Source organism: Gobio gobio (assembly GCF_949357685.1).
Source record: "Gobio gobio genome assembly, chromosome: 2".
Classification (NCBI taxonomy): Eukaryota; Metazoa; Chordata; class Actinopteri; order Cypriniformes; family Gobionidae; genus Gobio; species Gobio gobio.
In genome coordinates, this window is record NC_137098.1 from 16,896,561 (window position 1) to 17,184,918 (window position 288,358).

Here is a 288,358-nt window from a genome sequence, read left to right on the forward strand (position 1 = left end):
TCAAGCTAATAGCTTTCCACAAGTACCTGGGGTCATATACTTATAAGTGAACAACAAATAAGTTATATTTCTCATTTATTCCTCTTGATGTTAAAATCGTGCGAATTAATTCAGATTGAGATGATTTGCATTAAAATATTTTTTTGTAAAATTAGGGTTGCCATGGGCCGTTAAAGTTTTTAATGTGTCCCAAGATCACTTTTCAAAATAAAAAAAAGGCTTAAATAGTGTAAATTGTCTTATCATTTGCAGTGGTCTTACATTTTTGTCAATTAACAAGATAGATGTTCGATGAACACTGTCAAGTTAATATTTATTTAACAAAAAATTACAAACAGAACTTGGAGAGAGGATTTGTTCTTTGAAACATGAGCCTGCTGGTTTATTTTGCATGTGATGGAGCGGTCTTAAAATGTATTTGGAACAAAAGAAAACAAAAAACCTCTAAATTTCAAACCACTTGCTCCACACTTGGTTTTAGCTTTGTACTATTCATAATAATTCATGCTGTGAACTAAAGATAATATATATATTTGTTTTACATTTCTTAATTTATTTTTAAATGGGGAAATTAATGTCACATGAATGTATTGCAAATAGACTGTAAGACTTCTGTCTTCTCTCTTCTGTCTAGCGGCCACCTTGTCGCGGTCATATTCTTCATCCTTGGCCTGGGAACACTGTTGCCATGGAACTTCTTCATGACAGCATCTATGGTAATGGAATGTGGAAAACATTCCAAATTTGATCAGGAATCAAAAAAGAGTTTCTCAGAAAATCTTTAAGCCAAATCAGCTGGAACAACACCCCCCCCCCCCCCCCCAGGACATTGATCTTTTTTCGATCTGAATTCCCCCAACGAATGTAGTTTGCTAGTTGGCTAACAGCCAGGATTGAACTAATTAGCCAGATCACTGCTCTGGCGGTTTGTCTCATATTCCTGCAATCGCTATAATTGTGTTTTTTGTATAATTTGTTTTAATATTTTTTAAGTTTATCCTTTATTTTACCAGGAAATAATCCCATTGAGATATAAATATCTTCTACCAGGGAGTCCTGGCCAAAATGGCAGCACAAGTAATCACAACAAAATTAAATAAATCCAAAAGACACACAAAACGAGAAATACAAAATACAAAAAGTCCTGTCCAGCACTCATATAATTACAGTTCTTAATAATGAAAAAAAAATTGTATATATAAAAATAATATATATAAACATAAACTATAATTTTTTTTCAAATAAACCTCCCAAAGGTTTCTAAGAATATTTAAAGATGGGAGCACTTATAGCATCAACATACTCTACATCTCATTCCATAGCCTAGGAGCATAAGAGATAAAGGCAGTTTTGCCAAATTCAGAATATGATCTAGGCATAATTAAAAGTAATTTAGAAGATGATAATCTGGTTTTATAAGTACAGTATGATATAAGACTACAGATATATGGAGGCAATTTGCCTAACAGAGCCTTAGCAGTAAACAGCAGCATATGCATTTTTCTCCGCTGATACAAGGAGGGCCAACCAACCAGTTCATACAAAGTACAATGATGGGTACGTGTAGGAACACCAATCACAAATCGTATTGCAGCATGATATATATAATACATTTTTTTTTAGTGAAGATAGATTTGCATGCATATAGATCACATCACCATAATCCAGCACAGCGAGAAAACAACTTTGGATGATTCTCTTTTTAGCTTCAATCTGTTAACTTTTTCTATACAGTCCCCTTCTAAGGTTAAAATAGGTGGAATCACAATTTTAGTATGAGAACGAGTAAAGAGCGCATATTTCATTTTTTTAGTATTTCTAACCAATTTTAATTTTAACAATGAGGATTGCAATACCTGAAAGAAATCTTGTAATAGCTCTATGGCTTTATTCATTGACTGTGCAACTGTATAAATGATTGTATCATCAGCATATAAATGTAGTTTAGCTGTAGTTATCTCATTACCTAGGTCATTAATATATATTGAAAAGAAAACTGGTGCTACGATTGATCCCTTTGGTGGGACACCTTTATTAATTTTTAAATTTATAGAAGTGCAATTTTCTACTGAGACACACTGCGTTCTTTCTGATAAATAATTATTGAACCAATTTATACTTATTTAGCTAAAACCTATGCAGCTGAGTCTATCCAACTAAATTTTGTGATCTACAGAATCAAAGGCTTTTGAAAGAATTGTGATATTACTGTGTTGTGGTTAATTTTCTATTTTTTGAAATGTTTCCTGTGTTTAAATCCTATTTTATAAGCTGTAGTTAGTCTGATTTGAGATGTAGTCTTAAAAGGTTGCAGCCTATATAATATAATATAATATATAATAATATAATATATTATATACTGTATATAATATAATATAATATAATATAATATAATATAATATAATATAATATAATATAATATAATATAATATAATATAATATAATATAATATAATATAATAATTTTTCAGATTTACCAGATTACTGTGTGCCCTGTTGGTTACAGTGTTTACTTACTTTTTATGTTTTTCTTTTCTTGATTCTTTCAAATGATTTATATAAAAAAACTAAAACAAAAAACAATTTTTTATATATATATATCGAAATTGGCCATCAAGAAATCCATATCTGTTGATCCACTTAATCTGCCAGGTCATATGTGAAGAAGTATGACCTGCCAAGTTACATTTGTTTATATTGTAGTGTTGAAAGTGATTGTTTAGTGTCTCTAAAATCTTTGATTTTTTTTTTTACAGTATTTCAACAACAGACTCAATACGTCTGAATGGAGGAATGGAACAATAACAAATAGGGTGGAATATTATTTCAATAACTGGATGACTCTGCTTTCCCAGCTGCCTTTGCTGCTGTTCACTTTGCTCAACTCTTTTCTCTATGAGCGGTGAGAATTTGTTATTTTTTTCCTTGTGTGCTTGACCTTAGCACACAAACCATATTGACAGCACAAAAGGCGCTTAACATAGTTATGAAATGCACTCTAAATGTAACTCAAAGGTGCAACAATGGTGTAAACAATGGTGCAGTAATGTAAAAAAAAGGATAAAATCACAAAGAATGAAACCATTCTCATTAAAGGGGCTATATGCAACTTTTCCCCAAAAATAAACGTAACAATAGCCTTTTTATTTTACCATTTATGACTCAAACTTCTCCTGATGAGCATACTGACACCTTGTCCGCTCACAGTGGGTGCACCTATAAGCCTGTATCCTATTTTTCCTATTTTCTGTCGGGTCGGATTTTTCCCACGCTGTCTGCGGATGTGACGTCACCACCACTGCGAGAGCGAGCAGAAAATAAGAGCAGTTCTATTTTTTGGCCACAGGTGTCAGTCGCGAGTTTAAATTTCAGAAAAACGCATATAGCCCCTTTAAAGGGTTAGTTCACCCAAAAATGAAAATTCTGTCATTAATTACTTACCCTCATGTCGTTCGACACCTGTAAAACCTCCGTTCATCTTCGGAACAGAAATGAAGATATTTTAGTTGAAATCTGATGGCTCTGAAAGGCCTCCATTGGCACAATGGCACTTTACACTCTCAAGACCCTTAAAAGGTACTAAAGACGTCATTACAAAGTCCATCTCACTACAGTGGTTCTAAAATAACTTTATGAATCGGCGAGAATAGTTTTTGTGCGCAAAAAAACCCTAAATAACGACTGATGAAGCTTCGAAGCGTTATGAATCAGTGAGCCGAATCATGATTCGGATCGCATGTCAAACCGCCAAACTGCTGAAATTTGGCGATTCAAACCGCTGAATCGACTCGCTGATTCATAACGCTTCGAAGCTTCATGATGCCTTGTTTTGAAATCGTCATCACTATGTAAGTCGTTATTTAGGGTTTTTTTGCACACAAAAACTATTCTCGCCGATTCATAAAGTTATTTTAGAACCACTGTAGTGAGATGGACTTTGTAACGACGTCTTTAGTACCTTTTAAGGGTCTTGAGAGTGTAAAGTGCCATTGTGCCAATGGAAGCCTTTCAGAGCCATCAGATTTCAACTAAAATATCTTCATTTCTGTTCCGAAGATGAACGGAGGTCTTACGGGTGTCGAACGACATGAGGGTAAGTAATTAATGACAGAATTTTCATTTTTGGGTGAACTAACCCTTTAACCAAGACATCAAATACATTTTGAACTTTTGTTAGATAATTTTTTATATCACATTCACTAACAACTAGTAAAATGTTTAAGAACACACATTTTCATTTAAATATTTTATTACACAAATTCATTAAGCATCATTCTTCTGCCAGAATATAGCACCTGAAATGTTTTGTTGTTGTTGTTAAAATACAACAAATAAAGTGTAAAGTTTAAAATGCCAAACATTTACTGAAACCAGTAAAATATACCAGACCATTTGTGTTTCAGGATCTCAGAGAGGATAAGGATAGCAGGCAGTTTAGTCTTCATCTTCATACTCTTCCTCCTCACTGCTGTCCTGGTGAAGGTCCCAATGGAGGAGGGCCGCTTCTTCTCCGTCACCATGGCAACTATCTGGTTTATCAATTGTTAGTGATTTTGAAACCGCATATCACCATAACAATATTTCTACTGATATATGCTGATATGCATAAAGATTTCTATTGCAATGAAAAAAATGCATCACGGTTTCCACAAAAATATGAAGCAGCACAACTGTTTTCTTTTAGTTTTGTTTAAAACCAATAATCAATATAGGGAAATACAAAAATCATCAATGTAAAACACTTAAATAATCACAGAGATTATATTATTAATTACATTAAAGTATAACATCACTTGAAACCAAGGAGTATATTTTTATACATTTGACATGGATAAATCTTATACATTCCCTATATGAAAAAAACCAACATGCAAAACAAACCCACCACAAAACATTTACCCAATTCTTGCGAAATGTCTGCCCTAAGTCACCTAATATTCAGTTAAAGCTGCAGTCCGTAACTTTTTTGTGTTCAAGATTTACAAAAATTATATAATGAGAATGTACAACATGAATCCACTTTCCAAATCGTGTTTTTTTCTTACCCTGAATCATTATGGTACACGTATAATAAGTGTTTATATTGGGACTATTTCAGACCGGTCTGGTAGGAACCGCTGCGGAGGAGCACAGTCCCTGCGTGACTCGCCATAGACATAAACTGAGAGAAGTAGCTCCGGCTGCAATGTTCTTCCGCAACATGTATGCAGTTCTGTTTATTAACCGCTAGAGCGCAAAAAGTTATGGACTGCAGCTTTAAACAAAATCTGATCGTATAGGGGATATATACTCAATCCAATCTCTCCATAGTACTGAAAACAAACACAGGTACATTATCTCAAAACTGAAAGGAATGTGAATGTTAAGAATAATTTCTACACAATAAGACGGCTCCAGAAAATGTGGAAATGATTTGCTTTATCAACCCTGCACTTTCGCCAACAATTGGATCTATATGACTGTGGAGAAAAAACTAGCGACACCCTTTCACGCAAACTCCATCCAGAACAAAGAATGCATACATTTCCATTGTGACTTGCATACTCTTTCCCACTCCTCTACCGAAAAACTCAAGATTGCCTTCCCCCTCCCATCTCTCCTTTATATATAATATGTCTACCAGCATAGCTTGTTGTAGCCCACTATACAACTTGGAGACTACATTTTTACAGACATCTAATTGATAGGCTAGGAAAAAAAAAAAACACTTTTAATAACCCATCTTCTACTTTCCTTGATACATCTCCAATAGTAGATCTCTAGCCCATGATTTCCTTTTAAGCATCTGAAAGCTCTGAAGCTTTCCCTTATTCATAAATGTCCAATAGGCAGGCAGTTAAGCCTTTAGTTGTCCATCTTTTAAACCTGTTATCCGTAAGCACACCAGTGCAGCAATACCATGAAAACTTTCAAATTGCATTATTTCACTTCCTTCTAAACGTTTAAGGATACATTTACCCAAGAATGATCTATAGTTAATAATATACACAGATCAGGCATAACATTATGTCCTAATATTGTGTTGAGACCCCTGAAGGTGTGCTGTGGTATCTGGCACCAAGATGTTAGCAGCAGTCCTGTAAGTTGCGAGGTGGGGCTTCCATGAATCAGACTTGTTTGTTCAGCACATCCCACAGATGCTCTATTGGATTGAGATCTGGGGAATTTGGAGGTCAAGTCAACACCTCAAACTCGTTGTTGTGCTCCTCAAACTATTCCTGAACCATTTTTGCTTTGTGGTAGGGTGCATTATCCTGCTGAAAGTGCCACAGCCACCAGGGAATACCGTTTCCATGAAAGGGGGTACATGGTCTGCAACAATGCTTAGGTAGGTGGTACGTGTCAAAGTAACATCCACATGGATGGCAGGACCCAAGGTTTCCCAGCAGAACATTGCCCAAAGCATCACACTGCCTCCATCGGCTTGCCTTCTTCCCATAGTGCATCCTGGTGCCATGTGTTTCCCAGGTAAGCGATCCACATGCACCCAGCCATCCACGTGATTCATCAGACCAGGCCACCTTCTTCCATTGCTCAGTGGTCCAGTTCTGATGCTCACGTGCCCACTGTTGGTGCTTTCGACGGTAGACAGGGGTCAGCATGGGCACCCTGACTAGTCTGCGGCTATGCAGCCCCATACGCAGCAAATCACGATGCATTGTGTATTCTGACACCTTTCTATCAGAACCAGCATTAACTTCTTGTGCAATTTGAGCTACAGTAGCTCGTCTGTTTGATCAGACCACATGGGCCAGCCTTTGCTCCCCACGTGCATCAATGAGCCTTGGCCGCCCATGACCCTGTCGTCGGCTCACCACTGTTCCTTCCTTGGACCACTTTTGATAGATACTGACCACTGCAGACTGGGAACACTCCACAAGAGCTGCAGTTTTGGAGATGCTCTGACCCAGTCATCTTGCCCATTTTTCCTGCTTCTAACACACCAACTTTGAGGACAAAATGTTCACTTGCTGCCTAATATATCCCACCCACTAACAGGTGCTGTGATGAGATGTGAAGAGATAATCAGTGTAATTCACGTCAAAAAAAAAAAATCTTACCATCCCCGAAATTAACTTTGTATATGCCACCCCGCTCTAGCCGTTATCACTGTGCGGAATGGCGCGTCGCTCAATAGTCCGCTTTTTGCACATGCCCTTAGCTCAGTTGTTCACGGCCCGTGCAAACGCTTCACTCATGTACCGCTCATCGGAAAACAAACTCACCATTAAATAAACGCTGTGCTGTAACATGGTGTGGTATAGCCGTGCTGGGCAATGCTGGTAAAACGATGCTACCCTCTCGTTCACTGATCCGCTATGCTCTGCTCACATGCTCTGATAATAATAGCTTTGTAGGTCAGGCCTATACATTATTTGGATAATTGGTCAAAATATAAATCTGTTAAATCTAATTCATTTACATAGAATATATTTAATATTAATTTATCTTCTGTCCAATTTTAGTGTGTAAATTTTTTAATAAAAGTGTGGTTATTTTATTGGCTTGTATTTTTTACATTTATCACTTTATCAGTTTATCATTTAAAATTATTGAATTTCATTAAGATGTCTAATATTAAAACAGTTATACAAAAATAATAAATAATTAAGTGCATCCAGAATTTTCTGTTTCGTCCCATAATTTTCATTTCAGTGCATCCCAGTTTCAGTTTTTTTTTTGTATGTATATCACTCACCCACTCTTTCTATAAAGATCAGTATTGTTATGTGTGCTCTTGATGATCGTTCTTCTCTGTTGGCAGCATTCGGGGCCGTGTTACAGGGAAGTCTGTTCGGTTTGGTGGGTTTGTTGCCCCAGAGGTACAGTGCCATCTTTATGAGCGGACAGGGACTCGCAGGGACATTTGCTGCTATTGCAATGATCTTCGCCATAGCAAGTGAGACGCATTGTTGTTTTGTATCATTGAGATCCCATTAGGTCAGCATTGCTTTTCTTTCCTTTTTAGATTTAGCTTACTTAACTCCACAGAGATTCACTGTTGCCAAATGAACATTCATGTTTCTCTGTGTGTGTGTGTGTGTGTGTGTGACAGGTGAAACTGACAGTGAAACGGCAGCTCTGGGTTATTTCATCACTCCATGTGTTGGGACCCTCGTCACGCTCATCAGTTACATGCTGCTACCCAAACTGGTGAGTGTGTTTAGGTCCGGGCAGATCTGTGCTGTTCTTAGTCAGCTAATTCTGAGACTGATCTTTGGAGTGTGTGTGTTTGCAGAAGTTTGCTAGATTTTACCTGGACAGCAAAGGCAAGAATTACGAGCTTGTGGTGGTGTCCAGTCGGCTGCTGCCTACAGGTGAAATTAAGTGTATAAAGTTCTTGTGAAACATGCACATATTGGATTGCCATTTCACCATTATTAATAGATAAAAAGCAATATTCAGTATCTTTAAAATATTAATTTATTACAGAAATAATATACTATAAAAGTGTGAGCCGAATGTAATGTTTTCAGGCACATTATTGCATGCTAATTGCATTGAAAGGAAAATGTATTATATTTTAAATTTATATTAAATGCGATGAAGCGCTTTTAGTTCCCAGTTCAGTAGCAATTAAGTACATCTTTATACACTATATTGCCAAAAGTATTGGGACACTCCTCAAAATCATTGAATTCAGGTTTTCCAATCGCTTCCATGGACACGGGTGTATAAAATCAAGCACCTAGGCATGCAGACGCTTCTACAAACATTTGTGAAAGAATGGGTTGCTCTCAGGAGCTCAGTGAAGTCAAGCGTGGTACTGTGATAGGTTGCCATTCGTAAAATTTCCTCACTACTAAATATTCCGCGGTCAACTGTTAGTGGTATTATAACAAAGTGGAAGCAATTGGGAACAACAGCAGCATCTCAGCCACAAAGTGATAGGCCATGTAAAATCACAGAGCGGGGTCAGCGCATGCTGAGGCGCACAGTGCACAGAAGTCGCCAACTTTCTGCAGAGTCAATAGCTACAGACCTCCTAACTTCGTGTGGCCTTCAGATTAGCTCAAGAACAGTGCGTAGAGAGCTTCATTGAATGGGTTTCCATGGCCGAGGAGCTGCATCCAAGCCTTACATCACCAAGAGCAAAGCAAAGCGTCTGATGCAGTGGTGTAAAGCACGTTTTTCAGGGGTTTGGCTTGTCCCCTTAGTTCCAGTGAAAGGAACTCTTAATGTATCAGCATGCCAAGACATTTTTGACAATTTCATGCTCCCAACTTTGTGGGAAAAGTTTGGGGATGGCCCCTTCCTGTTCCAACATGACTGCGCACCAGTGCACAAAGCAAGGTCCATAAAGACATGGAAGAGCGAGTTTGGTGTGGAGGAACTTGACTGGCCTGAACAGAATCCTGACCTCAAACCCATAGAACACATTTGGGATGAATTGAAGCAGAGACTGCGAGCCAAGCCTTCTCGTCCAACATCAGTGCCTGACCTCACAAATATGTCAAAAATTCCCATAAACACACTCCTAAGCTTTCCCAGAAGAATTGAAGCTGTTAAAGCTGCAAAGGATAGGCCAACTCCATATTCAACCTTACGGATTAAGAATAGGATGTCATTAAAGTTCATATGCATGTAAAGGCATACTTCCCAAAACTTTTGGCAATATAGTGTATGTATTTTCATAATTCCTTTTTTTTTTTTAAATAGTGTTCTGCTGAATGACAAGTATTAAAATAAAATGTCATATGTAAATATTCGTAATTACACATTTGTAATGATGAAGTTGCATCTAAAATCACATGTGCTTTAGTTTGTTAGTCAACACATCAAAATAAGTGTACTTAAAGCACAGCAAAAATTAAAACATTGATTTACAATGCACTTTAAAATAAAACTTTTAATTTTACAAAATTACTCAAATTGAAACAGTCACAAAAGTATATCGTTTTTTTTTATTTAATTAATATTATATTATTAATGAAATGCATTCTAGTGCACATTCAGTACAATTAAGCACACTTCTTTTCCACATGGGAATACTTTATTTTAAGTTAATTATGTTCCTCCAGATGCTGTGGAAGAATGTGAGAAGACAGACGACCTGTCTAATAGCTCTGTAGCCAACGGGAATCCTAACAAAGGTGCCAACTGTCTGAGTGAAGAGGAGGGTAGCAAACAGGCCTTCCTCTCACTGCAGACAGAGAACACATCCACCCAGAAGAGCTCCGTCCTGCAGGTCTTTAAAAAGGTGCAGTTATATTTTTCCAATCAAAGTATCAGAACGTCTTACAGCTTGTGGTCTGTTTTGAATCTTTAACAGCTTATTGTTATCATCCTCTCTCTCCGTCTCTAGATTTGGGTTATGGCATTTTGTGTGACGTTTGTATTCACTGTAACCCTGTCAGTTTTCCCGGCTGTTACCGTGGATGTGAAAACCGTCTATGGAGGATACTGGGGTATGGACTACACTCACTCACTCACACACACACACACACACACACACACACACACACACACACACACACACACACACACACACACACACACACACACACACACACACACACACACACACACACACACACACACACACACACACACACACACACACACACACACACACACACACACACACACACACACACACACGGTAATATATTGATATGTTCTTTATTTGTGAATTAGTGCTCTCAATTTATTGTTTTGCTTTAGTTCTATTGGTTATGTGTGTAAGACAAAAGGTCAAAAGGTAAAATAGGGTAAAAAAAACTGAAATTGCCAAGTTGATTATTCACAATACACTAATTTGCATACATTTCCAGAACAGAAATATTAAAATTGGATAAAGTCAGGTTCAAAATTACTGAATAAACCCCAATAAAACCCCACATCACAGAATTAAGAATTTGTTTTAATTAAATAGAAACAACGGAATGAATTGGGACAACATGGCCACAACGGTTGTGTGGACGAATTCTTATTTTGTGGCAACGATTTAACTAAAATGAGGGAAGGAATTCTTAATTTGTTGAAACGATTTATATATTTTTGTCTTCATGTCATCTCTGTAGAAAATACTGTCAACAGCCAGATAAACAAAACCGCTGTTTTTAGGAATAAAATGGTACATAAAAGCGGGTGAATTAAAAATGAACAAACCCCGCTGTAAAACCTTCAGGATATAGATGTTTGTAAATCTGCTGTAGTGGAGATTTGACTCTGTTCATAAACTCACAGCCTTTAAGGTATATATTGTAATTGAAATCTATAGACACAAATAGATAAAGTGTAATAAACACTTACATTTGTATTTTGCCACTAGATTGAAAGAAGACATGTTATGGGAACAAAATAGCCCAAAATCTTTCAATTGACCAGTCCATGAATTTAACCGTGGTTTTGCTTACAGTGTCTTTAATGCACAACATTGCAAAGGCAAACATTGCAAATAGCCTGATAAGGCTGGCTTGTGTACACAATTGTAGATCAGGTTCATACATGTGCATGTTGTCCCTATAGTTTTCCCTGACCAAACACTGACATTTCAAGTCACGTGATGCAATTTCTACATCTTGCCCCTCTAAATAATTATGCTAATGATTAACAAAGCAAGTGCATGTTCATCAAATTCAAAACCTTCCTCATGTTTGAGATAATGTCAGATAGGATCAGGCAAAGGCTAAAAATAGAGGTTGCTCAATCTCTATTAAATGTCAACAGTTTTCTTCTTAATGCTGCTTAATCGTCTTAACCTGATAAATGCCGCCATCTGGTGGATCTTTAAAGAAAAGCGCTCAAGTACTTTCAACAGCAAACAGCAGCGCTTTCAATTCAACATTAAAAGTGCTCCTTTGATCTCTGTTTTTAAATCTAGACTTAAAACAGTTTTTTTCATTGGCCTTCCCATTTTTGGGTGAACTAACCCTTTAACTTGGTGTTTAGTGTTTGTTTTCCTTTTATTTTTACCACATTTTAGTTGTTTTTGTACAGGACTGGTTGGTGTAATCTGAATTTAAATGTGCTTTATTTGAAATAACCCTCTGACTGAGCTTGGCTTCTCCGAAGTTTTTCTCTCTTTCTCCATTTCCTTCAACAATGGAGTTTGGGTTACTTCCCTCTTCCGCCTTTTGGCTTGCTTAGTTGAGGACACTTAAAGGAACACTCTTAAAGGAGTTTTACCTTTTTCAAATCCATTCAGCCGATCTCCGGGTCTGGCGGTAGCACTTTTAGCATAGCTTAGCATAGATCATTGAATCTGATTAGACCGTTAGCATCTCGCTCAAAAATGACCAAATATATTTTTCCTATTTAAAACTTGACTCTTCTGTAGTTACATTGTGAACTAAGAACGACGGAAAATGAAAAGTTGCGATTTTATAACTATACGCTCATTCCTGTATACAATGGGTGCAGCAGGCACAATGATATTACACAGCACCTAAGAATAGGATAACTTCCGTCAACATAACCAACGTGACAACCTTCTTCCACAGAGAGCGTGCTGGGGACTATTTTCAGGCGCTGTGTAATATCATTGCGCCTGCTGCACCCATGGTACGGCAGCAAAGTTCCTTGATTATTACGCAGGAATGAGAATATAGGTCCTAGCCATATAACTTTCTTTTCATTTTCATTTTTTCATTTTCCGTCTCTCTTAGTACACGATGTAACTACAGTATAGTTACATTTTAAATTGGAAAAATATTGAAAGTCTTTGGTCATTTTTTAGATAGATGCTAACGGTCTAATCAGATTCAATGGTCTATGCTAAGCTATGCTAAAAGTTCTACTGCCAGACCTGGAGATCGGCTGAAGGGATTCGAAACTGGTTAAACTCAACTGTTAAACTCTAGGGGAGTTGCAAAATGAGCCTATTTTCAAAAAAGTGGAGTGTTCCTTGAAAGGAATAGTTCACCCAAAAATGAAAATTATCCCGTAATTTACTCACCCTAAAGCCATCCTAGGTGTGTATGACTTTCTTCGTTCAGCCGAACACAATCAGAGTGATAGTAAACAATATCCTGGCTCTTCTAAGCTTTGTAATGCATTGAATAGATTTTTTGAAGCTCCAAAAAGCGCATTCATCCATCATAAAAGTAATAAATAAGACTCTAGTGGGCTAATAAATGCCTTCTCAGGTAAAGTGATGGTTTTTTTTGTAAGAAACATATCCATATTTAAAACTTTATAAACTATAATCACTGGCTTTCGGCAAAAAAATAAATAAAAAATAAATAAATAAATATATATATATATATATATATATACAAGTCATATACACCTAGGATGGCTTGAAGGGGAAAAATCATGGGGTAATTTTCTTCTTTGGGTGAACTATCCCTTTAATATTCGGCAAAATTGTTGACTTTCCTATTGGATGAGAACTAAATGAACAGGATTAGTGTTAATTTTGTCACCTATTTTTAATTTAGTCTTGGTCTTCTCTTTAGTCTTGTGCCAAATGTCCTTGTTTTAGTCATATTTAGTCATTCACATATCTTTTCTTGTTAGTCAAGTTTTAGTCGACTAAAAGTCTTGTCATTTTAGTCTAGTTTTAGTTAAAAGAAAACCCAATCTATTGTGTGGCAAAATAAGTTACATAAAATATATATAACCTGCATAATATATGTTCCACAACACCATAGCTAACTGGTCGATTTACAGTGTAGATGCCTAAAATCAGCATTAGCTTATGAGACGATGGGCACAAATATCGATTTCGATCTTGATTCAGTATGAATTCATATGTATATAGCCTACTGTACATATAAGGAAAAATAAGTTTGCCTTTTAGCACTATTTTAAACTTTTTGGGGGTTAAATTATATTTGCTTGCGTTCTTTACTATTCACTATTATTAACATTTAAAATTTCACATATAAGTAAGCAGTTATGATCTGCAATACTTTTTTGAGCAACGAGACTACATGTATATTGATTAAAGAGCCATACAGGCACCTGGTGGGTAATGGCATTACAAATGAAAATTATACATTTTCCAGCCACAAAATGACTCTAATTTGCCTCATTACTACACTAATTGTAATATAAATAATAAAAATATTAAGCCGTTCAAATGTATTGACACAGCGCTAGAAGTATTGAGCGCTCCGTGAACCACGCCACCGCAAGATGACAGGCTGGCAGCAACAGGAGTTTAACTCTTTCGAAATATTCAATATTCGAAAATCTCATGATGAAAAAGTAGAGACGATTGAAAAGACGAAAATGAAGAGAGATTTTATCAACATTTTAGTCTTGTCCTTTTTCGTCAACAATAATGCATGTTCATTTAGTCTTAGTCAGCGTTTTTTTGGACATTGGTGCAGTCTCATCATCGTCTCGTCTTAGTCATGGAAAAAAAGGTTGTTGACGAACATATTTAGTCTCGTCTCGTCTGACGAAATTAACACTAAACTGGATGACATCATTATTCCATAATTTATGAACTTTACACTGTTATTAAACCGAACTGAATCGACATGAGAAATATATGTTGTTCCTTCAACATAGGATCTCAAGGCCACAACACGCTGGTCTAAATACCATTTTTGAGCTTCGAACCTTCTGTAGTAATCAACATTGAATATTCGAAGCTTCGGTGGGAAGGGGCTGAAAATATTCTTCTCTCTAATAAAGGCAGGAACTTCGAGAAGCCTCACTCAGACAGGGCTTATGCTAAGAGAACGGACTGCATCAGTGATACAAAATACACAAGGTCTGTTACGTCCCAGTTTTGATATATTATAGTAGTAAAAATAATTTTGTCATTTAGAGAACAGATTAACTACAATTAAAATGTTAGGGAGTTTGACATTGTACTGTTTTGTTGTTGTGTTTTTCATTAAGAATTATAGGCTAATAAACCCACAATTCAAGCAACCTGTCCTCGAATTGGCAAACCGAAAGTAAACTGCGCACGGCCTCATTCGTTCACAGCCGCTCTGTGCACAAGCACTGCAATGTGACGGTGAGGGAACATTCCTCAGTCACATCCCTAACGGGTAAAAAGGCTAATACATTTTGATTCTATTATTCTATTTTCCACAATATCAAACAAACGCAGCTTAACCCAAAATGCAAGCTCAGGCATGCGCTTCTTCCATATAAGCTCATACAGTTGTGCACTCTAGACAGAGTATACTCTGTTGCAGGGAATTCTGAGAAGCAAATATATTTATTAAGTATAACGAGGCTGGGTTCCTATTCAACTGTCCATCCTATTAAAAACTGCGAGACTATAAAATAATTGTTAAAAAAAGAGTATTGTATTTCACCATGTTTTATAGTGTAAACGTATGCAAGCGCGAATGAGAAGCATTTCGAGGGGGATGCCATGTGTGCGTAAAGAAAAGAAAAACAAACAAACGAATATTCGAATCCCAAACTTGAAAATCGAATACCAACCCATTGAACGAATATTCGAATATTTGAATATTCTGGTCCAGCCCTAGTACCTACACACTTGCACAATGTCTCACTGTTACAGATTCATACATATAAGGATGTACATCATATTATTTTGTCTCTAATATGAGACTGTATGTGTCTAGCATGTTTACATTTTGCTAACATGTTTTTAGCATGATTTAACACATTGCTGGTATGCTTAAGCATGTTTTAACATGTTGCTAGTAGAGCTGCATGATTAATCGTTAAAAGATTGCAGATTCAAACACCCCCTATACATAGGGTGACCACCATCAAACAAACCAAATGTGGGACGATTACTAAGTTTGTGTGGGACATGTTACCAACATTAAAGCATAACCTGAAACGGTTATATAATGTCTATCTAACTTAATAAAAACATTTGTATTCTACCTTTCAGCTGATAAAAATACTTTGTTCTGTAGTCCCTTCCAGAAAACACCATTGCAATGGAACATAACATGTCTTTATTTTGCATTTTGTCATTTAAATTCAACATCACTGAACCCAAAGGCAGCAGGCATCATGTAGATAACTATTTTTAAACAGTTCTGACCAAGTAAAATCCAACAAAATAAATAATGAACAAATAAAATATAAAACAACATGAAATTAGTTAATTGACAATCTGCTTTTACATAGACTGCAAAACACTCTTTCAGTATCCTCTAATGGCCTCACCTAGATATATGTCCTAGCTCAGTCTTTACTAAAAGAAAATGTTCTCTCTTTTTTTGCTTGTAAAATTTTAATTTACCGAATTATCCATTTGTTCTCTGACAGGGAACACATTGAATGAATGACCACTCCACATTTTGATTGACAGCCGTCACAACCCACTAGTGACCATGTTTGCTCCTTTCTTTTCAACCACTGGATAGGATTTAAAAACAGCTGTTGTATTTGTGTAAGGCGGGATGTTACTATTAGGTACGAAGCTATTAAATATAGGTGAAAATGTATGCCGCAAAAAGAAAAAATTAAGTGCTTCCTTAAAAAAGCTAAATAATGCATGCATGTTTTCTTAATATGATCATTAAAAACCAACAGACTAATGAAAATGCGGGACATTTTCTCAATATGCGATGTGCGGGACAAGGGGTGAAAATGCTGTGCGGTACAACGCAAAGCGGGACGGGTGGTCACCCTACCTATACACTGTAAAAATTATTTCTCAAGGTTGTAAATCAAACAACGATTATTGCTAAACATTTTACAAACAAATATTATTTCAGTCTTTGCACTTCAAAATGTCATGTTTAATTCAACGTGTTACTTAGAATTTGCTTGTAAATTTCACAAAAAAATACAAAGAAATGGTGAGTGAAAATTATTTCTACACCATTTTTTTAAATTTATATTTAGCTATATAGCCAAGTAAAAGTGACTTAAATAAAATGTACTTACATACTTGCACAATGTCTCACTGTACATCATATTTTTTGTCTCTCTCCCTCTTTCTCTTAGAACGATTCTTCATTCCTGTTGTTTGTTTTCTCATCTTTAACGTAATGGACTTTATTGGCAGAACTTCCACGTTAAAGTTTAAGTGGGTGAGTGAATTATTTTATTGTTTAATTCTTCCCTTAATTCATCTTTTGTAAAAATTGTAGTAACTTTTCTTTTTCTGTCAAGAAATTGATTTGTTGGGTCGTTTTTGAAGTCTATAAAAGTGCATATATCCATCATATAACTGCTACACACTGCTCTGTGGGGTTAATAAAGGGCTTCTGAAGCGAACCGATGCATTTGTGTAAGAAAAATATAAATATTTTAAAACTTTTATAAAGTAAAATTTCTAGTTTCCGGCGAACAGTCTTCTGTATTTAACTTACGGAAAAAGTGTAGTGCCTCTCGAAGCTCTAAATACTTACGCTACGTCTGACAACATTGCAAACCAGTTACGCTCGTCAGATGTAGCGTAAGCATTTTGAACTGCGCAAGGCGTTACACTTTTTCCATAAGTTGAATACAGAAGACGGTCCGCCGGAAGCTAAAAATGTTACTTTATAAAGTTTTAAATATTGATATTTTTTTTACACAAATGCATCACTTCGCTTCAGAAGGCCTTTATTAACCCCCCGGAGCTGTGTGGAGCAATTATATTATAGATATATGCACTTCCATGGACTTCAAAAATAACCCTACAATTCACTGCCATTATAAAGCTTGGAAGAGCCAGGACATTTTTAATATTAACACTGATTGTTTTCGTCTGAAAGAAGAATGTCATATACACCTAGGACTATAATTTTCATTTTTGGGTGAACTAACCCTTTAAAGCTCTAGGAGGAGATACTGTTTAAAATTAGGTTCAGAAGAAGAAAAAGCTTAAAGTAGATCAGTATGTTATTATCAAAATAATTAGAAAATGTTGAAATGTACTTTTACCTAACATACATTTTTTTTTTTAGAAGTATTGTTCATTGTTAGTTCATGTGAACTAATGTGGAAACCTATGCTAACAAATGAAACCTTATTGTTACGTCTTGCTGAACGTTCTATTCATCAGAGGAAACGTTTTTTGGTTTTCACAAAAATCCATATATTTTACATTCACTTTGTTTATTTTCACAATCAATGTTATTATTTTATTTTTGTTGTGATTTAAACGAGACCAAAAGGATAAACAGGCGTTCAAGACAGTCCGTATGAAAACCTTTTATATTGTGATGAAATGTTCTGCGTGGTGGAGCCTTATTATTTTATACTTTAAAAAACATGAAACGATTCTTCTTTATGTTCTGTGTCTCCTGCAGCCCCCTAAAGAGAGTCGTTGGTTCCCAGCGCTGGTCGTGTCTCGTCTGATCTTCGTGCCACTACTCATGATGTGTAACGTGCAGGAGAGAAATCTGCCTGTGTTTTTCTCAAATGACGCAGTATTTGCCGTAATCATGCTGTTTTTCTCCGGGTCCAGCGGATACTGTGTGTGTCTGTCCATGACATATGCGCCACAGTGAGTACATGCATTTCAACTCAAAATATGTACAAATACATTAATATTGTTAAATATTATTACAGTTTAAAATAACATATATTTCCCATATATTTTAAATTGTTTATTACTATGAATATCAAAACGACGTTGAGGGCGGATAACCAATAGCCGTGGCTTTGGGAGTGGTCTCGTAGGGCAGCGTAGCAAGTGCATTCTGGGAGTTGTTGTCTTTCATCCACGTGAGACAAATACATTTTCTGTCCTTTCTCAGTCTAGAAGGCACCAAATTCAAATATAATTTCACATTTCTACTACGTAAATGACCCAGTTTAAATACACATTAATCTTCCCAGCGCTGAAGTGCCCCTTTTTTCAGTGACAAACTACTACTATATATATATAATGTTGAATATAATGTATTGTAATGCAATGGGGGAATATGTGTGTTAAATATAATAATAATATAATAACAATAATATTATTTAAATAATAAAAAAGCTGTGATAAATATCATACCGTGAGGTTAGTATCGAGAAAGTATCGTATCGTGACAGGAGTGTATCGTTACACCCCTAGTGTTTACATGAATGCTTAATAATGTAATGAGTTGACGTCTGTGTTTATGTCACAAGCTTTAAATCGGTTTGTGCTATGATGTTATCTGGCTATCACCAGACCAAGCTCAATCTTTTAAGATTGAACATTGGTCTGCAGATGTTTTATACCATCATCACTGTGCTTGTCAGAGCTGATTTCCCAGTACATTCAGCATCTGGCTCATATTCACCATCTCAAACATATTCTCAAAACCTATCATTTTCAACATCTTCAAAATCAATATTTTGATCACTAACAGCGTCTTCACCAGATCCACCATCAAGTGACAGTGACACTAATATTTGATTGTGTTCAGTACTTGCTCTGCAATAAATCACTGAGCCATTTCAGGTTTTGCAGATTATGCTTATTATTGTTTCTTGTTCAGTCTGTTGTAACTATGATTGAAACGTCACTTCATTATTGTGTATCAGACATTGCCACCTTTTGGAATAAAGGTGAATTGCACTTATTCCGTCATTAAAGTCCCAGTGAACCGGAAGTTGCAACTGATTTTATTTCAGTGCTGTGACGCATTTCCAAGTGAAACGGAATATTGAATAGAGGGCAGGGTTTCACTTCAGCGCTCCTCCTCTCCATCTCACGCTCATAGCAGACTAATGGTTGGAGGGGAGTGGTTCAGGATATTCAAACCCAAGCTGTCAAACTGCCGTCATCAGAAAGGGAACGCAATTCCAGACCGGAAGTTATTTTTCAGATTTTGATTTAAGATTACCACGGCAAACAATTTTTTTTTCTGTGTATTAACTTTAATACACATTAATTGTTCACCCTAAGACCTGTAATGTGTGCTAACAAAGTAAATAAGATTGATTTTGATTTCATGAGGACTTTTAAAGATGCAATTATTATTGTGCAGAAAAAAAATATACACCTCAGGTCATTAGCGACCAGTGTTGGGCACGTTACTTTAAAAAAGTAATTAGTTATAGTTACTAGTTACTTCTTACAAATAGTAACTGAGTTAGTAACTGAGTTACATCATTATAAAAGTAACTAATTACCAGGGAAAGTAATTACTGCGTTACTTTTTTTTTTTTTTCAAATGTTCAAATATGTCAAATAACTTGGATGCCCCCAATATTAGATATGTTAAATGAATGAATTGGACACTAAATAGAATAAATTATTATTATAAAACATTGTACATTAATGTACTCTATTGTAATGTTGCTGTGGGACAATGTAAGAGACACCTATCAAATTCAATGCATTATTGTAAATATTATCAGTAGGCCTACTATAGTGTAAATATTGTGTAAATATTATCAGTATTATACTTTCCTTTGGTAGTGGAGCTCACGTTATCACCTGGGTTTTTAGCCACTAATTTTGTGGCATATGATGATGTGAGGCGCTTCAGAATCACTTGCCACCGGCGTGGAGAGACTCTTTCTTCCAGGCCATAAGTTGCATGTTACATAAATATTCTTACCTTTCACCTCAACGAGGGAAAAGTAGCGCTTATACTTCCAGTTTGCGAAAGCTACCTTTGAAGTCGTTGGACCATCGCTGAATGTGCATATGCGTGTGCGTCATTAGTGTGTGTGTGTGTGTGTGTGTGTGTGTGTGTGTGTGAACCATAGACCGTGAAAAAAATAGGTGTGAACTCAACCTATCAACTTCAACCTTGTCTCCCACCCACCAATCATCATCATCAGTTATGTGCACCACCGCACCCACCCCCAACACGCATGGCTGGTGCGCGCGCACACACACACACACACACACGTTGCAGGTCCGACTGACAGAGAGCCTGTTCGGATGAAAAGCGCTTCAGTGAGCTCAATTATAGTAACGCGACTAACGCCGCTTTTTTTCCCCCTCAGTAACGCTAACGGCGTTGTAACGGGAGGAACAGTAATTCGTTTGATTACTCGTTACTGAAAAAAATAATTCCGTTAGTAACGCCGTTTATCTGTAAAAGGGGTGCACCGATCCGACTTTTTCAGTCCCGATACCGATACCGATGCCTGGGCTTTGTGTATCTGTCGATACCCGATACCGATCCGATACTATTGTTGAATTAATAATAAACTGTATATCTTCCACCTTATACCTTCCTTGAAGAGACTAAAGGCACCAGACTTTACTAACTAAACATAACTAAGACAAAATAACAGATGAATGTAAAGTGTTGAATTCTTATTTATTTAAAAAACAATTGTGCTTTCAAATCTAAAATAGAATGTAATCAAACTTCTTTAAATAAATAAAATGTAGCAGTGGAAACAAAAAACAGTCAAACATGCAATAGTAATCTGACAGTTACCAAACATTTTTTACACTACAGATCATTGTTTTGGTATATAATCATATCAATATTAAAAAGTAGCATTACAAATTAACAAATAGTCTTAATTTTCTGCCATATGCAATTTAATAAAAATGATCAGCTAGCTAATAACAACTTTGTTCTGGTTTCACCTCACTCCTGTCTAAATGATTGTAGGCTAGGCCTATTTATTTTACTACACATTGTCAACAGAAATAAGCTGAAATACTGTCGATAATTAAAAATAATTCTTACTACCCACTCTTGCTTAATTGGGTAAGCACTTGTGTTCTCATTTCAGATGCGTTCTGAGTAAATTAATAAACTGATTCATGAGTTCAGTGTTGGACAGATCAGTTGTTCTAACCAGTCGTTAAAATGATTCGGTTCAAATGAGTCATCAGGTCACGAATCGGACATTAGCAGACACGTTGTGTGCGAATCCCGTCTGTAAGAACATCGCGAAAGATGTCAACACAAAGAAAACACTTCATAACTGAATAAAATTTGTCTCCCGTTTATTGAAAGTATGCTTTATGTCAGCTGGTAAGAGAAGAGGCAATGTTTTTTGAGCGCAATTCACAACCAGCGATATTTCAAGGACAAATTTGTCCGAATGTGTCACGTGCAACATGGTTTCGGTCTTCCGACCTTTTGATTTGGATTAATATGTGAAATATGAGAGAGCTAACGCTGATTATTTTGAAGACCCAGAGAGTGTGCGCGGGGGAGGAATTCTCTGATCGGTCTCTCTGTCACTCAGTCACAAGCGCAGCATCTGTTCTACATCGCTCGTAAATCACAATAACTCATCAAATTAGGCTTTGGTGGCCGTCAAAAAATGTTCAATGCAGGAAAAACCCTGACTTTGCAGTAATACCACCTCCCCTCGAAACATTTAAGTTACTTTGCAGACATTGCGAACTAGTTCGCGTGGCAAGCGTGAAATATCTCCTCCACACAGCCGAGTCTCTTCTAGCATGCGACACACGTGAAGCTGACGAATGACGTCGGTTCTGCTGCGACGGAAAAAAACACCTGGATCGGCTTGTGGATCTGTTCATTTTTCCGATCCCCGATCCAGCTATTTTGTCAGTATCGCGGCCGATATCCGATCCTAATATCGGATCGGTGCACCCCTAATCTGTAACGCCGTTATTCCCATCACTGTTAGCGACCCTATACAATTTTTTACAAAAAATCTATTGAAAAACAGGCATTCTTTTATAACTTTATTATTTTTTCCTTGTTATATTGTTTATAATGAATTGATTGAGGAATACTATAAAGGTTGTCTAACTTAAAAAAAAAAAAAATGAAATGAGGAGGTAGTGAATGACGTCCCGGGTCGCTAAAGACCCAAGGGATGCATTTAGGGGTTAATAAAATATAGACTATTCATTACTATAGCCTATATTTTATTAATTAATTGTATTAATATAGTATTAATATAATTACAAAAGTTATTCTGTCTAGCACAGCGAGTGAATTTTCTCGTTGTCTTTTGTTTGATTAACGTTATCATAGATACGGCATCAGGAAAATCTGTGTGTAGCATATGTGTGTGTGTGTGCAGAGCACAAAAGTTTTTTGAGATTGAATGGTTTAAAATCACATTAAAATGCGCGTACAGGAACTGATAAGCGGAACCGTAATGCACGTTTCTTATCGAATCACCGGTTATGGGAAATTTGGAACCGGTTCTCTATTTACAAATTACTTGTAAATAATCTAAAATTCTCCTTTCTGATTCATTCTGATTGATGTGGTTTCATGTGACTTTTTTTTTATTCTGACTATGCTACTATTACTAGGGTCCATGTAAACGCAGCTATTGATAGTTGTTGCTACACCTTGACATTTTTTCCTTCTTTCTCTCCATGAGGCTTGTGGAGCCAAAAGATGCGGAGACAGCCGGCGCATTGATGACATTTTTTCTGTCGCTGGGTTTGTCGTTGGGAGCAGCTTTCTCGTTCCCTCTGCGGCTCCTGGTCTGACACTCACAACTACTCTCTCTAAACCTGACCACTCTCAGGGCATCTGCGCTAATGCTTGTGCGTCAGTCTGTTCACACACAGTGGACAAATTCAAAATGGAAGCACTGAAACTCAGTTTTATTTGGCAGCTTAAGACAAATGCTGACGTGAAGGGAACAAACCGTACAGTCAGTTTAAAGGGACAACCCGAAATATAATTTTTCTAGGATTTCTCCATAACAAAATTCAGCATGATACGCTAACCATAGTTTTCATCAGAAACCGCTTGGGCTGGGTGATAATATAATACTACTTTTTTGGTTTCAGTGAATCAGTTCAGTTTTATTTGAATGAATTGGAAGATCTGATTCAGCAATTTGTTAAATATATAAAAGTAAAATATGTTGGTCAAACATACCCCTTCATGGGTGAATATTGCTGATGTTTTGTTATATTGGTGCATATGAAATGAGTTTATATGCAAAAGTATTACATTAACAAATGTTTTTTGGGGTGGAAAATCCAGTATTATTTTAAATCTTGAACTGAGACATGATATATACTGTATATTAAATATCAGGACACCAGGACCAACAAACAAAGGATGATGATCAGAAGCATGTCCAAACTGACAAAATTACAGTGATCACTAAATATTGTTCTTTTTTAGCTATTGCCCAGCCCTAGTTACTAGTATTAATGTTACTAGTGTTAAAGGGATATATAGGATGATGTTCACTTCTTTCAGAATCATCCGTCATTTAACGGCAGCTGTTGTTATAGGAAACTGTTATCATCATGGCCAATGGATTATACAACAAAGAATTTTCTTTCTTTGAATTCATTAATTAATTTTGTTTTGAATGTGGTTTAAGGGAAAAAAAGTACATTTCAGGGATTACTAGTTTTGAAGGGGGCATATGTGTCCAAAAGTCTGAGACCTCTTTTAAAATCTGATTTTAAACTTTGTATTGCATAAATATAAGCAAAAGAAAACGGTACAACTGATGTAAAGGTCAGATTTTCTTCATTTAAAGCACTCAACATGCTCTTTGCCCATGTCATAACATGGATCATTAGGTTTTACTTAAGCTTACTGCACTATGGTGCATTTAAACCTGTTGTTTGTTTTTTTTAAAGCATTTTTTTTTTCGAAAGCATTTTTTTTTCACTCGAATTTCACGTTAGAATTTGCGTTTGCGTTTGTACTGTAATGCATGTAACATCAACCCTGTAACCTGTTCAAACATGCATATTCAATGCAAACATTTTCCTGCAGGTGGTTTATGGTCCTGCAGGTGAGACATGAGAATAAAACTGAAAGCATTTCAGATCATTCTGTTTGCTTTCCACCGCCAGTTTAAAAACATCTGGTCTAACCAGAGACCCACAGAACATTTCAGAGAAAATTATGTCAAAATAAAAGGCTATTGTTTATCCAATTTGACGGTCTGCTATGGAAAGACTGCTGGGAAATGAGGAAAATAATGTTGTTGTTTTTTATTCTATTGACAGAACTAACTAATAGTGGATAGAAAATAATTTGCTTAATACAACATTATATAAAGTATATACAAAATATATATTATTGTAATTGTATAGATATATTTGCACTTTTTTTGGCTTGTGTAATGACTATAAAAGCCAATTATTTAATTTGTCTTTACATAATTATTGGTAACACTTTAAAATAAGGTCTCATTTGTTAATGCATGAACTAACCATGAACAATATCTTTTTACAGCCTTTATTAATCTTTGTTCATGTTAGTTAATAAAAATGTTCACGTTAGGGTAACACTTCACTTATAAGTTATTAGCTAATGATGAACTAATCATTTATAAAACATGACTATACATTCCTAAATTATTCTTAAGTGATATGCTAACATTTTATGAATGTTTTGTTAAAGGGATAGTTCACCCAAAAATTTAAATTATCATATTTTAAAGATCAAGTCATCCTAGGTGTGTATGACGTTCTTCTTTCAGAATGTCCTGGCATTTCCAAGCTTTATAATGGCAGATTATACCAAAAACCAAAAAAGTGTATCCATCCATTATAAAAGTAATACACATGGCTCCGGTGGTTAATAAATGCCTTCTGAAGCGAAGTGTTTGTGTAAGAGAAATATCCATATTTCACATGTTATAAAGTAAAATATCTACAGTAGCTTCCACCAGATCGCCTTCCATATTCAACTTATGGAAAAAACATAACTGACACAACGTATGATGTAGGACGTAGCGTAAGCATAATGAACTGCAAGAGGCGTTGCACTTTCTTCATAAGTTGAATACGGAAGGCTGTCCACCGGAAGCTAGATATTTTACTTTATTGTATTTTTCTTCCAAAAACGCATCGCTTCGCTTCAGAAGGCCTTTATTAACCCCCTGTCCAAATGACCCAAGGGAAGGACGTTAACAAATGAAACCTTATTGTAAAGTGTTCCCAAATTAAATTTATTGGGCTCCTTGGCATCTAAACGTTTAAAAACTCCTAGTTAGACCACATCAAAAAGCTTCTAGTAAAATGTAAGGCGATCTCCATGTACACTTTTCTATGAGTAAAACCGTCCAGTAAAGTTCATGTTTATGCTCTAATAACTTGGACCTAAAAAGACAGATCTCATCCTCTCGTATGTGAATCTGCGCTCAGCAACACTGCCTTAGATAGACGTAACAAGATTTTGTTAAGTCGTAAACTTACTCTCGTGCATATGGAATGTCAAGTTATGTGAAAGGGAAAAAAGTCATGTTAAAGTTTCTGTATGCTATGCTGGAATGTACAAAGTGCCATGTGAATGTGAGTAGTGTATGTTTTTATAAAACCAACAAATGTTGAAATGTTACAAAGACAATGGTTTAATTTTGTAATTGGTGTAGTTACAGTGTTGATTAGTTGTACTTTTTATCGAATAACCTTATTACATGATTTCACATTTGAATTCCTCCAAGAACACAAGATTCATTAACAGTGTTGAAAGCAACTTGCAGTTCAAGGTAGAATCAAACAATCGTAATGTCATTGCATTAATCCTGACAACCACAATCAAACCACATTTGAACAGCCAGCAAAGTGAATGTAAACTTGGTCCTGTTTGTCTTTTGTAGAATTAAGATTTCATGAAGGAAAAAGCATTTAAGAACAAATATTCTTGAAGTAAATGTCCAATGTGTTTTATTTTGTTTACATGTTTCCGTTTATAAGCTGATATATTTTTTAATTATTGGTCATTCGTTTTCAAAAAGTTGTGTAGTGAATTTTTTTTTATTTCACAAATGCAAAGATACAAAAAAATTAAACTCTTATTTGTGTGCTGAAGGTCACTTTTATTCATGTGTTTATAGTGAAATCCAATACTGTATGGGAACAAAATGACAATATACCAAAATATATAACAGTAGTTTGTTCTACATCCAGCAGCAAAAATCTCAGGTGAAGGCAAAACTCCAGAAATGTCACTGACTGACCCCCCCCCCCCCCCCAATAAAGCTTCATTAATACACACACACACTGCTTCTACCTGCTGTCTGTTTTGTCTATGTAAGGTTGTTTTTTAAGAAACACAGATGGTTACTCAAATATTTGAATGTATTATCATGATCAATTCAGTCAGAGCGTGTGCGTGCACAAATATTACCACCACACATTCAGGACTGTCATCTTACATATTTTTCATTTTATAATTTTTCTTACAGTGGTGTGTAAAATCCAACATTTTGAGATCCTTTGACCATAAGAAGCTCTGTGTATTTTTTTTACTCATACTGAAAGACTTTATTCTTGGACAGATTTCGCCATTGATAGACTATAGATGTCGTCATTCTATTCTGTACAAACGTGCCTCCTTTTCATGTAAATTAGGCTCATTTTTGATTAATTGCACATTATTCACAAATGTTAGAGGCTTATTTTCCTGGCACAACTGATGTTGAAATGACCCCTTCTTTTGTGTCATGTTATTTTATTTTCTATTGCTTAAACTAACAATTTCTTCTTGAAATTTGAATATTTATCATTTTAGGAAAGACATTTTGGAATGTGGGAAGTGTTTTGGAAAGGATGTACAAATTTTGTTACAACTTTTAACCTGGTGTCAAATTGATCTCTCTATTGGTTTCCATGCAATTTGCCAAAAATCAGAGTCAGAAAACCTTTATTTTAGCTAGCCAAACTAAAATATTAAATACACGTGAACTTTTGAAATGTAAGACTCTAAGTGTACTAAAATGAATGACTCGTCTTTCGAATCATCCAAGGAAAACTAATTTTATCCAGTTGAGTTTTATAGATAAAAACATCTGCTGAAATGTTTTTTTGTTAGTTTCAGTTGCAGCACTGGAAATAAGTGAGAAACCCACTTTTACCCTCACAAGACTTGAGAACCAGGAGCCGTTTACACAACACAGTTGTGTTCAAATACAAACTTGTGTTTTGACCGTTCAATTACACGACAATGAAATCCATTTTCAGGCCCCCAAAATGGCAAAGTGCATGTTTTTTAAAGCGATACATTTTGTCAATTAAAAAAACTCACATTTATGAAACCGATGGCCGCATGCATTCAGTCTAAAGGTGCGTTTTGTTTCTTTACAAAGTATCATTGCCAACTAATGGCCTGGCATGCATAAAGGGGCGGTCACACTGCACTTTTTGTTCCATTGACTTCCATCCAAATGCATGCGAAATGCGAATGCGTCAGACCGGAAACGAATTCACATCACTTGAAGACGTGTGACAAGTAGAAGATCGGTGCGTCATGCTGTGAACTCTTGGCTGAATTAAAAGAGTAACATTTTTGCAGTAAAGTCGAGTAGATTGTATATTTTTTACATTGTGAGTGTATTACTATTTGTTATATTATGTTGAATTCATGTTTTTAAAAGAGACGCTTCAGAGCGTGACGTGGGGGTTGTCACTGTCTACATAAACCAACTGTAGCTATCCACATGCAAAACATGAGCAGTGGTTACAACAAACGTTAGACACTTTATTTCCACTTTTCAAATATTTTCTTCATTTCTATTGAAAATAAACGCCTTTACGATCTGATATGTGATGAGAAAAGGAAGTACTGCAAGTTCGGCAAAAGGCGGGTTGAATTGCGTCAAAACTTAGTGCCACGCACCTTACCCCTACACTATCACGACTGACGAATAATATCGGCGCTATCCTGCGCTTGAAATGGAAAAGTCTTAACTTTACTTGCGGCCTGATGGATGGGTTCTCTCCCGCGTTAATGCAAGTTTTTAAAAGTCCTTTTTATATAACAACTGCAAATTATAGACTAATGGCTCTTTTCCACTGAGCCGTACGGTACGGTACGGTTCGGGTCGGTAAACCATGAATTCGGCGAGCGTTTACACTGCCAACAGTACCCTTTTTGATAGGCGTGGTGTATGCCGGAAAGTAGTAATTGATAGGAGTGGTGTATGACGGAAAGCATCGGTTGACTTCATTCGTGCGCGCGAAGAAGAACGATGGAGGCCTTACAGCAGATCTTGTTCTTGCTTCTCGGCATGTGGCTGTTAATAACGCGGCAACATTGTTTTGGAATCTTGTGATTTAAAAATGGCACCTCTTGCGTTGTCGATCCTCCTGGTATGGTACGGGTCGCCATTTTGGTACTAGTCACAACTTTTGAAAATGGAAACGCAAATAAATGCGTACCGTACCGCTCAGTGGAAAAGAGCCATTAGTGAATAGGTAAGCACACTTCATGAACTCACAGGCCCGAGCCGCGCGACATACATGAGACACCTAATTGCCTAACACAGCTGTCAATCAAACTCATCAAGCATTATGCAAAAACCATAGACTGTAAAAAAAAAAATGTTTTTATTTCCATATTTGAGATGTTATAATAATTTTGTAATTACGTTAAAATAAATCATTTATTTATATAACAACTGTTATTTAACATATATTGTTATATTTGTATAATAAACTGGGGGGGGGAGGGGCTAGTCATCATGGTGTGCGCCTCTGTACTTAATACAGCATTTTTGCGGATCTGTGTGAACAGGCATCACTTTGACATTGTCATCTACACGAAACGAATCAAAAATGCAAAGGGAAAAACATTTTTAAGTACATTGTCATGTAAACTACCCCCCGACATGAGGCAGATAAATACTACACTAAGTACAAATAATGTTTGTACTTAAGTCCTGGGTAGACATTTTCCGCATCCAGACGCGTCTCGCACGCAGTCGTGTCCGCACAGCCTTCAAAGTATACTCAACCGCGGATGGCCAAGTTTGACACATGCTCAGACGCAGTACAAATTTTGTGACACTTCTGTCTCTTGCGCATGCGCTGTTGTACGCGCACCGTCCACGCAGTCTCGGAAATTGACGTCTGCGAACCCTCCTGACGAAAATTACATCGCGTGGGCAGCGCGTGGACGGCCGAAGTATACACTACACTAAGTACAAATATTGTTAGACACCTCAGTGTGCAAATAGCCACTACAAGTAGTCATTTCAACAACAAAAAACTTTTTTTGTGTTTTTAATTTTGTTTGTGCAGCTAATTTTGAACAAAATATGTGGGTCAAATTACCGTTAACACAAATGTAATTACCATCCATTTCTTTTCTATTATATCATATTTTATGCATATTTTAACTTTGACAAGCTACAATAGTTTTTGTTGTTGTGTTTTTAGTGTTTCTTCAGTGTTTTTCATAGTGTCAATTTTTCGCAAATTGCATGGAAACCATAGGGGGTCAATTTGTACCCAGTTTTCTAACAAAACAGGACATAAATATTTGTGCATTTTTTAGCAATCACAGCAGCAGGAATTGTCAAACGAAGGAGAAGTATGTCATAACCAGGCATATTATATCCGGCCATGCAGTTGTGTGCCCTTTCTGAACTTTAAAGCACAAATGCGATTGTAAAGTCCCAGCATAGTATGGCAGATTGTGGTAGTCTGCTGGTTTCTCCACAAACTAGCAGTAAACAATGCTATGAGCGGGCACAATTCATTCTTAAGTGTGTAATCCAGTGTTTAAAACAACTACAGGACCTAATACAAGCCTATTAAACGAGTTCTGTGTGTGTTCATGACAGCACAGTGAGTGTGACGGTTCCTTTGGTTTTCTTCAGAATACAGACGGCTTCTTCGTGAGTGACGCCCTCCAAACTCTGACCGTTAACTGCGATGATTTGATCTCCACGCTTCAGACGGCCGTCCTCTGACGCAGCCCCCTGAGACACAAACATGAGATGATGCTTCTACAATGCATCTGTAATTGTGGCATCTTGTTCTTTTTCTTCTACCGTTACCTTGCTGAAGACGGTTTTGACGTAGATGGGAAGGTCACCATGTGGGCTGCCAAATCCACCCACAATACTGAAGCCCAGTCCATCAGGCCCTCGCTCCAAACTAATGCCCTTACACTGCGGAGGACTGGATGAAACAGATAAAGAGCACAGAGTTCATAGATTACAGATTTGAGTCTATAGCTTATAGAGTTTATAGTCATGATTTGAAGTAGTTAGTTAAAAAGTAAAATTCAAATTTGATCAATTTACCTTTTTATGTAACTGACTTTAAAAGTTAGGACTATACATTTGATTTTATTTCAATTTCACAGCAATATTTTTTGTTAAAGAGTGCAGGTCACTTTCAGTCTCTCATACCAAGGCCATAACCATGTCTTGAACATGAACAATTTTTTTATTTTTATAAAGCATAAAGAAACAGAACAGTGAACAAAATTCTAGGTCTAATTGTAGTTGGGGAAATAATCATTTTGGGACAATTTGCAAATAATATTTGCATTAATTTGCTTCAAATATATTGTTAGCAGTGTTGGGCACGTTACTTTAAAAAAGTAATTAGTTATAGTTACTAGTTACTTCTTACAAATAGTAACTGAGTTAGTAACTGAGTTACATCATTATAAAAGTAACTAATTACCAGGGAAAGTAATTACTGCGTTACTTTTTTTTTTTTTTTTCAAATGTTCAAATATGTCAAATAACTTGGATGCCCCCAATATTAGATATGTTAAATGAATGAATTGGACACTAAATAGAATAAATTATTATTATAAAACATTGTACATTAATGTACTCTATTGTAATGTTGCTGTGGGACAATGTGAGAGACACCTATCAAATTCAATGCATTATTGTAAATATTATCAGTAGGCCTACTATAGTGTAAATATTGTGTAAATATTATCAGTACTATACTTTCCTTTGGTAGTGGAGCTCACGTTATCACCTGGGTTTTTAGCCACTAATTTTGTGGCATATGATGATGTGAGGCGCTTCAGAATCACTTGCCACCGGCGTGGAGAGACTCTTTCTTCCTGGGCATAAGTTGCATGTTACATAAATATTCTTACCTTTCACCTCAGCGAGGGAAAAGTAGCGCTTATACTTCCAGTTTGCAAAAGCTACCTTTGAAGTCGTTGGACCATCGCTGAATGTGCATATGCGTGTGCGTCATTGGTGTGTGTGTGTGTGTGTGTGTGTGTGTGAACCATAGACCGTGAAAAAAATAGGTGTGAACTCAACCTATCAACTTCAACCTTGTCTCCCACCCACCAATCATCATCAGTTATGTGCACCACCGCACCCACCCCCAACAAGCATGGCTGGTGCGCGCGCACACACTCACACACACACACACACACACGTTGCAGGTCCGACTGACAGAGAGCCTGTTCGGATGAAAAGCACTTCAGTGAGCTCAATTATAGTAACGCGACTAACGCCGCTTTTTTACCCTCAGTAACGCTAACGGCGTTGTAACGGGAGGAACAGTAATTCGTTTGATTACTCGTTACTGAAAAAAATAATTCCGTTAGTAAAGCCGTTTATCTGTAACGCCGTTATTCCCATCACTGATTGTTAGTCTCGAGATTCTTCCTGTTAGTGAATAAATACATAGATCCGCTGCAAACATTCAAATTCCTTAGTGGTCTGGTGGTAGAAATTTTGTACACCGTGTCGAAGGTTATAGGTTCTAATCCGCCCTCATATCGTTTTTTTCTCCATTAAAATCAAAGATGTTCAATGATTGTATATTAAGAGCATGGACACGTTTGTGTGCATTTTGTTTCGTGATTTCACTGGAAAGAGTCTCCGCAATGGCATTAAGCGATAGATTGACGCGCTTGTCTGTGTGAAGACTGTGCACAAGCCAAAAAAGAACACAAACCCCGCCTACTTTGATTGGCCACCTCAATCATTTTTGACATTGACGAGCACCATTAGACCTGAGGCAGACCAGGCTAAAAATGTAACATAATAATTATAATTTGTTACATTTATATATAGCGCTTTTTCTAGGCACTCAAAGCACTTTACATATAGAAGGGGGGAATCTCCTCAACCACCACCAATGTGCAGCATCCACCTGGATGATGCAACGGCAGCCATATTGCGCCAGAATGCCCACCACACACCAGCTAATTGGTGGAGAGGAGACAAAGTGATGAAGCCAATCGTATATGTATGTATGGGGATGATAAGGAGGCCACGATGGACAGGGGCCAATGGGCAAATTTGGCCAGGATGGGGGGGGGGGGGGGGGGGGGGGCGGGACTTGTCCCCCTTAATGTCTTTGGTGGTTATGGCCTTGTCTCATACAATGCCCGGAAAAAGTTGATTTGCCCAGAAGTTTGGTGTCTTGTTTATTTGGGCCAGAATTCTTCTGCAGAAGTGACACTCAAAACTACAGGAAGTTATATCTAACATATTTTGGCTGAAAATCTGATAATATGAAGTGTATACAAATGTATGTATAAAAACAGATGAGGGCAAAAACTTTTTCACACGTGTTTCCATCTCTCAGTAAACCTGCAGTCACATTTTCACAAAAATGCTAAGTACGTCATGATTTTGTCTTCAACTTGTATCGCTTATGTTGCTTTTACACTGAAAAATTTGTCAGATTTACTTTGAAACTATTCTCACTCAGATATTGCTGGTACATTTCAGAAATAATTACAAAGAAACAATGAATTAAACATGACATTTTGAAGTAGAAAAAATTTGACTTTATATTTCTTTGTAAAAATGTACTCCAATAATCTTTGTTTTATTTACAACTTCGAGAAATAATTTTTTATAGTGTACATCAACAATGGTCAGATTATCATTCTTACAACTTCATATAAACCATTTATTTAATTTACTCCCCAAAGCCAATTTTTATTGGTGAGTGTTCATTTTAGATCCTGGAAGAGATTTGTGTGTGTGTGTGTGTGTGTGTGTGTGTGTGTACAAACCCCAGATCATCATGAAAAATGCTGGTGGCTGTGAGTCCTGTTGTCTGCTCTGTTGAGGGTCCAGTTACTGTTGTATCACCAGCAACTACCTACAAATAACACACTTATGTGAGAAAATGCAATTCCCAATGTACACATACTTACCAGACTACTTTTATTCTTTAATGTTTCAGTGTTTTCCTTATTTAGATAAATATCATCTTTTGTCATGCTTTGAAGAAGTGCACTTATTTTGATGTGTTGACTAATGTGTTGACTAAAGCACATGTATACTAATACTTGATTATAATTTTAACTAGTGTGTTATTTGATATTACATTTAAAGTTTATATATTTAAAATGTACTAAATTGCTATTTTAACTCTCACCCCTAGAAGGAGCCAATAAAAAAAAAAAATTCTTAAAATTCTTATTATTGAACATATATATATATAAAAAATGACCTCAGGCGGTTTTTTGTAAAAAAAATTTGTTTTTATCTAAAATATATAAAACTCTACTCTATGGTTGAGATGTCAGTTTATGGTAAATATTTATTTATATTTTGAGTAATTTATGAGCTTTTTTGAATAATAAACATACCTGTAACAATGTTAGCACAATTTACATTTATTGTACTATATATATATATATATATATATATATATATATATATATATATATATATATATATATATATATATATATATATATATATATATATATATATATATATATATATATATATATATACACACCGGTCAGGCATAACATTATGACCTAATATTGTGTTGGTCCCCCTTTTGCTGCCAAAACAGCCCTGCCCATTGAGGCAATTGGATTTTAAAATCCTTTTTTTTTTTTTTTTACTGTCTGCTTCATGAAAAAAATGAAATATCCCCAAGGACATCCTCATAATTCACTCTCAGAAGGCTCTATTGTCACACTTCAGTCTGTCCTACTATCTGGATATTTTAACCCTTTACAGACATCTTTTGGGAAAATAACAGGTGTTCCTTATTTCTCTTATATTTTGCCACATTTTTATTGTTAAGACTCCACCCTACTAACTACAACATTATGGTTTGATTCCCTACTTAACTGATATCATGTTTGACCCTATTATTTGATGACCGATCAGCAACTTCATTATTTTGTGTGACCGACTGAAGTGTGCAAACTGATGCTGTCGCATGAAAACCATGCCAAAAGCAGACAGGGGGTGGAGCAATAGAGCTGTAGAAGATTTTTGTTGCATCTCCTTCTTTTGACTGAATTTTTACTGGAAGTAATGTCTACCGTACGGTTCAGAAATCAGTTAAAGGGTTAAAAATTTGTAATTTCAAATGTACTTATATGCATGACACAAGTTTCAATAGAAATTACATTAAAATATTTTAATTTGCCATAAATGCTTTCAGTACATTCTGCAGTACAATGACAAAGATAATAGAAGTGGGTCAAACAAGCCTTCTAAAGTTCAGCTAACTGCATTTAATATAAGTTGAAATTATAATTCATTAAATACTTACATAGCCAGCAGTGTCAGAAAACATTACATTTAGTTTGCACTTATGTATATTCTTTTTAAAGTATAATATTTCTATAATAATTCGTATTTTTATTTTTATAAAAGTGTGCTAATGTGAACTTGTTTTTCACAAGGGATATTATGGGTCGAGCACTACTGGTGTACCGGGAGCTTGTGTGATGTGTCGTTGTGTACCTGTAGTTGTATGATGCCTGTCGTGTTCTTCAGCAGTGAAACGGCTTTATTGTGAGTCATTCCCTCTGTTAAGTTTCCACAGATAGACACAATCCTGTCTCCAATCTATCACACACAGTTAATAAACATGAGAGACTGTGGTTCACTAATATACACACCTGCTTCAGTGCATCAGATCTTTTATTGGTGGACAAAAATATATATATTTTTTTTACTAATAATCTTCTAACATCTTCAACTCACGTACCCAGAGTTTCTGTGTCTGTGCTGCGAGGCCGCTGGGGTTCATCATGGCGATGAATATGGGCACGTCCCCCAGAGGACTGCCCACTCCTCCAGCTATACTGATGCCCAGAGAGTCTGACGGGCCCTGGGACACACACACACACACACACACACACACACACACACACACACACACACACACACACACACACACACACACACACACACACACACACACACACACACACACACACACACACACACACACACACACACACACACACACACACACACACACACACACACACACACACACACACACACACACACACACACACACACACACAGAGAGAGAGAGAAAGCAAAATAAAACTTTTGAACTCCCTCAAAAATTCTGCATTCAGTCTGTCGGTAGCACTTTTGGCATAGCTTAGCATAGATCATTGAATCTGATTAGATCGTTAGCATCTTGCTCAAATATTACCAAAGACTTTCAATATTTTTCCCATTTAAAACTTGACTCTTCTGTAGTTACATCGTGTAGGCTGACAGAAAATGAAAAGTTGCGATTTTCTAGGCCGATTTGGCTAGGAACTATACTCTCATTCCTGCGTAATAATCAAGGAACTTTGCAGCCGTACCGTGGGTGCAGCAGGAGCAATGATAGTACGCAGAAGGGGGGGTTACCTTTCCCCGTATGACTACATACAGGGAAGATTTCAGATCGGCTCGTCTGAGTTTTCATTTTCTCAAAGGCAAAGCAGGATAACCAGAACTTGGTTTACTCCTATCTAAATTTCTAGCCACTAGGGACCATATACAGGCTAGGGGAACTCATATTAATGTTAAAAAAAAACCATAAAGTGAAATTTTCATGTCATGGGACCTTTAAAATGCCCCTATTATGCTATTTTGAAAGTTGCTCATTTGTTTTGGAGGTCTCCTACAATAGGTTTACATACATCCAGGGTCAAAAACACTTTACTTTCCTCCTAATATTCATTGCTGCACCTAATTTCTCAATGTCTTATATGTTCGATCAAGAATCCAGTCTCTCTAAACCCCTCCTTTCCAAGAGCCTACTCTGCTCTGATTGGTCAGACAGCCCAGTCTGTTTTGATAGGTCTATCGCTTACAGCGCTTGTCGGAAACAAAATGGACATTACCATGTCTGAATTTCAGCTCTGGAGGCTTCCTCAGCACTTGATACACAGTGATATGAACAGTAATGAGGGTGTCGGTTTTACCGTATCAACCTCATCCTTTAAAAGTGCAATGAAAGTGGATTTGCTTTCGTAGCATAGAAAACAAACATCTTCTCAAAATGTCGACAACACGAACCAAACTCTTCCAGGCCTCAGCTACACCTACAGTGTTTGAGGGTGGGTAAAAGTAGACGTTGTTCGCCAATGAAAAACCATAAGTGCACATTATGCAAATGTGTTGCAAACCTGTGAAGGCTTGTGGAGGAAGTGAGACTGGAATTGCTGACGAATAGTTACGGCAGTTACAAGTCAATTATTTTAGGAGACAATAACTGCACTTTGATCTTTAAAACTTTGCAGACATTTTACAACTTCCCTTCTTTCTTGCAGATTTCTCTTCTCTGATGACATGTTTACATCTGTCACCAATAGCAAACCACAACCTTCCAACAATCAGGGCCGGCGCGTGCCTATAGGCGAACTGCAACCGCCTAGGGCAGCAGCACAGTCAGGGTGGCAAGAATAAAAGAGATTTTTTTCCCCCATTTAATTTTTTTAATTATTATAATTTTACTTCCATCATCAAGTTATCACTCCAGTAGTTATTCTAAATCTAAATTAACTTTCCTTCATTCTAGTAGCCCATGCCCATCCAGCCCCACACTAGAGCGCCCATCAGTCTACATGAAAAACTCCCTGATGTACATCCAAAAATATCATCGAAACGAAAAAAAAAAAAGAAAAGAAAGAGTTATCCGTAGGCAACATGAATACAAAAGAGGACTACTTTTACTGCTGGTTAATGATTTTAAAGCCAGACACGTGCTTCTGAAAGGTAGGCTTATGCATGTGCATGTGAGAGAAAGCGGGGGAGAAGTTATGTGGCTCACCTTATTGTGTGTGTAATATTTATATATTCCAGCTAACATTTGGACGTTTAATGACCATTGAAAAGACGTCCCTCCGATACGTCCGGTGGTTATGGTTTCAAAATGAAAGTTGACTGGACGTATGTTGAGCATATCTGAATGCATTTTTTGGAAATGTAATGTTAAATGTTTCCCGATTTATGCCGTTCTACAGCGGCTATTTTTGGCCAGAGACACAACGTTGCCGTCAGAAAAAAGTTTGCTGGGATGCCATATTGATATTAATAATATTTATAACCGCTACGAAGAGCTATGCACACACAGAGACTACCACTGATTTGCCGCTTTCCGTGTGTCATTCATTGAAAATAAATGATGTCATTCATTAGAAACTACAGAGACTTGTGCTTTCCGCGTCCCGTGTGTCAAAGTGGTACTGCTGCCGGCCCAATTTATCAGCGGCCCACTGGGAAATCTTCCAATGGCTACTCCAGGCCAGTACATATAGGCTACTTATTATATAATTTAGAACAGAATTTGCAATTGCACTAGTGGTGCTGATTTGTTTTTAATGTTGCAGAATAAAAATCTGAAAACATGCTTCTATATGCTTTTATTTTAGTGCAATTTTATCAGAAATGACGTGATGGTGTTTTGCCTAGAGTGGCAGTTGAGCTTGTACTGGCCCTGCCAACAATCCAATCAATTCCTGCCCAATATTTGTTCTTGTTCCAGAAGCGTTTCACTCAGATATACATCACAATAGGGAAGAAAAGACTATTGCAACTTCTGTTTAATGCCAACTTTAAAACTGAGGGGCTGTTTACACGACACCGTTTTCAACAGAAAACTTTTTATGCATTTTGGCTGTTCATTTACATGACAACGGTATTTTAGGTGCCTGAAATATGCAAGATTTTGAAAACAGGTTTCAAAGTGCAAGGTTTTGAAAAGGATACCGGTCTCGCACCCAAGTAAACAACATAAATGTTGCATATTATGTGTTCAGTCTATAGGCGCGTAATGTTTTTTTACAAAGTGACATCGCCAACTACTGGCCTGGCTGCAGAATATTGCGTTTTTAGTAGTTTCCGCAGATCCGCGTGGACTGGGATCGTTTTTACAATGTTGTTTACACAAAAAAAGCAAAGGAAAACTTTTCCATTTGTAGCACATTGCTGTCATGTAAACATACCCTAAAGCCATAAAAAAACATTTTCTTTAGTTAAAATAAAATACTATAAACCGATTAACTGAAATAAAATTAAATGAAACTTCAAACTTATTTTATTTCAGTTCGTTACCATAGCAACATTTCTCATTATCATTTAAAGTTGAAGAACTAAAATAAAATTATAATAACTAGAATTGTATATCAATGATACTAAAACAACACTGACCTAAAGGCCTATTCACACAAAATGTTATATTTATCTTAAACTTTAATATTTGGCAGAGGCTATTTACACTATGTGCAAAATATGCAGTATGCAGTAATAACATATTCAGTGTATATTTATTAAAATAATAAATGGATGCTGCTGCTGCCTTATTGGAATATCACTTCCTGGCGTATGAACCAAAATATCTTGCTATTTATTGGTCAATGAGTTTTTTGAAAGCGAAAAACAACGGAAAGAAAAAAAATGACAGATTTCATTTCATTGGTGAACTGTCTCATTGGTGAACTGTCTCTCTGTGTGAATAGGTACAGTATGTAAGATTTTCGGATTAAAATATCCAAAAACCACTAGAACAATGTTATATATTTTGTTGACTTGTGTTCTTACATTATCCCAAATGTTTCCAACATTATTTAAATCCAGAGAAATAAGCCATTTTAACCAGGACACAGACAGGACCTGTCCATGCGTCGCCTATCAATGACATCATACCCGCATTACCCTCGATTTCCGTTTTTATTTTGTAGAAACCATGGAAACACCAAAGACGCTTTAATATATTGTGTGTTTTACTAGATAGGCGAGCAACTGTTTGGATACATTTATCAACAGAAAACTAATCATTGATATATAACTCAACACAGTCTTATTGCATCTCATTTTCTTGATTTACCGCAAGTACCATGTTTTACCATTCCTAATATCAATCTAGCTCACTGCAGTGTGCAACAATTGTCTCATAGCCGCCGAGCGAACGCACAGAGTAGCATTATAACATAACTTTCGGCACATTCAAACGTATCTAATATGATAAAACAGTGCTGCATCACCCCACATATGCATGAGCGGAAGAAGCGGAAGCAGTCATTTCCAGCATAATAAAAGCTCTGTGAAATCAAGGAGTCATCAAGCTACACCTTTGTTTTGAATACGCGACCTCTAGCGGCAAAAAATTACATATTGTTGCTTTAAGACTGAATCACTTTAACTGACCTTCAAAAATTCAACTGTCCTGACATCTTTATCCAGCACTGCAAGGCAAGAAAGGAAAGGTTGGAAATCAAGAATAAAGCAGAATATTTATATAGTTTAGCAGATAAACTGTTCTTACATTCATTTGTTTTTTCTGCATCGCCCTGTATAGCTGCAGGAGTGACTTTACTGCTGCCCGTCTCGCTTATCTGCACCGAAAACAGAGAGAGATTTCACACATGAAAACACACCACTGAACATTTTTTATTAGGCCACGTGTGCACAACATGACTCTAGCTCGCCGCCTTTTATGTTTGTAGTTGGTGACTAATCTACATTGCACATTAAAAAAATTGCCTACAATTTACAACAAGGTTTCATTTGTTAACATTGTTGACTACATTAGATAACATGAACTAACCATGAAAAATACTTCTAAAGCATTTATTAGTGTTAGTTCATGTTGATTTCAACATCTTTAAATATTACATTTTGTATTTTTTAACATTAGTTAATGCACTGTGAACTAACATTAAAAAGGAAGAATTGTGTTTTTACTAACTAACATTGATAAGGATTATTAAATATTGTGAAAAATGTATTGCTCACTGTTAGTTTATATTAAATAATAAATGAACTACTGTTAACAAATGAGACCTTATTGTAAAGCATTACCAAAAAACTACTATAACAATCTAAAGTTTAAGTGAAAATTAAAAATGGAAAAATAAAATAAAATTCAAAATCGAATAATATTAAAATAAGAGTGGTGTGCGCACTTGTAAGACCCGCTCTGACTATTCACAGATGCTTTGACAAATTTCAGACCCGATTGACATCTAACTAGTCTTCAAGAATAAACTTGCTTATTGTGGCTTGCTCAGTTGGGGTTTTAAAAGACGATTAATATTCAGTAATATTATCAATTTAACTGCACTGACAGATGAAAAATGGAACTGAATTGAGCTGGATAATGACACTAACAACATCGACATCATCACTGAACTGAAGTGAGCTGAATAGTTACACTATTTGTCTCCTGTAGAGCTGCATTACATCTGAAATTGAATTAGCTTCATGATTAATTTCATAATAAATAAATCATGTGAGAATGTATTTTGGGATCCTGACTTCATAGCTATTAGTTGGATATCAGGGTGTGCACCAGCACAACAAAAACACAAGCGCGAGTGTTTAATAATTGTGCGAAGGGCCAGATCTTCAGTTTTGCATTGTGTGGATTTGTCTCTGACCTGACTGCTCTGAGACAGACGGCGCTCCGAGTGGAAAGGCCCCGCCTTAAAACGACCCACGTCCAATCTGATTGGACCAGCACAATTCTGAGGGGAAACAAATCAGTTTATTTGATTAATAGTGGCCAAGGCAACATTTCTCAGTTTCATTTGCTTTAACTTGAAGTACTAAAATAACTAAAATTAAAACTAATAAATAAAAGTGAATAAAAACTATGTAGGCATATTTTTTTTTAAAGTAATGCAAAAACATTTTTGTAAATAAAAAACAAACTAAAATTAAAGTGATTTTTTTTTTTAAATGAAATCTAATGGAAAATATTAAGAAAAACTACAATAGTATATCAATGATACAAAAAAATATTCTAAAATCATGTTTATGTTGTTTAAGCAAAAAACTATACAACTTATATATATTTATGTATATATATACACCGGTCAAAAGTTTGAGAACGGTAAGATTTTTAAAATGTTTTGAAAGAAGTCTCTTCTGCTCACCACGGCTGCTTTTATTTGATCCAAAATACAGCAAAAACTGTATTATTGTGAAATATTTTTACAATTTAAAATAGCTATTTTCTATTTGAATATATTTTAAAATGCAATTTATTTCTGTGATTCAAAGCTGAATTTTCAGCATCATTACTCCAGTCTTTAGAGTCACATGATCCTTGAGAAGGATTTTTTCAGGATTATTTAATGAAAAGAAAGCTCAAAAGAACAGCATTTATCTGAAATATAAAGCTTTTGCAAACTTATAAATGTCTATATTGTCACTATATCAATTTAATGCATCATTGCTGAATAAATGTATTCATTTCTTTAAGTTCTTTCCCAAAAAAATAAACAAATCTTACCGACCCAAAACTTTTGAATGGTAGAACAATGTTACAAAAGCTTTCTATAGCCGCGTTTCCACCGCAGGAACTTTACCCCGGAACCAGGAACTTTGGGGGGGAACTCGGCCTTGCGGCCCTGCTTGCGAGGTGGGACTTTTGAAAAGTTCGCGAACTTTCGGGGGTGGGACTTGGGCGCTGAACATGCTGATTGGTTGAGCTCTCGCAGCTATTTTTTTTTCCACCGCCATATTTACAAGTCTTTTGCGAGGTGAGTTCTGTGGGTTTTGCGTTCAGTAAATATTTTTTTTGCAACAATGGAGTTCAACAATAAATTCGACCGATGGACCGACGACGAGGTTCAGGCTTTATTGAGCATATATGCGGAGGAGGACATCCAGCGGGAACTGGAAACGGCGACCCGTAATGAAAAGGTATAACGTTACCTGAAGATATCGACTTGGTTCCAGTCACACTGGAAAACAGTGCAGAGAGAAATTGAAGAAATTAAGACAAGATTACAAGAAATTAAAGGATCATAACAACCGGAGCGGTTCCGACCGGCGTATCAACAAGTGGTATGACCGCCTGGAAGCGTTGCTGGGACAGACCGTCCTTTTCTAGGGCAGCGGTAACGAAAGACTCGGCTAGTGCGTTGTTGGAAACCATCCAGGAATCCGAGTGGGTTGAAGGTAAATATATCATCTTGGTATCATCTATTAAACTCGTTGCAGTGTTTAAACACGTTGCAGTAACTTTTTTCAACGTGCTTTTCCAGACGTAACGAGTGGCCCTGATGAATCGCAGGCAACGGAGACCAGCGTGTTTTCCCCCGCGGTCACCAGTACGTTATAAAGCTGACAAAAATGTGTATATATTTAAAAACTGATGTGTAATCCTTAATGGTTTTGTTGTTTTTAATTGTAAACTTAAATTGCCCATGATAAAATTTGCACACTGGGCATTGTTCAAGCTGGCCAAACAATTGTTCATTATTTGTAGTGAAAACACTTTAAATAATTAATTGATGGTTTCTATTGTTTCATGGTTGCCTTGTGTATTAATTTCCATGTGTTTCTGTGCAAGTTTTCTACTTAGTGAAAAGGAAAAAGGACTGACTTTTTTGATGCACTGAGGGACATGGAGGAGGCTAACCGGGCCGTCCTGCAGCATGGACAAGAACTGACCAATATATGCAGCTGTTACTGGATAGCCAGGCCGAGGAGAGATGAGGAGGCAAGAGCTGGCATTCCACCAGTCAGAAGCGGAAGAAAGCAGAGGGACTTTCAGACCGGGTTTCTGTCTGTTCTTGGACAGTTTGTCCAGTCGTTCAAGAAGTAGCCACAATGACCAGCCGCTTGAATGAAGCATTTGCTCTACCACACTTGTACTTTATATATTGTACATGTTGGCACAGCTCTTGGACAGGTTACTGAAAAATACACTTTTTTTTTTATATTGTTGTTTTCACATTTTATATTTTCATTTTATTGTTCTAGTAATTTATTTGTCTTTGCACACTTTTATTTTAATTTTGTAAGAACTAATCTGTCTAAAATAAAGTAAAATGTGTAAAATGTCACTGTGTCTTTAATTTCCACATTCTAACTATATAACCACGTTCTAATTGTATTCATATAGTGTAGGAAGCAAATAAAAGGGCTGCTGCTCGCAAGTCTTTCTGAATATGCACATAAACATATCTAGAAAACCCAAATATTATATTTTTAAATGTATAACTATGTGAATGTAGTATAATAACTTATAACCACAACTTAAGTGAAGCCATAAGTGTGGTCCTGCTTCATTTCAAATTTGAGGAAGAAGTCTCTAAAATTATGCATTTAATGAAGCATATTGTAATACTAGTCATGTGAATTTTTTTTTTTTGTGAATGTTAAGAGATGTTATTGTGATAAAAAATAAAATACTTGCAGTCTAGTACCTAATCTTTCAACTGCTTAATTCAGTCTATTGTTTTCATTCAATTAACTTTTCACACATCTGTCATGACTGAAACCTCATTATCCTTTTATAGAAAATGTTTTGTTTTGGAATTGAGCTATTACAACACATTCAGATTTTGGATTGCCCATCATCCCATTTTGCATTAAAATGGTCAAACCAGGTGAAAGTGCATGTTTAAATAAACAGTGTTGGTAATGTGTGTACATAATCAGCAAAAGCAGCGCTGCTTGCATCTCCTACACTTGTTATTGTTGCAAACAGTATCGCGCAAAAGTGATTACTGTCCGTCGGTGACTGGGAGAAGCAGTCGCGCGCATTCCCACGTCACCGGACTAATTTGCCTAATCTCCCCGGTACTTTAGACCGCGGTGGAAACGCAGATTGTAGCAGGTCTGGGGGAGAAAAAGTTCCTGGTACAAATAGTTCCGGGTAATTTCGGTGGAAACGCGGCTTATTTCAGATAAATACTGTTCTTTTGAACTTTCTATTCATCAAAGAAACCTAAAAAAAAATGTTTTACACAACTGCTTTCAGCATTGATAATAATCATAGATGTTTCTTGAGCAGCAAATGATCATATTAGAATGATTTCTGAAGGATCATGTGACACTGAAGACTGGAGTAGTGATGCTCAAAATTCAGCTTTGCATCACAGGAATAAATGACATTCAAATAGAATAAATATATTCAAATAGAAAACAGTTATTTTACATTTTAATAATATTTCACAATATTACAGCTTTTTGTATTTTTAATAACATAAATGCAGCCTTGGTGAGCAGAAGAGACTTCTTCAAAAACAAAAAAATCTTACCGTCCTCAAACTTTTGACCGGTAGTGTGTGTATATATATATATATATATATATATATATATATATATATATATATATATATATATATATATATATATATATCATTAGATCACCCACTGGTATGCCAGATATGACTGAATGTTTTATATCTTTCAATACTTTTGCCAAAATGGAAAGGCACCCATTTAACATAATGACTCTGGCATTCACCTTGAGCAGCAAGGCCACATACTCTTGTGTGGCTGAACGAACGTCCTCCCCATTAACCGAAAGGATCTGATCTCCCTGCATGAGACGTCCGTCAGTCTCCACGACTCCACCCTTCACAATGTCTGACACAAAGACTCCTGTGTCGTTCCTGAGACAGAGATAGTTGATCACTGTTAGCAAATATGGGGAATACAGAGTTGAATATTCATTTATGGACCCTTATGAAAAAGAAGTGTGCTTAATTGTTCTTAAGTACACGGTCATGGCTATGTTTCTTAACACACTTAAGTACAATTTTGTTTTAATAATCTTTTGCTGTGCTTTAAAGACACTTATGATGTGTTGACTTATTTACTAAAGCACATGTAAAGTACCTATAGTGTGTTTTTTTAATGTTACATTTAAAGTTAAAATATTTTAATGTACTAAATTGCAACTTTATCATTACAAAAGTGTAATTACAAAAATATTTAAATACATGACATACAAGTTTCAACAGAAATTACATTAAAGTATATTTTAGTTTACCATAAATGCGTGTCAGTACATTCAGCAGTACACTTCGAAAACTATTTTTCAAAGACAATAGAAGCAATTATGTATTTACATATAAAGATGTACTTAAGTCCTACTTAAGAGGGTCAAAAACACAAAGTTCAGCTAATTGTGTTTAATATAAACCACATTCAGTTTGTACTTAAGTATATAATTTTTATAAAAAGTACTTTAAAGTACTAAAAAGTGTACTTCTTTTTCACAAAGGGAATTACAGTATATCTTAATGTTATACGGCAAATCTGGAAACTGCGTTCCGTACGGATATAATATGGAGAGCAATTCTGCTCAATGGGCAAAGATATGTGGACATCCAAATTATTTATTATTTACCTTAAATCACACTTTACTGATTAGTACCATCAACTAGTGTTCTAGTACCTTCTCCCTATGATGCTGAGTCCAAGACCATGGCCTGGTTTCTTCTGAAGCTCAATGGTCAATGCGTCCCACAGTTCTTCTTCCTTATACTGACCCTCATCTCTGAAGACTATCAGACGAACACGTTGCGGAGTCTGGCGCAAAACATTGATCGCCTCATCATGCGTCGCCACCCGAAGGTCTATACCATTCACCTGTTGAGAGAGAATGAGTTACAAGAAGGAGCAAGAGAAGTTGACATGAAACCAAGACTAGTCTAGTAAGAAGAGTGTATGATGGTCATGCTTTTACCTCCAGAATCTGATCTCCTGCCCACAGTCGGCCATCTTTAGAGGCGGCTCCCTCCTCGTACACCTCATGAATTATTATAGTTCCCTGAACATAGACAAATTCAGTCTTTATATATATTCTTATAAATGAGTTTCTAAACCCTTGTGAAAAAGAAGAGTGCTTGATTGTATTGAATGTGCAATTGTAGTGTACTTCAAATCTTAAAATATAATAATATGTTTGTAAAAACTATAAAAACAGATAATATATGAATGAAATAAAAGGCCACTTAAATGTACTTAAAGAGGGAACACTTCACGACTATGTTTCTTAAGTGCATGCAAAGAGTCACTCTGGAGGTCTACAAGTCTTGAAGGTCAGGCAGGTACTCCATGAGAGAGCAAACATGCATCTGTGTCCTACTTTTTTATGTGTAATTTTTTCAATATCTTTTATTTATCTCTATATTTATTTTCTGCATTTATCTCTTCATATTCATTTATATATTCATTTTTACTTGGTCATTTTCATCTTATGTTGTGTGTTATATCACCTTAGATATGATATATAAGATAATTATATATTTGGAAGGTCTTGGCTTATTTTAAAAATAAAAATAATAATAATAATAATAATTTGTCAGGCAATGCGAGATCAGGTCAGCTTTATTTTAGGAATATTAAAATAATATTATAATATTTGCCAAGGTTTCTTTGCCAAGGTTATTTGCCAAAAGTTTTTTTTGTAATAATATTTTATTTTATTTCACCCTTATTTCACTTCTATTTTTAAAAGTTTTAGGTTTAATTGACAATAACAACAACATCAAGTGGATTTTCTTTCAATCCTAACTTTAATTTGGAGACCATTTGGTTTGTATAAGTTTTGACTAAAATGTAAAGGGGTCATGAATTGAGAAATCAAATTTTCTCAAAACTTCCTCGTTAGTCCAAAATTAGTTTTTATTGAAACCAAGCTCAGAAAACGACTAGTTTCGGATTTTGTCACATTATGATGTAATAGTGCCTCTGCAGAATCAGATCCACGCCTACTTCTACATCATCGTGTCTTTGGCCCCGCCTACTGGCACTATAGTGAAGTGAGAAGGAGAGACTAAAAATAACATTACCTTCCTAAGGATCCTAATGCTAGAAAAGTGGTTATTTATTTTCAACAATGTGAATGTCTCAGGAGATAATTATTTGTTTGTTCGGTACATTTTACTGTGGATTCTTTGGTTAATCAGTCACAATTTCAGCGCAGTCTTTGCAAACAGACTTTTACTGTAAGAAATGGACCCAACAGTAATGCCACAACATAAGAAACTGTGTTCATTTGAATGCCTAATCGGTGATCAGTGATTTCTAATATGTAATGATTCATGTACAATCAGAAGTTCTTTGTCTCAAAATCGTTTTTTGCTGTTTATGCTTCAGTAAATCAAGCCAGTGACTAAACGGTCAACTTCACATTGTTTCTCTTAGTAGTATGAAAATAACCTGTTAATTTGTGATTAAATTACACACAGAAAGCAATCAAATAACCTTCCCTTTACAATTGCCGGAGCTGTCAATCAAACAGTGGGAGTTTATCAGTGACCGAGTTCTGGCCAAAACTCCTGTTATAATCAATGACGCTGTCTACACTGCACAATGAATATTTTATTTACAAGGTGTTTGCACTATTAGTTATGAAGATAGCATTCGTGAGAGTGCAGAAATTGAGATCACTGCATTCATGTCTGTCATCGGCTAATGCTCATCGCTACAACGTCTCATGCAATGGGAGTAGATCTAAATATAATGCTATAATCAACACTTTTTACAATTAGTTAATCTCAACAGCTGTAATAGTAAAAACAGTTAAAGTCTAAGAGAGAGTTCCAAATGTAATACTTATTTCATATATTATACATTCAAAATAGTGGGCGTTTACATTGACAGCAGACACACCTCCTCAAACAGAGCAGTCAAATCAGAGCACGGTTCGACATTAAGCATGTTCACGTGCTTGTTTTAAATATTTTTTGAATATACAAATAATAAATGCTGGAAAGATGAAACTAAACCACCAGTAGGTGGCAGCAGGTGACCGTCTGAATGAGTGAGTCATTGAGTCGATTCGTTCAAACGGCTGATTCATTCAAGAATGAGGCAGTCGTTTATGAATAGTTAATTGAATCTTTGATTCAATCGATTCATTCAAAACGCTGAATCATTCACTAACGCTGTTGCAGTGACATGCGTTCTGCTGTGATCTATGGGATCAGTTTCCCGCCAAATTTATTGCAGTCACGCATAAAAAAATAATAAGCATGAATCAAAATTTTAAAAGCACATGTGAAAATATAACGCACAAAACTGAAAAATCAATGCAAAATTAACCAGAATCACAAACAACGCAGTCACGGAAATAAAAATAATAAGCGCAAATCAAATATTTAAACAAGTTTAAAATTATATTGCTCAAAACTGAATCATGAATTCAAAATTATCCAAATCGCTCACAAAATCATGTTTTCTGCTCTTATTTTAATTTTTTGCATGTCCGTGCTCTTTTCTCCTTTGCTCTTGTTTCCACATTCTGTGCTTGCGGTTTCAAATGTTGCAGTTCAAGTTTCATGTAAATTAGGGGCGGGTCTTAGCATCACCATTGGTCCACTAGTTTTAGATTGACAGCTCATCCTCAAGCCAATCAATTGAAGAGAGAAGTTGACGTCACTCCAATGCGACTCATGCCGCAGTTCAGCCAGCAACTGTTGAGCTATATACGAGTATAACGTGTTCTATATCTGCAAGGAAATACATTATTGTATTGTTATAAATATAATCTTAGGACTCTCTCCTTTTGTATGATAGACGTTTTAGGGGGGTTTCCTCACAATTAAAGCAGTAAAATGAACATGATCACGACTGGGTGCTTAAAGCTTGGCTGTGAGCGAAACGCTTTCACTATCCGTGCGTCACTATGCACGGATGGGCTTTTATTTTATCCGCAACCTTATCACAAAATCCGTCGGCCCCAACGTTTTTTGACCAATGTTCAAAGCTGCACCCGCCCGCCATCCGCTGATTGTAGCTAAAGCCTTGTTGGGCGATGCAAGGCGATGCTGACGCCAGCAATCGTAATGCAAGGGACTGGCCTACATTAAACCTTTAACTAAAATAGTTATTGAGCTGTTTACACTGTCATATACAATAAAAGAGCCTGCACAGCGACAGGAAAGGAAAATAACGCAAAAAACCTGCCTACCATAGCCTATAGAGCATTTGACTGAAGGAGCTCATGCACCGCTCACTGGTAAAACGACGTGCGCTCAAATCCCGCTCCAACATGACATTTCTCTGTACTGTAGCCTACTTTACTTGTTTTAGTTTCATATGTTTAAATATTATAATGTTATTTTTTTCATTTAATTTAGCCTACGTTGATTATGAAATATTATTATATGTGAGAAAACATGGGGGACAGAAATGATTTCGTTTTGTATAAATTGTTTCTTCATTTTAATCAACGTTTTGTCAACCAATTTCGAGGATTTAATAAATAATAAGCAAATATAGCAGACAATGGCATGGCGGCACCAGCGCAGCACGAACGGCTTAAATTAACAACTAGGAAAAAAAACTTTAGCTGGGGGCAGCCCTAGCTATATGTTTCCTATATATATATATATATATAGGAAATATTACTGCTCAGGCATTCTGTATGCACACCGCAACGGTCACAATATGACCTCATGTATGTTTTAAAAACACAATTCAACATATAAATATTAAGCCTTTTTTTAATGGCCACGTAAAGTGTAGGGGAGCAGAACCTAATGCGGGGTTAGTTGTAACGCGCATGTTTTAACCCTTTCCACACATGCCAGAATTACAAAACGTTGTGTATTTACTAGTTGCCATATCAACATTATTTAGAGAAAAAATAGCGCCAAAATAAAAAAAATTCTGGAAGATATTACTGAACATGTTTTTAACCATAGCAAAAGTACATTTCTTACTTAAGTTTAGTTTTCATCTCTGTTTTTTTGTGTTTATTTAAAATAAGACAAATCCGATATTATTTTAATCTTATCTGTTATTTAACAGTTGCTATTGTTCTTTAATGCTGATCTAACCAGCAGAAGACACGAGCCAAGATTTAAATCCAGTTGCAGATGGGGTGTGTGTTAACACTGCGCCTATTAGAAGTATGCCATATATTATATACTTTTATGAATTCTTTTGAGAATGATAAAAGGGTGAATAATGTCTGAGAGTTAATGTTCAGAAATTATTCATTATTATTATGTTTTGAATTATGCTGTATAGCTGTATTTAGCGATGTGTTTATGGTCAAACTCAAAAATGCTTATATTTTTAATGATTAAAAAATGCCATTATTTCATTTTAAAAAGTTAATAATTGTATTTTGTTGACAAAATATTTTAGTTTGTCTTGTATATTTTTTTGATCATGTAACATTTTAAGAAGTTATTTGGTCATGTTACATTGTGCCCCACCTATGGGGCATGTTGTCACATTTCACTTCCATTCTTTCGGGGTAAATCAAGAAAAAAGTAAACACTGTATTAATGAAACAAAACCACATAATTGTACTAGACATGTGTGCAATTAATGTGGGGAAAAAATAAATAGCCTAGTCTGAACCCCAAGTGGATTTACACAAACTGGGAAAGTCAAAAAGCGTTAGGTTGTGCCCCGCTCTCCCCAACAAATAAATTACTAAATGCTAAAAATAAATACATCTAAATTAACTCAAATTTGCAGCACCTCCACTTCTGCTGTTTTCTGCTGTGGATGTTATTGAATTTGTATAAGTTTAGCTCTTGCGTTCTCTCTTTTAAATGCCTATTCCCTGAGTGACTACAATGACTGGCTGTTTTAAGATATAACTAATATCGAAACAAAACCCAGGCAGTGTACGGGCTCCCTTGCAGGTTTGCTTAGTGGCCTACCAGGCGCTGCAACAATATTTAACAATAGGCCTATATGTTTTTTTTTATTATTAATTTAAATGGTTGAACCACCCGCCCGAATTTAAAATATTAAAATATCATTTTTCGTCACGTCATCCGGAGTCCGCGGCTGTAACCACCCACCGCGCATCTCTAAGGCCCACTGTTTGTGCAAGGAAATATATTTGTTTACAATCATGAATATATTAAATATATCAATTTACACAATCAACATTTTAGAGGGGTTAATCATGACCCCAAATAGTTGGTTAGTGCCACTCTCATTCCAAAGAAATATTTTTCACAGCCAGTGGTGGAATGTAACCACATATGAATAATAAACATTATCGCATCTATAAAACACGTCAAAACTCGATGAAGCACAATGAGAACACGTATGTTCAAATATTATATTTTTTTTTATTTATTTAATCTATGTTGATTATGAAAGTGAACAGGATAAGATGCGCAATGTGTCAGAAGACATGGGGGACAGAACTGATTTTGACACAACTTTTTTTTGACAAAACAAGTTTTGTTTTGTTGAAAGCCTTTCTTTTCAGTGAATTTCATTTTAAATAAATTGTATCTTAATTTTAATCAATGTTTTATCAACCATTTGCCTGGATTTAATAAACAATAAGCAAATATAGCAGAGTAAGCCAATGACAGGCGCCAGCGCTGTGTGAACAACGACTTAAATGAATGAATAGGCTACTAGAATTTTTATTTTATTTTTATTTTTTAGTTGGGGGCAGTCCTAGCTATTTCAGATAGCCTATATTCGAACCAGCGCATGTCACAAAGGGCTTTCTGGGTTGAGGGTGCTGCGAGCGGAATGAGCTTCAGAAATTAAATAAATCTTCAGAAAGTCGCTCTGGAGGAAAATTACCGCTCTTTCTACGCAAACTGGGCCACAGATGGTAAGCACAATTACATTAACCCAAAACTAAATTAATTAAACTTTTTAAAATTATTAGAATAGACATTAATAGAATAAATTGTCATGCAAGTAGGCTACTTTTCAAATCAGGTACTCTTTTACTTAAGTAGGGTTGTCATTGTGGTACTTCTACTTTTACTAAAGTCAATATGTCTCTGGTTATTTGTAGCCTATTACTTCCACCACTGGTGATAGCGAACGCATTATAGCTCAACAGGCTGCAGTAAGTGTAAGTCAAGCGTCAGTAAGTGATAATGTTAATTTTACTGCTTTAATTTTTCCTAGTTGTTAATTTAAGCCGTTCGTGCTGCGCTGGTGCCGCCATGCCATTGTCTGCTATATTTGCTTATTATTTATTAAATCCTTGAAATTGGTTGACAAAACGTTGATTAAAATGAAGAAACAATTTATACAAAACGAAATCATTTCTGTCCCCCATGTTTTCTCACATATATCATAATAATATTTCATAATCAACGTAGGCTAAATTAAATGAAAAAAATAACATTATAATATTTAAACATATGAAACTAAAACAAGTAAAGTAGGCTACAGTACAGAGAAATGTCATGTTGGAGCGGGATTTGAGCGCACGTCGTTTTACCAGTGAGCGGTGCATGAGCTCCTTCAGTCAAATGCTCTATAGGCTATGGTAGGCAGGTTTTTTGCGTTATTTTCCTTTCCTGTCGCTGTGCAGGCTCTTTTATTGTATATGACAGTGTAAACAGCTCAATAACTATTTTAGTTAAAGGTTTAATGTAGGCCAGTCCCTTGCATTACGATTGCTGGCATCAGCATCGCCTTGCATCGCCCAACAAGGCTTTAGCTACAATCAGCGGATGGCGGGCGGGTGCAGCTTTGAACATTGGTCAAAAAACGTTGGGGCCGACGGATTTTGTGATAAGGTTGCGGATAAAATAAAAGCCCATCCGTGCATAGTGACGCACGGATAGTGAAAGCGTTTCGCTCACAGCCAAGCTTTAAGCACCCAGTCGTGATCATGTTCATTTTACTGCTTTAATTGTGAGGAAACCCCCCTAAAACGTCTATCATACAAAAGGAGAGAGTCCTAAGATTATATTTATAACAATACAATAATGTATTTCCTTGCAGATATAGAACACGTTATACTCGTATATAGCTCAACAGTTGCTGGCTGAACTGCGGCATGAGTCGCATTGGAGTGACGTCAACTTCTCTCTTCAATTGATTGGCTTGAGGATGAGCTGTCAATCTAAAACTAGTGGACCAATGGTGATGCTAAGACCCGCCCCTAATTTACATGAAACTTGAACTGCAACATTTGAAACCGCAAGCACAGAATGTGGAAACAAGAGCAAAGGAGAAAAGAGCACGGACATGCAAAAAATTAAAATAAGAGCAGAAAACATGATTTTGTGAGCGATTTGGATAATTTTGAATTCATGATTCAGTTTTGAGCAATATAATTTTAAACTTGTTTAAATATTTGATTTGCGCTTATTATTTTTATTTCCGTGACTGCGTTGTTTGTGATTCTGGTTAATTTTGCATAGATTTTTCAGTTTTGTGCGTTATATTTTCACATGTGCTTTTAAAATTTTGATTCATGCTTATTATTTTTTTATGCGTGACTGCAATAAATTTGGCGGGAAACTGATCCCATAGTGATCTTTTGGAACTATTTTCGCTGCTGAAATAGAACAAAAACACTCAATATTGCATCTAAAATGTAAGTGACTTAATGTTAATAATTGTTTATGGAACTGTCATATGAAATCAGTGTCATTTTCAGTCGTCATGTTATTCAGGAAAACAGCACTCTTGGTAATGTGACGTTGCAACTGTATCATGTTATAAATATACTCCACATTTCTACATTTTTACGGCAGTGTGTTAACTGAGTTTCTCTGTGTAAGCGGTGCACATTTGTTTCGATTTCTCCTGGAGAGGCTGTGCGAGCGTCAACATTGCAACGTTAGTTACCGTCAGTTCATTATACACTATATATTATCATTCACTGACAATAGCCACTTACAGTAATGAATGCAGAATCATTCTTGCATTTGGGTGATTCCCTAGTTATTTTTGTTAATGACGTTTTATCAGGATACTTGTCCGTCGGGCAAGTAAAATTCTCTTTCACTTGCCCCTTCAAAAAATCCACTTTTCCAGGACAAGCGTTAATGTCGAGCCCTGAGAGGGCTAAAATCGGGGAAGAGAACGGCCTTTTATTTCTAAATTATGACAATTTTTGATGTAAAAAAATCATACTAACATTAAAAGTGCACCCCAGGAAACTTAAAATATAACAAAAATGAAGTTCAGGACCTCTTTTAATTTTGACTGTATAATTAGTTTGTACACATTTTGGTAATCTCGAGTGTCATAGTGCACAAGTTTATATAAGTCTGCTTGTAAACAAAGTCTCACAAAAACATGTTAAACGTTTGTGAGGTTATTCACCAGTAAAGTGTCACAGCCTCCCACAATGCTGAGCCCCAGTCCTGTTCTCCCCTTGCAGATCTCTATAGTGGTCTCACAGCCAGGGATGATGGGACACGTAGCTGGATCAGACGCCAAGGTTCCCGGTGTGGAACATCTGCTCGAATCTGCAACACACAATCATCATGATGACAAAGATCAGGTTCTGATTTATTCATGAATAAGTTTTCCTTTAATAACTCCCAGACCCATTCATCTTACTCCTGATTGGCTCTGTCTCTGATGATGCTACAGAAACCAGTGGGAGGCTGGTTCCTAGGTCTGATCCTGAGCAAATCTGATTGGATGAGGTGGTCTGGGAGGCGGGGTCAATGCAGATGGTGAGTTTCACTGAGTTCTGGGCTTTCTTCAACAGTGACATCACCTACAACATAATGATTAAACAATGACTCCTGTCATTAAATATGTTTGTAAATAATAGATTACTGAGAAACAAAAGATATTTGAAATTGAAACCCAAACAAACACCTCTCCCTTCATTGCTCCGCCCCCGAAATCCACAAACACTCTATGAAACACAGGCAACCACTAACTGCTGGCACATTAGACAGTTTGGGTGAATTAGCTGTGCTGTAACAACAACCACAAAATACAACAGCATATTTTGGTTCTGTGAAACATAACAAAACCAATGTTACTCACTAATCGAGCAGACACAAAGTAACCTCTGTATCCATTTTCAGGCCTTCTGGCTCTCTAATGTCTCTCCAGTGCTGGAAAACATTTCCAATATTAACACAAGTACCAATTACACTCCTCTGACCCTTTCCTCTTTCATAATATCTCAGCCATCTCTCCTTCTACAGTCTTTCTACAAACCTCCCACTTGCTCACTCTCTCTCCTCCCCCATCATGAGCGTATATGCTCCCATTGCTGATTGGCTACAAGAGTGTTGTGGTGATCGATACGATCCACTTTGTTTTTCTTCTATTTACACAGACATCTAGCAAATATTAAATAGGGGGTAACACACAGTTTCAACCAATCTCATGTTAATCTTGAGTACCTACAGTGTAGCATTACATCCTTCATATCTCAAAAAGTATTTAGTTTTATTAGATTTATAAAAGACAGATAAGCTGTACTGACTCTTTCCTAAAACAGCCGAACTTGTGGAGGAGTGCAGAGTAAAGACACACACATGCACACACACACACACACACACACACACACACACACACACACACACACACACACACACACACACACACACACACACACACACACACACACACACACACACACACACACACACACACACACACACACACACACACACACACACACACACACACACACACACACACACACACACACATCTATGACAAACTCACGCACACACAATACCTTCGTGGCATTATCCCTCCCTGGATAACTTTAGATTCACAATACGTTTGTGTTGTTTACATTATATGCACTTGTGACCGGGAACAAACAAACACACTTGCAAAACTCTGTTGCTGCTCCAGAAAAACAAACTGCATCCAATGTTTCCTTAACGCTGTGTTCTTTGGGAAGCTGAACAAGGTTATATTTCCCTCACAACCAGAAACACACTTCTTTAGACATTTGACATTGTTGATTTTGTGGTCTAAAAACAAAGCGCTGCCGACAGCTCATAGAAGTTCGAGAAGTGCCCATACAAGGAAGTCCACCCAATTTTGACATAATACATGGACGTAATAGTGTTTTTAGCACAGAAATACTCTGTCATACGTCCAACTCATTTTATTTAATTTTGGCCATGTTTAGCATGAGCATCCAAACTCTTTAACAATGTAAAAAAGTCAGAATGCCTGAAATAGCATTAGACCCCCCTTTAACAATATTGTTTGTTTGGGTGTGTTTCAATTTTCAACAGCGTTTTTCAGAAATCGCTTACTGCATCTTTAATGGTTTAGGTGAATAAATCAGTAAACAACAAAGGTGAGTAAATCATGACAGAATTGACTATTGCTTTAAACTCTTACAGTTGGAATGCATGTTACCTTTTCAACAGAGAGTCCCAGCACCATCTCATCATCTACTGCAAGCAGCCTGTGTCCCACTGCAATTCTACCATCCTGAAACACACACGCACACAGGTTTGAAACACTAGGTAGGCAGCTCACTAGGCTTTGAGAGAAATCCATACAGTACAGAAACTAGCACATGACAAAAGTCAAGTCAAATGTATTTGTATAGCGCTTCTTACAATACAGTACACATTGTTTCAAAGCAGCTATACAGAAAATCATGATGTTCATATCCATACACGCACGCACGCACGCACCAAGTCCTCTTGTATTTCATCCTTGTCCCACCAACCTGTCAAACAGGCACCACTTTTTCCTACATTTCAAACCTTACATTGTTCTCTGGAATATGGAATATCAGAAATATGTCACATTACAAAAGTAAAATAGGTTGTGGACATTGTGTCTGTTGTCTTTAATTTTGCACCTAGACCATATTCATACCCTTCCAGCTGCTCCATTGTCATCTACACTGTGAATGAGACATCCGTTCCTGCTGTCGTCCTCCTTCAGGGCGATACCCACGCCTCCATCCTCCTTCATCCATGAGATGGACATAGAGACAAAGAAATAAAACACTTAACATCGCTGGCACAGTGAGAGAAACCGCACAAACACAGAGTCAAAGGAGAACTGAAGTGTGCGTCTTACCACAGGAAGAGTTATGTCTTGGATCATGTCTAGTGTTGAGCCGGGTGTCTCGGTCTGGGGCGTAAATAAGAAATAACAGATTAAACATGATGATGACTGAACAAATGAATGGATAAACATGAATGACTGAATGAATGGTCGACTGACTGACCGACCGACCGACCGACCGAACAAACAAACAAACCAGATTTTGAAGGTTTGGCTGTTTAGATGTTCAGTTCAGTGTAACTACAACATCATGCAGCCAAAAGGCTTCTATGAATTTTTTTTCCATTGAAGGCCATTTGAAAATTATTTGTGTATCCTGATAAAATAAAATACATATATTTTTTTTGCGAGAAACATTTAAATGGCAAATATTTCATAATAGTATTGTATTAGTATTTGTTTTTAGAGGGCTCTTAAAAGCAGGAAATGGACTTATACTTATAAAGAATATACTTAAGTGAGAACTGAATGCAGCGTTTTCTGACAATTAACTGCATATTAATTGCAATTAAATGAAAATGAATTGTATATAGTGTGAATTTATAATAAGTGCAAATAGCTGAATTTTTTTTGTGCTTTTGACCCACTTAAGAATAACTTAAGTTGTATACGTAATTTCATAACTACTTTTATTGTTTTTGAAATTCGGTTAAAGTGTATTTAAATGTATTTAAATATATATATTTAATTACACCTTTGTATAATTTAGTATATTTAAAAATATATTAACTTTAAATGTAATATCAAATAAAACACTGCAGTTAAAATTATAATCAAGTAATTTAGTTTAGTCAAAACATCAAATTAAGTGCACTTGTTAAAAGGTTGAGCAATTAAAAAAAAACATTTAAATTTCACTTAGAAAATAAATCTACAAAGTGCACTTTTAAAGTCTATTTAAGTGTGTTAAGAAATTAAAGTGTACTCTCTTTAAGTACACTAAAGCAGCCTTTTATTTCATTAGTATAATATGCTATGAATTTATGTAATTAATTACTCACCCTCATGTCAATCCAAACCCATTAGACATTTGTTCATCTTCGGAACACAATTCAAGATATTTTTGATGAAATCCGAGAGCTCTCAGAAACCACTGGAGTCACATGGATTATTTTAACAATGTTTTTAATACCTTTCTGGACCTTGAAAGTGTTAATTAAATTGCTGTCTATGGAGGGGCCTCAGAGCTCTCGGATTTCATAAAAAATATCTAAATTTGTGTTCCAAAGATGAATGATTTTTGATGTGATAGAATTAACATTTTTGGGTGAACTATCCCTTTAAGCACACTTCTTTTTCACTTAGTATTTGTGTGGGTTCCCTTCGCTATAGTTTGAGGACAACTACAATATAATTGTCCCCAGAAGTTGACTAAATCTTACATAAGCTTTTTGGGGGACATCCTTAAAGGTTAATCTGATGCTGATCTGTTAAAAAATAAACACAGCCTCATGTTGTGTCAATCACGTTTACACACTGCCTCCGAAACCTTAGTCCGTCATAAAAAAAATTGGATCGTGTTCGATTTTCTGCGTTTTTTGCATCTATAGCAAGCATTTTGAGAGGGGATTTGACAATTCAGAGCCACCGGATGACGAATAAGAAAAAACGCATATGAAAATTTCGGTCTTAGTGAGCAAAGACCTTTTGAGTTAGGTTGTGCGTTAGTCTGTAGTAAGAAGAATTGTATGGGACAAGCACATGTAGATAGCTTGACACAGCTGAGTGTGAGTGTACCTCTGTGTGTGTGTCCGTTGAGTCTGTCTCCTTCATTGGCCCGACAGCCATTTGACTCAAAGCATCTCCATTCCTGAAACACACCACATGTGTCAGCAATCAACGGGCTTCAAAATCCTTTCAAATCTACACATCAACACCTTTGACCTACCGGATGAAGATGATCTTGACTTTTGAGGGCGCACTTTTAATAATGGAAGAGGCGTTTTGATGGCTGCGGCCGTACAGAACCTGACCGTTTATCTGAAAATGCCACAAGATCAATCAGAAAATGTCTAGATCTGTTTAGCTGTCATTAATTATTCACCCTCATGTCGTTCCCAACCCGTAAGACTTTTAAGATATTTTGAATGAAATCTGAGAGCTTTCTGACCCCTCCATAGACACTTTCAAGGTCCAGAAAGGTAGGAAAGACATCGTTAAAATAGTCCATGTGACTCCAGTGGTTCAACCTTAATTTAATGAAGCGTTGAGAATACTTTTTGTGCGTGAAAAAACAAACACAAATAACAACTTTATTCATCAATTTCTTCACGTCTGTGTCAGTCTCCTATGCTGTTGACGTAGGAAATAGAGTGCAATTGTTGAATAAAGTCGTTTGAACCACTGGAGTCACATGGACTATTTTAATGATGTCTTATACTTTTCTGGCCTTGAAATTGTTTTAAATTGCTGTCTATGGAGAGGTCAGAGAGCTCTCAGATTTCATCAAAAATATCTTAATTTCTGTTCCAAAGATGCATGAAGGTCTTACGGGTTTGGAACGACATGAGGGCGAGTAAGTAATGAAAGAATTTTCATTTTTGGGTGAACTAACCCTTTAAGTTGGTCATAAAAGCACTCTAAAGTTCAGCTAATTGTATTTAATAAAAAAAATAATTATAATACATTTTCATTTAATTGCAATTAACATACAATTAAGTGTCTGATAACATTACATTCAGTATTATTTCCGTAATAAGTATATGTAATTTTTTATATGCTGAAGTGCATTTTTCCCCCCACAAGTGTCAAGCTGATGTTTTACACACACTCACCTCCAACAGTTCATCGCCCACCACGATGTGTCCGTCTCGCCCAGCAGCGCCGTTGGGGTCAATGCCCACAACAAACACACTCATGCGTGAACGGTCCCGGTTTCCTGCCAGACTCAAACCCAAACCTGTGCGGCCCTTCTCCAACTCGATCATGTGCAGCTGACCCGGTAAACGACCGTACCGCTCCGTTACCTTCTCTTCTCACACACACACACACATTCATATATTAGAGCAACATAATTTAAAGAGCATTTCTGAAGTGTTGCTGAGGCCTGCAGTTAAAAGCTTTTACTTGTAAATTATACTAGTGATCTCTAGTGTTACTGCATTATTTCTGTAGATCATTTCTGTCTTATTGCCACCCCATAAAGGTTTACAGTTCACTAAAGTGGAAATGCACTTACAGTTATAGCATTGAATGTGCACGTGTAGTGTATTCACATTTAATACATTGTAAACAAACAAAAAAACTGCTTAAACTGCAGTGTACTTAAAGAGATTACACTTTCATCTTTCTTAACTCTTAAGCACACTTTTAAATGTGCACTTTTCATGTCAAGTTTCATGTCTAATCATGTCAAGTTTTACTTTAAAGTAGTTTTTAAATATATAATCTTTCAACATACTAAAGCACATGTAAATTACTTGATACATTTGAACTGTACTGTGTTATTTGATATTACATTTAAAGTTAATGTATTTTAAATGGACTAAAACTTCATCATTACAAATGTGCAATTACAAATATATTTAAATACATGACAGAAGCTTTAACAGAAATTATATTAAAATATATTTTAGTCTAGCATTAATGCTTGTCAGTACATTTAGCAGTTATTTTAACCATATTTCAAAAACAACAGAAGTCATTATTAAATTGCATATAAAGATGTACGTTAGATCTTCTTAAGTGGGTCAAAAAGACCCACAATTTTCATTTAATTGCCATGAACACGTGTAGCATGAAAATAATGTAATAACTGCACATAATGTAATAAATATTACATTATTATTGTAATAAAATGTTCATAATGTAATAATTTTTGAAATATAATAAAATCTTGAGCTCTTAATGTAATAAAAAAATTTACATTATGAGAAATTATTACATTATAAACTCACCAAAAATATAAAAAAAAATATATAAAAAAGTTTTCCTTTACAGTCTATTAAAAAAAATCTAAATGCAGTCTTAAACTACTGGGAAATGCAACATTTAAATATTCATGCAATTATTATTATTAGTCTAATATTTTTATATAAAGCATTGGTATTCCTTTACAGTACATTTTTAAAATCTAAATCCAATCTAAATCTAAATGCCTACAAAATCCAACAATAATAATAATTGCATGAATATTTAAATCTGTTGCATTTCGTAGACTGGATTTAGATTTTTAAAAATGTACTGTCAGGGAATGCTAATATTTTTTTGTTTTAAAAGCTATTACAATATGACAATGATTTTGGTGAGTTTATAATGCAATACATTTCTCATAAAATGTACAAACGATAATGTAGTACGTATTACATTATGTGCAGTTTCTACATTATGAGTTGCTACAACATGCTAAAGTGTACTTTTTCACAAGGGTCTCCCAATCCAGTCCTGGACGAGTGCAGTGTGATCAGTGCCCTCTGGTGGCGCTGTGTGTTATAGCGTATGCAAGACTCACTCCAGCTGTATCCGTACTCATCCTCCTCTTCGTCATCAGGACCGTTGTTAGGAAGAACGAGTCTATCGGGAATCTCAGTCAGAGTGTCCGAGTCTGTTTCCCCAACATGTGGAACGACTGGCAGTGACAGGATGGGGGTCGTCAGGAGGATTTTTCCCTCCTCTCGATTCAGCTGCCACACAAATTAAAAGTGTTTTTTACTTAACATTAAAACGCATTAAAAAACTATATAATTTATATCCAATTAGCACGTCATCTGTCAACACGGCATCCTCCATTAAACCCATGAAATATGAAGCTTAATGTAATAAAATCACATTCCACACATTCATTTGTTCTTCATTTCTCAGCATGAAGAACGAACAAACAAAGACATGCTGCTGTTCTTTAAAAGCCTTGTTAATCATTTGTTAGGTCTGGTAAATTCAAGTTATCAATATCGAAAATATACAGATGTACAGTACGTCTCAAATGTTGTTCCAAATTTGTATGACTTTCTTCTGTCGAACAAACAAAAAGGAGATGTTTAGCATGTTTAGTTATACATTTTGGTCTGTTCCTCATACAAAACTATGCTTATGATGATTTTTAGTCCTTTTTAGAGTTGGACAACTCCTGGTCACTCTGTGCTTTCACTGTATGGAAAAAGAACAGCGTCTGATAAACATCTCCTTTCATATTCCACAGAATAATGAAAATCATGAAGATTTATGGTAAATAAATGACAAATCTTTATGTGTAAAAAAAAAAAAAAAGATTCCTTTTAAACTAAAGTCAGCCTTAGCATTAAATCAGCTTTTCAATTGTGCAAATACCAGTGTATTTATATATTTGGAAATCATCATATTACTTATAATACAGCAAAATTGTTACAATAGTGCAAAAAAGTATTTATTTTTATTTGATTATATATTATTTATTTATATATTTAAATTATATATATATATATATATATATATATATTAGGGATGCACGATATATCGGCAACATATCGTTATCGGCCGATAAATGATTATTTTTGATGTTATCGTTATCGGTCCAATAAGAAAATTTGACCGATATAGTCAAGCCGATAGATAATGTATTATTTCCTTCAGCTGAGACGGACGCGCTGTCCACCATGATGGGTTTGAATTGCTCTAAATATGTTTGGAATCACTTCGAAAAGGAAAATACAGTTATGTGCAACATGTGCAGCGCAAGTCTTCTATAATCTACATAAAATGATAATGAGAATAGAATAGGCTGTAAAAGAGCGTTGTGTTTCAGCGCGTTTGTTGAGGGAAGAGCGCGCCCACGGAGTTACACCTTCATGACGAGCACAGTCAAGTTCGCTTGTGCATTCACAGCCTTTTGTGCCATTGTAAGTTGTAATATTATATTTATTATTATTCTGTGTATGTAATATCATATAGGATGCGTTTGGTTGAGTTAATAAACGATGCAGTAAAGCACTTCATTGCCTACCGGTCTTTCACGCGCCCACGGAGTTACACCTTCATGACGAGCACAGTCAAGTTTGCTTGTGCATTCACAGCCTTTTGTGCCATTGTAAGTTGTAATATTATATTTATTATTTTGTGTAGGCCTATATAATCCCATATAGGATGCGTTTGGTTGAGTTAATTAACGATGCAGTAAAGCACTTCATTGTACCGGCGCGCGCATTTCAAACAGAAATGCACAGCATTAATAACTACTGGGACTGTCCTATACATAACACTGCAATGAGAATATTTCTGTTATAAAACGTAGTGAATTCTCTGGGTTTAGTTGTTTTTCAGCGCGCTGTTGTGGGAAGCGTCAACAACGCATTCTGACCAGCACAGTAAGTTCGCTTGTGCATTCGCGTCATTTTAAGCATATGTAAGTCGTAATATTACGTTTTTGTAGTATAAACATCTGATTAAAGTCATATAGGATGTGTTTGGTTAAGTCAATAACCCGCAGTGCTTCACTGTACCGGTGATCATCTTAAGTTTCAGCACGCTCTCAAACAGGGGAAGAGCATCCACAGGAGTTCTAACCCTTCACCTATGCGTGATTTTGTGCTAATATAAGTTGTAATATTATATTTATTTTGTATAAATATCTGATTGTTCTCATATATGATGCGTTTAGTTGTTAATTAAACTTCTAAGCGCTTCAGTTTATGGTTGTTCGTTCATTCTCTCCAGCTTCAGCGCGCTCTCAAACAGCAACATTATTCCTAATAGACTAGACTAATATTACAGATGTTTACTATTACTGTAATATTAAACATATTTTTTTTCCAAAAACACAGAAGCATTATTTTTTATAATTAGCACTTTTAATGTTCTAGTATCATTTCCATCAACAATATGGTTTGATTAAAACCATTTCTTTATCGTCTGTGCGGAGGTTATTTCATGCACTTGCATTCTGATTCTTTATTATGCAGCCTAAGTAATGCTGTTCAATTACTTGTTTGCATTATTTAGGTATATTATTTTAATTTTTTAGACAATATAATTTTTGGTAACATTTTACAAATAAGGTCTCATTTTATTAATGCATTAACTATCATGAACAAACAGAGAGCAATAACCTTTGTTTCTTTTAGTAATAAAATGTTTGTGTTTTGTAACAGTCCATTCACAGTTCATACCTAATGTTAAAAGACACAACTTTGGGTCTGAATATGTTGAGATTAACATGAACTAAAATTAATAAATCCTGTTGAAGTATTGTTCATTCATTGTTGGTTAACTAATACTAACAAAAATTAAACCTTATTGTAAAGTGTTAAAAAAAAAATGTTGGCCATAGGAGTGTAAAATTAATTTGAAAAGGTAAGGAATCTCACACTGGTTCAAATAGGCTACTGTAGTGTATAGGTTTGATTTATGTTGAAGTGTTTGGGACATGGCTTTTAATGGTGAGCCTTTTGTTTTTGTAATCAGGCTCTCAGAGTTTATTAAAATTTGTATTTAGATTTATCGGCCAATATATCGGTTATCGGCTTTCAAATATTAAGAATTATCGGTTATCGGTATCGGCCAAAATGTTCATATCGGTGCATCCCTAATATATATATATATATATATATATATATATATATATATATATATATATATATATATATATATATATATATATATATATATATATATATATATATATATATATATATATATATATATATACACAGTGAGGAAAATAAGTATTTGAGTATTACACTTAGAAATCATGGAGGGGTCTGAAATTTTCATCGTAGGTGCATGTCCACTGTGAGAGACATAATCTTAAAAAAAAATCCAGAAATCACAATGTATGATTTTTCAACTATTTATTTGTATGATACAGCTGCAAATAAGTATTTGAACACCTGTCTATCAGCTAGAATTCTGACCCTCAAAGACCTGTTAGTCTGCCTTTAAAATGTCCACCTCCACTCTATTTATTATCCTAAATTAGATGTACCTGTTTGAGGTCGTTAGCTGCATAAAGACACCTGTCCACCCCATACAATCAGTAAGAATCCAACTACTAACATGGCCAAGACCAAAGAGCTGTCCAAGAGACAAAATTGTACACCTCCACAAGGCTGGAAAGGGCTACGGGGAAATTGCCAAGCAGCTTGGTGAAAAAAGGTCCACTGTTGGAGCAATCATTAGAAAATGGAAGAAGCTAAACATGACTGTCAATCTCCCTCGGACTGGGGCTCCATGCAAGATCTCACCTCGTGGGGTCTCAATGAACCTAAGAAAGGTGAGAAATCAGCCCAGAACTACACGGGAGGAGCTGGTCAATGACCTGAAAAGAGCTGGGACCACCGTTTCCAAGGTTACTGTTGGTAAAACACTAAGACGTCATGGTTTGAAATCATGCATGGCACGGAAGGTTCCCCTGCTTAAACCAGCACATGTCCAGGCCTGTCTTAAGTTTGCCAATGACCACTTGGATGATCCAGAGGAGTCATGGGAGAAAGTCATGTGGTCAGATGAGACCAAAATATAACTTTTTGGTCATAATTCCACTAAACGTGTTTGGAGGAAGAAGAATGATGAGTACCATCCCAAGAACACCATCCCTACTGTGAAGCATGGGGGTGGTAGCATCATGCTTTGGGGGTGTTTTTCTGCACATGGGACAGGGCGACTGCACTGGATTAAGGAGAGGATGACCGGGGCCATGTATTGCGAGATTTTGGGGAACAACCAGTTAGAGCATAGAAAATGGGTCGAGGCTGGGTCTTCCAACATGACAATGACCTGAAGCACACAGCCAGGATAACCAAGGAGTGGCTCTGTAAGAAGCATATCAAGGTTCTGGCGTGGCCTAGCCAGTCTCCAGACTGGAACCCAATAGAGAATCTTTGAAGGGAGCTCAAACTCCGTGTTTCTCAGCGACAGGCCAGAAACCTGACTGATCTAGAGAAGATCTGTGTGGAGGAGTGGGCCAAAATGTGTGTGCAGTGTGTGCAAACCTGGTGAAAAACTACAGGAAACGTTTGACCTCTGTAATTGCAAACAAAGGCTACTGTACCAAATATTAACATTGAATTTCTCAGGTGTTCAAATACTTATTTGCAGCTGTATCATACAAATAAATAGTTAAAAAATCATACATTGTGATTTCTGGATTTTTTTTTTTATTGATTATGTCTCTCACAGTGGACATGCACCTACAATGACAATTCCAGACCCCTCCATGATTTCTAAGTGGGAGAACTTGCAAAATAGCAGGGTGTTCAAATACTTATTTTCCTCACTGTATATATATATACACACACACACATACATATACATATACATACATACATATATATATATATATAACAATAAAAAAAAAACTATGAAAAGAAAGAGGGTTTTAGGGCCATATATATGCAAATGTTATGAAATAAGTTCCATAACTGCATATAGATGGGAGAGGAAACACACACCCACCCACACACACACAACACAAACCTTAAACGGTGTAGGAGTGAAAGGATTAGTCGGACATAGACGGAGGAAAGGTCTACTGTGAGTGTCAACGGCCTACAGAAAGCAGAGAATAACCAGCACCAGTGAGACAGAGACAGAGAGAGGGAGAGAAGGAAAGAGGGAGATCAAGTACTCATTCAGACTACAGCAGTTCACAATATAAAACATTATCTACACCACAAATTGTGTTCTTAAAGGGATAGTTCACCAAAAAATTAAAATCAGCTCATGATTTACTCATACCTGGAACGTCAGTCTCTTGTGAACACACATACGACAGTTAGCGGAAGTTGGAGATTACAGTTTGTAAAGTTTTAAATATGAATATTTTTCTTACACAAACGCATCGCTTCAGAAGGCCTTTATTAACCCCCTGGAGCCATGTGGATTACATTTATGATGGATAGATGCACTTTTATGGACTTATGGAAACAGCCATTCACTGCCATTGTAAAGCTTGGAAGAGCCAGGACATTTTTTTATATAACTCTGACTGTATTCGTCTGAAAGAATAATGTCAAATACACCTAGGATGATTTGAGGGTGAGTAAAATCATGGGCTAATTTTCATTTTTGGGTGAACTATCCCTATAAGTGTAACTTGCCCACAACAGGGCAAGTGACAGCTGGCCTCAAACTCAGCTGGTCATATTTACTGTTGACCTTTGAGAGCCTACAGTCTTTGTGCCACTATTGGAATAGAATACTAGTCAAAGACTGAGGAAAGTTTGTTCACTCGGCAGCCATATTTGCAATGTCTCCGGGCAACAAATTTGGGCATCCAAGACCTATCTACTTGAATGAGGGAATCCTGAAATCTCAAAAACTGCTTGCTGAACTCACAACAAACATTTAAATAACAAAATGTAAAATAAACTGTCCCATAAATGCTTTTTAGTATGCTCAAATAGCATATTTTTAGGCTACACCAGCCAATGCGCACATCTCAGAACACTATTTATATAGCAACCGGCTCTTCTAATGGCAGCTGCAGTGATGCAACAACGTTTTCAATCAGCGATTGGCTCTTATTTCGAAGGCGGGACTTATTCCGCCATATTGCGAATTGCACTTTCTCCCATTCATAAGTAACATGAGTGCTTTCTATATATAAAGTCTTTGTTCTAGCTTAGTACATACTGAATAATGTGTAGTGTACACGATATTGCCTGCTAGTTTTTTGAAAAAATATTGAAACTATAGACAGTATGTGCAGATAAATGATTGGGAACATATGCAATATCATTGTCACAAGATTTTATCACATTGCATGTGTGTGGCCTACTAGTTATCAATTTGGAATGTACACATTTTTTACATTTTAATTTCATTTTATGTAAAAATATAAACTTTTTTTCAGTACGATCAAATAAATGAACGAGTCAAGAAGATATAAAAATCATGCATATAATTATTTCTGGTTCATCTGTTGCATTGAAAATGGAATGTCAAACTGAGCATGTTGCATTGTGGGATATAGTATTTCACACAATGTGCTCTACTTTACTGCACATTTGGGCAAATATAGTATGTCACAGTTTTGTTATGGTTAACTATATCTAAAACAAACCACAATGTATATAATTTTGTTAATTGAAATAAATCTGAAATAAATAAAATATAAATATTATATGAAAATATAGGCTATGGAAAAAAAAGAAAATTAGAAATGTTGCTTTGGCAACTAACTACAAACTGAACTACAAAAATAAAGAAAGAAAAAAATGAACAAACACTAGTAAAAATGACAAAAGCACATAAAATAACTCAAATCAAATCACAAACATTTTATTTTAAAATATTGATTTTCAGAGTTCACGTTTTATTTAGTATTTATTATTTAAATAAATACATTTATTATTTATTATTTAAATACTATATAGTGTTTATTATTTAAATACTATAGTTGTATATAAACAATACCAAAATAACACTGGTATGTCATCCTATTATATGCATACAGAAATGTACATACAGTATAGATAATACACATTGCAGACATGTTCAAACAAGTTATTAGTATGCTATTCTGAACACTGCCTCAAGTCTCAGCTGGCACAGCTAGAGACTGCTCACAAGCGCCTAAAGCATACTGCATGCAAACATCGTACGAGTTGGTTAAAATATGCATTGCCCATCACATTGGCTGGCTTCTGCACAACTTCTGAGAGTCTGGCTGCCCAGGGTTTTATCAGTTCACAAGGAAACTAAGATTAGTTTACGATGTAGTGTGCTGCTACGTCTAAGTGTCTAAGCTTCATCCCAGGGCTGTGCACAGACATTTTGAGGAGAAGTGGCCCAAACCAAAAAAAGGGGCAGTGTAAGGGGGTTGAGTATCATCTTAATATAGGATATAATATATATATATATAACAGAAGAATATGTAAAAGTATGGTATTTGGGGTAAAAGGCACAATAATTTACATGATAATACACAGCTGCTGACTTTTCCATTTGTTGATATGACATGGTTAGATTCAGATGGTAAATATCATATTAAGGTGGTTGTCTAGCTTAGAGATAATCATCATATTTATAATGAAACCATCAGATTCAAAAATAGGATAATAATCATATCTAAAAATATATTTATTTGTTACTACTGTAAAGCTTTACTCAATTATTATGGGATCTCTTTCAATGCTCTTACTAATTTTTTTTTATTTTTTTTTTAAATGTTTCTGTATGTTTAAAAAAAAATTAACAGAAAATAGTACAAACTTTGCTAAAGAGATTAAGTATTAACTTGTACATGATTAAAAAGCAAATTTTTCTTAGGGTGTGCCTTTAACCCCAGCATTGTACCCTATGATACAACTAATTTAGAACATTTATACCTTTTTTTTAATTGTGTATACTATTAATATGGTCTTAATAAAATATCATAAATATGATGTAGCTATGTTATAGATAGTATTAACTCAGACAATTGATTACAATGGGAAATATACTTTACAGGAGTTAAAGTGTGACAAACTGTCAGCTAAAGATTTACCTGCTGGCATGCTGGAGCTTTGAATCCACATTTGCAATGTTGAACAGGCATTAGCCTCCCTTTTTTGCGAAGTCATTGTTTTTTGTGCCAACAACAGCAAATGTTGTGTTATTTATATTAGATCAGATCAGGTACACTAATTTGAAGACAATTAAATATCTTCCAAGAATGTGGATATCTTGCACAAGTTCTATTAGAAGACCAGGAGCAAAACATTACCGATAGAAATACAAAAACAAACTACCAAATTACTAATTCTGGATCAACCACTGTCTGTAATGTAGATTGTAGTTTGTAATCGATCTTTTAATGGGACGACATTCTGGAACTGCTGTCTCCACAGAGAGCGGGCACTGCCACAGAATATGAGCGATGCTACGGAGCCAGCGGGAAAACACGGAGCGGATTAGCGGAATTAGTGGATCTTAAGCGGAACGGAACGCTTTTATAGGAATCCTCTGGGGGTGAGCAACTCAGCCAATGAGGGCAGAGGGGCAGTGGCTCTACACTCTAAAAAAAAAAAGGTTCTATATGGCACCAAAAATAGTTCTTGGCTCGTAATCATAGGGGAACCTTTTTTAGTGCTATATAGCACCATTTTTGGTGCTTCAGTGGTTCTTCAGCGGTTCTTCAGAGGTTCTTCAGCGGTTCTTCAGAGGTTCTTCACCGGTTCTTTGACTAAGGTGCTATATAGCACCTCTGAAGAACCACTGAAGCACCAAAATTGGTGCTATATAGCACTAAAAAAGTTTCCCTTATGATTACGAGACTTTTTTTTTAGAGTGTAGCCACCGGGCCACCCCCCTGTGCACGGCCCTGCTCCATCCTATTTTGCCAATTAAATTCTTATGGTTTTTCCAATTGTTTGCTCATTGTAGTTTGGTGGGGTGAATTTCCATGTTTGGATTTCTGGATGTCAGGAAACAATCCTTAGAATTAAGAGATTTAAACAATTATTTACATTAGTGTGCAAATTGATGTATTGTTAACAAAAAGACCCCTGCCTTATTGTACCATAGGGAACTGTTAGCCAGTAACATGCATCACAAAGGCGGTTATCTTCAAAAGACCCGCTCTGAAATGCTTAACTATTACAGACATTTCAATGACTTTTCCAAGCCTGAACATCACAATTGTAAAACTCTCTGGTATTTCTGGGTTTTGTATGATTAAGGAACGCAACGTCGTATTACATTTTCTTGCACAATTATGTCTGTGAAATAATCAGGACTTAAACTGACAGGCTATTAGTGAACACTCTGCTTCTGAGAAGGAGTTTCTGTCTATTTCCTCACTCTTCATGATGTTCCAAGTCTTATTTATACACACTGATGAGCCAAAACATTATGACCAGTCACAGATGAAGCAAATATTCATGATCATCTCCTAACAGATCATCTCCTAACTGCCTACACTCTTAAAAATAAAGGTTCTTTGGCGGGGTGTATGGGTCCATCAAGAACCATTAATATCCAAAAAACCCTTCCATTGCACAAAAGGTTCATTAGAATATAAAATGGTTAGAAAAATAATGGTTCTTTAAAGAACCTTATACAAAACAGTTCTTCAGGTAACCAAAAATGGTTCTTCTATGGCATCGCCATGAAAACCCCTTTTTGTTTTTTCCTGGCACCTGGCAAATGGGCAAGTGAGTTTCAGAACTGGACCTTGTGTAACCCCCCCTGTTCGAACCCGGGACCGCCGGCATGAGAGTCGGACACTCTAACAAGGAGGATAAAGGGCTGCAACCTCTAGCGTCAGTCGCTAGAGCGTCTCTAGAGATCAGAGGAGTGAGGTTTACTCGCACAGCCACTACTAGCTGGCCTCCGTTACACTCACGCCCCTAAACCTCACTCCCATCTAGGTCACGACACCAATGTAACCCCCCCGTTCAAACAGCCCGCTCCAATCGGGACTCGAACTCAGGTCCGCCGGCATAAGAGTCGGACACTCTAACAAGGAGGCTAAAGGCTGCAACCTCTAGCATTACTCGCTAGAGCGTCTCTGGAGATCTGAGGAGTGAGGTTTACTCGCACAACAACTACGAGCTGGCCTCTGTTACACTTGGAACAGTGTAAAAAGGCCGTCTGGTCCGATGATGGCCTTTACATGTGACTGTGGAAGTGACAGTACCAGGATGCTTTGTGGGATGACGAAAAGCCAGTGGAAGGAGTGTGATGCTCTGGACAATATTCTGCTGGGAAACCTGGGTCCAGCCATTCATGTGGACGCAAATTTGACACATATTGCCACCAACCTAAACATTATTGCAGACCAGGTACACCCTTTCATCACGGCAATGGTGTTCCCTGGTGGAAGTGGCCATTATCCTCAGCAGGATAATGCACCCTGCCACACTGCACACATTGTTCAGGAATGGTTTGAGGAACATGATGAAGAGTTCAAGTTGTTGCCCTGGCCTCCAAATTCCCCAGATCTCAATCCAATTGAGCTTTTATTGGATGTTCTGGACTAACAAGTTTGATCCACGTTGGCTCCACCTCTCAATCTACAGGACTTGAAGGATCTGCTGCTAACATTTTGGTGCCAGAGACAACAGGACGCCTTAATGGGTCTTGTAGATTCCATGCCTTGGCGGGTCAGTGGTGTTTTGGCAGCATGCAGAGGACCAACAGCATAATAGGCAGGTAGTCAAAATGTTTTGGCTCTTCAGTATAAATAATATATGTATATATTTATATACCGAACATAAATACACAAATCAGAGTTCATTTCACTGACTGGTTTCAGAAGCTCTTGGGCTCTATCATACACCCGGCGCAATGCGGCGCCAGGCGCAACGCAAGTGTTATTTGCTAGTTTCATCCCAACGCAGTTATAATTTTCACGTCTTGCGCCTGGTCTGAAAACAAGGTGTGTTGAGGCGTACTGTTGGCGCGTTGCTACTGTTGAGGCAACTGAAAACAACTGCGCTAACTGAAACCTTGTCTAAAGTCAATAGTGCAATATTTTTTTGGCATTCAAAGAGCGCGTTAGTATAATATGCGCCTATAGGCGGGCGCACAACATGATTTTACAATTCGCTCATTTCACACACAAGGATGCGCAGCAGCACACAAACATTTTTATATATGAAAATGAAAGGATTAAAATGTAAATGATTATTATTGTGTCCATAAATATAAAAATGCCTACATGTCATAATGGATAGTCATTGCATGTTTCAGAATTGCCTATTTGCAGTAATGACGAATGAAATTGGCTTATTATTTGACCAATAGTGGCAATACACACATGTATTTAAATTGACTCGTCAGGTTGAGGGTGTCTATATTTCACCATGTAAATAGCGAATCTGCCATGGAGCGAGCGCACCTGGCTTTTAAAGGGAATGGGAGATGACACTCTGATTGGTTTATTGCACGTTATGCCCAAAACACACCCATGACTCATTAAGAGAATAGGGACAACCCTTTTGAACTATGCGCCGAGCCAACCATTAAACTACGTTAAACTAGCAAAAGTAGATTTGGACGCGCCCTACACTCTAAAAAAAAAGGCTCGTAATCATAGGGGAACCTTTTTTAGTGCTATATAGCACCAATTTTGGTGCTTCAGTGGTTCTTCAGCGGTTCTTCAGAGGTGCTATATAGCACCTTAGTCAAAGAACCGGTGAAGAACCTCTGAAGAACCGGTGAAGAACCGGTGAAGAACCTCTGAAGAACCGCTGAAGAACCACTGAAGCACCAAAATTGGTGCTATATAGCACTAAAAAAGGTTCCCCTATGATTACGAGCCAAGAACCATTTTTGGTGCCATATAGAACCTTTTTTTTTTTAGAGTGTAAGTGCACTTGAGCTGTGCGCTTTAGACCATGCAGTTAGATCAATAAAATAGGGCCCCTTGAATTAAAAGCTCACTGGAGGAAAAGATTATTAGTCAGTGTTGTTATTTTTAACTAAAACTATAAAAAATATTTTATATCTAATTTTCGTAAATTGAAATGAAGTGTAAATAAAATAAAAATAAATATTAGATGGAAAAAATGTAACTTAAAAATGTTGCCTTAGTACGTTTAAGTACTAAAATAACAAATAAAAATGAATTAAAACGAAATGGAAATACAAAAACCTAATAAAAATTTGAATTTAAATAAAAACTGAAAATATAAAAATAAAACCCAATTCAATAATCAATACTATAATAGTAGAGTAAATAATACTAAAACAACGGATAAAATGACCTCAGTGATTCGGTCTGTTCCTCATTTAAAGCCACCTGGAACTCAAAAGACTAGGGGCCAGATTTACTAAACAGGGCATTGTGCACATGATCTACTGACAACTCGCAAATGAAAGAACACAGACGCAGCCGGATCATTTACATAATGACCAATGTAATCTACCAAGAGCAGCACAAATTAGCGTCTGGTTTAAGACATGCTTTTTTGGGGGCAGTAAATAATGGCACAAATACCAGTAAATTGACCAGCGCAAACTGTAAATCGTAAATTGTAAATTAGTAAATCGCCTTGCGTGATTCACTTAAACACTCTCCTTCCATAAAGTTTGCTTTTGGAAAGGGAAACTCCTACAAATGCATATACAATAAGGTCAGCCAGCAAAAGAGGGCTTGCACTGGGCAAGCTGTTGGCAAATCTGGCCCCTGGTCTCTTTATAGTGCTTTTTTGATGTTTTTTTGTTGTTTTTTTTTTAACTTAACAGCCATGGTCACTATAAAATGTTGTGGTAATGAAAAGCCATGACCACATTATGGTTAACTATTTAAAATCCAGAGAAGTAATGGAGTCATGTCTGTGATTCACATATTAGAAGTTTATATCAGTTTAATAAAACAGCGATTTCACTCAGTTTGTACTCACCTTCTCATTGCTGGTCTTCAAGTTGAAGGCTGAAATGTCTTCCACTGCATCCAGCGCAGATGTCTGCCCGTTATTAAAAATTAAAGAACAACCCTCATCAAACACAGCTTAAGATGAAGTCCCACAAAAACCTCTCTTCATGACCTCAATAATGTCATTAAACTCTAATGTCGTTTACAAAGCTCTCTGTTGGTCTAGAAGATCCAAACTAAAAGTCCTCCACAGTAATGAATGTCTGTCCTTATGGCCGTGGGCCAGCTGTGGATTCCCCCTCGTGTTTTGTACTTGTTGTTCAGTACCATTGAAACAAAGCTAGTTTTAAGAGCCATCTGCAGAGAGCCATCTGCTGGGCGGGAATGAAGCATGGATCATTAACGCACATCTGGACACAGAGAGTTTATAAAGGTCTGATGAAGTGAAGGACAGGCCGCATGGAGCCAAACTTTAAAGGTGCCTTGATACGAGGCAGTGGCCAGTTAGAAATATACCAGCACTTGGACATGTTACTGAGATGAGTTAAACATTATTACAACACATTCAATCCTGTATGGGGTAATAAAATGATTCATGGTGTAGTTTTTGGATCTTTTGCAGGTTGAGATTTCAGCCAAAACAGTCGTGATGTGTGATATCTTGATTAAAAACAGAGTTGTTTTGAGTCAGATCACAGAACCCCTTCTGAAAAAGAAGTACACTTTAGCATACTTTTAAAAAGAGTGCTTAAGTGCAAACTAAATGGAATGTTTTCGGACACTTAATAGCATGTTAATTGCAATTAAATAAAAATGTATTATATTAAATGAAATCAGCTGAACTGAGTGTTTTTGACCCACTTAAGTGGGACTTTTTATATGTAAATTCATAATTATTTCAATTGTCGTTGAAATATGATTAAAGTGTGCTGCCGAATGTACTGACAATACTAAAATATACTTAAATGCCATGCATTTCTATTAAAATTTTCTATTGAAACTATTTGAATTTGCACTGTTGAAGCTACAGTTTAGGACATTTAAAATATATTAATTATAAATTTAATATTGAACAAAATTAAAATCAAGTACTTTACATGTGCTTTAGTATAGTCAACACACCAAAATAAAAGTTAAAATGCCTCTTTATGGCATTACAAAAGATTATCAAAACAATTATTTATTAAGTAAAACTTTTAATTTGACATTATTACAAAGTGGACTTTTAAAAAGTGTGTAGTCATGAACGTGTACTCTCTTTAAGTACACTTAGGTGGCCTTTTATTTCATTATTATTATTATTATTATTATTATTATTATTATTATTATTTTGTTATCTGCAGATTTACAACTTGATTTACACTACAAATGCAAATTCAAAACAATGAAGTGCACTTCTCTTTCACAAGGGATTTTTTTACTGCACAAAAATGTCATCAATATTTGTTTTCCTCAAAGAACGTTAGCATATAGTAGAAATAAGAGCAAAAAAATAGCATGAACATGCTTATAACCACGGAAAACCATGGGAGAGTTTTCTAAAATGTACCATTTGATAACCATAAAACATATCAGACACACACACAGGACGTCTCAGTCTAACCTGTAGCGGTTTGTATGTAAAGCAGGTTTCAGGATAAGGATGAAGGGTTTGCTCTGAGCGGTTCAGCTGTAGGAGGGCTACAGGAGGCTTCTAGAAGCACAACACAGGGTGTTAGCAAGCTAGTATATCAGCCTAAACACATTTAATCCTGGGAGACAGATCATTAAAAAAATCCAATATGTAAACTAAAAGTGGCGTTATTGAAAAATGAGACTTGGGACAACAGTTGAACTTTGGAGAGACTTAACAGGAACATTACTTATTTAATTACATTTGATTGCGTTCCCATGTAAATGTGTTTTAAGTTGATTTACTGGCAAAATTTAAGGCTAAGCGGATGTCAATTGAAAGAAGGAATGCTGGAAGCAGAGATAAGACTGTCGGCTGAGGGCCGAACAGAAATTACCTGACACTTTGGCATAGGGAAGCATTTTAACGTTGCCCCGTATTTCTCTATGACAGGAGGTGAATCAAAACTATACAGAGAGCCAGGCTGAGAGACAGACAGATGTTGTGAGGATCAAGAGCAGACAGACAGATAGATGAGGAGGAGGGTGAGAGACAGATGCAAAGTAGTATCTTTTTGAGCACTAAATGGTAATGAAAGCGGTTTGTTAGTATTTGTGATACTATGACTCACAATGATTCTGCTGCCAATTTCAAATTAAGCAACACTGTGTACATTGGGATGATTTGAATATGCTTCCTATTTGGCCATAAGGTTTCTCAAAGAGCATGTCCTCCTTTCTTGCGAGTAGCATTAAGAGAGCAGTGTTTTAATAGTCTTTCTGATTTAAACTTCAGTAGCCAAACTGTTCAAGTTGGTAAGCTTGATTCATTTCTATTAATCTAAACTGTTTCTAAATCTAAATCTATATTTTTTTTATTAAAATGTTTATATTAAATATGTAGGTACATATCACTGCTTATTACTACCCTTGTGAAAAAGAAGTGTACTTAAATGTATTGAATCATTGCTTTTAAAAGAACACTCCACTTTTTTTGAAAATAGTTGAAAATTGAGTTTTACCGTTTTCGAAACCATTCGGCCGATCTCCGGGTCTGGCGGTAACACTTTTAGCATAGCTTAGCATAGATCATTGAATCTGATTAGACCGTTAGCATCTCGCTCAAAAATGACCAAAGAGTTTAGATATTTTTCCTATTTAAACTCAAGTTGGTTATGTTGACAGAAGTTAGCCTATTTTCAGGTGCTGCGTAATATCATTGCGCCTGCTGCACCCATGGTACGGCAGCAAAGTTCCTTGATTATTACGCAGGAATGAGAGTATAGTTCAATGATCTATGCTAAGCTATGCTAAAAGTGCTACCGCCAGACCCGGATATCGGCTGAATGGATTCGAAAACGGTAAAACTCAACTGTAACTCGAGGGGACTTGGAAAATTAGCCTATTTTCAAAAAAAGTGGAGTGTTCCTTTAAAGAAGTAAACGTATTTTGATGTGTTGACTAACATACTAAACACATGTAAAGTACTTGATTATAATTTTAACTGTAGTGTGTCATTAAATATTACATTTAAAGTTTATATATTTAAATGTACTTAACTTAATTAAAATAAAAGATGTACTTAAGTCCTACTTAAGTGGGTCAAAAAGCACTTGTAAGTGTAGATAATTGCAATTAATATTAATGTAAACTATAATAAATTTTAGTTTAATTGCAGTATATTCTTTCAAAGTATTTCCATAATAAGCTAAAGTATACTTCTTTTTCACAAAGGTACATATTGTTATATTGGAAAATTTTGATGAAAATTATTGTAGTGAAAATCAGTGAGGAAGAATTGTTAACTAGATTTTTACTGCATTTTACTTCTTACATGAAACATTTTGAAAAATCTAGGAATGCAGTGGCTGTTCAGATTTCAGACAAATAAATTAAACCATTGCAGAGCAAATACATAAAATATAAATGCAAAAAAAACATATGTATATAAGAGCATCGACCTTTCTAAATTAAAGATTTTCTAATGGCATAACAGTTGTAGAAATTTCACTAATATTGATATCAACAACTAAACATTAGTATTGTCACAAACCACGTTGAGATTTAAGCTATATTGCCCAGCTATAGTTAGGGCCAGATTTACTATGAGCGTGCATCAGTGCAAACCTTCTTTTGGCGTTAAAAAACTACTGTCAGGATTTACTGAAGACGTGCAGTGACAAATTAGCGCTGGTTATTTTGTGGCTGAACGTATTGCATATGTATTTGTAGGAGTTTCGCTTTCAGGCGCAAAATTTATGGGAGGAGAGTATTTAAATGCAAGGTGATTTACAAAGTTTTGCACTCGTAAATTTACTGGTATTTACCGCCCCCCCCCCCAAAAAAAAGGTCTTAAACCAGACGCTAACGGGTAGATTGCATTGCTCATTATGGATATGATCCGGCTGAGTCTGTGTTCTTTAATTTGCGAGATGTCAGTAGATCACATGCAGAACTTTCCACTCCCATCTGTGCTTTTATAGAATTGTGCTCTCACGCTAATTTGCCCTGTTTAGTAAATCTGGCCCATAGTGTGCAATTCATATAAATGTTATGAGCGTGTTAAAAAGCATAAATAAAAGGATCTTGTCATTTCCCATGATCAGTAGATGCTTGCATTGTGTGTGTGATACTGACTCTGTCTTTGTGAATGATGCTCTGGACCAGGAACACCACAGGGTTTCCAGCATTACGGATGGCCTCCACTGCCTGCTCATGACTGGCGTCACGCAGATCCACTCCTCCCACCTGACACACACACACACACACACACACAAACAGCTTGAGCTCATGAAGTCATTACTGGACTATATCAGCAGGTGCGTAGTTCTGTTCAAAACCCACCAAAAGATGCCACCCTGTTGCATACCAGTATATACAATGCCACAGTACAAATAAATGAACTGATTTTGCTAAATCATTTATACCACATCACATTTTAAAAAGTCAGACACCAAGTAGAAAACTGTGCAAACTGTGCCATGTTTGGCCACTTCCAGTGTAGACAGCTTCGCTGATTATAAAGGAAACGTCTTGGTTACTATTGTAACCTCTATTCCCTGATGGAGGAACAAGACGTTGTGTCAATGTACTGACAACTAGGGGTCACACTTGAGAGCCCCAAACCACTATGATAATTTGAAAAAAGGCTAATGAGAATTGACGAGTGGAATTTGCATGCTCCACTCCCCTGGACTTACGGGTATAAAAGGAGATGGTGTGCATTCACGGTTTGTGCTGAGGAGCCAAGAGTATGACCCGGCCATTCAGCGAGCAGTTCAGTGTTGTGGCAGGTGGGACACAACGTCTCGTTCGTTACACCAGGGAATGATGGTTACATTAGTAACCAAAACATTCCCTGTCTGTCATTCACTTCAATGTTGTGTCGATGTACTGACACTCGGGGTCCCTATGGAAAATGCCACAACAAGCTGAACCGTGTTACTAGGGTTTGGCGGTGCAGATGTCAGCAAGCTGCACTCACAACGTTGTAACCTTCCTAACACCCCACGTAAGCCATGTAGTACCACACGGGGACAGAAACTTACAATGGGAATAGGTCACTTCAGACGTTTTTTGACCATATTTTAAAAACCTTACACTGTGCAGACAAAAAGTTAACGCTGGGGAAGTGTTCCTTTCTCTCTGCAGAAAAAGAACTTTACAGAGGCCACATCCTGCCCGCAGGGAGGTAAACATGTGGAGAACACAGCACATGGACTTACCAACTGGGAAGTACCACAGATGGAAAGAAGTTTCTGCTGTAGGTCCTACCTGAAAAGGGAGGAGCTCTACAACAAAGTGACTGGCAGAAGAGCAAAGCTCTGCCTAGGGGAAGACACGGGTTTACCATCAGGGAAACTACCATAGAAAATACATTATATTTGATTTCCATCAGGGAATCACTACTATAGATCACCTAGTCCAAATACAGGGGCTGACCTAAAAGGGCATACATCACGAGTACTGGGCCTGGCGTCAAATTCCTCTGCTTCATTTGACTGTTGCAGGCTGCTAAGGGGTAAAACACTTCGAGTGTTCACCCTTCTGTGGTGCTCATATGGATAAAAAAGTGTTTGTTATCATCTCAGGGAGGAGAAAGGTGCTGTGTGCAAAAGGAACACCTGGCCAGTTGCCGGTCGCTTCCCTGTTCGTAACACACGAGACAAAACTGGGAAAATAATCTCAAAGTTATTGGGTGTCGCCCAGCCTGCTGCTCTGTAGAGGTCTTTTAGAGAGGTGCCGTTAGATAGAGCCCAGGAGGATGCATTCCTTGTGGAGTGTGTTCACATTCCTAAGGGGCACAGCACATCTTGGGTCTGGTGTGCCAAGGCAATGGCATCCACAATCCAGTGGGGCATCCTCTGTTTGGGGACAGCCTTCAGCTTCTGCTGTCCCCCCCAAAAAAGAAAAAGAGCTGCTCAGAGTATCTGATGCTCTGTGTGCAGTTGAAATAAGCGTGCAAGGCACGTACTGGACAAAGCAACGACCTCATCCCGGCACAGTGCTTGCAAGTTCTCCACTTGCTCCCTAATAGGGGCACCCGGCTGAGGTCTCAGGTTCACGTGAGAATATTCTGGACCAAACTCTAAGCACACTTCGCTGACAGAAAACGGTTGCAGGTCCACAACCCTGTTGATGGAAGCGAGGGCGGTCAGGAGGGTCATCTTGAAAGAGAGGACACTTAGCTCAACTGACTCGAAGGGCTCCAAAGGTGCTCTCTGTAGGCCCAGCATGGTGGCCACATACAATTTCAAGGTGGAGGGGGGCAGCAGTCCCTCCAACCTCTCCTGCAGGAAGCAAAACACAGACCCAATTGCACATCTCTGTGGGTCTTCACCTCGGAAAGAACACCAGTTAGTAAACGGACTCAAATTCAAAGCATACACCCACCTCATAGAGGGGGCTCTAGCCTGAGTGATAGTGTCTATCACTGGCGGTGATAGTCCACTTAAGTCTTCCTCGTCCCATCCAGGGGCCAGATGGGGAGGTTCCAGAGGTCTGGGTGCTGGTTCCAAATTGTGCCCTGTCCCTGAGAAACAATGTCTTTCCTCAGGGGGATTTACCAGGGAGGGGCTGCTGCAATGAGCATGAGCTCCAAGAACCAAGTCTAGGTTAGACCAATACGGCGCAACCAGCAGAACATGTTCTTCGTCCTCCCTGACTTTGCACAACGTCTGTCTCGGTCAGGGAATATCACAGCAGGCAGTGGGAGGATTCCTGGGAAGCAAACAGGTCTACCTGTGCTTCGGCGAATCAACTCCAGATCAGCCGGACCAACTGGGGATGGAGTCTCCTCTCTCCCTGGAGCATCACTTGTCGCGACAGGACGTCCATTGCATGATTGAGATCACCTGCGACATGAGTGGCCCGCAGTGACTTTAGTCGCTGCCGACTCCAAAGGAAGAGATGATGGGCGAGTTGCAACGTGCGACGTGAGCCTAAACCGCCTTTATATATGCAACCGTTGCCATGTTGTCCATCAGACTAACGCGTGCTTGCCCTGGATCAACGTCTAAAACCTCCACAGGGCCAGCAATATTGTTAGCAACTCGAGGCAACTGATCTGCCAAAACAGTCAAGGTCCTGTCCAGGAGCCCTAAGCTGAGTGACCGTAGCATATTTATAAGCTATACTTTTTTTGTTGTTGTAAAAATGCAGCAGGTTTTGCATTAGGGTTAGGGTTAATTTACAGTATTCATAACTAGCTGTATATAAAAAACATTATAATTAACAATTTTTCAATTTAGCTAAATGAACGTGCATGTATGTGTACCTCTACAATCCTGTCTCCTGTCTTTATTGTGCCGTTGCGTCCTGCTGGACTATCCTCCAAGATGTGTTTAATAAAGATGCCCCGCATCACTTCTCCGTTGCTAAGGCGACTGCCCATGCCTCGCCCACCAACAATACTGATGCCCAGAGATTTCCCTGCTTCCCTGTGCAACTCCACTCTGAACAAACACACACGCAACATTCAATTAACATCAAGTAATGACAATTTGCCAAACATTCTGATCAATACATTTACATAACTTTTCCACAGTTGCCCTCACTGACAAGTTGTACAATTAATAGATGATACAGGCCAATTTAAAAAGAATATGAGTTTCACATGTATATTGTAAGACAATTTGATCTCTTTTTTACCAGTATTTATGGTACTGTTTATGCACTATAACACATTCATTCAATGCAGTCATACGTATTTTCACATTTCTTACTGTTATAATCCCACCTTCTATGTGTTTTCTTTGCATGTCTGGAAAATGTATTTTCCAGGTTTTGTTAAAAACATTTGTACCAGCGGTACAAATTCAGTGTCCTGGGATTTGACTCTTTGATTGCAAGCCAAGAGCTTTAACCACAGAACCAGTGATTAAGTGTAAAGTGTGTGTTTAAACTTCTGTCTGGCATTTTAAAATCCAATATTTGAGCCAATATTTAGTGAGAGTCAGACAAAATGTTGCCAATATAAAGCCTGACAACTGATGGACATTTTCACAGTCAACTTTGTTGCTGTGTTACAGATAAGTCAGTTGGCATATGAAAAATGTTTTGATACATTTTGCCAGCTGGGTCACAAGATTATCAGGCCAACATTTTGGGAAGATCTGATGAAAGATGGAGGATGAGTTTGAAATGATAATTGGCAATGAAAATCCACATAATTTTAAATTTAGGCCAAGTTAAATTTAGTTGATAAATATTTGGTGCTATCCATTTATGGTGTAAACAGTGCAGCTTCGTATTGAAAATATATATATTTTAATGTCAAAATATATTTCAAAATATAAAAAAAGACGTTTCCAATCTTAAAATACATTTTGGGAAATGCTAAATGTTTTTTTTAAAATACATATTTTGAACAAGCCCTGTGATCGACTTGCCAGGTTGTTTTCCAGCCTACGTCTCAAGGCATTGCTATAGGCAAGCAGTTTGAAGAATAAATGGATATTTTGGACATTATAAATATATTTATAAATTTGGATTGACAATATTTCAAAATGGGCCAAAAATATACAAAGAAATAAAAGTAACTAAAACTTATTGAAAATATATTTTTAAATATATATCAACAATATTTGCTGGGCATTTCAATAACATACAGCATTTTGTATCAAAATTAAAAAATAGTGATATCATTTGGTAAAAATCTTATGACTTTGTCAAATTCAAGACAATTACAGTAAATTTAGAGGTTTTCAAAGCCACATAATGGCCAATTTTGAACTGATAGTGACAGTAAAGGTTTTGAGTGCAAGACCCTAAAATTGGTCAGATTGATGTTCAGACCCTAATGAATGCACCAAACTTTACTCCAAATGGTTTTAAGGAAGACTAATAGACTAAAGTTTTATATTTGTACTCACCTTCGTGGTAGCTTCCAGTTGTTGGAAGCTGCTGTCTGTCGTTCACTCTCCTGTCCCTCTCCATCTTCTCTCTCTGGAAGATCTGTGACTGTCTGACTAAACACACAAATACAACACCTCACATTTTTTGTACATTTTTAGAGCATTTTACTATGAGTCAATGAAGCTGACAGGAGAAAGTGTGTGAGTGAGGTATACATACTGTTGAGTATTTGTTTCATCAGAGAGATCATCACTCTGGAGCTGCTGGCTTGACCTATATTCCTCTAAATATTCTGCAGGTACATACGTGATTCTGCACACACAATCACATGACTCATAAGCTTGTGATAATATTTCCCTCATCAGACCTGTCATCAACACTGCTGGAATAAAACTTTAAAGAAATGCCCTGAGCTCAATCAATAGCATTATGCAACATTATGCAATAAATACTTTCAATTGAGCTTAAATTGCATTGATTGCATTTTGGTTTTTCAGAATAATGGGTAATATGTCATGTTTTCTGCCTATCTCTGCCCAAGGTGAAATCATAATGAAATCTAGCAATGTGATTGTCAAAGACAGCCACTGTTTTATTGGTTAGTAAATGAATTTGTAACAGCAACAAAAAGTTATTTTTCTTTTGCATTATCCAAGAATTCTAATATATATTATGCCTGTGTGTTAATATATATTAGGGATGTAACGGTACATGTATTTGTCCCGAACCGTCATGGTACGGCTGTCACGGTTCTGTGAATACAGTCAGTCACAGGCGATCCACACTCCAGTCCTGAAGGCGACACGTGTGGTAATGCAACGCTGTTTGCTAACCACCACAACAGGAAAAAGCAGAAGAAAAAGAATCAGATAATCTATGCACCAACCCAAAATCAAGTGTAGCTTCAATTCTGGCAGGTCACGTTAGTCAAGCTCGGATTAGCTGACTGTCAGCTGATTATGTCTACCTATGTCTATTACAGCATACATATATAAGCTCCTTCAGTACTATCAGCAGCTATCATTTCTCCAGAGCTCTTTTACCCTCCCCATCCCCAGCGCCTCCTCTTGTCAGGATTTAGTATTCTTATTCCACTCGAATCAGATTAAATTCCTAAATTATTTTGTATATTAAATATTTACATTAATGATATCTGCAATACATTATATTGGTTCTGTTCTATTTACCCTTAGGGGGGTTATTGCTGGAGTTTTTGCCCAGAACAGAACCATACAGCCAATCCAAACAGTATGCTAATTGTAAATCATCTTTGACAATAGTGGTCCTGACAGAAACAAGAGTTCAGATGCCGCGCAAGCTTTCTACTAGCATATACGCTGAGTTTCGATACATTTTTGTGACGTGCTCCACTAACTTCACGGAAAGGAAACCGGGATGGCTAAAAGCATCATCCTGTTTGTTTTCTTTATTTTACAAAAGCACAATGTTTTTTTTATTGTTCTTGTACATAAATAAAAAAAAACCCTTGGCAGTTTCGAATGTCTTACTCTTATCTGTATGACCATAAATGACAGAGTATTTTAAGTTGTTTCCGCTGTTATAATAAGACAAAATCATTTGGCATTGTGTCGTGGAAGTCTACAGTCCAGTTATGAAATATGCATGCCCTGGAAATCGGAAGCCTCTACTCAAGGAAAGTAGATATTTAGATGGCACCTTTTATCCTTCTCACTCATCTTTCTGTGAATTCTTGAAAAAGCGCAATATTGAACTTTTTGCATTCGCCATTGTCACGTTAATGAACTCTCACGCGCAAAGAAAAACTAATCTCTGCAGAAGTTTTGTTTTTCATTATTCTATTTATTTTGTACTTTTAAAGAGATGCTTTTTCAGTTTTGTAATTGATTATAACCAAATAACTTTATCAGTCCTACAAAAAAACTATGCATTCTGTTTACTGCCTAGAACTTAATACGCTATAGGAGGCTGTACTATACAAACTACCTCAAGGGGGGATTAAATACCGCTAAGTGGTACAAACTGTAATTTGCACTACTGTCTGTTCAAAATAAATGAAAAGAAACCTGGTATTGGGGATTTGTTGCTTTTTCCTGTTGTACCGAACTCGTATCGAACTGTGACCCCAAATCCGAGTAACGCACCAAACCGTGACTTCTGTGTACCATTACACCCCTAATATTTATGTTATATTTATATATATACACACTATATTGCAAAAAGTATTGGGAGACCCTCCAAATCATTGAATGCAGGTGTTCCAATCACTTCCATGGCCAAAGGTGTATAAAATCAAGCACCTAGGCATGCAGACGCTTCTACAAACATTTGTGATAGAAAGTCAAGCGTGGTACCGTGATAGGTTGCCACCTGTGCAAGTCCATTCGTGAAATTTCCTCACTATTAAATATTCCACAGTCAACTGTTAGTGGTATTATAACAAAGTGGAAGCAACTTGGAACAACAGCAACTTAGCCACGAAGTGGTAGGCCACGTAAAATCACAGAGTGGGGTAAGCGCATTCTGAGACGCACAGTGCGCAGAAGTCGCCAACTTTCTGCAGAGTCAATGGCTACAGACCTCCAAACTTTGTGTGGCCTTCAGACTAGCTCAAGAACCGTGCATAGAAAGTTTCATGGAATGGGTTTCAATGGCCGAGCAGCTGCATCCAAGCCTTACATCACCAAGTGCAATGCAAAGCATCGGATGCAGTGGTGTAAAGGACACCGCCACTGGCCTCTAGAGCAGTGGAGACGTGTTCTCTGGAGTGATGAATCATGCTTCTCTGTCAGGACTCGGGTTTGATCTTCCTTCTGTTTTCTTCCTCCTTTTTTGTTTTTTTCTGTCTTTTCCACGTGTGTTTGCGCACAGATGTTTGTTTCACAATCAGCGTGTCCGCTTGTGTGCGCACAGCTGTTGAAGTTTCGCAATCAGCGCGTCCGCTCGTTTGCGCTCACCGGTCTTTCCTTATTGCTTGATTTTTCTGCTATATCTATTCTTTCTTTCCTTTTGTCCTCAGCTAGTGTGTTCTGTGCTGCTTGCTGTTCACCTGCCCATTTGTTTTTTGTCTAGTTTTGTTGTTTTATTTGATTTTGTTTTCTTTTTATCTCATATTTTTTCTCTGCCCAGTTGTGTAACGGTTCCCTGTTCCCCTCCAGAATTTACTGGTCTTGGACTGCTCTCTCACTGCTGACCATTTGGAATGTGACTGACACTGGAGTTTGGATTTTTCAAGGTTACCGTTTGCTGTGAACACCTGCTGGTTTCTGATCGTGAAATGGGATGATACTGTAGCTCCTCGCCTGACTATCCTGCTTGTCTGACATTGATCCTCGCCTCACGATTTGGATTTGATAGCCCTGGACCCTGACCCCCTGCCTGCCTGACCATTCTTTTCAGTTCCGAGCTGTTTTGGAGTTGTGCAGTTTGAACTGTCTTTATTATTGTTTCAATATATTGAAGTTAAGCATTCTTCTGCTTTTGGGTCCTCCTTCCTCAGATTGTCACACTTCTCTGTCTGGCAATCCGATGGCCGAGTCTGGGTTTGGCGGTTGCCAGGAGAACAATACTTGCCTTACTGCATTGTGTCAAGTGTAAAGTTGGGGGGTTGTTTTTCAGGGGTTGGGCTTGGCCCATTAGTTCCAGTGAAAGGAACTCTTAATGCTCAGCATACCAAGAAATTTTTGTCAATTTCATGCTCCCAACTTTGTGGGAACAGTTTGAGGATGGCCCTTCCTATTCCAACATGACTGCGCACCAGTGCACAAAGCAAGGTCCAGAAAGACATGGATGAGCGAGTTTGGTACGGAGGAACTTGACTGGCCTGCACCTGACCTCAACCCAATAGAACACCTTTGGGATGAATTAGAGCGGAGACTGCAAGCCAGGCCTTATCGTTCAACATCAGTGCCTGACCTCACAAATGCACTTCTAGAAGAATGGTCAAAAATTCCCATAAATACACTCCTAAACCTGGTTGAAAGCCCTCCTAGAAGACTTGAAGCTGTTATAGCTGCAAAGGGTGGGCCAACTTCATATTAAACCCTACGGATTGAGAATGGGATGTCATCAAAGTTCATGTGCATTAAGGTAGGCACCCCAAGACTTTTGGCAATATAGTGTATCTGTGATACAGTTTTGTCAGGATTTTTTTCTTTATTAATAGAGAGTTCAAAGGAACAGAGTTTATCTGAAATATATTTTTTTGTGTAACATTATAAATGTCTTTAATCTCACTTTTGATCAATTTAATCCATCCTTGCTGAATGAAAATATTTATTTATTTTTTGTGATTGTCAAAAACAGCCAGTGTTTTATTGGTTAGTAAATGAATGTGCCATAGCAAGCCATTTTTAATTTCGTTTTGCATTACATCCAAAAATTAAAACCAAATAAAATCAGACAGCAAGCCTATAATTTTGTCTGATTTTGTTTTTTACCAATCAAGAGTAAAAACAGAAATAGTTTATTTGCTCCATCAGTCCATTGTAAGTGAAGATGACAGATCTAATGTAGGTAAATCAAACCTTGTTTTGAACAATTCATGCATGCAGGCAGAGAGATCAAGACATTAGGAATCATGGCACATCGATGTGAATCAAATATTCATGATCTCCACATTCACTGAAATGCTTCATTAATGAACGAGAATCGATGGCTGGAAATCAAATCATTGCCATGAGAGAGAGAGATGTTAGTTGAAGATGAACAACAGTTCACATGATGTTAGGAAGAAATGACGGCCTGGAATGTTAATGATAGAACGACAGTCTCTTGAGAACAAGAATGCATGTTACCAAGGAAACTACAACCAGCTCTAACACTGCTTGTTACCGATGAGGAAAATGCAGCATCCCTGAGTTTGACTAAAATGTGAGTGTTCAACTCTTTCCCAGCCAGTGGTTTGTTTTTTTGAATTTTTTTTTTTACAAAAATTTCATGGCCCCCAGAATATTTAGTTGTATGAATATCTGAACATGGAATATATCAAAAGAAAGAAAAGATAAACCCTTAGACCCTTAGATAAAAAAGCATTCTTTTTTATCAGCTCTTGAATGTGGGTAAGTTTCATAAAAAGTTACATTTTGAACAAATAGCTGAGAAAAATCACATTTTTTTAAAAGATTACAACATGCATAAGCAATACTTCTATCGCTTGTTTCTGCTCCTTTTTTGTCTGCGTTTTGATCCCGTGATTCTCTACTCTTCCAGATACGTAATAGCACCCCCTACCGTATAACAGTAAAAACATGGAAAGCCGGATGGTTAGTCAATGGCGGGGAAAGAGTTAACATTAGTAGGGTCAAATCCACTATGCAGTACAAAAATGACTATATCAAAATGGGTCTTAATATACTTGTTAAAATATCACAGTTAAAATTGAAGTACTCTACTATCCCAGCTTAATGTGAAGATAAAAGAAAGTCGTTCGTAGGTTGACTTCCTCGAAAAGTGGAACCACTGTGATGACAATCACTATTTTTGAACTTCTGTTTGGTGATGCTAGTGGTGTAGACCTTACACACTTCAGCTTTATGTGAACATGTGGTGAATTGTAAATCATTTAGCTATAATATTATAATATGTATATAATATTTTCATTTCTCTAGTTAAAATGTTTTGAAAAACTTTTTTTCTTTGAGAATATGTTTTGATTTGTTCAGTGTCACATGATCCTTCAGAAATCATTCTAATATGCTGCTCAAGAAACTGGGAAGCTATTATTATCAATGTTGAAAACAGTTGTTTGATATTTTCGTGTAAACCATGATACATTTTTTTAGGATTTCTTGATGAATAGAAAGCTCAAAAGAACAGCATTTATTTGTAATAGAACATAAATTGTAACATTATAAATGTCTTCACTGTCACTTTGATCATTTTAATGCATCCTTGCTGAATAAAAAATATTTTCTTACAAAAAAAATCCTATATATAAGTATAAGTATAATATTTCAATGATATACAAAATCATAGTTATCTTGTATAATTCGATCAAATAATCAGGCCTTAAAAAAATGTAATACTATACATTAAATATATAATTTTAAATATAATATAATCAGCGCTTGACATTAACTTTTTTTTGCTCACCAGCCACTATGGCTAGTGGTTTTGTACTCACACCCAAATTGTCTCTCAGTACTCAGTACTTAAACAGTCAAATACACACAAAAGCATGTCAAAATGGCAGTCTTGGCGAGTATTCACATAAACAAAGTCAGTTATGTTTTAATTGAATGTACACGGTTGAGAAAGAAAACACATGTGTAAAGGTATAATGGATTCATGTGTCAGGTCTTAAAGTGACAGCAGCCTAATATACCTGCTGCCAAATTATGAGATAATATTAAAAATATCTAAATGGCGGTTTTTCACCATGGTATCGGTCAAAATTTTGCATGGCTAGTATTTTGGAAAACCACGTTGAAATGTAGAGTATATGTAACAATACTTTGCACTTAGTTTATTTCAGGCACCGTTTTAAAAGACTACAATTTAAAAATGTATATAGTATATATAAAATTCAACCCGCCAAATTGGCTAGTAGGAGTGACTGTGTTAAATTTAGAGTAGAAAAAAAAGCTACTGCATAATAGAAATGACCCTGTAATGATTATTTGCACTCAGCAGAAAGTCATACAGGTGTGGAAAGACATGAAGGAAAGTAAATGATGGCAGAATTTACATTACATTTTTGGTGAACTACCCCTTTAAGTCTGTTGCCAGTTGTTGAGCTTGTGTGTGATTACAACAGAATGTGAGGAGGAACAATCATCCTTTTTGGATGAACATCTGTAGCAACAAAATGCAAGCCCAAAATGCAGAACGAAACGAATGCAAGCAGGGAGTGAGGACAGACAGCATAAATCAAGCCCAGATGAAGGGAGTACTCACACAGAGATGGGACTGTGCTCTTCCCCCGCAGCACCTGTGGATCTGGAAACGTGAAGAGCAGTTTACGGACGGCAGCCGACACAGATGCGGCTGCCATCAGGATGCAAAATAAAGCAACTTACAGCTAATACAAGCTCTCTGCTATGAGACGAGTTCTGCATTGGGTTCCCTTGTAAAAAAGAAGTGTGCTTAATTGTATTTGAGGGAGAATTTTAAGTGTACTTCACGTCTTAAAAGTATGTTTTTGGTTTTGTTATTGTAATTGCAAATAATATTAATAAAATAAAAGGCCACTTAAGTGTACTTAAAGAGCGTACACTTTCGTAACTATGTTTCTTAACACAATTAAGTACATTTTTAAAAAGTAAACTTTGTAATAATGTCAAATTGAAAGATTTACCTTTAACGTATTTTAAATCATTATGTTTAAATAATATTTTGTTGTGCTTTAAAGAAGTACACTTATTTTGATGGGTTGACTAACATAAAGCACATGTAAAGAACTTTATTAGAATTTTAAATGTATTGTGTCGATATTACATTTAAAGTGAATATATTTTAAATGGACTAAATTGCAGTTTCATCATTACAAATATGTAATTCCAATATATTATATTATAATATATAATAAATATATTAAATATGTGACATACAAGTTTGAATAGAAATTACATTAAGGTGTATTGTAGTTTACCATAAATGCTTGTCAGTACATCGAGCAGTACTTTAACAATATTTCAAAGACAACAGATGTGATTATGAAATTACATATAAAGATGCACTTAAGACCCATTTAACTGGGTCAAAAAAGCACTCTAAAGTTGAACTAATTGCATTTAATATAAATGTATTTATAATACATTTTCATTGAATTACCATTAACATTCATTAATTGCCCTGTCACTCACTTACACTATTCATATTGTTGGGCTATTCACAGGGTTCTATAGCAAAACGGCGGCTCACTATTGGCCGAGCACCACATGCATGTGTTATGGTGCTTAAGTGAATCGCGTAGTGACACGGAAGAGATTGTTGAAAAAGTTTATTTGAGGAAAAAAAAACATATTCTTGTCGCTTCATAACATTAATGTTGAACCACTGTAGTCACGCTGACTATTTTAACAATGTTTTTACTACCTTTCGGGGCTTTGCAATTGTTTGTTGTGTTGCAGATTTGTTCTTCTATGTGGGGTCAGAGAGCTCGCGGATTTCATAAAAAATATCGTAATTTGTGTTCTGAAGATGAACGAAGGTCTTAAGGGTTGGGAACGAAATGAGGGTGAATAATTAATGACAGAACTTTCATTTTTGGGTGAACTAACCCTTAAAGTATATTATTTCTTTAATAAGTATCAAAGTATGCTAAAGTGTACTTCTTTTTCACAAGGGTTCTGGATCACCATTGGGCACTGATAAGCCTGTGCTGGTTTGTATGTAATGTTTTATGATTGTTTGTTTAACCTTTATTGTGAATGTAAATTCTGGAGTTCTGGTGATGTTAATAACTATTATATTGGCAGTACTTACAGTATAAAAAGCAATCAACCATAACCCCTGGCCATACATAAACTTCATTGTAACAAATTTTTCCATGCAAATCAAACTTGAAGTACCATCAAAATGTAACACGCCTCAAAACATGTTACTAGACAGAAAGAACAGTGAGATGCACCGTAACATCCAAATAAGCCTGTCTGTATGTATGCAAAGTTCTCCTGTGATGCTGAAGTTTATTCTGTCATCCCCCTGTCATTCTTAATCGTGTGTGTGTGTAACAGACCAGACCTGATAGACTTAAGGCCTGTTCACACCAAGAATGAGAACTATAAAGATAACTATATTAGTGTCCACACCAGCAATATCATTGTGTGCTTGTCTGTTGCTTTAAATGCTCGAGCTCGTTACAGAAGGATAAATTCTGTGTTTTTATAATTCATCAGCAGGATAAAATCGTTCTGAAAGTAATTCTAACAATATCGTTTCTTGGCTGTGTTCTCGCTATAGCTGTGGTGTGAACTCTGCTATTCTTTAATACTGAGAACTATTTTTTTAACTATATCTTTATCGTTATCTTTATAGTTATCGTCCTTGGTGCAAACAGGCTTTTACACTACTGTTCAAACATTTCTTATTTCTATAAATGTTGAAAAGAGCTTTTGCTGCTTCATATTTTGTTGAAACCGTGAAGAAATAAAATAAAGTGCATTTATTTGAAATATAAATCTGTTGCAACATTTTAAATGTCTTTACTGTCACTTCTGATCAATTTAATGCATTCATGCTGAATAAAAACTTTTGAACAGTAGTGTACGTTCAGTGATATGGAAAAAATCTAAAACAATATACTGCCTTTTAAAGCCACATTTCACAGCAAACACAATATTAGACATATTCATTCCTTTGGCTTTCTTCAGCAAATATTGATAAATGTGATTTATGTAATTATAATCAGTATATAATATAATTCATTATAATAATTTATAGTACCAGAGAGAATATTTTATAATATATTTGATGATGTAAAACAATGAAACGCAAACCCTTTTTGAATGGACTGTAATCAGTCGTGTCAAAAAAACTAAAAACAGAGAGGTTGATTTCTGTCTAAAAAGTTGAACAGAAGTTAAACTTGACTTCTCACCCCATGTCTGGTCCGATCAGAGAGTGTCTGCGCAGCATGGCTCGCGCCTGTGCATTGGTCAGATTTCCTGTCAGTTCTCCGTTGATGGCCAGAATAAGGTCACCGACCCCGAGTCGCCCATCCCGGCTGATGGAGCCACCGTGAATGATGCTACGGATCAGCATACCTGCTCCATCCTTCAGCGCACACACGGTCATACCTGTAACACACATACAGGTAAGTATATAACCTGAAAAATCACATTCTGACATTACAGGTTTGGACATAAGGGTCTGGCACAATTTGCTGACTTTAAATACATAAGATTGATGAAATAATAGACAACACCACCTATTGGAATTTTAGTATAATAGTAGTAGTATTATAGTATTTATAAAAACTAGCTTTTATATTTATATTTTCAGCTTTCCTTTTAATTTCAGTTTTTTACAGTTTTTATTTTCGTATATGTTTTTGTCATTTTTATTAGTTTTTTTTATGTCTATTTAGCCTCAAATTATTTATTTCACTTTTAGTATTTAGTACGTAACTTAACATTATTTTATCTCAGTTAGTTGCCAAGGCAACGTTTCTAATTTTCACTTTAGAAACTAAACAAAGTTATTCTTCCAATAGATTTATTTTATTTCAGCTTTATTTCAATTAAAGAAAACAAATCATAGTTTTAGCATTAGTTAACAATAACAACACTGACACTTTGCCAATTTTGTTTGCCATTTACTGGTTTATTGTCATTTGTGGATCTTGAGACAAAACAATGGCACTGACATATTTTAAGATATGTCAGTGCAAGTTGCTTTTAGTTAAAACAGCTCAAACATGCATTTTAGTCTAGGACTAGGCCGGGAGTAGTAGTCACACTTGGGAGCCCCAACCACCTCTCATTCTTCAAGGGTTAGTTTACCCAAAAATGAAAATTCTGTCATTGATTACTTACCCTCGTGTCGTTCGACACCCGTCAGACCTCCGTTCATCTTCAGAACAGAAATTAAGATATTTTAGTTGAAATCTGATGCCTCTGAAAGTCCTCCATTGGCACAATGGTACTCTACACTCTCAAGACCCTTAAAAGGTACTAAAGACGTCGTTACAAAGTCCATCTCACTACAGTGGTTCTAAAATAACTTTATGAATCGGCGACAATAGTTTTTGTGCGCAAAAAACCCCTAAATAACGACTTACATAGTGATGACGATTTCAAAACAAAGCATCATGAAGCTTCGAAGCGTTATGAATCACTGAGTCGATTCAGCGGTTTGAATCGCCAAATTTCAGCAGTTTGGCGGTTTGACACGCGATCCAAATCATCATTCGGCTCAGTGATTCATTACGCTTCGAAGCTTCATGATGCTTTGTTTTGAAATCGTCATCACTATGTAAGACGTTTTTTAGGGTTTTTTTGCGCACAAAAACTATTGTCGCCGATTCATAAAGTTATTTTAGAACCACTGTAGTGAGATGGACTTTGTAACGACGTCTTTAGTACCTTTTAAGGGTCTTGAGAGTGTAGTGTACCATTGTGCCAATGGAGGCCCTTCAGAGCCATCAGATTTCAACTAAAATATCTTAATTTCTGTTCCGAAAATGAACGGAGGTCTGACAGGTGTCGAACGTCATGAGGGTAAGTAATTAATGACAGAATTTTCATTTTTGGGTGAACTAACCCTTTCAGACAAGGCCAATGAGAATTGGAGGGTGGAATTTGCATGCCATTCCCTGGACATCTGCATATAAAAGGAGGTGGCTTGCATACACATCAGATTTGTTATTCAGCAAAATGACGCATCTGTGATTCTCTCTCCATTCACCTCTGCATGGAAGCTTCATTGGATTTCTGTAAGGAGCATTCCAGCAGTTCTCTCTCCCACATGCACAGTTAAGTGCAAGAGAGTTCCCCTGGGCGCTTCAATAAGTGACTAGAAAGAGAAATTTCCAAAGGAGATTATTCTCTAGCAAGAGAATTTCTCCATAAAAGGAAAAAAATCCTCTAAAAGAGCAAACACTGGCTCTTTTTAAAGATGCCTTTTTGCCCATCTATTTCTGGATGCGTTGACACCTGTCTCCATCAACTTCTATGATTGCTGCTGCAGTTTGGGCCATGCCCATGCTGAGCAGCTTTTGTGGATGGTGCATGCACTCATTGCGAGTGTGTGTCCAAATCATTAAATGCAAACATAGACATTTTAGTGGAAATTAGGAACACCTGCACATAGATGCTCTGCTGCAAAACCTATTGATCTGTCTAAAGAGGCTGCATTGTAGTTGTAGTGTATTTAAAAGAAACCATTTAGCACGATATTTGTGAGCAACATTAGTAGTGGGTGTTAAGTCAGCATGGTAAAAAAATCATCTGCCAGGAATGTACTTAAATTTGCAATCTTCATAGATCAAGAAATGAACACATGTGACATCAAAATCTGAGTCTGGTTCTAAAGGGGTGCTAAATACCATCAAATGAATGCGAGAGTACCTTGAGATTAAATTTAAATAGCCTAATAGTGTATTTTGGCAAAGCAGACTGCTTCGGATTGCTGCTCTGGGATAAAGCCATCCCTAACTGCTGGTGTACGATCTCACAGCCAAATCCAAATTAATAATTAGTGAAAAGCGAAAAGCTCACTGTAGATCAGTGGCTGCCCTGGCTGGGGAAAACTTCATAGTTTCAGCTTGTATTTTATCTTTGCAAAGTGAAATTGTGGGGGCAAAATGCAGGCATCTCAATGAATATCCACCCTATCTTGAATTTTTACATGATGTCTGAAAAAGTTCTCCATGAAGATTTCGCATTAGGTTACGTTTTTGGAGTTCAGCTTGTTTTGGAGTAAAGTGACCTCTGTGTGAGTGGTGCTTTGTGCATTGCTACACCATTTACAATTTACAGTGGAGCTTCTTTGCTAATAGATAATAACTGTAATTGTGTTGTTTGCCTTTTCAAAAGAGGGTGCTTCTGAAACTGGGGACATTGATTTACATTTTCAGATGCACTCTTTTTGATACAGATCTCGATCTGAGCAGTGAGTAAACCACACTGAAACCCAATACAACAAAACAGCCCTTGTGAAAAAGACGTGTGCTAAATTTTACTTTTATTACTTTTAGTGTACTTCGAATCTTGAAAGTTAATTTTTCAAATCTGTATTTACAGATAATATTAATGAAATAAAAGACCACTCAAGTGCACTTAAAGAGCGTACAGTTTCATGACTGTTCCTTAACACAGTGAAGTACACTTTTAAAAAGAGTAAAATGTCAAAATAAAAGTTTTGTTTTAAAGCGCATTTTAAATCACTATGCTTTAATAACTTTATTATTAAGCAATATTACATTCAAAGTTTATATAATTTAAACATACTAAACTGCAACTTCATTATTACAAATATATTAAAATACATGACATACAAGTTTTGGTCCCACTTTATATTATTAGGTGTCCTTAAAGGGTTAGTTCACCCAAAAATGAAAATTCTGTCATTAATTACTCACCCTCATGTCGTTGGACACCCGTAAGTCCTCCGTTCATATTCGGAACACAAATGGAGATATTTTAGTTGAAAGCTGATGGCTGAGAAAGGCTTCAATCAGGCCTCCATTGGCATTCAGTACATTGACACTTCCAAGATCCATGAAAGGCACTTAAAACGTCGTTACAAAGTCTATCTCACCACAGTGGCTCTACAATAATCTTACGATGCGACGACAATAGTTTTTGTGCGCAAAAAAAAAATCAAAATAACACCTTTATCCAACTTGTTCTCGACTTCCGTGTATGCCTCCACGACGCATGCGCGAGAATATGACGCAGATCCGGCGTTCGGACATATGACCCAGAAGCGATTTGTTTACGAGCAGAGGAAGACGCGCGTGTCTAAGCTGTTGGATTCTACATTGATCGTGCTTTAGGTCTCGGCGTAGTGCTCAAAATGGGGCTTAAGTGTGTATTTCATCGATTCCCGAACACCGGCGCTACGTCATATTCTCGCGCATGCGTCGTGGAGGCACACACGGAAGTCGAGAACAAGTTGGATAAAGGTGTTATTTAGATTTTTTTTTGCGCACAAAAACTATTGTCGTCGCATTGTATGATTATTGTAGAGCCACTGTGGTGAGATAGACTTTGTAACGGCGTTTTAAGTGCCTTTCATGGATCTTGGAAGTGTCAATGTACTGAATGCCAATGGAGGCCTGTGTGAAGCCTTTCTCAGCATCAGCTTTACACTAAAATATCTTCATTTGTGTTCCGAATATGAACGGAGGTCTTACGGGTGTCCAACGACATGAGGGTGAGTAATTAATGACAGAATTTTCATTTTTGGGTGAACTAACCCTTTAAAGGACAACTCCGGTGAAAAATGAACCTAGGGGTAATTAACACATGGTTACCGAGTAGATTGTTCTCTGGGATGCGTTTTCATGAAAATCGAATGTAAAGAGTTTTATCTCTAAAAACAGATTAGCTTATAACGCTAGTCTATGGGGCATAGAATAAGTAAAATTAAATCGCTAGTTAATACCACTAACAAGGCTCAAAATAGCCTCACACTAACACGGTAGAATAATGAGGGTCCCTACATGCAAACCGAAGCATTGAGAACTTTGTAAGTGTACAAACAGTTTAATAAGAAGATACTTTATAAAGCCATCTTGGAAAACAGTCTCGACAAGTTGAGCCACGAACGCTGTGCTAAGTGATGAACTGTGACTTGGAATCTCATATGGTCCGTTGTTTCCGGAAAAAAGCACTGAACGCAACAGAGAAAAAAAAAAAAAAAAAAAAAAACCTGAACGCTACAAAGACTAGTGCTTCCAAAGGATACACACTAAAGAGATGGCTGATTATTCAACCGTGGCTCGACTTGTCGAGACTGTTTTCCAAGATGGCTCCTGTCTGTATACGCGTAATGTACTGTCTTTATAAAGTATCTTCTTATTAAACTGTTTGAAGACTTACAAAGTTCTCAATGCTTCGGTTTGCATGTAGGGACCCTCATTATGCTACCGTGTAAGTGTGAGGCTATTTTGAGCCTTGTTAGTGGTATTAACTAGCGATTTAATTTTACTTATTCTATGCGCCATATACTAGCGTTATAAGCTAATCTGTTTTTAGAGATAAAACTCTTTACATTCGATTTTCATGAAAACACATCCCAGAGAACGATCTACTCAGTAATCATGTGTTAATTACCCCTAGGTTCATTTTTCACCGGAGTTGTCCTTTAAGGCGAGACGCGGCAGGTGAAAACATAATTTTTTCATGCAGTGGTCAATTTTGAGATTTTGGGCCAGTTTGCTCCCTTAACATGTAAGCTTTCATGTCAAAATAAAAAAAAATGTCAACATTACACATTAAGGTGGTTATTTCATTATATTTTGTCACCGTGTGCCTTTAGATTTCTACCCGAAATCATCAAACGTTATTCTAGCGCGATCTCTCGTGCCGTCTCCATTCACAGAAACATGTCATGCTTGGTATCATTATAAAGCTCTCAGTCTCACACACAGCGCTGGCTAATCCAAATATGGACATTTCCTTTGTAGAACTAACCAACCGCGAAAGTTTGCAGCCAAAAACCACATCTGATTGGTCGATGTGAATTTCTCACACGCTGCCGATTGCTTGTGTATTCTCCACCTGAGAGAAAGTGCAGACAACACTGAAATCGGCTCATAAACGCTCACAGAAAAGACCAAGTAGCAAGAGCTAGTAAAAAGAAAGTAAACAACAACTGATTAGATGACGAAACCCCGTCAGAATTAGATTCAAATAGTTATAGATGGACCAATACAACAAACAGGGACATTTCATCTGCAGTTTTTGTGACTGGCGTTTGTTAAGGTTCTCTTAAGGTAGTTCTCTAATAGCTATTGCTATTAATAATTTATTCATTTATCAATTTCCACGTGTTTTAAATATTATACACTACTGATATTAATTAACTGAATATATATTTTGTTTGTAGGTTGGGGGTTTTATAGAAATGTATGCAGTTATACAGTATAAAACTTTAAAGGCCGTTTTCTCAAAATTAGTTTTTTCTCACACTCAGAGTCAGATATATCCACTTCAGTAGCACCTACAAGCACCAACTTTTGCAGTCTAATACTGAACTATATTCTGAAGGCTTTTACAGAGGGATTTGTTGATATATCATTCCTATCCTGAGTTATAGGTCATTTAACTCCAAAAAACATGGCGAAAATTGATTTTTTAAGGCTATTGTCAGTATTCTCTAATTTACTAAAGCACAAAATAAGATATCCAGAATCCCCTCTGTAAAAGCCCTCTTATCTAACATGTCAACAAATAGAACCAAGAATTTTAAACATGGTCCTTTCCAATTTCCAGATTTTGTTTTTGGAAAAGTATGCAAATGAGCGTATATTTAAGTATATAAGGCCTCATTTGCATATTAAAACATTAATTTACACAAAACGTGTAATAAATTTTTTTCTTATGTTTATGCCAGTAATAAACTGGAGAAGTTTCACAGTGATATCTTGTAATTTTAAAAAAAAATTCCCTATTCACCTGTAGTGTCTCACCTTAACTACTATGTACTTACATAAAAAAATAAGTACAATGTACTTATTGTGTTCATATTGTATTGCAAAACACTTTCGCTGATATTGAGGTGGGATACGGGTAGTGTTAGGGACAGGTGTGGCGGTGTAGGTAAGTTTAAGGGTAGGGTTGTAAGGGAAGTGTCAACAGTATAATTATATAATTGAAATACAGAAATTAATTACAGATGCAATTACATGCAGGTCATTTTTAAAATGTAAGTACAATGTAAAAACATGTATGTTCACAATAAGTGCAATGTATCAAATGATTAATTTAAATGTTAGTACATAGTAGTTAAGGCCACCTAATATAAAGCCACTGGGTCCCAAGTTTCTATTAGAAATTACATTAAAATATATTTGAGTTTACCATAAATGGTTGTCAGTACATTCAGCAGTGCACTTTAACCATATTTCAAACACAATAGAAGTAATTATGAAATCACATATAAAGATGTACTTTGATGTAAGTTCAGCTACATTGTCGTTTAATTACAATTAACATGCAATGAAGTGTGTGAAGACATTCCATTCATTTGCAATTAAGAAAACATTTTACAGCGGTGTTTGATTATGATTTCACTTTTTAAACTTTAGTTAGTGTGATGTTGCTGTTTGAGCATAAACAACATCTGCAAAGTTACGACGCTCAAAGTTCAAAGCAAAAGGAGACATTTTATTTTAAATAAATAACTTTTTAAGGACTACAACAAATGGCTGGTACGGACTACACAAGCTTCCTCCCGGGTTAGTGACATCACTAACCCTGAAATTTACATAAACCCTGCCCCCGGGAACACGCAACAAAAGGGGTGAGCCTATGTTGTCACTTCTTCTTGAGTCTCTCCATCATTGTTCGACTCCGGTTTGAACATAAAAGGCTGAACAGTTTCATTGCCTTTCTGAGTGAGGTTATCAGAGCTGCTAACTAGAGTTCTTAAAGCTCCGCCCATAGACCGTAAAAAAATATGGACGACGCGACTTCATTGACTTCCGCTGACCAAAGTTGAAGCTTTCATAGGCCCGCTCACGGCGCTGACATCTTGGGACCGAGTCTGCGCAGTAGCGATCTCGGGACCGGAGTTGCGCAGTAGAGAACAGGAAGTAGAGGCGCGATTATCAAAAGCCCGCCCACACTCTCGCAGATGCAGAACAATTAATTATGTTGGTGTGAAATAAACAGTTATGGAAGTGTAGAAATTAAAGCTAAAGCTCCAATCTCCTCCCAAAAATCCAGAAAAAAAGTCAGTTAGTGCCTCAGTGACAACTTCACTCAGAGAAGCCGTCAATCTCAGCTGTCAATCATGACGTCACACCCCCCGTTTTTATAGCATCAAATAACTCACTAAAACTAAACTTATTTAAAAAACGAACACTTGAAATTAAATTATTGTAATAAAAATTGCCTAAAATGACAGAAACCATCTTTAGGAAACAATTATTTGAAGTGTAATTAAATTGTTTAGTGTGTCTCGTGCCCATTCAAATACATGGAGAGGCGGGGTTTAGGAGCTATACTGGGACCGGCCACCGGGGGGCGATCGAGGCGCGAAAGCTTCAATTTCTGACTGGAGCACTACAGGCTTGGCTCCGCCCCATGAGCAGCAGCTAATTTGGATTTAATGGGACACACAAAAACGGCACGTTTTTGCTCACCCTCAAAAAGTGACAATTTTAACATCCTATAAAAATGATCTGTGGGGTATTTTGAGCTAAAACTTCACATACACACTCTGGGGACATCAGAGACTTATTTTACATCTTGTAAAAAGGGGCAATCAACCACCCCTTTATAGTATAAGTAATAAGAACCCTTTAAAAAAAATGCTGAAGTGTACTTCTATTTCACAAGGGACTACACATTCCCATTCTCATACCTAGACTGGAGCTGCCCTTGACCACGGTGATGGTCCTCTCAAAAGTGCTCCCCGCAGTGATATTTAGCTGCTGGGTCTCATCCGCAGTTTTAGCTGGAATGAAATCCTCTTCCTGTGAGGAGAAAAGGTTAGAATACTCTTCAAAAACAACATCAAAGACTGAAGTCAAGGACAAAGTGTGATGAAACACATTAATAGGATGAGGTCGGATTGTGAGGGTCTTGTGGGGAGGCAAGAAGGATGGGTAACAGGCTGGCAATACTAGATTAGCAATAATACGTGAGTGGTGCTTGACTTGACTTGCAAAATTCGCCACCACAATGTCAGAGTAGGTTTACTAGGTAGTTTACTATTACTAAGGTATTTTGAGTGGGTTCAAAGGTTTGATGGCAGTAGTAGGGCAGCACGATTTGGAGCACGATTTGGAGTAAACCTAATTGTGACCACGTTTTTAAAGATCCAGCTTTGCTGTGCTTTTTTTTATTATTAAAATCATTATGAAATTATATATCAGTATGGCTATAATAATAATAATAATAATAATAATAATAATAACTATACAAAATTAAATGATTCAATATTTCACTCAAAAATAAAATTGAGTATTTAATAATAATTGTATATTATACTATTTATATTTTAAATAACTTGATATATATATATATATATATATATATATATATATATATATATATATATATATATATATATATATATATATATATATATATATATATATATATATATATATATATATATATATATATATATATATATATATATATAATTTTATATATAATACAAATAGTATTATTATTTTAAAAAATTAAGAAAGAAACACAGTTATTGTAATAGTTCATAGCAAAATAAAAAATTAAGTATTTAGGAAAAATATAATAATAATAATAATATCTGGTAATAACTATTGTTATTATTATTGTTAAAATATTAAAATAAGAAATATTGCTATTGTAATATTTCACTGTAAAATAAATTTAAGAAAAATAATAAAATAACTGTAAAATAAAAAACTAGTATCTAAGAAAAAATTATAATAATTTTATACTACAATACAACTGTATAATTACTGTCTTTTCATCTAAACCATCAATCTTTTATTTTGTCAGGAAGCTGTAGGAAGCCTTTAAACTTTCTCTTTTGATGACAATAGTCGGTTTATAAGTGTTTCTAATTATGTTTGGAAAGATAGTAGGTGCATGTTGGGTTCAAAAATGCACATTATAAGTGATCCAAACTTGCATCACATGCAGAGATGGAGTTTGTGAGGAGCAAGATTTCCTATGAATCAAGCCGCTCTTGAGATGCTGCAAATACCAGATAATGAGCTGGTTGTATGTATAAAAGAACAAAGAGCCTTCAGTCTGAAACACGTAGTGCATATATTTATTTAATAAATCACAGTCTTTAAGATTTGATAATCACACAAAGCCATATCGGGATTTTGGTTTCTTGCTAGATAATTCATAAAAGATTCTGCTCAACAAAAACTCTGGTAAGACAAACATGCGGTTTTCCTTTCACAACTTATCAATTGATTTATATCCACAATTACAGTCAAATCAGAGGCAGATAATCTCCTGATAAACAGGGGTGTTAATGACTTGCTGAAGTGCAATAATGGCAGGGAGCAATCTTTGGCGAGAGCCAGGGGAGTGTGTTTGTGAATGTAGCCATGATTCATACAGCTGTAATTGAGTTTGCTCGTGCAGAATGATTCAAGAGGGACTGAATCACTCAACTATGAATCTGAGCAGAGACCTCCCAATGCAAAAGCCATAAAAAAGCAAATAAAGCACAAATGATGGGACCTGAAACAATATAGTCGCAAATTACAGCACAGAGAGCTTTTGGGCCTGTGGCACGCTGGTCTGGAGAGAGAGTTCTCCTTAACAGTGGGAGTGAATGGAGCTGTTTAGCAAATGACATGCGAGGAGGTATCAGGGTAATTTACCATTAAAAATGTATCTTGGAAAATGTTAATATTTGCAAGGTTTTTCCTTCCACATCACAATGTGGAAATACATGTCTATGCAAGGCATTCTTGAATGGCTTTCAAATGCCACAGTATAAAAAAAATATTTTTTTATGATGCAAAATACAGGAAAAAAAGATCTATATTATATTTATATGCTATTGACAGGGTTGGCAAATTTAGAAAAAATGTGGAACTTCTATATGTTGCTTAAGGTGAAAACAGTCAATTTAGTATTTAATGTCATTGGGTTAATTGTCACTGTATTAATTGCATTTTATGTCAAAAAACATTCATTCCTTCTCAAGACTTCTAAAACGGTCACATCTGTGATCATACCTACTCTTGTGAAAAAAGAAGTATGCTTAATTGTATTAAATGTGAACATAAAAGTATTTTTTTAAACAGTCATTGCAGATAATAATATTATTGAAATAAAAGGCCACTTAAGTGTAATTTAAGAGAATACACTTGACTCATGACTATTCATGACTATGCTTTTTAACATGCTTAAAGGGTAACTTCAGCGATGTAGCATTAAGCTTTGTATCAGTAGAAACCCGTTAGTATATTCAAATTATCGTACTTTTCCCCCTCATGTCTCCCTGAGACGAGAGAATTATGCATTTTTTTCCTGGAAAAAATCCTCAGATGGCGCAAATATCGTCATTTTGCGTCATCGGAGGATTTTTGGGCCAGAGGCTATAGACTACAGCCAGTAGAAGGAGCTGTTCCGCATGTTATCAACCCGCCCATAGGGGTGGGATCTCACTCTGGCGCTTGGCTCGGGCATTAATAACGGAGCGGTACGGAGCAAAGTGAGTGTTTCAACTTTTCAATTAATTCCTATGAAAGTTAAGCTTCCATAGGCATGATATAATAACGCGCCAGCGTTCGTGAATGACTGCCGCGCTTACCTCAGCTCTGCTCAGCTCTTCGCTTTCGTGATGAATGAAATCCTGCTGCGTTTGTGTCGTGACTTTCGTTCTCACTCACACTTCATTGAAAAGACGTTCAGTTATTAATTGTTGTGTCTGTTCTCTAACTGAACAAAATTATTTTATTACTATGATATCAAAACGACGGTGGGGGCGGCTTTGGGAGTGGCCTCGTAGGGCAGCGAAGCAAGTGCATTCTGGGAGTTGTTGTCTTTCATCCACATGAGACAAAAATGTATTTTCTGTCTTTTATCGGTCTAGAAGGCATCAAATTCAAAAATAATTTCACATTTCTACTACATAAATGACCCAGTTTAAATACACATTCATCTTCCCAGCGCTTAAGTACCCCTTTAAGTGCACTTTTAAAAAGCACTGCCACATGAACATTCTTTTGTGCTGTTTTTGGTTTCTTTTTCTCTGTCTGCTCTGTCTCAGTTCTATTTTATCAGTTCTTGTTAACGTTTGCACTTAGTATGGTTAAGGTTTATCTACTGTTTATTCCTATATTTTGAGTTTGTTTAATTGGTAATAAATTCTATTGCATCTATCTTCTTCGTTGTATTGGCTTACCTACACCACACATTGCAAAACAGAAGAACCGACCATAAGAAAATGGGTATTGCAGCAATTAATGTTGCCCCTCTGAGAAGATGCAAGACTTAAGGGAAATATAATTTTTATTTGGATATTAACATCTGCCACCAAGTAACGTGCACTGACGTCACCATCATGGGCGGTTTTTGGTGTGGGCTGGATGAGGACATTCACTTCCTTATGACCAAGGGGGATTTGGAATATAACTATTATGAAGATTTGGATTTGGATGTTCTGCTGAATCTCCCATCCCCAATGATCTTGCTCACCACTTTGTCTCCGATGTCACCTTCATCGCCACTGCTGTTCCTCCTCCACCCATCTCTAAGTCTTCATTACCGCTGGTCTTGTCCAGCATAGAACCTGTTTCGTCGCCCTTTACTAAGTGTGCGTTATTGTCACTGATCCCACCCAGCCTCCGTCTCCCGCCTCCTCTTCTAGATTCAGCCAGTCCATCAGACACACCTCTGCTGGTTCCCTTCAGCCCCTCGACTTCTCCTATTACACAACTCTGTTGTGTGGATCTGCCTCGGGTCTTTTACAGCTCTGCCCAGCCAAGAGGATCCCATGGCTCCCTCTCCAGCTCCTGTGCCCTTCGCTCCACCTAGGCCTGTCGACCTGTTGCCTCAGCTCCTCCCTTCCTTGGCTCCACCAGATACCAACGTCCTCACGGCTTCACAAGGTTCCTTCATCCCTCCGGCTTCACCTTGGTCTGACGACACCCTGCCTGTGCCATGGACTTACGGGCCTTCAGCTATGCTTCGTCCCTCCACCCCTTCGGCTTCAGCCGACTCTGCCTTGGCCTTCAGTTCTCTGGCACCCTGACTCCACCTCAGACACTCGTCGCGACAGCTCTGTCTTGGTCTCCAAAGCCATCGGTATTGTTCAGTCTCATTAGATTTCCGTATGAACCCTGGTCTCCTCTTTCATTGGCTCCATCTCTGTCTGTCCTCCCCTTGGTGTCATCAGCCAAGACTCCTATAATTGCCTACCTAGCTCCTCCCACTATCATCGCAATAGTGGCATCTTCAACCAGAGCCTCTTCCTCCTCCAGCCCCTCATCCACCTCCAGAAGTCATTTTACGGCACAAGGCCGTGCCTTCCCAGAGGGGGCGTTGTCACATGAACATTCTTTTGTGCTATTTTTCGTTTTCTCTCTGTCTGCTTAGTAGCCCAATTGCCTGTGTTCTTATTTGTATTATAGGTTCTCATTACCCACTTTTTTGTTACTATGGTTACTCAGTTCCCTTGTTTGCTTCACCTGTGTTTATCCAATTATCTTTGTTTGCTCTTAGTATTTATATGCCTGTGTTTCAGTGTTCTTTTGTCTGTTCTTGTTAACGTTTGGGCTTAGTATGGTTATGATTTATGTTCTATTTATTCTTGTCTTTTGAGTTAGTTTGATTGTTAATAAATTCCTTTGCATCTATCTTAACAAGGACATTGTAAAATAAAGTGTTACCACGTTTCAATAGAAATTACATTAAAGTGGGTGGAAACACTCTAAAGTACTCAAAAATGCTAATATTTAAAAAAATATGTGCTAATATGTTGCTAATATGTACTTTTTTCACAAAGGCAGTTTTGAAATAGCTGCAGTATACAAAGTATTGATAAAACAATACCAAAGGTGTCTTAGTCTGGGTGTGTTTACTAAATACTTTAAAGTTTGGATGTAATAAGTTGGTGTAAAGCCAAAATATAATTTTTGTTTGCATCTGATTGGTTGCTGAATCAATATACCTTAGGTGTGGAGGCCTGTATGGTCATCTGATAGGTCAGATCAGTGCTGCAGAAACTGCCATGTTCAGCGATCATTGACTGCAGCAGCTCATCCTCCTCCTCGAGAAAATTACGCTCAAACACCTTTTCATCAGACAGGTCTAAATCACTGGAGTCGATCTGAAAGGGATGTTATGTAGATAAAAATTATAATAGCATCAGAGAATGATAGTTCAAATAATTTGGGATGACACCCCAAAAAAAATCACCATGGACTTTGCAATATTCCCTTTGAGTTTGAATGAGTTTTCAATGCTGCCATGTGCATCTCTGGCTAAGCTTGGTCTTAAATGTTCTTCATCCAAAAATTGATGTCTGAGTCCTATAAACGCTCACATATCACTCCTACAAGAACGTTGCACTAATAACATGCTTTGAAAAGAATGATTTTGTTGTGTTTTATAAGCACTGACCACTGCAGGCACAGCGCGGAACACAACTTCCTCATCATCACAGTCCTCCGTCAGGACCAGAGCCGAGAAGATAAAGGAGGAAGTGCCATCCTCATCCTCAGTCTGTGAAGACAGGGAAGTGTCACCTTTCTAAACATCTGACCATCTACTCAATGATGATGTTTATATCACACTAAGTTTGGGTCGTGTAAACCAGAATCTGGTATATCATATCACTGTATAAATTCTGATATTTATGTATGTGTATATATATATATATTTATATATTTATATATACACACACATTCACACAAAGACTGCTGCTCAACATTTCCAAACGGTAAATTAGAATGATGAAAATTCAGCTTTGCATCATCGGAATAAATTACATTTTACAACGTATTACAATAGAAAACAGTTATTTTAAATTGTAATAATATTTCACAGTTTTACAGTATTTTTGATCAAATAAATGCAGTCTTGGTGAACATAGAGGACTTCTTTGAACACTTTTTTTACCAACACCAAAATGTTTGAACATGTTATAAATATAAATATAGATAGATATAGATATCAGTGGCGAGCAGTGACTTCTTTAACCGGGTATGCTGGGTGGTGCGTCATGTCAAAAAAGCGCCCGATGCAGATACGTAATGTTGGATGGGTTTATTATAAGAGAGACGCTCGTGTTCGCTCTAGTGTTAGCTACTCAGTTGCTTAATTTTCATGACATATAGCAACACAGCTAAAGTATTCCTAAATATGTTAGACCTTTTATTGAAGTAGCCTACATTTACCTGTTGAGGCATGCCTTCACAAGCACCCGTAAGAGTTGTGATTGTTGTGTTTGAGTTGAGAGAGGCACGATGTGCGAAAGTGGCATTCGTAAAATATGCTGTATTTTTTATAATTCCGCTAGGTGGCCCTAATGTCGCAGAAACTACATACTTCACTTTTGAACGGTATGGTGCATTGGCATAGGACACACAAAAGACTCTATCTAATCTAAATCAGAGATGACAAATAAGAAACACCATGACAGGTGTCAAAGTACAATATAATACATTTTAGTAGCCTTTATAAATAAAATAAGTAAAATATAATTATAATAAATATAAGTATAATGAATAATTATATTCTTTAAAAAAATTATTTGAAATAATCCAATGACTTTACCAAACGCTTAGACTATTGATTAACAATCTCGGATAGTTATAGTATGTCTGTCTAACAGTTTATACGTTTCCCTAAAAAAAATCAATTTCTCAATGGAGAAAATGAAATACTATGATTATTTTTAGTTTTAGTTTCAATTGTTTCAGTTATTACTTTTTTTTTTAATTCGATTTAGACTATTTTGTTTTGTATCAAATACAATGTGATTTTCGTTGATCCGAGATCTGGCAGCAGCAGCAGCACATTTTTCCACTTGGGCAAGCGATTCATGGACAGCTTTCCCTGTGCATGAAATCCCCCATATGCCAGAAAACTAAAGAGAACGCAGGACAATGATGATGATACATAACAACAGAGTGTAGGCACCAAAGCTGTGGTGGATCCGCTTACCTGAAACACTCTTCCGTAACTGGCAGATTTGAAGAACATTACCGTCATTTGGCAAATAAATAAACGACAGAAAGTTATACATATTTCCAAAATGTTATCACCTCAAACAAGGGAATTTATAGAAATGTATAGTATTAATACTAATCGGCGAGTTCACAAATGGAATTCGTAGCTTATATGGACCACATGCCCCTGATATATTTGCAAGTATATGTGGTTTATGAGGACAAAAATGTGTATAATGACATGGGTATTACAATGTAAACATGGTTTAGCAAACCAAATGGCTTTTTCAATTAAAAAAATGCAGAAAGTTTTCTGTAATGGGTAGGTTTAGTGTAGGGGATAGAATATATGGTTTCTATAAAAACCATTATGCATAATGAAGAGTCCCCGTAAACCACAACTTCAAGAGAGTGTGTGTGTGTGTATGTGTGTGTGTTTAAAAATTCGGAAGAAATTTCATACAACTATTTTCCATATGGTTTCAGAAGACTTAGAATAATATATCGCATACAATACTATGACAAATCTTTGTTTGTTTTGGAGCTTGATATACATTTTGAAATTTCTAAACATTAACAAACAATTCATCTTGAATAGTTATGGACAAGTCTACTTTATGTTGTCACATTATTCTTTGCATTTATAATGTAAAGCTGATGCCCGCATACTGATGCCATGCAGATATATCTACAGTGGTATAGCAGATTCTTTTCCACGGCACATAACACACAGACCAAGATTCCAATACAAGACTGAATTTGATTTGATTTGGTTATAAATCAGTCATTTTGCATGTTAGTAGTGCAAGGTTGGTTAGCGAGCTGAATTGTTTGATTAGACATAGCAACATCATTCATTAATATTTCACGTCACAGATTTGATGTACACTGTTTTTCCAGAGGTGGGCAGGAAGAAATGCTTTCTCTGTTTCATTGCGGTTCTTGGAAGTGAGTCATTTGAACCATATTAAGAGGTGATGTTACCCAATCGCACTTGTGAGAGCAGAACAAAAGGATTCGACGCACTCATGCAGTCTAAAGGCCTCTCACGAGATTAAATCAACAGAAACAAAAGGCCTGATCAGATGACCCGTAGTGCACTTGACAACCCACCATACACGCTCCATACTTACGCTCCGAACCTCAAGGCCTCGGGAGAGAAAAAAAAGGAAAGATGCCAAAATGTGCATACAATCCCAGAATAAAGGAGCCGAGATAACAGCCTTGGAAGGTTGAAGAGGTTAAGATAAACTACAGCCCCTGAGAGCTCTTCACAACGATACAGACACACTCCTCTAAGAAGATTTCATTTCCTGAGGCCTTAAAGGACTGCAGACCGTGTCATGAAATATTCAAAGAATCGTAGGAATCCCGTTACTGCAACCACAGGTTTCAATATCACAGAAAATCGTACAGAGGTAAAAGCTGCTTTAGAAAGTAGAGTCTGGTATTTCTTACAGGCAGTGGTTTGGCCACCCCGATGCGGACAGCACCCATGTTTGCTCCCTTCAGAGCCTGCACCGCCTCCTCCAAACTGGCGCTCTCCAGGTTGATATTGTTGACATACATGAGACGGTCTCCCGGCAACAAGCGTCCGTCTCGCTCTGCTATGCCGTCGGGAACTAATGACCTAATCACAATCACCGTCTTAACCGGGTCCATTGGGTCCTGCACACACGCATAACATTATCATTATATTAGACCTGCACAATGATGCATTTCATTAGGATGGGAATTGATGTTTAGTTTTTGTCTTAGAAATATTGGAAGCACATGATTTCCTTGATATTCATTTTTGTTTATGGTTCTTTAAAGAAATAATGAATTACTGACCCTGATTCTCATGTCATTCTTACCTCATATATATTCAGGTATACAAGACGAAGATAAAGTCTGTTGTGGTACTTTAGTACTTTTTAAAAAATAAATAAATAAGGACAATATTTATTTTTGCGTTACTATTTTTCTACTAAATAGAAGTGTCAAGGAAAAATAAATTATGTAGTCCGAATTTAATATAAAATAAACAATCCTTGTGAAAAAAAAGTACACTTCAGCACACTTTTAAAAAGAGTACTTATTACAGAAATATTATACTTTAAAATAAATAGGTATATTTAAGAGCGAACTGAACTTAACGTTTTCTGACATGTTAATTTCAATAAAATGTATTTGTAATATAGTTTGAATTTGTTTTAAATGCAATTTGCTGAGAAGCTGAGCATTTTTGACCCACTTAAAGGGATAGTTCACCCAAAAATTTTAATTCTGTCATCATTTACTCACCCTCAAGTTTTTCCAAACCTGTATGAGTCTTTTTCTTCTGCTGAACACAAAAGAAGATATTTTGAAGAATGTTTGTAACCAAGCATAGAGAGCAACTATTGACTACCATAGTAGGGAAAAAAATACTATGGTAGTCAATGGTTGCTCTATCTGATTTGTTACAAACATTCTTCAAAATATCTTCTTTTGTGTTCAGCAGATCAAAGAAACTCATACAGGTTTGGAACAACTTGAGGGCGAGTAAAGGATGAAATGATTTTCATTTTTGGGTGAACTATCCCTTTAAGTAGGACTTAAGTACATCTTTAATAACTGAATTAATACATTTACCACAGTAGTACGCGTGCAAAACAGTTTTGCATGTGTTTGAAAGAGAGCTACTTGTTTGAGTGAAGTGAGTTAACATGCAGATCCATACGTTTTTCTCCAGTGTAGAGAGAAGAAAGTACAGTCACAGCTATTTTAAATATTTTTATATTTAATCATAGTTTTTAATAAAACCTTAGACCTTTCTATTTATGTATAGTTATAGGCCCCCTGCATGTGACAAGGTCACCCTGCAGTTTTCTGTAAAATAAAATGATTATAATAATTGTTATTATTAGATTTATTCTTAAATACTGTTTTGTATTTTATTGTACTTTTTACTTGTGGTGCTTTTCAGAGATAGTAACAGACATTTTATTTTTGTGCTAAAATTGTGTGGCCTGTTCTACAAAACTTTCAGCCTCTGTCGCACCAGTGCTATTTGCAAAAAAAGTAAAAGGGGGGGCTCTAATGCCAAACATGGCCAAATTTTCAAAAAATTTGTAGGACGTATGACACAGTCTTTCTGTGACAAATACACTCCTTCAGGATTCGAACAAGTTTCGGACAGTTTTTTTCGCGTATGTACATGTATTGTTTTCGGAAAGAGTCGGTACAGCTTATATGTCTTTTATAAATATGATAAACCTAAAAACTTTTTTGAGATATGAAGGATTGAATGCTACTCCCAAGTTGTACCCCCCAAGTTGTAAGTCGCTTTGGATAAAAGCGTCTGCTAAATGCATAAATGTAATGTAAATGTACTCTATAGGTACTCAAGATTAACATGAGATTGGCTGAAACTGTGTGTGTTGTTACCCCACCCCCCTTAACCTACACCCCTGGTGCACTGCCGAATGTACTGACAAGCATTTATGGTAAACTAAAATATACTTTAATATAATTTCTATTGAAACTTGCATGACATGTATTTAAATATATTTGTAATTACACATGTGACATGATGAAGTTGCAATTTAGTCAAATATTTTAACTTGTAATATTAAATTACACACTACAGTTGAAATTATAATCAAGTGCTTTAAATGTGCTTTATTATGCTAGTCAACACATCAAAATACGTGTACTTCTTTAAAGCACAACATATTAAAAATAGATTTAAAATGCACTTTAAAAAAAGTAACATAAACCTAACCTTTTAAAAATATATATACTTAAGATCTGATTCACAAACATATGCCTTTCATTAACCAGTTCTTTCAATCAATCAATATCAAACATATCGATATCAAATTCATAAGTTACTGCTTTGTTGGACCTGTGAAATTGGAATTGATGGGAGGTCCTCCAATGTTCTCACCTGGTAATCCAGAATGCTGAAGCCCAGCCCACTTTCCCCTTTCTCTAGTTCAATGTCCTGAATCTCCGTTTCCCACATGGCTAACGGCGTTCCGGTGGGCTCTTCAGTCACATGATCTTTCAGGGTGTCATCTGATTTGCCAGAGACCAGGAAATCCTCAAAATCATCTTGCACCTACACAAACAAGGTAAACACTACCTTAATTTCCCACAAAATCCCTAATAATTGTTCAGAAGCATAACACATATTCTACCTCTACCTCACATCTACCTCATGTAACTGTGTGGATGCAAAACCCACACCTTTTATTGATAGCTAGACTGCGTTATCCATTTGGGCATTGAAAGTCTATCCTCTGAGAGCGATTTGAGATGTACAGAGATTATAACGTGTAATCTGATATAATCCCAACAAAGGGAAGTCTGACTGAACTGCTCAGGCTCATGGAAGACAAGAACTTTATCAATATAAAAGGACAATTATAAAACAGATTTAGGTTACAGAAGATCAATTAAATTTTGATTCAAAGCTGATTTGATTAACAATTTGAATAATCAGTATAAAAAAAAATATTTAGGACAAACTACTTGTTAATCTGTAAATCCCTAAATATTCTATATGGCCCATATGTATGATAAAATGAAATGAAACGCATAATTAAAAAACTCCACTTAGGGCTGATTCATTTAATTTTAATTTAGTTTTCTTGGAGGAAAGAAAAGACCACAACCACACTGTTTTGCTATAATGTGGAACTAATTGTACATTATCCATAACTCATGTAATCTTACATATTAAATATAAACAGGATTTGATATTCAATGTATGATTTAATGTACCTGAACTATGGAATCTGTGGCCACATCCTCTGGCTGTGGTTGGTCAATTTGGCTGTCAGTCATTATTGGGGCGGGTCTACAGCAGACCATGGTCACAGATACAGGAAGTTCTTTCAGTATGTCAACAACCTCTTTGTGATTCTCTCCTCTGAGAGGAATGCCATTCACCTGAACAGACACACACAAATGTATGAATATTCAGAGAATAATGAAGAGATAGTAAACACATTATTATATTATTTCTTTATTTATTTTTACCAAATATTCAACATTGAGAGGACCAAACGCAAATGTTTAATAATCTGCCATTTAAAAAAAAACATTCAAAGTTTGGGTCTGTACAATTTTTTTTAAGAATCTAATATTTTATTCAGTAAGGATGCATTAAATTGATCAAAGGTGACTGTAAAAACATTTATAATCTTACAAAATATAAATTAAATAAATGCTGTTTTTTTAAATAAAAAAATCCCCAAAATATGAAGCAGCACAACTGTTTTTAACACTCAATAAGAAATGTTTCTTTAGCAGCAAATCAGCATATTAGAATTATTTCTGAAGGATCATGTGACACTGCAGACTAGCAATAATGATGATGAAAATTCAGCTTTGCATCACAGGAATAAATTACATTTTAAAAAATGTATTGCAATACAATTACAATTTTACATTTTAAAAATATTTCAGTTTTACTGTGTTTTTGATCAAATAAATATAGCCTTGGTGAGCACAAGAGACAAAAAAACACTTAACGACTCCAAACTTTTGAACGGTACAGCATATTTCTGATTAAGGTCTGTTTAAGCCCTTATTCCAAAAAATACATTTACATGCCTTCCAGCTATTGGAATATTCCTGTGCACAGGATAATGCAGTAAATACAAGCATAAGCCTACTGGTTAATTTAATTAATTAAAGACATATGACACATACGTAATCAAAATTGGGCCAAATTCCAATAATAATTAGAATTTTTTTTTATATTGGTGGTCAGTTGTTTTTTATGGTGGTGATTCTGATGTGTGCTGGTTTTACCTCTAGCAGTTCGTCTCCACTACAGATCTTTCCAGATCGTCCGACGGGTCCTTCAGGAAGTACGGAGCTAAGGAAGTGACGGCCGGCACATGCATCCAGACTGATCCCTAAACCGCTGTTCTCACTAAACTTCTCTACTTGAGCCACCTGCACATACATTAACACAGAATGACTGAACCTTTCAAAAAATATCACAAACTTTAAAAAAAGCCCTCATTTACTTCAGCATGAGCCACAGGTGTCAAAAAATGCTTCACTCCAAATATTCAAACAGATTTTGATGTTAGTAGTAATACATATCAGATTAAGTGTGTTCTTAACACTTTTAAAAGTGTACTTTGTAATAATATCAAATTAAATAAAGTACATTTTAAACCATTATTTTAATAATCTTTTGTCATGCTTTAAAGAAGTATACTTGACTAACACACAAAAGCACATATAAAACACATGTAAATTATAATTTTAACTGTAGTGTGTTATTCTATATTACATTTAAAGTAGTGCTGTCAATCGATTAAAACAATTAACTAATGAATCGCACATTTTTCTGTAATTAATTGTGATTATTCGCACCTAACATTAAAGTTATAAAATAGTTATCTAAGTTATTAATATATTTTTTATATTGTCATCATTTCACATTTAATCTCCAAATTAATGTAGAAACAACATCAGTAGACATTAATACGTAGCCTAAATTTTAAATATTTGTTTAATGGCATCTTTTTTATGAAAGAGGGTATCACCGGCATACACACCAATACTGCTACTGATGTTTCTATGAAAAACATTTCTTTCTCAATTTTAGCCATTAATTATAGCATAAATTACAACCCCAAATCAGAAAAAGTTGGGACAGTATGGAAAACGCAAAAAAAAAAAAAAAGAAGTGCTTTCTAAATTTACTTTGACTTGTATTTCATTGCAGACAATATGAACACAAAATATTTCATGTTTTGTCTGGTCAACTTCATGCCATTTGTAAATATGCATCCTTTCCTGTCATTCAGACCAGCAACACATTTCAAAAAAAGTTGGGACAGTAAAGCATTTACCACTTTGTAATGTTGCCATTCCTTTTCACAACACTTAAAAGACGTTTAGGGACTGAAGACACCAAGTGATGAAGTGTTTCAGGTGTAATTTTGTCCCATTCTTCCTCAAACAAGTCTTAAGGTGGGCAACAGTACGGGGTCTTCATTGTCGCATTTTGCGCTTCAAAATGCACCACACATTCTCTATTGGAGACAGGTCGGGACTGCAGGCAGGCCAGTCAAGTACCCGTACCCTCTTCCTCCGCAGCCAGGACTTTGTAATGTGTGCAGAATGTGGTTTTGCATTGTCTTGTTGAAATATGCATGGACGTCCCTGGAAAAGATGTCTTCTTGAAGGCAGCATATTATGCTCCAAAATCTCTATGTACTTTTCAGCATTAATGGTGCCTTCACAGAAGTGCAAGTTACCTTTGCCAAGGGCACTGACACAACCCCATACCATGACAGACCCTGGCTTTTGGACTTGTTGCTGGTAACAGTCTGGATGATCCTTTTCTTCTTTGGTCCGGAGCACACGGCGTCCATTCCTCCCAAAAAATACCTCAAATACTGATTCATCTGACCACAGTACACGTTTCCACTGTGTGATGGTCCATCCCAGATGCCTCCGAGCCCAGAGAAGTCGACGGCGCTTCTGGACACTGTTAACATAGGGCTTCCTTTTGGCACAGTACAGTTTTAACTGGCATTTGTGGATGTAACTACGTATTGTGGTACTTGACAAAGGTTTGCCAAAGTAGTCCTGAGCCCATGTGATGATATGGCTTATAGATGAATGACGATTCTTGATGCAGTGCCGCCTGAGGGATCAGAGATCACGGTTGTTCAGCTTAGGCTTGCGCCCTTGTCCTTTACGCACTGAAATTCCTCCAGATTCCTTGAATCTTTTAATTATGTTATGCACTGTTGAATGTGAAATATCCAAATCTCTTCCTATCTTTCTTTGAGGAACATTGTTTTTAAACATTTCAATAATTTGCTCACGTATTTGTTGGCAAACTGGCGATCCTCAGCCCATCTTTGCTCCTAAAGGATTAGACCTTTCTTGGATGCTGCTTTTGTACCAAATCATAATTACAATCACCTGTTGACATCACCTGTTTCAAATCACATCATTATTGAACCATTTTACCTCATTACTAGCCCTAAATTGCTCCTGTCCCAACTTTTTTTGAAATGTGTTGCAGGTCTGAATGACAGGAAAGGATGCATATTTACAAATGACATGAAGTTGACCAGACAAAACATAAAATATTTTGTGTTCATATTGTCTACAATGAAATACAAGTCAAAGTAAATTTAGAAATCACTTCTTTTTTCTTTTTTTGTGTGTTTTCCATACTGTCCCAACTTTTTCTGATTTGGGGTTGTAAAACTATATATTTTAATGGTGACACTTCAGTTTAAGGTCCAATTCTCACTATTAACTTAACTTATTAACATGCACATTACTAGGATATTGGATGTTTATTAGTACTTATAAAGCACATCTGCATGACAATATTCTACATCCCTAATTCTACCCTATACCTGAACTTAACAACTACCTTACTAACTAGTAATATGCACTCATTAGGACTTTATTGAGGCAAAAGTCATAGTTAATAGTAGTTAACTAGTGAGAATTGTACCCTAAACTAAAGTGTGACCAATTTAACATGTATTAGACTAAAAAAATGTTTTTCATTTAAGTGAACTTAAAACAATCATCACAAAAATCCATTATAATAAATGTCACATTTATTATAATGGCTCAATTTTTCCTATAGGACCAGTCAGACCAGTTCAGCTTTTTACTTACCCTGTCAAAATGCACAAAAAGTTATTCTTTTCGTTGTTTTGACCCATGTAACCTTGTAAACAGTACTTTAAGATTTTTAGGTAGGTCTAACAGGTAGGAAATATAAGAAATTGAGTCTAGTATTTATCAAACACTTCACAGTCTTCACTGCATCAATTCTAAATTAAATATTGATTAATCCTTATTAAAACTACAAAAGTTATTTTAAGGGATTTTCTCTTTTCCTTTTGTTCTTTGATTATCCTTAATGAAAGAAAGCAGCAGGTTTATTAGGCTTTTCATGTTCATTTAAGACTTAATTTAACTTATTTAAGACTGTGCTTGAGAGGATACTCGACAAAACTGGCATAATTTGTGTGTTTTTGTCCATTCAAGAGCTGTCTGAAGCGGCTTTCTGTGCGCACGAGTCGTGTGTGTCACACAGACAGGAGATTCACAGACACACGCCAGTACTGCACTGCTTTCGCTTTTGTGTCTTATCGCACTTGAATGGTTTAAAAGCATTTGCATGAATGAGCATCTGATCATATAATGTAACGCTAGCCAAATATGACGGGGAAAAAAAATGGATGCTGCATTAATTGCGTTAAATTCATTGCATGCGCTAATGTTAATTGTGATAGCCCTAATTTAAAGTTAACACATTTAAAATGTATTAACTTGCAAATTAATAATTTAAAATGTCTAAATACTTATTTATTTAAATACATGGCACGCACGTTTTTACAGAAATTACAATAAAGTGTATTTTAGTTTACCATAAATGTTTGTCAGTGCAATTTCCTAGATACTTCTATCAAACAATAGAAGTATTTAGGAAATTACATATAAAGTGCATAAGTGTAACATCCCAACCTGCGGTCCCCCTCCTAACCACCAGAGGACACCCTCTCCCGTATACTGAACTCTATCTTCTGTTCCAGTCACATGGTTTCTCCTTCCTATTTACCCCAAGCCTGCCGCACTCGTGTTAAAAACTGAAGCCGACTTGTCTCAATCGCCCCCAGGTGGTTGGTCCCAGTATAGCTCATAACCCCCGCCCCTCCATGTATTCTAATGGACGCGAGACAAACTAAACAATCAAATTACACATCAAATATTTTTTTTCCCAAAGATGGTTTCTGTCATTTTAGGCAGTTTTTATCACAATGATTTCATTTCAAGTGTTCGTTCTATCAATTTGGTTGTAGTTAGTTATTTGATGCTATGAAAACGGGGGGTGTGACATCACGATTGACAGCTGAGATTGAGCACTTCTCTGAGTGAAGTAGTCACCGAGGCACTAACTGACTTTTTTGGGGGATTTTCGGGAGGAGATTGGAGCTTTAGCTTTAGTTACTACATTTCCATAACTGTTTATTTCACTCCAACATGAGTTGTTCTGCATCTGCGAGAGTGTGGGTGGGCTTTTGATATTGCGACTCTACTTCCCAAGGTCACTACTGGCAAACTCTGTCCCAAATCAACGCAAGATGTCAGCGCCATATTCGGACGTAGGCAGCTTCACGTTTCTTTAGTGGAAAGTAGTGACGACGGTTGGTTTTCTTTGGCGCTCGCGGAGGCTTCAGATAAATCTCCACTCGTTTGAAGGAGGGATTTTGAAAAGTTTCACAAAACTTTTCCATTTTCTTCCATGTCATGTCACATGTAACTAACAATAAGCTTGCTTAGGCTTGTTATACTACCGGGGTTAGGCTAGTCATTGCGCACATCCCTACTAAACAGCCCTTCACTTTCAGCACTCACTACCGAGAGGTATCTGCCTCACGAGCGGTTAAGCTTGGTTTATACTCGCCGCGTCCACACTAGCGCTTGGGTGCGCGCGGCAAAAATGAAGCCATATTATGACAGTCGTGCGCTTTGAGAGTGCGAGACCCCTTTGCACTTGGCGCCGCGGTGTGCACGGCGAATTATGTAACTTTCCGCACGGCTCCGCATCCGAAGATGCATTGAGTGGATGCATCCATAAAGTGGTATCGGGGTAGTTTTAAGAGTACGAGTACTTCACAACAGTATCGGACCGACACCCGAGTACTGGTATCGGTATCGGCGCATCCCTATATTTAATATAAATTAGAACTATAATATATTTTCATTTAGTTGCAATTGCCATGCCTTTAAGTGTCAGAGAACATTACATTCAGTTCACAATTAAGTATATTGTTTCCATAATAAGTTCTCTCTATTTTAAAGTATAGTTTCTTAACCCTCAGAGCCCGACGGCATCGCCCACGACGTCACACGGCACCTCCGATAAATATCTATATTATTTCATGAAACTTTTATCGATTTTCTTACCGTTTTTTCCAGCAGAAAGCTAACGAGCTAGCCATCACGGGGGTGTCTTTGGTGTCTTTGTAGCCTTTACAGAAGGTTTTCTATCCAGCCTGGAACATGTGCATCTTTTTGGAGTTGTTCAGCAATAAATCAAAACGCTTACATCCAAGATATATCCACTTGATGTCCATAATTTAGAAATTTTCCGTCATTTTTGCCGCTAGCGCGATGCTAGCTGCCATTTTGGATGAGGGTTTGACCAATGACAGGCTGATCCGTCATCCACGTTGGTGTGCGTCATTACGCATTACCACAGCTCTGTTATTGTGGAGAGAGAGACGCGCGGCTAGTGTTGAGGAGAGAGAGAGAGAGACGCGCTGCAGTTTTGTGGAGAAAGTTTGAGGAAAAAGTTTGAGAAGAAAGTTTGTGGAGAAGTTCCTGATAGGAACTGTTTTGAGGCTTGGCACCAGTAAATATCCAAAATCCAAAGAGGCCAAAAGCGCCTGGACTTTTTTTGGAAAAATGTAAATAGTTTTGGTTCTGTATAAGTTATCATGTTTATTCCTGAGTTCCAGGACTCCAAAGACTTGAACAAACTGTTTTCCAGAGGAAATATGCTTAGCTTTTATTTATTTGTGTGTGTTTTCAATAAATATTTGAGTGATTCAATTTCCGTTTTATGTTTTCATTTGTCTTTATGGTCCCATAACTTATTTTACATTCAGGTGACATCAATGCAACACAAAAATACTGACAGTGCAGCTTGTCTTGAAAAAAAAGAGGTGTGTCAATTGTCTGTGCACAACAGGGTTGATGTTTTACAAGCTTTTTTAGTAAATAACACCAGGCGGAAAATTAATTGTAAAAATACCCTTAGGTCTTAAAGGGTTAAAGTATACTAAAGTGTACTTTCTCACAATGGTAAATATAGGGGCAGTAAGGGGCACTCTGAAGTTATATGATCTTGAAATATTAAATTAAAGATGTTAAAAGTATTCTTCAATTATGTTAATAAATACAGTGTATGTATATAAATATATGTGATTGAGTGGATTTTTTTGTGTGTGATGGTAATGACATTATTCACTTTTCTGCAAAGGCGTTGGAAAAGCCTTAGTCTTGCAAACAACAAATTAGCTGGCAGAAAATTAACTTTGAACATATAAAAAAAGAGAATTAAATTTGTAATTAAATTTGAAATGTGCTGACTGGTTAAGTACATCTAATAAAAATCAAAAAATGTATCACATTTCAAATCATTGAACTGCTATGACAGAGATGGGCTCCTGTCACTTTTCATTTACATAATAAAAACAATTCTGTGACAGCAATATTGGGGACAGCAATTATCTGTTATAAATAAATGACAAACTGTACACATAAATATCAAATTAATTAAAATAGCTACAAATTAAATGAGGACATTATTAACTATGACAATGTTATTAAAGAGACAATACAAATGTACAAAGGCATTATTTTTCTTTCTTTCAAATCATACTTGGTGACAAAAAGTTTTTCTAATTTAAAAAAAAATCAAGCATTAACAAATGACTCACAATGACTTCACTGCAGACGCCGAGCTCATGCTGCCACTTCTGCAAAAGATTGTGTTCCTCCTCCGAGCTCAGCTTAACAGGACCTGAGAGAGACATGACAACATTATCTGCCCGTCTCTGCGTGTCAGTTCACCGATATAAGTCGTAAAATGGCAAAAGTCTCTCACCGTCACGTCTTTCTGGAGTTCTGATGGGTTGAACCGTGACAGACTGAGGTTTGGCGTTTTCCTCTGGGGTGAGAAACAGTCTCTCATCTACTCACACACAAAGACAAAAACATAGTGGCATCAGTGATGTGTGACCATGTCGGTTTGAACTTTCTTTATATAATAACAGGCCTCTTAGGATTGTGATGAAAGGATGAGTGAGGATTTTGACTAAATATGGTGCAGCGGCTGTGGGACTTGCACACATACAAAGAGGATCTACCAAACTTTCTTTCTCTTTCTTATTGGGTTAAAGTTAGATCTCAGCTCTGGCTTAACATTTCTGTTGTAATATCTTCAGGTATTCTCTCCATCTTTACGTATTTATCAGGAAAGAGTTTTAAAGGGGTCATGAACTGGCCTTTTTTATACTGTATTAGGGATGCCACAATTCTCAATATAATATTGAACCGTTCGGTACGGCATTTACGGTTCAATACGCGCTTGTGAATTGCGTTTTTTCGGTTTCACATTTAATTAATTATTTTTCTACAAATTCTATAATTTGCCTCCATTCCAATACTGAACAACGCGACATACATTCACATCACACGTTAGTGGTGGAGTTATACTCACGGGACACTAGATATTCACAATCACGAAAGTTCATTATTTGCATGCGTTTTAAAGCCTTGCATGTTGTGCCGAATTCTGACCCCCTGCCAGATTATTACCCCCTAGTATTGGAAGGTTCAGGAGTAGGTGTGGGGGAGGGGTTGGGAATAGGGGTGGGGTTAGGATTAGGCAATCAGGTAGCAACTTCAACGAGGGGGGTAATAATTTGGCAGGGGGTCAGAATTCGGCACAACACCGGCTCATTCGCGTGCGCAGTTTTAACATGCGCTTTTCAGAGCGCGCGCACTAAAAGCCTGTCAAACACGTGAATACAGAACTACTTAGTCGTCTAACTGCGCTAATACGGTCAAATACACACAAGGTTAACATAAACACAGTCGGTTATGTCTAAAGTGAAAGTAAAATCGCAATCGTGTCTGTATATTAGATGTGTAGAGGTCAACAAAAGACAGAGAAAATCACTCACTGCTCTTGACTGAAAAACTAATACAGTAGCTAAGAATCAATGTATATTTTATAGTGAAGTCTATGTAGTGTTTTATTTTTACATTTATTTATTCAATTTCATACTTAAATGCTGCTGTACAGCTCTGAGCTGCCAGTGTAAATCTTTATATATATTTATTTTATATTATCCAATACACTAGGAATGTGTACAAGAGTTTTTTTTTAAGTAAAGTTTTAAGTTTAAGTAAGGTTTTTCAATTCTTTTAAGTAAAATAAAGAAAGAGTATTGCAATAAAAAAATAGTCTTTTTTCTCTTTAACCTCTTGCGGTTCCTGTCGCCTAAGAATAGAATAACAAAAAATGTATGTGACAAGCCATCAGAACCGAACCGAACCGAAAACCGTGGGTAAAAACCGAGGTATGTATTGAACCGTGGACTAACTGTATTGTTGCATCCCTATACTGTATACTGGTCAACTTATGACGTTTGCGTGGTTTTTACATTCAAAAACAACAGCTCAGTTTTTATGGGCGTGCCACATTGAAGTCTTGGGAATAAACGCCCACTGCTATGATTGGATAACAGTTTTGCATATAATAATGAGCTTCGTATCCCCCGCCAGTACACGTGGGGAATTGTTGAATTCTTTTTGTGGAAAAACGGTAACCGGAATGATTCACCCACAGGGCTCACAAAATGTCTTTATCAAACAAACACAATTATTTATCTCTCATCCACCCACAATTAATTGGAATGTTATTTTTTATTACTTTATCGGGCCCACCCGATCTGTGTATATAAGTGCGAACCGTGCATCAATCACTTACAAACGAACCCGCGGTGATATGAAGCGAACAAACGCTCAATGTCTTCCCAACTGAGCTGGAACTTCATTAAAAATAAAGTTCAACCGCATTCCTAATATTGGAATTCGAAGGAAGCTTATGCAGCGACTGTGTTCTTCCACAACCAGGCACTGCACACTATTTTGTAATCTTCAATGGCATGTTTATTGCTTGGAAGTTAGTTTAAACAGACAGCGACCAATGAAATAGCTTAATTCAAAACTCTCATTCAACAGTACAACAGTTATTGGGCCCTATTTTAACGATCTGAAACGCAAGTGTCAAAGCGTGAAGCGCAAGTAACTTTGTGGGCGGGTCTCGGCGCTGTTGCTATTTTCCCGGCGGGATAAATGGCTCTTGCGCCCGGCGCAAATCTAAAATGGGTTGGTCTGAAGTAGCTTCATTATTCATAGGTGTGGTTTGGGCGTAACGTGAATAAACCAATCCGAGCGTCATCCAACATTCCCTTTAAAAGCAGGTGCGCAAGTTCCATTATGGATTGCTATTATTATGGCGTATTTACCAGGCGCACGCCAGGAGCGGTTCACAGCCGAGGAGACTGATGTTCTTGTAAGAGCAGTGAAAGACAGAGAAGTGAAGTTGTAATGTTGTACATTATGGTAAAGGTGATTTCACAGTCTTTTTTTTTCAGTCTTTCAGTTTTTTCAGTTTTTCAGTCGATTTTTTTTCCTGGTTCTTGACGGACAAACCAGTTTGTCAGATGTCCTTATATACATATATGTCTTGCCACTATTGGGCAAACAGGTCTTATCCTTAATTATTACAATTAGCCTGAATCATTTGTAAGCTAGATTTATGCCTATTTTTTTCACATCTTCGTGGCACACCCCAATGATTTCCGTCATCTCATGTGTTAATATTTTTTTAGTGTAACAATTTATGATTTGCAAAAATAACTGTTGCATCTGTGTAGATTACATGAGCAAAGTGTATGCGCGTTGTGCACGCTATACATTATGGTCAAGCATGCGCCCTTAAAATAGCATAATGAACAACGCGCAACGCGCCACTGACTTTAGACTAGGTTTTTTCTGGTCAGTGGCGCAATTGTTTAATGGAACAGCAAAATAGCACCAGGGATTGTTTGCGCCGGAACACGCCTCCTTTTTTGCGCTGAACCGCCCAGGTAGCGCAAGTGCATTCACTAGTTTAGCGACGTGCTTCTGTGGAGGGAAAAGCGCGCTTTGCGCGGGTGCAAAATAGGAATGACACATGCGTCGGTGTACAAAGTCAATTGCGCTGGGTGCAAGATAGGGCCCATTGTGTGCATGTTACCATGCTTGGTATTCGTTCGCTCCATTGTTGAGTTTCTTGATGCGCTGGGGGTAGTCTCCATGGCGACAGGTATGATTGACGGGCATGCGTCCTCTGGTTTGAAGCCGCGTCGGACGAGTTTCAGGTTCACGGTCTGACCTGTGTGTCTCAGAACCTCCACAGCCTGCTGGTTGGTGTAACCCTGGATATTCACACCATCTACCTGCATACACACACACAAAGTTTAGACTTTAATACATTTCAAGCTCATGTAGAGATCATATATGACCCTTGACAGTCCAAGTCACACAGATCAATATATATGGGAGGGTTTTTCATAAACAAACTGATTGGAATTAATTCATTTTCAATAAATGAGAAAAATTTAACTTTATGCAAATGATTAATAACAACTAAAATAAAATATCTCAAACCGCTATTTCACCCACCCCAATGCATATACACACACAAGTACACATTCACACACGCACAATAACACACAGAAGCAGCTTTCACCTGTAAAAGCACAAAACCTTTTGATGTTGATAAGCACTGCAACACAAAACATGTGTATACAAGAGTTTCATATGACACATTCGGTGTGAAACAACTCACAGCTATGATCTGATCTCCAACATGAATTCGCCCATCTTGCTCCACAGCGCTGTCGCTCGAAATGCTCTTCACGAATATCCCAGAGGGCTCTGCAACAGGAAATTACAGTCCGCGAAGGTTAAACGTTGCCTAAAATGAAGCACGGTAGAATGAGAATAAGCATTTAGCTGGACTCTGCCCAGAGTAAGAAAAATAAACTCTTTTAGGAGTGGTATTTTCTGCAAATGCAGACTTAATAACATATCTTTTTAATAGAGTGGGAAACACAAATCATCACATGTAACATGTAAGTGTCACTTACACTAAGTTAAACATGTGACATGTAACTTACACTAAGTTAACCTGAATAAAATACATTGTGAAAAAGAAGAGTGCTTAATTGTTTCGAATGTGCACTTGTAGCAGTGGCGAGCAGTGACTTCTTTAACCGGGTATGCTGAGTGCCTCCGAAATGAGTGTTTTTGAATGAATCTCTGGAATGAATGATTCAATAACAAAACATTCACTTGTCACCACTTACTGGTTTAACAATGTAATCAAAACTATCTTTATTTGAAGTTATTTTCAAAAGGTACTGTATTTTGCTCAGTGCTACTGTAGTCTTTAGATCTGGGCCTGTATTCATGAAAAATCTTAATGCAAAAAGTAGCTCCTAGTGACAAAATTCTGAGAAAATTCTTATAAAAGGTGGGCATTTCCTCTTAAAATTAAAGAGAAAATCCTAGTAAAGAAAAAAGTAATTCAGAAAGCATCTTAACCCTTAAAAGAGGTCTTAAGGCCCACAAGTGTTAGGAGTATGAACGAAGACTTTTAAGAGGCTTAAGAGTTTCTTTAGCAGCGGAGAAAATGGACGAAACGCGAAGAGGGAGAAGAAATGTGTTGCACACAATGCATGAGTAAATAAGACACTACCCATTAGATTGGGCAGGGATCCTGTTTGTGACCGATCTTAGACACGCTAACATCTCCGACACAGGGCAAAAATGCCATAGCGCCAGAAATGAAAGTAATCACTACATTAAAAAAAATAAATAAATAAATAAATAAATAATATATATATATATATATATATATATATATATATATATATATTTTTTTTTTTTTTTTTTTTTTTTTTTTTTGTGAGAGAGAGAGAGAGAGAGAGAGAGAGAGAGTTTACTTAATTTCAAAGTAAAGGTTTATATAGACCCTATACTTAAAAGCGCTCTTTTTTTTCCCTTCTTGAACAACAAACCAATCATATCATGAGTCATACGTAGCAACGGAGTCAGTACCGCCTCCTCACCAAGATAACAGTTTTTGAATTTTCCTTGCTCAGAGTTGCTCTCAGATCGGTCCTGAATCACTCTTAAGCCAAGACTCCTACGTAGAAGTTTTTATGGTAAATTAGGAGCTTTCTGAGAGGATTCTTAGAAGCTTTAAGAATATGGGCCCTGAACTTTAAACTTGTATAATTTTCTGTGATAATTTGAAGGTTTTTAATACAGAAATAACGACACTGTGTGGTTGAAAAGACTATTTGTGAAGCTGTTTCATACCTATACATGACAACTGCTCTCTCTGGGTCAGCGGCACCAACGCAGATCTGAATGCTCGCTGTGATCGTACTTGTCAAGGAAAGGTTTAATAGAAAGCCGTATCACTGTTATTTAGGAATCGCATCAATGTTTTAATCGAGACCGCAGTCTTTTACTGTTTAATTGTGCAACTCATAGTATAATACAACAAATAGTAATTATAATAATAAGAAATTATAAGAATAATAAATAAAAAGTAAAAGTTTTTTTTTTATAAGATGGAATTTAACACAAATTGATGACTATCAAACGCATATACCATCATTAACAACCTCAGATAGTTACAGTGGGTCTACTTACAGAAGGTCTAGCTGTCTTTAACGGTATATACGTTTTCGTTAAATACTTATTTCCCTATGGAGAAAATTATATACTATGAAAATACAGTAGTATCAGTTATGACTTTTTTTCATTTGCTTTAGTCTAGTTAGTTTTGCATCAAATACAATGTGATTATCGGTGAACGAGATCTGGCAGCAACAGCACATTTTTCCACTTGGGGGAGCGATTCGCAGACAGCTTTCCCTGAGCATGAAACCCCCCATATGGCAGCAAAGTGAGCAAACCAATGAGAATGCGGAACAATGGTGACGATGCATAAACAACAAAGCATAGGCGCCAAAGCTGTAGTGGATCCGCTTACCCGAAACCCTTCATAACTGGCACAGGTTTAATGAAAATTACAGTTGTTTGACAATTAAATGACAGACAGTTACATATGTATTACCAACATTTTATTATGTAAGATTTATGTGACACCTCAAATGACAAGGAATTTATAGTCATTTATAGTGTTCATTCATTAGAGATTCCACAAACTCATTCTCTCAAATGGCTTGTGTATGCAGAGCATTTGCAGCTTATATGGACGGCATGCTCTGTAATACACTTGTAGTGCATTTCAAATCTTATACAAGCAATATAAGAGCTTTTAATATACTATTTAATATTTATATTCACTAATGTACAAGCAAACGCTATAATACTTCTTCATATACCGTTTACTTTCTAACAGTAACGTATTAATAACGTACTAATAATGTACTCATAACATACTAATAACGTAAAAGTCCCTTTCAAGGAAAGTCTGCTCATTCGTCTGCCATATTTGCAACTTCTCCGGCCAGCTATTTCCGGCATCCAAGTCCTATCTATTTGAATGGGGAATCCTGAAATCTCAAAAACTGCTTGCCAAACTCACAATTAAATACAGTAACATATTTTAAAACAGCAACAAAATCTGACATGAACTGTCCCATAAATGTTGTTTCTTATGCTCAAATAGTGTTAAAAGCGTATTTTTCAGGCTAGACCAGCCAATGCGCATGTGTAGTCATAAGCACGAGTCGCAGGTTTCTATGGGAACCGGAGCTGCAGTGACACAATGATTTTACCAATCAGCAATTGGCTCTTTTACTTATACGGCGGGTCTTGTTCCGCCTTATAGTGTGTTGCAGTTTCTCCCATTCAAAAGTAAAATGAGTGAAACATCTTCTTTCAATATCTATAGTCTTTGCCATAAACTAATGGAGATAGAGAATGGGCATACTGAGTGCTCAGGCACTGGCGTTCTCAGTGCTGTCAAAAAAATAAACAAAGTCCCAGTTCCAACACATCAGCCAAAAAGACAAACTTATCAGCCAATGCTGAAATAAAAAAAAGCCAAATATTGACCACTAATAGAAATGACAAAGTACATTTGTATTTACCAAAAATGCTTGTCAGTACATTCACTGAACTGCAATTAAAATGGAATTAAGCGCCCGAGAATATTACATTCAGTTTAAACTTAAGTATATTCTTTTAAAGAGTATTAATTCTGTAATAAGTAATCATTTGGAAAATAAACTGTATGCTTTGGTGCGGACCGGAGTTATTAAAGGGGGGGGGGGGGGGGGGGGTATAGTCAGCAGATTGTTATCCAAAGAAAAACCTCTTCAGGGCGATACAAGACCCCACTATTATCCCAAACACAAAACACAAAATACTAATTTAACATATTTTATTACTTCAATATGACTTTCAATTTGAGAATGAGGAGATACGTCATGGTCGTGGGCGGAGTCTGAGCCCTACACCATTCTGGGATCCCACGCTATCGGTTGCCAGGGGTAACATTGTAAGAGCGATACAGAGATCAGAGCAGGAAAGACGGCTCGAGGAATTATCATCGCGGCGTTTAAGCGGAGAAATTACGAGAAAACTTAGAAGAAATGGAGAAGAAGAGGTCTCTTACAGGGAGAAACGTACTACCAGCGCCAAGCTGAGGTATTTAGAGAAGCTGGCTGATATCAAAAACGTTGACCCATACGAGCTGCCACGGCAGAACTCCGAACCACCTTGCACTGAAATGTTTCTATAAATATATTTCCTGTGCATTCTGAATAATAAATATATCTCCCCACTATCCTGCAGCAGTCCAGTGCCGTCATCATTAGCAGTGTTTTTCTCTTACTGATAATATTTTATACCTATTGAGTTTATATTTTTAAATTAATTTGACTAAACATTTAAATGATCGTTTGTGTGCGCCGGTGCTTTTATTCCAGCCTTCTTAAGTAGAATGAATGCTCGGTACGTGCCTTAAATGGATGTAACGTTAACAATGTTAAATATTGAATTAATCTTAAACAGTGATGCGCACACAGTAGAGGAAAATTACAGTCAACTAGAACTACCTTGAATATTAATTAAGCGTTTTGGGCATAAACATGTTTATAACATACAGTAAAATGACTGACAATGAAAAATGACAGAATAGTGATCAACATGTTTAATACAAATAAATAAAGGTTCGTATTGATCAAGTGTCTCACACTTCAGCATCGCGCTCACTAGTTAAGACCATGACTGACACCCTGTGGTGAAATAATGGCGTACGTTTACCAGCCGCTGCTTTCTCAGATCGGCTTGGGTGGATTAAAACTTCATGTTCAGTTGAGTTTGGAAAACTATGTACATAGTAATCATCAGAATATCTCTTCTCCAGTCTCTATCCGAATCCATTACCTGGCGGGCAGACCCCCAAAATGGCGGAAGGGGGGCGGGGCGCTGTGTCGTGACGACATCTCCTCATTCTCAATACCTGCTATTTTATTACTTCAAGATGACTTGAGCAGTCTGTTATTGTGGATTGTTGTTGGAATAACAGACCGCTAGATGGCGCAATTGAAGAATCAGAATTGAGTATTGCAGGGAGCCGTGTAAAAATATCAATGAATGATGCATGATTCTGCACTAAGCATAGACAAGTTTGTGAAAGGACTGCCAGTGCCAGGTAAAAGTAAGGCAGACGATGAATCTACTTCAAACGTCAAAACTACCAAAATAAACATATCTACACCAGATGCAAGCGGCGCGATGCAACAAAAGCAAATAGAACCCATTATAATCATGCTGTCTACACTGGATGCGGCGTCACACAATAAATCCCCAATAGTAAACTGATGCCCCGTTCTCTTTCTGACGCACTCGAGGGCCCTGACACAAAGGACAAAGTGATTTGCAACGTTTGATTTGTCGCATCTAGTGTAGACAGCTTCAAGACAAGAAAATATTATGAGGTATATTCACCAGTACAATGGTGGGTAATGAAGAGAGACCTCAGTGTGTTGCGTGCCTCAAAATATTATTAAAGTGAAGACGTCACTTAGAGAATTTACATCACGAACACAAAGATAAGCTTGTTGATGTGGAGAAGTAGTACAGTACTTGTAGTACTGTATTAATTACAATGTTTCAAATAAATCCTATCGGATTTTGCAAGCAAGGTCTTGTCTGAGTCTTTATGTGGGTGCATGAAAAATATACCTCAAAGACATATTTTGTGACTACAGATAATTTTATGTCACATCTATCTATATACAGCAGCAAACCATAACACTAAATGAATATTAAACACACCGAATTCAAGGTATCATTCACGTCCATATCATGCAAGCTGAAGTTTAAGACTTAGGATCTGCGCATGAGCTATAGTTAGAGTGACGCTTGCATTCGGAAATACCATTAATAAAACGAAATACAATATTCATTAGTTTGTTCAGTTTGTACATCAGTTCTGTATGTTAATATAATTTGGTGTATGATTTAAAGGTCACCTGAGGTTTTGTCCCCAACATATCCAGCGATGGTGATGCCCAATCCCTGAGCATTCTTCGTTAAGCTAACATCAAAAGCGCCCTGTTCCTCTTCCTCAAAACCCTGAAAAACAGAAAACACAGCAATGAGAACAAAATTAAAAAGAAACATCTTAATTTAAATGAGTATCATATGAATACTCTTGCTTGAAGATGATATCTTTAAGGATCAACAGAAAGATGCAATAAACTACTTAGGATAATAAAACTTTAGTAATAATGCTCTTACAATTATTACTAAATTAAGCCTCTGGCTTTTGTTAGTTACAGATATAGTCTTACAGAAGACAACCAGACTAAAACATGATACTGAGTACATAAAAAGAATTAACAGATTACCAATTATAATAATATTCTCAATAATTATTTTTACTTTTAAATATTTTGTATTATTAGATAAAGGAAAAAAGAGGAAACATATGCAATGTTTCTTAATAAATTCATCTAAGACCAAAGTATCTGAGATGTTCTCACTGTATGTCAATTTTTTCATTTGTTTCAATTTATTCCAATGACTTATAGGAGACACACCCGAGTTGATTAAACTGTAAGTCAGTCTTGTGAATCATGAAAGAGCAACCGCTGAGCAATAACATATACCTCTAGGTGAGTCAGTTATTACACTTAATCAAACAGCTCAGTGTTTTAAATGTTGTTCAGATTGATCTGTATATGAACGGCACTTGTACCTGTTGCTCAGTGACCGTTGGCAAGGAAACAGGAGCGGGCGTAGCGTCGTCTGCTGTCCCACGACTGATGAGGAGTCGAACTCTGTTGCCACATTGTTTCAAAACTTGAGCAACCTGTTCACTGCTCAGACCAAACAAATCCGTATCACCGATTCGCAAAACGTGATCCCCACTTCGTAAGCGCCCGTCCTGGAAGCAGTGAGAGAGACAGCGAACTTATGTATTTTTCATAAACAGATTTTATGACAATCTGTTTTCGTTCTTAATTTGAATTCACACCACCATCACAGGGTTATTAGACAGTAGTGTTGTAGTACTCAAGACTTGGTCTTGAGACTGCTCTTAAGACCACTTTTGAAGGTCTTGGTCTTGTCTCTGTCTCATTTGTACTCTGTCTTGTCTCTGTCTCAGACATAGAAGACTCTGGATTTTGTTTCAAGACCAGTCAAGACCACAACTGCTGGGATATTACTAAATTACCGGTGCATTTGTCTGATTTATTTATTAACATCATTAATGTGATTGGATGTAAAACGTACTGCTTCAGATGCAATCAATAAATTATTTCTACTTTGATTTATTTATTGTACCTGATCAGAAATAAATGAGGGATTGTGTCAATGTCACCAAAATTAATACAAATGCTCACTAAATTCAAGATATTGTTGCAAAAAAGCACTTGTATGAGATCAGGATTTTTCTATTATAACGTGATATAATTAAGCAATAATCACAAAACAAGAGAGCTATTTTCATAAATTTGAGCATGACTGCAAACATGATATTGCTTTTATACGAACATTCAATAATTAAAAAAAACATTATTCCAGAAAACCAATTCAGATGCATCTTCTGTAAGATGAATTTTGTTGTGATGGCACCATAGTGTCTTATTCTAATTATATTTATTGATTAAAAATAAGTCATTTCTAAGGCGGTAATGTGGATCTTTATGAATTTAAGGAGTGCTGGCCTAGTTTTGACTCTGTCTCGCTCTGCTTTTTTCATGGTCTCAACCATAGGCCGTAAAAAAATATGGACGACGCGACTTAATTTGCTTCCGCTGAAGAAAAGTGAAGCCTCCGGAGGTCCGAATATGGCGCTGACATCTTGCGCAGATTTGGGACAGAGTCTGCACAGTACTGACCTCGGGACCGGAGTCTGCGCAGTAGAGAGCAGGAAGTATAGCCGCGATATCAAAAGCCCGCTCCCACTCTCGCAGATGCAGAACAAATCATTATGTCGTGTGAAATAAACAGTTATGGAAATGTAGAAATTAAAGCTAAAGCTCCAATTTCCTCCCAAAAAAACAGAAAAACTCTGTTGGTGCCTTGGTGACTACTTCACTCAGAGAAGTGCTCAATCTCAGCTGTCAATCATGACATCACACCCCCCGTTTTTATAGCATCAAATAACTAACTAAAACTAAACTTATTTAAAAAACAAACACTTGAAATTAAATCAGCATGATAAAGACTGCCTAAAATGACAGAAACCATCTTTGGGAAAAAATTATATGAAGTGTAATTTGATTGTTTAGTTCGTCTCGCGTCCATTAGAATACACAGATGGGCGGGGGTTATGAGCTATACTGGGACCAACAACCTGGGGGCGATCGAGGCGCGTCAGCTTCAATTTCTAACAGGAGTGCTGCAGGCTTGGTCTCAACACAAATTGGTCTTGGTCTCGGATTAGGTGGTCTTGACTACAACACTATTAAACAGTTATTTAATTTGTCATATTGTAGACTTAAGTTTTTTTTTACTTGTCTTTCTTTATTTCCTTGAAAAGAAAGCAAAGAGTTTAAGGTCAAGGTTAAAAAGTCAAAGAAAGAGACATATTACGAGGTAATTGCTTGAAAAGAAAGCAAAGAGTTTAAGGTTTAGGAGAAAAAGTCAGAGAAAGAGACATTTTAAGAGGTACAGACAGATAGAAACACCCCAGGTTGTAAGAGTGCATAAAAAAGTCACCCAGGAACAGAAAAAACAAAACAAAACAAAACATGGATGATCTGATTTGTGTTTACCTGGTCAGCGATGCCTCCAGGTAGGATGGTTTTGACGATAACACCTGTGGTTTTCCCGCCAACAATCCCGAAGCCCAAACCAGTTCCATCGTTCACCAGCTCAATTGTCTCCACGTGAGTCCAATGGGTCTAAAAAGCAGACGCAAGATGGTCAATGACAAATAAGTTTGCCCTTGATGATAAACATTCATACAACGTTCATCATTTTTGTATTCAAATTGGTTTCATTTGTTTCCAAAAAATGTGAGATAAGAAAGTAATAGCGATTCTATCATTGCCAGATGACCACCACAAAGTGCCACAAAGACTGTGGATGTTACTGCCTCACATAACGGGAATCAAAATACAACACCAACAGCAAAAGATATGTGATGCAGCCAGCCCTATAAGAGAAGGACCCCTGTTCACCCTTTGGAAAATTTCTCATGAATAATGCATGTTGTTCAAGTGACCATAAACTGCCAGTCATTTGACTTCTTTACTGTTGTATTCGTTCTAATTTCTGATTCCTGATTGACTAAGCCAGTGGATGACCAATATCTATAGTGTCACAAAGGAAACTCACCCACATCAAGGCAGATGACCACATTGCTGCTGCAAAGACGTCCGGGACAGAGACTCTTGTAGGAGTGGCTTGTGACATAGTTATACTCCTGATGGAATGACACACCAGCGGACATGATTGAGGACTATCAAGTATCACATGGGCACCAGAGATCCCCACTGTCGATCAATGTGACAGCCGTTGTTTTGCAAGGAGCAATCCCTGTGCTCCACACTAGTTGATGGTGCTATTTAATTCTGACCACACCATAGACCCTGCCCCAGTAGTTAATTACCAAAGTGTCGCCATTATCAATTTCTCACTAAAAATACTTGATAAAAAAATCAAGTATTTGTGCTACCACATCAAGGCAAAGAGCACCATTCACATTTACCTGGGAAACCCACAGGTGACATTAAGTTAGTTAATTTAAAACAAACAGATCCATCAACACTGTGCCATAACATTCAAATCTGACACTCTAAAACAAAACTTCTGAGAAAACCAGCAACAAAAGACCTCAGGTTAGACGCCATATTGAATTTAACACGGATGAAAAAAACAAGGCTGTGAGGGATAGACTTACAGTCTTTACAATGGCAAGCACTGTATTAAGTTCCTAGATCACATAATTTCCACAATTCACAACTTTCAGAACTGTTTTATGGAGTTTTTGTTTACTGTTTTTTTTTTTTGGAAAGACATTTCAGTGCTTTGTTAAACAACAGTACAATCCATTGAACACACTGTACACTTCCATCCCTCACATCCTATTTATCACTCCTGTCAAAACTTAAGTGCGGTGCTACCCTAATTAAGGTCTATAGAACAGAATCTGGTTAGTCAATATTTGGTCTGGAATGGAACAATGGATGGGGTAAAAGTGCATCAATGCTAGCATTACTGCTCTTAATCCTAACAAACTCTATGTGCCCGTGCAATGCTCCTTGTTGCCAGACAACACACCAACCCTAAAAGGAAACATCAGTTGTGATCACCTCTCTGGTGGCAGTGCATGAGTTTGAAGGTGGTCTTCTTGCTCTACACATGGAATACAGCATGAAATTAATGGGCCATCACCAGTGGGTCTCTACAGCATACTGTGAGCTCGTCTTGAAAGAACACAATGGAGAATTCCTTGTGCTACTCTTTAAAGTGTGGTACAAACACTTCCACAAACGTGTCATACCTAGGAACACTTGTAGGCAAGGGCTTACAGACAGTGCTTCCCCTGCTAAGTCCAACCAAAGTCCCTATCAAGGATAGTCAGTTCACTTGCTTGCCATATTTGCAACACCTCCAGGAAGCTATTTCAGGCATGCAAGACCAACTCTTATCTACATGAATGGGGAAATACTGAAATCTCAAAAACGGTTTACCAAAGTAACATAAAAATGTTCAAATCGGCAACAAAGTCTGACATGTACTGTGTTATACAGTAGATGTTGTTTCTTGTGCTCAAATAGCATATTTAAAAAAAAATCTATATTTCAGATTGGTCCAGCCAATGTGCATGTACAGGACATTAAATTCTAATGACAGGTGAAATAATGCAATGACTTTACCGGTTGGTGATTGGCTCTTTTATTTGGAAGTCAGGACTTATTCTGCCATATTGCATGTCGAATTAACTCCCATCCATAGTACGTAATACGAATGACAGTACTGGTATATATACAGTCTGACTGTGCCAGGACTGAACTAATAATGTGGCTGTTGAAATGATGTGGCCGCTGAAAGATTATGGACACTTTTGATCAGTAAGGCCGTAGAGTGAGTGTTGGAACTCGTCCAACCATATGGCTTCCCACTTCCTCTCACTCTCTATGCTGCAAGATACCCATAAACCAGCACTTTATCACATCTAAAGGCATTGAGGTGCATGTGTGTACAAGCCATCCCTGGAGGTGTTCAGAGCTAAGATAATGACACTGAGGGATCCGGAACGACCCCTGCAGTGCTGAAAAATGTGGGGTACAACAACTTGTTATTGGGACAGTATCCTTAAAGGGAATTTTTTTTAACCTTATCTACCCCTAAAAGGTGCATAATAGTACCTTAGAGCAGTAATATGTCCTCATAAGTTACTACTACATGTACACATTTACATTTATTCATTCAGGAGATGTTTTTATCCAAAGTGACTTACAAAAGAGGAATACAACAAGTGATTAATCTTAAGGAGGCAATAACACTGATACCCCTTTTCCACCAAGGCAGTTTGAGTGCTGATTCGGAGCCAGAGCCTAGTTTCTTTGGTTTTCGACATCCAAAGCACCAGCTCTGAACCAGGAAAAGTGGTTCTTAAGTAGCACCAAAACATTGCTGGTCTAATAGCAGCTAATCGAGCTAATAGCTAATATCTCCATCTATACAAATTACGGCAAGCTGCATGAATGCGTTGGATTCGCTGTGTTTTGATGCAGATGTAGGATTGTAAAGCCATGTGCATCAATAGTAACGCAACGTTCGCCATTGTTGATGGAAGGCTTGTCCAATATGTATCGGCGCTGTGCAGACCGATCTCCATATGACATCAAAGTACAACTAGAGCAGACGACTCCTTATGCTTTTGAATCACTCTTGCAGTATTTTTATATCATGCGCTGATCTGTCTGCGCAGCGCCGATGCATCTTGAACAAGCCTGGTGTGTTTGTTTCCCGCTGCCTCGCTAGCATTGCTGAGAAAGAGGAGACGTATACAGTGATGTAACACCTGGCTCTGTGGTGGCTCTCTAGCATGTGAAAAGGCAAACCAGTTCTTAGAAGGCTCTGAACTAGCACCCGGTTCATGATGGCGGAAAAGGGGTAAGAGAGTGCAGGGTGAGAGCCACCACACATCTCAACTCAATATAGGAAGTTTTTATACAGTATACCAACTATTTTAGTTTTTCTCTATTTACAACTTTGAGCACTTTGTCCAGTTCACAGATGTTAGGAAAGATAGCTTGAAGGTCAAACCAACTACACAATCTGCAATCCCAAAAGGAAAGCAGTAGGGGGTCGTATCCTTTTAAAAAGGGGATTTTGTCACATCTCTAGGTCTCACTCCCCACTATGCGCAGCAGGAATATTCTCATGCTTAACCATCCCTTGGCAGTTGGAAGACATGAAATAGAACTTTAATATCACTTTCAACAAAATTTGTCATTCTGGTGGTGTAACCTTCCACAAAAAAGTAGTATATTTCCCTTGAATAGAATAATACACTGCAATCCATTGGCCATTTTGAATTATGATATAGCTTGGTTTGTTGGCCCATTGGGTCAGATTGCTTTCTCACCACAAGCAAACCACTCCAGAGTTAATTTTCAATCTGGCCGAGATCACCTTTATCAGGTGATCGCAGACCAATTATTTTGACTCGGATTTGAGAGTTTCATATATTACTAAATCAACCAAACTAAGGGGAAAAATGCACCAGGTTCCAAAACTAACGCTCCAAATAAACCAGGTGTGAAAACTCCCTACGTCTGTATGTGTGTGTTTGTCTCATTGTCTCACCGCACTGGAGTGTGCTGAAAGTGTGCTAGCAGCACTGGGGGTTCTGGACACGACCGGACTGGAAAGCTGTGGCACGGGCCCACGGGCGACAGTGAGGCTCACATGGTCCGATGCTCGCTGAAGAAGCACGATAGCCTGCTGGTGACTGACACTCTGATCCAATGGCTGACCATTAATTGCCAATATCTGATCTCCCTCCTTCAGTTTTCCATCGCTAGGGTAAAGTAGAGAACATACGCTTAACAGCCAAAGCAGTTCTGAGATCAGCTCACAACTGAGCAAAGAATGTGAAAGTTTCAAGCTAAAATGAAGACTTAACGCTAGTGTAAATGTAGAGAAATCTGATCAGTTGAACATGATGACAGGATTTTGGAGGGAACTATCCCTTTAAATACAGCTTTCTTTTAAGTCAACTAATACCTTGTGAAAAAGAAGTGCACTTAATTGTACTGAATGTGTACTTGTAGCATATTTCAAGTTTTTATAAACATATTTCATATACTTTAGTGTTCCAAACATGAACCAGCACAGTACAGCTAGTACACTTATTTTGACGTGTTGAACAACATACTTAAGGCCCCGATATACTTCAAGTGAAATATCCACTTTGCTATGATCAGATGCTTTTCTTATGCTTTATTAAAATTCTTGCTGTTTTCCCAATTTTGTTGTGTGCTTATTTTGTTATTGAGAGAAAAGCACGCAGCACATGTTTACAATTCATCTTGTTTTGCCTCTAAAAGAAGAACAAAAAAGATCTTCGCCGTGAGTATATCGGGGCTTTAAGGCAAGACTCAGTAGGTGAAAACAGTTTTTTCATGCAGTGGTCAATTTTGAGATTTTGGGCCAGTTTGCTCACTTAACATATAAGCTTTCATGTCAAAATAAAAAATATGTCAACATTACACATTGAAGCTGCACTATGTAACTTTTCCGTCCACTAGAGGTTGCCTATTCAAAACAAAGGCGTAGTTTGATGACGCCAAGTTTAAGCGCAGAATCTTGGGATATGTGGTCTTCACCTCACAGCCGGTGGAAAAGAATCGGGATAGGACTCGGGCAGAAATCATGTTCATGTTCATGTTACTGTAGTATGAAGCAGAGCAGGAGTGTTGTGGAGCTGAGCAAGGCCGCTGGAGCGATTGTTAATAAGATGAACGCAACACACGCCTCGCGAGCAGTGGGACTTTTATTATGACACAGTCGCTAGCGCCATTTCCGCTTTTCCGGTCATGAGTATGAGGCAGCTCTGATTATCATATTAGATACATCTGAGTGTGTTGAAAATGATGTTACGATGATGCATTATACTATGTGGCTGCTATGACACTTGTTGCACACTGCAGTGAGAGTAAAGCGTTTCTGCAAAATAAAACCAGAAACCGAGGGTAACGCAGATATGACGCAATTGACAGGCGACTCCCTTACACGTCCCGGTTCCTTGGTTAAAATTGCAATTTACAAATAGTTGGAAACATTTGGGATATTGTAAGTACTCAACTGAACAAAATATATAACACTAGCTTAGTGGTTTGGATATTTGACTGAAAAAATGTTACATAGTGCACCTTTAATGTGGTTATTTCATTATATTTTGTCAACTTGCGCCTTTAGATTTTTACCGGAAATATCCAAAAGTTAGGATTCTAATGCCAGCTCCCGTGCCGTCTCCATTCACAGAAACATGTCATGCCTGGTATCATTGTAAAGCTCTCAATCTCATACACAGCGCTGTCTAATCAAAAAATGGGCATTTCCACTTTGTAGAAATAACCAACTGCGAAAGTTGCCAGGGAATCTATAGCCGAGAACCACATCTGATTGTTTGATGTGAATTTCCGACTACGTGAATGGTCATCACGCTTCCTTTTTTACTCTTCGCCTGAGAGAAAATGAAGACAACGCCGAAATCAGCTCAAAAACGTTCACAGAAAAGACGGCAACAGCTGTCACTTTCAAAAAGAGAGTAAACAACAACAGATTAGACGATGAAACCCCATCAGCGAATTAGATTCAATTAGTTATAGATGGACAACAAACAGGGACAGCTTGTTTTCAGTTTTTGTGACTGTTGTTTTCTCAAAATGAGTTTTTTCTCACACTCAATATATCCACTTCAGTAGCACCTACAAGCACCAACTTTTCTAGTCTTATTCTTAACTATATTCTGAAGGCTTTTACAGAGGGATTTGTTGATATACCATTCCTATCCTGAGTTATGGGTCCTTTTACTTCAAAAAACATGGCAAAAAAATATTTTTTAAGGCTATTGTCAGTATTCTCTAATTTACTAAAGCACAAAATAAGATATCCAGAATCCCCTCTGTAAAAGCCCTCTCATCTAATATGTCAACAAATAGAACCAAGATTTTCCAAACTTGGTCCTTTCCAATTTCCAGATTTTGTTTTTTGGAAATGTATACAAACGAGCATATATTTAAGTATATACGACCTAATTTGCATATTAAAACATTAATTTACACAAAACTTGTAATACATTTTTTTCTTATGTTTATGCCAGTAATAAACTGGAGAAGTTTCACAGTGATATCTTCTCATTTTAAAAAAGTCCCTATTCACCAGTAGTGTCTCGCCTTAAAGCATTTGTAAAATTAACATGGAGAAAAGTGTCTAAAAAACATTACATTCAGTTCGTCAAGTATATTCTTTAAAAAATATATTATTTTAGTATATACACTTTTAAAAATTGTGCTAAAGTGTACTTCTTTTTCACAAGGGGTGGACAAAATGACAATAAATTACAATGTGAATGGTGAACTAATTGCTGACCTAAGAACAATTATCTAACACTGTTTTTGTAGAACAATGTGAGGTATATATACTTTTCTTTTGTACACATATTGAGCAGGCAGAAATTATCTCTCACAAAGACACACCAAATTGCTAAAAAGCACTAACATGTCAGCAAACTAGCTTTTGCCGTGACTTTTAGCTGGAAAATGCTGACATGACATGAACTGGTGACACATTTGTGATTAGGAGGGCAGAAATTGCAAATTGCAGCAGAACTTTAATAAACGAGTAATCTTTATTTTTAAAATGTGAACGAGCAAGAAAGAGTTGTGTGCACAAATCACAGATCATCTGACAGGATGTGTGAGTGTGTGTACTATCTGACCTGTATGCCACACTTCCAGACTGAATCTCCTGAATGAAGATGCCAAGTTCTCCGCGGTTCTCACTACACAATCCAACAACACTAAAGCCCAAACCGCCTGAAACCGGTTTCTGTAGGTCGATGTGAGTCACGTACCGACCCTATGCACAACATCACAGCCACATAATCACACTGTTTGTATGCTCTCAGAAAGTAAATGACTAAATATGTGGTCTGTTATTGTTCCATTTACACAATGTCAAAACAAAAAACAAATCTATATACAGTGCATCCGGAGAGTATTCACAGCGCTTCACTTTTTCCACATTTTGTCATGTTACAGCCTTATTCCAAAATGGATTCAATTCATAATTTTTTCCTCAATTCTACAAACAATACCCCATAATGACAACGTGAAAGAAGTTTGTTTTAAATATTTGCAAATTTATTAAAAATAAACAAAAATGAAAGAAATCACATGTACATAAGTATTCACAGCCTTTGCCATGACACTCAAAATTGAGCTCAGGTACATCCTGTTTCCACTGATCATCTTTGAGATGTTTCTACAACTTGATTGGAGTCCACCTATGGTAAATTCAGTTGATTGGACATGTTATGGGAAGGCACACACCTGTCTATATAAGGTCCCACAGTTAACAGTGCATGTCAGAGCACAAACCAAACCATGAAGTCCAAGGAATTGTCTGTAGATCTCCGAGACAGGATTGTATCAAGGCACAGATGTGGGTAAGGGTACAGAAACATTTCTGCAGCATTGAAGGTCCCAATGAGCACAGTGGCCGTAAATCATCCGTAAATGAAAGATGTTTGGAACCACCTGGACCCTTCCTAGAGCTGGCCGCCCGGCCAAACTAAGCGATTGGAGGAGAAGGACCTTAGTCAGGGAGGTGACCAAGAACCCGATGGTCACTCTGACAGAGCTCTGTGGAGAGAGAACCTTTGCAGAAGAACAACCATCTCTGCAGCACTCCACCAATCAGGCCTGTATGGTAGAATGGCCAGATGGAATCCACTCCTCAGTAAAAGGCCACCTGGAGTTTCCCAAAAGGCACCTGAAGGACTCTCAGACCACTCTAAGAAACAAAAATGTCCTGGTCTGATAAAAAAAAGATTGAACTCTTTGGCCTGAATGGCAAGCATCATGCCTGGAGGAAACCAGGCACCGCTCATCACCTGGCCAATACCATCCCTACATTGAAGCATGGTGGTGGCAGCATCATGCTGTGGGGATGTTTTTCAGCGGCAGGAACTGGGAGAGTAGTCAGGATCAAGGGAAAGATGAATGCAGCAATCCACAGAGACATCCTTAATAAAAAACCTGCTAAAGAGCGCTCTGGACCTCAGACTGGGGCAAAGGTTCCTCTTCCAACAGGACAACAACCCTAAACACACAAGATAACAAAGGAGTGGCTACGGGACAACTCTGTGAATGTCCTTGAGTGGCCCAGCCAGAGCCCAGGCTTGAACCCGATTTAACATTTCTGGAGATCTGAAAAGGGCTGTGCCCCCACACTCCCCATCAAACCTGATGGAGCTTGAGAGGTCCTGCGAAGAAGAATGGGAGAAACTGCCCAAAAATAGGTGTGCCAAGCTTGTAGCATCATACTCAAAAAGACTTGAGGCTATAATTGGTGCCAAAGGTGCTTCAACAAAGTAGTGAGCAAAGGCTGTGAATACTTATGTACATGTGATTTCTTTCGTTTTTGCTTTTTTTTAAAAATAAATTAGCAAAGATTTCAAACAAACTTCTTTCACGTTGTCGTTATGGGGTATTGTTTGTAGAATTAAAGAAAAAATAATGAATTTAATCCCTTTTGGAATAAGGCAGTGACATAACAAAATGTGGAAAAAGTGAAGCGATGTGAATACTTTCCGGATGCACTTTATGTGGCTTGCATATCTTATCTCTCGTGTATATATAAATGAGTTTGAGAATTTACTGGTTAAATGTTGAAAAGTAAAGATTGAAATGATCTATAGAAATAAATACCAATATATGTGTTACCTGAGCCATGGAACGGATGATGTGTTTGTACTCTTCAGATGAAGACTGCCCATTGAGCTGCGCTGAGAAACCTTCATGGCTGCCCTTCAGATCTGAGTTAATATATGGAGTCTACGAGAGAAAGATCGACAGAAAAACAGAGTGGAAGTGTAAATTACTCCTCATTTGTGTGTTCCAAGTATTTAGCTTTACTTTTTTCACCGAGCATCTAAAAATATAAATAGCTCTGAAAGAGCATGGAAAACTCATTTGTTTTGATAATTTCTGGTGATAATTTGTCCTCCCAGCCATCTGCGCACACATGTTTTTCATTACATTCAGGAGCTGCTTAATTAACTTTTTATTTCCCTCCTTGACTCGAGCGCACATTCCTGATGAAGTACAAACCATTTCACATCAATTACCCAGACAAAACGTGCCCCAAAAAAGTGTCTCTCTGTGAGAAAAATAACATGCACTTCACATCGCAATGTGTGAAGTCATTTCCTTAACATTAGTTGTTTGTTTGAATTTAATTGCTTATTAAACCATTGTCTTTCCAGCTCGGTTTCACAGATCTGCACCCTAGCGATTTACAACTCTGTTCTTTCCTTATATATCAGTGTCTGTGTGTCTTTTCCACATCTCATGTTACAGATTTATTAAAGAAATTGTTCACCCAAAAATGAAGTTCTCTGTGTTTCTGAAATACAATGAAAGTCAATCCCTTGTGAAAAAGAAGTATATTTTAGCATACTTCTAATAATTGTGCGTCCTATGGAAATAAAAAGAATATGCTTTAGTGTGAACTGAATGTAATTGCATGTTTATTGCAATTAAATTAAAACATATTTTAGTTTAAATGGTACATTACATGCAATTAGCTGAATTTTAGGATGCTTTTTGACACTTAAGTAGGGCTTAAGTACATCTTTATATGTAATTTCATAATTACTTGAAATATGGTTAAAGTGTTCTGCAGAATGTACTGAAGTAAAATATACTTTAATGCCATTTTTATTGAACCTATATTTTAAATGTAATATAGACTAACACACTACAGTTAAAATTATAATCAAGCACTTTACATGTGCTTTAGTATGTTAGTCAACACATCAAAATAAGAATACTACTTCTATACTACAATACTACAAACTGGATTATTAAAACATGATTTTAAATGTACTTTAAATGTACCAAAAAGGGGGAAATTATGTCATAATTTGCTTACCCTCAAGTTTTTATAAACCTGTATGAATTTCTTTCTTCTGCTGAACACAAATGAAAATATTTTGAACCAATATGGGAGTCTAAAAATTACTATGGAAGTCAATGAGGTCCATAAAATGTTTGGTTACCCATATTCTTTCAAATATCTTCATTTCAAAAATAAATTCATACAGGTTTGGAAAAAATTTGAGGGTAAGCAAATGATTTGGGGTGAACTATCCCTTTAAGTACACTTAAGTGGCCTTTTATTTTATTTATACTATAATTATATTATATGTGCAAGTGTGTTAAAAAAAAGTTATTTTAAGATTTGCTTTACACTACAAGTGTAAAGTTAATACAATTAAACAAGCTTATTTTCACAAAGAAATAGGTTCTAATGTTTTTTGGAGTACAGTGTTATCTTCTATTATGTTGCACAATTTATGGCAGAAATTCCAAAAGATAAACGGTCCCTTTAACAAAATATGTTGAGAAAGTCACGGTGACACTTTTTGAAGGTTTTATACAGCTCTTCTGTGCATAAATGTGCCCACTTCAGTCTGCTGCAGTAAACATTAATGTTCATAAACGTCTCCCAGAGGCCCTTCAGATTAAGCGCTGTAGACTCTCAGCTCGGTTGCTGATCGTGCACAAGCTTTGAACGCACACTAAACTATGTCAGCTCTGAGAGAGCGTGTATTTGTTAGTCTTCCCGTGTAAGAGGATTAGGCCTCCAGTTTGGCTCGTCCACATTTCAGAAATTACTTCTGCTCCACTTCACACATGAACTCATGTCTCTCTCTCTCTCTCTCTCTCTCTCTCTCTCTCGTTCCTGCGTTGTGGTAACCATAGCAACACAGACAAAGCCAGACCCACCAGTTGGCATAAACACCCTTGCAATTTAGTGTGGAGAGACATCAACAGACCCAAATTAATTCTTCTCAGGTTATTAAAGGTGTTTGCGGTAAAGCAATCATTATGTTTACTTTTGCCTAAGTAATACATTTCCCTCCAGAACACCCATACAACTTACTGCATAGCAACACCCTGGCTACCACTTTTCTTTTGAAAATGTAAAAATCTTCTTCTTGTGTGTGTATCCCTTGTGAAAGTGTAGTAAATGTACTTAAGTGCGTATTGAATGTAATGTTTCCAGACACATAATGTGCATGTGTATTATATGTACTATAATATTATAGGTATATATGATATGCAGTTTCATAGTTCTGTTGTCTTTGAAATACGGTATGGCCAAATGTCCTGACTAGCATTTAAAATATCAAATATACTTATAATCAAGTACATTACATGTGCTTAAGTATGTTAACTCGTCAAATGTGATCAAATTAAAACTTACCTTATAGTAAAACTGAAATTTGACATTTTATAAAATGCTCTTTTTAAGTCTACTTAAGTGTGTTAAAGGGATAGTTCACCCAAAATGAAAATTATCCCATGATTTACTCACCCTCAAGCCATCGTAGGTGTATATGACTATCTTCTTTCAGACAAACACAATCGGAGTTATATTAAAAAACACCAAACTTTTAAATTTTTATTGGCGGTTTTGAAGTCCAAAAAAGTACATCCATTCATCATAAAAGTAATCCATATGACTCCAGGGGGTTAATAAAGGCCTTCTGAAGCAAAGCGATGGGTTTTTGTAAGTAAAATATCCACATTTAAAACCTTATAGACTAAAATAACTAGCTTCCGACAGACGGCCTACGGCTACGCAAGCCGACTTATACCAAAAGAGTAACCCCTGACGCGATGTAGGAGTATCGTAAGCTTTGACGCCTGATGTGCTTCAAACAATTACTGCTGGGCAAGAACCTCTTCTCTTATATCGAAATCCTCCAACATTCCACAATAAAAATTCTCATTTTAGACTTCTAATACGCGACCGGTGTTTTGTTTTGCACTATCCTCTGCGCTTCTGCATTCGTCGATACGTCATGCATCAGGTCAGGGGTTACTCTTTCGGCGTAAATCAATCACAAATGCGTATGGCCGTCTGTCGGAAACGAGTTATTTTAGTTTATAATGTTTTAAATATGGATATGTTTATTACACAAACGCATCGCTTTGCTTCAGAAGGCCTTTAATATCCCCCGGAGCTGTGTGGATTACTTTTATGATGGATGGATGCGCTTTTTTGGACTTCAAAAAAGTCCTTGAGCATGGAATAGCCAGGACATTTTTTAATATAACTCTGACTGCATTTGTCTGAAATAAGAAAGTCGTATACACCTAGGATGGCTTGACGGTGAGTAAATCATGGGGAAATTTTAATTTTTGGGTGAACTATCCCTTTAAGAAACACAGTCATGAAAGTGTACACTCTTTAAGTGCACTTAAGTGGCATTTATTTCACAAATAATTATATTATTGCAAGTACCGTTTTTAAAAAATATACTTTTAAGATTTGAAGTACACTACAAGGTCACACTTTTTCATAAGAGTCATCAGCTCTATTCTAGAAGTGTGTAACTTTTAGTCTGACATCAGATTTAGGTTTCCTTTTTCCACACAGGCTGTTAACAATGTTACGCTCTGCGGTTCATAAGTATGTGACTGAACTGAGCGAGAGGGAATGCCGGTGGGGATTTGATAATCTCCATTCCTCTGTTCCAGCCTCCCCAGCATAACTCGCATACTTTAGACAGAAAGGCTGCCAGTGCAAAACTCTCCATGTCCACACAGAGCTCGAAAACCTCAAAATCTACCCAACTAATAAAGCTTCTTCTCCATGACTAAGCTGTATCTTACTTATTATTTTTTCCAGTATTTGCATTGTTTGTGATTTGAATAATCATGTAATCTCAATCATCTCAGATCAGGGCAGCAAGATTCAAAGCAGAATATATCAAAACTTATCATTGCATAATTAACTTAGACACAAATCCTAAGATTAACTGTGACAGCATGTCTGAAACAACCTCAGACATAAGGTATTATACTGCTTTTTGCATACTGCGCTATATACGGCTCACAAAAAAATTAGTTTTAAGATATTTGTATTTTATATATTTTGCTTTAGCACACCATTAGGAAATCTAAATGTATTGTATACTACCGTTCTAAGGTTTGGGTAAAGTAAGATTTTGAAAGAAGTCTTATATTCTCACCAATTTAAAATAACTTTTTTCATATTTGAATACATTTTAAACTGTAATTTATTCCTGTGATGCAAAGCTGAATTTTCAGCATCATTACTCCAGTCTTCAGTGTCACATGATCCTTCAGAAATCACTCTGATTTGTTGATTTGAAGAAACATTTCTTCTTATTATCAATGTTGAAAACGTCTCGGTTACGACTGTAACCTTAGTTCCCTGAATAGGGAACGAGACGCTGCGTCACCGCTTTGGGAACGCCCCTGCGTGATTGCGTCGTGAAGCACGTATGTCATCAGTCCAATAGAGAGACGGAACGTCATAGGCGGGTGACGTCATAGACCCGGAAGCTATAAAGCACACCGGCAAACACACGCCGTTAGCTTCTGAAGAAGGCCTGAAACAAGGCGCTTGCGGGCATGCGAGGAGTATGGCCGGGTGACGCAGCGTCTCGTTCCCTATTCAGGGAACTAAGGTTACAGTCGTAACCGAGACGTTCCCCTTCAAGGGAACTCGAGCTGCGTCACCGCTTTGGGAACGAGAATACCCACGTCCCCATGCGAGTCTGGATGCCCGCCTGTGCAAGCTACGAGGCGAGTACCCGAGACCCCGGAGTAGAATTAACGTCTAGCTCATAGAACCTGACAAAAGTATGCGGCGAGGACCACCCCGCCGCATCACACACTTCCTGCAGGGAGGCCCCTGCCAAGAGAGCTTGGGAAGCAGCCATACTCCTAGTGGAGTGGGACCGAACAGCCAAAGGAGAAGGCTGTCCGGCCGCCCCATAAGCCAGTGAGATAGCCTCGACTACCCACTTGCTCATCCTCTGCTTTGACACCGGACCCCCACGGGATGGAGGTCCGTAGCAAACAAACAACTGATCAGTTTTTCTCCACAGGGCAGCTCTGTGGATATAGGCGTCTAAGGCGCGAACTGGACAAAGCAGATTTAACTTTTCCTGGTCTGACGTCACAAAGGGAGGAGGACAGAAGGCCTGGAGCACAATAGGTCTCACAGGATTAGTGAGGACCTTAGGAATATACCCGGGCCTCGGAGAGAGAAAGGCCTTAGCCATACCCGGGGCAAACTCCAAGCACGAGGGTGCGACAGAGAGGGCTTGCAAGTCCCCAATTCTTTTAAGAGAAGAAATAGCAAGAAGAAAAATAGTTTTGAAAGTGAGAAATTTCTCAGGAACTTCCTCGAGCGGCTCGAAGGGAGCCTCGGAAAGGCCTCGAAGGACGATGGATAAGTCCCAGGCCGGCACCCTGGTGCGTGTCACAGGTCTCAGCCTCAAGGTTCCACGGAGGAAACGAGTTACTAGAGGGTGTCGCCCTAATGAAACACCACTTAAAGGAGTGTGGTAAGCAGCTATGGCCGCCACGTACACCTTTAGTGTGGAGGGGGCTAACCCAGCAGAGAATCTCTCCTGCAGGAACTCCAGCACCACGCTCGCAGGGCAGTTAACTGGATCCCGCAGGCGATCTCGACACCATAAGGTGAAGAGTCTCCACTTCAGGTAGTAAAGTTTCCTCGTAGAAGGAGCTCTGGAGTGTAGAATGGTCTCAACAACCTCAGTTGAGAGACCGGAACTTATGAGCTGGGTCCCCTCAGAGGCCAAGCCCACAGTTTCCACAACTCCGGGCGGGGGTGAACAAAAACTCCGCCCGCCTGAGAGAGAAGGTCCCTCCGGAACGGAATCTCCAGGGGAGAGCCGTCGAGGAGAGACACCAGATCCGAGAACCATACCCGGCCCGGCCAGAACGGGGCTACTAGAAGGAGACGGGCCCCGTCCCGGCGCACTCTCTCTAGAACTCCCGGAAGCAGAGCGATCGGGGGGAAAGCGTACAGGGGCAGCCTCGGCCACTCCTGTACCATCGCATCCAGTCCGAGAGGAGCTGGAGGCGACAGGGAGAACCACAGATGACAATGAGAGTTCTCGTGAGTGGCGAACAGGTCCACTTGGGCCCTGCCAAACTTCTCCCAAAGGAGCTCCACCACATCGGTGTGGAGTCTCCACTCCCCGGGCCTTGGCCCCTGCCTCGACAGGATGTCTGCTTCCACGTTCAACCGCCCAGGAATGTACATAGCCCTGACTGACAGCAATTTTCCCTGAGCCCAGAGGAGGATAAGGCGCGCCAGCTTGTATAAGCGACGAGACCTCAAACCCCCCTGATGGTTGATGTAGGAGACCACCGATGTGCTGTCTGTGCGTACAAGCACATGATGGCCCCTGAGATGCGGCAGGAAGTGCTTCAGAGCCTGAAACACCGCCAACATTTCCAGGCAATTTATATGCCATGAACGCTGGTGCTCCTGCCACAGACCCTGGGCCGAGCGACCACTCATGGTCGCCCCCCAGCCCGTCAGGGAGGCATCCGTGGTCAGAGAAGTACGCTGACACGGTGCCCCCAGCGACGGGCCCTGGGTCAGGAACCTGGGGTCCTTCCACATAACCAAGGTGCGGAGACACCGCCGCGTTGCCTTGATTACGCGAAAGGGGTTCCCCCTCGGGGAAAAACCCCTGGTCTTGAGCCACCACTGTAGCGGCCTCATGAACAGCAGGCCCGAAGGAATAACATTGGACGCGGCTGCCATCAGACCCAACAGTCTCTGAAACTGCTTTACAGTGAGCGGCTGGTCTAGCTTCACCCCTTTCACGGCTGAGAGGATTGACCCCACGCGAGGCTCCGACAGACGAGCCTGCATAGCGACCGAATCCCAACTCACCCCGAGATAAGTGATCTTCTGCACAGGAGAGAGAACACTCTTCTTGGAGTTGAGCCTCAGCCCCAACCTCCTCATATGCGCGAGAACAACATCTCGATGCTGAACCGCGAGACGCGCTGACTGTGCTAGTATCAGCCAGTCGTCGATGTAATTGAGGATGCGGATCCCCTGCAAACGCAAGGGGACCAGAGCAGCGTCCACACACTTCGTGAACGTGCGGGGTGAAAGGGCTAAACCGAAAGGAAGCACCCGATATTGGTACGCTTCTCCCCTGAAAGCGAACCTCAGGAACTTCCTGTGCTGCGGAAGGATGGAGACATGGAAATACGCATCTTTGAGATCTATCGTGACAAACCAGTCCTCGGACCTGATCTGAGACACGATCTGTTTGAGTGTCAGCATCCTGAACTTGAGCTTTGCCACGGCTCGGTTCAGGACGCGAAGATCCAAGATGGGGCGCAGCCCACCATCCTTCTTTGGCACTATGAAGTACCGGCTGTAAAAGCCTGACTCCCTGTCCGGGGGGGGAACCCTCTCTATAGCCCCCTTTCGCAGCAGAGTCTGTACTTCTTGAGTCATCACCAGAGCCTGCACCGGGTCCACCACAGTGGAGAGGACCCCGTTGAAGCTGGGGGGACGGCATCTGAACTGAATCGCGTACCCCAACTTTACACATCGCAGGACCCAACGAGATATGTGAGGCAGATTTTCCCACTCTGACACAAAATCTACTAAGGGAACCAGCCTCTCGAGGCTGGTCTCTGATGTACTCTGCACCGCGAGTGCAGCGCCCTGAAGCGGCGAACCGGCAGGGAACGACTGACTCGACGGCATAATTTCCCTCCGAAGAGGGTGCGGGCCATGCTCGAATGACCCGCGGGGCCCCTCCGCGCCCCGGCACTCGGGCGGGGTTGGCGGACTGACCCCGTGAGGGTACCGCGGACGCACGGGTACCGTGTACAGCGGTAAGCACCGTGCGTCCGCGGAGGGGACCACCCTCACTGTCCTGGGCCCAGAGGCGTCAGGACTTCTTTGACGCAGCCTTCCTCGCCACAATGACTGTCCTCAGATCAGCCCTGGGGTTAGAAGGCTGCGCCTGTGAGCGCCGCGCACCCGACGACCCTTTCTGCGGGGGTGTACGAGTGGCGACACTCACTCTTTGCTGCGCCCTGTGTGAGGAGCTCGTACTCGGCATCTGCTGCTCCCGCCCAGCAGCAGACGAGACCTGGGGCTTACGGGGAAGGAACTGCTTGAGCGCCGCTGCCTGCTTTTTCGCCTCCAGGAACCTGTCGGTAACCGTGGTGACAGCGTCACCGAACAGGCCCTCCGGAGACAGCGGCGCATCGAGCAAAAAACTCTTGTCCCTTTCCTTAATGTCCGTAAGATTAAGCCACAAATGTCTCTCCGTGGCCACTAGGGCTGCCATAGAACGGCCGACGCATCGGGCCGTCTCCTTGGTGGCACGGAGAGCGAGATCGGCAGTCGATCGAAGTTCATTAATAGTATCGACTCCGATCTCGTGGCTTTCCCCCAGGTCCCTTAGCAGATCAGCCTGATATGCCTGCACAATAGACATAGTGTGCAGACACGCGGCGGCTTGACCTGCTGCCGAATATGCTTTGCCCACAAACGATGATGTCACTTTCAGAGGTTTTGTGGGCAAAGTCGGAGCCTTTACGGTTGACGCAGACTCGGGTGACAGATGGCTCGCAAGCGTCTGTTCAACCCGAGGCAGCTGACCGTAACCGTGTCTCTTACACCCCGTGATATTACTATAAACAGACGTTTGCGGGGTGAAAATGCGTGCAGACACGGGCCGCTTCCAGGACCTCGACACCTCGGTGTGGAGGTCCGGGAAAAACGGCAGACTCCTTCGAGGAGGCTGAACAGAGTGCGCGGGGAGAAAGCGCTCGTCGAGTCTGCTTTTTACGGCAGCTCGCTCATGATGTTCGTGTGGCCAGTCAATGTGTAGTCTGGCCACCGCTCTGCTCAGCACCTCCATAAGCTCCTCACTTGCAGGGGAATGAAGTGACGAGTCTCCACCCCCTGCATCGATGCTACAGACATCAACCTCCTCGGAGGAAGATAGCTGCAGTATCGCGGCCGCTCCCCGGGCGGGAGAAGCCGCAGAGCGGGCTCCCGATCCCAGAGAGGCAGCGCTGGATCTGGCGGGTGAAGGAAGAGATAGGGCGGGGCCCGTCTCCATCCCCTCCGTCAGATCCTTTTGCGAACCCCACGACATGAGTCGCCGCTGAGCCTCAGCAGCAGCGGGACCCGTGCCGTGGGGAGCGCTAACCGGGACGCCCTCCTCGAAGAGCGCCCGGCGGGATCGCAGCACACGAAGAGGCAGAGCCTCACAATGCTCGCAGCCGGCACCCTCGAGTGCCGACTGCGCGTGCTGCTCTCCCAAACAAACAACGCACATCAAGTGTGTATCCCCGCTCGTGATGTAACGTGAGCAGGGAGGAACACACTGTCTGTAACGCTGTTCGCTCGTCATACTTTTTTCTCTTGTATCAATGTGGTGAATAGTGCAAACGTAACAAAACAGTCTGAACTCAGACACAACACAAAGACACTTGGACAGAATAACACAGAGCGCTTGTTGAAGGCAACAGAAGCTAACGGCGTGTGTTTGCCGGTGTGCTTTATAGCTTCCGGGTCTATGACGTCACCCGCCTATGACGTTCCGTCTCTCTATTGGACTGATGACATACGTGCTTCACGACGCAATCACGCAGGGGCGTTCCCAAAGCGGTGACGCAGCTCGAGTTCCCTTGAAGGGGAACAGTTGTGCTGCTTTATATTTTTGCGGAAACCGTGATGCATTTTTGAAAGTTCAAAAGAACAGCATTTATTTGAACATATTAAATACATACATGCATAAAAAATATTAATTTCTTTTAAAAAATTGCCCCAAACATTTGAATGGTAGTATATGTGAAGTACTTAACAATACAAATATGCTACATTTATGTCACATAACCTCATATATGTTAAATTTTATCACCACACTAAATTAAACGCAATTGTGTTGGACTCCAATTCACGAATAAATCTGATTTATGAATAAATAATTCAATTAAATTTGTGATCAAATTATTTCATAAAAATTATAAAAATATTATACAAAATATTTTAAAAATCCATTCCATCAATGAAAAGTTCTCAAAAAAGCTCTTTTAAAAGTTTTTTGGTGTTTTATGAATTACTTTTTGTGCCTTACCATATTCTTGATTGGAAAATAACCATCTTAATATTGTCCAAAATTTCTAAAGAAAGAAAGTTATATGGGTTTGGAACAAACGATTCTTTTACTAATGTAAATTCGCTCTGTTTCAAATGTTTTGGTGTTTGTCTAATTGGAAGGAGTTTTTTCCAGTGTTGTGTGTTTTTTCTTACATGCTCCTTCAGGTGTTGCACAGATTTCTGCAGTGCGAGGATCTGGTGAAATAGAGGACTCTGTAGGACCGCTTTCAGAAGATTCAGCTTCTCCTCAGCTGGAACATCTGCTCCCTTTTCTTTCAATCGAGTCTGTAACCTCTCCACTGCCTGCAGACAACGCTGGGTATCTGCCACACACAGACACACACACACACACACGTTTACTTAGCTATCTAAATGGGGACATTGCATAGACTTTTTTATTTACAAATAAGTGTACATTTGATAACCCAACCCTAACCCACACCCTAAACCTACCCATCATAGAAAACTTTCTGCACTTTTACATAAAAAACAAAACTTAAATCACTTTCTTTTTATACCATTTTTACCAGTTTTTGGAGATTTTGTCAGGTTTTGTTCACTTCTGGGTACAAATTTGTTCCCAAAATATGGCACACACACACACACACACACACACACACACACACACACACACACACACACACACACACACACACACACACACACACACACACACACACACACACACACACACACACACACACACACACACACACACACACACACACACACACACACACACACACACACACACACACACAAGCTCTTCCAGGTTTGACAGCCTTTCATTTTTGTTTATTCACTAAAGTTTGAATATTGTGTCAGAATTGGCAACATATCTCTGGCATGTCTCTGGCAATGATGAGCTGAGGTAAAATTTTTTTATATAATTCACTTTTTTTCTCTCACAAGTACATTATCCACTTAAATATTCAGGGGATATTTAAATAATTGAGAGGAGAGTGTTTTCGAATACATTCATCTTCAGAGAGCTGTGGAGTGTTTTCTGTGGAGGATTTGATTGCCGTGAGGAGGTGCTTTGTCTTCTAATCGCACGGACTGATGCCTAATGGGTACAAACGTTATAGTACACATTCCTCATACAGAACAAGAGCAACAGAGAAGTCAATAATTCACAGAAGATATTCACAGTAGAAAGCTGTAAAAACACTTGGACATTCCTGCCTTAAAGGGGTCATGAATTGAGAAATCTAATTTCCCTTGATCTTTTGACATATAACAGGTATGTCACGTTTATGATGAAGATAAGCAGGCTAGAAGCATAGTGGATGTACAGTATTTGCAGCTAAAAACTTTATTAAATCAAACAAAAGAACGATATCTGAAACAATAAATGAAACCGAGTGAGCTAACACAAATAACACAAGACAAGGAAAGAACTAAAGGCCTTTTTCAGACACCTTCAACATTTCTCACATTATCACAGTTTATTCGCTATAGTTTAGAATATGGTAATAAAATATGACAAGAACTCAGTGTCAGAACAAATTCATCTTGAAAATGTCAGATAACTTTGATAGAAAGGTATCGGTGCATCCCAATTTGCATACTACCTGTCCTAAATAGTTTTCGAAAATAGAATTAGTATGTCCCAAATCATAGTATGATGAAAAGAGTATCCCAAAGATACCCGGATGGTCTACTATTTCCGGTTAGAATCCGAAGTGCAGATCAATGCTCACTCTAACGGCTAATATCGCCCACAACCCATTGCGCGTTGGACGAGGATTCGATTAGAACAACTAGTGTTCAAAAACTGCAAACATGATAGATGTGCAAGTCCAACGGTTAAGTAGAGAGGTTTAGATAAAGGGGTTTGAGTGAATAATCATCAGTATCTAACTTGACAAAAATATATTTATTTAATATTATTCACATTATATTTAATCTGCAACAGCATTGTGAACTTTTTTAATGATACGTTTGGCCATTAACTTTTAAATGCATCATTATATTTACATTTTCAAACACATGAGGAGAGCATGAAATACCCATGACTGGCAGATCAATGTGCTACTACATTTCTCTCCAATACGGTAGGAATTAAATTGAATTGAATGTGGAGGACTTTAACTGTGACAAGATGATTGACAGGGCAGTTTACAGTGACAGGATGCATGTAACTAAGTGACAGAGCTGTCCGTTATAGATGATGAAATAGTATGTCCCAAAGCTTGCACACTCTTCTGCTACACATTCAAAAGTATGTACTTTTTCTTCACAAAAAGAGTACATACTTTTAGGTCGTAGTACAAGTAGGTGAATTGGGACGCAACATATGCATTACATATATTACAATCAACCAATCAGCTGTCAGCTATTAAATTTAAGTACGCAATTAGATAATACCAATTTAGGTCAACTAATTACCAAGCAATGCTTAATTTTGTTCAGTCTGTGGTGTAAAAGGTCAGTTTAAGAACTCAAAACTTCCCCATTAGTACTAAATCAGCTTTTATTGAAACTGGTGTAACGGTACACGTATTCGTACCGAACAGGGCTTTCAGTTCGGTCTGTGTACCGAACGGTTCCGAATGCAATCTTTAACGGCTTGTTTTAAGAACACACTTTAATCCGAGTTCTACGGTGGCCCAGTAGTGCACAACACAACGAAATTTAAAAAGCATACATAAGTTCACAACACAACGAAATAAATCCACAACACAACAAAATCAAGCCACAACACAACGAAATCAAGCCACAACACACAGACAAATCCACAACACAACGAAATAGCCACAACAAAACAGAAATACTCCCGACAACTAGGGCTCTCGGAGTGCGGTAAAGTTAGTTTTCCTTGCATTGCTCCATAGATTCGCCAATCTTACAAATATTTAAACACTACGATCAGTTTTAAGTGTGCAGTTGTATATCGACATGAAATATCAATTCAAAATCACCTACGTACATAATAGCTGCATATTTATACTTGAGAACGCTTTGACCCACTGCCACGGGTATGTCCCTATTTTGCTAATGTACTTTCAAGATGGAGGGGCAACATGGCGACCCACATTCGAACCCCTTACCCGTATGTATTTTCAATGGCATATTATAAACTTACGAGAATACTTTATTACTTGAAAGAAGTAAATATACATTAATGAGCACATATATTTTTGAAAGAACTAAGTGTTTTTAGCTAAGAATAAACTAAAAAAGTTACACAGTGTAGCTTTAAGTATTCAGTCCATTTCATCACGAAATTCAAACGATAAATGCCGTTTGGACGCTCTTTAATGTGAAGACTGATCACTGTATAGGTGCGTCAATTCAAGCGGCCGCGGCGACTGTGTATAAATGATTATATTTTATCGACGAATTGGAGAAAAAAACCTAATTTTATAATTAGATTTAGGAGTTAATGCAAAAACGTTTCGGTTACTAATGTAACCTCAGTTCCCTAAGAAGAGGGAACGAGTATTGCGTTTTGCTAAAACGCAAGGGGGAATTCCTTTTCCTCGAGATATTGAAGCAAATTTTTATCCAAAAATACCTTTTATACACAGTGCAGCTGCACAACTCTCAGCAGGAAGCAGCTGCGTGCTGATTGGTTGTGCCGCTGCAACTGCAGCAACCTATAGCGAGACCGTGGGGCGGGACGGACCAATCAGGTCCTTCCAAATTCCCGCCACAAGGGGCAACAGAATTTGCATAGCCAAGGGTATATAAGACCCACTCTCGCAAGGTTAGTCAGGTTAATCGACTGAAGCGACTCCTGAGCAAGTGAGCAAGCACGGCAAGCAAAACGCAATACTCGTTCCCTCTTCTTAGGGAACCGAGGTTACATTAGTAACCGAAACGTTCCCTTACGAGAGTACTCTCGTATTGCGTTTTGCTAAAACGCAAGGGGGACCAATGCAAAACACCGTGCTTGCTTAATGGCTCTAAGGCCGACGACACCAAACCCAGGCCAACCTAGGTGGGCCCGTAATATGATATCAATAATTCAGAGTGAGCCAGACCTGAGTCGGGCCCTAATGAGAATGAACACGATATACGTGCAATAATAAGAATAGACCAGACATAGTCGGGTCAGGAATAATGAGTGGCCAGATAATTCGAGCCGTATAAGGAATATGCTTATGACTTATACAATATTCAACCCAGGCCGGACTTATCGAGCCTTAAGGGGTTAAATCTGTTTACACAGCAAGAAGCCCGGCTTATAAAGCCGGAACATCTAAATTATAGAATCTGATAAAAGTGGACCGGGAGGCCCAGCCTGCCGCCGCACAGATATCGTTCAGAGAAATGCCAGTAGACCAAGCCCACGAAGAGGCCATGCCTCTAGTAGAATGGGCTTTAATGCCTAAGGGGCAGCTGAGATCTTTAGACTCATAGGCCAGTGAGATAGCATCCACTATCCAACGTGACAAGGTCTGCTTTTTAACGCCGCACCCTCGGGTGCGGCCGCCAAAGCACACAAAGAGCTGTTCAGTTTGCCTGTAAGCAGCGGAACGCTCTATGTATATTCTCAGGGCTCTGACAGGACAGAGCAAATTAGCATCTATTTCATCTAACTGTGATGAAAGTGCCGAAAGTGAAATGACCTGTGCTCTGAACGGAGTTGAAAGCACTTTAGGTATGTATCCATGTCTTGGTTTGAGGACGACTTTGGAGTCGTTTGGCCCAAATTCCAGACACGAGGCGCTCACAGAGAGCGCGTGCAGATCACCCACTCGCTTAACTGATGCAATCGCTAGCAGAAAAGCGGTCTTTAGTGACAGGAGCTTTAAGCTCACAGAATGCAGAGGCTCAAATGCAGAGCTCTTCATGGCATCCAGGACCGTGGACAGGTCCCATATAGGGACTGAAGGGGGGCAAGGCGGGTGAAGCCTTCTAGCCCCTTTAAGGAAGCGAACAATGAGATCGTTCTTTCCTAGTGACAGTCCGTTCACTCGAATGTGATACGCTGCTATAGCAGCCACATAAACTTTGAGCGTGGAGGGGGAGCGACCCGCGTCCAGAAGCTCTTGTAAAAATGTAAGCACCTCTGACACTGCACAATCATGTGGGGTCAGACTTCGCGCTTTACACCAGTCTGAAAAGACTGACCATTTGCCTGAATAGAGCCGCCTAGTTGTGGGGGCTCTAGCTTCAGTAATAGTATTCATTACGCTTTCAGAAAGGTTCTCATGTACCCGTTGATGGGCCAAACATGAAGCGCCCATAGATCGGGACGGGGATGCCAGATCTGCCGTTCCGCCTGCATGAGGAGGTCTCTCCTCAGTGGGATCGGCCACGGATCTGTATCTGACACCTGACTCAGCAGTGAGAACCAAGGTTGATTTCTCCAAAGCGGGGCTATTAAAAGCACAGCGCATTTGCTCTCCCTGATCCTCTCTATGACCTGAGGTAACATTGAGATTGGGGGAAACGCATAAAGAGGAAGGTTGGGCCATTCGTGGGCCAACGAATCCTCGTGCTTGGAGAAATATATTCGGCATTGAGCATTGTCTTGTGAGGCGAAAAGATCCACTTTTGCCTCTCCAAACTTGCCCCAAATTATCTGAATTATATTTGGGTGAAGAGACCACTCTGCTGGGGACACTTTGCCCCTGGACAGTATGTCCGGACCCAAATTCAGAATGCCTGGCACCTGAGTCGCTCTCAGCGAGCTCAGATTGTGCTCTGCCCATATTAGGGCTTCTTCCGCCATTGAGTGCAGATCGATAGATCTCAGACCGCCTTGGCGATTTATTTAGGCTACCACCGACCACCGATGAAGGCTCTTCTCCGAGTCTGACCAGAGACCGGAGATCGGCCTGCCCTCGTGAAGGGTTCCCCAACCTAGGTTGGATGCATCTGTCGAGATAACTTTCCACTTCGTAACAGTGCCCAAACTCACACCCGTCTTGTACCAGACGGGATTTTTCCAAGGAGCCAGAGCCAACACACAGCTGTGGTCTACCTTGATTTGCAGTCGGCCCGAAAGCCATGCGTGAGCTGGAACGCGGCGATTCAGCCAGTGCTGTAGGGGGCGCATGTGCAACAGACCCAGTCTGAGAACTGGCGCCGCCGAGGCCATGAAACCCAACATCCTCTGAAAGTGTTTGAGAGGAATGTGTGCACCGGACCTGAGGGAAACCGCTCGGTTCCGAACAGAGAGCGCGCGCTGTGACGTCAGCCGCGCGCTCATCTGTAGTGAGTCCAATACTGTTCCCAGAAACGAAACTTTCTGTGTGGAAGACAATAAACTCTTTGCCACGTTGATTCTGAGTCCCAAGCATTGTAAATGGTTGAGAAGCCAAGATCTGTGGTTTAATAACTGTATCTCTGACTGAGCTATTATGAGCCAGTCGTCGAGATAGTTGAGAATTCTCATTTCCCGAAGCCTCAGCGGGGTTAGCGCCGCTTCCATGCACTTTGTAAACGTGCGAGGGGCTAGAGATAGACCAAAAGGTAGCACCTTGTATTGGTATGCTTTCCCCTCGAAGGCGAATCTCAAGAATGGCCTGTGATGGGGGGCTATTTGTATGTGGAAATAGGCATCCTCTAGATCCACAGTGAAAAACCAATCTCCCGGGCGAATGTGCGCGAGGATTTGTTTCCTTCTCAACATTCTGAACGGGCGCTTCATAAGGGCTTTGTTCAAATGTCTGAGGTCTAGGATGGGTCTTAGACCACCGTCCTTTTTTGGTACAAGGAAGTAACGGCTGTAAAAGCCCGACTCGCTCTGTGAGGGGTGTACGGCTTCTACCGCTCCCTTTATTAACAGTTTTGTTATCTCGGTTCGAAGCACGTGACTTTTGTCGCTTCTCACCGTTGTCTCTTCCACGGCGCGAAAGCGCGGTGGTCTGCGAGCAAACTGTAGCGAGTAACCTCGTTCTATTATGTTCAACACCCATTTCGAAATGCCGGGAATGGCCCGCCAGGCCTCGGCCTTCGAAGCCAGGGGCTGAATTAATCTGTGGGGCGAGTCGCTGAGTAACAGGGACTCGGTGGCCCGATAACCTTGCGCTAAGTTGGCGCTTTTGAGGGAATTGTTTCCCGCCGCCTGAGTGCAGGGGGCCGGGGGACATAGAGTATTGGTGCTTGTGTACAGGCGAGCGCGCTTGAGTGCGGGCTTGTTGACTGTGAGAATAATGTTTCCAGCCACCTGAGTGCCTTCATCTCGGTTAAGTTAAGCCACAAATGGCGCTCCAACACCGTCAGGCTGGCCATGCATCTGCCGATCGCCTGAGCATTGGCCTTGGTGGCGCGCAGGGCCAAGTCAGTGGCGCCGCGCAGATCCTTCAGAGCCTCGTTGTCAGGAACAGACTCGTGTAATGAGGAGTTTGGCCTGGAAGACTTGAAGCACCGCCATAGAGTGCAGCGCTGACGCCGCCTGGCCGGCGGAGGCGAATGCTCGACCGGCGAGGCTGGACGTAGTGCGGCAGGCTTTGGAAGGGTGCACAGTCCTTGACTGCCATCCTCTGGTGGAGGGCGGGCAAAGGTGTGCAGCGACGGCTTCCTCGAGGGGAGGAAGGGCTTGATATCCTTTTTTCTGAGCGCCATCGACTACCGAGAGCGCTGGAGAAAGAAAATTCTGGAGGATTTGGCGCGAGAAGAAAATGGCGCCTTCCACGATTTTGTTAGCTCCTCGTGGACTTCTGGAAAGAAGGGAGCAGGTCTTTGAGCGGTCGGTTGACGGCGGTTCTCGAAATACCACTCATCCAGTCGGCTTCTCGTGGGCTCCTCGGGCTGAGACCAGTCAATGCCGAGGTCGTCCACGGCCTTGGTGAGCAAGCGCATAAGCTCAGCGTCGACTGAGGTTATGACACCGCTAGCCGTCCGCGTCGAAGTGGCGTGCTCCGAGACGGCGTCCAACCACCCGCTTCCGGATGCAGCAAGGGAAAGGCTGTCATCCTCTTCCTCCTCCGGTCCGCCGAACGAAACAGCAGCAGCCGCCATGCGAGGGGAGCTGTGCTGCTCGTCGACGAACAAGACGGGCGATGGCGAGGCACGCGGGGACATGCCCGGCGTGTGCTCGTCAGAGCGCTCCGGTGGCCTCTGGTCGCTACGTTTCTTCTTCCGTGGCTCTAGAGGCTGGGAGCACGGGACGGGATCCGAGTCGAAGCTGGCGAGCCGAGCCCGAAGGGTCTGCAGCGCCAGTTCGTCGCACTCAGGGCAGCCGCCCTGGTTGAGTGCAGTCTGCGTGTGGTCTCATCCGAGACATGACACGCAGATGATGTGCCGATCCTCGTCCGCGATGGAACCTCTGCACGAGGCACAGGAACGAGACATTTGCAACAACGTCTCGTGCTCTTTTTTGAATGTGAAAAACACAGTAAGGTATGAAAGGATATATAGTGCCGGATGGCGCAGCTGGAAGGCAGACTGAAGGCGGAGAATCCGTCGTCCTCAGGCCGCGTGTTCCGCTGGGTGCGTGTCGACGGCAGGCTTCGATCCGGAGCTCAACGATTGCAAGTTGCTGAAGAAGAATTAATCTGACTAACCTTGCGAGAGTGGGTCTTATATACCCTAGGCTATGCAAATTCTGTTGCCCCTTGTGGCGGGAATTTGGAAGGACCTGATTCGTCCCACCCCACGGTCTCGCTATAGGTTGCTGCAGTTGCAGCGGCACAGCCAATCAGCACGCAGCTGCTTCCTGCTGAGAGTTGTGCAGCTGCACTGCGTATAAAAGGTATTTTTGGATAAAAATTTGCTTCAATATCTCGAGGAAAGGAATTCCCCCATAGCGTTTTAGCAAAACGCAATACGAGAGTACTCTCGTAAGGGAACTGTCACAGTTTTGGGTTTTGTTTGTGGTCATGTCTTTTGTCCTGTTTCTGCTTTTGTCATGTGTTCCTGTGTGTCATGTGATCCTGCCATGTACCCCCTTGTCATGTGTTCCATGTTGTCATGTTCTGATTGGTTTATTGTCTTGATTGTGCACAGGTGCCCCTTGTATTATTAGTAGTCTGTGTATTTAAGCCCTCATGTTTGCCATGTGTTTTAGTCGAGTATTGTCCGTGTAACCACTGTTGGTGAGTGTTCTCTATGCCATGTTTGCCATTCCACGACAAATTTTTGATCAGTAGAGGCAAAATGATCGGTTTATGTTTAAGCCATTCATGACCTTATTCCGATAAAGGAAAGCGGGTTAAAAACGTGTTAACCCGTTTTTATTTATCTTATATTATTATATATTATTTTATTTTTTTTAATGAAGTTACAGTTTACGTCAGTAAGACACTTTTTGTTTGCTTCATTTTACAGTGGATTTATTTTTAAACAAGATAGACTTAAAATAAAGTATGATATACAGTGGGCACCACAAACATTCGCTGTTAACAGATGTGACTGCCATTTCTCCTCTTAGAGCTTCATTCAAAATATTCACAAAAATATTGGCAGCCCTACAAATTCTAATGAGTAAAAATCTGACTGAAGTATAATCCATTCGTATGGTATGTTTTTAAGTTCACCTTAGTGATCAGGTACACTTGACTTAAGTGATAAGTCATTATGACTTCCTGTTTCACTGGGCTTTAAATATGAAGTGACACACAGGCCAAATTCCTATAGTCATCCATCACATAAGAAAGATCTGAGAATACAGTAATAGTGTGTGACAAAAGGCTGAATTTCACAAATCATGAAATGGCTATAATATAATATTTTAATTGTTAGAATACTCAATTTCACAATCTGGGCAATAATTAAGAAGTTTAAGGGCCTGTTTATTCCTGGTCACATGTGATTTACTGATCGGATATCTATCTGATTTGTTAAAACGATTCCATTACACATTGAGTTTCGTTGAGTTCACGTCAACGAAAGCAACAGATATGCGCTGCATTTTATTTATTATCAGCTAATTTCAAGATCAAAGACCACAATAGGGGAGAGAGTGGCATCAGCACTGGTAAGATCATTTAGTCTCACTACTTTTAATGAAGATGATTGTGTGTTGAGCGTCTGCGACTTTCAGTTTCATTTGTGGCAGTTTTAGTACATCATTCCCACTGTGTAGTATGGTGGTGGATCTTTAATTCTGTGGGGCTAATTGTCTTCTAAAGACCTTGTTAGGATACACAGTATCATAAACTCTGTCAAGTACCAACAAATATTAAATCAACACCTGACTGACCCTGTCAGGAAGCTTAAACTGGGGCATGGTTGGATCTTCCAAAAATAAACAACAGAATGGTTCACTGACCACAGAATGAAGGTTTTGCCATGGACATAGCAGTCCACTGACCCAAACCCCATTAAAAAAAACCTATGGGATGAGCTGAAGAAAAGAGTCCACAAGCATGGACCTCTGAATCTGAAGGATCTGGAGAGATTCTGTATGAAGGAAGGGTCTTAGATCTTTTGATGTTCATCAACCTTATTGGAATATATATGCATAGGGGAAGATCCAGAGCTGTTATCTTGGCAAAGGAAGGTTGCACAAAGTATTAAATGAAAGGGTGCCAATAATTGTGAAAAAATGGTATTTTGATTAGAATTTTTTCTTTCAACCTATTGACTTTAATTAAAAGTTAGATTTTTGTGAATATTTTGAAGGAAAGACTTGAAATTTTGATTTTGAAAGAAATTGGAAAAACATTTTCATAGCAACGTGAAAGAAGTTTGTTTGAAATCTTTGAAAATGTATAAATTTTTTTTTTTTTTTTAAAGATTATACATGAATAAATGATTTAAAATGTAAATAGTAAAACTTTTAATTTGACATTATAGCAAAGTGCACTTAAAAGTATACTTAAGTGTGTTAAAAAACAAGCATGGAAGTGTCCTCTTTAAGTCTTTCGCCGCCAGCCTTTATAAAAAAAAAAAAAAAAAAAAAAAAAAAAAAAAAAGTTGCTAGCCACTGCCAGCATTTTTGATAATTTTCACAAAAATTTAAAGGGGTCATGAATTGAGAAATCAACTTTTCATTCACTCTTTGATATATAAAAGTTTATTGTGAAATAAGAATATCCTTTAAGTTTCGGAGCTGAAAACTTCCTTGTTAGTCAAAGAAAAGCTTTTATTGACACCAGGCCCAGCAAACTCTCGATCTCAGAATGTGCCAACCGTTGACGTCAGAGTGTGGTGAAACGCCGCCTCAACAGCAGAAGAAGTACACCTGATTCTGTAGCCCCGCCCACCGACTCGTGCAAGAAATGTATCATAAATAACATAGACCTACGTAGAGCTAAACGGATCACGCTACCGAGCAATAAACATGCCGAAGATAGCAAGATATTACGCTGTGCCTGGTTGTGGAAGAACACAGTCGCTGCATAAGCTTCTTTCGAATTCTAATATTAGGAATGTGTGGTTGAACTTTATATTTAATGAAGTTCCAGCTCACATGCGTAAGACATTGTCCGTTTGTTCGCTTCATTTCACTGCATTTTGTCAAAGACTACCTCCTTATTGGATTCAGAATGATGATCAAACACAGATGGAGTAAATAGAGTGCATCAACACCCCTAACGTTTGCACAGTCCTTTAACTCATCCTGGGTCGACATTTCATTCAGTAACATTAGGCAGTTTTATATGCGGTTTATTGTTGATGATGGGGTTTCTTTCAAATATGCGTTTACTTGTTTCTGCTTCTTCTTCGCATGTGTTTTGATCAGGATATTCAGTACTCTTTCAGGCGATGTGTCATAGTGCCCCCTAGCATATAACAGTGAAAACATGGAAACCCGGAAAATTCCATTGGAAATGAGAACGGAATTTTCCGTGTTTGGCAGGGAAGCGTTTCCTCACAAATAATGGAATATTCGGTGTTTGGCGGGGAAAGAGTTAGGTAAAAGTGGCCTTTTATTTCATAAATTTAATAATACATTTTTCAAAAGTGTTCTCAACTGTCTGATCTAATTTTCTACGCAAAAAGATACAAATTAACGATTTGTAAAAAGCATATTTACCTTTTTAACTGTCAGAGGGTATGCAGTGTGTATGTATGTGAATGCAGTATTAGGGGATTGAGTTGTGTGTGACTGGTTTGTGCAGCCATGCTTGGCTAACGCCTGGATAAGCCCCAGAATCCTGCTATTGGGACTCCAGCATTGCGCTCTTGCCGAGGGCATTAGAGAGCCGTTCTAGCCTCCAGGTTTGTGTGAACCAGTCGAGGTCATTTCCATTCTCACAGAGTGTAACTAAACCAGTGTGTGTGGAGTATGTGGAGCTCTGTACCGCTTCAGAAACCACTGACTGTAAACAACCCCACAACAACCAGCAGGTCCAAGAAAACTTTCACACAGAATGAAACTTGTTTTCTTTCTTTTGACTTTCTTTTTCTTTCTGCTAGGGCTGGCCAGTATATCAAAGTTGTACAATATATATATTTTTTTTAAGTTGAGGCGCTACTGTTTATATCGATAAACAGTAGTTTGACTGACATCACAAGCACATCTGCAAAATAGGGGAGGACACAGAGTGAGCTGCTGCGGGGAAAGTGAATAATCCATAATAATGCATTGTCCTAAACATGCGACATGCTTTATATATATTTAATTAACATTTTAAATGTTATTCATATATTTTAATCTTCTCAAGTCTTACAAAGGCTTGTTATATATAATCTTTAGCGAGATATCTCACTATTGGAAATGCCTCGAGTGTGACCAATCCTAGAAGCACCAATTATTACACCACATTTGCCATTTGACAGACCAATCACAACAGTGATGAGGGAGTCCTCCGATAGTGGTTGACCGATATAGTTTTTTTTTGATGGACGATGCCGACATCTCAGAGAGCAGGGTGGCAGATGGCTGATATAAAGCCAATATATAATATCTATAATTTATATTTATTTTAATAAATATTTAATAAATGAGAAATAAATATGAATATATATATATCTTAAAAATAAACATGCTTATACTTTAGATGGCAACTTTTTGTTTCTGCAATCATATTACAGTATTTTTCACAAATAAAGTAATTGTTTAAAAATATATGAATTTAAAGGAAGTAGACAAGGCACTCAGTAAATTTGTGCACACTGGTAATCATATTTTTTTTCAAATAAAGACAAGGTAACACTAATTTTACATACAGCACACAGTGAAAATTGCATGAATATGACATGGTGGGCAACTGAATATAGCGCATCATATTTTAAAATTAAGGGTTTATAGTTTGTCGAGCGCGCACCTCCAGTGAAGCTGCACTCTCCTGTCCGCATTCAATTGCACAGACCGACCGTCACACACAGAGTACCACGTTCATGCAGGCTCCAAATGCGCACTTCAGAATCTCTGACAGCTGCATTCGATTAAATCTGCAAGGTTTGTGAAATTAAATGTGTATTAGATATTCAGAGTTTTATTGATTGTTTTAATGATATAGATACATATTTGCTGAATGTTGATGGTAAATGAGAAAGTATTATAGCCTATAGTTTGCTTTTCTGTTACTAATAATATAAAAGCAAACAATATACTTTTTCAAATACATTTTTTGTTCAACAGTTGTATCTAATAACGTATTAAATTGGCCTTGGCGATATGTCGTCAACCACTAATATAGACAACTCCTGTATTGCAGATATGCTGTCCAAAGCAGGCCTGTCAACCAACTCAATGATGTATGTAACATAAACACGAAGCCCATAACTACTATTCTGTTTTTGTTTTGTTTTTTACAGAGAGCCGACACACTTTAGGCACAAATGCTGGTTTCGTTTTGAGAGTTACTCTCAAGTTATGAACCGACAAAGCATGAAGTTCACTAATCGGTTCACGATTAAAAGAGCCAATAATAAATCAGTCTTTAGCGAAAGGAGTCTCATTAACCTGCATACAAGTCGGTGGTGATCAATGGTATTCCTGTCAATCCCAAGCGTGCCACTCGAGTATTGAAAAGTGAAGCGCTTCGATCGCCCCCAGGTGGCAGGATGCAGTATAGGTCATAAACCCCGCCCTCTCCACATAACGTAATGGGACATAGACAAACTAAACAATCAAATTACACTTCAAATAATTTTTTGTTCCAAAGGTGGTTTCTGTCATTTTTGGCATTTTTTAGTCCGCTGATGTGAATTCAAGTGTTCTTTAAAAAAGTTTGGTTTTAGTTAGTTATTTGATGCTATAAAAACGGGAGTGTGACGTTATGATTGACAGCTGAGATTGACAGCTTCTCTGAGTGAAGTAGTCACTGAAGCACCAACGGACATATTCGGGAACTTCGGGAGGAGATTGGTGCTTTAACTTTAATATTTACATTTCCATAGCTGTTTATTTCACAATAAGTTCAGAGGTGTCCGATTGATTAGGCGGGAGTGTGGGAGGGACTTTGATATCGCGGCTCCACTTTGCGCTCTCTACTGCGCAGACTCAGGCTCCAAGTTGCTACTGAGCAGACTTGAGACCTAAGATGTCAGCCCCACATTTAGACACTGGCGGCTCCACTTACTGGAAGAGAGTGAAGGTGCGTCGTCCATCTTTTTTTACAGTCTATGGTCAATCCCCACATTGCACACAGAAATTGCGGCAAAATAAACCTTAACAGTTTAATAGGCGCTGCCCTTATCTAAAAGTTCCTGCAGAAAACACACACAACAGAACAGAGAAAAGGAATAATTTGTCTGTGTGCTAACTGTCGCTCAAACACATTCCATTTTCAATCATGTGCAGAACGCGTTGAAGCCGCTCTCGCATTCTGAATAGTCTCAATCACCCTTGAAGGCAAACCTGTGACAGTCAAGTTTAACCTCTCATGGGCCAGGCCCACAGAGCCACTTTGGCCGTGGCCAGGTGAAAAATCTTTCCATGCGCTTGTGAGAGCAGGTCCCTGCACAGCAGAAGAGGCCAGGGCTGGTCACACAGGAGCTGGATTATCTTCGTCATCCACAAAGTGTGTACATTCTCTTTTAGTGTTGACCAACAATACTGATTGGCCATGGGTGTTCTAGCATACACACCCAAAGGCGCACCATCTCTAGCCAGAGAGAAAAATAGAAAGCAATGAGTGTTTTCGTGAAAGACGAAGAGATCTACAGCAGCTCTGCTGAACCACTCCCACAACTGGCCAACTACCTGAAGCCTTTGTGCCAAACTGTGAAGCTGAGGAGAATGTGTGCCCCCTGCGATTTATGTATGCCACCACAGTTGTGCTGTCAGATCTGCTCAAACGTGGAACAGCACAAAATGTTTCAATGGCAGGGACACTGTCTAACAGTTCTAGGAAGATTATGTGTATGTTCTGTAGTGAGACGGGCCATTTTTTTCGCTATCTTGCCCTTGCACACTGCACCCCAACTTGTAAGTGACGCTTCCTTCTTCAACACCTTTCTCAGAGAAACTTCCCCTAGCAAACTCCCTGATTCGTGAAACGGAGAGCGCACATGCAGAACAATGATCCTATCACTTTGTGGTCAAGGTGGCGTTCTGCAACCATGACAGAGTTCAGAGGAGCAGATCTCCCAAATAAACTAACTCTTTGAGACCCCCTATTCTCAGTGGTGTCAGGGCTGCTTCGACTTTTGCTGAACACTCTTGGGGCTAATGAGAGCCCAAAAGGAACCATCAAAAATGTATAGCCTGTGCCTTGATAGTCAAACTTGATGAATTTGAATTGTGAATTTTCTGTGCGCCAGGTAGATGCTTGTGTGAAAATATGCATTCATCAGATGGACTGATGTAAGCCAGTCTTTGGAACAAATAAAGTGAGATAACAGCCTTAATGTCAGCATTTTGATCTTGAACTTTCTGAGGTGCTTGTTGAGGTTCTGCAAGTCCAGAATGAATGGAGAGTGTTTCACCACATGGGGGCAATGGGTGAACTGGTGCCAACACTCCAACAAGAGAACTTCCTTCCTTTGAACATTTTGCCTGAATCACACACCAAGCAGTCAGCTTCCATAGGAGGCCAGTTTCAAAAGCCTCTCCATCTTGCTTGCGTAGGTTGATCTGCTGACGCAGCCCCAACTCCTCCATATTGTGAACGTCCAGCCTAGATAAACCTTTAACAAGCACCCAATGTAAGAATGGTTTGTCCCAGAAATGTCAGCCTTTTCCCGTCATATAAATTCCTTTCTGTGCCCTTGCCTTCTTGCTAAGAGGCCAGTTGATAGAGAGTTTAGCAGCTGCTCTCCTACGCATTTCAATGAGGTCCAATCACCCTGGCATGGGGGAAGGGGACTCATCCATGGCACTGCCAGGTCAAGAAGAAAGATTAGGAGGAGGGATAGCATCCTCTTCGTTTTCCTCCAAATCCTCCTCCAAGAGACGAGCAATCTCCTCCTCTTTATCCCCTGCCAAGAGGTCTGATTCAAAGAGGGGGATGAAGATCAGGACAGATATTATCTATCTCCACGGCAGGTGCTGAAAAACTTGGGTCCCCTTTAGTCGAAATGAGAGCAGTGCGGGCAGCACTCGGGATTAGCGAGCACAACCTGTGCGTCTCTAACTCCCAAACATGCTATGCACAGAGGGTGAGAGTCTTTCAATCATAGACCCGCATGCACATGGGCACACGGGATCTTTCCCTTTCACTGCACTGCTGAATGGGCTTGTAGTCGCCATAACCGAGATGGTAACACCAGGGATTAATGAGATCACCACAACTTGCCTCTCGATATCTGGTCTTATAGGCAGTTATTCCCATAACTGTCATGATTGGTCTGTCAACTGACAGACCTGGTGTAATTGGTTCAAATGTAGGGCCTAATAATTTACGCGATCACGGAATCGCGGACGGAATCGCGGAATTCTCATATTAACGTGGAATCTAGTGTTAACGAAGAATTTCTCGGAATTTTACATATTTGGAATGAAATGCTGTTTTGTGTGGGAGAAGAACGTATGTCTGGGGAAAATGCAGACCGGCGGAAGCAAATCTGGGCGACACAACCCCTCCCGTCATTTCAGCTCCCCCTTCAAAACAATGAAATTCGTCTGCGGAAAAGTTAAGAAACTCAAAGCTAAGCCCTCAGTACTGAGCCGAGCAGTTCCATCGCGGGGAGTACTTGCTGTATTTTGCCTTGTTTTTAATGCACTTAAATGTACTGTATGGAAAATAATGTCTTAAATGAATTTGAGAGAAAATGAGATGCGCGGGACAGCACGTCGGATCTTAGATCTTAAAGTGACAGTAGCACTGATGATGCCTGTCCTTAATGTTCATCAAAGAACAACGGGAACAGAGTAGGGATGGGCATTTTTGTCAATTTCTCATTTCGATCATCGATAGGTCTCAAAAACGAGTACTCGAGTAATTGGGGGCGGGGCATGTGCAGGGGGCGGGGCATGTCCGTCATTGAGATAATGAAAATACTGTTATGAAAATGGTTGTTGACAAATACAAACGTGACATGAAAACGGGTATATGAAAACATGAACATATAAAACAAAAAATAACTGCTAGATTATGATGCATAAATGTCTTTGAAAAAGAAACATCTTTATAAAATGACCGTCTCAAATAACCAAGTCAGTAATATCGAGCATTGCCTTTGAGCTGAAACTGTGAAATAACACCACCCTGCAGAGCTTGCTAGCTGGTTAATAAACTCAACCAAACGCACCATATATCAATATTAATATGAAGATTATTATGAACCTATTACGACATAAATCAACACAAAAGGACGTGAATGCGCACGTGAACTTCAGCGTGCTAGATTTTACAGGCGAAGCGTTTGAAACGGAACATTTTGAATGCGCTCTTCCCTTAACAACGCTCATACACCGACAATGAAAGCACACCGAAACAACATTTTATTAAAATCCTGTCCTCATTATAATGCTTTGACAGATTGACTCTGCACATCATGCACTTAATTTTATTATTCATGATCGAGCGTTTACAGACATCACTGCGCGTTTTCGAACTCATAGCGAAAAACCAACTTTAAATAAACTAGGTCTACTGTTAAAAAATACGAGAACAGTATAGCACTGCTGCATTACTAATATCAATGATTCTGAGAAAGAAATAGCCTATCTGAAAAGAATATGACCGTCTCTAAACCATCATGTCGAGCATGAAATATGCGTTTGAGCTGAAACTGAAGAGAATGAACAACAGCCGGTATAACGGCAGCGCTTTTCTAGTTTATTAAGCTCAACCAAACGCTTCTTATATTAGATTAATCAGATATAGACAACATAAAAGTATCTTACAACGTGCATCTGCAGATAAGGACGCGAATGCGCACATGAACTTCACGCGCTAGTCTGAGTGTTCTCGCTAGTTTCTCTGTGGATCAGCTGATACACGGGGAACTAAGCACAGACCATTTACAGCATTCTATTTCCATCGTGTTTTCATTATAATGCTATGTAGGCTATGACAGATTGGCGCTGCACATCTTCCACTAACCATTTAATGATCTCATGATTCCAGACATCACTGCAGTGCACGCCTTTATTTCGCCGCGGTCTGGAGGCGTGCTGTAAAACGCTAACCAATCAGACCTCCGCAAAACGATGCAATAACCAATAAAAAAGAGACAAATATATTTTTTTCAGGGCGATCATCGTTCTCATGATCGATGATCGCTGTCACGTTCGAGTACTCGATTACTCGACCACTGTTGCCCATCCCTAGAACAGAGCTTTAATTAATCTATATTTCACTTATTATTTATGCAGTTAAGAAAGGTGATAACTTTATTCAATTTCTGTGTAGACTATGTCTGAAAGGGAAGGCCATGGGTAAATATAACATTTATTATAATGGTAAAGATTGTTTTAAGTTCAATTAAATTAAAAGTTGTTATTTTTTAAAGCCTAATAAATGTTGAAATTGGTAGCTTTCAGTTATACTGTAATGTAATGTCATTAATGTTTAATTATATTAATAAATATTTAAAATATTTTTTAATTTGTTTCCTCATTAATTTGGAGAGTAACTGAAATTATTACAGTATCCAAATATTAAAAACTCCAATGTTTTTTAATTGCAATTAATCATGATTAATTACAGAAGAAATTTTATTATTTAGTTTTTTTTATCAATTCACAGCACTAATATTTTGTTGTGACTTGAAGTACTAAGTGCAGTTTTATGTTGCATCATGCAGTATTTGTCCTGAAAAGTACTTGTAAATGTGATGTTTGTTACCTCAATAAATGTAAGGTCATTCCTATTTTATGTTTTATTAAATTAACATTAAGGATTAGTTCACTTTTAAATAAACTTGTGCTGATATTTTACTTGCCCCCATGTCATCCAAGATGTCTATGTCTTTCTTTCTGCAGTCGAAAAGAAATTAAGGTTTTGGATGAAAACATTCCAGGGGTTTCCTCCATATAATGGACTTCAATGAGCTCCAAACGGTTCAAGGTCCAAATGACAGTTTCAGTGCAGCTTCAAAGGGCTTTAAACGATACCAAACGATGAATAAGGGTCTTATCTAGCGAAACGATCAGTTTCTGCGAGAAACCGAGCAGTATTTATGCTCTTATTTTACCTCTTTTCAGACGAGCGTGATCATCTCTGAGCTCCGCCATTACTTCTGCCAAGTGAGGTCAAATACGATCGTGGTCATAGATATATCGATCGTAGATCCTTCATTCTACTGATCCGTGCAGGTGCTAATGAGGCATCTACGTATACATCTATGACCACGATCGTATTTGACCTCACTTAGTGGAAGTTATGGCTGAGCTCAGAGATGATCACGTTCGTCGAAAAAGAGGTAAAATAATAGCATAAATACTGCTCGGTTTCTCGCAGAAACTGATCGTTTCGCTAGATAAGACCCTTATTCATCGTTTGGTATCGTTTAAAGCCCTTTGAAACTGCACTGAAACTGTCATTTGGACCTTGAACCATTTGGAGCCCATTGAAGTCCATTATATGGAGAAAAATCCTGGAATGTTTTCATCCAAAACCTTAATTTCTTTTCGACTGCAGAAAGAAAGACATGGACATCTTGGATGACATGGGGGTGAGTAAATTATCAGCAAAAGTTTATTTAAAAGTGAACTAATCCTTTAAAAGCACACACTTTTTACGACTAAAATAACAGGTGGGGGTAAAAAAAAAAACGGAATTCCCAAAAATTTTAACGAAAAAAACGGAATTTCGGAAAAAAATTAAAACTGATTTTATATGGCCCTACAAATGTTTGAAAGAGAACACAAAGGTTAACACAACACCTTACAAAAAAAAAAACGTGTCCAGGTCATATTTCACAGCAAAATATAATTATTTAAATTACATTTTGCATAAAGGAAATGCAGCCTCCCAAATATAATCTTTTTTCTTTTGATTTTGGGGTAAAACATGTCTGGCATTTTCTTGATAGGCTCCATGAGATTCAGCTCATTTACTCAATCTCACTGCACTTCGCACAACAAGAATAGTTAAGATTCACATTCATGTATCTTTTAGTGTAATCCTATTAAACTTTTGTACAACAAATAAAATAACTTTTAAATGCAAAATATTGTTTGAGTTTCAGAGACGCAGAGACAGTTGCTGTCCGTGTGTCGAGCTGTCTCATTCCACAGAGTAACACAAATGCCCTCCTGTTCACAATCAAATACCCAGAATCCTGCACAGTACAATCAGAGGCCACATTTCCACAGAAATGTTATGACCAAAAATAAATGAACTTACCCATTGTTTCGATCATCTTGCGCTTTGTTCCTCTTTCTAATGCCTTCCCTCATTACCTGGGTATCACGTTATGCCTGAAATCAACAAATTCACATTTAGCTCCAAATGCACCTCACTTAGTACAGCCTCTATTAATTTATTTGCAAATACAGTAAAACTGCAATTCATACATACAATGACTTGAATGCACCTTTTCTATAATGAACATGAATAGGGATGAAACGATTACCGGTTTCACGATAAACCACGATAATTTTGTGACGGTTAGTAATATCGTATACAATTTTATTATCATTAAAACCGCGTGTGATTATCACGGTTGTGAAAACTCGCGGTAAATCCTGTGTAGTCAGCGTCAGTCAGGCGCAGCACCGCTGTTTTTTGAATGATAAGAAATGGCAGAAGGCAGTGACAGCACTTCTGGGGATTGTTCAGCCTCTAAAAGGACCAAATCTGAGGTGTGGTCATATTTTGGCTTTTACAAAAGTCCTGAGGGAAACTTAATCTAAGATGGTCACCCTGTCTGCAAACATGCCAGAAGAAAGTCGCTGTAATAGGGGAAACACTTCAAAACTACGAACGGCAAGTGGACTTTGACCTCAATACCAAAACTACATCTGGGAAATAATAACGTGAAGCGAACGAACAAATTTAGTCAAGACTAACATTTAAGGGATAATAATCAGGGCTTGACATTAACAACCGCCATTTGCGGGTGTAACGTTATTTCGGCTGCACACTAGTCACTCTGGCTGTTGAACTTATAATAGTCTTCTCAAAAGCCATCTGTTATAATCGCGTTGCGCATTATAACCACTCAAACGTGTTTCTATTGAGTTTATGAATGCAATGTCTCATAATCAGAGGCGTTCAGATTAGCCGGAGTTTCATTCAGAGCGCGCGCCGCTCTTACTCGCTGAAATCTACACTAAAAGCAGAGATAAACGTGCGATGTATGCAGGAGATTCATTCATCATATAGTGGTTGTACTGTTTTTGTTCTATTTCAGCAGCGAAAATGGTTTTAAAAACACAGCAGAACAGCGCATCTGACATGACTGGCATAACGCGGACGAATTTAGGGACCGTCTCTAAAGTTACATACAACATTGGTAACGTTACACGTTTCAAACTTCAGCATTTGAAGAGAATGACAGTCATAAAACTGACTGTAAAGTGATCATTTAGGTGTCAGGTATGATGCACACATTTTGATATTTAATAAAATTAACTGTCAAATCATATGGAAATATGGATATGCATTATTTCACTTGGATACTGTTTGGGCTCTAACACAAAATATGCTAGATTTAAATGCATCATTGCTGAACACTGTAAATATATTCTCAAGCAATATTCTCATCAGAGATAATATTAGAGATTATATTTACGACAAATTATTATTATTTATGCGTTATGCGTTGCTATTGACGACGGCCATTAAGGAAGGAAATCCCACAGAATCTAGCTTAAAAAAGTGCATAGAGCTGCTTGATTTATTTGTTGTTTGTTGATTTTCAAATATAAAACTTGTTGAAATGTTTTAAGTGTGTGCATCAGTTCTTTTTGAACACTTTCATCTCGTTTGAACAAAACCGTGATAATATTGATAACCGTGATAATTTGGGTCACTATAATCGTGATGTTAAATTTCCATACCGTTTCATCCCTAAACATGAATCATTAACCCTATAAAGCAAGGGTCTTCAACTGGGGGTCCGCAGCGGTGCTGCAGGGGGTCCGCCAATTAATGTTTGATCACAAATATTTTTTTGTTAAAAAAAATAAAACATGGGTGAAAACATTACAAAGTCAAATTTAAATACAAGCACCCTGAAACGAAAGCAAGAGCACTCTCAGTTGATACTGTAATAATAGAACATTGGCAAAACAGATTTGGCAAACACTCCATTGTGTTTTTGAGTTTGAGTTTTGTTCAGTGATGAGTTCTGCATGCGCTTGCGAATTCTCTCATTAACAAACAAAGACACAATGTAAGTAAGAAATTAATTTTGCAGTGTGTATTGACAAGGAACTTTACTGATTTTAATGGAACGTTGTGAGATCACAAACTGAGGGGAGTGACAGCTTTTTAGTGATTGTAAAGTGAGCACTTTTGTGCTTTTGAGGCTATATAGCTACTAATCCATTGAATACAAGTATTTTTTTCATGCTGCTAAGAGGAATGACAGCCAACTACACGCTGCAATTTTTTGGAAGTGACATCTACATATAAATTCAGGATTCACTCTCAAAATTGCGATTGACAGTGATAACTAGCATGGGACAAAAATATGGCATGTCAAAATAGATCCGCGCAATGTAGGCTAAATGCAGATTGATAGATTAGAAAAAATAATCGTATCAATGTATATTTTTAAATTCCATTCCAATTATTTGTAAAAGTAATGACTTGTAAATAATCTTAAATGTCTCACTGTACATTGCTATTCTTGTTATGGTGAAGCCGTTGCTTACACATTACATCTGCACTTCTCACTCATTTCAGATACTTAGTGAGTTGATTCTTAATTGTCTATCTCACGGTAAAATTAAAATGTTACGTTTTAGTAAACTTTAAGCTAAAGTTCAAGTAAAAGTTTAATTGTCCATCTGACTAGTAAAATTAAAATGTGAATATTTAATCATCTTGAAACTACAGTTGGGGTAAATGTTGAATTAACCATCTGATTAGTAAAATAAATGTATGACTATAAATCCATTTAAATAATTTACAACAAATGCAAACAACTAATGAAATGTGCATTATTTTTATCGCAACATGTTTATTATAATGCATAAATCTCATACAATAATGTGCATAGTTCTGATCTACTGTCAGTGTCGTAACACAATATTACTTATACTTCATCATAATATAGTTTGTTTCCCTATTCTGACGTATATCCGAGTAAAACGGCCTCTGAAGTGAGAAAAAATGTAGGGTGGGGCTTGATTTCTCCAGGGGACCCAGGGTGCGTTCCATTCGACAGGGTCCCTACGCACTGTTCACTGCTCCCTACTCCCTGAGCATGGTATATCAGTTGAAGTGGACTTCGCTGACAATAATCACTAATTTGGAAAGTCCTGCAACGTCATCAAAGAAAGGCAAAGACGGGGTCGCGCAGATTATGATATAACATAAATGAACATTGTAATTTACTTTACTTTCAAATTTAAAACTATATAATAAGTATATACATTTACAATGACCGTTGGGTGATTTTCACTCTTCACTTCCTGTGAAATGATATATCGATGTTCCCTTCTTCCCTACGCCGTTCGCAGTACCCTTCAAACTGAACATGTTCGCTCCCTTTGGATTGGAATCTCACTTGAGATGGCGGAATACCCTCTGAAGTCCACTTCGCAGTCCACTTACGGTCGAATGGAACACACCCCCACTGTCCTGCAAAGTTTGATTCCCACCTGGTTCAGCACACCTGCCTGTGTAATTTCAACAAGTGACCCTGCAGAGCTTGATTAGCTTAACCTGTCTTTAATTAGGGTTGGGGCTAAACTCTGCAGGACAGTGGGTCCCCCATGAGCAGGGTTGAAGATCTCCAATAAACACTGTAATATTACAGTCTTAAAAAATAAGAATGGTCAGTTTTGATTTCCTATGCAACTTTAATATGTAGCTCTGTTTGACATATTTTGCATCCCTGCTCCATGTCTCTATCGCCTAAGGGGGCATGGCCCTGAAAAACATTGAAGACCCCTTCTATAAAGTCTACTGCATCATATTTGATACATGAATGTCTAAGACATCTAAATTATCGACATGATCAAAACTTTACTTAAAAACCTGTTGCACACAATCGACTAGATGCTTTCTGTCGCCTGATTGATAGTTCATACATTTTAGCAAGTAAAATGCCTTTTAGAATAACTGTAACATTTCTTTTTTTCTTCTGAAATCTTTACTGATTTGTATGAAGTAAATGTAAGAATACCTTGCATATTGTTAGTAATATTTCAAGATAAACCTTTAATCGAGTGATGAACTTGATTATCCATACACCATTTTTTTTGAAAACATAAAGTATCAAATATGATCCATTGTTACAAGCTATTTCATCTTACTTTTTGTCCATATGGGTTACACACATATACAGTATATCAGCACAGGCACCAAATGTACATATTTTTGCTCAATTTGGGCCTCTGATTAAAATTGAGGTGTTTGCTCCTCAAGTTTGAGCTCTATATTCTCACTATATCATACTATATGAGCCATAAAGCATGATGTATCAAATATGATAAAACGCATATGCACACTTTTTTATTTTCTTTTGTATTTCGTCTAAAGGTTTATTAAACTATTCCATTTCAGAAAATTTGATTTTTCTTATTATTATTTCATATGTCAGGCTTAACAGGATTAAAAGAATTTAATTCTCAAAAAGAAAATCTTAATGCAAACAGAATTAGTTCTCACTGAACATGAACACAGTGCACCAGTTCGTATAGAAACTGCATATCACAGCACTAGTTTTAAATCTCAGAGAGGTCAGGTGACTTGTGGGCAGACATGCTTTTATCCGACCACCTTGTGGTTCCCATGACGATGGGACACAGAGGCTGGGTCTGGTTTCCTTAGAGACGCATGTAAGCGACAGGACTAGAGTGAATAGCTGCATTGTGGGTATAAGCACACACTAATGTGAGTTTTTATCATCACTGGCTACAGTGGGAGGTAGACAAGATTTACAGAAGAACCAGTGCTGAGGTAAAACAGTCCAGCATACGTTATTTCCCATCGGCAGACCTTAAGTGGTTGGCCAGATAAGGAATACTTGCCCTATCAGCAGTCTGGACAGTGTTTGTAGCATTTTTTGTTGACAGGGCACTGCTATCTAGACGCTTGGCTGTTTCTGATATGGTAGTAAACACTTTTACATTGTTACAAAAGATTTATATTTCAAATAAATGCTGTTCTTTAGAAACATGAAAAAGGTTTCCACAAAAATATGAAGCAGGAGAAATGTTTTCAACGTTGATAATAAGAAGAAATGTTTCTTGAGCAGCAAATCAGCATATAATGATTTCTGAAGCATCATGTGACACTGAAGACTGGAGTAAAGATCACATGAATAAATCACATTTTACAATATTCAAACATAAAACCATCAAAACTCAATAGACATTTAGAAACCAAAACCACTGCATTAGCATAGCAGTAACACTCAATACTATCCACCCTCTAAACATTAGCCTCGCTGCTGTCTTCGTATGGACTAATGCTCTTACGTGAGGATTAACTTCTTTCTGTGACGCTTAAAAACAGTCCTAATTAACGGTGACGGCAACACCTACAACAAGAAGCTGAAGGAGATAAAGTCTTTCCCTCTTACACATAGTCCCATGACAGCTAAGAGTAAGGCAACATGCAGCCAGGACCAATACAAACAGCCGTTTCAAACGCTAAATTAGTGAGAAGTAGTATCTAATACACTGCAATTACAGAGTGATAAAGTAATGAATGAGATATCACTATTTGGAGTTACACAGATGTAGTTGGCATGTTATCTGCATATCAAAGACACCATGTTCCCACAGCAGCTGTTTGAAACATTTTGGTTGCTGGCCTCGCAAATAAAGACATTCAAAAAAAATTGAAAAAAAAGTCATTTTGGGTGTTGTTTTTTTTTTTCTGGCCCTGGACTTGTAAGTGAACTCCCTTAAAACACACATTGTTAACACTTTATTTGACCTTGTAATTTACTACAGTTAGTAGGCCTACATGTAACATGCAATTAACCCTAAACCAAACCCTAATCCTAACCCTAATGTTAGGCTATAGTACATGTCCTTAATTAATAGGTAGGCCTAATTACAAAAAAGACACCTTACTAGTTATGTTTGTCTACTATGCTGACCCAACACATGCCATTTTTACTACATCTAAAATAATTTTATTTGAGGTAAAATGTACATTTAGGAAAGAAATTAGAATAAGATGGCTGGCTTTGTCTTACTGAAACTAATTTAATTACTAGTATTTTATGTCTAATTACATATGATGAAATACTAATTTAAATTGTTTTGGATAATTCAATAAAGTTGCAGCTTGATTGTTTATGACACTAACCAAAAATGCTCACAAGTTATTATCTTCATGTTTTATATTTCACTTTTGTTAGTCACTGAAACCGTGGTCTCCATGGTAACCACGTACACCAAATTTAGGGGCAAATTGTTGCTGGTCATGGAAATGATGTCACAATGTAGGGACAGGGGTAGCCTAGTTTGTGTAAAAATATATCAGTAGTTAAATAAGTGACATGCTTTGTTCATTTTGCTTAACAAATAAAAGTGGCTTTTGAAAATAATAGCTGCATTGTGCCTCTCATATAACAAAAATCCACCCCTGGCTGATACATAAATTGCTTGCTTTGGGACATTGCAGTATGTCCCGTTACTCGCAGATCGCGCTGATCTCTTTGTGTCCACAGGCCTGTCGGGAATCAAATCCGCTTTTCGTACAGAGCACCAATGAAGCAACAGGCTGATGGCGTGGCGAACGACGAGAAAAGTTTACAAAACAGAGCAAACGAAGTACGGTAAGCGGCATTAAGACAACGAAACACGGGCGCGTTTATAAAAGAATAGATGATGCGCGCGAGACATTGTTTCATTCCAACAAAAGCGCGTTAGTTACAATTTATCCCCAACACGATCACATCAAAGACAGCAGCGGCATTCACAACCATTCACGGAGAAAAATGAGTTTGAAAGAGCATAACTTACATGAGCAGCGGTATCTCGCTATGGGACGGAGTCTGTCCGGTTGTGTTGTGTTAAAGATGGGCGCTGTGTTTGAAACTGGAGCCGCCCCGCGCGCGCGCGCACACACACACACAGACACACACACACACACACACACACACACACACACACACACACAGTCCTGCGCCGCTCAGTGGCTGCCAAGACCACTGAACCCCTGTAACCCTCACAAACATCTGAAGAAAACTGCACTGGAGTAGGTAGTATGAAAGTTTCGACTTTTTTTCTCCTCGCAATTGCGTGCTTATCTCACATTTAGGACATTCTGAGGGGAGAAAGTCAGAATTGTGAGATATAAACTCAGCGGAGAGACACAAAGTCAGAATTGCGAGGGGACCCTTACGAAAAAGAAGTGTAGACTTCAAGTTCATTTTATGAAGTAGGGCTTGGGCTTACACTTCACTTGTAAAGTTGAAGTAGGCCTAGATATATTTTTAAGTAGCCTACTAGTAGGCGAAGTAGGCCTACTACTATCAATTTAGTCTATTCCAATACTGATTGGGACTAAATTGGCCACTTTTTAGTGTAGGCATTTAAAAATATAGCCTACATTTAAGTGTAGCTCTACTATAAGTGTAACAGTAGTAAACTTTTAGTGCAAAACTAGTTCACAGCTACATTTCTCATTTGTACTGCATCTGTGCTACAAGCAAACTTTTAAACTAGTAGTTTACCATTTTAAAACTTGTAAAAAAAATTACACTTTGAAGTGTACTCTCAGTAAACTACTAGTTTAGTAGTTTTATACCGTTTTCTTTAAGTGAACATAACATCATTATTAAAAGTTTACTATTTTTATATTATTTTTGCACTTTAAGTATACTATTCATGTATACATTTTAAAAAGCAACATTTAAAACACAAAGCTGAGAAAATAAATTATTTTTGTCAAAGACTTTGTCCGGATGGATTCAGAATGATGATTAAAAGAGTCCATCAACACCACCAAAGCTTCACAGTCGTTTGCCATTCCAAACACAGATTCCATATTTCAGTGTTCTTGAGTTGTATTTAGCAGATGCTGGCAAATATACTAGGTCATCCAGGCATTACATGCATACAGACAATGTGCATACTGCGCACAGTATACATGCTAGATACTGCAGAAATAGTAAGAGTAGTATGATAGTATGCCATTTTGAACACAGCACTTCTTCACCTGTGTTTTGATCTGGAGATTATGTACTAAAAGATGCGTAATATGTCCCCCCCCCCCCCTGGTTTCTTTATAAATCAATGAAAGTTTATAAGACTGTATTTAAAACTATGTGAAAAAAAGTAAAAACTAAGGCTACTCAATCAAAAGTACAAGTAAAGAGGCCAAATATACTTAGACGTTTCTGTCAGTATATGTGACTTACTTAAGTGCAATTTTAGTATGTTTCTGAGAAGTACATAAAGATGACACTGAAAGTATACGTTCTTAGTTTTAGTTTAAAAGAAGTATAGTTATAGCAATATTAGTTGAATAAACTTGTTTTTCACAAGGGGGGAAAAGTCAGAATTGAAATAAAATTCGTAATATTTTTTATTTTGTGACGGAAACAGTATGGATAACCTACAAACAGTTGGTTCAGGAATATTATTACCAGTAGTCAATAAATATATTCCAAATTGTGAAACCGGTTCTAGTTGTCACATGGGAAAGTTCTCATGCAGCTTTGCACTCAAAAATATTAACAGGAAAAGCCTACAATGCTTTCACATTCCTGCAGGCATACCTGTTGCTCTCTCCTCTCCTTCTCCTCTTCAATTTGACTCATGTCAACAAAAGTTCACTTTACCATTATATGTCATACATAGGCCTCAGTGCAGTGGCGGCTGGTCAATAAATGCCGCCCCCATCAAAATTCCAGAAATATACATGTATACAGAAATGATATAAAAATGAAATAAAAATGAAATAGTTTACTCATACGACGTGCCGGCTGTTAGTAAGAGCCTCAGCATTTAATAAAAACTGGCTTTGATCGGTTAACTAATATGTTCTTGAATATGTTTCATGCGGTTTCATGTGCGAGGGATGCCGGACAAATGGATGTCTATCTGAGTCCAAAAATATACGGGCAGCATGTGACCTGAAGCTGGTCTCTAATTGGATTTTAAAGATCGTCCTCCGGACGCAGATCGCTGCATCCCTGGCGAATCAGAATTGGATGCGCGTTATTTTATCCAATCTGATTGGTTCTCGACACCTGTCATTCAACTTTCCGCTCTTGGCCACTAAAGCGACAGTGCGCGGGCGACACAGTCACTCCGACTCCGCCAAAACCTTGTTATGATCTGAGGTTAAATTGGGCTCCGCCTCCTCGGGTCCACAACACACCCTGCAGGAGCTCAGCTCCGTCTCCTTCAGCACGAAATATTGTTATTAGACTTTAATTATTGATCGTCTCCTGGCAAATACAGGCTACATGGAATTATCAGACGTCATAATTAATTAATCACTGCGTTCTATTGTTCAGCACCGAGCCCACAGCCATCAGGTAAAAGCATCACAATTCTAACAGTGAGTTACCATGGAAATCCGCGAACGGCTAGAGCAGCGGTCGGGAACCTGTGGCTCGCCAGGTCTCTCACACTTTACCAACATATCTAACATAACCAACATTACTAACATGATCGATAAAAAGATTAGACACACACATCAACAGAGATCTGTTATCTGCAGAAAAAAGTTGCCAATTACAATTCCCTTGTTGTACAGCCTACCGAGGTTAATGACAAGTTTATGATAATAATATTCAAGTTGTGCGTTCAGTGCTGTTCGCGAGTGTCACGATAAAATAAATGATAAAAGTATGATAAGTCACGAAAGACAACTGAATTTCTGACAGGATGCTGTGCGCGCACTCCGAGCGCAACACGGACAAACGGACAAGCATATACAGTACTAGCCTTTGTCTTCAGTTGCGTGCCTAAACGGCCAAATAAACACAGAAATATGTCAAAATGCCAAGTCGAGTATTCACATAAACATAGTAGATGTAAGCACTGTGGGCGTTCACACACACGAAGAGGATTTATACTCATCAGTTGGTCAAACTCACAGTGAAAGCCCTGCACAATTAATTCCATTTTGCAACTTATTTATTGTTTGCTGCATAATTGTTTGTTTTTAGTTATGGACCTAATAGTTACTACTGTTGACATTCTATTGAAAAAAAAAAAGCTTTTTAATAATAATTTTATATTATTTTTTACTGTGGCTCTTTTGGAAAAATGCATTTACCAAAAATGAAAAAAAAAATGGCTCTTTGGTCAAAAAAAGTTCCCAACACTTTTCAGGGACACAGACGAAAATGAAAAGACTACAGTCAAAGCTCATCTTTAGGGGGGTATTGTCAAATAATCTACTGCCCACTGACATGGTTTTGAAAGCTTTTTATTATACGTTTTTTTGGCCTTTAAACTTATTAAAAATGCACATATGTAGATCAGAGAAATACAAATTTTCTCAAACCCCCCTAACTACCTCAAATTTGGGACCTCTCTGATTTAAAAAACCCTGCCTATGGCCCTAAGTGAACTGTAAAGTATTTATCTTTGTTTGAATAACTACTCAACCCTACCTTACACATTAATACTGGAAAAAGAGCCCCTTTGGTGTAAAAACACATTAAGTCTTTTTCCCGTGCGATTTTGAATGACCATTCACCGTAAATAAGGGCTTCCCCTCCCTACAAAAGCCAATTTAGCCACTGGTTATGATGATCACTTTCGTAGAGATGGCAGCAGTTAAACCAAATTCTTTCACAAGGTGTTCGTTGGAAGATTCCGAACCGGACCAACGCGATTTACAAATCCAGCAGCAGGCCTGTGACAGAGGATGAACCTACACTATCGGAGCTTCACGCGCTTGTTATGAGAAACATAGGTGGCTGGCTGGATGTGTTGTTAGCAATGCCCTTTATTGCTTTCCCTGTCTTTTATTTCAAAGTGTCGGTACTGAAGTTTTGTGGATAACAACGGGGGTAAGAGACCTCAAATATCTGACTGAACAATGCAAACGTCATGACACTACTGAGATGACTGACTTTAATCAGAGAGTCATTGAGAAATTTGCTGGCCAGAAAGAAAGGAGAGCAAAATGTATGTTCAAATAGTCAACATGCTAGTCTGTTGTTGCTGTTTTTTGTTTTTGTTTTTCCTTTCCTCATTCAATTATATGTGGGAAATGAATGTGTAAAAAGATAAAAAGTGAAGACACTGTCTATGTGGCCAAGAGAGCAGGGACAAGCCAAGATTAGACAGGACAACGGTCAGAGGAGACAAATTGAGTTGTGGTGTGAGTTAAACCAGTGGAGAACAGGGCGGCTGTCTTGGTGAGAGACCATTACTAGCTTATAGATATACGCAGCTAACGATATGTAGCACTGTGCTTAGATCACAATACTGTACAGATTATTATCAGGCAATAGCAATTTTATTGGTCATCTTAATAATAAGCTTTGATCAGACATATGTCACACTGGTACATCCGTCCACACACTAATGTTATGTGATATAAATTTAGTGGTTTCTAATCACGACTGATTTGGTAGTTAGCAAATGTTTAAAAAACAAGACTTACAGTACACAGTTCACGTTTTCTTTGAGCTGCATCTCTGACGGATCCGTGACCATCACGTCTCCCACCGTCGGCCGAACCACAGACAGTATAGTGTTATTGTTGTATGTGTTTCATGTTATCCTTTATTCATTAATTCTGTGTTATGAGTTTATTTCCTGAAGATTCACCGATAGTGTGAGGATGTATATGACGCCATGAGTATGTAGTTGAGTGAACTTGAATGTACATACATGGCATGAATAAAATTGGAGTATTTACATTACCAGCACATAATTCAAAACTGTCTTGAAAAGTTTGAGACTGTATGCATTTGTGTTAATGTACATAATTTGTATTAATCAATGTTGAAATTGATTAACGTAAAACAATGGTGAAGAAGCATTGTATGTGGATGTTTATTCATTTAATATCATCCTTTACAAGAGTAGGGGAGACCTAGTAGGGGGCACAACCTATCGCGGAGTTAGTTGTAACACACATGGTTTAACACTTTTCACACATGCCAGGATGACGAAACGTAGTTTATTTACTACTTGCCATATCAACATTATTTAGAGAATTTATTTTGCGTTAAAATTAAAAATTCTTTGAAAGATATCACTGAACATTTATTTAACCATAGCAAAAGTAAATTTTTAAAAAATGTTCATCTCTGTACATCTCTTTATTTGTTTATTTAAAATAAGACAAATCTGATATTATTTTAATCTTATATCTGTTATTTAACAGTTGATATAGTTCTTAATGCTGATTTAACCAGCAGAAGACATGATCCGGGTTTAAATCCCAGTTGTGCAGGTGGGGTGTGTTGTAACACTGCGTTACAATGAGCCCCTATTAGAACTACGCTATTATATTCTATACTTTTACGAATTAAATTGAGAAACCATGAGAAAAAGGTGAATACAGACTGAGAGTCTGTAAGGAAGAGGCTGAAGCCGTGTTTGAATCCATGTGCAGAAGTTTAGAAGCATAAAACCAGGCAATGAGTCAAAACCACAGTAAAAGTCCAATAGGCAAACAGACCAAGAGATAATCCAGAAGGCAGGAGTCAAGAGGCAGGCAAGATGGTCAAACACAATAAACAGTCCAAATAGGCAATCAAGTCCAAAGGGAATTCCAGAAACAGTGATCAAGGTAAACAGGCAAATGGTCAAACACTATGTCAGGGCAAATAGAGGACCCAAGAGCGGTGGCGGGATTAACACAGACTTTATTGGCAGAAAAGGAACCAAGACAGTCAGCCGTGCAGTAGACGCTGAACTGGAGACAAACGTAGAAAGTCAATAACAGGTCGGTGTGAAGTCCGGGCTCCGTGGAGGGCAGACTGGTAGTGCTTCAAACTCCCTTGATCGCCCCACAACGAACTGCTGGTAACAGCGAGGCCAGCGGCCACGAGCAGCGAGACGGCTGGGCAGAAAACAGATATGACGAGCTGCACGTGACAGGGCACGACAGAACAGGACACCGCTAACTCTTCTAACAAGTTTGAGGAGTAAACAGCAAAGGTACATGTAGCTATTAAGAGCAATCATCCGACAAGGAGCGGAACGAACAGAGGGGTGAAATTAGGGCTGGGCGATATATCGCATGACATTGTTAGGCGCATCTCGTCAGTAAAGCCGGTTCCTTGATTAGTAGTAAATCGCCATCACCTGCTTTCATAGAGAGCGGCATTTACTACACAGAGCCGTAGTTCACTGACAAGCTGAGCCATATCGCATTAATTATTGCAGGCGATACGTCCGTGATAATTAATGACTGACGAGATGTGCCTAACAATGTCATGCGATATATCGCCCAGCCCTAGGTGAAATAGTAGAGAGAATCAGGGTGGAGAGGGAACAGGTGCGGGGCAATCAGCGTGCCCGCTTGATAGAGATAGCAAACAGCTGAGCGCAAGTAGACAGCAAGAGAGAGAGAAAAGGGAAAAGTAAGAAAGGAACAAACCCAATTCATGACAGTACCCTTCCCTCAACGAGCGCCTCCTGGTGCTCCCAAGGAGGAGGACTGGCAAGTGCGAAAGAAATCCTCGATGAGTGAGCGGTCCAGGACGTCCCCGGCCGGAATCCAGCTTCTCTTCTCCGGGCCATACCCCTCCCAATCGACCAGAAACTGATGACTCCTTCCTTAGGGACAAATGTCCAACAGCTTACGAACCCTATAAACAGGGGAACCCTCGACAAGAACAGGCGTGGGGTTGGGGCGGGAGGGAGCGCGAATAACAGGCTTAATACTAGAAACGTGAAACATGGGAGGAACTAGTCGTAAATACTTGTGTAATCTAAGACGTACTGCTGCGGGACTAAGCACTTTGACAATAGAAAAAGGACCAATGAAACGAGGCACCAATTTGCGGGAGGTGTGTTGAAGAGGCAAGTTTAGAGTGGAAAGCCACACTTTCTGGCCGCAGACATACCTGGTAGCTTTAGTACGTCGCCGATTGGCAGTGCATCGCATGCGCTCACAATTTGGAAGGAGCGTGGCTCTCACCCTTCCCCAGGTTTGTTTACATCGTCGAATAAACGCTTGTGCCGAGGGGGCGGAGCTAGTAGATTCTTGGGACGAGAACAAGGGAGGTTGGTAACCCAGACAACACTGAAAAGGCGACAATCCTGTGGAGGACGATGGTAATGAATTATGGGCGTATTCAGTCCATGGAAGAAATTCGCACCAAGAGGAGGGGTTTTAAAACGCTAGCTGCGCAGTAAGCGACCAAGAATCTGGTTGGCTCGTTCAGCTTGCCCATTAGTCTGAGGGTGGAATCCTGAGGACAGACTGGCGGAGGCTCCAATCTGCCGACAGAATTCCCTCCAAAACTGAGAGGCTAACTGAGGACCTCTGTCCGAAACGACATCCGTGGGTAGACCGTGCAATCTGAAAACATTGTTGCAAACCACCTGCGCAGTCTCCTTAGCGGAAGGGAGCTTAGGAAGGGGGGCAAAATGGACGGCCTTAGAAAAGCGGTCGACGATCGTAAGTATTACTGTGTTCCCCATGGACGAAGGGAGTCCCGTCACAAAATCTAAAGCAATGTGAGACCAAGGACGAGATGGAATGGGAAGGGGTCTAAGCAGACCAGAGGGAGGAGAACTACTCGACTTAGTCTGAGCGCAGACAGGACAGGATGCAACAAAACGACAGATATCATGCACTCTTGAGGGCCACAAAGACCTCTGATTGATTGCCGCCAAAGTACCCCTAGCCCCCCGGTGAACAGTCAATCTAGAGGAATGGCCCCAACGGAGTACTGCTTGGCGAGTGGAATTTGGAACAAACAATCTTCCCTCGGGGCATAGGCGAGGAACAGCGACACCAGCGAGTGCTCTCTTAACCACTAATTAAATTCCCCAGACGGCAGCTCCGACCACACAGGTGCTAGGCAACACTCTCTCTGTGGAGGAAGTGGGCCCTGAAGAAGTAAACTGTTGAGAGAGAGCATCTGCTTTTAAATTCTTAGCCCCAGGCCGATAAGAAATAAAAAAATTGAAACGAAGGAAAAAAAAGAGCCCAACGAGCCTGCCGGGCAAAGTGTTTGGCAGACCGAATGTACTCAAGGTTTCTGTGATCAGTCCATACAACAAAAGGAACTGTGGTGCCCTCCAACCATTGAAGCCACGCGCCTAAGGCTAGATGAATGGCCAGTAACTAACGGTTTCCTATATCGTTTTTGTGTTCTGAAGGCGAGTGTCAGGGCGAAAAAAAACGTGCACGGATGCACTCTCATCTAGCGCAGAGCGCTGCGACAACACCGCTCCAACGCTGACATGAGAAGCATCGACATCCACAATAAATTGTCTCTTAACGTCAGGCATGATCGAGATAGGCGCGGTGGTAAATAATGTCTTGAGACGATCAAACGCAACCTGAGCCGCTTCTGACCAGGAAAAACGTAATTTGGATGAGGTAAGCGCGGAGAAGGGTGCGGCCACTAGACTAAAATTACGGATAAAGAGCCGATAGAAATTAGCGAACCCCCAAAACCATTGGAGCGAGACACAAGACTCAGGGACGGGCCATTCAGTGACGTTCTTTACCTTGGAGAAGTGGCCCGGGAATGACTGAACACCGCTCGCAGATCGTGGTACTCCTCTGGCACTCCAGACAAATCACCAGGCTCCTCCTGAAACACAGAAACAGGAGGAACAGCAGATACTGAACACTTAACATGACTAGACAAATTCCAAGACAGAATGGTTCCCTTTACCCAGTCAATCTGAGGATAATGTTAACCAGGGGTGGCCCAACACAACAGGCGAAACAGGTGAACAAAAAACAAAAAAATAAATAGTTGATGGTTGCCCGAGTTGATGAGACTCACCGGGATGGTGGTTTGGGCTATCGTGGAGAGCAGCCGGCCGTTCAAGGCAAAGACTGTGATGGGGTCCTTTAAGTTAATGAGGGGAATACCCCGTTCTTGCGCCCATCTCTCGTCGATGAAGCAACTCTCGGCCCCAGAGTCGATGAGTGCGGACCAGGAGACCGTAGCGCCGGGCCAGTGGAGAGTGGCGGTGAGAGCGGTGCGTGTCTTGGGCGACGGGGAGAGTACTGTAGTGCTCACCAGTAATCCCCGGTCTACTGGCAAGCCCTGGCTTTTACCTGACACGAAGAGACAAAGTGGTCAGCGGCTCCGCAGTAAAGGCACAGTCGGTTGATGATGTGGCGCTGGCGTTCAGCAGAGGATATGCGGATGCCACCGAGTTGCATGGGCTCGAACCCTGAAGGTGGCGCTGGAGAGACCGCTGTTGCAGGTTGGGTTATCTGCTGCTCGGAGACCCCGCCCCGTGCTCGTCAGCGCATCTCAAAGCGCCTATCAAGGCGAATGGCCAACTCGACTAACTGATCCAACTGAGAAGGAGACTCGTGGGCGTAAATCTCGTCCTTCAAGTCCGCATTAAGACCCTCTAAAAAACGTACAATCAGGGCTGGTTCATTCCACTCACAAGTGGCTGGCTAATGTGCAGAATTCAATGCTGTAGTCCACCACAGACCGCCTCCCCTCCCGCAGCACCACGAGAAGTCGAAAAGCCTCTCGTCCATGGACCGAGCGGTTGAAAAATCCTGATCATCTCCTCCTTGAATAAGGTGAACCGTCGGCAGCATACGGCGTCAGCCTCCCAGACAGCTGTTCCCCAGTCGCGTACGTGACCCATCAACAGTGAAACCACAAACGCCACCTTGGCCCGCTCCACGGCATAAGTAGAAGGCTGGAGCGAGAAAACCACTTGCACTGGGTGAGGAACGCTCGGCACTCAGTGGGCTCACCCGCATAACAAGGAGGGTTATTCACCCTGGGTTCAAGAGATGAGTGGGTACCTTGCGGTGTCGGCTGGACCTGATGGAGATGAAGGACCCTTGTGGATAAATCCGTCACCTGGGCCGCCAGACTGCCGATAGCCGACAGTCTGTCTAGCTGCGGACAACTCCTCCTCGTGTCTGCCGAGCATGGCCCCCTGAAGCTCGACTGCCGTACGGAAAGGCCCTTCCTCCGCTGGGTCCATAATTTGGTCGGATGATTCTGTCAGGGTAAATAGAGGACCCAAGAGCGGTGGCGGTAACCAAGGCAGTCAGCTGTGCAGTAGACGCTGAATTGGAGACAAACCTAGAAAGTCAATAACAGGTCGGTGCGAAGTCCGGGCTCCGTGGAGGGCAGACCCCACAGCGAACTGCTGGAAACAGCGAAGCCAGCGGCCACGAGCAGCGAGAACGGCTGGGCAGAAAACAGATATGACGAGATGCACGGGACAGGGCACGACAGGACAGGACACATCTAACTCTTCTAACAAGCTTGAGGAGTAAACAGCAAAGGTACATGTAGCTATTAAGAGCACTCATCCGACAAGAAGCAACGAACGAACGAACAGAGAGGTGAAATAGTAGAGAGAATCAGGGTAGAGAGGGAAGAGAGAGAGAGAGAGAGAAAAGGGAAAAGTAAGAAAGGAGCAAACCCAACTCATGACACACTATGCAAACAGACAATGGGTAGAATGCTCGGTAAGGCAGTAGAACTGGCAATACTTTGCACGGTCTGTTTGGTCATGCCATGCTTAAAATGGCTGCCAAACCGGAAGTGACTGCAGAGTGAGCAGGGCAAATGGCACACAGTCAGAATTCAGGCGAGGGCTCCCTCTGCTGGTGTGGCATTACAGAGTCAATGTTCAGAAATGCTTAATTATAATTTTTTTAAACTCTGCTATGTATTGTTGTCAAACTAAAAAATGTGTTTATTTTTAATTATTAAAAAATGCCATTAGTTTATTTGAAAAAGTTAATAATTGTATTTTATTGAAAAAATAGTTTAGTTTGTCTTGGATATTTTTTTTAATTATTATATCAGATAACATTTTAAGCTGTCATTTGGTCATGTTACAATGTGCCCCTCACATGTTACAATGTACCCCACCTAAGGGGCACGTTGTCACATTTCACTTCCATTTTTCGGGGTAAATCAAGAAAAACGTATATTGTATTAATGAAACAAAACCACATAATTGTACTAGACATGTGTGAAAGTAATGTGGGAAAAAATAAATATTCTAAACCACAAGTGGATTTACACAAATTGAGAAAGTCAAAAAGCGTAAGTTTGTGCCCCGCTTTCCCCTAATACAATGTTGAACTCCATCACATTGCCGGGATGATAATCCTCCAGTCTAAAGTGAACGCTACACACCACTGCGTTTTTTTTCGAAGCAGATGCATAAGTGAAGTCCCATCTCTTCACCTGTGCTAAATGCCACCCAGGCACAGAAGATATAGCACCATTCTTTTTCTTGTTAGGAAACCTGTGGACTCAATGTCCTGAAAGGCTGGAGTTTGTGCAACCACCACAAACACAATCATTTACCATGGCAATGATCAATTGAAATACAAAAACTACCGAAAGCAAACTTACTCCTACTGAATACCAACCTACTCTGCAATGAGCCAACACAGAGCCTGGCTGCAAGCAGGGCGGGCGAGAGCCGTCAGAGAATGACGCGAGGCCGGTGGCGTGATTGCAAATGAGCATCACCTGTGCGTCACACCGGTCTCGTATCTCTCATGGAGGAGCTACAGAAGTATAAAAGGAGGAGCGATGACAATGAAGGACGAGAGAGGAACAAGCCTGGACTTTATGTTTTGTCTTAGTTTATTATGTGTGAGGGGCTGCCTGCTTTACTTACAGTTTGTGTTTATTCATTTATTAAAGTGTTGAACATTCGCCAGTTCCTTCTTCCTTCTTCCCGCAACAACATACCGTATTATGCTGTCTGAGAGCCCTTGCTGCTGAGGTGGATCGCGGTGCTGAGGAGGTAGCATGGAAGAGTGAAGACCACGAGTGGCTGTCCAAGGCGGTGGTGCTAGAGCAATGGAAGACCCGGTGGGATGGAGAGCTCGCTGCCGTGCTCCTGGGTCGAGGTGGGGTAGCTGCTGTCCGAGAGGAAGTGGAGTCGCTGTCGTTCGCCATGGGCCAAAACCTGCTGCCGTCCGCCATGATGGGGAGGAGCAGGGAAGTTTGTAGGTTCTCCATACTGTTTCTGTCACAGAAAAAAAAGTATTGCGACTTTTTATCTAAAATTGACGTTTCCCCCCTTATGAAAAAGAAGTTTATTTAAGTGTGCTATTAGTATACTCACTGCCGGCTGCCCTCAGCTGGAGGAGCCATCGCCGGCTGCCAGGGGGCGGAGGAGGATCAAGCCGTCGACTGAGGAGCGTTTTTTTCTCGCCTCTCTGGTCTCTGTCTCTCCTTGCGCTTCCATCTCCTTTTCTTTTGTCTCGGGTAGAGCGCAGTCTTGTGGGTGCCCCCCGGCCTGCGAGGGGTGATGGGGGTATGTGACAGCCGTGAGAGAATGGCTTACACTGGCAACGTGTCACACTTTGATTGTGATATGCTTGCTCTCTAGAGACTCTGAGACATGGGCCGTTTCTCAATATGCATTCTTTGATGACTATGTCATCATCAACCATTCAATTCTAATAATCAAGGACGCAGGTACAGAGGACACATGAAACTACCCGGATGTGTTCTTGATTTCAAAGATACATCGAATGTTGTCTGGCTATCACCAGACCAAGCTCAATTTAAGATTGAACATTGGTCTGGGGAGTCTGCTCTGTATTTTCTACTGCACACGCGAGCATAAACGTGCATAAATTAAATGACTAATGTACGTTAAATATACATAATTGGATAGTCCTTCAACCAATCAGACCACAAGAGGCGTGATCGACAAGCATAATTCAAATGACTCTGTATGCAATTGGATAGTCCTTCAACCAATCAGACCACAAGAGGCGTGATCAACGGGCAACGACCCATCGCTTCTCTATCCGTCATCGTGATAATCCCTCCAATGGAGGACCAGGTGGATAAGCCAGTCTGTGAATGGTTCCCGCAAAAGTGTAACAGAAGCAGTAGAAGTGAATGTACGGGTTTCCAGACTGAGTTGCCGGGCGAAATCAAATCGCCGACAGATCAGGTTGGGTTTACCCAGTGTACATCGAATGCAGACTTCGAAACATTAGAAATCCCAGACAACACTGTGGGCGGACCATGTACGGAAGCCTGTAAGCTTTAAACTTCTCCTTCTCACTTAAGAGATTTCTGTTGCAAGCTTACAAATACGTGGTGGCTCATGAAAGTAAACATTGGTCCGTTTGTTTAATTTGAATAAAGTGATAACCCGAAGAAAGCCTGCAGTAATAAAAAAAATAATTTTAACATTGACAAAGAATACACATTCTCACACACGGTAAAATATTTTTTTTCTAATAGGTTGTAAGATTTGTTTGTGATTGTTGTATTTATTGTGCATTGGCCACTACTTATCATAAGCCATCGGGGGGCTGAGTAACAAGATCGCAGCACATCTCAATTCTCAAAAGGATGCCTTCTGTGTCCTCACGTCCTACCGAGTTCGTTCTTTCAAGGTTGCCTGGCAAGACCGGTCTCCATGAGAACGCAAGTCCGTTCTTTGCGTTCCCGGAATTGAGAAACAGCCATGATAGAGTGTTAGCATCTTGAACCTGATTTACTCACCCTCAAGCCGTATGACATTATTCTCTCAGACAAATACAATCAGAGTTATATTAAAAAATGTCCTGGCTAAGCCAAACTTGAAAGAAAGTGTGACGCCTCTTGCAGTTCAAAAAGCTTACGCTATGTCCGACGTCGCATCAGTTACACTTTTTTCTTAAAGGGTTAGTTCACCCAAAAATGAAAATTCTGTCATTAATTACTTACCCTCATGTCGTTCGACACCCGTCAGACCTCCGTTCATCTTCGGAACAGAAATTAAGATATTTTAGTTGAAATATGATGCCTCTGAAAGGCCTCTGTAATGGCAAAAATTAATTCGTCGACATCACTAATAAGAGACAAACCAAGATCCAATTGTCTTTATAAAGATTTATTTTCCTTGCAAGGAAGAGCCACGGTCAAACGCAGCCGCTCGAGGCTACCTTGAGTGTGAACTGCTAAAACAAAAGAAAGCACAAACTTTTATACCCTCAACAACCCCCTCAGTAATTTTCCATACATCTGGCGAAACCCACTGAAGGTTTCGCCTTGAGCAAGAGGTGAGACAATACACAAATGGTCCCCCTCCTGTCTTGGATCTCATTTGAATTAAAAGCAAGAAACACAATGGTCCTTCATCTTCATCTAACAAAGCATGTTAGCCAGGAACTCAGATTCCAAGAGCAATAAAAGATAAAAGGGACAATGTATGGCTTCCACAGGTGAGGCCTCTTTGATCTGACTCATTTAAAACACAATAGAGAAAACAGGTCTGGAAGATTAAATCTTCTGTGATTAAATTTTTCCCCAACAATTTCCCCCTTTTATCATTCTTTGATAACTTTCAAAAAAGAAAAATTTTAAATGTGTATATAATAAAAATAGAAGTAGTAATAATAGTCACTCATCACATTCATTAAAGCTGGGTAACAGCAACCTGTCGAGTCTTTCTGTGGCATGAAATGGTTTCTGTCACCACAAACCCAAATTACAGCATGCGAAGTGTCACTTGGTTTGCTAAACGTACAGGTAAAACCTGTTGTGATACTGCCTATCACCGCTGTGCAGTTCCCTGTGGTCGAATTCTTGATGTCAATTCTGACTCTGCAGTCAGAACACCCTGCTTTCACGTTCAGCTTCAGTCTCGTGAGCACACGAACACATCTCCTTGAACATGCATCACTCTCAATTTTGTAATCAACATGTCTGTGTGGTTGTACCGCTGCGTTCTCTTTCGAGCAGACGTTGGATGTTTTGTTGGAATCTTCCCTTGCTCGATGTCCGCTGCAGCTCTAAGCACCACCTACTGGATTCTGTAGGCTTGAAATAGGGTTTAACTTGAAAACTGGTTGGCTCAGCACCACGTTGTGCCAGTGTCTCTGCTCCTGAGATGATAACGGCAAATGATGTTTATATATCTGCCCGCACAGACGTTTTCCTCCTGCTTCTCTCTCCTCTTGGCTCCTCCTCCCCGATCACTGTTGGGACCTTTCTGCAATGGCTCGCATGCACCCACGTCGCTCTCTCCGCTACTTTGACGGCAGTGTCGTCAGAAGCCTGACAAAAGGCCCTAGCCGCCTTTCCGCCTTCCAGCTTTTCGTACTCAGGTCCTGTTTTACCACGTGATCTCCTGGCTTGATGTTGTGCAAGGGAGTCTCAGCCGGTTTCCCCTGAGCAGTTTTCGCCTGCACACATACACCAGACAACAGAGAAGACATTTCTTTGCAATAATTCACAATTCTATTGATGCAAGCTATTGTTTACCCCCTTCCATTCCCATGAATGGTGGTCTTCCAAAAAATGTCTCAAACGGGCTCAGATTTACTAAAGGCCTTTTCTCGTTTTCATGTATTTCAATATGCATCAAAATGCGAAATTTTCAGCAAATATTGTAACCCCCTTATAAACTTCATTCATTTGAGTACCATTACCATTACCATTCCCCCTTTGGCTGCAGGCTCGCCCATGCAGCCATTTATCATAATCATTGAAAATATTGTTGAGGTAAACAAGGCTTGCCATCACTTCTTGTCTAGACGCCATTTTGCACATTCACACATCATTCATAAGTTTCCAGCCACGTCTCCACAGGTGCTTCTCCGCTGCTGTGGCAAATGCCTGCATACTCTGTAAGGAAATCAAAGCATTTGTGTTAGTTTCAGATAATAAAATGCATTCTGGTTCCTTTGACTGCTGTGCTGCCGCGGCCTTCGCAGCCGCATCTGCTCTCACGGTTTCCTGTTGAAATAAACTCTTTGTTGTTAGTTACGCTGCGCATTTAAGTCTTAACTTGAAAGTTTCCCATAAACATACTGAAAATATCCAATAAAATGAAAGACAAATCCGTATTTCATCTCTGTAAGCCGGGCTAAGTCAGTAATCACTGTCACTGCTCTCCCATCATGTTAGGGGTGTGTGATACCTACAAAATTCAAACATGCCAACTTTCTGCTATCAACCGTTTGACGACACACACATCCCTAGGCCAGACCCACAGTCACTCCTCAGAGACTAAACACTTTAGAAAACATATGAAAAACCAACAATCAGTGGTTCTTTTGATTAATCAATATCATAACAGACCTTTTTGGCATTCACTCAAACCCAAACTAAACAATACAAATAAGTAAGATAGATAATAATCCATCTTAGCGCCTTCAATCTCTGCATAAAACATCCTTCAGTTTACATTTTGTGCTTTGCCCACAGTTTCTCACTGTGCATCACATTCTTATCAACCTTCCTTCAGTCAGTCATTTCAACACAATTCTTCACAAACTGCCCTACTTACTATTTCCAACAGAACCATTTTCACTCATCATAGCCCACCTCATATTTAACCATTAACAAATATAAATCTAAATTTGTTAATGTTAAATATACTTCATCAAAATGACAAAATTATCAATTTGTATTACGTTCAATCAGCTCGTTCACTCATCTTTATCTCGTGACATCATACTTAATCATACTCAATACCCAATTCTTTATCAAAATCTTTTCAGCTCCTGTTATCAATAAACAAAATTAATTAATTAATCAATTAGGATTTCTTTTAAAGTACCCTTTTCTCCATGCCCTGTCCATTAAAACTCCTCTTACATCATGTAATTTGGCAGTGATTCTTATCATCAAACTTGCCACATCAATTTCTTTAACGCTGGTTAAAACCAATCTGTATTTTAAAAAGCATTCATATTTCAATATCCATTTTAGCCTAATTTGACTTTGATTGTTCACAATCCCTGTCAGAAATCCTAATTTTTATTTTTATTTTCTATTTTTTTTTTTTTGTTTCCTGTATGAATCAAAATATGTCTAGAAGTTATCTAGATATTCTTTTAGAAGTTATCTTTTTGGTTCGCCCTCCGGCCTTTCATAAATATGAGTGAGTCTCTAGATCATTTGGATAGTGACTTCGGTTAAATTGTCACTTTGTCTCTTAATTAATCCGAAGATAAATTAAAATAGTCTTCATCCATGACAAATTTGGTCATAATTACTAGTGACAGACAGAGCTGGATGTCCAATCCACTTAAAGCTCGTCCCATGTTCTGATCATCTTTTCATCAGATTCACTCAGAATAATCAACTTCCTCTAAAGTTTTTTTGTTTTGTTTAACTCAACCCATCTGTAATGATAAAGACACTAATTCCAGAGGTTACTGACACACTACACTCAATCATGACACATAAATATGAACTGCTCATTCTCAAGATGTGCTTTTACATGGTCTCTTAACCAGTTTCAAATATGTTCGTTCATTAGTTGTTTATTTTTAGAAAAGTCAGCTGGGTTGTTTTGTTCTGATATCATTGTTTTTGTGTAGTCTCAGCTTTAACTGAGCAATAACAGATATAGTACAATCCCTGTTTCCAGCCTCTCTCTCTCTCTCTCTCTCTCTCACCCAGATAATCTTTTCAACAGTCTTCTAAGACTTTAACTATAATGTTAAATTCATTAACCCTTAAATCATTAATCCTTCACAAAGTTTTAGAAATTTCATAGTGTAACTTATTGTTTCAAGTTATCTTTAGTTTAGATTTCTTTGTTATTCAGACCTTCTCTTTAAACTTCAAAAGCCGTCCTCATCTTAAAGCCATCACCATGTCTCCAAATTATCCTCTGCCATCCTAATGACCTGCAGGATTAAGACTATGATAGAGACATATTAGTTCAATATCATACAGTTTTACTAATCCAAATAAATTTTGTTCTGCTCCACAAAGTTATCAATCACAATCACAGCATGGTCTCAGCTGGCTCTTGAATGCCGATCTCATTCATAGCTCTTTTCCTTCAGGGTGTTTCCTGGCTCTCAATTTATGCGGTATTTGGTGAGCGGTATAGAGGGGCCAATATTAGGGCAGGGGCTGCTGTGTCCAGTCTTGACCTCGGCCCTTACGAAACACAGCTCCCCCCCCAACAGAGATGCTGCTGGCCTCACAGACATCTGCCTCACCTCTCATACACACCTCACATAAAACCCCCTCCTCCTTTTTTTTTTTTTTTTTGGTAGGGGGTCCAAGGCGACTTATCGTGATTCCCCTGGCTTGGGTTGCCCCCCGTCAGGCCGTAGGAAGTCTTACCCGTCATCGGGAACAACCACATCGTGCTCAACCTCGTCATCGCTTTGAGATCTTTGACCCTAAACAGGATCCGATATTTTCTAGAGCCTTTCGGAAAGTGCATTCAAGAGTCATCAGAGCCATCTGGTCTGCTTTCAAATTAGCAAAAACATGGAGACAGGTTAATTATAACACAACTTAATCACTAAAATCCAGCATACTTCTTCAAAGCTGCCCCATAGCAGTGCTTAGATTATTTTCAGTGAATTTAGCCAAAACACCTGTCCATTCATTTTAATGTTCTGCTACATCTGTGACCAAGGCCATCAGTTCTGTACATGGTGAAGGCTAAAAGCAGACAGAAGTTACTGGTCATATCATACATTAGTCAAACATTTCAGTTCATTAAAAGTCTGTATTTTTAAAACATGTCTTATTGCCCTCTTGATGGCACCTTTTTCTATCTTAACAAATAACTGTCTATTATGTTCACATGATACCCTGTGCCTTTACTCATCAATATCTTCTATCATCTGTGGCACAGGCTCATATATCAGCTTTGAGCTGGTCTGGGATCAGAGAGAGACTTTGAGGCCTTCAGGGCTGGTACACTGCATTTTCATAAACTTCTCACTCTTCACACTAGCTCAGCGTAACATCTGGCTTTGTTTTCAAATAAATGAGACATTTTCCTTTTAACTCTATCCTTAGACAGAAATCACATTTTCAAATGATCATAACTTTATATTTGTCTCTTGCCCCCAAAATTAATTCAGAAACTTTAATTTCCACTCAGATTGAGTCTCTGTTACTCAAATTAGGCCACGTGGTGGCCGGATTGAGATTACAAATGGTTTATTTCAGATCAGCACAATCTTATCTTTTGAAACCAAAACATCAATTTCTAGGGTTTTCAACATTTTAACACCTATAGTTATTTCAACAACCCAATATTCAGTCAAATCATCATTATCAGAGTTTTGCAAAGGTGAGAAGAGCAAGAACATATTTATTATATCTTTTTCATTTAACTCGGTTAATCAGGATTTATATATTTTATATATATCTTTTACAACATGTTTTATCATCTTTAACTTTAATTTTAACCTCATATTAAAATTATCTCAAATCCTTCCTTCAAAAATAATCACTAAAGAATTTATCAAGCTTATTATTTTCTCATTTTCTTAGTGTAAATCTCTGTTTTATTCTTTTTTTTTTTTTTTTTTTTTTTTTTTTTTTTTTTTTTACTGATTTCATTTACAGAATTTAGTCTGGTGGCCTGATTTGCCACACTTTTTACACCTTATGGGTGTTCAGACACAGTTATGTGCAAAATCAATGGCCCAGCTGACCACAATTAAAACACTCTCATCTTTAGCTTATGGAGCAACGTTCAGCAACCTGTGTGCTCCAAAAGTGGCAGTCTGTCTGAGAACAGAGCTCTCTCGAGGTCCAATAAAACAGACAATGGCTTGCAATTTATGGTGCTTTATCAAAGTTTATCTGCTTTTTTACCAACATTATTTTTAGTTACTCAAATTGTATATCTCCCTTCGGGTATGGCACCTCCCCCATTTTATAAATTAATGAATACGCACAAACATCTACAAATTTGAATTCTCTTGTTCTCTCTTTGTTTGTAGCTAGTTAACTTCCAATTACAATAAAAACATTTCTGCCCATTATCTTCATCAGTCCAGCAAATTTCTTTGAAGTCAGGGTTTCAGAGCGGAGCTGCTTACAGCATTTGCTCTTGTTCATCTTACAATCTTTATACCGACTAATCAAATTACTGATCATATCACTCAAATTGTTAGCTAAAATTTTGTCAAAGTTCATACTCACCAGCGATCTTTAAACAGCTGTGGCATTTTAATTTCTCCGTTTCATTTCTCCACAGTCAATGCCTCTCACACCCAGCATTTCGGTGTCTGCTCACAGTTCTCACACGCGTTCTCACAACAGCCCATCGATTTATCCTTTTCCTTCAACTGACTCTTTCACAGTCCCAGTCCGGTCACTCAGCGGTGACACTCAAATCATGACATTTAATGAACTTCGTATACGTTGCATGCATTTCTGGCCATATAATTTTCTCATTTGATAAAATACCGGTGTCTCATATTCAGCTAGCTTTCTTTTGGATTTCCCCATATTGGCAGTCTGATTCTGTGGCTTTTTCGCGCGCGCGCTATTAATCTGTTGGACGTCTCCGTACAGATCTGATCTCTTCACCCAAGATCAGCCGGGCGGACACTCGCAATAGTGCCCTTTTCGGGACTGCACACAACTCAGTCCCCGGACCGCACACAACTCAGTCCCCGGACCGCACACAACTCAGTCCCCGGACCGCACACAACTCAGTCCTCCAATTCGCCCACGTGATTTCAGTTTCTATCCCATAAACATATCAACCACGTTGCATTCGTCACAGAGTCAGACTCCCCCTATGGTTTATCCCTATCAATTCAATTTTCAATTTAACCAAATTCTAAAAAATAAAATAAAAATTCCCCCTGAATTTTTTTTCAAGAGTTTGTCTCTTACCAGAAGCGCCCCGTTGCCATCGGATTCTTTTTCTCTGATTCCAGTGTCTGGACCCTCCGGACACCCCCAGAGCAGTCAGCCCTTCTCCCTCAATTCTTCGGGGTAAGGCTGTGACTCTAAGTCCAGGATGATCGGGTCACTGTCTGCTCTCGGGGTCCAGAAGGCACATCCAAGGAATCCCAAACTTCTGACACCAACTGTAATGGCAAAAATTAATTCGTCGACATCACTAATAAGAGACAAACCAAGATCCAATTGTCTTTATAAAGATTTATTTTCCTTGCAAGGAAGAGCCACGGTCAAACGCAGCCGCTCGAGGCTACCTTGAGTGTGAACTGCTAAAACAAAAGAAAGCACAAACTTTTATACCCTCAACAACCCCCTCAGTAATTTTCCATACATCTGGCGAAACCCACTGAAGGTTTCGCCTTGAGCAAGAGGTGAGACAATACACAAATGGTCCCCCTCCTGTCTTGGATCTCATTTGAATTAAAAGCAAGAAACACAATGGTCCTTCATCTTCATCTAACAAAGCATGTTAGCCAGGAACTCAGATTCCAAGAGCAATAAAAGATAAAAGGGACAATGTATGGCTTCCACAGGTGAGGCCTCTTTGATCTGACTCATTTAAAACACAATAGAGAAAACAGGTCTGGAAGATTAAATCTTCTGTGATTAAATTTTTCCCCAACAGCCTCCATTGGCACAATGGTACTCTACACTCTCAAGACCCTTAAAAGGTACTAAAGACATCGTTACAAAGTCCATCTCACTACAGTGGTTCTAAAATAACTTTATGAATCGGCGACAATCGTTTTTGTGCGCAAAAAAACCCTAAATAACGACTTACATAGTGATGACGATTTCAAAACAAAGCATCATGAAGCTTCGAAGCGTTATGAATCACTGAGTCGATTCAGCGGTTTGAATCGCCAAATTTCAGCAGTTTGGCGGTTTGACACGCGATCCAAATCATCATTCGGCTCACTGATTCATAACGCTTCGAAGCTTCATGATGCTTTGTTTTGAAATCGTCATCACTATGTAAGTCGTTATTTAGGGTTTTTTTGCGCACAAAAACTATTGTCGCCGATTCATAAAGTTATTTTAGAACCACTGTAGTGAGATGGACTTTGTAACGACGTCTTTAGTACCTTTTAAGGGTCTTGAGAGTGTAGAGTACCATTGAGCCAATGGAGGACTTTCAGAGGCATCAGATTTCAACTAAAATATCTTAATTTCTGTTCCGAAGATGAACGGAGGTCTGACAGGTGTCGAACGACATGAGGGTAAGTAATTAATGACAGAATTTTCATTTTGGGGTGAACGAACCCTTTAAGTTGAATACAAAAGGTGATCTGACGGAAACTAGAGATTTTACTTTATAAAGTTTTTAAATATGGATATTTTTCTTACACAGAAATCGGTCCATCAGTCTTCTTTTATAAACTCCATTGCTGATTCAAATAGCAAACAACTCTAATGTCATGCACCGCAACAGACTTTTAAAAATGGTAGTTGAAATAAAATGCAGTGTGGACTCAACCAATCAGCATGTTCAGCACCCAAGTCCCACCCCCCGAAATGTTCCTGAACTTTGAAAAAGTACTACCTCACGAATAGGGACTTTCTGAGGGGCAAATTTTTACCCAGAACTTAATTTAGACCCTGCACCCTGTGGTTGAAACACAGAGTACCACCCCAAAGTCCCTGGTTCCTGGGGAAAGTTCCTACGGTGGAATCGTGGCTTATGTTAAGGCTATGTATTAAGAGTGTAACTTCGCTGCAAGAGAGAGGGGAAGATATTTTGATTAAAAATTACAAGGGCACATGAATGAATAAATAAATAAATAAACAATGATTTGCATGAATAAATTACTTGAACCTAAAAAAAGAATTGTCCATTTTGAGTTCATGGTGTCTTTAAAGAAATAAACTGCATGACTGTCTTGTAAGAAGTAATGCTGCCTTCATGTGCTATCGGAAATTTGACAATTCCCACTTCTGAAGTCGTGATTACGAGCTCATCCCATTCAAATTTCGAAAGTGGAGGGCCGTTCATGTGCATTTTTTACCTAGGAAACTCGTATTTACGATAATTCCGAGAGCACCTGAAGGCAGCATCAGAGTTTATGTAAGAGTTCAAAAATAGATTTTCCCAGATTTAAATGTTTTACTGTTGACCACACTGTATTTTCCTGCATTGAGCATGATAGCAGATGTTGCCTGCATCAAAAAGAAAGAAAATCAGTAGGACCATTCACTTCATAATGATCTTGTTTTTAATTTCTGTCACGATCAAAAATGTGCATGTAGAGGGAATATCATAATTAATTAGGTGTACACTGTACACTAAACATCACATCACAGCAATGAACAGCAGGCAATGCAGGCAAAAACATCTTTATACGTGTAAGATTACATCCATAAAGTGTTGTATTTTTTTTAATTTTAGATTTGCATTAAATTGAGTGTTTGCATTTACTATGTGTGTTTTGATACAGTTTAAGGAATATCAAATCTGCATATTGTGTGAATGAAACAAGAGCTCTGTCTCTGAAATCTACCCCTTTTCCATATTTATAAGCACATATACTCTGCTACGAGTGTCATTCATTCTTTGTGTTAATAGGAACTCAATGCATCATTTGCTCAATTATCCCTCAATTATGAGATTAAATTATTTCTACCACATACTGTATATATCTTCAAAAAACAAGCTATATGTGCATGGAAAAGTGTTATGAATGTTTATTTGTATCACAGACACATTGTCACATTATCACTAGTAAAGACATTCCATTGACTATTGTTTTTATATAGGCCTACAGCTAGTTATAAATAACCCTAATCAACACCCAGAACACTTTCTGCGTTTTTACAATTTAAAAAAAAGCTTTATTTCATTAAAACATTTTTTTTTACAAACGTGTATCTCCCCAAAAGGAGTTTTTGTTGGATTTATCTCACTTCTGGGTCGTGGGACACCTGGAGAAGACGGTGAGAGATGGAAATGTCCCCTGCACCCATTGTTTAACAGGATTAGCGTCTCCTCTCTGTGGCAGTTGTGACATTTTGATCAAATCAAATTAAGTGACAATGCCACTGATGGAACTCAAAGTTAAATGTATCACAGTCCTGAGGGTGACGAAAGTCTCCTTTAAGGCCTATAAAAACACCTCTGCTGTGCCTCTGAAAGCAACACACACATAGAGACTGTAAATGAAACAAGCTGTGTGTCTCTAAAACCCACTCATTGGAAATATGTGACTTTGGCTACAACTTGCATTGTTCCACATTTTGCTGCATTTTTCAAGTGATTGCTCCAAAAGAAACATTATAAGCAATATTTATTCCCCATTGCAGGAACAGGTTGATATGGAAGCTGATTTCCACCACATAAGAAAAAGAAATCATGCTTTTGTAAATCATATTTATGACATTAGTCATTTATGAGAGGAAATGTTGACGTTTACGACAGTTGAAGTTGAAAAAGTGGAAGTGGACCTGATATTGGAGGAAGTTGTTTGTTAAAAACATGTTCAAATGTTTTCCCTGAAAGTGTGAATAGTTTGCAAGAGTTTGATTATAAACACAATGAGGCTGTAAAAGCGAAAGTTCCCAACAACCTCTGTAGTCCCATTTAGACACTTGTTAGCAACCGGCTTTTTCATGACAAGCTTTCTAAAAAAAATCACAAAGAGGTTTTAGTGATGTATTGCAGAATAATACGCTATAATATATTGAGCGGTCGGTGTGAACCACAGACCTTACTTCATGCCATTAACCAAAAACCCATTCAAAAAAAAAACAATTGACTTCAAGACAATGGAATCTGTGCTAAATTGCTAACTCATTTCTAGGTTTTGGCCTACAAAAATAAATAATTCCTGCTGCACTCTATTTGCCAGGGTAACAGCTAGATGAGCATCTATACTGGAAGGAACCGGTCAGCTTTGTATCCAGAAACTGTTGGTGGTACCAAACACTAAAACAGAAACTGTATTAGGACTGGCTCATTTGCCTCCCATTTCAGGTCATCTGAGGATAAAAGCAACTGTAGATTGTTTTAGGGGCCACTTCCACTGGCTTGCCTTGGAGAGTGATGTGAATCGTTTCTGCCAAATAAGCGATACGTGGCAGCAAACATCCCTCATTAAGCCCCTGCCAACGACTTATATGAATCCCTGATGCTAACAGTAAATTCTTGGCTTTGCAAGCAATGTAATTATGATTTTATATGACTCCAACACCCAAGCAGTGCTGGTTGTAATATAATCAGGATGTTTTAGATTAAATGGAAAAACGTTGTCTTAAACTGGAGCTGTATTGAGATAGCGGGAGTTGGACTACACAATGGAAAATTCTGAGGTGTTGTTACTGCAGGATGGCCATTCATTTCCAGAGACACTCACATTCCCACTCATTTTTTCAGCTTTGGGGCAGGATGATCAGTAGTACACTTTAGCTTACTTTTAAAAAAAGTTGGGAGACTTTTTGCCATTGAGATGACGTGGAAAAAGTGTCCCAATCACCCTGAATTCACCCTACTTATTACAGAAATAATATTAAAGGGGTCCTATAATGTCCCTTTTTACAATATGTACAATATGTTTTACAAAATAAGTATCTGATGTCCCCAGAGTGTGTATGTTAAGTTTTCAGCTCAAAATACCCCACAGATAATTTTTTTTATAGCATGTTAAAACAGTCACTTTTTTAGGGTGAGCAAAAACACACAGCTTTTGTGTGTCCCTTTAAATGCAAATCTTTCAAGAAGAGGCTGAAGCTTCAAGAGCTCGAGTTAGCAGCTCCGATTACGAGGCACTGAAAATGTCTGAAACCGTTCAGCTTTTTATATTAAAACCGGAGTCGGACAATGAGGGAGAGACTCAAGAAGAAGTGACAACATGTAGAACAGGACGTTTCTGAATGGTTAGTTGAGGAATTTATGTAGCTGATGTGGAGTTAACTATCTTCAAGTCATTGATTAGCAACATAGCTTAGTTCTGTCATGATAAACTATATAAATTGCTCGTGTGGGAACTGTTGCAAGATGTCTACAGAGCCAGAGAATATATGCTGCATGGAGATAGAACAGGTATAGTTTAGTTTAATTATGGTTATAATTTATGTTGTCATCTTGCTTTTATGACATGCTATTGCATTTGTGTTATGTAGGCTACTGTATTGCAATAAATGTAAAATAAAAGATGGATCCGACAGCTTGAGCAGACTCCTAAACGTGTTCTACTACAACAACTCTTCCTCTTCTCAACATGGCCTTTGTGGAAGGGTTTATGTACATTTTAGGGTTAGTGATGTCACTAACCCATGAATAAGCTCCTTGTAGTCCCTACGAGCCGCTCGTTTGTTGTAGTCCTTAAAAAGCTTTAAAAAAAATCTGTAAAATAAAATATCTCCCTTTGCTTTAAACTTTGAGCGTCATAACTTTCCAGATGTTGTTTATGCACAAACAGCAACATTACTAAAGTTAAAAAAGTTAAATCATAATCCCCCTCCCCTTTAAAAGAATATAGGCCTACATAAGCCAGAACTGAATGGACACTTAATTGCATGTTAATTATAGTTTAAATTAATATTAAAGGATTTGTTCACCCAAAAATGAAAATTCTGAGCATTTACTCACCCTCAAGTCAAGCAAGCATGCTTAATCTTCCGTTTACCAATCTGCTCAAAGCGATTGTGTTTCTTCATAAAATTCTGGCTAAACCACTCAATTCATAAGGATTAGTTTTACGATCTCTTTATGAAATTTTTGAAGCTTCAAAGTGGCCTGCCCTGTCAATGGAAGGACAGAAATCTCTCAGATTTCATTAAAAATATCTTCATTTGTGTTCAGAATTTGACCTACAGTCTTATGGGTTTGTAATGACATTGTCACCATCTTGTTCTGTGTTGTCATGGACTTTCAGTGTTTTCCTCCTGGTCACATGTTCCGTTGTTCTAGTTTTCCCGCCATTCGTCTGTCGTCATGGTCACCATCATTATTAGTTCATCTGTGTCAGCTGTGTCTTGTACTCATCCTCGTTTGTGTGTCCTATTTAAGTTCTACCATTTCTGTCACTCCTTGTCCGGTATTGTAAGTCTTATGTTATGTTCACGGTGGGCTGTTCTATACCGTTGCACTCACCTGAGAGCTCATTATAAATTTAAATTCCTTTTGTGATTTGAATCTGTCCTCCTTCGTCTTCCTACCAGCTTTGAACCCTGACAGACATAAGGGTGAGTAAATGACAATTTTCACTTTTGAGTGAACTAACCTTTTAAATGTAAGTAGCTGAACTTTTAGAGTGCTTTTATTGATCCACTTAAGTACATAGGCCTATATGCAGAGATGTATAGTAACGAAGTAGAACTACTTCACTACTGTACTTAAGGACTAAAAGGCAGTATCTGTACTTTACTAGAGTATTATTTTTTTCTCCTACTTCCACTTTTACTTCAGTACATATTTTCGATGAGTTTAATACTTTTACTCCGATATTTTTTTTGTGCTGCATCGTTACTCGTTACAATTATAAAAATGTTACGAATCATTCCATTCCAAACCCACATTACCGCGCGCGAGAGCGCGAGAGAAAGAGCGCGCGAGAGAGCCCCGCGAGCGCGCATTCACTGTCTTTAAAACAACACGAGCGTCTTGCGCTCAAATTGCTCTCTATTTGTTTACATAGTTAATGTGCACTGTGAAGTAACATATACAAACAATGAACAGCTGTATTTTTATTAACCAAGATTAACAAAGATTAATAAATACAGTAACAAATGTATTGATCATGGTTAGTTCATGTTAGTTATTAGTTTTAACTAATGTAATGTTAACAAATCAAACCATATTGTAAAGTGTTACAAACAAATCATTTACTCAGAACACCTCTTGAAATGAGAATATAAGTGTGCTTACCCCATTTTTTTTTAGTAAGAGTGGTTATAGTAAGATTTAATCTTAATGAACTACAGTATTTTAGGTTATTTATATGACAATGTCGAAAAATTACCTACCAACATTGTGATTGTCCTTTAGCTTAATCATTTGAAATAATAAAAACAATATGATGTTCAAACTTTTGACTACTTTCTTTAATAACTACATAACACAATACTTGTACTTTTACTTTCAGTACTTGAGTAGTACATTTTAAAATAAACTACTTGCAATACTTAAGTACAAAAAATGTTGAATACTTCTACTTAAGTGTGGTGCTTAAAGAGCACTTCAACTTCTACTCAAGTCACTTTTTTGATAAGGAACTTGTACTTTTACTCAAGTATGTGTCTCTAGTACTTTATACATCTCTGCCTATATGTAATTTCATAATTATTCCTATCATCTATGAAATATATTTAAATTGTATTGCTGAATGTACTGACAAATATTTGTTAAACCAAACTCCAAATTTAAATATGTATATTGTGTATTTAAATATATTTGTAATTACACGTGTAATGTGAAGTTGCAATTTAACTTTAAGATAACTTTTAAGGTAATATTAAATCACATAGTTAAAATTATAATCAAGTACTTCACATGTGCTTTAGTATGTTAGTTAACACCTCAAAATAAGTGCACTTCATTAAAGCATGACAAAAGATTATTAATTTAATCATTGTCACTTTTTTTATTAATTATTCATCTTTATTTCTCTTATTTCTTTATTTCTTTATTTAACTAGTGTGAACTGTGGCACTAATAGAGACTTTACTTTAAATAATTCATTGCATTTTGGTTGTTTTTCACCAAAGCGTATCATATATCCCCAGAATACTTGGCATATACAATGACATGTCGCATGGGACCATTTTGTGATACTTTTGCATGTTTCTTTAAAAGCTTCATGCTGGTCACTGTTCACTGACATTATATATGGACGAGCGTGAGCGGTACCTTTTTTATGCTTTTGTGGTCCAAAAAAGATAGAACGGCATACTCCATTAGGACCGAGTGAGTAAATTATGTCTAAATTTTAATTTTAGGGTAAACTATCCCTTTAAGTGTTTTAAGAAACATAGTCATGAAAGTGTATTCTCTTTAAGTACATGTAAAGGGATAGTTCAACCAAAAATAACATTGTCATTTACTCAAGTTGTTCCTGTTTTGGAAAAACTTGAGGGTGAGTAGGGGTGTATTTAGGGTGATTGGGACACATTTTGCCATTGAGATGACTTGGAAAAAAGTGTCCCTCACCCTAAGGGATGACAACATTTTCATTTTTTTTAAACATGATTGTAAATTTGAAGTACACCACAAGCGCACTGTTTGCTTTGTCAGGAACTGTGTCTGTCAGAATGAAATTGTCTGTATTAGTGACAAATTCTTCTCTTCTAACCCCATATGATGCCACAGACTCTCACACCTTCATATTGGCTCCCAGTGTGAGTCACTTTCACCATTTGTTCTGGGTGAATGCTGTCAGAATCTCCTGCAGCTTGTCCTAAAGCTCAAACCTGTTTGAAATCATCCATTCTAAAACAATTATTCTGTTTACCCATAGTCGTCATAAAAAAGAGCAAATCAAAGCTTAACATGAATGCTGAATTATATGAGTCAATACTTCAATATAGGAAACTGAGTCTGAAAAGTAGAAAATGCTGCCTTCAGAAGTAGGAAGGCACATCTTTTCCTTCATCTGATAGATTTTTGAAGGCAGAGATATCCTTTGCTACCTTTGATAGTCCACAATCCTATGCGTTCCATTCGGTGAAAGTTGAGCTAGAAAAAGAAAGATTGCATCCAAAAGTTGCGGTTGTTGGTCAGTTTGTGTAAATTTACGTTTTTGACCAACGTTTTCCACTTAATGTCATTTCTAGCGAGAAATTACTACTGTAGTAATTAAATATTTGTTTAGTTCTCACCAAAGCTCGCTTTATATTGCTATAGATCATTAAACTGTTACGCTGCCTCAGAAGTCCGAAATCAGTTTTGTGAGGTACCTTAATTTGTGCGCTTGCACTGCCTTACAAGTCATTGCCTGATAAGGCAACAAGTCAGCCGCCTAAGTTTTCGAATGCAGCCATTGTCTGGTCTCAACATGGGCAAAGGACTACTTAACCTATCTGCTTACCTCCATTGTGATCTCCTACGAACTCCTAGCAAACTTCCTCTATTCTCCCATCGTCTCCTTCTCCGTGTTTCTCTTTGTGTTCCTGAAAGTGTGTTCTCTGAAGTATCTACTCACCTGGATTCTGTCTGCAACCGCAACAAGGTGTGCGCTTGGTCTCATTCTCCACCACCATGAACTCCACTGCGCCCGGAAAACAGTAAAGACTTTCATTATTACCATGCCATTATCCAAAACCTGCCATATATCTTATTTACTTGCCTGTTGTGCTCCACCATCACTGCTTCAATAAAACCTGTTGTTCTTGTCACTAGTTTCTCTGAGTCTGGCATTCCCAAAATTTTTATTGATTACAGTTGTTTCTCTGTTTTTAGGTCATGTGGCTTTGAGTGTTGGGAAGAGTTTGCAAGTGTTTCAGAGGAATACATTTTATAAAGTGTTTTGCTGGTTGTAGGTGTGCAAAAATGTTACCTTTTTTAGGAGTACAACTTGTCTCTGGAGCAGTAACCTTGACTTCCCCTAAGGGTGCATATTAGTACCTTTAGAGTAGTAATATGTACCCTTAAGGTATACAGTTGTAAATATGGGTACAAAGATGTCCCTTTAAGGGTTTTGCCCCAGTGACAAGCTCTTGGTTCCCTAATGCCGAGTTCAGACTGCACAGTTTGCAAACTCGTCCGATCGCTGTTCTTTTCACACTGCATGTCTATCTAGGGTAGCATTCAGTCACTACTGTGTTCACACTGCACGATGGATCGGCGACAGGGGGTTTCACACTGCGTGACTTAACAATAGGAAGAATCACCGACAACTCTCTCCAGGAGCGCAAACTATGCTTCACAACCAAACACACGTGAAATGTGACAAGTAAACAATGGAAGATCACACGTGAGTCAGACTGGAGTTCTCGCGCGAGACTTCATTGTTATTAAAAATGATAAACTGCAGAAAGCTTGCGACCCAAATTGCGCTGCTCTGCAGAGAAAAAGAACAAAGATTATGGTCTGCAAAGAGTTTGAGGTAAAAAAATAATTTTGCAATGTTTTACTGTTGTGGCTGGTCAAGCAAATGTTTGTGTTTGATATAATTGTAATATTAACCCTCTGGGGGACTCCGGTCATTTCTGACCCAAATTATTATTTTTTTGTTAAAATCGTAGCTTCATCGGAATGGTACGAAACTTGGTAACTTTATTAGTACTTGGTATACGAACACACAAAAAAATTGGGGTCAGGATTTTAAAAAGTTTGTGAAAAAAAATGGTCACACTCGGGGTCTTTGGGTCAAAATTGACCCCCATAGAAAATGAATGGGAAATTGGCAAAATATGAAAATAGAGTTTTTTCTGTGCATACAATCTACAAGTCAGCCAGGATGCAGAAAAAAGCACACAACAGTGAAGGGGTGAATCTCTAAAACATCAAGAGTGCAAAACAGACAAACACGTATACACACACGCACACACAAAGGAACGTGTCATTATAAAAGCTAATTTTGTGAAAAGTGTGAAATAAAAGCAATTATTCATCAATGTAAAAAATAAAACGCACAGCAATGAAAGCATGTGACTAAGCCATCAAGGTTGCAGTACAGACAGACACACACACGGGAAATATGAGACTGATGAAACTGTAACAGAGAAATGTGAGAATATGTGAAATAAAATCAATGAATCAAATAAAGGGGAGACATTAGATCCAAAATGCAAAAGTCACATACCATGTCTCTCTCGCACGCACGCAATCAAAATAAAATGCTTTCCATTTGTTCTCTTTCTAATTCAGTGTTCAGGTTTGACTGTATTATAAAGTAAAACTGGCACTTCAAATGACCATTTAAACCAACCAAACAAACAAAAAACTTGACAAAAATTGTCTTTGAGAATCTCTTATTATATATTAAAATCCACAACCTGAAAAAAAATTAGGCAATATGTGCAAAAACAACTACAATTCACAAACCTTTCTACAGAGAGATGTAAATCCGTCTAGTGGCTAAAATATGATATTGCATGATAATAATGCTCACTGCTTCCACCAGATGGCACCAATCTGATTTCAAAAATTGTTTTCTATAGGCCTAGTCTCTACTTTAACCTGAAATACAGCATTAATAAAAAAATATATATGTATATATACATTTTCTATTATATTCAATGGGAAAAAATGGATCATAATTATTGCATAAATATTCATTTTTATCATAAAATTATCTCAAAACACAAAATAGAAAGAAAAAATATTATTGAACAAAAATATATTTAATTGATTTTACTGAAAAAATAATAATTGATTTCACGGGTTGGGTCATTTTTGACCCGAAGGTCCTGAGTGTGACTGGAAAACGAAGAACCCCAGAGGGTTAAAAATACTGATATTTAGGTAAATCCTCCCTTAACCTCCCGCTGCCCTGTTTCTTGCTCTCTCATTGGCTGTAGGTCATTGCCAATGTATTTTTTTTTTTTTTTTTCACACTGCAGGATTTTGAATCACCGACAGGTCCAGATGTTTAGCATGCCAAATATCTCACAGGTGTCGGTGACTCGCCTGCGATTCTCTCATATCGCGTCTTTGGTAATTCACACTGCGTGATTGTCACTCACGTGCACGAGCACCGATTTGCCTATGATTTTGGGCATTTGACAGAGATTTCTCAACCTGTCGGTGAGTCAAAATTGGGCCTAAAATCGGGCAGTGTGAACTCGGCATAAAGGTAACATTTTCTGAGAGTCTAGGACCTTAATACTTTGGTCACTTTTTTTCAAAACTTAGTCAGCACAACAGCAGTCTATGTGGACTAAACGGTCGATATTTCTTTTCTTTTTTTTCCATTGCTTTGGCATAAAATGTATTCTATGAACATTGATCTTCCTAAAATCTATTTATTTCTATAACTCTTGTCATACTCTACAAAACGCTATATATTTGCAGCACATTTTTCAAATGCCAACACAATGCTTTCTAAACTGTTAGCACATTCTAAACATGATGGTAATTTGTAATTATATTGAAGAAAAACCAGCAAATTTTTTACAATAAAATACATTGCATTCAAGTGTTTTTGTTGCAAAAGGCGAAACCAAAAAAAGCTTCTCCCTCCTCACTACCCTTGATGGTGGGCCAGCCAAGGGGTACGTGGAAATCCTGCCAGTGGACTCGACACAGACCGTTCCTATGCTTTGTGTTTGAGGGGCGGGCATATCAGCACAGAGTCCTACCCTTCGGGCTGTCCCAGTCAGCCATTGCTCCCATGAGATAGCGTGGTGTTCGCATTCTCAACTACCTAGACGACTGGGTGATTCTGGCCCAGTCAAGAGAGCAGTTGTGCGAACACAGGGACATGGTGTTCAGTGTTCAGTCACCTCCCTATTGCTTCATATGCAGCCACTTCAACACTGGCTCCACGACCGGGTACCTAAATGGCCGTGGCAGAACGGCTCGTTCCGTGTGACAATCATGCCGAATTACTGCCAAACCTTCAGCCCATGGTCGGACCATTCGTTTCTAAGAGCGGGTGTTCCCTTAGAATAAGTGTCCAGGCATGCTATGGCCTCCACGGATGCCTCTACCACCGGCTGGAGGGCCACGTACAATTGCATGCAGTCTCGGGTCTGTGGACAGGGCCTCAACTGCAATGGCACATCAACTGCCTCAAGTTGTTAGCAGTACTCTGACATGATCCTGAGACCCCGGCCTGGATATGTGCCCAAGGTTCCCACCACTCCCTTCCGGGACCAGGTGGTAAACCTGCAAGCGCTGCCCTCAGAGGAGGCAGACCCAGCCTTGGATTTTCTCTGTCCCGTCTGCACTCTGCAGTTATACGTGGACAGAACGCAAAGCTTCAGGACCTCAGAACAGCACTTCATCTGTTACGGAGGCCAGCAGTAGGGAAAGGCTGTCTCCAAGCAGAGGATGGACCACTTATAGTAGTAACGGAGCACATAAGCCCTGCCCGCATGAGGCGTGCCGCTTCTCAAGATTCCTGCTTTTATTAGAGGGAAGAATATGTTCAGCCCCTTCCCTCCGAAGCTTTGAATATTCAATGTTGATTACTAACGAAGCTTCGAAACTCAAAAAATGGTATTCGGAACAGCCCTAGTGGTCTCCACGGCATCCCCTTGAGGCACGCTTTCCTAGCGTTATCCAATAGTCTGCTGAGTGGGTCTTGTGGAACAGCAGCAGTGACTTTTCTTGCGTAAGTTCCCGCCCCAACAGACGGGGGTCTGAGAGGCTTACGCAGGGCGCTGGAAGTGGCAACAGCAGTGCTGTTTTCAATAGGGATCCCAATGACGTCAAACATGACTGACTGAAAGGGAACATCTTGGTTATGCATGTAACCCTCGTTCCCTGAAGGAGGGAACGGAGACGTTACGTCCCGTCACCACTGTTGCTGTACCATCGCTGTACAAGTCACAAATCGGCTCCTCAGTGAAAAACAAATGTGCGCTGTATCCGCTTCCGTATTTGTACCTGTGCTGCGGGGCGGAGCGCGAGATGCAAATCTTGCACACCAATGGCCATTGGCCCGTTCTGTATACAGTCGATGCTGATAGGGCTCCCAGAAGTGATCCCAATACGTTGATGTCGACGTAACGTCTCCATTTTCTCATACGTAACCGAGACGTTTTCTACTCAAAAGTTGCACATGAATGCCCCTGAAGTCATATTTATGATAATTCTGATAGCATGTGAAGGCAGCATTAGTCTCGTTAATATGTTTTAGAAAAAGGGGATGCATGTGTAATGATTTCGTTTTTAGTTTTTGGAAATATGCATCAAGGAAGGCAGGTTGAAGGGCAAAAAGGAATGAATCAAGAGAAAAAGGAGTACAATTTTTCCAGCAAAGCAACAGGTGAGAGGTAAAACCTTCAATGATTAATTCAATTACAGTCATATAATTACATTTTTGAGAATGTGAATTCAGTCAGCACATAGACTAAGTATACATTAATCCGGATACATTTTAAAACAATGTTTTCAATTCAAAACACTCCCTGTCCACACTAGCGTTTTCAAGTGTTTTCCAAAAGTTGCTCATCCACACTGAAACATCTGAAAATGCTTAAATCACCTTATTGTGCATGTGTAAACATACTAAAAATTCACAAGATGGTACAGAGATCTGACATCATAAAATTATTAAGCTATTCTTCTGGCACAATCATTTTATTAGCAAAATATCCCACCACTCAGTGTTGCGGCCAGGTTGCAAATAGGCTAAATTTTCAATCATATTTGCAGGTATGCAATATGAAGACGGAACATTTCTCTTTAGCAAAAATTTGAAAGGCAACAATACCGATATAGCCTAACCATCTATGACTAAACATGCATCATTGTTTTTAAATACCTCAATTTTCACAGTCCACATTACAACACAAAAACAGTGTTTTAAAATGTATCCACTTGGGAGCGGTTTCAAAAAGCTTTATCTTCGTTGACAAAAATGCCATCTCAGTGTGGATGGAAGGCCAAAACAGAGAAAAAAAAGATGCGTTTTCAATCGAAAATGTATTAAACGTTAAAAAAAAAAACACAGCTATACCTAATGTTAATTACAATAAAACATTTTAGAGCATAATGAAGAAGGAATCTAGGCGAACTGCACATTTATCTTTATGGAAGCTTGATTCAATCTAGCAAAAACACGAGAACCATAATTTTCTGAACTTGATAGTACAGGTAGGATCAAGACTGAACACAACTGAATGAAACAGGCTAACTTATGAGGGGCATAATTAAAACAACCTAATAAGCAGCAACACAATGAAGTCTATGGCTGCTGGTGCCATCTAGTGACCTGGAGAGTAAAGTAATTTTACAAAAGAAAGGTTGCTTGTTCTGTAACAAGCTTATAGGGTTATTGAATAATGAGCTGATTTCAGAAATGTATTAAGTGTTTTGGGAATGTTAGTGCATTTCACATATGTGAAATTAAATGCTGTGCCAAGCATGAATGTTATTTCTGAATGTGAAGACTTTTGAAAACGTGATCTAAGTATTGTGAAATGGAAGCTGTAATTAAACACTAAAGAGGACCTAATTTTGCTTTTGTACATTTACAAGTTTCTTTAGTGTGTAATGTTAAAGTTTCTGAACTCCCTGAAACGCCTCGATTGTAGTCTTAGGTTTTCTCCCGGGAAAGTACACGTCACAATATTCCTATTTAATATTTAAATAATTCCTGCCCAAGACAAATGCAAAAAAATAAAAGAAAAGGGGGAAAAAAAGGAGACGAGGCCTGGTTGAGTTGCGTTAGTAGTGTGTTGAGCGGTTATGGTAAGGGTCGTGGCATGTCCGAAACATCCTCGAAGAGGTTGACCAATCACAACATACTTGGCCAGCCAACCAATCAGAGCACATTGTGCCTTTCAGAAGGAAGGGCTTTATAGAGAAAGGAACTAAACAGAGCGTGACTGACTGGGAAGTGGGCTGCTGCAATAATGTCAAGAAAGGAGAACAAAATCAAGAGGGGGAATAATAAGGCCTCTTTAAGGTTAGTGCTCTTCATAGTCAAAACAATACACACATTTCTACTACCCAAGATTTAGCCTCTCAAAACCTTTCACCAACTAAGGTTAAAGCCAAAACATACACAACACAATATACTACATTTTTCACAACACTGTCATGACTTCACTATGCATAAAGGGATCACCTCTGAAACCCCAAAGCAATGGAAATGAGGCCTCTAGAGAAAAAGAGAGAATAATTGTAGGACTGAGAAGAGGTGAAATGGGTGGAGGAAGTGAAGATAGAGAGTGTGATAGGTGAGAAATAAGAATGGACGTATGAGTAGAAGAAGAACGGAACAAGGATGCCATTACCTGGGGAAAGCTATATATCAACATTCCCATTCATCACAATAGCATCTTTTCTCATGACTTTTTGAGCCAATAACCTGAGCTGTAAAAGCCATGTGATTAATCACTCTGGAGCTACAGGAAAATTACAGCATGACAACAATTGTCACTGCAAGAACACACACATGCAGTCCCAAACCCTTTACTAGCAAATATCCTCATCTGTGACATGAGCAGCAGCAGTCAGTGAAACAAATAACACTTTCATTTACATTCATGAATTTTGCAAAAGCTTCTATCCACAGCGAATTACACTGCATTCAGTTTGTGCATTCTGTGGGGGTCTTAAGTCCATTTCACACTTAAGAGCATCTAAAAAGAGCCAGGCACTCATAGAACATACTGTAAGGAAATATTAGTGAGATACAATGGACTTCACAAGTATTTGAACTATGAAGCCACAGTTAAAAGTGTTTAGACAAAAAAATTAAACAAAGTTGCATCTGCAAACATGATGCTATTTTCAGAACTTCGCTTTTTTGAGCCACACAAAATAATTTTTAACTGGTCTCATGTTTTATGGATATGAAGTCTGTTCCCTTTAAGTTTACAAAAAGGTCATAGTTAACTAAAACTAAAACCATATAAAAACATCCAGGTTAGGACTGTAAACATGGTTCCCTGAGAAGGGTACCGAGACAACCATACAGTCGCAATCTGAGAAATTCAACACTGCATCTTGGAATGATGCTATGGGGAACAAATACCCACTCTAGCATGCTGAGGGAATACCTGCCTCATTAGCTGTGCCTATGCACAACTAGGTATAATGTGTGACTCTACTGACTTATTTAGCTGAGGTCCGATGCGTCAGATCAATCATACAGGGTGCATCCTAAGACTCATAGAGGCTGTCAAGTGGCAATATTCCCTTAGCCTTTACCCAAGTGTCTATGCTCTGTGACAAGGAAAGTCCCAGCCTTCAACCTCCCTTCCTTGTGAGCCAGGCATTAGCCATATATGGCTCAAGAGCAGAGCTCTGAGGTTTAGCTATCTCTTTTGTTTGACACAGCCTATAGGGAATACTGGCCCATCATCTTTTTAGAATGTGACCTTGGCCCACCACTACCTCTAGGGAAGCAAAATATGGGAACTGCATGAAAAATTACCCCCTATCCTTTTCCTAAAATCTAAAACTCCTAGGGAGCCATTCTACTACCCCATAGAAATTGGTGGAAAATGCTCACATCCTGCCTGGACTCATTCAGGATCCAAAGACTCCCAACACGCTCAATAACACGAAGGGATGCTATAATACAAATTACTCCCCTTTTTTAGGTTCTACATTGATCGGTGAAGGCTCCAACAGGGAGAGGAGGTCCCTACTTTAAAACCCTAGACAGTGGGAGAGAAAAGCCCTGGAGAATAGCCAAAGGAAGCGTGCTAAGCGTTAGATACAGCCTTCAATACTGCTGCCCTTTTAAAAGGGAGCCACTGGGGAGCAATCCTACTTAAAGTCCCCAGAGTCATGGGAGAGGCAACTCAACATTCTCAACACACTCATATAGGAACTCCCATTGCCCGTACTTGATTAAATTAGCACTGGCCATAGTCAATGGCAGAAAACAAGGTGGGACGCCCCCCGATGAACATCCTCAATTCATTAGCATTGTCTTCTACCAGGGTCAACTAGATGGGTCTATTCCTCTAAAGGGAAGCAATCTCCTTACTTTTAAACCCAACTGTGGTTGGGGAGGGAGGAAAACTAGGAAGATGGAATAAATTGGGGAAGGAATTTAGCAGCTTTAGCTTCAAGTCCTGTGTCAGACCTTTCAGAAAGCGGATCGTAAAATAATCAAACATGCCATTATCAGTCCATTATCCATCCAGCCTCAGGGCCTTATGTAAATGCAACTTCTTGTGTCTCACACACCCATCTCCATACTGGCTTGATGAATCCGAAATTCAACCAGATGGAACTGGATTAAATATTTTGAATGTTTCGATCCAATATGACTTCTCTAATGCTGCCTGAATCATAATCATCCACAGTTCATTTGTTGGCTAGATGAGAACTGGCCCCTGACTGAGCCTGTCCCAGTGAAACTCTAGCATGCTGGGGCCTGATGCCGTGTGACGAGAGCAGGGGTATCGTGTGCCGTATGTTCGGAGATGACCAGTCATTTTCGCCGCCATCACCCGGGTGTAGTAGTGCCAGAAGACGAGAAAATGTGTCTCTGTGCACTCATCCGAAAGCACGCACACGTCTCACAGCGCGCAAATATTGAGTTCTCTTTCAAGTTTTGCTCTTGAACGGACAAACTCACACAAAAAGTATGTCAACATGTCCATCTTTAGTATTCTAGCAGACAGTCTGTATATGCCTGAAGTAAACTTAATATAGTCGAGAAAGATGACTCCTATCCATGCATTAGGTCTTAAAGGGGCTGTAGCCTTTACTGCTGTCTGTTTAATGTCAAACAACAAAAGACAAGGACACCACTCACTGCTCTTGATTGAGTAGCTTTTGTAAGTTTAATAGGATTAATCTTTAATTTATACACTCAAATATGCAGTTATTTTACATTTGATCAATTTCTGTACCTGAAAACTAATGTTAGACGTACCTGAAAAACATAGTTTATTTTATTAGTAGGCCTATCTTTGCTCAATAGTATTTTTGTGCTGCTGCTTGTATTTAAATTTTGTTCTTATTATTTTCTTTATTTTTGTTTGACAGTAGTCCTTTTTTCCCTGAACATAGCAAATACTGAACCTTACCGAAACCGTGAACCTAAAACCTTGATACAAACCGAACCGTGAGCAAACTGTACCGTTACCCCTAGCGTAACGTATGCGAGGGGGTGCCACAAAATGGAGAACATTTTCAAAAGGTGCCATGACCGAAAAAAGGTTGGGAAACACTGGTATAGATAAATTAACTAAATTAACAACAAATTATTTTTTACAACAGAAATAAATCAACACTAAACGTACTTAAGCTGAACAATGACACTATTTTCTTCTAGAGCTGCTGTACATTCAAAACAAACTTTGTTGCATTATTTTCCTGTTATCACTGTAAAGCTGTTTCAATCTGTAGTGCACTATATAAATAAAGCACTATATAAAGGTGACTTGTCTTGTCCTCAGCAATTCGATCCTGTTTAACAAATTGTTTCAGATCTTTTCTTTTCCTCCTAGTGTTCTGCCTCCTCTGTGTTCAACTCCTCAAAGGCTCCACTTTTCCTCTAGCCCAGCCTCCAGTCCTCAGACTGTGACAGACCAGGTCCCCAAGAGGTCATAGGTGAAGATTTAGATTGCCGCAGGATGCACTTCCTGCTCATTAGGCGACAATCCCTGCTTCTGATCCAAATCTCTAAGTGTATCCGCCTAATATGCTTGCAATGTCATTGAATGCATGGCACCATTGCCCTGACCCACTGCAGCATATGTGAAAGATAACCCGCTAGGGATGAAACGATTACCGGTTTCACGATAAACCATGATAAAATTTAGTGACGGTTAGTAATATTGTATAAAATTTAATTATCATTAAAACCGCGTGTGATTATCACGATTTTAAAACTCGCGGTAAATCATGTCCAGTCAGCGTCAGTCTGTTGCGCGCACCGCTGTTTTCTGAATGAGAAGAAAAGGCAGAAGGCAGTGACAGCGCCGGGAGATTTTTCAGATATCTAAAAGGACCAAATCTGAGGCGTTGTCATATTTTGGCTTTTACAAAAGTCCTGAGGGAAACTTAATCGAAGATGGTCACCCTGTCTGCAGAACATGCCAGAATAAGTCGCTGTAATAGGGGGAAAACACTTCAAAACTACGAACGCAAGGCAAGTGGACTTTGACCTGAATACCAAAACTACGTCTGGGAAATAATAACGTGAAGCGAACGAACAAGTTCAGACAAGACTAGGGTGACATTTAAGGGATAATAATCAGGGTTTGCCATTAACAACCGCCATTTGCGGGTGTAAGTTAAAGGGGGGGGGGGGGGGGGGCACTCAGTTTCAGTCAGTCTCATGTCAATCTTGAGTACCTATAGAGTAGCATTGCATCCTGCATATCTCCGAAAAGTCTTTATTTTTATTATAATTATAAAAGAAAGATGCGCTGTTCCGAGTCTTTCCGGAAAAAGCCGTGCGGCTGGGGGCGTATCGTGTGGGCGGAGCTAAAGAATGTCGAGCGCGCGCCGCTGTTACTGTGTTGAGTGAGTCTGAAAGCTGCGTCATCCCTAAAAGCAGGGAAAAACTTTATTCAAAATAAAAAATGGCTTTTAATCAGATACAGCCATACATCTATGATCCGGAATCAGACCCAGAGGCTGAAGTTGAACAGGAGCAGCAGCAAAAACGGCTAGAGCAGGATGTCAACTATGTGGTATAAGTTACACTAACTATATAATATGCTTAGCGGCTTGTGTTATTTAGAACACCATGTCAAGCGCGAGTGTTACAATGTGTGTGTGTGTGTGTGTGTATGTGTGTGTGTGTGTGTGTGTGTGTGTTTACGCGTGGTTTGTGTAGACCAGGGCCGTGCAGAGAGTTCTTCAGGGGCAGGGGCTCAAATGTAAAAAAGGGGCATCAAGCCTGCATTTATTTAATCAAAAATACAGAAAAAAACAGTAGCCTAATATTGTGAGATTTTATTACATTATGTTCTTTTTAACTTTTTATTAATCAAAGAATCTTGAAAATAGTATCACAGTTTCAATCATTGACATTAAATCCTCATATTAGAATGATTTCTGAATGATCATGTGACACTGAAGAGTGGAGTAATGATGCTGAAAATACAGCTGTGATCACAGGAATAAATTATATTTTAAATTATTTTAAAATAGAAAAACATTATTTTAATAATATTTCACAATATTGCTGTTTTTTATCAAATAAATGCAGGCTTGATGAACATAAGAGACTTTCATAATGCTGCATAATATTCAAAAATGGTAATATAATAAAGTCCTTTCACGTATCTTCACATAATAGGCCTGTATGCCGGTGGCACTTGGTTTTTGTTAACTTTGATAGTTTCATGAAATGGTAAATGGTGTATCAATATACATAAATACAAGTGAATTTTGACGTTTGCTGCTGCTGCTGCTGCTGTGGTTTTGTGCAGGGATTTGTTTGTTGTCTGTTAAAATTCATTTTGTCAGTGATGCAATTTATAAAATGAGACAAACCGCAGGAAATCGTTCCACAAACGTTAGTTCGTCTGTCCATGTAATTTTCAACCGATTTATGAATAAGAACAGAAAATTACCCCTCCACTTCACATCGCCCAATGGAATTTGAACTTGCTTTGCCAGATCACGATTGGTTGGTGTATATACATGACAAACGGGCATTGGTGAATTGTGTAATACTTTAAAATATATAATATATAGATTTGTAATTAAATCAACACATTAGCTCTGAATTATGGATGAAAAAAAATATTGGTTTACTTTTTTTCCCGTAAGGCCACACACTCTCTGAAAGGACCATATTTGGCTCGAGAGCCGCTTCCGAACAGTGGAAAATCAGCTGTCAATCAAAACGCACGCGATCCATAGCAACGCGTTATGGCAACGCCTCAACAGAAATTGTCCGACTTTTGAGCCGTTCGTTACTATTGTATACATTGTCATGTTATAATAATCACATTTATTTAGTTTTGTTGACCACGATATTATCATTGATATTTGTCTGAGAGGGGCACTTTTGATTCATTTTGAAAAAGGGCAGGGGCTCGAGCACCCAAAGCCCCCCCCTCTGCACGTGCCTGGTGTAGACATGATTTGTAGTAAGCGGACTGGTTTTGCGCGTCAGGCTAGTGTTTACATAGAAAGACATGGAATAGTAGCGCATTTGAATGAAGATGCGCGCTTATTTAGTTCAACATATTTCCCCATTCTTTGTGTATTGTTGTTTGGAGTGCTTTTACAATACACAAACATACACATATAGTGGCCAGCTAAACAAATGTACACACACTATACATCGCATGCTCCATTGATCAATACGTGATCATGTTTGGGCTAACGTTACTTGATGGGCATAGGCAAAAACAGACATTTGAAGCAGTCAAACCTGCGGTTCCAACGTTGGGACCTTTATCGTTGGGACCGCTCCATCCTTCAGTATTAGGCGATCTGAAAATCCGGCGTCGAACTGGGCCTTGTTTATAAAACAATCGGCACCGAAATGCAGGGAACAGACATAAATATTTGCGCAACTCAGTTGTTGATCCGGAAAAGCAAATTCCATCTGTACGAGCCAGCGCTCTGATGGGCGTTGCCTATTGCTTTCACGCGCTCTTTCTCTCTCGCGCGCGCTCTTCCGGTAGAATTGTCCGTACGGCCCATACAAGGAAATTCCGCCCTGTTGACGTCAAGCGGACCCATGATCGAAAAAAACTTTCCGAAACTTATGACTAACAGGAAGTACTAATTTTGGCAAAGAAATACTCCCATCAAACGTCCACCTTAGCTTATGAAACGGTGTCCATGTTTAGCATGGGAATCCAAGTCTTTAACAGTGCAAAAAGATCAGTATGCATGAAACAGCATTTCACCCCCCCTTTAACGTTATTTCGGCTGCACACTAGCCACTCTGCTGTTGAACTTATTATAGTCTTCTCAAAAGCCATCTGTTATAATCGCGTTGCGCATTATAACCACTCACACGTGTTTATATTGAGTTTATGAATGCAATGTCTCATAATCAGAGGCGTTCAGATTATCCGGAATTTTGTTCAGAGCGCGCGCCGCTCACACGCTGAAATCTACACTAAAAGCAGAGATGTGTGTGTGTGATATACGCAAGAGATTCACTCATCATACAGAGGTTGAGGTTGTTTTTGTTCTATTTCAGCAGCGAAAATAGTTTCAAACAAACACAGCAGAACCACAGCGCATCTGATGTGACAAAGTTGGTGAATTTAGGGACCGTCTCTAAAGTTACATACAACATTGGTAACGTTATACACGTTTGAAACTTTAATAGCATTTGAAGAGAATGAAAGTCATAAAACTGGCTGTAAAGTGATCATCTAGGTGTCAGGTATGATGCAGACATTTTGATATTTAATAAAATAAACTGTCAAATCATATGGAAATATGGATATGCATTATTTCTCTAGGATACTGTTTGGGCTCTTACACAAAACATAATAGATTTAAATGCATTATTGCTGAACACTGATGAGAATATTGCTTGAGAATATATTTACAGAGATAATATTAGAGATTATATTTACGAGAAATTATTATTATTTATGCGTTGCTATTGACGACAGCCATTATAAGGAAGAAAATCCCACAGAATCTAGCTTAAAAAAAGTGCATAGAGCTGCTTTAGTTTGTTTGTTGATTTTCAAATATAAAACTTGAACAAAACCGTGATAATATTGATAACCGTGATAATTTGGGTCACTATAATCGTGATGTTAAATTTCCATACCGTTTCATCCCTATAACCCGCGTATCCTTAACACAAAGCATCATCAAATATCGTCACCAACGCAATCATCCCATATTCAAACCATTCAAATATTGTAAAGAATAGATGCAAACTGAATATAGTCTTTTGTGGAAGACTCATAGGAGGCTCATAGGAGAAGGATGATTATGGCCTGCCAGGAATCCCCTCATTGAATTTGTCATGAGCGACCTCCTGACCTCCACACACCAGATCCAATCTAGTAGTGGCGTGAGCCACAATATCCAACAGCTCCACGTATGTGGGGCTGGCAGGCTAAGAGGGCTTAATAAAAGCTATATACTCTCCCCCTCCAATTGTATCCGCCTCTTCCTGGCCAGCAGCATGCTATCTGCTGTATCAGATGGCTCAAGAGACAGCACATCTTGATTCAACAGATCGCTCAAACCAGTTAATAAAGAACATGAAAGAGCTATACCTTTTTGGAATTCCTCAGCCAGCTTGAACTGCGGTCCTCATGACTGCAACCTCCATTGTGTCTCAGCTACAGCACGCCGCAATGCACAGACGCTTGTTCATCATTTCTCGAGAATGAAGTCAAGCGTGAACAGAACTTCCTCATTGGGAATTTCTCACAATGGGTGCATTCAGAACCCTTGAGAACGTGATGAACACGCATGTTCCTCAACCCAAACACCAAATGCACAGATTGTGTGTATCTTTAAGTGTCAAAAAACCTAGGACACAGAGGCACACACTTCCTGAAGCCCTTGTCTGAGTTTTCCATAGTAAATCGTCCTCACCACATGCTGCAACAAACAAAAAAGACAAAAATTCTGATGATCCCTCTTATACTCACGGACACTCCGGTAATGACGTCACTGACTGTCGTTGGCCAATAAAAATGTCGTGTTTACACACGTGCTTCAGACACTGGTCACACTGATGACGTTTCCCCCATATCCCGTCAATCTACGCAGTGTTAAGTTTCACTTTGAAAAGGAGATTTCGCTACTTTAGTGCAAAAATAATAATTGTCATCATTTATTCACCCTCAAGTTGTTCCAACCCTGTATGAATATCTTTCTTCTGCTGAACACAAAATAATATATTTTGAAGAATGTCAGTAGCCCATAGACCTCCATAGTATTTCCTTTTTTTTTGTTGCCATATTATGGAAGTCAAAGGGGCCCATCAACATAAAAAATATAAAAACTAATATATATATATATATATATATATATATATATATATATATATATATATGATACTAAAATAACACTGAAAATATTGTCCCATCAGAAAAAAAAACACTGGTGTAGTTAATCACATTAACCATCAACATGTTCAACAAAGACAGACAACCACAAAGTGTCCAAGACTTCAATTTGAAGAATATACAGCAATCTATTTCTTCATATTTTTAAACCTAATTAACTTAAAGGGGTGATGAATTGAGAAATCAACTTCCCCTTGAGCCTTTGATGAATAAAAGTTAATCGTGATATAAGAATATCCTGTAAGTTTCAGAGCTGAAAATGTCCTTGTTAGTCAAAGAAAAGCTTTTATTGACACCAGGCCCAGAAAACGAGAAATCTCAGAATATGTCGGCCACTGACGTCATAGAATGCAGAAGTGCCGCCTCAAGCCCGCTCACCGACTCGTGCAGCTAAACGGGTCGCGCTACAGAGAAATAAACATGCCGGTTCCAGCTCACGTGCGTAAGACTGTAGTGATTGAGGCAAATCAGTCACATAGTTGCCTGTTACATTTAACAAATATGTTTTAAATACTTTGTGCTTAGTAACAGACCTTCCCCCAACACAACAGAGAAGGATCCTTGGTTACCCTGGAAACAAAACTGATAAGACGTTTTACGACCCCAAAGGAATTTGGCCACATGGAAAGTCTACAGGGAAAAGCCACAAAGCCTGTAAAACACACGCTTTTGCCTTAAGTTATAGACAAACCGTCTATAAATAAACAAGCACCCTAGGACATTGTATGTACACACATAACAGTCTTGTAAAGGTGCATTGTATGTCACTTAAGAATGTCTTATGAAATAACAGAAATTATTTAAAATGGGTTTTACCTCAGAAACATGCTCACATTGCACACAAAACACCTCAGACACCTATTTACATGCTATTTGGCATTGCACCTCAGTTAAAAAATTCTGGGAAAAAGTTACAGACTCACTATCCAACTTTGTGGGTTGTCACATCCCGCTGTCTCCCTCTCTCTGTATATTAGGTGACATAATCAATTTAAACAGTACAAACAGTCAGTTACTCCTAGTGGCTCTAACTATCGCCAAGAAAACTATCCTCATGATCTGGAAATCAAGGAACTCCATACACATTACAACTTGGAAAAATTTACTAATAGAGTACATCTCCATGGAAAACTTGACTACCTCCACTCAAAATAATACTTTGGAATTACACCTTTCTTGGTCATCTCTCTTTAACTTCCAACAGTCATGAATCCACTGAACTTCTTTGTCTGAAGCCATCCTCAATGATATACCATCAATAATCACACATGATTGAGGGGAGGGGGGTCAGGAAGAGGTAGCAACGCAGACTAATTTCAAATATAAATAAAATGCCTATAAAATGATATTTAAATTTAAATTTCTCTTTCTCTTTTTCGCTGCTTCCGGACCCAGGTTGGTTATGGCATACTAGTCCCGGCCATGTGCAGTTCTGATTAGTTGTGGGTGGGTGTGATGTAGGGCAGGGGGCCTTGGGTTTTCACCCTCCAGCTTGTACTTCTGCCTGGGATTTCTTGTCTCCGGCTGGCACAGCACTTGTCTCGCTGTTTTATGCTTCACATATTAGATGAGGTGCACACACACATTCATTTGGAGCATAAAACAAGGTTTAAAGCAAAGAAAAAAAAAGAAGAAAAAAATGGTACACATATAGGGTAAGTGAGGCGTGGGTATGGCGGCCTGGGCTTTGCACCGGGCTGGTTCCATGCTACACGCCATGCTTTTTTTAATGCATTATACACTAGTCGACATAAACATATCATGAGTATAACAATGAAAGTAGCCATATTTCTAGGAAAGAAAGGAAAAAAAGGAAAAAACAAAAAACAAAGACAGGGTAAGCGTGGCATGTGTGTGACGGCTGGGGATGGGTATTTTGGGACCTGGGCCCCGCTGCACCTCACCTTGATAGCCCGTTGCAATATGATGCTGGCGGGGGTCTATCCTGTGCCATGGCCATGAGGGGTATCAGAGGCAGCTTTATAATACCTTATTATTAATGGCTGTATCAATATTACCGTTATTAATAATATTACTATTATTATCATTACTATTACAACTTCTACTATAATCATTAATGGCTGTATCAATATTACCATTATTATTATTATTATTATTATTATTATTATTATTATTATTATTACTACTATTATTTTATTTTAATTTTTTTATTCTCTTCCTGATCCTTTAACCTCCCCCTCATTCCGGATGAAATGAGCATATTTGTTCATATGTTTATCATTACTACTACTGCTAATACTATTATTACTATTTATAATTTCTTATTAATTTGATTTATCATTATTATTATTGTTGTTGTTATTATTATTACTATTATTATTAATATTGCTATTACTTTTGCTGTTGTCACCTTCCTCATACTCCATTTTCCTTTGTTGTTGTTTTTGGGATACTATTACTATCTTCATCATTATTATTGTCATTTGAAATTATTATTATTTATTTTTTTATTTTTTACTCTGGTTATGTCTGTTGTACTTCCCTACATGCTCCTTTATTCAAATATTTTTCCATTCCCACACCCAGTTACACTTACAGTTACACACACACACACACACACATATACCCAAATCGTACTGACCATTATGTATGTTTTGTTGGTCTATGTAATTTTCATCTAATTTCTCATTTGTAAATATTGTACTTGTCTATTTGCATAATAAAAAAATTAAATAAAAAAAAGAATGTCTTATGAACAACTTACTATTTCAGGTAACCTCATATATGTTGTGTCTCCTATCAAATAAATGCTTGCTTCACGACTTACACTTTCATGTCCTGTGAGCGTTTCCCCAGACGCTTTCAAAACAATCCCCACATGTACCGAGAGGAGCTGAAGCTCATATGCAAATCTTATCCAATCCTAGCCGTGGGTGTTTACTTCCAAGTCTTCAATGCGGCACGCCCATTAAAACCAAGCGTTTTTCAGAGAGCCTCAAAACCATGACAGAAAATAGCCTATTACTTATTCATTATGATGTTTTTGAATGTAAAAACCACGCAAACGTCTTAAGTTGACCCCACAACAGTATACAAAAATAAAAAAGCCAGTTCATGACACCTTTAATTTCGTGAAATGTGTGCTTATGATATACATTTACTTAAAATAAATGCCACTCATTTTTATATTGTGATATATATTGCAGACATGTGCTGTATATATTTTTATAGTGGCTTACATGTACACATTTTTTAGGGCTTTAGATGGTTTGTTTCTACTTGCAATAAAAAAAATCTCAGAATGTCCATTGATGGAGAAAAATGCTTTTTTTTTTAGGCCCAGATGGTGTAGTTGCTAATGGAGCTGTGCTAACAAGCCAAATGTGATCCACTGTAAGGCATTGGACCAACATTGTGTTAGTTAGGTACAGTGCACCTGTTTTATCATTTCTCAGTAGAAGTAAATGGAAAATTATAGTCATGAGTCAACAGATGAGTCACCAGCACTTTCTACAAAATGTTATCCATTCTTTAAGGTTGTTAAATCTAAATAATGTCATGTTTTTGACTTTTCTCGTCAAAAATGTGTACCAGCATAATGTTTTTAGCAGGTTGCAGAGAAAAACATTATCTAAAGAACAAGATGTTTTAGAAAGTTGGTCAGCAAATTTAGCAGCCCAGGTGGTCTGTCTCCGGCAAACACTAGTTATTATGGTACAGACTGTACCACAAAGTGTTGTAAAAATAAATAAATCAAGCACTAAAAGTCTCCTTGAGACCCTTGATCAAATGAACACTGCCCATGATGATGAGGTTGAGGAATTACAGCTCCTTTGTGGAAACATTTCTCGTCTTTGTTTGCATTAAAAAAAAAAAGAGAGACTTATGGTGCGTTCCATTCGACAGGGTTCCTACGCTGTGTTCACTGCTCCCTACTCCCTGAGCACGGTATATCAGTTGAAGTGGACTTCACTGACAATAATCGCACATTTGGAACGCCCTACAATGTCATCAAAGAAAGGCAACGAAGGGGTCACACAGATTTAGCCTGGTCCTACCAGACTCATGCATTTCATTTGTACAGAGAGTCTGGCCTAGCCTGATGTCGTCATACTCAATTCTAGTCAGAATATGAGTCTGATACTGCTCCGTTGGGCTGTGATAATGGGGCGTGTTTCAACCGAACCAGGAAAGACCTCAATTGGATAGACCTACAACCAATCAGAGCAACTGAGCGACGCATAACGTTAGTTATCAAACGTCAACAGAACTCAACTGCACTGTGTTGCCATGTCCGCGGGTTGAAGCGACCCCAATTATGTGATATACAGACCCAGGAATTCGATTTTTAGCTGCCAGCCCTGCCAACATAACACATATTTTACCCCCCAAATGCCTTTTTTCCCGGAGAACCCCCCCTGGAAAGCTATTGGGCTTGTTTTTGGCTAGTTTTGAGGAACGTTAGCAATTGTGCGGGTTTTGTTGTAAAAACTTGGCAACCCTGAACGCACGCTGGAAAAAGTAGCCTAACGTTAGAAGAAAAAGATGAGTGTAAACGATCTTTGCTGGTGTTGTAAAAAAATAATTTAAGGATACACAGAGTACTTACCAACACGATCATCATTTCTGAGAGAAATAGTAAAGGTGAATGCATATATGAACAAGTTCTCCGTTTAGGATCAGAACAAATTCAACCCAAGCGCCTTTGATGACGTGGATGATTACGTTACTGTTTATCATCTGTCCATCATCGTCTAAAGCCCGCCCTGACAATTTCATTGGTCCGAACAGTTTCTGTTCGGGCATAACTACTTCTCTATGGATCAAGTCCAGACCGAAATGCCCGAGTAAAAATGTTGTGGGCGGGGCTAAGTTCGGCTGGCATCCAGGCTAAGTCTGGCCACTCTCAAGCGTTAACTTCCTTGAAGGAGGGTAGGCCTACTCTGTTGAAGTTTAAAACTATTGGATCTGCCCAGAGCCACTCTGGATCTGCCATAACCAATCACTAACGTTTGGTTGTGACGTATGTCATCTCAAACTAGTGCACAACATCAACGCCATCGTTCTCAGCCACTCCCTCTGTTCACTGATTGGACCGGTTAAAGTTTGACCCGAGAAAACCAGGTAATATACCGCAATCCCAGACAGAGTACTGAAGGAAAATGAAAATTGAGCGGAAGTAGGAGGGCGGAGCCAGGCTAGCGCGGATTATGATATAACAATTTAATATTGTAATTTACTTTACTTTCAAATTTAAAACCATATAATAAGCATAACAATTTACAAAACACACCGTATGTATCTAAAAAATATAATCAAAACATTGTCTGTTAGTTTTATTCATTTATACCTGCATTGACTATGAACAGATTTGTAGCTGCACCTGACATTATATGAAATTTTGGATTTGGTTAACTATGTATAAATGTATTCTTAATCAATGGTCTTTGTAGCCGTCTCATCTCGTGCGCTTTCTTTCCCACGCGCAGCTGCATAGTAAACATTCCTCAGGTAAATAAAGTAAAATATAAAAAAGGACAGCCCTCAACTGCTTCTCAACACTTTTAATTTGTTTACATATTCATAAATATTGCTTAATATTCAAATGTAACAGTGACTGCCATAACCATTCATAAATACTCTAGTTTGTATAATAATTATGAATAATCAAATGCATACGTAAAGTCAATCGCAGAGCTGTTTAAAAACTCTTCCAATGGCTCTGCTCCATCGTTAGTTCTGACTGGTGATGCAACGCGCAATGACAGTTGGGTGATTTTCACTCTCCACTTCCTGTGAAGTGATGTATCAATGTTCCCTTCTTCCTTACGCCGTTCACAGTACCCTTCGAACTGAACATGTTCACTCCCTTTGGATTGGAATCTTACTTACAGTTTTTTTCAATTGCTTAAGCACAATTTTGAAACCAGGGCCCGGTTTGTCAAAACACTACACACAATTAACACAACCCTACACCAAAGTAGCACAACACTTCAGATCATTTGCAAAATGGAACACTTTTGTCAAAACTATATACGACTTTATAAAAACAATATTTTGTTACCATACGAAACACACACATTTCATATGACTTCAATCTTTTTGAAGCAGTTACACACCGCTGTTGCTAACCTAAAACACTTTTAGCAAGTCTAATGTCTCAGTGATTAGAGTACTGTAAATGAAGCACACAGAGAAAGTGCAACTATACAATAGTTCACCAAACACTACACTAGACCAGTACTGCATATTGATGAAAATATATATTTCTCTCCACATTGTAAAATCTTTCGATTCATTCATGCATTTTCAAAGGTTTGTTTTTTATATCTGCTGAGGTTGGGCTGAAGTCTCTGTCCAGCCTCTCTCAATGTCAACCCATGGGTAGTCAGTAGTACCCATGGGTACCAAGGTTGCCCAAATTGCATCTGATAAATTGGTCCCCATCTTCTTTGGCCACATCCTACTCCAGGTCTACCTCTTCCCCTCTCATCTCCCTTTCCCCTCTCTTCTCCTCTCTACCCCCTTCCCCTCTCTACCCCTCTCTTCTCCTCTCTACCCCTCTCTACCCCACTTCCCCTCTCTACCCCCTTCCCCTCTCTACCCCTCTCTTCTCCTCTCTTCTCCTCTCTACCCCTCTCTACCCCACTTCCCCTCTCTAGCCTCTACCCCTCTCTACCCCACTTCCCCTCTCTACCCCACTTCCCCTCTCTACCCCTCTCTACCCCACTCCCCCTCTCTACCCCCCTTCCCCTCTCCCCTCTCCCCTCTCCCCCTCTCATCCTCACTCTTCCTCTTACTGCGATGTTGCCTTCCATTTTTGTTGAAGACAGGTGAACTTACCTGTTGCCTTTTTATAGTGCTTAAACCTGATGTGTCTACAATTTAGCAATCACGTGTTTGTGCACCTGATGGCTGTGTTTACAGTTTTTCTCAATTGTTTACACACAAATTCTGGTACTTGAGACACAATGGCCCTCATTTATCAAAAGTGCGTACACCAAATTTCCAGCGTACACCCAAAACCACGGTGACTTTGAGGTTTATCAATATGGACGTTGGCGTACGGCACGCTCAAATCCTACGCTAGCTCAGGTGGTGTACGCACGTTTTGAGTTAGTGCGAAAATGCGCAGAAAAACAATTCCTAACACCACAAAACGCACTGACAAAGATATGCTATATTATGACCCACTGTAAAAAACAACAACAACAACAACAACAACAACAAATAAAGCCCTATTTGCACGGGATAAGTAGGCTATTATCTGGGGACCTCGTGTGATTTAGAATTTACTCCCCCACATCTGAATTTTGCTTGGCGCATTCGCACGGGATAAGCTGTGATTTTACTCGAATTTACTGACTTATCTCCTGGATATGATGTTGCTTGAAAATGTTTTTTCGTTAGGCTATATAGCTGTATGAAATTATAAACAGTGGTATCGATATCATTTTGATTGTTTTATAGTAGCCTAATACAAATAATTTCGTTCAGTTAGAGAACAGACGCAATTAAAAACGTAAATAAGCAATATAATAACAATATACGGCGGAAGATTCAGTTTCAAAGCTAAATGTAAAAGTACCCATTAAAGCGAGTTCGTTGTAGCCTACTGTTCTGTTTTTGTGTTTTTCATTAAGAATAATATTAAACACACCATTCAAGCAATTTACTCCCAAATTGTGCTCATTCTAAAGTGAAAGTAGTAGCCTATAATCCGCGCGGCCGCACGGGAAGTCATAACGGTGCACATAGGCTATGCAGCCAGCGCCATTCTTCGTGAAAGATAAAGATAGAAATGTTCACAGGACACAAAAACCTTGCAAAAATTATACACGATCCGCCTAATCCCGGCCAAATAGATGCCGATTCGCACGGGACTAATGTTATCACAGGACCTCTGTGTTTGGCGAAATATGGTAGGTAATTTGCGGGGGAATTTTTACTTTACATATTACAGCATGGCCGATTCGCACGGGATTAAGATCACAGACATTCTCTGCAATTATTACAAATCACCAGAGGTCCCCGCATATACTAATCACGTGCGAATAAGTAGGCTAATTATAAACTTCAGTGTTTATTTTTGTGCAACATGGACTTCAATGTTTAATTTGTGTGACTTTACCAAAGCATTTGATTTGTAGGCATATGTATTCCTCCAGTTGCGAGCCTGTGCGCTTTACCTGACGTTGGGCCCGGCAGCTGCGCACGGACTGGGACTGAACATAATTCAGACTGACAAAATAATAAAAATGACATTCTTCTTCTTTTAAATAATAATAAAATAAATAATAATAATAACGACATTCTTCTTCTAAATAACAATAAGCGTCATTAATAATACAAATCATAATAATAATAAGAAGAAGAATCTTAAAAATTGTCATGCAATTTAATGTGAATGAATACTCCACATCACATCATCATCACTATTGTACACCCCAATACATGTGATGTGATACGAAATTAAATGCATATTATTTCAAAATACGTGCTGTAAAATAATGAATTGTGATAGGTAATTTTTCATCCAAACAGCTATTTATACTGCATATCCACCGTACACCTTTTTGTGGGCGCCTTTAATCCCACTCTTTAAACTCCCAAATAAAACAATTTAGTTTTTTTTTCCACTTCCCTGGAGAAGCTCTCGATCTCCACGTCAGAGAAGTTTCGCTTCATTGCCGTCTTCCGTGTATCCATGGCGTAAAATAAGGGCGTGGGGGAGGCAGATACTTGAATATAGGGGCGTTTTATTCTAATAACGATCGTTTTCAGCCGCGGCATTTATCAAGGGCAGGTTTTGCGTACGCCTGGATTTCAGAGGTGCGCACAGTTTTACAATTAGCAAACAGAGCTTTAGCATAAAAGGACAATAGGTGAGCTCTTCTTTTGGAGCAGCATTATTTTTATTTTTATTTATTTTTTTACTGTAACTGTATACAGTAAATTCTTCTGTTGTTGCAGACCATTGTATGTGCAACTTTGTGTTGGTTGGGATGTACACTGTGTACATTGTTTTTGTGGGAAAAATAAAATATATTTGTTACAGTGTATTTGTGTGTTCTGATTATAAAAACAATATTCTCAAATATTTTACAACACACTTATGTGTATGTACTGTCTGTAAGTGTAACTCTGAACCAAAAAAAGACCTAAGTCATTATGATGAATGGAAAAGAAGTGTTTTCCATTCATCATAGTGTTTTACATTGAGCACATCAGTGTTCAACTGGTTCTTATAAATGTCAATACATATGATGGTTTGTGTGTCATTTGAAAACAAAATCCCATTTTGAGAAGAAATAACATTGTTTTGAATGTAAAGTTTCATTTTGCAGGAGAATTGAGGGGTTTTGCCGATTGTGTGTGTTTTTTTTTTGGATTTGTGTGTAGAGTTCTGAGAACATGAGGCATGCTTTCAGAAAATGTGTGTAAACAATTGAGAAAAACTGTAACATATTGGCTCTTAGGTGTGGTAATTTGACTGTCAGTGCTTTGGAATTGCAAGGAAGTGACATCATGATATACTGTTTAGTGTTTTATCAAATCACTGTGTATAATGTTTTGCAAATAGTGTGAAGTTGTCAATGTGCTTACAGTTGTGCAAATCTAGCCTTGGGTTTTCTTCCTGAGAGTATTAGGTTTTGCTAATTGTGGGAAAAGTTTAATTTTAGTGTGTAAGCAATCGTAAAAAACTGTAATATGGCGGAATACCCTCTGAAGTCAACTTAGCAGTCCACTTACAGTCGAATGGAACGCACCTTTAACCTCAAGTTTAGTCTGACTGGTGCTATCAGCAAACAAAAACATTTCTTATATTACCTCAAACAAAGTCAATATTTTACTCTCACCATTGTCATTTCCATTGTAATTTCAGGACTAATGCACTTCCATTCTTAGGTAATGCATTACAATGAGTCTCTTTCCCAAAAGTGTTGTAACTACATCACAATTGAGCACATCCATTGTTTGTTAATGATGTTATGCTGGGGTAAGTAATAACTTCTGCAGAGATTTTGAAAGGGGCATTTAGAATTTCGAATGGGAAATTTGGAATTTTGAAAGGGGCATTTAGAATTTTGAAGTAGGCATTACGTAACTCCATTGTATTAAATGAATATGTATGTATTGTAAAATATGTTTGTACGTTTCCCAGGAGATCTAATTCTCCTTCCAGGCTGTTGTTGAAAATAAGAACTTTTTCTTAAGTAACTTGCCTGGTTAAATAAAGGTTAATAAATAAATAAATAAATAAATTCGAAGGCAGCATATTTTGCATGTAACTCTCTTTTGAACATCTACTTGTAATAAAAAATGACTCCTAATTGTATTTCTTTTTATATGTTTCTTCATGTGTGGAATACAGTCGCGCACACACAAACATATTTCTTTAGTACAGCTTTACTGTTAGAGATCAGCCAGGCTCCATCATCACCCAATCACAGAGATCGTTATCACCAGTAAACCAATCCCCGCACCTGCACCTCATCTCATCCTCATCATCACTTCAGGCAGCATATAAGCACACACCTCACTTACCTGGCATTACTTACCTGTATCCAGTATATGTTACGTTTTCCCATCGTCTCTTCTGATCCTTCGTGTTTCCATTATCTGCCTGGTCTTCCGTGTCCCCATCCTACTCACCAGTATCTCCACTTATGTGCCATCTTCTGCAACGCAGAAGTACTGTCAGTATTCCCATTCGCCATTCTTCAGCATTCCACGACAACAGAATTACTCACCTGCAAGTTATATTCACCGTATGCATTTAGTGTTTTTCAAATTTTTCACAGTTGTGTTGAATGATCAACAAGTGTTGAATCTCATCAGAGATGGCTTTTTGTCCTCGTTGTTGTCCCCTGCCTTTCCCTCCTACTCCTCTTCCTCTGTCCGGTGTTAGCATCCATTGTTCAAAACAGGTATCTGACTTTTTAAAGCAGTGATTGGTTAGTGAACAGTTAAGCAATATGTGAGGAGTGTGTGTATGACCTGGTGAATAAGTGTAGCATTTTGATTGGTTGTGATTGGAAAACGAAAGCAAGTCACTTCCTGTTAGATTTTTGTGCTTTAGGTAGAGAATTATGTGTAGCGTTTTGAAAAAAGCGTTTTATGCAATTGACAACTGAGTCAAAGGCTGAGAAATAGCTTATGGTTTTGGAGATTTTGGAGTGAGGGGTTGCAAAAATCGTGTGACATGAACAGATTTTGTGTGTAAGCAGTTGGGAAAAACTGTAATAAAGCTAATTGTCATTCTAACCATCCTTGTTGTGAGTCTCTGTCCTGTAACATTTACCATACAAGTACAAAAAAAAAATCTGAATTTGAAACCACAATTTTCAAAGACTGAAGTTAAAGTGTTTTTGGAGGAGGCAAAAAAATAAAAATCATAAACAACAGCTGGTCATGGATGCATATAAAGCACAGAGGAGGTGGAGGGACTTTGCTAGTGTCACAAAACAGAAGGCACCAGATTGTAAAAGAGAGGCAAATAAGACAGCTGGTGGTCCCAATGCTGTTCCTCCTTTGACTGCAGATGAAGAGAAAGCTTTGGCCATTCTCTTGTCCCAAGCCAAAGCATTAGACTGTGAAAAAAATGTAAACAGCATGACAAAAGGTTATATTGCAATTATAAACCTATTAAGAATCCAATTACAATATGAGAAACAATCCAGTTAAAATGTGCTTTATTACTGCCACAAGAAATTGATGAATCACTCATGGATAGCTACTTCATTTCGATTCCTGATTATTAGAAAGCAAAGTGTTTCCATTCATCACTCAATTGCATCAGTAGCAGGGTTTACTAATGACTTACCTATAAAAACACTATCTGTGTTTCAAAGTGCTCAGCAATGGGAGATTTACACAGAGTCCTACAGCTTGAACACAGAAGGAGACCCAGAAGTCAAGTAGTGTACATCAATGACCGCTTGACAAAAAAGGGGTTCGCTGATGCCTTGTGAAAAAAGCTAATAATTATTTCAATCATAAAAATGTATAGTTGAAATTTTAGTCTGATGCACAAAAAACGTTTTTAGAATGATCAAATATTCATGTTTTTGGAACGTGTGAATGCGTTTTTTAAATTATTGCAACATCTTAAAAAAATCAAGGGGTAAAATATTCAATGTCAAAGTAGTCGGCTTGCAAAAACTTTGAGAATCCCTTCTCAATCCAATGAGGATATTGTGACAAAATTCCAATAGACCCTTTTCATATTTCTGGCCCAGCAGGCACAGTTTGTCAATGTGACATCAGGAAGACGTTGGACTCCAACTAATCCAATCCTAATCAGTCACCATTATGGTGATCTGTGTTTGCTTTAGTTGGGCAGTTTGACTCTTGCCCTTTTAACATTAGTTTTTCTCTGGCTGGTCTAACTGGGTTTGTTATGGCAAGCACTGCAAGAGAAATTGTGTTCAGATGATGTCAGCTATTTGATGATGATAAAGATACTTACTTCATGTAGTGTTTGATTCACTGATCATATTCAGAGTCTATTATTTGTTTAGATATGTTATTCATTTCTCATTATTGATTGTAATAGTCCTGTGATTGTTCTAATCTGAGGGATTGTGCATCAAACTGTTTTAAAGATACACACATACATTAAAGAATCAGCATATGAATCTCAATAACGGTGACATGCTTCATGCCGCAATGCATTCTGGGTGCATCATACAAAACTAGTCAATGGCTCCCAGAATGCATTGTGGCATTAAGCACGTCACCATTGTTGAGATTCATACACTGATTATTGATGTCTGAGTGAGTCTAATAGAACCTGGAGATCAAAAATTTAGTGGACAATGTAGAATTATAGGCCTGCTATAATTAAAAATACAAAATGATCATGTATCAAAATGTTAGATTCTGGATGACATCAGTGAAATAGACCACTATATGATGATCATATCTTTATCATCAAGTAAGACAATATCATCTGATCACATTTTCTCTTGCATTTATTGCCGTAACAGCAGCTAGAGAAAAACTAAAGTTAAAAAGTCAAGTCAAACGACCCAACTAAAGAAAACACTAAACTATTATTTTCAATAAAACATCAACATCTAAACCTCTGTTAATTCTCAATAAGAGCTTCTGTAGACGTCTGACAGAAATAAAGTCAATCTGGTTAGTAATGTGTGAAGCTGGTAATGCTGTTTGTGGAGGTATTTAATCCTCCTCTGCTGAGGTCTTCAGAGATTTAATGAAAAACGTCAACCCGTTTTTCATTTTCCACCAAAATATGACGTCTGACTGACGTTGGATTAGTTGGAGTCCAACGTCTTTCTGACATCACACGGACATACTGTGCCTGCTGGGGGGTTTCTCAGAGCGGAAGTCGTAGTTGGGTTAATTTTTATAGTGGTGAACATTAAATATATTTTTTTGTGTGCCCATTTGCTCAAATAGCAAAAGAAAAACACCACAATAGTGATTTCACAACTTTCAAAAAGATGGAAAAAATAGAGTGAGATTGATAACGGCAGTCAGAAGAGAGAAAGATGTTAATTTTTACCATCACTCCCAAAGACGCTGTATTAGAAACACCCTCACAGCAGCGGTAACTTGTTTTTTGTAATTTGATGCAAAAGTAATATAATATAAAGTATTAGTGTTATAAATGTACATAACACAAATTTTAAAAAAGAAAATACAAAAACTTTGCAGGATTTACGATATTGATGACCGTTAAAACGCGTCATCACAGTTTGTGAAAAGGGTCTATAGACAAAGATCCTTCAAATTTAGCATGAAACCACAAATTCAGAGTGTCATAAGCAATGAGAACCAACAGTGCAAGTCTTAGTTTTACAATTTACACTTGGCAGATGCGTCAACTGCATTCAAGGTATCCTTTAAGTTCCTTCATTCCCTAGGAATCTATGTCCACTGCTTGGGCTACAGGGAAGCTACAGAACTGAACTAGCTACACATGAGTTGTGCTGCATTATTATTTTGTGAGGTTTTTATATGGAGGTGTTTGGTAATGGTCTGGAGCTCAGCAAATCTTTAGTCAGCAAGGCTGAGACAGCTGTATCACCTTTACTGTTATGGCTTATGAATCTTAAGCTTCCCCCCAAATGCCTCAAGAAATCCATAACACTGCCAACATTCCTAGGGTGATTGGCAACAAATTTTGTTATTTGCTTCGAGTCTTGTCTGGTCTGACTTGAGCTGAATAATGACACTATTTCCTTCTGTCGAGCTGCTTTATAGCTAAATTGAATTTGTTTCAAAATTGATGTACAGTGCAACATCGACAGTGATACTGAAGCTGAGCTGAATAATGATTATTTAATAATGGCAATTGTCTTCTGTAGAGCTGCTTGCAAGCTAACAAAAGAACTAACAATGCTTTGCTAAGATTCCCATTAAGCTATGGAAACATTATTTCTGAAAACATTCCAAATGAAAAAAAAAACAAAAAAAACATTTATCTTGGTTATATGAACGTTAAGAGGACATTTTATTTTATAATTTTGCAAACATTATGGGAGTTACATTCAAATGTTCTCTGAACATTCTGAAACAAGTAGAACATTTAAAAAAACGTTAGACGAACTTCCAACTAAAAACATTCCATGATTGATGTTTAGATAATGTTTTTTTGCAAAAGTTTTGAAAACATTATTAAAGACCAGATAACTTTGAACACCAATTCTAGGAACGTTACTGGAATCAATCAAGTTTTGCAAATATACAATATATAACATAAATATATATTTTTTGAGCAAAAAACTACTACTGAAATTACAAGTGAATGGCAAGGAAATGTAGGTATGTCATGAATATATAGAAAACCATACATCTGATTATACATTCAGTATCAATGGTCATTAAAGAGCAAAGTATCTATGTTTCTACTCAAATAGAGGGATTAGTGTACCCTTGTGAGAGCATCTAACAACAGTCCTGGGCTGCGTTTCCCAAATCATTGTGAGATAAGTTGATCAGAGAACATTGGTGGCAATGGTCTTCATGATCAACTTGGGTCTACTAATGGTGCCTTCCCAGAATTATCGTAAATACAAGTTTACTAATTGGAAATTGCACATGAACACCCTCCCAAGTCATATTTATTACTGGGAAACTTGGAAAAAAAGTTGGGCGTGCCATAAACTTTAAACACGGCAGAGGGGAGAACGATTGCTGCTGTGACTGCTATTCTTTATCAGTCTTTTCCACAGCAGCTACATTGCCTTGCCTTGTTGTTAAAGGGTTAGTTCACCCAAAAATGAAAATGATGTCATTAATTACTCACCCTCATGTCGTTCGACACCCGTAAGACCTCCGTTCATATTCGGAACACAAATGAAGATATTTTTGTTGAAAGCTGATGGCTGAGAAAGGCTTCAGATAGGCCTCCATTGGCATTCAGTACATTTACACTCCCAGGACCCATAAAAGGCACTTAAAACGTCGTTACAAAGTCCATCTCACCACAGTGACTCTACAATAATTTTACGATGCGACGTCAATAGTTTTTGTGCGAAAAAAAGAATCAAAATAACACCTTTATCCAACTTGTTATTGTCTTCCGTGTGTGCCTCCACGACGCATGCGCGAGAATATGACGTAGCGCCGGGGTTCGGGAATCCATGAAATGTGCACTTTTGCCCGATTTTGAGCACTACGCCGAGACCTAAAGCACGATCAATGTACAATTCAAGCGACATGACCGAACGACATGAGGGTGAGTAATTAATGACAGAATTTTCATTTTTGGGTGAACTAACTCTTTAAAGTAATGCATATTTACAAGAATGAATAACAATTTGAAGAATATTGTATGTTTTAAACAAAGTGAAAATAGCATGTACACTGAACAAAATTATAAATGCAATTTTGACAAACTGTCAGAAACATGGCCAGCATACTCACCGGACATGTCACCCATTGAGCATGTTTGGGATGCTCTGGATCGGCGTATACGACAGCCAATATTCAGCAACTTTGCACAGCCATTTGAAGAGGAGTGGATCAACATTCCACAGGCCACAATCAACAACCTGATCAACCCTATGCGAAGGAGACGTGTTGCACTGCGTGAGGCAAATGTTGGTAACGCCAGATACTGACTGGTTTTCGGTGAACCAGCTAATGAAAATTGGGGGTAAAAACAAAAGTGTTGCGTTTATAATTTTGTTCAGTGTATTTCACAGAAATTCCTATCTAGATAGCATGGTAAAATACAGTAGCATGTATGGTTGACAGCTATTCAAATTTAAGTCAGGATCCGTAGGCAACCTTATCTTGTATACATTTTGGCTTTGTTGTGAATGTCCTTTCCAACAACAAAGCCATTGAAAGTGACAAACTCGTAATTACGACTTCAGAAGTGGGAAGTACTGGTAGTAATTTTCAGATGACATCATGTATCATACACAGCCCATATGTGCCAGAGAATTAGTAGTTATGATATATCTGGTGCTGTTTGCGTGACGGACAAAAATGACCTTTTTTATTTTTATGAAATTAATGTACTATATTTTAGTTTGATAATGTTTTTTTATTTAATATTTTGCATTTTTAGGGGATTTTATGGTGCTAAATTATATTTAAGGAAAAGTTAACAGTTAACAGTTAACTGTTGAATGCTTGAAATCTTGAATGCTTTGGAGCACAGACTTAAGTTTGGTCTTTTTTAAAAGACACTTGGCAGATTGGAAAAAAAAGAAGTTAAATTTGATATGAAATATATGTTTTACAAAAAATGTTTTACTCTAAAAACGAGAAAATCAAAGCCATAAATCTAAACAAGTTGTGTTCCAAATTTGAAGTTGATACCTCAAAAAATTAGCTTTCGGTAAGTACCAAACATTTCCACTAGATGAAATTCGCAGTTGCGTTTCCAATCTGGACCATTTAAAGGGTTAGTTCACCCAAAAATGAAAATAATGTAATTTATTACTCACCCTCATACCGTTCCACACCCGTAAGACCTCCGTTCATCTTCGGAACACAAATTAAGATATTTTTGTTGTAAATTCGATGGCTCAGTGAGCCCTGCATAGCCAGCATTTCCTCTCTCAAGATCCATTAATTTACTAAAAACATATTTAAATCAGTTCATGTGAGTACAGTGGTTCAATATTAATATTATAAAGCGACAACAATATTTTTGGTGCGCCAAAAAATTAAATAACGACTTATAATGACTTATATAATGATGGTCGATTTCAAAACAATGCTTCATGAAGCTTCGGAGCGTTATGAAACAGTGGTTTCAGCAGTTTGACATGCAATCCGAATCATGATTCGATACGCTGATTCAAAATATTGGCAAAATATTCTCGTCACTTTATAATATTAATATTGAACCACTGTACTCACATGAACTATGTTTTTAGTACATTAAAGGATCTTGAGAGAGGAAATGTAATTGCTGGCTATGCAGGCCTCACTGAGCCATCAGATTTCAAAACAAAACAACGAAAAAGCCACAACACAAATAAATCAAGCCACAACACAACGGAAACAAGCCACAACACAACGAAAAAGCCACAACACAACGGAAATGCTCCCAACCACTCGGGGGCACTCCACTTGGAGCGCGGTAAAGTTTCCACTGTTCTATAGAGTCGCAATCTTACAAAGTTATCAATACCACAATTCGTTTTAACAGTATGTAGGCTAAACATTGCTTATCGACATGAAATATTAATTCAAAATCACCTACATGCATTATAGCTGCATATAATGCTTCGACCCGCTATAACGGTGCATGACGTCTGCCAATTACACGTCTGCCAGGGAACGTCTGCCAATTCCACCAAATGGTTGAAACGTATAATTTGTATTAATTAAAATTACATTTAACATTTAAAAACAGACATGTTAAAATTCCACAGCTTGATTGTATTGGTAAAACTGACTTAGTAATGCACAACACAACATTGGAATTTGAAAATAAAAAAAGGTACATTTAATTCATACAAATTATACGTTTCAACAACTTGGTGGAATTGACAGACGTTCTCTTAGCACCGTGGTAGCGGGTAAAAGCGTTCTCGAGTATAAATATGCAGCTATAATGCATGTAGGTGATCTATAGAACTATTCAAGGAAAACTAATTTTACCGCACTCCGAGAGCCCCCTAGTGGTCGGGAGCATTTACATTGTGTTGTGGCTTTTTCGTTGTGTTGTGGCTTGTTTTTGTTTTATTGTGGCTTGTTTCCGTTGTGTTGTGGCTTGATTCCGTTATGTTGTGGCTTGTTTCCGTTGTGTTGTGGCTTGTTTCCGTTGTGTTGTGGCTTGATTCCGTTGTGTTGTGGCTTGTTTCCGTTGTGTTGTGGCTTATTTCCGTTGTGTTGTGGCTTGATTCCGATGTTGTGGCTTGTTTCCGTTGTGTTGTGGCTTGTTTCCGTTTTGTTGTGGCTTGATTCCGATGTTGTGGCTTGTTTCCGTTGTGTTGTGGCTTGATTCCGTTGTTGTGGCTTGATTCCGTTGTGTTGTGGCTTGATTCCGTTGTTGTGGCTTGTTTCCGTTGTGTTGTGGCTTGTTTCCGTTGTGTTGTGGCTTGTTTTCGTCGTGTTGTGGCTTGTTTTCGTCGTGTTGTGGCTTGATTCCGTTGTGTTGTGGCTTGATTCCGTTGTTGTGGCTTGTTTCCGTTGTGTTGTGGCTTGATTCCGTTGTTGTGGCTTGTTTCCGTTGTTGTGGCTTGATTCCGTTGTTGTGGCTTGATTCTGTTGTGTTGTGGCTTGATTCCGTTGTTGTGGCTTGTTTCCGTTGTGTTGTGGCTTGTTTCCGTTGTGTTGTGGCTTGTTTTCGTCGTTTTGTGGCTTGATTCCGTTGTGTTGTGGCTTGATTCCGTTGTTGTGGCTTGTTTCCGTTGTGTTGTGGCTTGATTCCGTTGTTGTGGCTTGATTCCGTTGTTGTGGCTTGTTTCCGTTGTGTTGTGGCTTGTTTCCGTTGTGTTGTGGCTTGTTTCGGTTGTGTTGTGGCTTTTTCGTTGTGTTGTAGCTTTATTTCGTTGTGTTGTGAAAGGGTTCATTGATGGTATCATTGTCAGTGTGGTGCAGTTTTGATCATGTAAAGTGTGTCATCATAGGCAAACTGAACAATTAGTATTGCTAGTGCATGCTAGAAAAAACAAAAACATACTGAAACTAAGCTACTGAATATATGCACCAATAAAATTAAATTGAAATTAAAAACAAAATTAAATGAATGAATGAAATCTAAAATTAAATCAAAACTATAATAACCCTGGTTCGTGCCAGAGGTAGTTTGTTTTAATGATAATCTGTTGACAAAACTAATTTTGCATATCCAGTTACTGGGTCATAATGTCTAATGCACACTTTTTTTTTACCGTTCCAGATATTTCTAAAATTCCCTGCACAGTTTTTTAGCCTTTGAAACACCTCCAGTGTGTGATCCCTGTTCTCACTCACATCACTTCAGTCGATTCTTCCACTTAATTTATGTATGGATCTTTATTTTCACTCACCTCACATGCTGGTTCACCATCTGCATTCATATCGGGTCCTGCATCTCGGCTCAGTTTCTGACACTTTGGCCTTTCTTTATTTTCCATATTTTCAACTGTTATTACTGTTGTGTATTCACCTTGCAGTCAGTAATCTGAATAGTGCTTATCCTTGTTTATGTGGAGAATCGTTTATATCCTTAACCTTTGCATTCAAAACACAGAGAGGCATACATCATTAATGAGCTCTCATATGGTTAACAATACAGTGGGGCTTTCGCATTTTTACCATCCCAAAATATTAAATAACAACAAAAACCAATCACAGTACTGTGACATTGTGGACATGGAGAAAGAGAGATGAGGTGAGGAGTTGCAGCTATTATTTCAAAATAAGAAGATGCAGGAATGAAGGAAGATTAGAAGAACAATAATCCAAAGGGAGAAAACCAAAACAGCTTTGCGTGAAGGTGAAAAAACAGCTACGTCCGAAAACTGGAAAATGCTGCCTTCGGAGGACACATTTCAAGGTAGGAAGGCATCAAGGCAAGTCCGAATCCAATGTTAGCTCCCTGAGATGCCATCATCTGATGGATTTCTCAAGGCAGCATATGTATCGTTCGCTGCCTTTGATATCCCACAATCCTATGCATTCCAGTTGACAGTAGAGCTAGAAAAAGAAAGATGGCATCTGAAAGTTGCGGTTGCTGGTCAGTTTGTGTGTAAGTGTATGTTTTTGACCAACATTTTCCACTTCCGATGTCATTTCTAGCGAGAAATTACTACTGTAGTAATTAAATATTTGTTTAGTTCTCACCAAAGCTCGCTTTATTTTGCTGTAGATCATTAAACTGTTACACTGCCTTAGAAGTCTGTCTGAAATCAGTTTCGTGAGGTGCCTTTGTGCGCTTACGCTGTCTAACAAGCAGTGTTGCCACAGTTACTTTGAAAAAGTAACTTAGTTACTTTACAGATTACTTGATTTTAAAAGTAACTAAGTTACTTTACAGATTACTTGATTTTAAAAGTAACTAAGTTAGATTACAAGTTACTTTATTAGTTACATTCATCAGTTGCCGACAACACCTCTGCAGCCTCAACATAAAAATGACAACCGTTTTTGCAAACACTAAACATAAAACATGTTACACTACACTAAACATAAAACACTAAACATAAAACCCTAAACATGTTAATGAAAAGGTACAAATTACTTTGTGTTTTTATTAAATACATTTATGAAAAACAATTTATATTTAATTTTTAATTTATATTTATATATGAATGTAAATAATTATATGGGCCTACACAAATAATATACAATTACAAGATTTATATTTTATTGTAAACGTAATGTGCAGCTCTGTAAAGGGACAACAAATATATGATCGATCCGTGAGAACAATATATTTTTTAATAATCTTTAAGTGCACAAAACTATGAAAATATATGAAACGCTTCAAAACAGAGCGACAACAAAGCGCTTATGCGCATCCCGGGTGCAGAATGATGCGCTTAAAGCAACATGGAATCAGAGTGTGCAGTGCAGCGCGAGTGCACATTGAAAAGTCCACGGCATAAAGAGAAGATGAGCGTCGAGCCCACAAATCCTAGTCTACTATGTAGCCTATCGGTCCAAACATTCACTGATTATTTGTTTCTTCACAGTTTTTAATTCTGGTTATTGTGCGTGTGATGCTAATTAATAGTCCTTGTGTTGTCACCTGAGTAGCGAGCACAACATCTTTCAGAAACCGCAAGATAAACTCCAGGAAGATAAATTATTTTATCAACATATCAAGTATTATACCGGGAATATATCATATGGAGTGAGCTTTACCGCTGACTGGAACCGAACGACGCGCAGCTTGAATGCTGAACGGAGAATGATTGAGCTACAGCGGAGGAAAGACATTCAGCTATGGAATGGCTTTAGATGACTTTGTAGGCTACTAGCAAATAATAATATACTAATAATGATTGCTGAAGGATAATGTGACAATATATATTTCTGATGATTATTTAATTATCACGACATGCCTAATCTGAGCAAGTGACTGCCTGTCTTGAGTTTTGTCGACAGACGGAGGCGGCAAGAAATTTGACGGAGCGGCCGCCTCGTAATTCTCTATGCAGGAAAACCCCTGCTGAGACTAAACAAGAAAGCAAAAATATATATTTTTACTAAGGAAAATGACAAAAAAAAGTAACTCACTGTGACTTGGATAAGTTACTTTAATCTGATTACTGGTTTGGAAATAGTAACGCGTTAGATTACTCGTTACTGGAAAAAGTGGTCAAATTAGAGTAACGCGTTACTAAGTAACGCGTTACTGGCATCACTGCTAACAAGTCATTGCCTGATAAGGCACCAAGGCAACAAGTCAGCTGCCTAAGCTTTCTGTTGGAGCCAACATCTGACAACAACTGAACTAATGCACAGGGCTAGAAACGAGGCTTTAAATTAGACACAGGTGAACAAAAATGAGGAACCAAGGGAATAGATAAGAACATACATGGGCTGCGTCCGAAAACTGAAAAATGCTGCCTTCGGAGGACACATTTCAAGGTAGGAAGGCAGCAAGGCACGTCTGAATCTAATGTTAGCTTCACTTCCTGTCTCCATAGATACCTTCATCTGATCGATTTTTGAAGGCAGCATATTTGTATCCTTCGCTGCCTTTGATATCCCACAATCATGTGCTTTCCATTCTGTGACAGTTGAGCTGGAAAAAAAAGATGGCGTCCGAAAGTTGCGCTTGCTGGTCAGTTTGTGTGTAAATGTACGTTTCTTTCCAACATTTTCATTTTCTCAAAACCACCATAGGTAGGCTATGTCTGCATAAACAACTGTGTACACCAATCAATCACTCAGCATACAACGCACTCAATTAAAACATTCCCAGCATGCACCAGAGAAAGATGACTCTCATCTGTCGTGACAGTTTAGTGCTGATCACTGGAATACATCATGATGGCTTTGGGAAACTGTTGAGGTGTGAAACCTTATCTGGTGCTATTATTTTGGATATCATGTCAAACTGCCTGCTACTTGTCCAGATGACAGCCTGTTCAAACCTGAACCTGGCCACCTCAAAACCTAGGCCTATTTACATTTAATGAGAGGACACATTTTTTTCAACACAAATGTGTTTTTAACCCATTCAGGCCCTGTGGTCATTGTAATGAATATCACATGGTTTATGTTTTAACCAATAACATTTTATGTTTTTATAATTTTGTGTAATGCAACCAATCACTATGAATATATGACCTCCTAACTTTTTACCCTTTATGATTTCTGTTAATAGCCCCACCAACTTGCACCTATTATAAACTTAATAATATCAAGTGATATCAAGCTATACCTTTCAGAGTTTCAGAACCCAGGCATTTAAAAAAAAATGTATGTGTTAATTAATTAAATATTACTGTAGGCTATTAATGTGAAATTATGTATGTTTTCAAATCGACTATAAACTGTCAATCAAGGCCGAAAGAGAGCTCAACGTGCTGCAAATTAAGAAAACACATGCAAATAGAAAAAACACCAGCAAATAAGGAAAACATCTTCATCAGTTTGACAACACATCAGCTGCAAAAGTCCACAACACATGCAAATACAAAAACGCGCTGCAAAAATTCACAACACATGCTAATACAAAAACGTGCTGCAAATACCCACAACACATGCTAATACAAAAACATGCTGCAAATACTCACAACACATGCAAATAGAGAAACGCGCTGCAAATACTCACAACACATGCAAATACTCACAACAGACACTGTAAAAAAAAAATCAGGTCTCCAATTGAAAATTTTCTAGTGAGCGATCACATCTAAATTTTTCAGTTGGCCAAATTGAATTTCTGTGAATTGATGCAATTTAGTTCAATTCAAATTCAAATTTTAGATGTGATCGCTCACTAGAACATTTTCAATTGGAGACCTGATTTTTTTACAGTGCATGCAAATAGAGAAACGCGCTGCAAAAGTCCACAACACATGCAAATAGAGAAATGCGCTGCAAATACTCACAACACATGCAAAAACTCACAACACATGCAAATAGAGAAACGCGCTGCAAAAGTCCACAACACATGCAAATAGAGAAATGCGCTGCAAATACTCACAACACATGCAAAAACTCACAACACATGCAAATAGAGAAATGCGCTGCAAATACTCACAACACATGCAAATAGAGAAATGCGCTGCAAATACTCACAACACATGCAAATAGAGAAATGCGCTGCAAATACTCACAACACATGCAAAAACTCACAACACATGCTAATAGAGAAATGCGCTGCAAATACTCACAACACATGCAAATAGAGAAACGCGCTGCAAAAGTCCACAACACATGCAAATAGAGAAATGCACTGCAAATACTCACAACACATGAAAATAGAGAAACGCGCTGCAAAAGTCCACAACACATGCAAATACAAAAACGTGCTGCAAATACTCACAACACATGCAAATAGAGAAACGCGCTGCAAATACTCACAACACATGCAAATACTCTCAACACATGCAAATAGAGAAACGCGCTGCAAAAGTCCACAACACATGCAAATAGAGAAACGCGCTGCAAATACTAACAAAACATGCAAATACTCACAACACATGCAAATAAAGAAATGCACTGCAAATACTCACAACACATGTAAATAGAGAAATGCGCTGCAAATACTCACAACACATGCAAATAAAGAAATGCACTGCAAATACTCACAACACATGCAAATAGAGAAACGCGCTGCAAATACTCACAACACATGCAAATACTCTCAACACATGCAAATAGAGAAACGCGCTGCAAAAGTCCACAACACATGCAAATAGAGAAACGCGCTGCAAATACTAACAAAACATGCAAATACTCACAACACATGCAAATAAAGAAATGCACTGCAAATACTCACAACACATGTAAATAGAGAAATGCGCTGCAAATACTCACAACACATGCAAATAAAGAAATGCACTGCAAATACTCACAACACATGCACATAGAGAAATGCGCTGCAAAAACTCACAACACATGCAAATACTCACAACACACACTGTAAAAAAAAATCAGGTCTCCAATTGAAAATTTTCTAGTGAGCGATCACATCTAAATTTTTTAGTTGGCCAAATTGAATTTCTGTGAATTGATGCAATTTAATTCAATTAAAATTCAAGAAATTAAATTCTAATTTTAGATGTGATCGCTCACTAGAAAATTTTCAATTGGAGACCTGATTTGTTTTTACAGTGCATGCAAATAGAGAAATGCGCTGCAAAAGTCCACAACACATGCAAATAGAGAAATGCGCTGCAAAAGTCCACAACACATGCAAATATAGAAACGCGCTGCAAAAGTCCACAACACATGCAAATAGAGAAATGCACTGCAAAAGTCCACAACACATGCAAATATAGAAACGCGCTGCAAATACCCACAACACATGCTAATACAAAAACGCGCTGCAAATACCCACAACACATGCAAATACAAAAACGTGCTGCAAATACTCCCAACACATGCTAATACAAAAACGAGCTGCAAATACTCACAACACATGCAAATAGAGAAACGCGCTGCAAATACTCACAACACATGCAAATAGAGAAACGCGCTGCAAATACTCACAACACATGCAAATAGAGAAACGCGCTGCAAAAGTCCACAACACATGCGAATAGAGAAATGCGCTGCAAAAGTCCACAACACATGCAAATAGAGAAACGCGCTGCAAATACTCACAACACATGCAAATAGAGAAACGCGCTGCAAATACTCACAACACATGCAAATAGAGAAACGCGCTGCAAAAGTCCACAACACATGCAAATAGAGAAATGCGCTGCAAAAGTCCACAACACATGCAAATAGAGAAATGCACTGCAAAAGTCCACAACACATGCAAATAGAGAAATGCGCTGCAAAAGTCCACAACACATGCAAATAGAGAAATGCACTGCAAAAGTCCACAACACATGCAAATAGAGAAACGCGCTGCAAAAGTCCACAACACATGCAAATAGAGAAATGCACTGCAAAAGTCCACAACACATGCAAATAGAGAAATGCGCTGCAAAAGTCCACAACACATGCAAATAGAGAAACGCGCTGCAAAAGTCCACAACACATGCTAATACAAAAACGCGCTGCAAATACCCACAACACATGCTAATACAAAAACGTGCTGCAAATACCCACAACACATGCAAATACAAAAACGTGCTGCAAATTCTCCCAAAACATGCTAATACAAAAACGAGCTGCAAATACTCACAACACATGCAAATAGAGAAACACGCTGCAAAAGTCCACAACACATGCTAATACAAAAACGCGCTGCAAATACTCACAACTTATGCAAATAGAGAAACGCGCTGCAAAAGTCCACAACAAATGAAAATACGCGCTGCAAATTGTACATACCAGGCCCGGCGATCTCAGGCCCCTTCTGCGATGATCTGAATGATGATGATGATGATGATGATGATGATGATGATTAGGCTACTTTTAGAATTAAATGAATATTTTAATTTTCCCTGCAATAATTTAGAGTGCATCACGCAGAACCGACGCACTGTAATAAGATTAGCTAACTCCTCAAAAAAAACAACAAAAAAAACTACTTGTTTAACACTAGCTTACATCTCTTCTCATTTTTTTTAAACTACGGTCCACAAGGGAAATATAAAGAAATAAATTAAGGTTAAATAGTGTTATCAGAACATGTTGAAGTAGAGCTCTCATCGCTGAGTTTTTAGTTCACTTTCTGCAGTGAATAATTGCCTGGGATTAAAATCAAGTGAATTATTTAAAAATATATATTATTTATAATTTATTAATAATATTTTTAACGCACAATAATACCCCACCAAATCGTTTGTCCTGGCTGGCACAGACCACAACGAAAGTGTTATAAGGGAACACCAACAAGTGTACCTGGCTGGGATCGCTGGCTGGGGATTGTTCAATGTTAACTCTTCAGTGGTGTGCACCTGAAAAGTGAGTTTTTTTGTTCATCTTAAAGGGTTAGTTCACCCAAAAAGGAAAATTCTGTCATTAATTACTCACCCTCATGTCGTTCGACACCCATAAGACCTCCGTTCATCTTCGGAACACAAATGAAGATATTTTTGTTGAAAGCTGATGGCTGAGAAAGGCTTCAGATAGGCCTCCATTGGCATTCAGTACATTTACACTCACAAGACTCATAAAAGGCACTTAAAACGTCGTTACAAAGTCCATCCCACCACAGTGGCTCTACAATAATTTTACGAAGCGACGACAATAGTTTTTGTGCGCAAAAAAAAATCTAAATCAAATGGATGGAAAATTTGTAACGTAATTCAAATACATAAAACTTATATTTAGAGCGAAATATTTATTGGAGTGCGCATGCTCAACACATAATAGTCTATACACGTGCATACCGTCCCCATTTACACAGATTCACATTTTTGACAATAGAGGTATTGCTGTATCGGTTTCCTTCGAAATCCGTTTTCAAAACGCCGCTGTCAGGAAAATGATCTGCCAAAATGCATAAAAAGTTTTCAGTTTTTAGTTGAAAACGTGTCGTGTAAATGCCCCCTCAGTCATGGTGACATTGCAGTGGACATGTAAAAAAAAATTATCAAAAAATTAGATGGCAAAAAGTTTTTTTTTTTTTTTTTTTAGAGTGGAAAGGTTAATTTTAGTGAGTGGAAAGGTTTTTTTAGTGAGTGGAAAGTTTAATTCTACTTTGAAGAAGAGCAAATTCAGGTCTGAAAGGGTTAAATTCTTCACACAGCACAACTGAGTGCTCTCAGTTGCTTTGATACAAAATGCATTCAATAACCACATTCCGCAAATGCATAAAGAGTGTTCTGAATCGTATCACTCCACGTATCCACATATTTTGCAGACATATATACATAATGTTTTCTAAAAAAAAATATTATAAAGATATTATGTTGCTTCTTGCATATTTCGAGACACTTTCAAAGTGGAATGTCCAGCGGGTTGCGCTAAACGCATGTCACATTTTCCCCAAAATGAAAAGATGAACTTATGTCTGTCAGCATTTTATCACGTTGATTGTTGTAGCCTACCTATCGCGGCAGTTCAGAAATGAAATGTCAGGTGAGTGGAAAGGTTAATGCTGTATTGGGTTTATAACTCTACCCTATATCCCTACTCTCAACCTAACGATATTGTTAACAAAATCAAAGTTTTACATAAGATAAAAAGCAACCTCAACTATAATGATAACTGCACAGATAAATGATATTGTTCCCTTTCAGAACGATTTCTCCCCCAACAAATGAATGATAAAAACATTGACAGCCATTTAAAATCCTGCAAGCTCAAGCAGCAGAGGACAACAGCGTGTGCTTAGAATGTAGCCTATCTTTCCGTGGTGGACGCTGATATAGGCCTAGTTATATTTTTTGGTGTGAACAGGCTGTGTACAAGATGAGCTAAGTTTTCTTGACTTACCGTGAGTACCATGTTTTACTTTACCATGGCTACTATGCAACAAGTGTCTCATAGTAGCCGTCGAACGAACGGACAGAGTAGCATTATAACAACCTTCAACACACTCAAATAATGTATCTAATAAGATAAAACAGCACTGCGTTACCCCACATACGCATGAGCGGAAGAAGAGGAAGCAGAAAAAAGAAGAAGCGCCTTAATAAACATCTCTGAGGCATACACTCTTGATCTTTAGATTTATTTTTAATGATATTAAAGGTAATGTAGAAATATCTGAGCAGGCATAAACTGGTTTGATAGAATTTCACTTTCAAATGAGCCTGTAAAACATCAACAAGGCCAAGCAGATCATGAACAGGCTTCTTAAAGAAAGAAAGAAAGAAAGAAAGAAAGAAAGAAAGAAAGAAAGAAAGAAAGAAAGAAAGAAAGGAGCGAAAACAAGAAGAATGTGATGTCATTTCTTGCTTTATTGAAAACGCCGTCTTTTGTTTACCATAATAAGTGGATTTATACGTGTTCTCATACTGTGAAAGAAAGAAACCAGGTTTTTCAAAACAGGTTGAGCATTTCCCTTCTGCATCTGAACAAAACATTGAATGCAACCCAGCAGGTATTCTCAGATCTCAGCTGGCTCTTTTATGAATGCGAGCCGTAATAATGAGGATTAAAGATTGAGGCATGTTTGCTGGTGTTAAAGCTCATTTGAGAGTCAGCGGGCCAGTAAGATGATGCACTCTTTAAAATAGTGTAAGCTAATAACACGGTCTGTTGTGTGAAATGCTTTTCAGTACTACTAAGAGAAGTTTTTTTTTGAGTATTTCATTTGCACTGCTAGGGGGAGCTCTAGACTTTTCAGTGGCTTCTATCCACCTTGCTCCTCGACGCAGGGTTGCCAGATTGTCGCAGTGAAGGCAATCATCATTTGACTCTTCTTGAGAGAGAAAGTGCTATTTGTACAAGTGCGAGTCTTTATAAGGATTTAAAAAGAAAATGGACATAGCCTAATGATTGTCATATTTTTATTATAACATTCGTTGCCTTTAACAAATAATGGGCATGAATCAAGGGATTCATTTATTAATGGCTAGAGGGTCTTTACATCTACTCATCATATTTTCAAATAAGCAACAGTCTAAAATATAAAATCCTAAAGCAATGCTAATGGATGAAATTGCAAGGGAATCAAACAGAACTCCTGAATGAAACGCATATAAATTTTAAGTATTTCTTATTCTAAGTTTCTTGTTTGAGCCCAAGAGGGCCAATTCCAAACTCTCTAATTCACATTCTTTAACCGCCCCAGAGTCTAAACGGTGTCTAATAGCTGTCAAAAAACAGCCCAGACGTCTAGGCTAAAACAAGGCTAAATTTGGGCTGTCAGTGAAAATCTAATAGCTGTCTTAACCATAACCCAAGAATAGACTAGTCATAAATTAGACGGCTATTGAACGTTTACATATATACGTCTAATAGACAGCGAATATGGGTCTAGGCTAAAACAAGGCTGAATTTGGGCTGCCAGTGAAAATCTAATAGACGTCTAACCCTAGCCCAAGAATAGACTAGTCATCAAATAGACAGCTAATGAATGACTACATACGTCTAATAGCTAAAGGATTTTTTTTCACTCAAATATAACAGGTTTTCATAAATGACAAATTAAATATAAAAGTTTTATTTAGAAAAAGAACATTAACAACATCACAACTTAAGATAATACAAAAAGATCAAAACGTAAAAATGACTAGAAATATTTTAAATACAATTAAATATAAAGATTATGATAAGAAATATGAAACATTAATAACGTAAGATAATAAAAATATAAAGAATGACCAAAGAAAAGGTTAAAAGTTAACTTTTGAGTTAAAAAAAGGTTAACCCTTTTGTTGGTTTATAAAACAACATGATTAATTGTTGGCTTTTTTCCCCCATTGTTTAAAATGCCCCCAATTGCATTCCTTAAACTCTGTCAAGAAGTTGGTCATCACGGCATCTACCAAATAAGAAAGAAAAAACTGCACGAGAAAAGTATTGTTGACATCATAATTTTTTACTTTAATTACAGTAATTGTGACAAAGTCATTCTCTTTTGCTTGGATGCACACTAGCTGGGCAATATAGAGTTTTTAAGATGTATGTGACATGTTTAAAGAGATGGTTCACCCAAAAATGAAAATTATGTCATCATTTACTCACCCTCAAGTTGCTCCAAACCTGTATGGGTTTCTTTCTTCTGCTGAACACACACACAAAAAGTAGATATTTTGAAGAATGTTGGTAACCAGACATTTGATTGATAGGAAAATAAATACTATGGAAGTCAATTGTGTCCGTTTGATTACCCACATTCTTTAAAATATCTTATTTTGTGTTCAGCAGACGAAAGGAACAACTTTGGAACAAGGGTGAGGGTGAGCAAATGATGACAGAATTGTCATTTTTGGGTGAACTATCTCTTTAAACATGTTTTAGCCACCACGTTGCGTTAGAACAACGAGATAGACATTTGGGAAAGCTGATTTTATTAATCCTTTGTGTGTGCAATGTGCTGAATGTAAGTGTTCTGCTCTGTATATTCATTGTTGTGCTTTGTTGACTGATTGCTGGATAATTTGCAATAAACCTAGTGTCTCTAAATCCAAGAATGTGGATCACATCACTCCAGTTCTGAGGTTTTTACACTGTCTGTCAAAGAATTGATTTCAAAATGCAACTGATGGTTTTTAAAGCATTGAATGGTTCAAGGCCAAAGTAAATTTCTGCTGCATTATGACCCATCCAGACCTCTCAGGTCGTCTGGGACAGGTCTGCGTTCTGTCCCCAGAGTCAAAACTAAACATGGAGAAGCAGAATTCTGTTACAATATATATGAAACAAAATCACAGAAAACTGCAGTTCTGCTGCAACTCTTAAAAAGATTGAAGACTTTACTGTTTGCCGCTGCCTTTTATTAATTGGAAAGGAATAATGATACATTACTTACACCGCACTGTAACTTTTACTCATGTTTTATCATGTTTTAATTTTCTATTGAACTATTTTAAAGTGTTTCTAATATTGTCTTTTTATATTACCCTATGTTGCTTTTATCTTTTATGTAAAGCACTTTTGGCTTGTTAAAATGTGCTTTACAAATTTGCCTTGCCATGTCAAAAACTCATATTTTCATATCATAATGATCCAAAGAGTAAAAGGTTATTTTGGCTAAAAGTGATTTACTCATAGCTGGACTATATCGGGTCTATTACCGAGTCGGTGAAATGACGGTTATAGATTGCTGGGGCCACACACCACTAAACTAAAATTGATTGTTTCAGGCTATTATATCTGTGGTTATTATATGGCATTTTGGAATTAACTATTAAAAAGAGATTAACTTTGTCCACCGTTTCCGACGCGCGCCTTGTGTCATTTTGCGGGAATATCTGGCAACCCTCTTTCAACCCGCATTTCTCTTGGTGTGTGCGCTGTGATCGGACTGTCACCGCGCTCAGATCGGCGCATTATACCGGAGCTGCACCTGGACTTCACCAGCACACTGCTTTAACATACAGCTGGAGAACTTTGGATGTACATACTCATTTACCGCTGCCCGACATTTGAATTCTTTTGGAGAAGGGCGATATGGGGACACGGTGTGCCGAGGTGGCACTCAGACTGATGATGGGGATCCAAACAAGGAGCCTTTTTATTCCCTTTCAGAAGCTCCTGTAAAACAATTGGATATCAGGACATTGATGAACCCGAGAGCGTCAGTTTGGAGTTAACCTTACTGGATAGAAAGGAACCGAAGGTCTCTGCGTTGGAGAAACAGAGCATCACCATTTATTTCTGCGCGCAAGGACGGTTTTCATCGCATAAAAGAGACTGATTGTGTCCGGAGACGCGTGTGCGGACCGTGCGCCCGGTGCGCAAAAAGACCCTCCATCACCAAGAAGCTTCGCGGAGACGCGGGTAAGTTCAGCTTGATTTCTGCGTGCCCTGGAAAACTATCACCTATTGAATTTCACGAAGATACTGCTGTCCTGTTGTTTTATATAAAAGTGTGTTGTTTTGATGGTCGCTTTCGGGTGTATGTTTGCGGGCGTGCGCCCGCCGGTTATTAAGATGATTCACCTCTGTGTGTTTCCAAGTCCCTGTCCTTTCCCAATTCCTAACATCATTCTTATATATATAAAAATAGGCTACTCATATAGTAGCCTACTATCTATAGCTAATACTATCATTGAGTAGCTCATGGTTTGTACTCAAAAGGTTGGTTACCCAACATATCAGTTTGTGTTTTTAATTCCCTATTAAACATGCCAGATTGAGGAGAGCTTTTGAGTGTTTAAAGTACTTTTACCGCAATGCTTCATTTATATGTGCATGTGGCTCCGTTGCTCTCACCTTTTATACTCTCCTGCGCTGTACGTTGCATCGGTGCTGAATTACGGTCTTAATACATTCATTACGTAATAAAGATTCCAATTAACTTCCTTTAGAACTTATTGGATTAAGATAATTGAAATACAGACGCTTTCTCTGAAGCGCGCAGCTGCGCAAAGGCGAACCATGCAAATTGACGCAGTCTGTGGAGAAAATGTTTAAAACTGATTGTGTTCCTCTGTGAACCACGAGCTCACTGCGCTTTATTAGTTTCAGTAGATTTTCTGTTGTTGGAAGGAAACTGCATAAATGTCCATTCTTCAGGCATAATGGAGCTGGCCTTTTCCAGGAGCCTCTGAAGGGACATTAAGGAGCTCTCTCTGTTAGTCTCACCTGACTGCTTGCTTTCCTTGGAGAGCTACTGCTTGACATTCTACTGGAAGACGAGGGAGATTGAATGGGCGAATGTGTTCTGCATTGATGCCTGAAGCATTCATGTAGTAACTTTGCTCTCAGCGGAACGTTCTTGCTCTTCAGAGAACCAGAGTGAACAAACCTTCAAACGGTGTCCGATTTGGAAACCGGCCCTCAGATGGTTAAAAAAAGGAGTATGGGGTATCAGATACTGCTCATGGCTTTGCCACAGAAATAGAGTTGCCAGGCAGGGAGAAAAGCATGCTCTTGGTTTGAATTCTATAAGAATAAATTAATCATATTTAGCTTTATTTAAAAAAGTAAAAAGTCACGTTCAGATAAAGGACAACAGGGCCTAACTATTATTGAGAAATATAACGTTTTTAATTCTACGTTATGAGAATAGAAGTCCACACGACCAAATGACAGCCAATCAGAATCCACCTGACTAGCGCTAAGCATTTAAAGTGGCAGACGACAATAAAAAAGCGTAATCATGTGTTGGTGTGGTAGTTATTTTTAAAGAACGATAACTATAACTTTTATCATTCTAATTGTACGAGAAATTACTTTTAGCACGATTTTTTTTCCAGCTGAAGAATGGTAAAACATGACAGCCAATCAGAATCCATCCTGCTTTAATTATCTCCAGCAATTAAAGTGGCAGATGGCAAAACACCAGCAAGCTCTTATGATAAACAGAACGCAATTGTGCATTGGTGGACAATAATACTGTTATCTTCATCTTATCTTTAAAGGACGAAAACTATAACGATAATTAGTTTTAACGTTCCATTTTTAAAAGAATATAGTCCATACCACAGCAATAGCAATAATGATACAGAGAAACAGTATTGTTGAAGTCATTTTCAGCATTTTTTCCCCCAGCTGATGAACAATATCAATAATAATCAAAATAAAAGCCAATCAGAATTTAAAGTGGCAGACAACAAAACAGCAGCGCACTCTTATAGTAAAGTAACACGTTTTTGTGTTGTGTAGCTAATATAGTTATAGTTATCTTTATATTTCTCATCTAGCTAAGTAAACATGCACTTGTGCACTAACAGAGCCGTCTCTCGGTCTGGCATCCTGAATGATGTCATCCCTGAAGAGCGGAGGCATGTAATGCTTTGGGTCTCACTGCTTGTCAACCTGAGCTTTGCTTACAGTGTAACCTGTCTTCATGGATTTTTCGCTTTGTCGTTTCTCAGTGCATGAATGTGTGTGAGTGTGTGCTTGTTTGACTGCGTTGAGCAGCCGTTGACCTCATCTCTGCTGCGGCGAATAGATGTCTGCTCTAGTATCTGCCGTTTACGGCCTTCACACTGACCACATTAGTATTTTAATACAAGCCAGTAGTACTTCACTAAACTGAAAACACATTTTCTCATTAAGTCTGAGGATCGGAGCACGGTCGGTCAACATGCCGCCTGTATTCACCCGATATGGGCTTTGGAAACACACTCCTGAGTGGCTTCCTGTTTGCGCGCTCTTATTCGCTTGTTCTAAATAAGATTAGTTCAGCCACCCCGTTCATGTCTCCCTCACCTCGCTGATGAACCCCCGCATGAAACCTTCCACTTCATTTTTCCTGCATTCCCGGCAGCTCCTCAGAGGGTTGATTGATTACAGAGGATCCTTTGACCCCAACTGGTCTCAAATTAAATCAACGAAACACATTAATCAATAACTATTGGGTCACGGGGTTGCATTGCAATGTGTGATATGCCATTAGTGTGACCTACGGCTGAACGATATATCAAATATTCATGATCCATTCACGATGATGATTTTGCTGACGATGTTGAATGATATAGACATTATAGCGCGATCCTTGTATCACGTTTGAAGGTGTTTAAAAAAACAATAAACGTCAGCAGCAGAATTGCGTTAGACTTGGTATATCAATGAACTGGACTGTCACTATGAGTATTCATTTTAGAAAATGTAGTCTACAGTAAAAAAGTGAACAATAACATAGTAGGTATGATTAGCATTTCAAATGCACAAAAATACCTTTAAAAGATTATTAGGCTTTTTTTAAAATAAAGACTTAAAGATAACACGGTCCCATTAGTCCCATTATTAGTTTTATATTACCGGTAGTTAAGTCCCATTAGCATGAATGTTAGTTCATGCGTTAATATTAATTAATAGTGAGCAAAACATTTGTTACAGTATTTGTTCACATTAGTTAATCAAAAAAACAACAGTTCATTGTTAGTTCATGTTAGCTCAGGTCCATTAAATAATATTAACATATACAACTATTGTTTTTAATAATGTATTGGTAAATGTTGAAATTATTATTATTTACTAAGATTAATAAATGCTTCAGAATGCATCCCTTTAGTTAAAGGGATAGTTCACCCAAAAATCATAATTTACTCACCCTCAAGTTGTTCCAAACCTGTATGAATTTCTTCTTTCTGCTGAACACAAAAGAAGATATTTTGAAGAATATTGGTAACCTAACAGTTGATGAGCTCCATTGACTTCCATAGTTTTTTATTTTATTTTATTTTTTACATACCATCATACCCATCAACTGTTCTTTAAAATATCTTATTTTGTGCCAGCAGAAGAACGAAATTCATACAGGTTTGGAACAACTTGAGGGTGAGTAAATTATGAAATTATTCATTTTTGGGTGAACTATCCCTTTAAATAATGTGAAATTATGACATTTTATTGTGAAGTGTTACCAAACACACATATGAAAACTATTACAACAGTGCATCCGAATGAGCCTTACGTGCACCACAAGTATGAGAGGGAGATTGCATAAATAATGTGTGTTTGCCAGGGTTTGCACTTACTGTAAAATATGAATGCAAAAATAAATAAATATAAATATAGATACAAAGATCTTAAGTATTAATACTATAAGGGTTAAACTTTACAGAGGCCTGCGCAGATTAACAATTTTGTCGTTCTTTATGGAAATTATGCAAAATACGCTGGGTTTGGTTACATATAATAGTGACACAAAGCGAGTAAAAGTGGTTTTGTAAATACATCTTGAGAGTCTTTGAATTACGAACGTTTATAACTGAACGTATTGATTCTGGTCATTGTAATGTGGTTGTAACTAAAGTACCATAGTGAATGCGACGTGGAAACATTATGAACCATTCACATCCTTAATGTTATCAGCTGTAATCACTTTCAAATGAGGCTTCTCTCTTTTCATTTGACTGTGAGAAGCGTCGACTTGATTCCGATTCACAGTCTCCACCGGTTTTAATCACATTTCTGCTTAATTTAACAATATTAATGAAAGGAAAACGGCAGATAAAAAATGCTTTGCAATGTCACACTTCATTTCAGCCCATGTAAGAATAATAACCAATCAATTGTTACCACTTCATGAGCACATTTTACTAAAACTCACAAAACTTCAAATTAGTTTGGCTCGTGTTTCATGAATGAGACCCAGAATGTGAATTATTTGTAACTGAAGTTTTACTGCTTTTACTTTTTGAAAGAAAAACCTTTGATATTTTTGGCAAGAATGCTCAAAATAGTAGCTCCTCTGAAAAATCCCCCCACCCCCCCAAAAAATCAAGATATATTAAATATTATCAAAAGGCAATGTCGTCCAGCTCTAGTTTGGATGTGTCATCCTGTGACAAAAATCCGACAGATTGAGAGATCCCAGACATTTTTGTGTCGTTGCGGTTATGTGTACATTTGTGCTGGTGCAGGTGCGGGTTGAGATGTTGAAAGCGGTTTATTATAGTGATCCAATAGCTCTGTTAGATTGTCACTTCAGATGCAATGGGAGTTGAGGGTGTCCTTTGTAAGAGCTATCTGCTATTTACTCCTCTGAAGAGCAGGTGAGATATTGCTTTTCTAGTTTTGTCTTCCTGTCAGCTGAACTGGTGCCCTGAAAATGCTCGCTGTATCTTGCTTTTTCTCTCTATATATGTTATGATTTTCTGCCAGATTTCTGTGAGCATCTGAAATAAATTTGTGCGTCTCCATCGGGCCCCTTAGGGGCTTCGCCTTTCCATTGGCCGCCGTGTGCTTTGTGTCCTAATGAAGGAAATTTATAACCGGGTGGTTAATTCACAGTCTGGGTGACACAGAGGCCTGCTATTTGTTAAAGTAATGTTGACTGGTTCCATATGAAGCAATTTCATTGGCTGCTAATTTGCCGCTGCTTCTATTTCAGGCTGTCGTTTTTTGCTTATTTTTTTCTGACATTTTCAGGTGGAAATTATGTGCCTCTACCTAGATTTTTGCAAAACTCAAAAAATTACCTACAGGTAACCAGTTACATCAAAAAGTTTAAGTTAAGAATTTCAAAGTTTAAGTAGCAGAACTGGCAGATTTTTATTTTGTACTCATTAGGGGTGTAACGGTACACGAATCTGACGGTTCGGTACTTACCTCAGTTTTGAAGTCACGGTTGGCAGTTTTACAAAATTGCTTTTTATTTATTTTTCTTCAACAGTGGTTCACTGAAAAAATTGTGTCTGTCCTTAAATGAATTCCATTATAACTAAAAGTTTCTTAAAGATAATGCTGTAAACCATATAGGGAGCCCTTACTTACACATAATATTAAAGTTTAACAACAGAGCCCAATCTATTTGCCTAAATTCAGTTGCTATTTATTTTTAGATATAATAATCAACACTAATAAACTTCACATAATACAGTTTTTGCATTAACTTCTAAATCTAATTATAATTTTTTCGCCTCCAATTCGTTGTTGAAATATAATCATTTATACACAGTGGCTGTCATTTTCATGACAGATTTATTTAAAAATACATTAAATAAACAAGAAATCACTAACAGGTTAGCTAGAATATAATGAATAGGCTAATATAGTGCATATATTTAGCGAAAGAGTTTGTTTCTCTAGTGAACTAACCAGCTGTGGACACTGAATGACTTCTGTGGTAAATGTGATGCTATGTGACATTGTTTACAAGCTGTTTTATTGACGTCTTTCCGCGGTTGAAACACAGATTGAGCGATTACATGACATAATTTCAGTAAGTTGTAATGTATCCTCAACATACCTTAAGAGATAATAATTAATGTTTATTCTTTAGGAAGAGATGATTGCGTTCACTCGCGTGTCGCGCCGCAGCTTGAACTGACGCGCCTATACAGTGATCAGTCACGTCACATTAAAGAGCGTCAAAACGGCATTTATCGTTTGAATTTCATGATAAAATGGACTGAATACTTAATATTTGAAGATGCTTTTTTTTTGAAGATGGCGCCGGTGTGTGTGGCATGCCGTCTACTCTCTGTGTTATCTGTCTTGTTTTTATCGTTTTTATTGTTCCCTGTGTCACACTACTGCCACTCTCTTATTGTCTATGACCGTCAACAATTGATCGACATTTACCAATCTATGCCCAAGCATGTGACTTCCTCTGAAACGGATAATTTTAATTTTTACTCACAACCGGACTCCTCTTGCCTCCCTGAATATCGGAGGTGGCAAATCTTCAATGTCTTAGGCAGACGACGCCGAAGAAGACGTGGGAAAAGGGCAGGTGTCGCCGCGAGGATAAAGTTAGCTTTGGCTGCGGGCTGCCCTCCCCGTTGTGTGCTGGATTATTATGCACCAGAAGCGGAATGGAGACTATGGATGGGACAGCGAACGGGGGATTCTACAATGGATGTTCAGCCAAACTCGCCAGACTCCTCAGCCATCTCTCCTCGATGCAATTCACCTCGGATTCGGCGAAGGAAAGCCGACTACGCTAATCTGCGCTCATTTCGCAGATCGTCTCAAGTTCAACCGGAATCACCGCAGCTCAGGATGGCTCTAGCGAATGTTCGCTCCCTGGTTAACAAAACTTTTATTTGTAATGATTTTATTGTTTCAAATGATCTAGACTTCTTCTTTGTGACTGAGTCCTGGATAAAATCAGGGGACTTAAGCCCTCTCTCTGAAATAGTACCCCCTGACTTTGCATTTTTTAACACCCCTCGTCCTATTGGTCGAGGAGGAGGGCTCGTGACAGTTTTTAAAAATAACCTCCAATGCAGACTGTTATCCACCACTAGTCCTGATAGCTTTGAAGTCCAAGTAATTCAATTGAATTCTCCCAGCCCTGTACTGGTCATTTTAATATATCGACCACCTTCATCAAATAACTTTATTGAAGAATTTGCTGATTTTTTAGGAGACATTTTGACTTATCATGATAACATCTTAATTTTGGGTGATTTTAATATTCATGTTTGTTGTGCAGCTAATGCTTTAGCAAAGAACTTTTTAAATCTTATATCCTCCTTGAACTTTGTGCAATGGGTAAATGGTCCCACTCACTGTCTTGGTCATACATTGGATTTGATATTGACTTATGGCCTATCAGTTACTGATATTGCCATCAGTGATACTCCTTTCTCTGATCATAAACCGGTGCTGTTTAACACTATCCTTCCTTCTCTACCCAGTACTATACCAACTCGAGCATGTTGGTCTCGTACTCTAACTGCTCAATCTTGTGATGCATTTTCTAATATGTATCTGGAGGAATATCAACCCTTTACTTCTGACTCTGATTCTTCCCATTTGAATGTCGACGAGCAGGTGCAACTGTTCAATAACAGATGTTGTAATATTTTAGATGTTATTGCACCCCGAAAGCTTGTAAAACTGAAACGCAAATCCCAACCATGGATGAATGGTGATATTCGGGCACTTAGACAGAAATGTCGCCAATGCGAGCGTAAGTGGAAGAAGGATGGACTACAAGTATCCTATGGCATGCTAAAAGACTCACTCCATAACTTTCAAAAGGCTGTCAAGACGGCAAAGATGAAGTGTCTATCGGAAATTATTGCCAAAAATTCTCATTGTTCTAAAATTTTATTTTCGACTATTGATTCTGTTTTAAATCCCCCGGTGCAGACATTCCCAGAGACTTCCACCTTAATTTGTGAAAGCTTTCTTAAGCACTTTCTAGATAAAGTTAATAATGCCAGGGCTCAATTCTCTGCAATGACGAATTATACAACAGACACCATTTTATCCACTACTCACTGGAGTGAATTTGAATTGGTTTCATTGCATACTTGTAAAGAAATCACTATAAAACTAAAATCCACCTTTTCTCCCCATGATGTGTTACCCTCGCGATTTATAAAACAAATCTTTGATACTATAGGTCTAGATTTGATGAACATTTTAAATAACAGTCTTTTGACAGGGACAGTCCCGGATGACTTCAAATTTGCCTCGGTGTCACCGATCCCAAAGAAGCCTTCTCCTGACCCCACAATTTATTCAAATTTTAGACCGATCTCCAACCTACCATTTTTATCTAAAATTTTAGAAAAAATTGTATTTATGCAGTTACAAAACTATTTGATTAGGAATGATATATCAGATATTTTTCAGTCTGGTTTTAAAACACTACACAGCACTGAGACCACCCTTTTGAAAGTCTTTAACGACATTTTAATGTCCACTGATGCCGGTAATACCATTGCTTTAATGTTATTAGATCTCAGCTCTGCATTTGATTTTGTTGACCACGGTATCTTGCTATCTCGCTTAGAGCACTGCATAGGTGTTAGAGGCACCGTACTTGGCTGGTTTAGATCATTTCTGTCCAATAGAAGATTCTCAGTAAACATAGGGATGCACACTTCTTCTGTTGCCCATGCTTCATGTGGTGTCCCCCAGGGTTCAACTTTGGCGCCATTACTCTTTTCTTTGTATATGCTACCTATTGGATCGATATTTAGGAAATTCGGGGTATCCTATCATTGTTATGCCGATGATACGCAATTGTATGTACCATTTAAGCACAACAACAGGTCGGCTATAAATCAATTAATTGACTGTTTTCAAGAGTTAAAAACGTGGCTATCCGATAATTTCCTGCATCTGAACGAGGACAAAACACAAATTGTCCTGTTTGGCCCCACTGAAAAAACAGATCTGAGCACTGTTGATTTGGGCTCTCTCATTCCGTATCGCTCTTTTGTGGCTAAAGATCTGGGTTTCATTTTAGACAGCGGATTAAAACTGAACAAACAAATAAATTATGTTGTCAGTTCCAGCTTTTACCATCTACGAAGATTAGCGAAAGTTAAACCCTTCCTAAGTAGGAAGAGTTTTGAGATAGTAATACATGCTTTTATATCATCACGGCTTGATTACTGCAATTCGCTGTATCACGGGCTGCCTGTCTCGTCTATTCATAGACTTCAACTGGTCCAAAATGCTGCTGCCCGTTTGCTCACAGGCAGTCGAAAAAGGGACCACATTACGCCAATTTTACATTCATTGCACTGGTTACCGATTCAATATCGTATTGAATTTAAAATCTTATTATTTGTCTACAAAGCCACAAACAGTCTTGCTCCTCAATACCTGTCAGATTTGTTTACTGCGCACAATCCACGCAGAGCACTCAGATCACAGACTAGTCACCTATTACGGGTACCCAGAACTAGACTGAGATGCAGGGGGGACAGAGCCCTGGCTGTAGCTGGCCCAAAGCTATGGAACAAACTGCCCTTATCGATCAAAACTGCACCCACAGTATCTGAGTTTAAAAGTCTTTTGAAAACCTATCTGTTTTCTTGTGCGTTTAATGTCTTGTGAATGTCTATTTTTATAGGTAATTTCTGTACAGCACTTTGGTCAACCAAGGTTGTTTTAAATGTGCTCTATAAATGTAATAAACTTGAAACTTGAAACTTGAAACTTGAAACTTGAATACTTAATATGTTTGTGTGGGAACAAAACCGTGCTTAAAAACAAGCCGACTGTTAAAGATTGCATTCGGAACCGTTTGGTACACACATGCACCGTATCGAAAGCCCTGTACCGAAACGGTTAGGTACGAATATGTGTACCGTTACACCCCTAGTACTCATACATTTTAATTACTCTGAACATGAAATATTTGAGTATGCTAATTCATACATTTAACTTAAAATTATTGTGTAATCTCAATTTAAAGGATTAGCTCACTTCAAAATGAAAATTTCCTGATAATTTACTTACCCCCATCTCATTCAAGATGTTCATGTCTTTCTTTCTTCAGTTGAAAAGAAATTACGTTTTTTAAGGAAAACATTCCAGGATTTTTCTTCTCTTGCAACCAATGGGTTGAAGGTCCAAATCAATGCAGTTTCAAAGGGTTTCAGAGGCTCTGCACGATCCCAGCCGAGAAATAGGGTCTTATCTAGCAAAACAATCATAATTTTCCAAAAAAAATGTTTTTACCTCAAATGCGCGACTTCGGTGTTGTTCTTCTTCATGACGTCATCAAGTCGGAAAGGTCATGCTCGTGACGTACGTGGAAGTACTGACCCAATGACCAAGTGTTAAAACGAACGTGCAAAGACTAAATCAAATGCCCTTTACAAAAGTAAAGGTAAAACAATGATTTCGGACAAATTGGAGTTGGAGGAGAACATGAGATGGAGTTTTTCAGCACTCGGTCGGTACTTCCACATACTGTACGTCACGGCCGTGACCTTTCCAACGTTATGGCGTCATACGTCGCACAAAAAGTATTCTCGCCGCTTCATAACATTAAGTTTGAACCACTGTAGTCACATGGACTATTTTAACAATGTCTTTCCTACCTCTCTGGGCCTTAAAAGATGCAATGACGTTGTCTATGTGTGGTTCAGAAACCTCTCGGATGTATGATGATCAGAAGTATCTGAATTTGTGTTGCGAAGATGAACAAAGGTCTTACGGGATTGGAACAACATGAAGGTGAATAATTAATGACAGATTTTGTGGGTGAAATAACCCTTTTAAGTGAATCTTAGTAGGTGTCATTGTTCCCTTTGTATGTTGTGCCCAAATAAGGGCTCTTTATAACCAGGGGGTTTAATTTTCAGCCCTACGATTAGTTTAATTTGTCAACTTTTTCCTTATTGACCGATCTCATTGGTTTATTTGTCTGCACACTTTGAGGCTTCACTTTTAGGCTGGAGTTGTTGGCTCATTTGCGTCTCTGTTGCTTGATTTGATTCTACTCTATGGACGCTGTTGCATGATGGACTGAATAGGTCTTGCTGCTGCATAATGGAAGGAGACATGGGCTCTTCAATTAACTTTCTTAGATTGCCCCGACTTCATAGCAACTCTTATGCAAGTTAACTGTCGCCTTCGGGAAAAACATTATTTTGTTTTCCCTTCAAGAAGATTTGCTCTTGATATACCAAATCAACAGGCTGGAGGGTGGGAATCCCACTCATTATTTCTCATGACAGATACAGTTGAACGAGAAAGTCTTTATCTCTTTTAAATAATGGCTCTGCATTGCGGTGATGTGAACTGCAGAGCGTCTCGCTTCACAGGGCCGCTTTTTTGTGTTTCTTGCAGGCCTTGAATCATTTGTGAGGGCGTTTGGGCAGGTTTAGGAGTGATAAGATGTAGTTTGTATTCAGATCAAGGTCACTGCGCTAGCTGAGACTCCCTTTTCCACTGTCTGATAAAGCAACATATCTCTGAGATTTATAAACATAGATAGCCTATGTTTCTCTAGGCTGGGGATTTCTAAGAGAACTTGGTGTGAAGTTTTGGCTATCTCATACTGTTTCCTTCATTTTGGCCAAGATTAACTCGAAGAGTCAAGTTATTGTAAGAGAATATTATTGAATACGAATGCGTCCTCAATCCGGTTAAGAGGTTAAATAAATGTAGCCATGCAATTTTAAATGACCAAAGTTCAAATTTCTTATACATGGATTTTAGTATGACAGCCAGGAAGCAAATGCTGACACATGATAATGGCTTACAGGGTTAATTATATAATTTAGTTCAGATTGATTAAAACAACAACAACAACAACAAAAACAACAAAATACTCTGTAAGTACACACACACACACACACACACACACACACACACACACACACACACACACACACACACACACACACACACACACACACACACACACACACACACACACACACACACACACACACACACACACACACACACACACACACACACACACACACACACACACACACACATATATATATATGTATGTGTGTGTGTGTGTGTGTGTGTGTACTTATAGAGTATATATATTAGGGTTAGCTTTATTGATATATTATCAATATTTCACTTTTTGTTAATAAATAATATTTATTATTGTAAATGGAAAAAGAAGTGCAAAAAAGACTTGTTGCCTTGAAAGCTGATGATTTATTAGTGCTGGGCAATCGATTAATCGTGATTAATCACATCCAAAATAAAAGTTTGTGTTTACATAATATGCTGTATGTGTGTGTACTGTGTATAATTATTTTGTCTATATATAAATACACACACATGCATGTATATATTTAAGAAAAATATGTTATATTTATATATAAAATATTTATATATAAGATAAATTATATAAATATACGTATATACATGCAAATATTTCTTAAATATATACATGCATGTGTGTGTATTTATATATACATAATAATTATACACAGTACACACACATATATTATGTAAACACAAACTTTTATTTTGGATGCGATTAATCACAATTAATCGATTGCCCAGCACTATTACTTATTCATGTACAGTGGTTTGCTTTGTGATCATGCAATTTTTGGCCACCATGTGATATATGTAGTCATGTGACCTTGTTTAAAGCAGGCTTCAACACCTGCTACTGTATTAGGCATTAAGAAAAATCAGTTGTGAATTTATCGCACATTCAGTTTTTGTTGCTTTTTTTCATCGTTATATTATTTAACATGAGCTAATAATGAACTGCACTTTTAAAGCATTTATTTATCTTTGTTAATGTTAATTTCAACACTAATACATTATTAAAATCTTGTTAAAATTAGTTATGAACAGCTTTATTTTTATTAACTAACATTAACAAAGATTAACAAATACAGTAACAAATGTACTGCACATGGTTAGTTCATGTTAGTTAATACATTAACTAATGTTAACTAATGAAACCTTATTGTGAAGTGTTACCAACTTTTCTTTATTTTGGATTTGTCGCTGTGTATTCGGTTTGTTGTTTAGCAGTTTGCTATTGCACCGCATTCTCACACCATTGGAGCCTCAATTTGTAGGATTTGTAGGACAAGTGTGAAATGTTGCTTAACCCAGGGTCAAAAGGCTTGAAGTTACAGGAATTATGTAGTGTGGTAAAGACTGTAAAATTGTAGCTAGTAGGTGTATGTGCTTGATTAACTTTGTGTATTTCATGTGTCCAGTGTGGGGTATTTGGACATTGTCAGCTGCTCGATGTTTAGCATAGCCATTTGTTAGCAGGGACAGCAGCTAAATGTCTCCACATACATTCTGTTTAATTAACTAAATCAATCTCTTGCCCAAGCCAGAAATACAATTACTGCACTGGGCGTTGCCAAAACACCTGCCGTCTGTGTGTGTGTGTGTGTGTGTGTGTGTGTCATTATCCCTTCCAAGTCTCCATTTGTCTATTAAAATTGCACTTGTTCACAAAATTGTGTTGCAGTAAATGAGAACAAGTCATCACAGTGTGAGTTTATCTTTGTTTTGGTGGGGTGAACATTGAACTCCTGCGTCCCTGAGTATAACGTCAACCAGAATATTGTCCCTGTCAGGCGGAAACCTTGTATCTCCAAGAATGTTCATTTTAAGGAAATTGAGGGAAAAAAACCCTCTATTTTTTTTAAATAATTAAACACTATGTTGTCATATTTTGGCTTTATATATGGTCATACAATTGCAGATGCTTTTATCCAAAGCGACTTACAAAGGAAGAGAACAATAGAAGCAATCACCAACAATAGGGAAACAATATGAAGTGCCGTGTCTAGCCATTTAGTCTAACACAGTGCATGTAGCATGGTGGTTTATTTTAGATCGATATAGATATAGTAAGTGTTAGTATTAATAGGTCAAATGTTGAAGAAAAAGATGCGTCTTCAGCCGTTTGGGGTTGAGTTAGCCAGGTCTTTCCACCAGCCTGGAACAGTCAAGGTCTGTGAAAGTGATTTTGTGCCTCTTTGAGATGGCACCACAAGGCATTGTCACTTGCAGAACGCAAGCTTCTGGAGGGCACATAGTTCTGAAGTAGTACGTTTAGGTATAGGGGGTGCAGAGCCACTGGTTGTTCTGTCGGCAAAAAACAGTGCCTTGAATTTGATGTGAGCGGCAATTGGCAACCAGTGCAATCATACACTTGCACATGTCATTATATTATGAACATTTAACCAAATGGAGTCCCAAGGTTTTTTTTTTACCAGCGGATTTCTGAGAATTTCAGACATGCCTGTTTTGTCCATCATTAGAACAGCCTTATCTGAGGCAGTAAGTGTATTGCATTACGTTTCCATCAACTTGCAGGTAATAAAGATTACAGTAGATATGTGGGCGCTCAGTTTTTTTTTTGTCATTTGGCCAAAATCTCATGCTACTGAGGAAAAAGTGATACACACAGGCTATTTTATTGGCAATGACTCGACGACAAATAGTATATATATAGTATAAATAAATATATAGTATTAATAGTGTATAAAAACACTGTATGTATTCAAAAAACAGTTGTTTATTTACCCTTGCATTACAAACAAGCAGAGACGATCCAAACTGTGTTTGGCACTTCATTCACGATAGAGGTTATGAGGTTTTACCGACAGTTTGGGGATCTACTAGGTTTAGTCTCAGGCTCTTTTTAATGCTTTTCATCGGTTTAATATTTGCAAAACAGACAGACGTAATGGGTGACCAATAGCAATGATTTATGAAAAAAAAGATTAAATATTGAGACATGAGGCTTCCACCCAACAGAGACAATATACTGGTTTAGCTCCAGTTAAAAAAAATTTGCGACATGAGTTTTAAACAGATTTCTTTGTTTCTAAAAAAGTGTTCTTTTATTGTAAAGTTTATTCTTTAATCATTATAACTAATTTGATATAAACCAATAGAAATCTATGGTATAGACTACTAAAGATTTGGAATAATTGCGATTGTTTTAATGTTTTAAATGTCTCTTATGCTCATCAAGGCTGCAGTTATTTAATCAAAATATAGAAAAAACATTAATATTGTGAAAAAATCACATTAATATATGTTAAAAGGTAATTTATTCCTTATGTCAAAGCTGAATTTTTAGCATCATTACTCCAGTGTGACATGCATGATCCTTTAGAAATCATTCTAATATGCTGATATGATGCTCAAGAAACATTTCTTATTATTATCAATTTAGAAAACAGTTTTGCTGCTGTTTTTACTGTAATTTTAATCAAATAACGCAACCTTGGTGCGCATAAAAGACATCTTTCAAAAACATTAAACAATATTAATTATTCCCAACTTTTGAATGACAGTGTATGTCCTCACCTAAGTTAAGTAAACATGTGTGTTTTGGTACAGCTGTTCGAGCTCTTCACTGAGGACGAGTCTTTATGTCCATTCACGCTTAAACTAGTGCTGACAGAAACCACCTGGCTGTTCCAGCGCAACAATTCATCTCTGTCTCTCTCTCTCTTGCTCTCTCTCTCTCCTCGTTTCTCTATCCGCAGTGTCAGATTTGAGCCCTGTGGGGTTTGTGCGTCGGATCTGTCTGTTAGGTGACATTGGTCAGTCCGTAGGGGCCAGTGTATGTGTGAGAGGGTAAAGCCACTGCAGTGCTGCTCCAGTAGATCTGTTTCATACACAGCCAGAGAAGAGAGAAACGCAGATGTAGCAGAAGAACAAGTATCTTTTCTAACTTGTGTCGTATTGGCTAGATTGAGCTGCTGACAACAACATTTTAAATATTGCCGGAAATAGTGTCATTAGTGTCCCAATGTGTAGTGAGTCAGGGTTCTTAATAGTGCCCGAATTTGTGTACACTATATACTGATTCACGAGCTAGGGAGTGGAGGGATCTCTGGGTGCATTACTTTTCTAATAATTCACAGCCCGTCATCAATTATTCCTTACATATAAAACCATTTTAGCCCACTTGTGTCGCAAGTACAGTCCCTGTAATTGTTTTCGCTCGGCCCATTTGTCCCTACAATGAGACTAATGTAAGTGGGTAAGGTTTATGCATTAAAATTATGCGTTTTGAGCCCAATGCATATAGTTAATGCCTTTTTTATGGGGTTCATTGGATAGATGAGCTTATTAGAAACAAAAGGGGTCAATAGAGTAGTTTCCTGTTAGCCCACTTGACAAAAACATTATGTATAGACTATAATTATAATCAGAGCATGTTTTTTTTTTGTGTGCAAGAAGCTTCTCAATGTATTTTGTAATGTAATGTGTAATGGAGTTATCAACCGTTTATATTGCAAATTTGATACCATAGCAGAGGACACGGTTTGAGTCCTGCTATGTTTTAAAAAAAAAACTATGTGAAAAATAATTTGTCATTTATGCATTGTCTTTTTTAGATTTCAAAATTAAAAGTGACTGTAGTAAAGTCACTCTTTTCCTCACGGATGACTGCCGCGCACACACACATAACCAAACATAACACAACGTAAAATCCAGGCCTGGTCCTCTCTCGTCTTGCACTGTTGTCGCTCCTCCTTTAATGCTCTCGTCACTCCTCCGTGAGACAAGACCGGTGTGGCGTGCAGCTGGCGCTCATTATCACCCGCCATCGGCCTGCTGGCCGGGGGGCACTCCTGAGACTCCACTCTACCCCCCGATCACGGCGGCCGCGGTACCTGGGGTTAAGGACAGAGAGGCGAGAGAAACGGAGCCAGGAGCATGAGGACCGACAGAACGAGAGAGCAACCTCACTCGACAACCTCACTTGCCCACCGTGGTACCGCTCCACCGTCGTTTAGATTTTTTTTATAGTAATAAAATAATTTTGTTTAGTTAGAGAACAGACAATACAAATAAAAACTGAATGTGTCTGCTTAATAATGCATGATCCGACCGTGAGTCTTGGCAGCGTTCATTCATCAGATTTCATTTAACAGAGAGGGAGGAGCTGACTGAGATGATCGCGGGAGATTTGGTTTCAAAGCGAAACGTAATGGCGCCAATTCAAAACCGAAAGTAAAATGTGCACGGCCGCTCAGAGCGTGCATTGTTTACTTCCGTCTGGATCCGCACCCTCGCGTGGACACGTCGAGTATAAACAAGGCTTTACGGACGAACTGTCATTCATTCATGGCGTGCGTCTCAATCATATACCGATCAATGATTGATCAGTGCCCTGACTACTGAACTAGGGAGCTGATTGAGACATACCCATGGCCTCATAGAGCGCACATTTACGGACGAACAGTCATTCATTCATGGCCTCACAGAGCGCGCATTTACAGATGAGCTGTCATTCACAGTGAGTGCGCACTGGCGCGTTTTCAGTTGCATTATGAAAGCCAGAGCAGTCGTGTGCATGTTACTTTCGGTTAGATAGAATTAGTGATTTAAAAGCCCCCGCCGGTGATACCGGTATTACCGGTGTTGTCACACGTCAATTAACCGGTGGGAAAATTTCCTCACCGTCACATTGCTAATTGCCGCTCAGTCCTCAGCCAGCCGAGAGGCTCTTCCTCGCGGTGCCATGCGATGACACTGGGCGCTTGGTGGCCGGCGCGATCCTCTTCCACCCTCTGAGGGCCGGCAGTGGCTCCTCCTACTGAGGGAGCCGGCAGCGAGTACCGCGCTCCCTGCTCCTCCCCTAAATGTCGGATGGCAGCAGGCTCTGGCTTACAGCAAGCGTCGGCCACTCCTCCGCTCCCTCTCGGACGGCAGCCACCCCATCTCAACCCAGGGGCACGGCAGCGAGCTCTCCGTCCCACCGGATCTTCACTCGCTCCAGCACCACAGCGTCGGGCAGCCCCTCGCGGCCTTCATCCATCCACGCTGTCCGACCTCCTCAGCACCGCGATCCCCCTCAGCAGCGAGGGCTCTTCGACAGCATGTCCCTCCTTCCTCCTGGGCTTTGGCACCAATGTGGTAAAGTTTGTTGATATGGGAAGAAGGAGGCGGGAACCGGCGAACGTTCAACAACTTTAATCAAATAAATAAAATGAAAGTAAAGGCAGCAGCCCCTCACGGACGACTGCCACGCACACACACATATTAAACGTAAACACAACGTAAAATCCAGGCCTGGTCCTCTCTCGTCTTGCACTTTCGTCGCTCCTCCTTTTATGCTCCCATCAATCCTCCGTGAGACGAGCTGGAGCTCATTATCACTCGCCACCGGCCCGCTCTCACAGCCAAACAGGGCCAAAATTAAAAAAAACAAGTTGAACGTATAACTGAGTATTTGTGTGTCAAATACACTCCTTCAGGATTCGTATACTTTTCAGAAAGTTTTTTTGAGTATGACATCATAAAGGTCGTAGTTGCACGTATGGGCACTTCTCCCGGATGACGGTGTGCACATCAACCAGAGAGAGAGTGTCCCAATGTCATTAAAGAAGTGTGTTTCTGGTTGTGAGGGAAGATACATTTGTTCAGCTTCCCAAAGAACACAGCGTTAAGGAAACCGTGGATGCAGTTTATTTTTACGGAGCAGCAACGGAGTTCTGCAAATGTGTTTGTTTGTTCCCGGTCATGAGTTGAAACTGTAGGCGGTGAGTGAAACTCACTCTGTTTTGTTGGCAATTGGAGCGTAAGTGGATATAAATGTAAACAACACGAACGTATAGTGAATAGAAAGTTATCCAGGGATAATGCCATGATGCAGGCTATTTCATGTGTCTCTTTAGCTCCGCCCACTGCACACCTGCACGAGTTTGGCTGTTTTCAAGACTGACATGAGACTGGCAGAAACTGTGTTATGTACCCTTTAAGGAATATGTGGGGTCAATTTTGATGTCATATTTGCATGTTTGCTGTTCAGAAAGGTTGGAGGAACCATTCACATTTCCTTTAAAATGAAAGTGGGGTTTTATGATTTGAATGGCTCCAGTCTACTCTAAACTCTTGTGTAAATTATGGTCGAGTTAAGATCTATGCGTCATTATGGAGTCAAAGGTGAGTGTTTTCAGGGTTGCATTATCCTGCAGTCACACTGTCACATAAGATCAGGAAGAAGATTTCAAATGCCTTTTATTCGGGTTTAAGTGAAGCGTTCAAGACATCAACTCTTTCTCTCTGCACGCTACACTGAATAAAACCCAGAGAAAGAAAGAATGACAGTTTGAGCCTTTAAGAGCTTCAGACAAAACGAGAGAATTTAAAGAAAAGAGGAAAGCTGCAAAAACTTGTCTGTGAGTCACACCCTTGTCATTCGTTTTTTTTTTTTTTTCTGTTTTCATCAGAGTTGAGGGATGAGGGTGTGTAATCGGGGCGTGTCCAGGTGGGTAGTCCTGGGTGGGTCAAGCCTCACCCCTGAACTGTGATTAGACACCTGAAGTGCAATCCCAAAAAGTCAGATGTGGGAACTTCAATAAAACAAGATATAACGTCTATGCTCAGTTTCACAGACAAGGCTTAAGCCTAGTCCAAGACTAAAATGCATGTTTGAGCTGTTTTAACTGAAAGCAACTTGCACTGACACATATTAAAATATGTCAGTGCCATTGTTTTGTCTCAAGATGCACATCAGTAATGTTTACCATTTATAAACGCTACTTAAAGGTGCAGTGTGTAATATTAATGAGGATCTATTGACAGAAATGCAATATAATATACATAACTATGTTTTCAGTGGAGTATAAAGACCTTATATAATGTACCGTCATGTTTTTATTACCTTCCTATCTACATACACCGCGGGTCCCCTTACAGTGAAGTTGCCATTTTGCGCCGTCATGTTTCTACCGTAGCCCTAAACGGCTAGTCACTCTATGCTTTCTCCGACTACGACGTTTTTGTCCAGTGTCAGCCCCGGTAGCTTCACTTCGTGCTTCGAAAGGGAGGGGTGAGCGGTGGGTGATTGCAATTCACAACCTCACCACTAGATGTCGCTAAAATTTACACAGTGCACCTTTAAATGTTCTAATTCAATTAAGGCCTAATCCTGGCTTAATCTAAGCCCTGGTCTTTGAAACTGGGCCCTAAGGTTTAATGGAAAAATCAACAACAACAATGATAAAAGTATTGGTTTTATTAACTTTTTCTTATTTAATATATTTTCTTCTTATTATTAAAAATAATAAATAAAATAGAATAAATAATAAAAAATGTAATAATACCAATTATTTTATTATTATTATTAAGTAGATGGTATAATGTTTTAACAACTTTTTTGGATTTTAGATAATACTAGTAGCTATTAATATTATTATGGATGCAGGGTTGTGCTTCATGATATTCCCATTTTTTGGCCTCTATAACCCCTTCTTTGTTCCTGAAGATGCCTCTCCTTTGTCTAATGAAGAGGATTATCAAATCAAAAATCAAGCAGGGCCGCTGCCCGCTGGGATCCTTCAGCTGGGCCGCCATATGGAGGATTTACTGATAATCCTTAGCGTTAAAGGACTTCAGAAAGAGATGATGCAGAAAAGGCTTGATGTCATGGAAGTATTTATGCTTTTGTGTGTGAAATAGTGAGAAAAAAAGCAAAAAAAAAATGAGTATGTCATTGGTGATTGATTCTGATGGGGTGTGTTGCTGTGGAAGATGTAAGAAATCAGGTGTTTCTCAAGGTCATTGCTGTAATTGCGTGTGAACGTATTTATGCAGCCAATTTGATGAAGAGCCTGAGTGAAGTGAATGAATGTCCTTTTTTAATTATTCAAATTGTTATTATGATTTTATGGTCTAAGGGTCAATCACCTGCATTCTACACACACACACACACACACACACGTACGTCTGGTTCACTATCTTTGTGGGGACTCTCCATAGATGTAATGGTTTTTATAGTGTACAAACTGCATATTCTTAACCTACCCATCACAAAAAAAAACATTCAGCATTTAAAAAACTCATTCTGTATGATTTATACGCTTGTTTCCTCATAGGGAACTCAATTTAGGTCCCCACAGTGACACAAGTCCCCATGAGTCTGTGTGCATTCAGGTTGAAGTCCCGCACCGGGAGAGAAAAACATGAACACACACAGGCTCCGATTTATGCTTCTGCCGGTGTGTGCCCAATCTCTCCCAATTTCGTTTCTTGCAAAGAGAAACACACGGATTGCAAATACATTTACCAACTGAAAACACACCTTTGTTCACATATTCTTTCCACAAGTGTTGTCCCTCACTCGCTGATATGCCTGATGATTTTGGAGTTAATTACTTACAATGCAATTAATCACAGGACAAGGCATTTCAGCGCACACACACACACACACTTTTGGGTGCATTACATTGACATAATCATTTTTATCCTGTACAAACTGTATGTTCTATCCCTTAACCCTAAATCTAACCATCACAGAAAACCTTTCAAAATACATAATTTAGTATGATTTATAAGCTGTTTTCCTTATGGGTCTCTACAAGGGCAAGGATTTCATCTTTGTGGGGACATTTTGTCCCCATATAACATTGGATGTACCTGAACCACACATGCACTTGCACATCCTTCATGAAAGATGCATTATAAATTGTTCTCATTCAAGGTTTTTTCTTTCTTCGTCTTTTTTTTCTGTGCCACAGTCACATCTGACTTGCTCACTTGGTTCTTTAGAACATAAAGGCACATTTTTGTAAAGCTACAACGTGTATTGTGAAAACTGCTATAAAAATATATAATGACCTTGGCATGACATTCTTGTCTTGATAGTACTGTTGATATATGTAATTATTAATGCTGCATTCAAGTGCACATGAGAAACTTCTACCTTTGAGGTGAGAGTTCGATAATACGACATGTCACACATTCAAATCGTGGGTGTTATTTATTAATTTGTGCATGAAGTCTGCATATGAACATTTTCACGAACAAATCATCAAGTATATTTCATTGTATACAGTGAAAGAGAAAGAACAAGTACGTAATAACTCGAGCTGTTAGGGGCTTTCTCTTTTTTTCCTTTTCTTGCTTTTTTCAGAACAGCTTACGTGAATAAATAATGACAGAATTGTTTTTTTTTTTTCTTGTTGAACTGTTCCATCTGCGAGATGCTGTTGTCTGTTTGTTGTGTGACTGCTGATCTTCTTCTGTTCAGAATCTAATACACATTGACCTGCATGACATTATGGTGTTCAAAAAAATCAGTGCATCTATCAGTGAGTCAGTGCATTTATCGACAGAGGCATCTTGCGGCAGTGCAAAATTGTCCAAGTTCTCCATCGTTATCCTCAGAAACTTGTTTAATGTCTCTGTAATTTCTGCCAGGACAGATACGGCTTTTATTTAGTTTTTCTTTGCATTCTGCATCGCCATTTTTCTCAGGTTAGCACTGGTAACGAGAGACAGCACATGTAGGTTGCAGGTCTCTGAGAACTTAATTTATGGTGCATTTGGAAGGCTTGTTCTGCCCTGAATACGTAATATAAGAACACAACCTCAGTGGAATACTGATGCATGTGTTTACACACACACAGACACACACACACGCATGTCCTCATCACTGTAATTGCCGGTCAGATCCTTTAAAGCAATGGCTTTAATAAAGTATTTATCTTTCACGGATTTCACATGTAACGTACAGATAAATGACATAATGTTTAAAATACCACACTATTATAATATGTTGCCTGTAAAATTCATGCACAGAAGCCTATAAAATAAGCACAAGTAGAATGTTGTCAGTAGTTTAGCTTTTTGGGCTGAAAAACGTGTTTTCCCCAGCATGTTTTCAGATGTTATTTGCCTTAAATTGAGTAAATACAGCCGAACACTGTCCGTTTTGAGTTTTTCTTGGTATGGTGTAATGTACTCTAGTTCTCAATGGTCAACATAATACATCATATTTCAGCTGTGGGAGCAGTTCACTCAATATATATTGATATTGCCTTCAATTCAGTCTCATAGTTAGTCAGCAGCATGTCATATATTGGGCCTTTGCTTTACTGGAGGTGGCAAACAATCCAATTAGACTGAATGCACTTATTTTACTTGTAATAAAATCTGTAAGTCATCTTATTTAAGTCAATTAACAGCCACATGTTTTAAGTGCAACAAACCATTCAACTTTTACGCAGTCTTGTCTTTCCGAAAATTCCAGAACGCTAAACCGCATTGCCATATAATTTGCAGAAAGCATGACGAGTAGCTATTTGAATTGTTATTGTTAATTGCAATATTTTTTACAGTCATTAATCTCAGCTCTACATTGTCGAGTTGTTAAATTCTGTAATAACACATTTAAAGGAACACGCCGACTTTTTGGGTCTTTAGCTTATTCACTGTATCCCCCCGAGTTAGATAAATTCATACATACCATTCTCATTTCCGTGCGGGCCATAACTCTTTCTGACGCACCCACCGCTAGCCTAGCTTAGCACAAAGACTGGAGGTAAATGGCTCCAGCTAGCCTACTGCTCAATAAGTGACAAAATAACACCAACATTGTCCTATTTACATGTTCTGATGTGTATAGTTACATCGTATACTAAGACCGACGGAAAATGAAAAGTTGCGATTTTCTAGACCGATATGGCTAGGACTTTACTGCCGTACCATGGGTGCAGCAGGCGCAATGATATTACGCAGCGTCTGAAAATAGTCCCCAGCATGCTCCCTGTGCAAGCAGGTTGTCACGTTGGTTATGTTGACGGAAGTTAGCCTATTTTAAGCCATGGGACGGCAGCAAAGTTCCTTGATTATTACGCAGGAATGATAGTATAGTTCCTAGCCATGTCGGTCTAGAAAATCACAACTTTTCATTTTCCGTCGGCCTTAGTACACGATGTAACTATACACACCACAACATGTAAATAGGAAAACATCTAGTCACTTATTGAGCAATAGGCTAGCTGGAGCTGTTTACCTCCAGTCTTTGTGCTAAGCTAGGCTAGCGGTTGGTGCGTCAGACAGAGTTATGGCCCGCACGCAGATGAGAATGGTATGTATGGACTTATTTAACTCTGGGGGATATGGTGAATAAGCTAAAGTCCCAAAAAGTCGGCGTGTTCCTTTAAACAAAGGTGTGAGGTTATGGGCGTTTCTTGAACAACAAGCACTTTTTTTGTTCTAAACACACTCACACAGTAGAAATGTTTAGCTAGTGAGATGCAAAAAAAAAAATGTTTTAAGAAAGAAAATTAGTCAACAGAGCCAAAAAGTGACCATAATTAATTTTGAAAGAAGTCCCTTATGTTCACCAAGAATCATTTATTTGATCAAAAACACTCTAGAAAATGGTCATCATTACTCCAGTCTTCAGTGTCACATGATACATCTGCTCAAAAAACATTTCTTATGATCATCAATGTTTTTCAGGATTCTTTGATGAATAGAAAGTTCAAAAGAACAGCATTTATTTGAAACCGAAATCTTTTGTAGATTCTTTAGTGTCAGTTTGATAAAGCTGCAAGAGACCTGCAAGATGGAAAAAGTGAACATGGTTCTAAATGGACAGATAACAATGAACACCCCAGATTTTCCCAAAGACTTCAGTGTGGAAATTGCACAAGCAGAGTGGCGTGTCGGGTCACTTACCGGCTCTTCTTGATAAGAGAAACGTGGTCATTTCCTTTTATCACTCAGACTCTTTGAGTCCTTTTGAGATCTTGTTAACATTTACTCATTTTAACAAAGCGCGGTTCCATAAAGCATCACCTGACTCGCTTGCTGCTTCTGGAGGGCCCTTATGTGAGCTGAGCTCTTAATGAAGCCGGATTTATTCCCGCTCGGTTTTTAATTTGCAGAACGCTCTCCTCATGCAGTAAAGAGTTGTATCGGTCTCCACCTCTTTTGTTGGGGGATTTATTCTGAGCCCTTGGTTGCCTGGCTGCGTTTCTCCCAGGTCTCCTCCCCCTGCGGGCCTGTGGCTTTCGGCTCAATTGATTTCCATCCGATCGATAGCTTGAAGCTGGAATTAAGGAAGGAAGCACGAGTCACGTCCTGCCGATCCGACCGCGGTCTCTGAGGAGGGCTGAGGTATCAGAATAAAAACCCTCAGAGCAAAACGGAGGTGCATTTGAATACGATCCATCACCGGATTGATGCGGCCAATGATCTCCACAACGCCAGTGCTGCCAGCCAATAATCTCCTGCACAAAATCCCTCCTGTCACCCTCCGGCCAATAACGGTTCCAGTTTGATCCCGCTTCCGTCATCCAGCCAATGAGGCGAAGATTGATGCGCGGCCCAGCGGAGCAGAGCGCTTTAAACGATGACATGCGTCTCTCTCACCTTGAACCTAATTGACTGTCTCAAAGCCTGAGTTCGGAAATGCTGACGGGGAGGATCGCGCCTGTCAGAGAGCAAAGGGTGGGATGTTGTTAGCGACGCAGGGACTCCTTGAGCACTCCGCAGATGAAGCGAGCCATCGTTTCAAGCAGAGGTCACGCAGATGCAACACAAGGACAATTAAAGCTGGGTTGAGTTAGGGGTGACCTTATTTTAGTATCATTGAGATTTTTTTAAATTTTTTATTCATGTTTTCTGTTGCCATTTTATTTTTAGTTAAAGTAATTTTGTTGTGTGTTTTATAATTTTATTAGTATTATTTAAATACAAATAAGTACAACTTTTTGCACATAAAAAAGTAATTATTAATGAATTATATATACACAATAATATATATATATATATATATATATATATATATATATATATATATATATATATATATATATATATATATATATATATATATATATATATATATATATTTATATATGTGTGTGTGTGTGACTGCGTGTGTGTGCGTGTGACAAATGGAATTATATAATAAAAATGTATAATTAATTATGTCTATAAGTTGTACATATTTGACAAACACCACAAAACAAATATAGTATGTATATATATACTGTATAATGTACATTAAACAAGGTACGGTAACAAAAATTAGAAATAAAAATGATGTGTGTATATATATATATATATATATATATATATATTTAATCAGTTTTAATTTGTTAATTTGATTATTATTATTACATGTTTAACCTTATTTCACTTTTAATTTTTGTTGACTTGACAGTTAGCTGAATTAATATTAGTGATGTCAAATAGATTAATCATGATTAATCTTATCTAACATAAAAGTTTGTAAATATATGCACACTCACTCACACACACACACACACAAACATTTCACACTTACAAATAATCAGATAGAGTAAAGTAGAATGCGTATTTGGCGTGTTGTCCGAGGAGAGGGCTCTGAGCTCGGTATTTTGGCCTGAACCGAGAGTACTCCACCCGTTTTTCTGTTTAGGAAAGTAACCAGGCGAGTATGAGGACACGGGGTGGTGGAGGGAGGCTGGAAACTGTCGAGGAACATGGTGAATCGACTGCGTATATTTATATAAGCCTCCACTCGTGCTGATTGGGTAGACATGTTGATTACTGATTGCTGACTGCTCGTTTGACGTGATGATTGGATGGATCATCTGAACTTGTTCCTCCTGAACTTTGTTAATAAAACATTATATATATTTACAAACTCTTATGTTAGATGAGATTAATCGCGATTAATCGATTTGACAGCACCAATATTAATGAATAAAAAAAAAAAAATTAACTTAAAGTTTTTCTTTTTTTTAAATAACGGAAATTATTTTAGATTCAGTTAACTATAATATATCAACCCCGGCCTGAATTTCCGTTCGTCTTCGCGTAACAGTCGGATGAACTCTGAGAACAGGTCCGTAGTGTCCAAAGCTCCATTTGTCTTTGGGAGTTTAGTTGTCAAAGATTTAACGGTTGTAAATTCCCTACGTTCCCCAAAGTGTTAGATGAGAGGCACGAAATAAACCCATCACTCACCACGGCCGAGCGAAATCACGTAGGAGAGAAGCTGTCATAGCTAGCTTGAGTACTCGGTCGGCCCAGACATCACTCGAGCTGTCAGGTTACCGTGGCGATGTTGGCTGCACGTGTGTCGGGGTACCGCGGCGACGGGGTCAGAGCGTGGCAGTCTCCGTGCTCCCTGGCGAGGTGCCGCCCTCGCGGGGTGCCTGCGGTAACAGAAAGTAATCAGTCATGATGTCAGTGCCGAGCCCCCGACTCAGTCAGGCTAATAATGAGCAGGCAGATCTATGAACAGCCCCGCCGAATAAAGGACCGCTGTGGGCAACTCTGCCAAGCGTGGCCCGTTTACCGACAGAGAGCTAAAAATTGAGACACTGCAGCAAGCGCTGCATTTTCACCATTCGAGGACAAAGAAAGGGCTTTATTTGCTTCATTTCTTGGCAACCGCATTCAGCTGTTGTATTCGATTTTGAGCTGTTTCACAAAACATTTTTAATCCTGTAAAGCCTGACATATGAAATAATAGTGTTCTATGGAACAGTTTATTGAATATTTAGACAAAATATCTCTTAAAGCTTGCATTTGTGTTTTATGTTTTGTATTATATTTGATAGGCAACAACATGCTTGTATTGGACACATATATTTTAATAGAGAGGAGCTCATAATCAAAGAGGTAAAATTACTTTATTATTTTATTCAGATGCCCAAAATGAGCACAAATATGCAATTTGTTGCAGATGCTTATATTTACTGTATATGGCTTAGTTTTATGATCAAAGCTCTGTAGTTTCAAAACTTATAATATAATGCAATACAATGATTGAGAGATGAACATATAAATGTTCCTTAGAACATGGATCATATTTTATACTCACATTTGAACATGATTTTTCACCAAAAAAAAGAAGGAAAATGTATGGATAATCAAGTAAGCCTAAGTTGTTTCAGTCCAGTAAGAGTTCATATTGAAATATTAGTATAAAAGTTATTTACTTTATAAAAATAAGTAAAGATTTCACAGTAAAAAACACTTAAAAAGTATAAACTACCAATCAGACAACAAAAGGCATGGGCGATATGACCATATTTTTATTTCATTACATGAGAAATTATATTTAATGATAACGATATAATATCATTATATACACTGTAAAAAAAATTCAGGTCTCCAATTGAAAATTTTCTAGTGACTGATCACATTTAAATTTTTCAGTTGGACAAATTGAATTTCTGTGAATTGCAATTTAATTCACAGAAATTCAATTTGGCCAACTAAAAAAATTAGATGTGATCAGTCACTAGAAAATGTTCAAATGGAGACCTGAATTTTTTTTACAGTATAGTTATTATTATTTTATTTGATTATTTTATCTAATTTCTGTTATAAACAAAAACATAAATAAAAATGCTAATTTTCAAGTACAATAGGTTTATCTAACATGTAAGAATTAGTACAGAAATATAATAATCAAATATAAAAATAAAATATTGCAGTCTTCTCTGTATGAATCAAATATAGGCCTACATATAGTCTTTTTAACGCTAAAAAAGTTATTCAGTCAAAAGCAGTAAGTTACTTTCTTACTGCTCCTGAATCTTTTGTTTGATTCACATGACAGAGAGCAGCAGTTTATTAGTGTATCAAATATTTTCTGTATTTCTGCATAAATTTTAACCTACACTGAGATTAGATCTTGTATCAAGAGAGCCTAATTAAACAGTTTTCGCTTATTTACTAACCCAAATGACACAATAGTGAATATCTGAGCTGGTAAAAGTATGTGAACCTTTGACTTCAGTATGTGGAGTGACCCTCGGGCAGCAGTAACTACAACCAAATGTGGATTAGACCTGCTCATCGGCTTGGAGGAATTTTGACCCATTCCCCATTACGTCACTCTTCGATTTCGGTGGGCTTCTTTGCATAAACTGCTGTCTTCAGTGTTTTTTCTTATCGTATGACCCACTTACCGAGAGCTTGAGTTCTTCAGTTCTTCTTTGAGAGTTTTAGATCTGCAGTGACTTTGTTATCCTGTCATGTATGCCATTCTTCTTCTGTGTTTGCCTGATGGGGGACTCATGAACATGAATATTAGTCAATGCAGGTAAGATGTATAGATCCTTAAAAATTTTGCTTGGGTTCTTTGTAGAGGTGGACGATAAACAGTTAGAAATTTGACATATCTGAATCATTTTTGTCACACTTGCAGTGTTCCTTCGTTATGAACCTTTAGCATTTTGCATGCATTTTTAAGATGTGCCAGTTTAAACATTCCCATACTGTTTATATTGGTCAAGTGCAATGCAATGAGAATAAGAACTAAAAGCACTCAATATTTTGTTTGTATCTTTGTCTCTTGTATTAATTTCTGTCATGACAACTCTCATGGTAATGGGTATGATAATGTTGATATATTTGGTCTTGGCGCAATATATCTGCTACACTGCTGCTGCTATTAATGCTGCTGTAGAGCAAGTACGGGACTTGCTACTACACGACACACTGCTGTGAGCAAGTAACACATGCTGCTGCCATACAATATAGCATACATGAATTACCTGTAGCAGATCTATACAGGTGGAGCTGGGGAAGGTGGAGGGTTTCTGAAAGCACGCTGCACTGCTAACGCAAATGCTAACTGAGTATTTGAAGGTTGAGCATGCAAGCTCATTGGCTACTGACACGGCAGGAACCAATCAGCTGTGCCCTATAGAGAGTGATGTGATTGCAAGGGTTTGTTAATAGAGTTTCATTACAGAACTTTGTATTTGTCCTATTACTTGACATAAGTTTCGTTATTATTTCATTACTTACGATTTTCTTGTCTTTAGTAATCTTGATAACTTTTTACTTATATTAGTTAGGCTAGCATTAGTTTTTGCTGTGGTGTTGAAATAATCGAGAATCATGACATTTTTCAAAAATGCTGCCATTATAGCAACCTTATTTCTAGCAAAAACAACTGTATTGTGATATATATAGTTTTCATGAAATAAAATTACTTATCGCGATATCAGATTTGGTCTCATTGTCCATTTTTAGTTCTTTGTGACCTATTGAAATAATATTTGTCTTCTTGAATTTCAATTCATGTGACATCACACCTTTATAGGAACGCCCACCTGGTCGGCAAAACAAGGCCAAAACAAGGCTGCCCGCCAGTCATTTTTACCAGGTTTGTAGCAAGTATTAATGTAGTAAGACCAAATTCAATACACACCTTTTTGTCTCGTTGTATTCATTAGTGTTGCAGTACTCGAGACTGGTCTTGGTCTTGAGAACGGTTTTAAGACCATATTTTAAAGGTCTTGGTCTTGTCTCGGTCTCGACCACATTTGTACTCAGTCTTGTCTCGGTCTCGACCACATTTGTACTCAGTCTTGTCTCGGTCTCAGACTTGGAGGACTCTGGATTTTGTTTCAAGACCAGTCAAGACCACAACTGCTGGGATATTAATAAATTGCCATTGCATTGTCTGATTTATTTATTAACATCATTAATGTAATTGGGAAATTTTATTTGATTGGTAACAGCTCTATATAGTGTCTTATTCTAATTATATTTAATGATTAAAAATAAGTCCTTTCTCAGGCGGTAATGTGGATCTTTATGAATTCTCGACTCGGTCTCGTCCTGCCTTGGTCTTGGTCTTGTCTTGGTCTCAACCCCTCAAAGTCTTGGTCTTGTCTTGGTCTCAACACACATTAGTCTTGGTCTTGACTTGTTTCTCGGATTAGGTGGTCTTGACTACAACACTAGCGTTCATATTCTGGGCACAACAAAACTCGATTTAAAATAAAACCCAGATCAACAAATCCTTGATTTGCGTTAAACTTCGCTGTTTTTAATGACTGAAATACTGCAGTAGGAGCTGTATATGGATCACACGTGCCCAACACTTCTTGTTCACATTTTTGTTTTTTCGAAGGAAAATTGACAGGCTTGTGCTGCAGTTCTATGTCTGGTTTTCCCTCCAGGGCTCTGCGACAATCACGTGACTGAAAACTATGAATTGTTGAATTGTTAATGGTAATCCGCTTCAGACTGTTGGACCCAAAAGTCTTTTTGTGAGCCTTTTCAGGCCGTTAAGATGATTGCAACAATGCAAAAGTTTGATTTACAGTACAAATAGAACTAATGCTTTGAGACCCAATTGAGACGAATGTAATTCTGTTCTTCCAGTAGGGCAAGTCTGGCTAAACTCACAATTTTTATCTCATTAACTGAAGAACCTGACTCCAATTGCCTCTTTAGAAGAGCCGATCCTCTGAAGTTATTTATCATTTTGGTGTCTAGATGGTTCTAACGAGCCGCTCTGCTGTCTTTATGTTATAACCTTTATAAAAACTCACTCTCGACCTACTCCTTCATAGCAGCATATTGCAATACAAGGGCTGCCATCGAGGCATTGCC

At 38.3% G+C, this 288,358-nt stretch overlaps 2 protein-coding genes across 5 annotated transcripts in view; one reads left to right on the top strand and one right to left on the bottom strand.

The window, feature by feature from the left end:
• Positions 1 to 26,042, top strand: part of LOC307122622 (equilibrative nucleoside transporter 2) — a 35,896-nt gene extending 9,854 nt beyond the window's left edge. Inside the window, exons 3-13 of one of the 2 annotated variants that reach the window (XM_079810732.1) lie at positions 635 to 716; positions 2,756 to 2,901; positions 4,403 to 4,542; positions 7,765 to 7,899; positions 8,056 to 8,153; positions 8,239 to 8,317; positions 10,022 to 10,200; positions 10,306 to 10,408; positions 16,851 to 16,936; positions 18,143 to 18,339; positions 23,100 to 26,042. In XM_079810732.1, the coding sequence (XP_079666858.1) occupies positions 635 to 716; positions 2,756 to 2,901; positions 4,403 to 4,542; positions 7,765 to 7,899; positions 8,056 to 8,153; positions 8,239 to 8,317; positions 10,022 to 10,200; positions 10,306 to 10,408; positions 16,851 to 16,936; positions 18,143 to 18,339; positions 23,100 to 23,211 (1,357 nt within the window). In that variant the 3' untranslated portion in view covers positions 23,212 to 26,042. The remainder of the gene's footprint in view (positions 1 to 634; positions 717 to 2,755; positions 2,902 to 4,402; positions 4,543 to 7,764; positions 7,900 to 8,055; positions 8,154 to 8,238; positions 8,318 to 10,021; positions 10,201 to 10,305; positions 10,409 to 16,850; positions 16,937 to 18,142; positions 18,340 to 23,099) is intronic. The other variant, XM_079810733.1, reaches the window with a different exon arrangement.
• A 2,988-nt stretch (positions 26,043 to 29,030) lies between these two features.
• mpdz (multiple PDZ domain crumbs cell polarity complex component) lies at positions 29,031 to 180,283 on the bottom strand. Of its 3 annotated transcripts, XM_079810729.1 has the most exons (48): positions 180,207 to 180,283; positions 173,455 to 173,528; positions 153,077 to 153,246; positions 142,639 to 142,749; positions 140,631 to 140,770; positions 137,492 to 137,705; positions 133,444 to 133,572; positions 131,418 to 131,606; positions 130,690 to 130,792; positions 125,013 to 125,101; positions 124,419 to 124,620; positions 121,215 to 121,301; positions 121,048 to 121,130; positions 114,353 to 114,499; positions 113,318 to 113,485; positions 112,479 to 112,652; positions 110,024 to 110,233; positions 107,016 to 107,117; positions 106,564 to 106,722; positions 101,293 to 101,404; positions 92,855 to 93,053; positions 90,211 to 90,252; positions 83,554 to 83,646; positions 83,352 to 83,447; positions 81,755 to 81,932; positions 78,616 to 78,726; positions 75,971 to 76,060; positions 74,396 to 74,458; positions 61,606 to 61,777; positions 59,930 to 60,126; positions 59,044 to 59,135; positions 58,893 to 58,965; positions 57,168 to 57,221; positions 56,961 to 57,053; positions 56,490 to 56,564; positions 54,702 to 54,864; positions 54,462 to 54,607; positions 46,132 to 46,215; positions 45,841 to 46,034; positions 44,905 to 45,052; positions 41,078 to 41,164; positions 39,964 to 40,033; positions 39,846 to 39,883; positions 35,398 to 35,520; positions 35,151 to 35,255; positions 33,446 to 33,534; positions 30,486 to 30,609; positions 29,031 to 30,407 (listed from the first exon to the last, which is right to left on the bottom strand). In XM_079810729.1, exons 2-48 carry the CDS (start codon positions 173,468 to 173,470, stop codon positions 30,261 to 30,263), a joined length of 5,751 nt encoding a protein of 1,916 aa, XP_079666855.1. In that variant the 5' UTR covers positions 173,471 to 173,528; positions 180,207 to 180,283; the 3' UTR covers positions 29,031 to 30,260. The 3 variants fall into 3 exon arrangements, with proteins under 3 accessions (XP_079666855.1, XP_079666856.1, XP_079666857.1); XM_079810730.1 differs by lacking the exon at positions 75,971 to 76,060 and having other exon boundaries at positions 180,207 to 180,267; XM_079810731.1 differs by lacking the exons at positions 137,492 to 137,705; positions 140,631 to 140,770 and having other exon boundaries at positions 180,207 to 180,268.
• Positions 180,284 to 288,358: the final 108,075 nt, after the last annotated feature.

What these genes read in the sequence shown, in the direction of transcription:
- mpdz (XM_079810729.1), bottom strand. An exon ending in TGGGCGATGAACTGTTGGAG is followed by an intron (nt 59,136 to 59,929) that starts GTGAGTGTGTGT and finishes TGGCATTTTCAG; the next exon opens with ATAAACGGTCAGGTTCTGTA. An exon ending in GTCAAGATCATCTTCATCCG is followed by an intron (nt 58,966 to 59,043) that starts GTAGGTCAAAGG and finishes GGTGTGTTTCAG; the next exon opens with GAATGGAGATGCTTTGAGTC.